We start from the raw sequence: 288,358 nt of genomic DNA, 5'->3' as shown, positions 1-288,358 counted from the left end.
CAAAGGCATGGTTTCTTCTCATTCTCTAATCTTCCCATCTGACTCGTATTTAAATGTGCTTTCTTTCCTTGTATTGATTTCAATATTAAAATTCTAGGCTTACAGAGAACAATTAGAAGAGTAATATATTATTTTTAAAGATGGTAAAGTGACAACAAAAACCTAATATCTGATTTATGAACTTTATTGCATTTTAGCAGATACTGAACAAATTTCTTTGCTACTAAAAAGGGATCTCACGTACTAGCCAGAGAAAAGACCAAGATGAACTGTTGCGATTATTTATTTTGGCCCTGCTTGTGTGTGTGTGTGTGTGTGTGTGTGTGTGTGTGGTTTTCTTTACTCTTCACCTTAACATGCCAATAAATAGAGAGGCTAAGGTAGGCACCCTCAAACCTGTTCTCTATCCAGCTATAAAAGTGACAGTCACAATCCATGAATCCTCCTTTCATCCTTTATTGTTCTCCCCATTAGTTTGCCTCTATCGAAGCAGAAATTCACAGATCATAGTTTTTTTTTTTTTTTTTGCTTGCTTAATAGTAAGTATCCATGTCAGGTCTTTCAAACACATCAACAATGATAGAGAGAATGAGTGACCATCAGCCATTTTAAAATAGTCTTCCCATAGATTCAAGGATTAAGAGACCTATTAAAAGAGTCCCCATGTAAAGTTCAATGACTCCAAGGTAGGAAATTTTTAACAATTCTGTCCAAAAAAAAAAAAAGACAAAAGACCTTACTATTTCCCCCACTTGTATTTCAGGCTTACTAGGTTAGTAACTCCTCCATTATAGTCTACACTCCATTCATCTCACAAAGCTCTGGAACATAGATCTCTGCTCATGTAGCTCATGATTTCAACCAAAAAACCATAGTAAATGAAGAAAAAAATCCACTGTATTTTCTTCCTTTTTGTATAAAACCATTTTAAAGGTTTTTCCATTATTTAAGAGTCTAACATGGTATTAGGTGCTCCATCTAATTTGATTACATGCCTCCACTACTTTTCAAAATCCAAGGAGGGAGATCTGGGAAATTGGTGGTGGGAATGTTGCACTGGTGAAGGGGGGGTGTTCTTTACATGACTGTAATCATACAACTATAATCATGTTTGTAATCACGGTGTTTAAATAAAGATTAAAAAAAACAAAATCCAAGTGTCACCACTGTGCTTTCACAAACAAACTACATTAGAACTTGTTTTCTATAACCAAAAGAAATCTGGAAACTATTTTTATTTTGGGGGTTTGGGGTAGGGATTGGGCCACAACTGGCAGTTCTCAGGGCTTATTTCTGGCTCTGGTCTCAATAATAACTCCTGACAGTGCTCGGTGGATCATATGAGGTGCTAAGGATAGAACCCAGGTCAGCTATGTGCAAGCCAAGTGCAGAATTTTCATTTGTATAATAAAAGATGATAAGAAAAAATGCATTAAACATGAGGCATAAGAACTATTCTAGGTTGATTTTTCACTGATGCAAGCCAGAGTGGTCCAGTCAAACTGCTCTCCCAGAGATTACTTTATACAGGCTATGTAGTTATCACCATGTTCCTGCTTTTATGATAGATTAGTATTATTTTTTAGTTTTGCATACTATTTGATATCATTTGATTATGTTAATGTTGGGGTCCGAGGACACTCAAAACTGATTCTCTATCAATTAATGGTAACTGCTTCTTTTTGTCATTTTGGTTTACAAAAGGCTTCCAGGAAATGCTCCTACTAGAAAGTAGGAGAGAAGTCTGGAAGGGGCTACATTTAGACAGTCTCCTTATTTTCTCTGATCTCATTTTGCTCAAACTTCATCACGAGTTCACTAATGCTAGTGAACTAAAAGATAGTTATTATTATAATTCCTTATTATGATGGAATTAGCAGCATCTTCTTATTCATTCTTCCCACCCTCTCCCTTTGCATGCTACACACCAGCAATAATCAAGAACAACACTCTCAAAATGTCATGCTCTTTCCTATTTGAGTCTTCACACATACCATTTCCCAAAATGATTTCCTTGATTTGTGTGCTTGGGAAATTCCTACTTATCCTTCAATTCTTAGTTCAAAAACTTCATATCCTATTAGTCCCAGGCCAAGTAACCTCTCCTTCCCTGTGCTCTGGGCACTTCCTACCTATCTATCTGCAAAGAATCTAGGGTCTCAAACTTGGCTGCTCAAGCTGGGCCCATTAAATATAATCACTGGGAATTAAGGCCCAGGCATCAGCATTGTTTTTCATTTTCCAAGTGTTTCTAATGCTTGAGGACCACTGTTTTTTCCTCACAAAACTGAAGACTCCAGGCAAGCAATGTTCAAGGTTTAACTCTTTTTGTCAATTTAGTGCCTTGATCAAAATGAGCAAATATATGAAGCAATCACATTCTTCAATGTATTTTGCAATAGGTAATGAATTATTTAAAAGCAACTTTGCAAAAAGGTAAAAACTGCTTAAGAAAAATAACCTTTTCACATTGTCACCAGCAAGTTGAACTTGAAAATTTCTAAATATAGTCATCTCTTGCAAGCCAGGTCCCAATCACTTTTAAATAGAGAGGATCTGTCTAGCCCACCCAAACTGCTATTTATTTTAACTTGGTTTGACATTGTTTAGAAAGAAACAAAAAAATTAAGTAAAGAAAATGAGTCAGTGAGTTTTGTTGAAAAACCATTCAACCACCTGAAGATAAAGTGCACAAGTGCCCAGTAGATTACCCTATCCATGATGAAGGCTCAGTAATGGCTGTTGTTATCAGGCTTCCTCTTTCAGGAAAAGCTGCCATAGCAACTTACCTCACACAAAGAATCTAAAAAGGACACTACAAAAGAAACGAGATGACTTTCCAAAGGTTTCCTTTTATTTATGTGCAGTTCATGAGCTTTCCTGACCTCACTCATCATAACTAGAGAGGTACTTGCAGTTTTAGAAAAGAATGTGCCACTAACCATAACATGGTTAACTCCTATAAAGGCCATCTGAGACCCTTCTTTTGTGGCTTTTTCCAAAGCTTCAGATGGACTGTTTCTGGGACTAAGCCAGCCACGTTGAAGTTCCTTCTTGTAGGTTTAATCACACAACTCCATTCCTCCAGTCTCATCTGTAATTGATCTTGTGATACTCTACTTCTGAGTCATTCAATCATAATCAGTTATTGACTCCACTGGACTGACTTCTGTGGTTAGACTGCCTTTGTCAAGCAGTGAGCATATGCCTTAGCATTTCTTAGTATTCACACCAAATTAACTCCTCCGATTTTCTAGGCATGACTTAAAGTGACAAGTGACAGCGTTCCATGTTAAAATGACAAAAAATTTTGAGTTGCCTGAAAATCTCATACAAAAATCATTTAACTCTGATCCAACTCACGATGAGCCTGAAAATCATCATGTCTCAAACGCAGGCTTCGTGCTTTAGTAAGCACCGGCATTAATTAAGGTTTGTGTTTGAGTGTTCATGACTATGACCCAACTTTCCCCTGTTGGCCTTCATAAATTGTTAGAGGAGATAAGGAGATCAGAACTTTCTTGGCATAAAGAGCATAGTTGTTGAAGAAATTCTTACCTCTATCTTTTGAGAACCCACACTTCTTAGCAACCTCTACAGTTAGGTGTGGTCATGTGATTATCTCTTAACAAAACACGCAGACAGAAACAAACTGGGTAAATTCTGGGCTTGACACATGAAAATAATCCAAGCAACACCTTCCATTCTCTTTTGTATTGTTTTGTTTGTTTTGGGGCCATACCCAGCTGCACTCCGGGGTTACTACTGGCTCTATGCTCTGAAATCGCTTCTGGTAGGCTCAGTGCACCATATGGAATGCTGAGAATCAAATCCCGGTCTGTCCTAGGTCCTTCTCGGGTCCATCCTGGGTTGGCCGACTGCAAGGCAAATGCTCTACCACTGTGCTATCACACTGGCCCCTTCCATACTCTTTTCTATGGTCCTACAAGCCAGGAAACCAAATGCTGAAAATGACAGAGGCACAAAATTAATTGGGACGTTGGGGATGGGAAAGTTGCATTGATGAAGGGGGGTGTTCTTTACATAACTGAAACCCAACCATATCATGCTTGTAATCAAGGTGTTTAAATAAAGATTAAAAAAAGAAACCTGGTTACCACACTGAATAAATGAACATACTGGACAAAATAAATAAATCAAATTACTAGACACTAAACACCAGACTTGGGTTTGACATCATTCCCTCTCACTGTGGTTGTTGAGCCACACCCAGTTATGTTGCGGGCTGTTCCTGGCTCAAGAAATTGTGTTTGGGTTTGAGATACAGTGCTTCTCTGGCCCTGCCTATTAGGGACCACTAGTCCTATACCGTGGAGGTGTCACGGAACTTCCAGAGCTGTACCTCATTCAGGAGATCAAGTCCCACAAGTGTTTCTTTGAATAAACATTTTAATGGTGCTAAGGATTGAACCCAGGGTCTCACACTAATGAATCATATGAACAACTACTGAAGCACATATCTCTCCCAGTTTTCTGGTTTTGCTTTTTGGGGGGAGAAGGACATATCCTGGTGTGTGCAGGGCATATTCCTGGCTCTGTGCACAGAGATAACTCCTAAAGGGGGTGTTGGAAACTGTATGTGCTGGGGATCCAACCTGAGTTGGCTGTGTGCAGGGAAATCATCTTACTCAGTATATTATCTCTCCTGCCCAAGGTATAATTCTTTAAAACCACTTATATTTTGTATTTCTTGCATAGTTTTACATTAGATAGTAAATATTGATACATTACTTTTAAAAATAAAGTGTTTACCCCATAACAATAACAATAACATAACAATAACATGTCATTGCTTAGTATTTGCAAAATATGCTTCAATGGCATATTACTGTTTCCCGAGAAAGGCAGTCTTTGGGGACCCAAGATGCCTTTGGGAAACAAGATGCCTGCCTTCCCCTCTGCTGACCTTGCTCTATCCCTGGCATCACAATGGTTCCCCCAGCACAGAGCCAGGAGTAGCCCCGAGCATGATGAGGTATAGTCCCCTCAAATCCCCACTTCCCCATATTAATGACCCCTGTTAATTAAAAATGGCAAAAATATCCCTTTAAAATAGAGAAGCCAGACCCCAGCATAGTACAGCAGGTAGGGCATTTGCCTTGTACATGGCCAATGAGTTTCAAGTCCTGGTAGGAGAGCTCTAAGGGAGAAAAGCCAGGAGAAATCCCGGGGGAGGGGCAGCCAATAGAGCATTTGCCTTCCACTTGATAGATCTGGCACCAACCTGGGTTTGATTCCTGGGATCCCATATGGTCCCCATGCCTGTCAGAAGCAATTTCTGAGTGCATAGCCAGGAGGAACACATGAGTGCTGCCGGGTGTCATGCCACTTTCTAATATAAAATAAAATAAAAATAAAATAATAAAATAGAAAAGAGAAGTCTTGGAATTCTCCAGACCCAAATAATTGCCAAACTGTCATCTTCTGAGAACGATCAACATTCCTTCAGAAATTCTCTTCCTCCCAAGTCATTAGCTGATTATAGTCAGATGAATAAATAATAAATCAGACCTAAACTTTTCAGACTACAACTGCCCAGTATCAACAAGTGGCTAACAATATCCTAAAAGACTAGGTAAGCTGAAGAACTTTTGGGATAAAGAGTAACAGACATGAGAGCTCGTCCCAATGCTGGGCTTTAGGCAAAATCTGGGATTATGGGTCAGCAACTATTAACTAAAATTTGGGATTATGGGGACACAGTTATTAACTATAAAAGACTAAAGTGCCGCTGGGGCAGCTGAGTGCCTGGCACCTCCTGACATAACGGTTTCCCTCCTTGGGCTCACATCAGTTCCGTGATCTGTGCAAATTTCTGCAGTCCTTGCGAAACATCCCCAGAGCCTCACAAGTGAACAAAGAGGTGGGAGCTGTTCAAGGTGACCTTTGTGCGCAAGGCCTCCTCTTTTCCCAGATGGCAGTAGTCAGAAGCGATGGAATGTTCTAAAACTGAAGTTATTTGCTTGGTCTCTTTGTCCTAAGTCTCATGCATTTGCTGGGGAATAGTTGGGGCGGGTGTGTGTGTGTGTGTGTGTGTGTGTGTGTGTGTGTGTGTGTGTGTGTGTGTGTGTGTAGCTGTGCATTTAATCAAATGCCCACGGGTACTCCAGCTTTTACCAGAACAGTCTGTACTTGGTAAATTAAAATTAAAAGTATAGGAATGGCCTGAAGAGACATTTGGACAGGAATTAAAGAACTATTTATTGAACAAGAAGAAAAACTCAGAGGCAGGCGAAGGAGAGAAGTAATAGTTGGAGAAAGGATAGAATTTTCTTTCTTTTAGAGTTTTAAGATAGGGGGGTTGAGACAGACATGATTAAGTAAGACTGATTTTTTGAGATGAAGAAAAAGTTCCATTTCCAATGAGAAGATTCTACCATAGTCAAAGCAAATTGACAAATACCTAGAAAGGAACCACTAGTTTCTATTTTGAAGAAAAATGTCATAGACTTTTAGGGTGGTGGGAATAAAACATGGATTGTCCACAGAGTACAAGCTCTTACACAAAATGACTTTGATAACATTTTGAAAGTAACTACCCAATTGTTTGACTTGATTTCCATCCCTTCCTAGAGTGAAAAACATCAGAAAGAATACTCACCTCTTTACTCCTCAGTCTGCCCTGTCAGAAAACCCAGAGATAGACCCAAAAGACAGATTCAGAAAAGCATAAAATTTCTTCCTTTTTTTTTGGAGGAGTCACACCCACTGATGCTCAGGGCTTACTTTTGGCTCTGCACTCAGGGATAACTTCTGGAGGTGCTCACGAGACCATAAGGGCATGGGAGATCTAACCCATGTTGGCTGCATGCAAGTCATAGTGCTCTACCCACTTTACTATGCTCTGGTCCCCAAAATAAAACTTTTATTATTGGGGGGCCGAAGCCACAGTTCAGAGAGTAGGATGTTTGCCTTGTAGGTGGCCAACCTAGGACCGACCCTGGTTTGATCCCCTGCATCTCACACGTTCCCCAGAGCCTACCAGAAGTGACCTCTGAGCACAGAGCCAGGAGTAACCCCTGAGTGCCGCCCACTGTGCCCCCCAAACCAAAATAATGTTTAGACTTACTCCATTTTATTCCTTCACAAAATCCTTTTATTGAGTGGGCTAGAGAGATATTATACACTGCTGACTCGGCTTATATCCCCAGTACCCTATATATGTGGTCTTACTTATGCCCCATTAAGAGCTAGCTATTCCTGAGTGCAGAGCCAGGAATAAGCCCTAAGCACTGGAACGTAAAGATAAAAAAAAACAAGACACAAAAATATTTTATTAAGTTATTTGGTCTGTTACAAATTATTGAGGTGGGAAATTTGCACTAGAACTGTCTAGATAACAGGACTTGTCATAGAGCACTCTTACATTTGCAAAATTTGAGAATCCTGCTCTGGCTTTTTTTTTTTTTTAGGTTTTTGGGTCACACCCAGCAGTGCTCAGGGGTTTTTTCTGGCTCTGTGGCTCAGAAATCGTTCCTGGCAGGCACGGGGGACCATATGGGACGCCAGGATTCGAACCAATGACCTTCTGCATGAAAGGTAAACACCTTACCTCCATGCTATCTCTCCAGCCCCTGCTCAGACTTCTTTATATACTGCTTTTGCTCATGGGAAACATGTAAAGGTGAGTTGGGTCAAAGGGCTTGATTGGCAAATGGGAGACCCAGGCAAACAGCTCCACCTCTTGGTCCCCAAAACCATTGCGGTCATAAAAACTTCAGTCCAGTAGGCATAGAACATGGAAAGGAAAAGGTTAATTGTTAAAAACTGGCAACATTATATTTTGGGAGTTCTTTGTATTATTTTTACACGTTTCCTGTATATCTGAAATTACTTCCAAAGAAAATGTTTAAGACATTTTCTAAATGTGGGATTTAGACAGTCTTAGGAGTCATTTTCTTCCTTTAGTCAGGAGCAGAAGCCAATTTCAGTGGGTTTCTGGGGGAGATGGAGACAAAATTGGAGGGCAGTGCTTTTAGCTCTGAAATACAAATATTTTCCTTACAGAGACCAGAGTGATTGCTTTATTAGTTCTAGTCCTCAATGTTGCTTAACTATATTCTTTACATCAGAAACTGAATAGAACGGAATGTGCAAACATTACATGCCATTACAATTTTCAGAAAATCAAAGCCTGACGTTTTTCTGGCTGCCCAACTAAATATATGAATTACCTGCTGTTAAGGAAAAGAGAAAACTTGTTCCTAGGAAAAATATAAGGGAAGAGATTGGCTATAAAGTTAGGAATTTCCATGCTTTTAAAATAATTGAAGTTTTTCTTCTCTGTCCCTTTTATAGTTCTCTTCTAATTTCAGTGCATTGTGATCTGAGGAGGTAATTTGTACAATTTTTATCCTCTTGATTTTATAGAGGTATGTTTTATGGGCCAGCCTGTGGTCTATCCTGGAGAATGACCCATGTGCAGTGCAGTAGAAACTGTATCTAGTTTTCTGGGGATGGAGTGCCCTATATATATATCTACTAGGCCACACTTTCCCCCATTTCTCCTTTCAGGGCTAGTATATTCTTTTTGGAGTTCAGCCTGGTTGATCAACCAAGAGATGACAGGGCAGTGTTGAGGTCTCCCACTATTATTGTGTCGCTATTGATGTCTTCTTTCAGATTTGTCAACAATTGCATTAAATGTTTTGCTGGTCCCTCATTGGGTGCTTATATGTTTAGGAGTGTGTTTTATTCTTGTTGTACATATGCCTTGATTATTATGAAATGTCCATCTTTGTCCCTTATAACTTTTCTAAGTCTAAAGTTTGTGTCATCTGATATTAATATAGCTACTCCAGCTTTTTTAAGGGAGTTGTTTCCTTAGATGATTTCCCTCCAACCTCAGATTTTGATTTTTCTGACTATTCAGATGTTGGATTCAGCTGTTTTTGTTTGTTTTTGGGCCACATCCAGTGACGCCCAGGGGTTACTCCTGGCTATGCACTCAGAAGACGCTCCTGGCTTGGTGGACCATATGGGATGCCGGGGTAGGGGGATCGAACTACAGTCTGTCCTAGGTCACCACATGCAAGGCAAATGCCCTACCACTTGCACCACTGTTCCAGCCCCAGGATTCAGCTTTTTGATCCATTTTGCCACTCTGTGTCTTTTAATTGGTGCATTTAGTCTATTGATGTTGAGAGATAATTGTCATGGGATTTAGTGTCATTTTATTAGGATTTTGGTGTGTCTGTTTGTCTGTCTTGTCTTAAATTAGACCTTTCCTTTTTTTAAGTCTGATTTTGAGTCTATAAAGTTTTTGAAATATTATTTATCCATGAAGCCACGTATACTTCCTTAAAATCTGAATGTGAGTCTGGAGGGGTGCAGTATTCTAGGCGAAGCATTCATTTCGTTGAGTCACTATATCCCACCACTGCTTCAGGCCTTGATGGTTTCTTGCTACAGGTCTGTAAACTTAATTATATTAAGATTTTTTTAATGTAATTTCCCTTTTTGATTTTTCTACTTTCAGTATTCTATCACTATCTGTGCTATTCATCATTGTGACTCTAAGATGTGTCTTGGGGTGCTTTTTTCAGGTCTCTTTTAGCTGGTACTCTTCATGCATGCAGGATTTGGTTGCATGAGTTCTTTAGCTCAGGTATTTTCTCTGCAATGATGTCCTTGAATGATGATTCTTCTTAGGCAATTTTTTCCTGGTTCTCTGGGACTCCAATGATTCTTATATTGTTTCTGTTGAGTTTATCAAAGGCTTCTATTTTTGTCTGTTCCCATTCTTTGAGGATGTTTTCCATTGTCTTATTGTTTGCTGTTAAATTACACCTTATTTTTCCTAAAACAAAGTTCATCCAAGGTTTCTTTGTATCTGTTTGTTTACAACTTGGTTGTCCAATATATAAACCTGGTGGGGGGACAGATTCGGGATAGCTGCCCCACCTTGGGGTGGTCTTTATGTTCAATCAAAATGATAGTCTGGCAGGCAGGAGACTCTCCATACTATGTAGAAGACTGCCAGACTACATGTGTTTCACTCCCACCCTGGTTTGGATTATATTATGCTAAAACCTGCTTTAGACTCATTCACCTGGGGTTGGAGATAGGGCACATGGGGATATTTTAGAGTTTGCTTCCAACTCTTCTGTTGTATGGAGTTGTTATGAATCTCATCTTCCTGATGTTACTCTGTTGAATATGCTTTCCAGTGAGGTTTTCACTTTGCCTACTATGGTTTTCACTAATTCCTTTATATCAACAACTGTAGAATTAAATAATTAATTATGGTACTGGATGGTGAAGGATGGAGGCCTTTGTTCTTAGGCCCTGGCCACGTGGCTTCATCCCCCATGAACTGGCGGGTCTGGGGTCCAGGAAAGCGACGGGTATTGAACTCACTCACAGGCAGGCATCAGGAAGCATCATCTTTATTCATGCCCTATTCACCACATGTGTGTGGCCTATATCATAACCTTTCAAGCATTCAGCCATTCTTTTTTTTTGTGTGTGTGTGTGTGTGTTTGGGCCACACCTGGCGTTGCTCAGGGGTGACTCTTGGCTGTCTGCTCAGAAATAGCTCCTGGCAGGCACCGGGGATCATATGGGACACCGGGATTCGAACCAACCACCTTTGGTCCTGGATTGGCTGCTTGCAAGGCAAACGCCACAGTGCTATCTCTCCGGGCCCGCATTCAGCCATTCTTAGCTAGCCCTTCATCTTAATTCCTTTCAGCCATCTTCCCTTTCACCTCCATGCTGGCCAAAGACCATACATGCGCGAGAGCCAGCCAAAAGCCCTAATCCCCTCTGGCCCATACTTTATCTACCTTTTCCAAGACCCCTCCCAGGAATGGGCGGGGCCTTGCAGGTAAGGCCAAGTTACCTAGGGAGAAAGGGTGGGGGATGAGGCTTCAAACAACATGATTCTAATTTTTTGTTTGTTTGTTTTTTGGGCTACACTGGTGGACTCAAGAGTTACTCCTGGCTCTGTGATCAGAAATTACTCCTGACAGGCTCAGGAGGCAATATGGGATTCCGGGGATAGAACTCAGGTCTGCCATGTGCAAGGCAAACACCCTACCCACTATGCTATTGCTCCAGACCCTGATTCTCATTTTTTTAAATATTTCATCAAAATGTCCAGAAACCCTGACAGCCAAAACAACTCCCACCAATGTAGTTGCCATGTCTGCACCTGGCCCACTCCATGGACTCACTCTGTTCTTAAAAGAGATGTAAATCACATCACTGGTGGTGGGAATGCCCCCTGATTTATTGTCACTATGTACCTTAAAAATTACTGTGAAATATTTGTAATTCACTTTGGCCACAATAAAAATTTAAAGAAAGAAATACGTAAATCAAGCTGTGAAAAACTATGGGTACACAGGCCACACAGCTAAAAGCTGGCAATCTTGGGAGGAGAGAGTGAGCCAAGTTCGTACCCTTTAGGAGCCTCTCTTGCTATACCCATCATCCACAATCACTGCTTTGTCAATGACCCAGCTTCACTCTCTCTTCATAGAGATCCTCTATGGATCTGTGCAGAGATAACAATCTTCTTAAAACTCTAGGATACATTTGAGTGTTAAAAGTAAAAGGTATTGATTTTTCCATTTAAAATTATTATTAGTTGCCAGAAAAATAAACAAATGATTGGGAAGCCTGTTTTGGTTCTGCTTGATACAAAAACCTACAAGAAAAAATCTTGCCTGGGATAATAGCTCAGGTCAAAACCTAGGCACAGAGATGATGGAACCTGACACTCTCATCCCCAAATGCACCAGCAATATAATATACCACCATTTTTTTTCTTGCAAAGGCATACTAAAAAAGAAGAAATTTTATGTATAGAAACAAGCTCTTATCTACTAGGGATAGGAACTCATATACTTTACAATATAGGGGCACCTCCCACCTTGAACATATGTCATGTGGTCCCAATTTAGACTCCATGTGAATAGACAGTGACCATCCAACCCTGAACCCTGATCTCAGACATAGAACTGACACAGTTCTCCACAACAGTTCCAGGAACCAAACTCCCTCTGGGACATTCTTATTACTGCTCTGACACCAATATGCACTGGTTTTGATATGATATCCTTATAATGAGGAAATAGCAACATCTTGGTCTAAGCTTTGATTGGTACAAAAGCCAACTTCAATATCTACAGAAGACTGTGATAACCATTACTGGGCAGAACTTATCCTGGGACCAATAAAAAGAAGACCCTAGTCTGGGCCTTGGCCTATGATCTGTACACCAACCAAGGTCTCTAACTCCAGAGGCTGACTGAGACAACTGCAACTGAGCAGATCCTCTGGAAACATAAGGAAAGACTCTATCCTATGCTCCATCTTAGGATCGGGGCAAAAACCAAGACTACCAACTACAGAAGACTGATTAAAACAACAGTGATGGAATAGAACTTCTAGAACCATAAAGAAAGACTCCATCCTAGGTTCCATCCTTTGACCTGTGCAAATACCCCAAGATCTCTAGCTACAGAGGCAGGATTTTATCATCCACGATGGAGTGTAAAGTTTCCAGACACCACCAAAGAACCAAGGGGAGAGTAAAAGAACATGTATGGAGTCTGTAGTTATTCCCATAACAGTATACTTCAAGTGTGGGGAGAAACCCTGTATCTCTTAGGCCAAGGGAATTCCCTTTCTAATTTCCCCAATATTTACTGTGCCTATGCAATAAAAAAAAGAGAATCACAAATTAACATTTTTTCAAGTTTTGTGCCACTCATGAAAATTTGGAGAAAAATAATGTGGGTTTTTTTTTTTTTTTTTTTGGTTTTTGGGCCACATCTGGTGATGCTCAGAGGTTACTCCTGGCTATGTGCTCAGAAATCACTCCTGGCTTGGGGGTCCATAAGGGAAGGTAATGGTTTCTTTATGAAAACAAAGTGAGTATATTTGGTTTTGTTGTAGGGCCTCACTTGCAGTACTCAGGGCCTACTTTTGACTCTACCCTCAGGAAATTACTCTGGAGTGCTCAGAGGACCATATGTGGTGCTGCTGATCAAACCAGATAGATTACATGCAAGGCAAGCATTTGGCCTGCATCACTCCAGCCTTAAAACAAAGTGTTTTAGTTAAATGAACCTTTAGACAATATTCTCACAATAATTTTATTAATATTGATCAATCCAGTTATTCTATCATTAAGTAAAAATTTGATGTGATGGGCCCAGAGAGATAGCATAGGGGCGTTTGCCTTGCAAGCAGCCGATCCAGGACCAAAGGTGGTTCGAATTGCAGTGTTCCATATGGTCCCCCGTGCCTGCCAGGAGCTATTTCTGAGCAGACAGCCAGGAGGAACCCCTGAGCATCGCCGGGTGTGGCCCAAAAACCAAAAAAAAAAAAATTCGATGTGATTAAAATCATTCAATATGTTGCAGCTAGTAAGTGGCAAAATTAAAATTTGAGACCCAGGTTCTGGACCTTTCTGCCAAGCATAGTGCCTCTTTGAAGTGAATTCAATGTGGGAAAGGGAAGGAAAAGGAAAGGGAAGGGTAAAAAAAAAAGAGAGAAAATAGGAAGCAGAGGTGAAAAGGGAAGGGGAGGAGGAAAGTAACAGTAATAGGAAAAGAAAAAAAAGAGAAATGGAAAGAGAGAAATGGAAGAGAAGGGTGAAAGAGGAGGTTCAGAGAGCTAGTACAGGATCAAAGGGCTAGATGGGGAGGAAATGGCAAAAATGAAGAAGGGGGACAAAAATGTGAGGGGGAAGGGAAGGAGGAACAAGAGGGGAGAAGAGAAATGAAAAGGTGAATCCAATAAAGCTAGAGCAGGAATGGACTAAAAGGAATAAAGCTGGAGCAGGATGGGGAAAGGGAGGGAAAGGGAAGGAAGGAAAGGAAAGATTGATGTAAAGGAGAAGGGAAGGGTGAAGGGAAGTGGAATGAAAATGGGGAAGAGAAAAGGAGAGGGTAAGAGAAAGGAAGTGAACAAAAAAGGAAAGGGCAGAAAAACTGAGTAGGAGAAAACTGGAGAGAGGAGGGAAAAGAGAAAGGGAAAAAAAGGGTGAGATGAGAGTTTCCCTATGGAAAGGGGGGAAAGGTAAGAGAGATTAAAGGAAAATGAGGGAAGGGAAATGCAAAGCAAGGCAACAGAGGATGGGTGAGTAGAGAGGAAGGGAATGTGGAAGGGGAGGGAAAAATGGAAGGGAGGTAACAGAAAAAGATGGGGAAGTGAATATTGGGGGGAAAAGGAAGGTGTAGATGGGAAAAGGGAAAGTAAAGAAATGGGGATTAGGAAAAGGTGAAAAGTAAGAGGAGAGAAATCTAGAAGGTAAAGAAAAGTGGAAAACGGGGAATGAGAAGGAGATGAGAATGGAGGGGGAAAGGAAGGGAAGAGAAATGGAAATGGAAGCTTGTGAAAAGGAAAGGGAGGGAAGGAATGGAGAAAGAAGGAGATGTGGAAAATGGGTAAGATGAAAGGGAGCAAATAGAGAACAAAGGAGGATATTGGAAAAAGAAAGCAGAAGGGAAAGGCAACAGAAGACAAAGAAAGGGGGAGGGGAAGGAAAGGAGAGAGCAAAAAGAATGGGAGGAAAGAGAACAGGGAAAGGGAAGGGAAGGGAAATTAATGGGGAAGAAAAGGGAAAGGGGCAAGAGAGAAAGGAAACGGAAGGCAAATAGAAGGGGAAGGAAATTTGCAAGTGGAGGGGAAAAGATAGGGAAAAAAGAAAGAATAAATGCAATTGTTGGAGCTGGAGAGATACAACAGGACCTAAATCAAGCAGACCCTAATTTGATTCTCATAACCGCTTATGTTCCCCCGAGCACTGCCAAGTGGTAACTCCTGAACATAGAGCTAGTAGGGGTGACCCTTGAGTGCCATTGGGTGTGGCACAAAACCATCCCCCACAGAAAAAATGCAACTATTTGTTCCCACCAAGTTTCAAAATGTAGCTTAATTGCATTGCACTCGCAGACCCAGGATGAACCTCGGTTGGATCCCCCAGCATCTCAATGGTCCCCCAAGCCAGGAGCGATTTCTTAGTGCACAGCCAGGAGTAACCTTGAGCGTCACCTGGTGTAGCCCAAAAACAAACAAACAACCAAACAAAATGTAGCTCAATGATTGATTATCACAGGGATTTGATATGTCTAATTTATAATGTGATCTTATTATAAATAGGATATTGTTTTATTCACAGCATTTCAGAATGTGATCTTATTAGAAATAAGATCATTACAGATGTCACTAGTTAACATAGTCATATTGATTTTTCAACACAATAATAGCAAACTTAACAGCACTTTAAAAGGATTATGAACCATGATCAAGATGGATTTATTCGGGCCCGGAGAGATAGCACAGCGGCGTTTGCCCTGCAAGCAGCCAATCCAGGACCAAAGGTGGTTGGTTCGAATCCCGGTATCCCACATGGTCCCCCGTGCCTGCCAGGAGCTATTTCTGAGCAGACAGCCAGGAGTAACCCCTGAGCACCGCTGCATGTGGCCCAAAAACCAAAAAAAAAAAAAAAAAAAAAAAAAAAAGATAGATTTATTCTTGGGATGTGAGAATAGTTCAATGGAAACTGATCAGCATTCTATAGTATATTAATAAAATAAAGGTCAAAATCACACAACCATCTTACTTGATACAGAGAAGGCATTTGATACAATCCAATACCCTTTCATGATAAAAATACATAACGGGGGCCGGAGCGATAATGCAGCAGTAGGGTGTTTGCCTTGCACACAGCTGATCCAGGACAGACCTCGGTTTGTTCTCCAGCATCTCATATGGTCCCCCAAGCCAGGAATGATTTCTGAGTGCATAGCCAGTAGTAACCTTGAGCGTCAGCAGGTGTGGCCCCAAAACAAACAAACAAAATGTTTGTTTTAATGATTTTAATGATGTTTTTAATGATTTTGTTTGAAACAAAAATGTTTGTTTAATGATTGATTTTGACTTGTCACAAAAATAGAATTTTCAACTACTCAACCTGGAGTTTTCTGCACATATTCAATGCGCCTTCTAGTGGAAGGTGGTATTGTATGAATTAATCTTTCTTTTACTAATGATCTTACCCCACCTATTTATTAATGATGAGAGATAACAGAGCCAAACCCAGTAGTGTCAGGAGCTATTTCTGTCTCTGTGCTCAGGGGGTCATTTCTGAAGGTTCTTGGGAGACCACATCTGGTGGGGAATTGAACCAGGGTCAATCACAGGCCAGGCAAATGGCTTAATTCCCTTTTTTTTGGTTTTTGGGTCACACCCAGTGACGCTCAGGGATTTTTCCTGGCTCTGTGCTCAGAAGTTGATCCTGACTTTAGGGACCAAAGGGGACACCAGGGGATAGAACTGCAGTTCGTCCTGGGTCAGCTGCATGCAAAACAAATGCCCTACTGCTGCTCCACCGCTTTGGACCCTTAATTTCTTTTTGACCTTCTGGTCCTTAACCATTCTCATTTTTATTTAACAGGCCTAAAATTGTTCCTTCTACAAATCTCCCCCGTGTTTTATCTTTGGTAACCAATGTCCTATTATTATTGTTCAAAGATTTGTCCTTTTAATTTGTCTTGTCTCATCATCAATTTTGTATCCTTAATATTATTTATGGATAAAATCATAAATATTTACTTTCTCCATATGTCTTATTTTACATCACACATTTCCCTGAATTCTTTCTATTTATTTGTGGTGTTTTGGGGGCACACATAGAAGTTCTCAGGGGTTACTCCTGACTCTGCACTCAGAAATTATTCCTGGCACTCTCCAGGGACCATATAGGATGACAGGTATTGAACTCGGGGTTGGCTATGTGCAAGAGAAATGCCCTACTCACTATGCTATTGCTCTGGCTTCAGTTTTTTTCTATTTTTATTATAATGGAGAATTCATTTTTAGAGGAGAATATTATTTCATTGTACAAATATACCACATCATCTTCATCCAATATTTATTAATTGGAACTCCAGTTCCTTTTATGTGGTAATCACTAACAATAACAATTCAATTAATAATGAAGTGCATATCATTTTTGGTTAATGCTTTCACACTCTTCAGATGGATATTCCAAAATGAATTGTGGATCATATGGTCGGTATATCTTGATAGTGTCAGATCTAGGTTCAATCTTCAGTACCTCATTTGGTCTCCCTAGGTCCACTAGCAGTAATATCTGAGTGCAGAGCCTGAATTACCGTATTTTCTGGCTTATGAGACTACTGGGCATATAAGATGAACCCCTACTTTTCCTGTTAAAATATAGGAGTTGGATAGGGGTTGGGCTGTATTCACAGTATAAGACTACCTCTCTTTTAACACACACCAAGTGTAAATTAAAAAACATAAGAGAAAAAGAGTAGAACGTTAACATTATATATTTAATAAAGCTAGACTTTGGAGCGCCAATAATCATTTTACATTTGTCATTTGTAGTGACTGTAATTTTTTTAAATATTTTATTTTTAATTATGAGAACAAAGATGCAAAGAAAGAGGATAAGGTAAAGTTACAGTGGAAGGACAATCATCCATAAACAGAATTCTCAGAAGAAGTCCCCTTGCTGATACCTTAATTTTGAATTTTCGGGGCCAGCGAGGTGGTGCTAGAGGTAAGGTGTCTGCCTTGCAAGCGCTAGGCAAGAAAGGACTGCGGTTCGATCCCCTGGTGTCCCATATGGTTCCCCCAAGCCAGGGGCAATTTCTAAGCACTTAGCCAGGAGTAAGCCCTGTGTGTCAAATGGGTGTGCCCGAAAAACCAAAAAAATTTTTTGAACTTTCAGCCAAAGAACATTAAGAAAAATAAAACAGAACCCATGTACAATTACTTTGTCCCTCAAGTCCTCAGATTGTAGTACATTATAATATTTCTTAGCAGTACACAAAGCAATCTAAGACTGTGATTTTTTTAAATTGTGATCTACATTGAGAGCAGAGAGAGGGAGTTTTTCTAACAGCAGTTGGCTGGGTTGCAGTGACTAATAGGACAATTAGATGGAGACAGAGCACCTCCTCTGTGTCCCATTAAAGCTGAACAGAAGAATGAGCACTGGAAAAACTGCATATCAGCGATGACACCTGGTGGCTGGATGGAATGCAACTTGGTAATTCAGCTCCTCTGTGTGCCCTGAAAGGTGAATCAGGACAAGCAGAGGACTGAATGATGATGCCTGGCAGCTTGATGGGATGTGACAGTAAGGGGGGAGCAGATCACTAGTCCCTGAAGCTGGAGTAAGTTTCAGCATGCCATATACTGGCGTATAAGATGGCTCCTGACTTTTGCAAAGTTTTTCGTGGGTTAAAAAGTCGTCTTATTAACCGGAAAACTCAGTAAGTCGAGAGTGTTGCCCACCACTTCCACTGCCCATGATTTCTTCCAGGTTAAAAAGAGGATTTCCTCATATATTTATGAATATTTACACATATTAACTAATATGTGTCAGTTTGGGTGAGTGAACAGAAAAACTTGCAGAAGCTTCACACACATAGGATGTGTATTTGTAAATCTTAAAAATCACAAAGCCCTATAATGCTTACTGCTTATAGAAAAATATAGAATAAAAAAACAAAGTCATGAAGAACTCTTACCAATTTACTGGTAAAAAGAAGGAAGGAATTAAGACACGCTAAGATTACAAAAAATAAAGTTCAACCATATCTGGAATTTTTGTTTATTTTAACAAAGAAATAGAAAACAAATACCACAAAACATTTTTCACTTCTACTAGTGAATATATTAATATTATGTTACTCCATAGAGCCTAATGTATTTTTGAAAAAATTCATAACAAAACCTTAACTTCCACATAATGTTTTGAAGACACGTGTTACTAATTTTTTAATGAACTATACTATTTTATTTATATTGCTGCTTTACTCTACCATTAGATGTAACTGTGAGCTGGAAGTGTTTTACAGAGCAATTTCCTGGCTCCGGCTCTAATGCCAACCAGAATATTAATGCTCTCTCACCTTATATTTGTGAAGTGCTTTATCTTTTCCTGGGACTTTTACATCTATCTTCTCATTTTATAGTCACAACTTCTGTCACCATCTATCTTAGTCTCAGTTTACATACACCATGTGAATATATATGCATATATATATGTATATATATGCATATATATGTATATATAAGGTTTTTCTAGAAGTTTCTTTGACATCTACTTTAGCTGGGGTTACTCCAGAGAGCAAGTCTAGGTATAGTAGTCTTTTGACGAATGTGGACACAGGAAGCATACACAGAAATAATGATATAGATAAGGAACAGAAATGAATAAAGTCATGGTAGAGAAGGTCATAATTGAGGGCTGCTAAGGCCAAATCCTGAGAAAAACTGTGGGGATATTATAGAGCCTATCTTGGACTTCTTATTGAGAAGCAATTGCCATGAATTATTTTTCTTCCAATTCCCATTATTCACTGACTGACAACTGACCATTGTGCCTGTGAAGCTCAGTGATAAATATTAGATCTGAGTGTTGGTAGAAGTGCTGAGCTTAAAAGTCCTCTAACAGATACTACCTTTCCACAGATAATTCCATTGCACTGTTGTGTCCTATATTTTCATGGAAATCTTATATTGACACTTTATATAGTGTTTTTACTAATAGTCTGTGAAATCCTGTCAGAAAAGACACAGTCATAGTTGGAAGTAGAAAGTTTAGCTATGCAGTTTACTTACCAGAGACTTAAGACTATGTCTTTTGACTCTTAAGCCCAATATTATCAATTGTATGGCTAGTATTTCCCTACACCAGAGCTTACCAAACTATGGCCCATGAAGCTTTTTACCTTTTCTTTATAAATAAAAAATATTAAAACATACAGTGGCCATTTTTACAAACAATTTAGGTAGTGTTTGTAATATAGTAGCATAATTGAGTAGATAAAATAGACATCTACAAAACTGAACAGATTTGCAGATCCATCCTCTATATTATGAAGCCAGGTGAAAGGATCACATTTTCAGGAGATTTGAAAACCTCCATTATGAAAAAGTTTCTAAGAAGGAAAACATTGCTTTTTATCTACTCTCCATTTTTATGACATGGTTTTAGGTACAAAACCATTTTTAAAACACTTGTCCATAAAAGTAAATATTGGCGATTTTGCTGAATAACAAAATGTCAACCAAGTTCATTTTGAATTTTGTTGGCTTTGGACCTATATGGTATATAGGCTAAGTCTTCTTTGCATGCAGCTTATCCTGATTTGATCCCTGCACCCAATATGGTCCTGTGAGCACAGCCAAAAGTAATCCATGAACACAGCTTTTAGCACAACTTGGCATGGCCCCAAATACACCCCCTCAAAATAATGTTAATTTGCTTTAATAAATGATTCAGGAGCAGTATCCCAATCTATCAAGTTGAAAGGCATTGCAGAAAATTAAGAAAATAGAAGGGTTTTGTAGCCAAAAAAAGGATAGTACAAGGTCATTAGGAAAAGAGATCATCAGATCATTGGAGAAAGCCATGTAGCTTAATTTAATTAAACCTAAACTTATGTCACTGCTCAGTTTCTATTGGACCTATGCAAAATAACTGCCACTTTTATATGAAAGACAATCTGTTACTGTAATTATAAAGGTGGAGAGAATATCATACTTCATTTCAGGGACATGCCTTTTTGTTTAAAATAATTGTAGTCCGTGGAGGGATTAAATGCCCAATTATGGGCCCGGAGAGATAGCACAGCGGCATTTGCCTTGCAAGCAGCCAATCCAGGACCTAAGGTGGTTGGTTCAAATCCTGGTGTCCCACATGGTCCCCCGTGTCTGCCAGGAGCTATTTCTGAGCAGACAGCAAGGAGTAATCCCTGAGCAATGCTGGGTGTGCCCCCCCCCAAAAATGCCCAATTACCCCCCATTAGCCAAACCCTCTTAAAGCATACAGTGAGTGGCTTTAGGTACTTGATAGTAAATTAGATCAAAGTCTTATAACTAAGGCCTTACCTACAATTTTCTTACTGAAAAGTGTTACATATGAAAACATTTCCATAAGATTATTTCCGTATTTTCCAGCATTTAAGATGACTTTTGAAACGAAAAACAGTCAACTGAAAATCGGGGATCATCTTATATGCTGAGTATATCCCGAAAAACGTTTTGATATGCCGCTAAATGAAAATCGTCTGGATATTGCCACAAAACAAATTTTCCAACTCAATCCTGCACCAATCACTGCTAGGCTGCTCAGACTGCCCCTCTAACTCAGCCAATCCAAGCAGGGTTTTTATGCATGCAAATTATACAATGTTCTGTACACGAATCTACACTGTAAAATGCCTGCTCAGATTGGCCAGAGTCAGAGAGGAAGTCTATTACAGTATAACCTTTGAACATTTGCTTGTTGTGATGGGCTCACTGTGGTACATACAGTTGCAGCACAGGAACGTTCTGTCTTATACAGCGAATATAGGCCTACACCTATGTTTTAACTGTAAAATTAGGGGGTCGTCTTATATGCCGGAAAATGCATTTGTCCCACCTTTACCTTCCAGGTGGGGGCTCTATTGAGAGCCTAATAAATAGTTTGGGAGCGAGGTGATCAGGGTCTTTTGGTAGAGTTTACTGGCTGGCTCCAGGTGTTTTTTGGAAGCTGGAAGTAGGCTTGCAAAGGACTCTACACCCAACCTTCTTACACCTTTACCCTCCTGTCGGTGTGGATTATTTGCTGCGGATAAATTTTACCAAGATCTCCCCATCAAGAGGATAGGGCAGTGGTCGGCAACCTGTGGCTTGTGAGCACATGTGGCTCTTTACACTTTTAATTTGGCTCTTCTGTGTGTTGGGCGGCCCCTCCAGGAGTCAGGATTCTGCTTCTAGCCTCTGTCAGTTTGCACCCAGTGTGCAGCCTGGCGACCGGCTCAAAGACTGTAAAATGATACCCAGTATCAACCCTAAACAAAGGTGTTTCCCCAACGTCATCCTTTCTTAAACCTCTTCCTTTGATATGTAAAAGTCCACTGAATATGTACGTTTGTCTGTCTCTCTTGACCTGAAGCCTTCTGGTATTGGGAATTGGTTTTAATAAAGAAAGAGGTGTTCTAGCTTTTGGGGCTCGAGGCAGAGAGTACAAGGTAAAAGGCCATGGACTCCATGATCATCCTTTCCTGGCTAGCTTGGTTTATTGTTTCTCTCCTGCTACCCTGCTTCTTCAGACCAGGTTGGGTGGGGGTTAGAAATACAGTGCCTGCATTAAAATGGGAAAATACTGTACATATAAATAAGTTCTTATCTAATAGAGATTGGAGCACACAAATCTCGTAGTGCAATGGGACCTTACACCCTGAACATTAATATAATGACCTGGTACGGGCCTCAGAAGAATGGGCATCCTTCATTCACCCCTGAACCAGGGAAGCTATCTACGAAACATCCAAGGTTTTTTTTTATAACAACACCTGGAAGCAATCCTCTGCCAGGGAAGACCCTACCATGGCTCTGACATTGACCTACTCAAAAGAGACTTCCCTTAACACTAAGAAGACTTGACAACAACAATGACCTGCTTACAGGACAGGGTTCTCTACATTGCCCTTTAATTGTGAGGTGAAATGAGAGGATGCTCTGCACCATCCTGACTGCAATATAGGATATGCAGATTCCAGGATCGTGAATACAGAAACATGATACCAACAACAGAGACTGTGTGAAAAATAAAAGTGTATTGGCACTACAGACAATGACCTGAATTGGATAAACTAGTTTGCCTGGAGCCTAGAGTTGGTCTTATGATAGGAAACTTCAGGGGTAGCGTCTCCTTGTATTTAGGCCAAGGCTTTTCCTTTCCATGCCCCTCATATTTTGGTGGGCCTATGCAAACAATAATTGCCACTCTAACACCATTTTTACTGTGCTCCTTTGACTCTAATCCTTAAGAAAAACAACCCACTTAAACTTTTGAGGTCCACTCAAACCAATATGCATGTGCATTGAAATGTAAAAACGTACTTTGCCTTCAATGTTTAAGGAGTTACATAAGTTTTATGTCTTTAGATTGCTTTGTGTGCTGCTAGGAAATATTATGTACATTAATCTGGGGACTTGAGGGACAAAGTAATTGTACATGGGTTCTGTTTTATTTTTCTTAATGTTCTTTGGCTGAAAGTTCAAAGTTAAGATATCAGCAATGGGACTACTGAGAATTCTGATTATGGGTGATTGTCCTTCCACTGTAACTTTACCTTGTCCTTTCTTTGCATCTTTGTTCTCATAATTAAAAATAAAAAATTAGAAATACAGTGCCTGGAGTGATCTTAAAATACATATTTTATTTTGCACAAGAGTGGGCATCTTCTATGAAGGGATTCTCAACCCAGAGTTTTCTTTTCCGTGGATTCTCATGTTCAGAGTACTCGTGATTAAAGTTGTGAGTTAATGCCTTTAAATGTTGTTTTTCATATTTATTATGACTTTCTGCATAAGTGCCAATCAGAAATTTTTTGAAAGAGTGGAAACATTTCAATATCTCCTTCTCAGACACAGCTATCCCAGAATCAGATTATTTTTTGAACACATCCATCTTATGTCTCATTGAAAAACTACTTGTGAAACTCCCCTGCAGAGAAATATTAAGTTCATAGAGAAAATGAACAATGTCTGCCAAATACACAAGCTTTGCTACCCATTCTTTGTCCAACTGGGGCTGTACAAAGTCAAAGTTCTGCTCTCACAGGAACTGCACTACTTCTTTCCTCTTGCCAACAAGGCAAGAAAACACCCTTCCCCCGAACACGTCTTTATGGAGAAAATGCTAGTAGTGGGCATCCATACTCTCACCCAGGGTGCTGAATAGCCTGGATTTGATCACAATTGTGAATTTCATAAATTATCTTTACTGTGTCATCTGTCACAGAGTTTAGTTCAGCAGGGAGTTATTTTGATTCCAGTCTATCATACAATGAGTGGATACAATCTACGGGTGTGCAACTTGTTTCTTGTGACTACACAAAACACTGAGCCATGCACAGTGCATCATCTGTACATACATCAACACATTATTATTATCAGATTATTATTCTGAGTGAAATGAGTCAGAAGGAGATGTGTAGACACAGAATAATCATTTGTGGCATATAAGAATAATAAATGGCAATATGGTAATAATATCTGGAGAAAATAGGGATGAGGGACAGGAGGACTAATCCATGATAGGAAGCTTGCCATAAAAAGTGCTGAGTTCAGTTAGAATAGAGAAAGGTACATTATGACATTGATAGTTGGAACATATCACTCTGGAAAAGAACTGGATGCTGAAAATGGATAAGTGACATGCATGGTACCCTTTAATTAACAATATTGAAAACCACAGTGTCATAAAGGAAATTTTGCAAACCTCAGTATCACAAAGAAAAAGAGAGATAGAGAGAAAAAATCAAAATGCCTGACCCTGACATAGGCAGAGGAGGGTGAAGGGGAAGGAAACAAGGGACATTGGTAGTTGGGATAGTGCACTTGTGAAGGGTGGTGTATATTCTATGATTGAAACTCAAGTATGAATAATTTTCTAACAAATATGCTTAAATAAAAATATTTTTAAAATGGTTCAGGCACTCTATCATAATTCCTTTATGATATATCATATGCCTTTAACAAAGTGCTGTTTTTGTTTTAGTGTGCATTTTAGTTTGGTTTCTTGCAGCACACACTAAAGTGTCAATAGATTTTATTCTCTTTCAGTGAAATCACTACTTTTCTCTGGAACACTGTCCTTGCTTTTAAAAATTGTTAAAAGGTTTTTTTCTTTTACCTGTTTCATCTCCATATTATAAGGTTTCAAATTTCCAGCACATTTTGGTTATCAAGAGGAAACGTTTTGAAACGTTTTGCTTCCTTATTATCAGAAATCAAAGCATTTTTCCTCTAGAAGGGTGTTCACTATCCAGAATTAACAAACGATCAGTGGATTCAGAAACTGCATTTCATGATGGATGTTACTTCACATCTAACTCAGCTTAATCATAAACTATAGGGGAAAGGAAACAATTTTTTCGATGTTAGAAGTTATTTCGTTTGAAAACAAATTATCTGTTTTTGCTCAAGATTTTGAAAGAGAAACTTTGATTCACCTTCCAAGTCTGTTGAAACATCGCCAAGAAAATAATTCTGATATTGACATTACCTATTTTAAAACAGCACTATTAAATATGAGGGAAGCTTTTCTCAAGAGGTTTCAGGATTTCAGAAACAGCAAAGGACGTTGGCCTTTATTAAAAAAAAACAAACCTCTGGATGCCACTGTAAAGGATTTAAATTTTTCTCCATTTAATATTGACAGTCGCAACTTTGAAATGCAATTTCTGAATTTATAAAACAAAGAATTGTGGAGCTCAAAATTTGAATGTCTTTGTGCTAATTTAGAAAAATTGGAGAAACACAAATGTGAACTTAGTTCACAGCACAAGTGGTCTGCTTTGAAAGACATGGAGAAGGAAGATACATTGATTTTTAACACCTGGAATAGTATTCCTGACTCATAATCAACTGAAAAAGCTAGTGTTTGCTGTTCTTTCCTTGTTTGGGTCTACATATTTATGCAAACAATCATTTTCGAGCATGAATCTTATCAAGAGTAAATTGAAAAATTGTCTCATCAATGAGAACCTGGAATCTTGTCTAAAATTAAAAACAACAACATACAAACCTGACTTACTCAAACTATCCAAGGAAATGCAAGGCCAATGTTCACATTAGTGTTTGTGACTTTATCAGTTATTGTCAGGATGTAATTTTCTTTACATTGTAAGGCAAACTTTATGGAATTTAATGTTATCAATAAATAATATCGTTCTAAAGTTTTCGTTTTATTAGTTGTGTTATTTGTATCCTCCTGACCTATGTGGATACTTGCATGCAGAATATTCTCAATAAAAACTTATTGAAACTAAAAACAGTGTACCATCCTATGTATTTTCAGTTTTAAAAATGTAGCTCTTGGGGCCGGAGAGATAGCACGGAGGTAAGGTGTTTGCCTCTCATGTAGAAGGTCGGTGGTTGGAATCCCGACATCTCATATTTTCCCCTGAGCCTGCCAGGAGCGATTTCTGAGCATAGAGCCAGGAGTAACCTCTGAGCGCTGCCAAAAAAAAAATAAATAAAAATAAAACAACCCCCCCCCCCCAAATATGTGGCTCTCAAAATAAATTTCAATCGTGGTTTTGGCGAGATTTGGCTCAGTTGAAAAAAAAGGTTGCCGACCACTGGGATAGTGGAATGGGAATCAATTTCTCATTCTGGGAGATCTTTGAGGATACACCGATAATCAATCAAGGGGTAAATGGGACACAGTAGAAAAGGACCCCCCTCCAAAAAAAAGACAAGGATACCCTGGAACCCTTAAAACCTTCTACCACTTTTAGCTGGAAGTGACCAGATGATCTCTTAACTTGTATTTTTCGGAAGCAGTGGGATCCCACTGTTATACAAGGAGAAATGATAGGAACAAATGGGAACGTGAAGAGTGGGATTAGGAAAATGTTCCTAAAGAAAAGACTTAACAATATGGAGGGTCACAAAGGTGGGCCTACATTACAATTTGGATGATCTTGACTTTGTCTGATAACCTGGGTGATTGAACACCAAAAGATAATTAATTCAGCAGCCTAACTCATTGTTTTTCTGGCCACCTATTTTAAACAGTGAAAGACTGCTCTCCCAGCTCCTCTTTGTTAAAATGGTATAAAAGGGAAAGTATTTCTTCCTTTTTCTGAAATCCTGATTAAGGACCCCTTTTCTCATAATTTTGTAGTTTTCCTGCTTTTTTTGAACTTCCTCTCCATTTTCTTAAAATCCTTTCTGGAAATAAATTTAAAGATTAGGTCAGACAAAGCTTAACTTCTCTTAGGAAAAAGAAAAGGGTCTTGTTATACAATTAGCTCACCAGTGCTGACCAAGAAATCCTTAATCGATTTAAATGTCCTCTTTGGAGAGAGGATAAGATTGCATATCTGTAAGATAATAAAGTCTGACATAGAAGAAAATGTTGGACCTATCTGTTTGCTTTTTAACAGTCTCAAAACTCTATGAAGAGCCCATAACATTTTAAACAGTTTCATCTCTATTGTGGAATAAATTGTAAAGACCTATTTAAAAAGAAATAGAACATGATATGATGAATTCTTATTGTGCCAAACCCCAACTAATTAAAATGTGTTGATAACTATTACAAACTTTGTTCAGGATTAATGAAAGAAATAACCATAATTGATCAGCAATGCCTGAAGCTGGCAAAGCAAAAATAGTGACAGCCAGCTCTTAATGTAAGTGGGAGTGGAAATGTGAAATGGCACTTGAACTAGTTTAATTGGTCATTTTGAATCTTATTTTTAAAATATCTTTATATAAACACCTTGATTACAAATATGATTGCAGTTGGGTTTCTGTCATATAAAGAACACCCACCTTCACCAAATTCATCCATCACCAATGTCACAAATTACCCTCCTCCACACCCCCACCTGTGTTTGAGACAGGCTTTCTACTTCCCTCATTCATTCACATTGTTGTGATAGTTGTTAGTGTAGTTATTTCTCTAACTGCACTCACCACTCTTTGTGGTGAGCTTCATATCATGAGCTGGAGCTCCCAACCCTCATCTCATTTGTCTCTGAGAGTTATTACAAAAATGTCTTTTATTTTTCTTAAAACCCATAGATGAGTGATACTATTCTGCATCTATCTATCTCCCTCTTATTTATTTCACTAAGCATAATAGATTCCATGTACATCCACGTATAAGAAAATTTCATGACTTCATCTTTCCTGATGACTGAATAATATTCCATTGTGATATGTACCACAATTTTTATAGCCACTCATCTGTTGAAGGGCATCTTGGTTGTTTCCAGAGTCTGGCTATTGTAAACAGCACTGAAATGAATATAGGTGTGAGGAAGGGATTTTTAAATTATATTTTTATGTTCCTAGGGTATATCACTAGTAGTGGTATAGCTGGATAGTATAGGAGCTCGATTTCCAGTTTTTTGAGGAATCTACATATCGTTTTCCATAAAGGTTGGACTAGATGGCATTCACACCAACAGTGAATAAGAATTCCTTTCTCTTCACAACCCCACCAACACTGCTTGTGCTCATTATTTGTGATGTGCACCAATCTCCGTGTTGTGAGATGGTACCTCATAGTTGTTTTTATTTGAATCTCTCTGATTAGTGATGTGGAACATCTTATCATGTGTCTTTTGGCCATTTATATTTATTCTTTGACAAAGTAGCTGTTCATTTGTTCTACCCATTTTTGATGGGATTAGATGCTTTTTCTTGTAAAATTATCAGTGCCTTGTATATATTGGCCCCTTAACTGATGGGTATTGGGTGAATAATTTCTTCCATTCAGTGGGTGGGTCTTGTATCCAGGGCACTATTTCCTTAGAGGTGCAGAAGCTTCTCAGTTTAATATATTCCCATCTATTTATCTCTACTTCATATAGTTTGGAGAGTGCTGTTTCCTCCTTTAAGGTGCCTTTAGTCTCAATGTCATGGAGTGTTTTACCTACGTGCTGTTCTATATATCTTATAGTTTTATATCTGATATCAAGGTCTTTAATCCATTTAGATTTTAGCTTCTTACATGGTGTTAGCTGGGGGTCCGAATTTGCTTTTTTGCAACTGGCTAAACATCTGTGCCAACATCACTTGTTGAAGAGGCTTTCCTTCCTCCATTTAAGATTTCTTGCCCCTTTATCAAAAATTAAGTGACTGTATGTATGGGATCATTCTCTGAGTACTCAAGCCTATCTGAGTATCTGTCTTTATTCCAATTCCAGGCTGTTTTTGGTAACTATTGCTTTGTAATAGAGTTCAAAATTGGGGAAAGTAATGCCTCCCATATTGTTTTTCTCAAGGTTTGTTTTAGCTATTTCTGGGTGTTTATTGTTCCAAATAAATTTTAGAAGTGTTTTATCCACTACTTTGTGGAATGTCATGGGTATCTTTAGAGGGATCAATTAAATCTGTTCAAGGCTTTGGGGAGTATTGTCATTTTAATTATATTAATTTTGCCAATCTATGAGCAGGGTATGTGTTTTCATTTTCACGTGTCCTCTCTTATTTCTTGAAGCAGGGTTTTATAGTTTTCTTTGTATAGGTCCTTCACATATTTAGTCAAGTTGACTCCAAGTTATTTGAGTTTGTGTGACACTAATGTGAATGGGGTTGTTTTTTTAATGTCCATTTCTTCCATATCATTATTGGTGTATAGAAAGGCCATTGATTTTTGTGTAAATTTATGTAGCCTGCCACATTGCTATATTGTTTCTAGAAGCTTTTTGTAGAGTCCTTAGGGTTTCCTAAATACAGCATCATGTCATCTGCAAAGAGTGAGAGCTTGACTTCTTCCTTACTTAATTGGATGACCTTGATATCTTTTTCTTGCCTAACCACTATTGCCAGTAATTCTAGTACTATGTTGAATACGAGTGGTGAGAGAGGACAGCCTTGTCTTGTACCAAAATTTAGAGGAAAGGCTTTTAGTCTTTTTCCATTGAGGATAATATTTGCCATTGCTTTGTGGTAGATGGCCTTAACTATATTGAGAAAGTTTCCTTTCATTACCATCTTGCTGAGAGTTTTTATCAGGAATGGGTGTTGGACCTCATCAAATGCTTTCTCTGAATCTATTAAAATGATCATGTGGTTTTTATTTTTCTTGTTGTTGATGTTTTGTAATATGTTGCTAGATTTAAGGAAGTTAAACTATCCTTGCATTCATGGGATGAAACCTACTTGATCATAGTGAGTGACCTTTTAGATGAGGCATTGGATAATATTTGGCAGAATTTTGCTGAGGATCTTTGCATTTGTGTTCATCAGGGATATTGGTCTGTAATTTTCTTTTTGGCAGCATCTCTGTCCGGTTTTTGTATTAAGGTGATGCTGGCTTCATAAAAAACTATTTGGAAGTGTTTTCATTTTTTCAATTTCATGAAAGAGCCTGGCAAGAATTGGTAGTAGTTCCTCTTGAAAGGTTTGAAAGAATTAATTAGTGAATCCATCTGGGCCTGGGCTTTTGTTTTTGGACAAACATTTGATTACCTTTTTAATTTCTACAATAGTGATGGGGTATTTAAATATGCTACATCTTCCTTATTCAACTGTGTTAGATTATAAAATTCCAATAATTTCTTTCTTTCTTTCTTTCTTTCTTTCTTTCTTTCTTTCTTTCTTTCTTTCTGTCGGTCTTTCTTTCTTTCTTCTTTCTTTCTTATCCTTTCTTTATTTCTTTCTTTCTTTTTCTCTTTCTTTCTTTCTTTCTTTCTTCTTTCTTTCTCCTCTTTCTTTCTTTCTTCTTTCTTTCTTTTCCTTTCTTTATTTCTTCTTTCTTTCTTTCTTTCAGTTTCTCATGTTTCGTAGAATAGAGTTTCTCAAAGTAGTCTCTGATTACCCTTTGAATCTCTGCAATATTTGTAGTGATCTCCCCATTTCCATTTCTAATACTGGTTATCTAGTTTCTCTCTTTGTGAGTGTGGCCAATGGTCTATCAATCTTGTTTGTTGTTTTTTCAAAGAACCAATTTGTGCTTTTATTGATCTTTCAAATTGTTTTTCAGTTTTCCAATTCATTGTTTTCTGCTCTAAGCTTAGTTATTTCCTTCTGTCTCTTGATTTTTGGTTTCTTTTGTTGATCATTTTCTAATTTTATAAGCTATGTCATTAAGCTATTCAGGTATGCCACTTCTTTCTTCCTGATTTGTGCTCGCAAACCTATAAATTTTCCTCTCAGTACCGCTTTCGCTGTGTCCCAATAGATTCTGAGAGTTTGTGTCTTCATTCTCATTTTTTTCCAGGAAGGTTTTGATTTCCTTTTTGATTTCATCTAAGACCTACTGGTTGTTCAGTAGTAGGCTGTTTAATTTCCAGGTGTTAAAGTTTTTCTACTGTATCCCTTTGTTGTTCACATCTAATTTCAGAGACTTGTGATCAGTGAAGGTAGCCTGCAGAATTTCTATCCCCTTGATTTTATGGAGGTATGTTATATGTGCTACCATGTGGTCTGTCCTGGAGAATGACCCATATACATTGGAGAAGAATGTGTATTCAGGTTTCTGGGAATGGACTGTCCTATATATATCTACTAGGCCTCTTTCTTCCATTTCTCTTTTTAGGCCTAGTATATTTTGTTGGGTTTCGGACTGGTTGACCTATCAAGTGGTGACAGGGCTGTGTTGAGGTCTCCCACATTTATTGTGTTATATTGATATCCTTTGTCAAATTTGTCAATTGTTGTATTTTTTGTGGTCTCTCATTGGGTATTTATTTTGTGGTCTCTCATTGGGTACCTATATGTTTAGTAGTGTAATTTCTTCCAGTTGCACATAACCCTTGATTAGTATGAAGTGTCCATCTTTGTCCCTTACAACTTTTCTGAGTCTAAAGTTTGTTTCCTCTGATATTATTATGGCCACTCCAGCTTTTTTAAGGGTGTTGTTTGCTTGGATGATTTTCATTCATCCTTTGATTTTGAATTTATGTTTCTTCCAGCTATTCAGGTGTATTTCTTGTAGGCAGCAGAAGGTTGGGTTCATCCATTTGATCAATTTTGGCACTCTGTGTCTCTTAATTGGTGCATTTAGTCCATTGATGAGAGTAATGATTGTTATGGGATTTCATGTCATCTTTATGTATAAGTTTGATGTGTCTGTTGGTTTGTATTGTCTTTTAAGGATTGTTTTTCATCTGTAAAATGTCTATGTATGTGTCCTTCAAATCTGAACGTGAGTCAGGCTGGGTGCAGTATTCTAAGTGATGCCTTCATTTCATTCAATCTTGTCACAATCCACCACTGTCTACTTGCCTTGAGAGTTTTGTGACATGTCTGCTGTAAATCTTATGGATGCTCCTTTGAATGTAATTTCTCTTTTTGATCTTGCTGCTTTCAGTATTCTATCTGTATCTGTGGAATTTGTTATTGTGACTAGGATATGTCTTGGAGTGTTTTTCTTTGGGTCTCATTTAGCTGGTACTCTTTGGCCATGCAGGTTTTGATTGCATGCAGTCTTTTACTCTGTGAGTTTCTCTGTGATAATGTCTTTGACTGTTTATTCTTCCTGTGGATACCCTTTTTTGGCCTCTGGGACCCCAATGATTCTTATGTTGTTTCTGTTGAGTTTACTAAAGACTTCTACTTTCATCTCTTCACATTCCTTGAGTATTTTTTCCATTGTCTGTTCATTTTCCTTAAAGTTCCTTTCTAATCTCTTCTGCTGTATGTTGTTGTTCTGCATTTTAACTTCCAGTTCACTGATTCTGTCCTTGGCTGCTGTTACCCAGTGAAGAAGGCAAACTCACAGGGAAAAATACCTAAGAAATCAAATTCTCGGGCTGCAGGAAAGCAGAAAAGGCCCAAGATGTCTGCCTGGCTCCTGACACCCAGAAGAAACCAACTACTTCCACTGTCTGTGGGAGGGCAACTTGCCTCTGAAGAAGGCAAGCTCTAGGGAAGAGATAAAATTCTCAGGCTGCAGAAAATCAGTAATGGCCCAATATGTCTGCTGGGCTCCTTATATCCAGCAGAAATCAGCTAGTTCCACTTGTTCATTTTTAATCTTGCTCCCAGAAAAGATCCAATCAAAATAGGAGAGGGAGGGCAGACAGCAGTAGACAAAAGGAGGACCTTAACCAGACAATATCCTCCCTCTTTCCATTTTTCTTCATCAACACAGACATCAGAGAAAAAGGGATCTCACCTATGTTTGGGACCACTTGGACAGAGACTAAGAAAAGCCAAGAGGACAAAAAGCTATTGGGGTATAGTACTAGAGAAAACCGGGACCAGGTCATAGAACAGTAAGAAAAGCAAAGGGCACAGATTTCAGATTAGGAAAACCTACATTAAATAGAGAAATGGCACACCGGGTCATTATGCACTAGAGGTGAACGGAGAGAAAAGAGGACATCATTCTCTGGAGGGTGCATCAAAGGGCAAGATATGTGACAACATAATTGAGTAAAAGTAGTGGTGTCTGGATGTCAGTGAGCAACAGAGGCCCATGTAATTCAACTGTACAATAAACCTTAACTTCTTTTGTGTTTGTTTTTAATAATTTGTATTTAATTAAGAAGCCATGATTTAATAAGTGCTTGATAGTTGAGCTTTAGGCACATCATATTTCAACACCATTTTCACCAACCAATGTCAACTTCCCTATAGCAGTGAGTTCATTTTCTGTCATTCCTCCAACCCCTACCTCTCACTTTGACAGGCACATTACAAACTTTTGTGGTGGCAACTTAGTTCCCATGTTTTTAGTGTTGTTGAGTCTGTGCTTTGGATAGTTATACCACTCAACCACATCACCAATATAACTGAAGCTCCACCCAGGTTTCCTCATTACTTCCTTTTCTCATTTTTTTCCTTTTCACCTTGATTTCTCTTCTTCTCCCTAAGGTCTGGGGTCAACAGTGATCTAGGTATTCCCATTTATTGATTACATTTCCTCAATTAGTTATTCTCTATGCCCCATATTGTCTTTCTTCTTCTGGCTTACTTTACAAAGTATAATATCCTTAACTTCATAAAAGCTTGAACTTTTGTTTTTATTTTTAACCCTTTTTATTTATTTATTGAGGGTCTGTGATTTATAATACTCTTAATGATGACTTTCCATACATATAATGCCACTTAAATTTTGTGTGCAAATCTTTCATGCAATTCTCAAGAATCTACCAGATCAGAATTAAGTCACTTTTGCACTAATACAAGCAAATACAGCTACCTGTGCATGGGACAAAAAGATTAAAAAGTATGAGAAAAGGGGAATTACAATAATTTCATCACATGCCCCTTCTTGGGATCCCCTGAGTTAAGAAAGGCTGATGAAAAAGAGCATAGAAAAAGTGATTGCCTTCATGTGGCTGACATTGATTGGATCCCCAGCACTACATGGTCCCCCAAGTACTATAGTAAGTGAATCCTGAGCACAGAGGCAAGACTAAGATCTTAGTACTTCCAGGTGCAACCCCATCCCCCATAACCATAAAATTGATTTATTTTTGTTTTGTTTTGTTTTGTTTTGGGGCCACACTCCGCAGAACTCAGGGGTCACTCCTGGCTCTATGCTCAGAAACTGTTCCTGGCAGGCTTAGGGGACCATATGGAATGCAGGGATTTAAACCACCGTCCTTTTGCATGGAAGGCAAATGCCTTACCTCCATACTATTTCTCCGCTCCCACCCCCCCCCGGTTTGTTTTTGAGTAGCATATGAAAGATGTGCAAACTCCAGATGATTATGATTTTATAGTTTTTATTTTTTGGCATTATGAATGTAGCTTGGGATCTGTCTGTATCCCAGCCTCACAGTCCCATGTTGCTTCCCTTTTCTCTTGTGGTCTGTTGCTGGTCTTTCTCTTATTCTCTGTTGTTTGTCACTGGGTCTATGTAGGCTACTTCTCGAGGCCTGTGGTCCCAAAGCTCCCTGTACTCCAAGCTATTATTATTTCTCTGGCCATGACCATGTATGCTTGGGTGAGAACATTGCTCAAGTATGAGTGTGGGTTTAAAGAGAGTTGCCTAGCTGCAGCTTCTTCGTATAACTCACTAGTTCCCACTCCTAACCATCCAATTTTCTGTTTTGACTGTGTACCTTTCCTTAGAGGTTTTAAATAACCAATCAAATTAAATAGATTGCCTGATGCTCCTTCTAGTCACACCCACCTCAACACTCTCAATAAAGGAATCTACAGAAAAAGGAGGGAAAATGCTGATTACTTTGACTTCTGTTACTTAGGGTAGGTTTGGAAAAGATCTGAAATTGACACTAAAAATAACACAATTTAGTTTTAGGTTTATAGAAAAATTGAGTTCAGACTTTTTTTAATCCCACCCACCCCAATTGCTTTCCAATTATTAATACCATATGTATTGTCCTTTTTATTTGATGAACCAGTACTGAAATATTTGTTAACTAAAGTCTATAGTTTAAATGAGGGTTCACTTCAATACAGATAAAAACTAGATTCCTTACTAAGATGTTGAGGAAAAGAACTTGGTGCTCCATTGGCTTCCTTTTACTGTGAATTCATAATCAGGCTTTTATGCCTGCCTAATTATCTCCTGCTGTGTTCTGGTCTAAGGCTTTTAGATGGTGTCCTTAGTTTTGAGCCTCAGGCTGGTGGCAAAATTATCTGGGGCCTGAGTGATAGCACAGTGGTAAGGCGTTTGCCTTGCATGCAACCAACAGGATGAACGGCAGTTCAAATCCCACCATCCCATATGGACCCCCGAGCCCGTCAAGGGTGATTTCTGAGTAAAGGAGCCAGGAGTAACCCCTGTGTAGCCCTGGGTGTGACCCAAAAATAAACAGAAAAAATTAAAGCTCATCTATTTCTTAGTTTTATGGCTTCTTAAAATTCATTACTGAGTCCAGCCCCTTACTGCCTGCTTCAATTACATTAAGATCTGAGTGGAACTAATACCCAATTTCTGTTTATTTCTTTATTTTTCTTTTTAACATAAGATTTTAAGATCCAGCACATGGTTGTGAAGGAGGAAAAATCATTTTACCTTTACCATTTGGTAGATATTTCTATAATAAAATATATATTAAAATAAGAACAACAAAAGTTTACTAACATGTATATTTTTCCAGTCTCCATGGGAGAAATCCTGGAAAACTTATTAAGCTGCCAAAATGGCCAAAACCACCTTCTTAAATAATATTTTCAGCAGAAGACAAATTATTTTGGGAGGGGGCAATGTAGATGGTTACCTTGAAGAAAGGTACATTAAACGAAGTTATGATTGTTACATTTAAGTAATTGCCTTTCCCCATTGATAAAAATTAAAAGAGATTTGGATATCCCTCCTTTTCAGAATACCCTTACAAATGAAAATATCTTTTTCTACGATTAACATCTTTTAAGAGTATCCTTCACAGGTTTTCTATATTTGCTCTTCCTGCCCAACTGCATAGTATAAAATAATTCATATATCAAAGAGATCATTTGGGGTGGCAAATCTTGTCCCCTCATGTGGTCTGGCTTGGGAAATGTTATTAGTAAGCTTGAAAATAATTTATATTCTGTTATATGAATTATTATATAAATGTCAATTAGAGCCAGTTGATTTCTGGTGCTCAACTTTTTCCTTAAATATGTCTTAGATCTATCGGTTATTTATTTATTTATTTATTTATTTTTGATTTCTGGGCCACACTCAACTTTAAAGGTTGCTCCTGGCTATGAACTCAGAAATCTTTCCTGGCTTGGGAGACCATATGGGATGCTGGGAGATAGAACTGTGGTCTGTCCTAAGTTAGCGTGTGCAAGGCAAATGCTTTACCACCTGTGCTACCGCTCCGGCCCTGATCTATCACTTATTAATAGAGCAGTGTTGAGTGCCAGGCAAATGCTCCACCACCTGTGCTACCGCTTCGGCCCTGATATATCACTTATTAATAGGGCAGTGTTGAGTTCTCCAAATCTGATAATGAATTTATATATTTCTTCTTGAAGTTAATAGCAGTTTTTCCTGACATATTTTAATCCTCTGTTATTAAGTCATATATGTTAAGGACTGCTACATCTTTTTGACCCCTTTAACATTGGTCTAATGCCTTTCTTTATCCCTGATTACTATTGTTTGCTTTATCTGTGGTAGATATTGCAATTCCTGCTTTGATTTGTTTGTTTTTGGGTCACACCTGGTGATGCTCAGGGGTTACTCCTGGCTATGCGCTCAGAAATTGCTCTTGACTTGGGGGACCATATGGGATGCCAGAGGATCAAACCGCAGTCCGTCCTAGGCTACCACTTGTGCCACTGTTCTGGCCCTATTTCTACTTTCTTTATATTAGTATCAACATTGCATATCTTCCTTCATCTCTTCAGTTTTAATCTGTATTTATATTTAAAGGAAATTTAAGTATAACCAAAGACATGCTGTTGAGTCTTATTTAATACACTCTGATAGCTTCTGCATTCACAATTAAAGTCATTATGGAAATAATTGAATTAAATATCTACTATGTCAAACTATTTGTGCACTAGGGTTTTGTTGCTTCTTTGTTGTTTGGGTTTTTTGTTTTGTTTTTGTTTTTTATTTGTTTATTTTTGGTTCACACTTGACAGTACTCCTGCCTCATTCTCCACTCAGTCATTACTACTAAAGGAGATCAGGGAGACTATATATAATGCAAGGTATCCAATCTGGGGCAGCAGCACAAGACAAGTACCCAGTCTTCTATATTACATTTATAGCCCTTTGTTTCTTTATTTGAAAGGGGGTGTTTTTGGATACATTCAGTGGTGATCAGGGGCCACTCTTCAAGGGTTAATCTTTGTAGTGCATACAGAACCATGTATAGGGCCAGAGATCAAACTGACATGTGCTGTATGCTAGGCAAGTCCCTAGCAACCCTGACTCTCTCTAACCCTATTTCTTTTCTTTTCATCTTTTTGTTAGAATTTTCCTCTGTTTTTGAGTATTTTGTGTTCATTTTTTTCTTTTATCAGCATATCGATTATATTTCATTAACAACAAATGTAAGACTTGCCAAAGAGTTTGCAATATACAAAAATATATAAAAAAATCTTAGTTCACTTTCTTTAATATTGTATTGCTTTATAGGTGCAGAATGTGAGTTGTTCCTTCTTTCCATCCCTTATACGTGTGTGTGTGTGCATGAGTACACGCATGCATGTGTGTGTGCAGTAGAAATGGTGTAGCAATTCAGCTTTTAAGGAGACATGAAAAAGCACTACTAAATGTACATGATAATGAATCCGTGTTAACTCAATGCTAGTGATGAATTTTATTTTACTCATTCATAACTATAGTTACCCAAATGTATGGTTACTACTATTTTTACTTTTGAAAATTATGTAGTAGTTCAGTTTATAATAAAATATAAGAATGAATTTTACCTTAACGTTCTAACTAACACTATTCATTCTCGTTAGATCTGAGTTTCTGACATGCTTCACTTCCTTTCTCTCTGAAGAACTGTTTTGAATAGTTCTTGAATGGCAGGTATATGTACAAAAATTCCTTCAAAATTTGTCTGGGAAAGTCCTTTTCTTTAATTTTAGAAGGATAATTTTGCTGAATATAGAATTTTAAGTTTGGGGTTCACCCAACCTTAACATTTTAAATATCTTATTTCATGTTTTTGATTAGAAGCTTCATGTAATTCTTATCCTTATTCTTTTAAAAGTAAGCACCCATTTCAGTTTTGATATCTTTAAATATTCTTTTTCTCTTCTTTCTGTTTCTCTTTGTAATGTAATAACTGTAGATATGTAATATATTCATTGTTTTCTGAGTGTGCTGAATCTGTGGATTGGTGTGTATCATGAGTTCTGTTATTCTCACTTCAAGATTTTCTCTTTTTCTGTTTCTTTTCCTTCTGAAATTCTCATTTTGTATCTGTAATAACTTTTTAATTGCCCACAGTTCTTGGATATTCTGATTTTTTTTACTTTGAACTTCAGCTTGGGAAATTTCTATTGGTATAGCTTCAAGTTCACTGATTCTTTTCTTAGCCTTTTCCAACCTACAGATAAGCCCTCAAAGCATTCTTCATTTCTGTCATAATGATTTTTATTTCTAGCATTTCCTTCTGGGTCTTTCTTAGTTTTCATCTTTATGCTTACATTAGATTACCCATATCTTCTTTTATGTTATTTGGTTTTTCCATTAAAGCATGTTCTAATTCAATTCCAATTGGGATACTAAATTTATTCCTATTAAATTAAGTTAAATCATACAGAAGACTGATTTTACATCAGGTGACTGTCAGAAGTAGGGACCCCAGGCTCCCAATACTTCTGACTAGTCATAAATTTTAGGGTACTTGAAAGCCCATTAATTTTTGATAATTCTCAGTTATGATCCACAGAACTCATTAAAAGTGACTATAATTACAAATGAGGTTTTATTATGAAGAGTACACATAAGTCAATAGTTGGAAGGGCCTGAATACAGAGCTTCTTATATAAACTGGGAAGTTCCTTAAAATGTCCTTGGAGGTATGTTTATGGAGTCAGCTGCAATAGCAAGGTTAAAAAAAAACAAAAATAAACCAATATGATTATGGGTTATTTTACTTTTTTGTTTTTGTTTTTTGTTTTTAGGCCACAACAATTGACACTCAGGGGTTACTCATGGCTATGTACTCAAAAATCACTCTTGGCTTGCAGGACCATATGGGAAGACAAAGGATCAAACTGTAGTCTGTCCTAGGCTAGCGCTTGCAAGGCAGATGCCTTACTTTTAGTGTCACAGCTCTGGCTAAAATTTTATTTTATTTTTTTAAAGATATGGACAAAAATTTATTTAGTTTGTGAGACTTTACTTTCACGATATTATATTCCCTTGGCACAGGGAGACTTTTAGTTCCATAAATAAATATTTATGAATATTTATTATCCATAAATAATATATGAAATTTGTGCTCACTTTGGCAGCACATATATTAAAATAATAATATATGAAACTATTAGTTCCATAAATAAATATTTAGGTCGGTTTTATAAAGCTTTCAGACATTAAGTTTGAGAAAAGTAACTTATCAGACTTTGCATACATTATCACAATAGAAATGGTAAAATAAGTCATCAAACCCACAGACAGTGTAACTACATGATTTCTGCTGTGTCTCTGAAGCACGGCAGACATCTTGGACCTTTTTTATGCTTGGTTCAGCCTGGTACTTGGTCCTCTACTGCATTTTTCCCTGAGAGATCTTCTCCTTTGGAAGAAAGTAGTCCCACCCATAAAGGGTGGAGCCAGAGGAGCTCTGCTTCGTGGCCACACACATCATATAGCTGATGTATACAACGTGTAGAAAAACCCACAATACAAGCATAACACTGGGGAAACAACGCAGACCAACACCAGGCATAAAGAATGAAGATGGCAACTCTGATGGGCCCAAAACGGCCAACCTCCTAGTTAGTATCTCATATGGAGTTTAGAGAATAAATATGGAGGATGTTCACAGAACTCAAAGAAAGCATAGATCGAGTTTAATGGAACACTGATAAGAATCAAGAGGATATGAAGATAGAAATCAGAAAACTCCAAACTGAAATAACAGGTCTGATCAACTCAGTAGAAGAACTGAAAACCTCAATGGAAAGCCTCTCAAACAAGGTAACAGCGGGTGAGGATATAATCAGTGATTTGGAAGATGTAATGCACAACTCCATACAGCAGAAGAAATTGGGGGAAAATTTAAAGCAAATGATCAGACAATAAAAAAATTTACTCAAAGAATGTGAACAGATGAAAATAGAAGACATTGATATGATCAACAGAAACAATTTAAGAATCATTAGAGTCCCAGAGACCCAGGAAGAAAATCTCCAGGAAGAATCAACAGTCAAGGACATTATTACAGAGAAACTACCAGAGTTAAGACAACATGCGACCAAATCCTGCATGCTGGAAGAAAATCAGCTAAAAGAGACCCAAGGAAAAACACTCCGAGACACATCCTAGTCAAAATGATGAATCCCAAAGATAGGAACAGAATACTGAAAGCAGCAAGATCAAAAGGGAAAATTGCATTCAAGGGAGCATCCTTAAGATTTACAGCAGACCTGCCACAAGAAACATTCAAGGTCAGAAGGTAGTGGTGGGACATAGTGACAAAACTCAATGAGATAAATTCTTTGCCTAAAATACTGCACCCAGCAAGACTCACTTTCAGGTTAGAAGGAAGTATACATAGCTTCACAGATAAACAACAGCTCAGAAACTTTGCAGACTCAAGACCAGACTTAAAAGAAAAACTGAAAGACCTACTTTAAGACAAGACTGACCAACAGACACACCAAACTTCTACACAAAGATGGCACTAGATGCCATGACAATTATCTCTCTCAATGTCAATGGACTAAATGCACCAGTTAAGAGACACAGAGTGGGTAAATGGATCAAAAAACCGAATCCAACCTTCTGTTGCCTACTAGAAAAATACCTGAACAGTCAAAACAAACAGACTCAAATCAAAGGCTGGAGGAAAACCACCCAAGCAAACAACACCATTAAAATGCTGGAGTGAAGCGGCCAGAAAAGGTGGGTGTCGGGTGGTCCCTGATGGAAGGGCTCCCAAGCTTTCCCCGTCCTTCCCCCAGCTGGAGGGCAGGAAGGGCACAGGGAGGGGGGCTGGCAGATCCTGGCTTCCGGTGCTCTACTGAATCCTTTCTTGATCTGGAGGCTAGCTCTAGTCGGTAAGGGGTCTGGGGAGACCCCAGGTCAAAGGCCTTCTCCCTAGATTGGGGGGTTCTGGGAGCCTTGGTAGGCCCCCAGCCATCCTCTCTCCTGCCCCCAGCCTCCAGGCCTTCCCTGGGTGCCAGCCTAGGCAGTCAGAAAAGGTGGGTCCTAACTTGGGGGGCGCTGAGAGCTGCTCAGTTACATTAAGGCAGTCTCTGGCAATTTCTTACCAGTCTATATGTTCAAAACCACGCAGGAGCTATCGCACAGTATATATTTATAGTATCCTTAAGTTATGTTTATGTATGCATAATGTCCATCTTGTATTCTGCCCTTTTGCACACCCCTGTAAAGCTCATATTTACTCCTTAACTCTTTTACCCCAAAACATCAGTACCCCCCAATTACCCTTTTTAACTTCAGTACTGCATAGTCCTAATCACAGACCAAAGTGGTGCACTGGATTTAACAACCCCCAACTATTTCAAAAGACATATAATGGACACGTATGGCTTTTGAATATTTTTATGTGTATTTTCTTTGACAGCTATAACTCTTACTAAATATTCTCTTATACAGTGATGATTTTCCCCACTTTTTATCTTTTCTTCTCTTTGTGAGCTGTTCAATAAGGAATTTTGGTGAAAGAGTCCCTCTGTTTAATGCTTATGTTTGAACCATGTCATAGGGATTGTTGGATTTGTTCTTGCGCACCCCATATGGGCTGATAACGCCACGTGGCATTGTTCCTTGTTTGCATAGGCACATGAAAATGGGAAAAAACTATACATACAAACAAGTACTTATCTAATAGAGATTGGAACACACAAATGTGACCTTACATCCTGAACATTGACATAATGACCTGGCACAGGCCTCAGAAGAATGGTCATTCTCCATTCACCCCTGAACCAGGGAAGCTATCTACAAAACATCCAAGGCCATTTAAAACATCTCCGGGAAGCAATCCTATACCAGGGAGGACATTGTCCTGCTCAAAAGAGACTTAACACTAAGCAGACTTGACAACAATGACCTGCTTACAGGACAGGGCTCTCTGCATTGCCCTTTAATTGCGAGGTGAAACCAGATGATGCTCCACACCATCCTGACTTCAATGTAGGATATGCAGATTCCAGGACCTTTAATACAGATATATGATACCAACAAACAGAGACAGTGAAAAAATATTAGTGTATTGGCACTACAGTCAATGACTTGGATTGGACATACTAGTTTGCCTGGAGCCTAGAGTTGGTCTTATGCCAAGAAACTTCAGAGGTGGGGTCTCCTTGTATTTAGGCCAAGACTTTTCCTTTCCATGTTCCTCATATTTTGGTGGGCCTATGCAAACAATAATTGCCACTCTAACACAGTTTTTACAGTGCTCCTTTAAATCTAATCCTTAAAAAAACCCACTTAAACTTTTGAGGTTAACTTAAATTAATATGCATGTGCATGAAAATGTAAAAAAAATACTATGCCAGGGGCCGGAGAGATAGCATGGAGGTAAGGCATTTGCCTTTCACCCAGGAGGTCATGGTTCGAATCCCGGCACCCCATATGGTCCCCCGTGCCTGCCAGGAGCAATTTCTGAGCCTGGAGCCAGGAATAACCCCTGAGCCCTGCCGGGTGTGACCCAAAAACCACAAAAAAAAAATACTATGCCTTCAATGTTTAAGGAGTTACATAAGTTTTATGGCCTTATATTGTTTTGTGTACTGCTAAGAAATGTTTTATTGTACTAAAATCTGGGGACTTGAGGAACAAAGTAATTGTACATGGGCTCTTTTTTATTTTTCTTAATGTCCTTTGGCTGAAAGTTCAAAACTAATGTACCAGCAAAGGGATTTCTTCTGAGAATTCTGTTGATCAGTGATTGTCCTTCCACTGTAACTTTACCTTGTCCTCTTTCTTGTCCTGGCCTGCAGGACTCCATTATTCGTGGGTGTAGAGGGGTCCCAGCCTGAAAAGAGAATGGGGGAATATGGGGGGCAAGCAACATGATGGTTGTCAAGGCTCCATTTATTGAATGGCAAAAGACTCCTTTTAAGCATGTTTTTACAGGGGGTGTAGCGAAGGCAGGATGGATCAACCTGCGTTACAGACAATATCTACAGGGAACATCCTGTGGGTAATCTTTACATGCTATCTTTACACAGGAACCATTTCACCCTAAGCTAGTGAAGCTTCAAAGATGTCTCAAGCTTCCTGAAATGTGTGACTGATAGGATGCATTTCTTTGAGCTCTTGGGCTAGTTAATAGTTAATGCCTTAGGTTACGTATTCAGGCCACACAGACTAGCTTGTCCTGCAGAATTCCATATTAGGATTTGGTCTCTGGCACTTTCTTTGTACCTTGTTCTCATAATTAAAAATAAAAAATTTTAAAAAAGCTGGAGTGGCCATACTAATATTAGATGATACAAAATTTACATTCAGAAAAGTTGTAAGGTACAAAGATGGACTTTTTTTTAGTAATCAAGGGATATGTACAACAGGAAGAAATAACATTACTAAACATATATGCACCCAATGAGGAACCGGCAAAGTATTTAATACAATTGTTGACAAATCTAAAAAAAGATATCAATAACAATACAATAATTGTGGGAGACTGCCCTATAACCCCTTGTTAGGTCAACCAGACTGAAACCTAACAAAAATATACTAGCTCTGAAAAGAGAAATGGAAGAGTGGGCTAGTAGATATATATTGGGCAATCCATTCCCAGTTACCTGAATACAAATACTTCTCCAATGCAGATGGGTCAATCTCCAAGATAGATCACATGCTAGCCCACAAAACCTATCTCCATAAAATCAAGATGATAGAAATTATGAAGGCTACCTTTGCTGATTACTAGGTACTAAAATTAGACGTGAATTACAAAGGGGCACAGAAGAAAAACTTTAACACCTGAAAATTAAATGCTTACTGCTGAACAACCAGTGGGTCAGAGACGAAATAAAAACATTCTTGAAAACAAATGACAATAAAGACACAAATTATGAGAGTTTATTGGACACAGCAAAAGCAGTACTGAGTGGAAAATTTATATCTTTGCAAGCATACATCAGGAAGGAATAGGGAGCCTACATGAACAGCTTAATGACACAGCTTATAAAATTAGAAAATTATCAACAAATGGAGCCAAAAATAGGTAAGCAGAAGGAAATATCAAAGCTTATAGCAAAAATCAATGAAGTGGAAATCTAGAAAACAATCCAAATGATCAAAGAAACCTGAAGTTGTTTCTTTAAAAAAAATAGACAATATTGATAAACAATTGGCAAAACTCACAAAGAAATTGAGAGAAAATTGATAAAGCTGATTAGAAATGAAAAGGGAGATCACTACAGATATTGCAGAGATTCAAAGGGTAATCAGAGACTACTTTGAGAAACTGCCATGAAACATGAGAACCTAGAAGAAATGGACAAATTCTTGGACTCCTATTACCTTTCATGGTTAAATAAAGATGAGGTAGCATATCGAAACTGCAACATCACTACTGAGGAAATTAAAATGGGGATCAAATATGTTCCCAAAAACAAAAGTCCAGACTCAGATGGGTTCACTAATGAGTTCATTCAAGCCTTTCAAGAAGAACTTCTACCAATCCTTTTAAGGCTCTTTCATAACATTGAAGAAACAGGAACACTTTCAAATAGTTTATATGAAGCTAACATCACTTTGATACAAAAACCAGACAGAGATACTGCCAAAAAAGAAAATTACAGACCAATATCCCCAATAAATATAGATGCAAAGATCCTAAAATTCTGGCAAATAGGATCAAATCCATCATCATAAAGGTCATTCACCACGACCAAATATGTTTTGTTCCAGGAATGCAAGGATGGTTTAACATCCATAAATCAATCAACATAATACACCATATCAAGAAAAAGAAAAACGAAAATCATATAAATAGATACAGAGAAAGCATTATATAAGGTCCAATAACCATTCTTGATAAAAAAAAGTCAACAACATGGGAATAAAAGGAAAATTTCACAATATAGTCAAGACCATCTACCACAAAGCAATGGCAAATATTATCATCAATGGAGATAAACTAAAAGCCTTTCCCCTGAAATCCAATAGAAGACAAGGCTGTCCTCTCTCACCACTCCTATTCAACACAGTACTAGAAGTAATTGCCATAGCGATTAGGCAAGAAAACTAAATCAAGGGCATCCACATAGGTAAAGAAGAAGTCAAGCTCTCACTGTTTCCAGATGACATGATAATATTTTTATAAAATCCTAAAGACTATGCCAAAAAGATTCTAGAAACAATAGATTCATATAGCAAAGTGGCAGGCTACAATATCAACACTCAAAAGTCAATAGTCTTCTTATACACCAATAATGATAGAGAAGAAATGGATATTAAAAAACAATCCCATTAATATTAGTGCCCCACAAACTCAAATATCTTGGGGTCAACTTAACTAAAGAGGTGAACTACCTACAAAGAAAATGACAAAAGTTTGATTCAAGAGATAGGAGAGAATACAAGGAAATGGAGACACATTACATGCTCATGGATTGGCAGGATTAATATACTTAAAATGGCAATACTCTTCAAAGCATTGTACAGATTTAATGCAATCCCTCTAAAGATACCCATGACATTTTTCAAGAAGTGGATCAAACACTACTGAAATTCCTTTAGAATAATAAACACCCACAAATAGCTAAAGAAAACCTTGGGAAAAGAAGTATGGGAGGCATTACTTTCTCCAAATTTAAACTCTATTACAAAGCGTGGTATTTGTATAAAGACAGATCTTCAGATCAGTGGAATAGAATTGAGTGAGAATGTCCTCCAGACATACAATGAACTAATCTTTGATAAAGGAGCAAGAAATCCAATATGGACCAAGGTAAACCTCTTCACCAAGTAGTGTTGGAAAAACTGGTTAGCCTCTTGCAAAAAAGTGAACTCATACTCCCATCTAACACTATGCACAAAGATCAAATCCAAATAGATTAAATACTTTGGTATCAGGTCTGAAACCATAAGGTATATAGAACATGTAGGTAAAACACTATATGACATTGAGACTAAATGCATCTTCAAAAAGGAAACAGCACTCTCCAAACAAGTGCAAGCAGATATAAACAGATGGTACTATATTAAGCTGAGAAGCTTATGAACCTCAAAAAAACAATGCCTAAGATACAATAATCACCCACAGAATGGGAGAAAGTATTCACTCAATTCCCATCAGACAAGGTGCTAATATCGAAAATATATAAGCTACTGACTGAACTTAATAAGGAAAATTACATATAGCACCATCAAAAAATGGGGAGAAGAAATAAACAGACACCTCTGCAAAGAATAAATACAAATGGTCAAAACACACCTGAAAAAATTCTCCACATCACTAATCATCAGGGAAATGAAAATCAAAACTAAAATGAGTTACCATATCACACCACAGAGACTGGCATACATCACAAAGAACAAGAACGATCAGTGCTCGTGGGGATGTGGAGGAAAAAGGAACTGCTGGTGGGAATGTCATCTTCTACAGCCTTTATGGAAAACAATATGGAGATTCCTCAAAAAACTGGAAATAGAGTTCCCATATGATCCAACTATTCCACCCCTAGGGATAAGCCCTAGGAACACAAAAATGCAATACAAAAATCCCTTCTTCACACCTATATTCATTGCAGCAGTATTTACAATAGCCAGACTCTGGAAACAACCAAGATGCTCTCAACAGATGAATGAATGGCTAAAGAAACTGTGGTACATATACACAATAGAATATTATGAAGCCATCAGGAGAAATGAGGTCATGAGTTTTCCTATATGTGGATGTACATGGAATCTATTATGTTAAGTGAAATAAGTCAGAGGGAGAGAGATAGACACAAAATAGTCTCACTCATCTATGGGTTTTTAGAAAAATTAAAGACATTACTGTAAGAAGGTCCAAAGACAATAGAGTTAAGGGCTGAGAGGGCCGGAAGGACCAGCTGACAATTTGAAGTTCACCACAAAGAGTGGTGAACGCTGTTAGGGAAATAACTACACAAACAACTAGCATGACATTGTTAAAGAATGAGAGAAGTAGAATGCCAGCCAAATACAGGCAGGGGTGGGGGATAAAAGGGGGTATTGGTGGTGGGAATGTTGCACTGGTGAAGGAGGTATTCTGTTTATGATTGAAACCCAACTACAATCATGCTTGTAATCATGGTGCTTAAATAAAGATTTATAAAATAAAAAAATAAAAGGTAAAATGAAGAAAGAACAAAACATTAATGACCCTCAAAACAGAACTAAAATGAAGTTTTAATTGAACATTTAATCTTATGCTACATTCATTTCGACATATATATCTCACCTTATACATTTTTGCGATTTTAAATTTACATATAATCATTTGTTTAAACTCCAGTTCTTAATCGCAGTCACCTGTTTTAATTTAATTAGCCATATTATCATTTACAGTAGCATACACTTTTTAAGATAATTGTATTTGAGTAGCTTTGTGAATGAAACAAATATGAAGTCATTATAGATTTTATCACTGATTTCATCCAAGAAAATTAGTTTTCAAAAGCAGTTTTTCTGCCTGATAAACTCCATGTCTAATGAAATAAAAGATAAATATAATTATGGGAATCTGTGATAGTTTACTAGACACCATGTGCTTTTCTTAGATCAACACTGGCACTGATGAATAATTAAGAATAAATTAATACACTAACATTGAAAAATGTATACTTTAATAAGTATAAAATATATAAACATCTAGGTAAGCTTATGGAGAAGCTGACCAAGATACATAAATTAGGATATACAGGTGTCATTCTAAATTTTCTATATATTTTAAACAATATTATTAAAGTTGTTTAATATGCACTTTCTCATTTCTCATTATTTTGGGGGGCACACCCGTTTGATGCTCAGGAGTTACTCCTGACTATGCTCTCAGAAATCGCTCTTGGCTTGGGGAATCAAACCGAGGTCTGTGCTAAACTAGCACTTGCAAGGCAGACACCTTACCTCTAGTGCCACCGCTCCAGCACCTCATTTCTCATTTTAAAAGTCCTTTATTGTAAACATTATTTTTTTGTCTGATGACAAACAGTAGCCAAATTCTGAATTATTATTTGGGACCTTCACATTGGATAAATTCCATTTCTTCTTGAGAAGCAAGTTTCTTTCTGTACTTCTGAGATAATATTTTGATCATTTCTACAGTATCTGTTGGGCCCTGGTACATCAGCTTAGAATGCTGTGAAATTGAAGAAGAGTGACGTGTCTTGCTGATCTCAAAGCTTCTGACACATTTAGTTTAGGATTATCTCTTCTGTCAGGAAAACTTATTAATGAATTATATGGCTTGACTACCTGAACAACCCTGCTGGCAGGTGCCATCTTGTTGGCCATCATGACCCCTAAGAAGGAACAGCTTCTCTGGACTTATTTTTAAATGTTTACTTTTTCATTTCTGCCTTAAGTAGAAGAGATTTTTTTCCACATTGTGTTAGTTTCTTATAATATTGTTTGTGTGTGGCAAGGAAAACCCTTCAAGAAATATTCAGAAGAACTGGGGCCACACCTGGGAAGCACTTGGCCAACCACGTCAGGCAGTTCAAACCTTGGGCCCAAAGGTATTGAGGACCTCTGAAGCCATACATGGCTGGAAAGAAGGGATGTGAGCTAGAGATCAAACTCAAACTCAAAGATGTAAGACATGAACTACTGATTCCTGATATATTATCCTGGACCGTCCTCAGAGTGTTTTTTGAGGATAAACTCACAAATATGTAGAAGGGTACCCTAAAGTGGACCAGGAGATTCTTAGCTTAGTAGCAGCTTTTTGAAGTTAATTTATGTATTCTAATTATTCTACCTGGTCTGATTCTTGAGGTCTTCTCATGGTAAGCTATAATTTTTCAAACATAATTTTTCATACTTTCTAGAGTGGAAGTCTGACTTATGACCACAATTTTATGGTTTTCAAAGAACATTTTTTTCTTTCTGTGAAAATTTTTTCTTTCAGTGAGAAATTGAGTGGCATATAAGTGTTTTTATATGCCAGAGATGATCATGAGTCATGGTCAAAATAAAATTACTGGTTGTTATATTGAAATACATTAGCCCTTTACAATTGGGTTAATATGTGAAAATCTGGAAGATTTTGCCAATAGTTTTCACAAAATTAATTTTTAGCTAAAGTTTCATGCTACAAATATAATATTTTGGTGAGGTATTGGTTGAATTAAGTAGTTATCAGAATATAAATATTTAATGGTACTTGGTTTTATGGTTTCAGCCAGACTTCATGCCTATTGTATCAAAGCTTAATGATCCAATAACAGAATGAGTGTCTTGAAAATTTTGTGTACTTTAGTCACTAAATTTAAGTAAAATTATTCTAGAGCATACTTTCTCTATTTTAAAAGCAGGACTTCATTCTACCTTAAAAGGTTCAATTTTTAAAATAATATATTAAAAGACAATGATTACAAACACGTTTGTAGTAGGGTTTCAGTCATACAAAACACACCCCTTTATTAGTGCATTTTTCCCACCAAAATGTTTCACATGTCCATCCTCCCACACACCCTGACTGTATGCAAGACAGGCATTGTACTTCTCACTTATTAGCATTGTCATGATTGTTGTTAGTGTAGTTATTTCTGTAACTCACCACTCTTTGTGGTGAGCTTCATATTGTTAGCCAGTCTTTCCAGCCCTTATCTCTATTGTCTCTGTGAAATATTATGATAATATATTTTATTTATCTTAATGCCATATATGAATGAGACTATTCTGCCTATCTCCCTCTGACTTATTTCATTCAGCATAATAGTTTCCAATTCATTTCATCCATTTATAGGAAAATTTCATGACTTTATCTCTCCTGGCGGCTGCATAATATTCCATTGTATATATGTACCACAGTTTCTTTAGCCATTCATCTGTTGAAGAACATCTTGGTTGTTTCCAGAATCTGGCTATTGTAAATAGAACTGCAATAAATATAGGTGCTAAGAAGGTATTTTTGTATTGTGTTTTTATGTTCCTAGGGTATATCCTTAGAAGTGGTATAGCTCAATCATATTGGAGCTCAATTTCAAGTTTTTGGAAAAATTTCCATATTATTTTCACAAAGGCTGTACTAGACAGCAATCCCATCAGCAGTGAATGAGTGTTCCTTTGTCCCCACATACCTGGCAGCACTGATTGCTTTTTTTCTTTGTGATGTGTGTCATTCTCTGTGGTGTGAAATGATACCTCATTATTGTTTTGATTTGCATTTCCCTAATTATTAGTGTTGTGGAGTATTTTTATGTGCCTTTTGGCTATCTGTATTTCTTTTTTGAGAAAGAGCCTATTCATTTATATTACCATTTTGATGGGGTATATGTTTTTATCTTGTCGCTATTTCTGTTGAGGTGCAGAAGCTTCTCATCTGAATATAGCCCCATTTGTTTATCTCCTCTTCCAATTGTTTGGAGAATGCTGTTTCCTCCTTGAAGATGCCTTTAATCTCAATGTCATGAGTATTTTACCTATGGGTATTACTATATACCTTATGGTAACGGTTCTGATATCTATGTCTTTAATCCATTTGAATTTGACTTTTGTGCATGGTGTTAGCTGGATGTTTGAGTTCACTTTTTTGCAAGTGACTGACCAGTTGTCCCAATACCACTTGTTAAAGAGGCTTTTCTTGCCCCATTTTGCTTTTATTGAACCTTTATCAAAAACTAATTGATAGTATGTCTGGGGGAACATTCTCAAATCTATTCCACTACTCTGAGCATCTTTCTTTATACCAATACCATGCTGTTTTAATAACTATAGCTTTGTAGTACAATTTAAAGTTGGGGAAAGTGATGCATCCAATATTCCTTTTTCCTAAGGGTTTTTCTAGCTATTCTTGGGTGTTTATTGTTCCAAATGAATTTCAGTAGTGACCACTTCTATGAAGAATGTCATGGGTATACTTAGAGGAATTGCATTAAATCTGTACAATGCTTTGGGAAGTTTTACCATTTTAATTATGTTAATTCTCTCAATCTATGAGCAGGGTACGTGTCTCCATTTCCTGATGTCCTCTTATTTTTTGAAGCAGTGTTTTGTAGTTTTTTTGTATATGTCCTCCACCACTTTAGTTAAGTTTAGTTAAGCTCAAAGTATTTGAGCTTGTGTGATATGAATATGAATGTAATTGTTTTTAATGTCCATTTCTTCTCTATCATTATTGGTGTATAAGAAGGCCTTTGATTTTTGCATGTTAATTTTGTAGCCTGCCACATTTCTATATAAATCTATTGTTTCTAGAAGCTTTTTGGTAGAGTCTTTAGAGCCTTTTCTAAATAAAGTAGCATGTCATCTGCCAACAATGACAGCTTGAATTCTTCCTTTCCTACCTGGTAAACTTGATATCTTTTTCTTGCCTAGTCACTATGGATAAGAAATTTCAGCACTATGTTGAAAAGGAGTGGTGAGTGATTTATCTCCACTGAAAATAATATTTTCCATTGGTCTATGGCAATGGCCTTGACTATATTGAGAAAAGATTCTTTCATTTCCATCTAGATGAGAGTTTTTTTTTAATCAAGAATAGGTGTTGAACCTCATAGAATGCTTTTTCTGAATCTATTCATATGAACCATATGACAAAACATACTTAGTCGTGGTGTATGACATTCTTGATAAGACATTTGATCTTATTTGCCAGGATTTGTTGAGAATTTTGCTTCTTTGTTCATCAGGAATATTGGTCTGTAGTTTTCTTTTTTCTTTTCCTTTTTTTTTTTTGCAGCATCTCTGTCTAGTTTTGATATCAGGGTAATATAGCTTCAGAAAAATTATTTGGGACTTTTCCTGAGTCTTCAAATTCATAAAAGAGCCAGTATTGGTAGTTGTCCCTTTTTAAAGGTTTGAAAGAATTCATTAATGAATCCATATGAGCCTGGATTTTTGTTTGGGGGAAGACTTTTGATTACCATTTTAATTTCCTCAGTAGTGATGGCTGTTTGTATTAGTTAAATTATCTTGATTCAACCATGGTAGATTATAAGAGTCCAAAAATTTATACATTTCTTCCAGGTTCTCATGTTTTGTGGCATAGTGTTTCTCAAAGTAGTCTCTGATTACCTTTTGAATCTCTGCAATATTTGTAGTGATCTCCCCATTTTCATTTCTATTCCAGTTTATCAAGTTTCTCTCTCCTATTTTTTCTTTTCTTTTTTAAATTTTTTTCTTTTTATTTATTTTATTTTATTTTCCAGATCACTCTTTCTGTCTTTAGCTGCTTTTACTTTGTTGGAGCAGCTTTCCATTGTAGTTTTCATCTACCGAGTTTTTTACTCCTCTTATTTTCGTTTTGAGTTTTCTGATTTCTATTTTTGTGGTGTTCAGCTAGATCTATGCTTTCTTTGAGTACTAACATCTTTCATATTTCTTCTCTAAAATCCTCATCTGAGAGGCTGACTTGGTGGTTGGCACTTTTCAGGTCTTGAGAGCTGCCATCTTCATTCTCTGTGTTTGCCTACGTTGTTTCCCCATTGTCACACTTTTAATAATTTTTTCTACATGTTATGGTGAGGATCATTAGCTAGAAGATTCACGTGGCCTCAGGGAACAGAACAGCATGCAAGAGGAAGCAGTGAGATCTTTCAGTATTTCTCCTATGTGGCGAAGCACACAGCAGAGGTCGGGCACCACCCTCCCCTTTGCCAGCAGAGAGAGTGTACCTTGCTGCTGAGGAGCCCCTTGGAAATAATTTTCGCTGGGTCTTTCTTGGCCTCCTCAGGCACGAAAGTATGGAACAGAACCTCCACTTGATTTTTATTTGTGACTATGCTTTATTTATTTGGTCTATGCTTTCTTTGAGTTTTACAAACATCCTTCATATCTCTTCTCTAAACTTCTTATCTGAGAGGCTAACAAGGTGGTTGCACTTTCAGGTCATCAGAACTTCCATCTTCATTCCCTATGCCTGGTGTTGGCCTGCATTGTTTCTCCATTGTCACATTTGTTATGCAGGATTTTTCTACGTTTTATGGCTAGAAGATGTGAGCTACCATGAAGTGTAGTGGCCAGGCTTCTCTGTCTCCACCCTTTTTGGGCGTTTCCAGATCACCTTCAATCACACAGCTTCCCTGACATTTCTGGGCCAGGTTGGTCTCTAAAGTCACAGCCGATGATCATGCTGTAGCCTCTTGCAACCAAGCTTCAGTTTTTTGTTTTGTTTTGTTTTTTCTTTGGTTTTTGGGCCACACCCAGTGACGCTCAGGGGTTACTCCTGGTTATATGCTCAGAAATTGCTCCTGCCTTGGCGGACCATATGGGACGCTGGGGGATCAAACCGAGGTCCATCCTAGGCTAGCGTGGGCAAGGTAGACACCTTACCGTTTGTGCCACTCTTCTGGCTCCTAAATTTTTAATATAAATTTGAAACAGCCTGGTATATTTTAGGCCCAGATTCTACTGATTGAATAAGTAGTAGAATAAAGACAAGAATTAAAAATTTACTCAAGGAATTAAATGCATAATTATATCTGTCTAAAATAGGCTTGTATTAGGGCTAGAGAGATAGCACAGCAGTAGGGCTTTTGCCTTGCATGCAGCCGAATGGCAGTTCCAATCCTGGCACCTGAACCTGCCACGAGCGATTTCTGATTGCAGAACCAGGATTCATTCCTGAGCGCTGCTGGGTGTAATCAAAAAATAAAAACAAAAACAAACAAAAATAGGCTTGCATTATTATGATATATCTTTGTAGTTTCCTTTACCAATTAGGTTGGTAAGATAATTTGGAGATAAGACCAGGGCTTCCCCCGGCCACATGCCTGGGCAAGCCGGTGAGTTGGGCCCCTTGGCGGAGCTTGAAGGTACCCTAGGCTTTCCCCCATTATCCATTCAGCTCCTTAGGGAGGGTCTGGGTGGGGCTATGAACTTCTGGCCTCCCAGCTTCTTGACGCAGTCACTGGTAATCTCTTTCCAGTCTATATTTTCAAAATTGTGCGGGGGCTAGCGCCCCCACACGCACAAGACACATTAATAGTACTCACTATCATTGAATTATGTTTTTATGTATGCAGAATATCCATTTTGTACTCTGCCCTTTTGCACACCCCTACAAAAGATCATTTTCCTCTTTAACTTCCTTAACCCCTATCATTACTCCTCATTTACCCTTTCTAACTTCAGTACTGTAGAGTTCTAGGTCACAGACCAAAGTGGTGCCCTGGAGTTAACACCCACCCAATTATTCCAAAAGGCATAAAAAGGACATGTATGTCTTTTCAACATTTTGTGGGTGTTTTCTTTGACAGCTATAACTTTTGCTGAATATTTTCTTATACAGTGATGATTCCCCCCTTTTGTGTGCCCCCCTTTTTATCCTCACTTTGTGAACTGCTCAATATGGAATTTGGTGTGAAAGAATCCCTCAGTTTAATGCTTATGTTTGAACCCAGTCATGGGTATTGTTAGACGTGTTCTTACGCCCCTATATACTCAGATAACATCATGTGGCTTTATTTCTTGTTTGCTTAGGCACACTAAAACGGGAAAATACTATACATACCAATAAGTTCTTATCTAATAGAGATGGAAACACACAAATCTTGTAGTGCAATGGGACCTTACACCCTGAACATTGACATAAAGACCTGGCACAGGCCTCAGAAGAATGGGCATTCTCCATTCACCCCTGATCTAGAGAAGACATCTACAAAACATCCAAGGTTGTCTATATCATCACCTGGAGGCAATCCTCTACCAGGGAAGACCCTACAGCTGTTCTGACATCGATCTACTCAAAAGAGACTTCCCTTAACACTGAGAGAAGACTTAACAAGAACAATGACCTGCTTACTGGACAGGGCTTGCTGTATTGCCCCTTAATTGTGAGGTGAAACTAGAGGATACTCCACACCAGCCTGACTTCAATGTAGGATGTGCAGATTCCAGGATCTTTAATACAGAAACCTGATGCCAACAATAGGACTGCGTGAAAAATAAAATTGTATTGGCATTACAGACAATAACTTGGATTGAATAAACTAGTTTGCCTGGAGCCTAGAGTTGGTCTTATGCTAGGAAACTTCAGGGGTAGTGATCTCCTTGTATTTAGACCAAGGCTATTCCTTTCTATGACCCCCATATTTTGGTGGGCCTATGCAAACAATATTTGCCACTCTAACACAGTTTTTACTGTGCCCTTTTGACTAACCCTTAAAAAAACCTCTTAAACTTTTGATATTAACTTAAACTAATATGTATGTGCATGAATATATAAAATACTATGCCTTCAAAGTTAAGGAGTCATATAAATCTCATGGCTTTAGGTTGCTTTGTGTACTGCTAAGAAATGTTATAATGTACTACAATCTGGGGACTTATGGACAAAGTAATTGTACATGGGTTCTGCCTTATTTTTATTAAATGTTTTTGACTGTTAGTTCAATATTTAGGCGTCAGCAAGGGGATTTCTTCTGAGAACTCTGTTTATGGGCGATTGTTCTCTCACTGTAACTTTACCTTGTCCTCTTTGCATCATTGTTCTCATAATTAAAAATAAAAAATAAAAAAGATAATTTGGAGATAAGAGAACATCATGCTTTTGTATATTTTTTTCTTTCTGTAACCAGTGATTCTCAAATGTTGGCTGGTAGTCCATAAGAAGACATTTGATAATATCTGGAGATATTTTCAGTTCTCACAATTTGTAAGATACCACTGTTATCTTGTGGGTAGAGGTCAAAGATACTGACAAGCATTCTATAATTTACAGGAAAGTTTCCCACTACTAGGAATTATTCACAAAAATATCTCTTTCAAGCATTAATGTTGCTGAGGTAGGAAAAATGCTGAGAAATTAGCCATTACTTTGTCTCCTTGGTTAGACCAGGACCCTAATCATCTCATTATTTTTATAACTTATTTTTTTATTGATTCTGTGTAGAGGCCTCTCCAAAAACATGTGGGAATCACCAGGACTACATCTGGTACTCAGACTTGAACTATCTCCTCCCTTATTAATTTTCTTATTACAAATATTTTGTTTCTCCATGAACAATTTTTTCTATAAGGATCAATAAGTTTGGTCTTGAAATCCAGCCTACCAATACAGATAAATGATTAACAGAGTTATCTTTTATGGAGGCCTACTAGCTATTGGGATATATAGATGTACTTACAATACTTACAATCTACTTAATGTGCCAGTTATACAAGTGAAAAATATGAATAACATAAGGAAGCTCGAAACTGTGGTACAGATTAAATTCTAGTGGAGGAAATAGAACCAGTATCTTTTAGAGCTTCTATGCTGAAGATGTGATCTACAGATACTTTTTTTACTTTTACTGGGTAATATTGTTATATTGTTCTCACCAAAGAAGTTAAGAATGAGATCATAGTGATATTTTAAAAGCATGGAAACATCAGCCTCTGAACAGAAATTGTGGAACAAAATTTCATAAAAACAAAAACACAAATAATTTAAGTAGAAATTTATTTTCATAAGTTATGTTTCAGAACTTATGAACAAACTATAGGATTTTGTCCTTGGGATGACCTTATACATGATCCAAAAGTATAAAAAAACCTATAGTTGGAAACAAGAACTCCCAAGACTTCACTAAATGGGCCTCATCAGAATACAATGTGTCCTGTGGCCTTATAGCTCAGGGACCCGACATTTGTAACTCCATTTAGATCTATCTAAACTGAAGGCAGAACCCACCAGTTTAGGTCAAACCAAAGCTTTCTCAAAGTTACTTGATTTTCTAATTCCATAAAACTACAGTTCTAAAACTTGGGAGAAAATTTTTAACCTTCTTTGGTGGAATAGCCTTTTATGTCAGCCTCGAAATAATACTCTTTCTTCTATCAAAGGTCTATAACATAGTGAATTGACTCTGTGCTCATATGACAGCAAGCCCATACTTGATAACACAGTTTTTGCCTTCCCTATTTATCAGTAACTCAAACACAAGCTACTTAGAAATGTTCAAGTTATAAAATATCTAGAGAGGAACATTAAAATGGACCGTTATTCCATTATCAGAGATAACTGTTTAGTGTATTAATTTGTAGCATATTTTTGTGAATATAAATGTAATTGAATTTATTAATTATATATCATATATCTTTCCTGCTCCCCTTACTAATATTTTATGGTCATTTTTGTTGGCCAGTTAATATTTTTATTTAGTTATTTATTATTTTTAAGGAAATAATAGGTTTTATTTTTATATACACATATGTACCTTCTTAACATGGGCAAGCATATCTAGAAACATCTTCCTTGCTTTTGCAATTAGTCATTGTGATACAATCTATATTTATAACTTCTTTAATCTAGAATTTACACCCACTGTTCCTTTTCCTCAATTAGTACCTTATCATAGTTTTGAACCATATTTTAACCATTGAGCATGGAATTAGTTAAAGGCACTTCAGAAAATACCTTGAATGCTAGATAAACTCCTTCCCAATGTAACATAATAATTCAACATACCATTTATCATTAGCATCAGATATCTTTCTGGTTCATAATATCTATTATTGATTTGGTGACATAAAGAAATTATGGGGTTGGAGAGATAGCACAGCGGTAAGGCGTTTGCCTTAGACTCAGAATGATGGTGGTTCGAATCCCGGCATTACATACGGTCCCCAGAGCCTGCCAGGAGCAATTTCTGAGCATAAAGCCAGGGGTAACCCCTGAGCGCTTCCGGGTGTGACCCAAAAACAAAACAGTACAAAACAAAACAAAAAAGAAATCTCCCCTACCCCTATACAGGTGACATCTTAATTTCCAGTTGAACTGGTTTGTTGTAGTTACTGAAGAAGCATTACTTTCCTTGGAATTGAAACAATGCTTTAAAACAAACTGAGTCTAAATTGTGGCATGGGGGTCATCTTTATTAAACAATTTTTATTGTGACCAAAGTGAATTATGAATCTTTCACAGTAATATTTAAGGTACATAGTGACAATGATTCAGGGCCATTCCCACCACAAATGTTGTCCTCCCTCCACACCTGTTCCCAGCATGCAGCCCATATCTTCCTGCTTTTCCCCCCCCTCCCCCCCAGACCGCTAGTGTAACTGGTACCCTCAGTGTAGCTTGTTGTAGATTGGGTATTGATTCTGTTATTGTTGACTTTGGTTTTTAAGCCTAATCATTTTTTTTTTATTTCCACTCAATGTTCATATGACTGTTTGGTCCTGGTACCATCCATTTCCCCCTCAATTTATGAGGCAGAAGATGATTCAAATTATGCTGCTCTGTTGGGAAAAAAGAAAGAAAAGAACAAAAAAGGAAAAGAAAGCCAAAAAACCAGGGAGGATTCAGTCTAGAGGTTATAAATATCAAATTAAAAGAATAAAGGGAAAAAGGAAGAAAAACATAATAAACAAAAAAACCCAAACCAATAAAAAAAAAGAGAAAACAAAAATCTTAAACCAGCAACTATAAAAAGCACAACAGCATTGAAAACAAAACAACCAAATAATAACCACGAGAACAAAAAAAAAAAAGGAAAAAAATAAAAAAGAAGGAGGGCTGGTGTGGCAAGGTTTTGTGCTTTTTAAATTTTTTTTGCATAGTCACAGTAAGTATTGGGAAAGTTAGAAAGGGAATTCTCTGGCTTAAGAGATACAGGGTTTCTCTGCCCTTGAAGCATATTGTCATGGGAACAACTACTGCCTCCACACGCTCATTTTTCACATCCCAAGCTCTTTTTATGATGCCGAGAAACTTTCCACTCAGTTGTGGCAGTTAATATTTTTAAAGCATTATTTTCTGAAGCCAGAGAGGTAGTACAGGAGGTAAGGTGCTGAGTCCTATGGTAGAATAATATATACTCTGCCTTTTACAAACCATAGTATTGTGTTACCAATACTGAAATAATGGGTAATAGGGTTTTAAGCTGAATACTAAGCATGAATTCATGAGAACTGTACTGTTATAATTTTCCTTTTAATATATTAAAAGGGATAATTTTATGGGCTAGAACTATAGTATAGAGGGAAGATTACTTGCCTTTAATATAGCCAACCTGATTTCAATCCACTCACACCCTATAAAATCCCCTAAATACCAAGAGCGATCCCTGAACACAGGGCCAGGAGTAAGCCCTGAATTGCACTAAGTGTAGCCCCAAAACCAAAAAGAAAAATGTTCTATTTTAGAACTTTGAACATATTTTCTAATACTTACACATTTCTACAAGCTTTATAATATAGGTTTTCTCTCTTCAATAATTCAGTAAGGATATTTCAATTTGAAAGTAGAGATAACTCTAGATGCTAGGAAGTCGCAGTTTGGGTCCAAATTCCCCCAATGATGGAATTAGTTTGGAGAAGAATCAAGAAGCAATGCTCCAGAGTTCTGTGGAAATCATTGTATGGGGTGCTCTAGTAGCTGCTAGATTTTACCTAGGGCATTTCAGTGGTGCAGAAAAGTGGCAAAAGTCTATTATGCTAGTCGCTGCCTCCCAGGTTCAGCATTTGTCTACATATATGTGTCCCACCCAGTGATGCCAGGAGAAAGAAATGGAAATAAGGATCAGAATTGTTGGTTACACGAAGCTTTATCAAAGTATGTCATTTTAGGAAGGGACACCTTAATTCAACTTGGATTTGCCTTTGGTTTCTATGATTTTCAAGTCCCTCAAAAACATGCATATCTTCCACAATCCATTTCTTTACAATAGATCCCATGCCCTGACTTCCTACTCATGAGTTTTTGGGAAAAAGTCACGCCCAGAAAGGATGTCTGCCACATGCTATATTTTTTTAACATTTCCGGAGACTTTACTATATGTGTCTTCTAGTATGTGCATCTTTGACAGCTGGTTAACTGTGACTTCTGGTTGTCACTCTGGCTTTGAAGATACATTGATGTACTAGTTCAGCAACTCTGGAACATAAAACAAATAGGAGCATTTTCCTTATTCACTCACAAAAACAATCACTAGAGGCTGCTCTGGATCGAGGTACAATATACAACATGCAAGCTCCCATATCTATCATTATCTCAAGTACCACCCTTTCCTGGCGCCAGGAGTCCTGAACAGCACCTTCTTCATTTTTTGTCACCATTTGGTGGTCCTAGTATTTTAGTCTCCCTCAGGACTAGTTAGGACAGATGCTAATGTGTTGATGAGGTTTTGAAAACAACACTTTTCATAGCAGTGGTTTGAGCTACTGGTGCTTTTCATCTTAAAAGTGTTGTACAAACATTAATTAAGCTTCTACATCTCTGGTGGACTTAGGCCAAGACTCATGAAGAGTTTCTGCTTTTCCCTCAAGCTACCAAAAATCCTCAAGGAAACAGAGACTTTGGCAGTTCCTTACCCAGCAGTCTTTCTTGAATGAGGATTTAATTTGCCTTTTGAGTATGTGTGACTCTCCATAAAATTAACTTCCTTGGAGTTCTTTATTAAATGAAGTTCAGATAGCATAAACCTTTTGTCTAAAGAACATTTTTATTGTTATGAAAACAGGCATCTTTTGATTTAGGGCAGTCGGAAAATAAACTGAAGAGCCAAATCAGTTCAATAAGACAATTCTTATTTCTGAATAACGGCGGGGGAGGAAGAACCCAAGCAGGTGTGAGAGAGAAGGAAGGATGTGAGAGAATAAGAGAGCTTTAAAAGCATTCTTTCCATTTCCTCTTTCTGACATCCAAACAAAAGCTTTAGAAGAAACACCTGGAAAAACAGTAGCTCCAAGTTCAAGGCAGAAACACAGGCATAATATGATGTTCATGTTCATTCATAACTATTTTCATCCCAATCACTGATTCTCAGCCAGGTGTGATTTTGCACCTCCAGGCAGCATAGGACAATGTCAGCAGACATTTGTAGTTACTGTGCTGCTAGGAAGCAGGCAAAGCGATACTGCTCTCTAGGAAGGATATCAGAATTGCTGTTCTAAATATTATACAATCCATATTATAACTCCTGCAACAAGCAAGACTTTAATCCGCAATATAGGTCATGCCAAGTTTATGGAAACTTGCTCTAAAATATCTAACAATATCAAAGCGGTTATGTTCAATCTTTCCATTGTGGTGTTATAACCATGAATATCTATAGACACCAAAATTTTACATATGTAGTTTATTACATATCAGTTATGCCTCACTGACACTATTTTCAATGGTCCTAAGAGGCCCAAGAAGATAGTTCAAAGGGCTAAAACTTTGCAAATAGAGGTTGGGGTTTGATTCCAGACCCCACATAGTCATCCTAGTAGGTGCAATCCAAAAAGAAACTAAAAAACTTCATAGAAGTAGGATGAAGGTTGACTAAGTGGAGGACAACCAACTGAACAATAGGAAAATTTAAAAGGCATAAAAAACATTTCATTAATAAGGACATATACCATTATGTATTAAGCAATGTTTCAAATGTATTACGAACAATAACTCATTTTATCTTTACAATATCCCTGTGAAGTACTATTCATGTCTTCTACTTAATAGATAAACAAATTAAGATACAAAATATTAAGTCACTTGTTTAACCCAACACAGTTAAAGTCATAACTGGGTATCAAATTAACAAGCCTAACCCATGCTCTTAAATAAAATGCATGCTACTTCCTAATCTATCGAGATTTGGCAGTAATTACAGGTGTGTTTTAAAAGTCATCCTTCGGTAGCCAAACTTAAAGGAGAGGGCCAGAGAGATAGTTCAATGGGCAAAGAATTGTCTTGTGTATGTCCAGCTTATTTTATTTTTTATATATTTATTTTTTTGGTTTTGGTGCCATACCCGGTGTCTTTCAGGGGTTACTCCTGGCTATGCACTCAGAAATCGCTCCTGACCTGGGGGACCATATGGGACACTGGGAAACAAACCAAGGTCCTTCTTGGGTCAGCCACATGTAAGGCAAACACTCTACCACTGAGCTATCACTCCAGCCCCAGTCAAGAGTATTTTAATCCCTAACACAACACTGGCTTTTCCAAGAATTACTGGGAATGATACCTGAATTCAGAGCCAAGAGTAAGCCATGAATACAGCTAGATATGCCCCTCAAACAAAACCAACAAAAATTTACAAACTATGTATAATGCTGTAGGTAAGTCCTGATGTTCCATTCAACAAATCCAAATGTACTAATCTGTAGCCACATGTATATTACATGTATACCACATGATCCATAAATCACATGTAAAAATTTGCAGTCTTTGGGACTCAGCAGAAAAATCAGTGGCCTTACATTTAAGACATTGTTTTATGTTTGCCTCAAGTAATGTCTCTGCACTCCTCCGAATTTCTGCTTTAAAAATGACTGCAAAACTTACATCACATGCTTGCTTTGAAAATCATATAATTATTAAATCTAAATATAGAAATATTTTTATTACTAGACAAAATGCAAGATCTACAAATCAATTGCTATCTGAAGCTGGATCTCAAAGCTTCTGCTTTGTGAATGGAGTGATTTCCAAGACAGGACATAGGAAATCAAAAGCTTCTCACAAATGACTATCATTTCTTTGTTGTAAAATAAAAGTCCATAGGTTGTGAGACCTCAACCTATTTATTTATAGCCCTGCCCCCTGCAGTCAGGTCTGAAGAAGTAGGTTAGTGGTGAAAAAATGATCAACAAACCAGACAGAAAAGGATGATCATGGAGTCCTTGGCCTTTTTTGCCTTATGCTCTCTGCCTGAGCCAACAAGCCAGAACCCCTCTATCTTTATTAAATCCAATTCCCAATACCAAGAGGGGAAAGGAAGAGAGAGAGAGAGAGAGAGAGAGAGACTATCTAGAGAGAGAGAGACTATCTAGAGAGAGAGAGAGATTATCCAGTGGGCTTTTACATATCAAAAGAAGGAGAAAGTTGGGGATTTGTTTGGGATTGATAGCTTGTGTCATCTTACACTTTTCTTTTTTTTATCTTACATTTTTCATCATAGTTCATTAATTTTATACCAAGACGTTTCCAAAATAAAGAATATTAGAGTTTACTTCTCTCCTGGAAGTACTATTTGGACTCCAGTTGAAAAAAAACCAAACTCCTAGAGACTTCAATAAGGAATCTTACATCTGACAGAACACCATGTCTAGAAGTAAGGCAGTTGATAAACTATTGGTAGGGTGATGATGTAAATGACTCGCGCTTTCTGTAATTCTTTTTCTACTTTTCTTACTGACTTCAACTTAGAGCTGAAGTTTTATCAAAGTTACTAGAAAAAAAGTCTTTGTTAGCCACACCAGGTAAAAGAAAGAGAATGAAGGTATACTTTACTCAAGCTAATATTTTAAGTTCTTCAATTTGCTGAAAACATGTTATCTAGGGTTTGCTGGATCAATACTAGAGGTGTCTGTTCATAAACTCAGATGAGGATGTCAGAACAAAATCAAGATTTGTTAGTAAGGAAGAAGGGAGAAGTGTAAGAAACTGACACTTTGCAAGGCAGTTGAATGGCAAAAAAGAGAAAACTTAGCACTTCATGCATTTCCAAAGACCTGTGATCTGTTTAATGTTCAGATTTGCAAACCTGATAATTGGGCATAAGTGAAATCTCCTAACACTTAGCTCTACCATCTGTTGCTGACATAACAATTTTGCATAATATGAAAAATGCCAGATGGAAGCTACGCATTAACCATGTCCAAGATGTTTTATGTTCACAACATACACAGAACAGAAAAATAGCTTTCTTTCATAAACTACTGGACTCATAGTTGTTTAGTTATAATTCCGGTCCTTGATGGAGAAGGGAAACTCCAGAAGTTTCTAGTCATTCTGTTCTCTTAATGTTTGGGAAACTGTATGCACAAGTGACAGCAGAATTTCTGTCTAGTGAAGGCTGACTTACAAGCTACATATTTGAAACTTTTAGTATAGCAAATGCAAATGTTTACTGTATAAAATAATAAAAGGCCCTTTGGATGAAGCTGGATGGTGGTGGATGGTGATGGAGGACTTTCTCCTCCAGCCCAGGTCCACGTGTATCCAACTTCCTGCAGCCGGCGGGTCAGCAGGTTCAGGTAGAGGCGAGGAAATCATCCACAGACAGGTTCCAAGAAATATCAGCTTTATTCATGCCCTAGCCACCACATGTGTGGCCTACCATAACAATTTACGCATGCTATCCTTAGCTTGCCCTGCATCTTAGCTTCTTTCAGCCATCTCTCTTCCTGCAGCTCCTCCAACTCCTTCCATGCAAATCCCCCTTTGCCCCTGAGGCCAAACCTTTTTGTTACCTACCAAAGACCCCTCCCAGAAATGGGAGGTCTTCTTATAGGTAAGGTTTCACAAGAATAATGAGGAGTGGGGTTACATTTACTATAACTTATATTGTAATAACTACTGTTTAAAGTTTCTAAAGATATTTTTTACTGTGTATGAGCAAAAAAATAACAGTCTTCCATGTAATCAAATGAAAAAGTCAAGAAGTTGTTTGGGAGCAAAGGTGACAGAATGTTTTAGGGGAAATAAGAATCCTATTAGAAACTTTCTACTAATTAAAAGAACTTTATACAATATGGGTCAAAATTTCCCTATTTTTATTTTAACATTCTTCAGATATATTGATACAGAGCAATATTACAGATATCCATGTTCTCAACACTCACATGTTCCTGCATAATTTTTTAGCATTGTGAAACCCTCCGTCCAGTCCTTCTGACTTGCCCCCTTCCTGGACGGTTCAGACACATATTTCCATACCCCCAATAAGTGTATTTTCTACTATTACCACATGTATCCACATCTGAAGGCAAAGGAGCTCAAACTTGGCCTGCTACATTCAAGTAGTGGGATATTTTTTTTTGAATATTCATTTAAATTATTTCTTATTTGTTCTTTTTTATTGAAACAATTGTTTCTACAGAGTCCATCATAGTTGAATTTCAGATATACAATGAGTTAGAGCCCTTCCTAGCACCAGTGTCAAGAATTTACCAGAAGAGTGAAAATGGTTAGGGAAGAGAAAAGTAGTTTACTGAGACCATACTGTAGCCAAATTGACACACTGGAGGTTCTGGGGAGAGAGAGAGAGAGAGAGAGAGAGAGAGAGAGAGAGAGAGAGAGAGAGAGAGAGAGAGAGAGAGAGAGAGAGAGAGAGAGAGAGAGAAGAGAGAGAAGAGAGAGAGGAGAGAGAAGAGAGAGAGGAGAGAGAGGAGAGAGATTAAAACAGTCTTGGGGAGTCTTTTCTTGTGTGTGTGTGTGTGTGTGAGTGTGTGTGTGTGTGTGTGCGTGTGTCTGGGCTGCTTAGGCAGAAAGTTTTTGCTTTATAATGATTAGTTAATACTGTGAGGTGGATGAGCAGATCTTTCCTCTCACATTTAGGAAGGGAATGAGTTGTATATAAAATGCTCTGATGGCCAATGAATATATAAAAAATCAAGGCTTTTCACCATTTATCATCAGGGATATGGCAATCAAAATAATGAGATAGCATGTCACACCACAGAGAATGGCACACACCATAGAGAACCAACTAGTGTTGATGAGGGGAAAAGGAACCCTCATCCACTGCTGGTGGGAATGTTGGCACAGACTAGCAGGTTGGATCAGGGAAAAAAACTATTGTGATTCCATATGTACAGGCCAGGGAATGAAACTAGATTACACATCCACAAACTCAAGAGAGGGAAATTCCATCTCAGCTGGATTTATATCTACAATTTATATCTATACCAGTAACTAAAGTTCCTTTTTCTTCATTTGGCTAATTTGTTTTCTCTGAGCTGCCATCACCTTGCTTGTTTGCACTTTCCTGGTAATTAGGGGAACAAGTTTCCCCCTCTTTTGGACATTGCTGTTTCCTCCTCTGTTTTCCTCCTCTGGCTTTTTGATATACTTTGCCCATTTCTGGCCTTTTGCTTGCTGAGTTGTACTTCTTTTTTTTTTACCTTTTTTACATACTAGTATTTATTGATTCTATGCACTGAAAATATATCTTCCTCTATTAATTGTCTTTGAAATAAAAATTAAGGTGCTTTTCATTGTTTTAAAGTTATGATTTCAGTATAGGTACATTGTCTCCCTTTACTTTAAATAATGGCTTTGCTTTCTTTTTCTTGATTATATACTAAATATCATAAAATAATTCTTTTATATTTACTTCTTCTCGAGAGTTTTCATGATGTCATATTAAAAATGTTTTTGGTATGACACCATGATTTACCAAGTTGTTCATAATCCAGTCGTTTCAAGCATTAAATGTTCCAACACCAAACCCCTCACTAGTGTGACCTTCCCTTCACTGGTATCCCCAATTTCCCAATCACCACCATAGCCTGCTTCCATAATGGCACAATTAAATTTACTTCATATTATTTGTTACAGAAAATGGCAAATGGAATGATAAAAACTTAGATCAACAAGAGACAATTTGAAATGATTGTTTTATCTCTCCAGAATGATACTAAAGTCAGTGTCTAAGGATTTACTGGGCTGTAGTTGGTACCAGTTGAGCCTTCTGTGTTACTGTTTAGGCTCACTGAGCTTGGTAGATCTCTATGAAACTTTCCCATTAGATTTACTCTGATAGTACTAGGCTGACACTACTATAAAATATCAGGTTCAGGATTTATAGAACTGAAAATATTTTGGTGGCTTAGCATTTTGATAAGGTCAAGTCATAGAGCTGGGCATGATCATTCAGATACAAGTACATTCACAAGCTTTTCTAGGTCTCCAGTTTACAGAGAACAATTCTTGCGATCTGTCAGTCCTCATAATTATAAGAGCCTCATGCTAAATGTATGAGTGCATTTCAGATAGTTCTCTGTCTATCTATCTAGATATCTGGATAGACATCCGATTGACCCTGTTTTTCTGGTGAATCATGACTATTCTGGCTTCTTTCTAAAAATATTTTAGGGTAAACTTGTCAAGCTTCATGAAAAAGTGTTTTAGGCTTTTTTGAAACTTATTTTAAGATTTTTATTTTCATTCCATTTCCCTTATAAATTAATTTGGAAAAGTATTGTCTTCTGAATACATTTTTCTTTCATCCATCATTCTATATCTCTGCATATATTCAGATTATCTGATATCATTCTTTTGCAATTTTCTCCATAATTCTTTGTGCACCTGTATATATTTCATCTTAGGAATTTTGTAATTTTTGTTGCTATGATAAGTGAGATTTTTACTTTAAAACAATCTCTAAATAATTATTATTGTGCATAGGAATGCTAAAAATGTTAGTTTTGATTTTCCATTTAGTACATTGCCAAATCTTATCAGTCTTGTAAGTTTGTTTTTAGATTATCTTAAACTTTCTATGGAGATAATCATATTGTTTACAAATAACATTTTAGCTGCTTCAAAAAATTTAGACCTAATTTTTTTGACTTGTCTACAATCTCCAATACCATATTGGTCAATTAGTTTATTCCTTCAATCCTAATAAAAATGGGAATGGTTCCAATGTCTACAATGAAATAACATCTGCTAAAACTTTTGATAAATGATATACTGCGTCAAATAAAGGAAGTGCTCCTATACTGCTGGTCTGTTAGAACATTTTATCACAACTGATTAATATTTAGTCTTGAGGGGCTGGAGAGATAATAAAGAGTTTAAGGTGCTTGCCTTGCAAGTGTACACATAGTTTAGATTCCAAGTATCTTAGATGACCTCCAGAGCACTGCCAGGAGAAATTCCTGAGTACAGAGCCAGGCGTCACCTCTGAGCATTGCCAGGTAAGCACAATTTCTAAATAAACAAACAAAATACTTATTTATGAGAAAAAACCTACCCAAGAGTTTATATATTATAAAGTATAGCATCACATATAAAATGCCATATATAAACTGGATAGGTCATTTATATGTATAATATTTTGACACAAATACATTATATATTTTATAAAATTAAATATAATGAATGTGCTCCTTTTAACTTCTCTCTCCTCTAAAAGAGTCCTTCCCCACTCCAATGAACATTCATCTATCAATATTTTCCTAACTACCTCTTTTCAATTAATTTTAGCTCTAGTGAGATGGAATTCAGCCTCTATACTTATGTGTAGTGCTTTACAAATACCTGCACATATATAAATAAAATAAGCCCATATTTATCATTTCAATATGTTGAAATATTGTTTTTTATTTTCCACAGCTATATGGGCCACACCAGGTGGTGCTCAGGGGTTACTCCTGGGTATTGCCTCAGAAATAGCTCTTGGAAGGTTTGTTGGCCATATGAGATGCTGGGGATCAAATCTGAGTTGATCACATGCAAGGCAAATGCCTCATCCATTATAGGATTGCTCTGTCCCCCTCAGGAGTCTTTGCATACTTGATCCTATTTCACTTTTCTGTCCATAAACTATCTCCACTCACAGCATTTTAGTTTATTCCTGAAGTCAAATAGCAGATGAACATGAAGTCCTAAAATATAGCTGTCTGGAGGTGTTGAGGCCAGAATAAATGAGGTCACCCCTTGGGAAGCCAAACATGAGTATCCAGGGTGTGGCAGCTCAGATACGTGACCAACTGCTTGGTGGAAAGCTGACAGAGGCCAAAATGTGCCCAAGGAAGCAAATGAAGAGCTTTCAGAGATCAAATGTCTATGTGGACAGCTGGGGACATAGCTGGTTGACACCACTTGCTGTAGCACAGCTGTCAGAAAACAGACCCCAGGCAGCACCAAGCAAACAAGAGGAAGCCAGGACAGAGAAAAGACTGGAAGTTCAGAGACAAGACTGTGTTGTGAACTGGTATATGCAGTCATGCTTCATTAGCAAAATTGAGTGCCAGCAAAAATACCTTTCATTCTACTAAAATAAACCCAAAATTAATATTTTGGGTCTTGGGGCAGCCTTTTAACCACATCAGATAAAACAAAATCCATACCCAGGCCTTAGCCTAAATTCTGGGAATTACCAAGGTGAAGATGTCCCCTACACTGTAAGTGCCTTGTAGACTCCAATCAAGACCAACTGTCAAGTAAGACAAAACTAAGATTTATTAGAGTAAGTAAAATTTTCCATAGACATAGAAGACAGAATTCAGGTTAAGGAACAAGCAGAGGCCCAACATCAAACCAACCATAGCAAAGATCGAGAAAAATGATGCCAAGACCCATTACTGAACAGCAAAAAAAAAAAGGCAGCTACCTGACAAGCCTGTAGAACACTCTGGAAGGGTTTGACTGGGAAAAAAGGTAATCAGGAGTCACAATCTGTCCACAGATTTCTTTGTGAAGGCCCAAAGTCCTAGTGTTCTGGACAAAACTGTTCTTTCTTTCAATTTCCTCACGTATACACTCAATGTCTAATACAAAAGGTGTCACCTCTTGACTTAAAAGACACGTAATTAAGTTGGGCATATAAAGTTTACTTAGCATTAATTTAACTTTTTGGTAGATTTTCTGCTTATCTCTTTATGCCATTAAATTCTCAGTATTGGTAAAGAAGCAGAGAAGTAGACATTTATGATAAGGTAAAGTAGGTGTAATGTAAAGAGAAGGATAACAAATAATAAAATTCCTGTCCAATTTGATCTAGAAATTCTATGTCTATGAATTAAAATAAACCATCAGGGGAGAATATATGTGCAAGTGTTAATATACCTGATGTTGCAGGACAAAAACTATTGAAGTTTCCTTCTTGCCACCACTTTGTTTCCTAGTTCTTGGCATGCATATGATGGACAGATCCCATCCTCTCATTTTATACTCATGTCAGTGGTTCAAAACATTTTTGATTCTGGATTTTCTTAGATGCCATATAATGTGGTTCTACTTAGGCAAGATATAGCTGAGAAAGAGAATTGTAGCATAGTTTATACTCCCAAAGAACCATCTTCTATCAACAGGAAAAAAATGGAGAGTGAATGTACCAACTTCTCCTTGTCTCAGTGAGTCTATTTCAGGTACCATTAAAACTATGTTTCCAAAGAAGGACCTCATCGTATTGAGCCACAGTAATCAATAGCTCATCAATCCTCCTTTTCATTTTGCTTCTGTTTCTGGCTCACTCCCCCAACCTTTTATTCTGTTTCATGAGATGACCACTCAACTTACCTGTACTTGAATTCTATTTTCAAGGAAGTCAGAGTCATCCTTAACATCATACACAGTGGTTAATTAACTATTTACATATTGGGATATTATGCAATCATTAAAATGATCTTGGACCCAAGGAAAATGAATTAGGGTCTCTAAAACAAGGACTTGCATGCAAATGCTCATAGATTATTTTTTTGTTACGGTATCAAATACTTGTAGGTAATGCAAATGTCAATTATCTTGTGAGTGGATAAATAATAACTATGGTATTTTTACTTTTCTATGAAAAGGATCAATATGCACAATGTCAAAATAATTAAGCTGTGTAAAAGAACCACTACAGAAAGAGTATATAGTTTGTGCTTTGATTTATAGAACATTCTAAAATATATAAACTCTAGTCTTGATGGCGAACCTATGGCAAGCATGCCAACTGTAGCACACGAAGGCCTTGCAGCTGGCATGCGGAAGGTGGGCAATTAAGAAGATATACAGCACAGTGTGAGGCGAGTGTGCCAGTGTCTGCTTTGCAGCTCACCTGGCAACAGGGCCAAATTGGCCATTGGGAGGACTGGGCATTGTGCGGCAGTTTGGGCACTCGGGCTCAAAAAGGTTAGCCATCACTGGCTGCAGCAAAAAGACAGGCTACTGGCTATACATGAAGAGTTACTGAAGGGTAGAGCTGTGGGATTATAAAGAGTCAATCAACTGCTCTTTATAGATGTCTATAATAATGTTCTAATGCTTTATCCACAGAAACGAGTGCAGAATGCATTTGGGAGCCATAGAATCCCACTCCAGTGCTCTCTATAAGTAGTTTTAATGTCCTAATTTTACTATATCTATAATAACTCCTTGATCTTTTTGTCCATAGTGGTACTTGGAGATATAAGTTGGTCACCCAGTTTCACATTGCAATACTATATTATATTAGACACAGAAGACAGGGATCATTATGATAATGTCACTGCAAAAATTCTAATCTATTCATTTTCTACTTGATTATGCCTGCTAACATAATCTAATGTTTATGTCCACAGATAGTAATGGAATATGCAACTGCATGCCATGAACTTCTGTTACAGAGTTCATTCATTAAATACGTTATTATAATCTGTTTTCAATTGTAGGTAGTTTGCCATTATGCCATAATGGTCATGATTTTATATTACTTTTAGGAAAGAAAACTGGATGCTCAAGACCTGCTAGATGATATTTCATGGTGAAGACTCCTCTTACAGTGCTCATTACCATATCACTTAGTTTTCTAGACTTGAAAATTATGATTTTTTAAGAATACATAAATGTCTATTTAAAAAGAAGAAAGGGAAAAAAGATAATCATAACAAAAAAGCAAAAAAAAACTCAAAACACACAAATAACAAAACAACAACCAAATTTCCCTTTCTTCTTTTTAAATTAATATTTATAACCTCTAGATAGACTCCTCCCTGCTTTTAATTTGGTGGTTTTGTTTTTCATATTTTGTCTTTTGTTTTTTTTTTTTCTTTTTTCATCTTCTTATTTTCTAATTTTTTAAACAGAACCACATAACTTGAATCACCTTGTTCTACCTCATGAATTGTGAGGGAAAATAGATGGTACCAAATCAAACAGTCATATGAACAAGAAATAGAAATAGAAAAATGATCAGACTTAAACACCAATATCAAAGTCAATGACAACAGAATTAATACCCAATCTTTAACAAGCTATACACAGAGGGGATCAAAGGGCAAAGGAAGGGGATATTGGGAACAAGGTTTGATGGAGGACAACACTGGTGGTGGAATACCCCTGATTCAATGTCACTATGTACTTTAAATATTACTGTGAAAGACTTGTAATTCAAGTTGATCACAATAAAAAGTATTTATAAAAAGAATGCTCTATACATTATCTAACCCACGAAAACTTTCTTCAGTAAAGTTTAACCTCACCAATCATGACTGGCCTAGAAAATAGAAAACCTTCATATTCAATTTGCCAACTTTATATTTTCTAAGCATTCTGTCCCATTTCACCTGGGTCAGCTTTTCAACTATAACCCATGGATCAATCCTCAATGTTTGCTTATGTGTGTGCATGAGTGCTTGTGTTGGCCAGTTCAATGTTTGTCTCCATCTGTAATATACAATATAATATACAATATATAATGTCTGTGTTTATTGTATACTATCTCCTTTCCCCTGTTATATATAACCCTTCCTCCCTTTGCTTACCACCTTACAAATTCTTTCCAAGCCCTTCACTCTCTCTCAGGAGTACTCAGTATTTCTCAGGATACTTCATGGGTAAGGTATTCCTGTTTTTTACGCCAAAGATTTTTCTTTTCTATTTTCCCGTATTTTGCTGTGCCTATGCAAACAACTGCCACACAAACATGTCACATTTTTATTGTATTTTTTTACTTATCTTTTAAAAAGAGAGCTTACTCAATCTTCTGCCATTGTATTAATGACTTTATTAGAGATACAATGATTTTCACAAAAATACTTGCTACTGAATTTTTTCTTCCTTCTTTTTTTCTACACTTCCATTTTTGGGGGGTTTGGGATCACACCTGGCAGCGATCAGGGGTTACTCCTGGCTCTATGCTCAGAAATCGGTCCTGGCAGGCTCGGGGGACCATATGAGATGCAGGGGTTCAAACCAATGGCCATCTGCATGAAAGGCAAACGCCTTAACTCCATGCTATCTCTCCGGCCCCTACACGTCCATTTTATTTTTAATTTTTCTTTCCATTTTTCAATAACTGCTTTCCCTTATGTTTAAATAAATGTATTATGATCAGTTATGTCAACAATGTGTTGCATTTTCTTTAAATAAAACATATTTTTTTAAAAAAGAGGCAGAAAGTGGTTTGTAACTGCGACAGACTGTGAGTGTTGCCTGTGCGTGTTTTTCTACTGTCCTGTGTCCTGAACCTATCCTGAGTGGTCCAAAAAGGACCCAGAAAAATCGCTCTCCTAGAGTCTACAGAAGAGCACAACTGCTCCACTTCGCTTTGTGGCCCTGTGCTCTTTCTAATGAATGAACCCCACTACAACAAGAAAAAAAAATCACAATAGGAACTGTGCTAGATCTCTGAATCCCAGCATATCTCTCTGGACTGTCTTCTCTGCTGCGTGCTCGGGCATAAAATTTCATCCTGTGTGTGGCTTCATTCATGGAGGGCTCCCTTTCCTTGGAGGTCAGTCGACCCACCCAGAAAGGATGGAGCCAGAGGAGCATGGCCTTGCAAATCATCTAGCCAATGAATAGCACCACAACACGTAGAAAAACCCACAATACAAGTGTGACAATGGGAAAACAACACTAGCCAGCACCAGGCATAGAGAATGAAGATGGCAACTCTGATGACCGGAAAATGGCCAACCAACTAGTCAGTCTCTCAGATATGGAGTTTAGAGAAGAAATATGGAGGATGCTCACAGAACTCAAAGAAGGCATAGATCAAATTGAACAGAACACTAATAAGAACCAAGAAAATATGAAGATAGAAATCAGAAAACTCCATACTGAAACAACAGATCAAATAACAGGTCATAAAAAATCAGTAGACAAATTGATAGACAAAATGGATAAGCTCTCCATCAGGGTAACAGCAGCTGAGGATAGAATTAGTGAGCTGGAAGATATAATACACAACCCAATAAGCAGAAGAAATAGGAAAAAAAGCCTTAAAGCAAACCAACAGACAATGGAAAAATTACACAAAGAATGTGAAAAGATGAAAATAGAGTCTATGATAAGCTCAACAGAAATGACTTAAGAATCATTGGAGTCCCAGAGACCCAGGAAGAAAATCTCCAGGAATAATCAATGGTCAGGAACATCATTAAAGAGAAACTACGAGAGCTAAAGAATACATGCAATCAAATCCTGCATGCCCAAAAAGTACCAACTAAAAGAGACCCCAGAAAAAACACCCCAAGACACATCCTAGTCACAACGAAAAATACCACAGATAGATACAGAATTCTGAAAGCAGCAAGATCAAAAAGGGAAAATACATTCAAGGGAGCATCCTTGAGGTTTACAGCAGACCTGTCACAAGAAACACACAAGGCCAGAAGGCAGTGGTGGGACATAGTGACAAAACTCAATGAAGTAAATTCTTTGCCTAGAATACTGCACCCAGCAAAGCTCACTTTCAGGTTTGAAGGAAGAATAAATGGATTCACAGATAAACAACAGCTCAGAAAATTTACAGACTGAAAACCAGCATTAAAAGAAAAACTGAAAGACCTACTTTAAGACAAGACTGACCAACACACACAAGAAACTTTGACACAAAGATGTCACTAAACCCCATGACAATTCTTTCTCTCAATGTCAATGGACTGAATGCATCAGTTAAGAGACACAGAGTGGCTAAATGGATCAAAAAACTCAACTCAACCTTCTGCTGCCTACAAGAAATGCACCTGAATAGTCAGAACAAACATAGACTGAAAATAAAAGGCTGGAGGAAAATCACCCAAGCAAACAACACCCATAAAAAAGCTGGAGTGGCCATAGTAATATCAGATGATGCAAACTTTATACTCAAGAAAGTTGTAAGGGACAAAGACGACATTTTGTATTAATCAAGGGGTATGTACAGCAGAAAGAAATCACTCTCCTAAACATATATGCACTGAATGAGGGGCCAGCAAAATATTTACTACAATTGTTGACAAATCTGAAAAATAATATCAATAACAACACAATAATTGTGGGAGACCTCAACATGGCTTTGTCAACACTTGATAGGTCAACCAGACTGAAACCCAACAAAAGTATACTAGACCTGAAAAGAGAAATGGAAGAAAGAGGGCTAGTGTATATATATGTATGTATATGACACTCCACCCCTAGAAACCTCCAATGTATATGGGACATTCTCCAGGATATACTACATGCTGGCACATGAAATATACCTCCATAATATCAAGAGGATAGAAATTCTGCAGGCTACCTTTGCTGACCACACACAGAAGAAAAACTTTAACACCTGGAAGTTAAACAGCCTCATACTGAATAACCAGTGGGACTGAGATAAAATCAAAGATGAAATCAATACTTTCCTGGAAGCAAATAAAAATAAAGACACAAACTATTAGAACCTATGGGATACAGCAAAAGCCGTATAGAGAGGAAAATTTATAGCTTTACAATAACACATCAGGAAGGAAGAAGGGACCTACCTGAATAGCTTAATGACACAACTCATAAAATTAGAAAGTGCTCAAGAAAAGTAACCAAAAATAGGTAGACAGAAGGAAATAACAAAGTTGAAAGCAGAAATCAACGAGTGTAAATCCCAAAAACAATCTGAAATATCGATGAGAGCAGAAGTTGGTTCTTTGAAAAAAATAAACAAGATTGATAGACCATTAGCAAAACTAACAAAGAAAGAGAGAGAGGAAAACTTGATATTAGAAATGTAAAAAGGGGTGATCACTACCGATATTGCAGAGATTCAAGGGGTAATCAAATATAGCTTTGAGAAACTCTATGACACTAAAAATGAGAACCAGGAAGAAATGGATAAATTTTTGGACTCTTATAACCTTCAACGGTTGAATAAATAGGATGTAGCATATCTAAACACTCCCATAACTATTGATAAAATTAAAACACTAATCAAAAATCTGTCCAAAAACAAAAGCCCAGGCCCAGATTGTTTCAATAATAAATTCTTCCAAACCTTTCAAGAGTAACTACCAATCCTGAGCAGGCTCTTTCATGAAATCGAAAAAAGGATAACAATTTCAAATAGCTTTTATGAAGCCAATAAAACCATAATATATAAAACCAGACAGAGATGCTACCAAAAAGAAAATTACAGACCAATATCCCTGATGAATGCAGATGCAAAGATCCTGAAAAAATCCTGGCAAATGGGATTCAATTCCTCATCAAGAAGATAATTTATTATGATCAAGTAGGTTTCATCCCAGGAATGCAAGGATGGTTTAACACATGTAAATATATCAACATAATACACAACATCAACAACAAGAAAAATAAAAATCATATGATCATGTCAATAGACGCAGGGAAAGCATTTGATAAGGTCCAACACCCATTCCTGATCAAAACTCTCAGTATGATGTGAATGAAAGAAACCTTTCTCAATATAGTTAAGGCCATCTACCACAAGTCAATGGCAAATATTATCCTCAATGGAGAAAAACTAGAAGCCTTTCCTCTAAATTCTGGCACAAGACAAGGCTGTCCTCTCTCACCATTCCTATTCAACATAGTACTGGAAGTACTTGCTATAGTGATTAGGCAAGAAAACGATATCAAGGGAATCCAGACAGGAAAGGAAGAAGTCAAGCTCTCACTGTTTGCAGTTGATATGATACTCTACTTAGAAAACCAAACACTCTACCAAAAAGCTTCTAGAAACAATAGACTCATAGCAAGGTGGCAGGCTACAAAATTAACACACAAAAATTAATGGCCTTTCTATTCACCAATAATGATAGGGAAGAAATGGACATTAAGGAAACAACCCCATTCATATTAGCGCTACACAAACTAACATATCTTGGAGTCAACTTGACTAAAGATGTGAAGGACCTATACAAAGAAAGCAATAAAACCCTGCTCCAAGAAATAAGAGAGGACACACGGAAATGGAAATGCATACCCTGCTCATGGATTGGCAGGATTAACATAATTAAAATGGCAATAATCCCCAAAGCATTGCAAAAATTTAATGCAATCCCTCTAAAGATACCCATGACATTCTTCAAAGAAGTGGATCAAACACTGTTCAAATTCATTTGGAATAATAAACTACCTCGAATAGCTAAAACAGTCATTGGGATAAAGACTATGGGAGGCATTACTTTCCCCAATTTAAACTTTACTACAAAGCAACAGTAATCAAAACAGCATGGTATTGGAATAAAGACAGACCCTCAGATCAGTGGAATAGGCTTGAGTACTCAGAGAATGTTCCCCAGACATGCAATCACCTAATTTTTGATAAAGGAGCAAGAAATCCTAAATGGAGAAAAGAAAGCCTCTTCAACAAGTGGAGTTGACACAACTGGCTAGCCAATTGCAAAAAAAATGAACTTAGACCCCCAGCTAGCATCATGTATGAAGGTAAAATCCAAATGGATTAAAGACCTTGATATCAGATATATACCATAAGGTATATCAGGTATATAGCATAAGGTATATAAAACAATACATAGATAAAACACTCCATGACTTTGAGATAAAGGCATATTCAAGGAGGAAATGGCACTCTCCAAACAAGTGAAAACAGAGATTAACAGAGGGGAATATATTAAGCTGAGAAGCTTCTGCACCTCGAAGGAAATAGTGCTCAGGATACAAGAGCCACCCACTGAGTGGGAGAAACTATTCACCCAACACCCATCAGATAAGGGGCTAATATCCAAAATATACAGGGCACTGACAGAACTTTACAAGAAAAAAATCTAATCCCATCAAAAATGGGGAGAAAAAATGGACAGAAACTTTGATAAAGAAGAAATACAAATGGCCAAATGGCACATGAAAAATGCTCCGCATTACTAATCATCAGGGAGATGCAAATCAAAACAACTATGAGGTACCACCTCACACCACAGAGATTGGCACACATCACAAAGAAGGAAAACAAGCAGTGTTGGCGGGGATGTGGAGAGGAAGGAATTCTTATCCACTGCTGGTGGAAATGCCATCTAGTTCAACCTTTATGGAAAGCAATCTGGAGATTTCTCCAAAAACTGGAAATTGAGCTCCCATATGATCCAGCTATACCACTCCTCGGAACACAAAAATACAATACAAAAATCCCTTTCTTACACCTATATTCATTGCAGCATTGTTTCCATAGCAAGACTCTGGAAACAACCAACATGCCCTTCAACAGACGAATGGCTAAAGAAACTGTACTACATATACATAACGGAATATTATGCAGCCATCAGGAGGGATGAAGTCATGAAATTTTCCTATACATGGATGTTCATGGAATCTACTATGCTGAGTGAAATAAGTCAGAGAGAGAGAAAGGCTCAGAATGGTCTCACTCGTCTATGGGTTTTAAAAAAATGAAAGACATTCTTTTTTTTTTTTTTTTTGATGGTTTTTGGGTCACACCCGGCAGTGCTCAGGGGTTATTTCTGGCTCCAGGCTCAGAAATTGTTCCTGGCAGGCACGGGGGACCATATAGGGGGCCAGGATTCGAACCGATGATCTCGTGCATGAAAGACAAATGCCTTACTTCCATGCTATCTCTCTGGCCCCATGAAAATGAAAGACATTCTTGCAGTAATTTTCAGAGACAAAAGAGAGGAGGCCTGGAAGTTACAGCCCACTTCATGAAGCTCACCACAAAGAGTGATGAGTTTAGTTAGAGAAATAACTACATTGCAAACTATCCTAGCAATGAGAATGTATGAGGAAAATAAAAAGCCTTTCTATAGTAAAGGTGGGGGCGGGGTGTGGAGGAGGGATATTTGGGACATTGGTGCTGGGAATGTTGAACTTGTATTAGGGGGGGTGTCCTCTTATATGACTGAAACCCAACCACAATCATGTTTTAACCAAGCTGTTTAAATAAAATATTATTTAAAAAATTGAAAGGAATAGGCTACAAATTTTAAATGAGGTCTTTCTGTTTTTCCATTTTACTTTGCTTTATAGTAAAGCATATTTACTATTTTATTACAAATTTTGTGAGAAATGAAGCTGAAGAATAGACAGTCTGATAAATTCTAAATAACTTAAACCTATTCAATAGCTCTCAAAGCAGAGCTCTCAAATTTAATTTATTATATTTTTATTAGTTTTTCATATTTCCGTCTCTGTTTGAATGCAATGAGAATAAGGAATTAAAACTAAAATGAAAAGAAAAAAATAAAAATATATGTCCGTAAGAATCCAAGAATTTATCCATTTCTTCTAGGGGCAGAAGGAAACTTTGAAACCATAAAGATATTCATTATCTTCATTATATTTATTATATTCATGATTTTATATACTAAAATCTAACAGAATGTACCCTTTAATGATGGATTTAACATGTAGGATTTCATGCTAAATCCATCAATTCTTAAACATGACAAAGTATCTTTAGTAGAAATAACATGAAAATTACTCATATTAAGTTTTGGACTTTGGAGACAAAGATAATAAAGCTGCTAAGATACTTTCCTTGCAAACAGCTGATTGTGATTCAATCCCTGGTACTCTATATGGTTTCCTTAGCATCCCCAGAAATGAATCCTATGTGTAGAGTCAGTCAGGAGCACAGCTGTCAATGGTTCCAAAACCAAATGATCATCATAATAAATTTGGGTCTCATCTGAGACAAGATATAGTTACAAATTCATAGGCCAATGATCAAAATGATTTTATTGTTCAGCTCACAGGATGAGGATTACAGTGCTTTTCTATATTTTCATTAGACATATCTGTATCTTCCAAATTCATATAATGATTATATTTTCTTCTATAGTAAAGAAAACCAATAGATAAATATAACAAAAGGTATTGTGACATGCCAAAAACTTGATTATTAAATTGGGTGTTTTGTTATTGTTATTAGTTTGCTGATCATTGTTCTCAGTTTGGTTTGATTTGGTTTAATTTCCAGAACCTTGAGGATTTTCATGAATGTGTCTTAGGGTTAGTCTCAAAAATAAAATGGGGGCAGGTACGCCAGAGTTCATTTTTCCTCTAAGCACTCGATTTATTTTGATTCCAGAACTAAATTTGAATGTATAAAAAGGGGAAATTATTGATATCTGAGGACAGCTATGAAAATGCATTGTGATGAAGGCAAAAGTTAGCAGAAAATGAAGCAAAGAACAGTCAATGGTTCTTCTAAAAAAATCTGAGAAAAGATACTTCAAAACCTCTTACCCTCTAGCATTCATTTGGGCATATATTTTTTCTCCTCCTATGACTATTATTCATTACAGGAGACATAGCCCTGCAAAGTTCACAGTTAGGTTCTAAGCCGATAAGATATCACCTAGGTTGGGATCCAACGGGTTCCATAGCAATGCCTAAGGGCAGTGGTGATAAAATGCTAACTTTATCTCCCTTTTCAAGCTCCATCAGAGCATTTCTCTTGTGGTTTTGTGTGCCAATAATATTTACTCAAGATAATATGAATTTCTTTGTCACATAACTTTCAGATACTGCCAAACTTCTAAATAGTTCTTGTGCTTATGTCCCTCTTAAAGCTGCCATATAAAGAACTGAAAATTTCAAGAGATTGCCTTGAGTGACTTCCCTCATAAGATATTTCTTGAATACCCTTCAGATATGTCAAAAAAATCTTATTCTCTTTTCCCTAAAGCTCCTTAGCTCTTCTGGCCTTCTGTTAAAATAAAAACCACACACAAAACAAAAAGAAAAATCTCATAACCATTTTGCAATTAATTCTGTGGCAGGTAAGGAAGGTGGTGAGTTTCTGCTAAGACATATGCAAGGTAGGGAATTACTTTTGTAAAGTTCATGAGCGAACATGTGCTCTATGAATCAAAAATAAAAAAATGTGATTTGCATGAGAACAGACTGTCTGTTCTATCTAATGCTGGCCTTAGTGAACAGTGATTTTGCTATACCTGAAATCAGAGTGAAGTACTTTCTTGATATTCTGAAGACACTTCATATAAGTACATGAAAGACAAGGGTGTGAAAGTAAAAATAGAGAGACTCTAAATAAAGTCAGGAGACTGGAAGAGGCATGTACAAGTAGGGAATAACATATAAGTCTTAGCCTGAGACTACACTTACAGAAGTGACATTTTTTGTTGCAGTTTCTAAAATAAACCTATTTTGTTAGTGCAAAAACTAATTGCATTTTGTATATAGGTCAGCAAAGACTCATACAGTAAGGGATGAACAGTGGAACTACTTCCTAATTGACATCAGTTGCTAGTTTTTCTCAACTGACAGCAGGGAAGCAGCCAGTCAGGTACAATTGAATTGTATCCACAGATTATCACTAGAAAATACTGTGTTCCATGTCACATGATTATGGGACATTGCAGCAGCAGAGGAGAACACAGAGGGACAAATTTCTGATTTGCAAGCTGAAAATACACAGTTCCTTTCAATCTTGCTAATACCACAATTTTAAATGTAGCATAGAGGAAAAAGTGTCAGTAGACTGCATTAATATTTCTCAATTTAGAGGACTTAATAGTTACATGCAGCTTTATTTAAAAATGCTCCCACAATGGGGCCGGTAAGGTGGCGCTGGAGGTAAGGAGTCTGCCTTGCAAGTGCTAGCCAAGGAAGACCGTGGTTCGATCCCCCGGCGTCCCATATGGTCCCCTCAAGCCAGGGGCAATTTCTGAGCGCTTAGCCAGGAGTAACCTTTGAGCATCAAACGGGTGTGGCCCGAAAAACCAAAAAAAAAAAAAATGCTCCCACTTTCTCTGTTCAAGGAATTTTATTATTTATTTATTTATTTATTTATCTATTTATTTATTTATTTATTGTTTTTTTGGGACACTCCATTTGATGCTCAGGGGTTACTCCTGGCTAAGCGCTCAGAAATTGTCCCTGGCTTGGGGGGACCATATGGGATGACAGCGGATCGAATTGAGGTCCTTCCTTGGCTAGCGCTTGCAAGGCAGACACCTTACCTCTAGCGCCACCTCGCCAGCCACTGTTCAAGGAATTTAAAGGCTTATTTTTCATTTGCCTCCTCATTTTTCATGTCGAAATGCACATGAAAAAACAAGACATTTAGGACACACTGGGGTAAAGAATGAGACTGCTCACAGGAGATACCCAATTGGCCACCCCATGCAAACCTGGCAAGTCACTTTTTTGTGCACAGAAAAACTCCTCTATCCCTCTGAGTTATTTTTTTGTTTGTTTTGTTTTTTGTTTTTTGTTTTTGTTATTTGGTTTATGGGTCACACCCCGCAGCACTCAGAGGTTACTCTTGGCTCTATGTTCAGAAATCACTCCTGGCAGGCTCTGGGGACCATATGGATGCTGGGATTATAACCACCTTCCTTCTACATGCAAGGCAAATACCCTATGGCTGTACCATCTCTCCAGCCCCGCCCTCTGGGTTATTTTAGGCAGATCATTAAATTAGCATCATATTGATGAGATGAAAACTTCACCAATAAGTTCCATAGCAATATGAATGATTCTTGCACACATGAAAGATATTCAGAGATTGCAAGGGGCTGCTGTATGACCATCGGCTTTGGCTTTTGAGACCAACCCACCCTGAAGTGCATGCAGAAGCTGTGTGATCAGAGGTGATATGGCAATGCCCAAGAAGAAAGGAACCAAAGGAGCCCAGCCACAGGCTCTTTAATAAAATTGAAGACTTCAGAACACTCCCAAAATAGGTTTTATGATGCTAACATCACCATGATACCAAAATCAGACAGAAATGTTACAGAAAAAGAAACTACAGACCAATATTTCTGATGAGCACAGATGCAAAGATCTTCAACCAAACCCTGGTAAATAGGATCCAATGCCTCATCAAAAGTTCACACAACACGACCAACTAGATTTAACTTCAGAAATGCAATAATGTTTCAACATATGTAAATACTTTGATATAAAGATGGCACTAACTCCCAGGACAATTCTTTCTCTCAATGTCAGGACAATTCTTTCTCTCAATGTCAATGGACTAAATGCACCAGTTAAGAGACACAGAGTGGCTAAATGGATCAAAAACTCAATCCAACCTTCTGCTGCCTACAAGAAACACACCTGAATAGTCAGAACAAACATAGACTCAAAATAAAAGGCTGGAGGAAAATCATCCAAGCAAACAACACCCATAAAAAAGCTGGAGTGGCCATACTAATATCAGATGATGCAAACTTTATACTTAGGAAAGTTGTAAGGGACAAAGATGGACATTTTGTTTTAATCAAGGGATATGTACAGCAGGAAGAAATAACTCTCCTAAACATATATGCACCGAATGAGGGGCCAGCAAAATATTTACTACAATTGTTGACAAATCTGAAAAATAATATCAATAACAACACAATAATTGTGGGAGACCTCAGCATGGAATTGTCAACACTTGACAGGTCAACTAGACTGAAACCCAACAAGAATATACTAGAATTGAAAAGAGAACTGGAAGAAAGAGGCCTAGTAGATATATACAGGACACTCCACCCCCAGAAGCCTGGATACACATTCTTCTCTAATGTACATGGGACATTCTCCAGGATAGACTACATGCTAGCACATAAAACATACCTCCATAATATCGAGAGGATAGAAATTTTTCAGGCTACCTACGCTGACCACAAGGCCCTGAAATTATATGTGAACTACAAAGGGACACAGAAGAAAAACTTTAATACCTGGAAGTTAAACAGCCTAATACTGAATAACCAGTGAGTCCGAGATGAGATCAAAGTGAAAATCAAAACCTTCCTGAAAACAAATGACAATAGAGGCACAAACTATCAGAACCTATGGGACACAGCAAAAGCGGTACTAGGAGGAAACATTATAGCTTTGCAAGCACACATAAGGAAAGAAGAAGGGGCATACCTGAATAGCTTAATGACGCAGCTCATAGAATTAAAAAGTACTCAACAAAAGAACCCCAAAATATGGAGGCAGAAGGAAATAACAAAGCTGAGAGCGGAAATCAGCGAAGTGGAAACCCGAAAAACAACAGTTTCTCCCATTCAGTGGGTGCTCTTGTATCCTGGGTACTGTGTCCTTTGAGGTACAGAAGCTTCTCAGCTTAATATATTCCCATCTGTTAATCTCTGCTTTCACTTGCCTGGAGAGTGCAGTTTCCTCTTTGAAGATGCCTTTAGTCTCGGTGTCATGGAGTGTTTTACCTACGCGTTGTTCTATATACCTTAAGCTTTTGGGTCTGACATAATGGTCTTAAATCCATTTGGATTTTACTATCATACATGGTGTTAGCTTGGGAAATGAGTTCGCTTCTTTGCAAGTGGGTAACCAGTTGTGCCAATATCACTTGTTGAAGAGGCTTTCCTTGCTCATTTATAATTTCTTGCTCCTTTATAAAAAATTAGATGATTATATTTCTGGGGAATATCCTCTGAGTACTGACACCTATTTCACTGCTCTGAGGGTCTGTCTTTATTCCATTACCATGCTGTTTTGATAAGGATTGCTTTGCAATACAGTTTAAAGTTGAGGAAAGTAATGTTTTCCATATTCCTTTTCCCAAGGATTGCTTTGGCTATTCGAGGGTGCTTATTGTTCCAAATGAATTTCAAAAGTGTTTGATCCACTTCTTTGAAGAATGTCATGGGATCACATTATATCTGTACAATGGTTTGGGGAGTATTGCCATTTTAATGATGTTAATCCTGCCAATCCATGAGCAGGTTATGTGTTTCCATTTCCTAGTGTCCTCTCTTATTTCTTGAAGCCAAGTTTTATAGTTTTCATTGTATAGTTCCTTCACATCTTAAGTCAAGTTGACTCCAAGATATTTGCAATTGTGTGGCACTAATGTGAATGGGGTTGTTTTCTTAATGTTCATTTCTTCCCTATCATTATTAGTGTATAAAAAGGCTGTAGATTTCTGTGTGTTAATTTTGTAGCCTATTACATTGCTATATGAATCTATTGTTTCTAGAAGCTTTTTGGTAGAGTCTTTAGGGTTTTCTAAGTAGAGTATCATGTCATCTGCAAACAGTGAGAGCTTGACTTCTTCCTTGCCTATCTGGATTCCCTTGATATCTTTTTCTTGCCTAATTGCATAGCAAGTACTTCCAGTACAATGTTGAATAGGTGTGCTGAGAGAGGTCACCCTTGTATTTACCAGGATTCAGAGCAAAGGATTTTAGTTTCTCTCCATTGAGAATATTTGTCATTGACTTGTGGTAGATGGCTTTAACTATATAATTATATATTCATTCCTATCTTGCTGAGAGTTTTCTTTATATTAAGAATGGGTTTTGAACCTTATCAAATGCTTTCTCTGTGTCTCTTGATTTGATCATATGATAATTTTTCTTGTTGTTGATGTTATGTATTATGTTTCTAGAATTGTTGTTAAACCATCTTTGCATTCCTCAGATAAAACCAACTTGATCGTAGTGAATGGTCTTCTTGATGAGGCATTGGACCCTATTTGCCAAGATTTTGTTGAGAATCTTTGCATCTGTGTTCATCAAGGATATTGGTTTTTAATTTTCTTTTTTGGCGGCATATCTGTCTGGTTTTGGTATCAAAGTGATGTTGGCTTCATAAAAGCTATTTGGAAGTGTTCCCATTTTTTCAATTTTATGAAAGAGCCTGGCCAGGATTGGTAGTAGTTACTCTTGAAAGGTTTGAAATAATTCATTAGTGAATTCATTTCTCATACAGGTTATCAAGTTTCTGTCTTTCTTTCTTTGTGAGTTTTGCCAATAGTCTATCATTCTTGTTTATTTTTTCCATGAAAAAACTTTTGCTTTCGTTGATCTTTTGGATTGTTTTTGTGATTTCCACTTCATTGATTTCTGTTCAAAGCTTTGTTATTTTCTTCTTTCTCCCTATTTTTGGTTCATTTTTTGATAATTTTCTAATTTTATAAGCTGTGTCAGGCTATTCAGGTATGCCCCTTCTTCCTTCCTGATGTGTGCTTGCAAAACTATAAATTTTCCTCTCAGTACTGCTTTTGCTGTGTCCCAGAACTAGATTCTGATAGTTTGTTTCTTCATTGTCATTTGTTTTCAGGAAAGTTTTTATTTCTTCTTTGATTTCATCTGGGATCCACTGATTCTTCAGTAGCAGGCTGTTTAATTTCCAGTTGTTAAAGTTCTTCTATGTCCCTTTGTTTTTCACATCTAATTTCAGAGATTTGTGGTCAACAAAGGTAGCCTGCAAAATTTCTATCCTCTTGATTTTATGGAGGTATGTTTTATGTGCCAGCATGTGGTCTATCCTGGAGTGTGACCCATGTACATTGGAGAAGAATGTGGAGCCAGGTTTCTGGGGATGGATTGTCCTATATATATTTACTAGGCCTCTTTCTTTCATTTCTCTTTTTAGGGCTAGTATATTTTTGTTGGGTTTCAGTCTGGTTGACCTATCAAGTGTTGACAGGGTTGACAGGGCCATGTTGTGTTTTCCCACAATTATTGTGTTATTATTGACATCCTCTTTCAAATTTGTCAATAATTGTATTAGATATATTTCTGATCTCTCAATGGGTATATATATGTTTAGTAGTGTGATTTCTTCCTATTGAACATATCCCTTGATTAGTACGAAGTTTCCATCTTCGTCCCTTACAAATTTTCTGAGTCTAAAGTTTGTGTCATCTGATATTATTATGGCCACCTCAGGTTTTTTAAGGGTGTTGTTTTTCGGATAATTTTACTCCAGTCTTTGATTTTGAGTCTGTTTGTTTTGACTATTCAGGTGTGTTTCTTGTAGGCAACAGAAGGTTGGATTCATCATTTTGATCCATTTAGCCACTCTGCGTCTCTTAACTGGTGTATTTAGTCCAGTGACATTGAGGGAGATGATTGTCATGGGATTTATTGTCATCTTTCTGTATAAGTTTGGTGTGTCTGTTAGTCTGTCTTGTCTTAAAGTAGACCTTTCATTTACTCCATTAAGGCTGGTTTTGCATCAGTAAAGTTTCTGAGCTGTTGCTTATCTGTGAAGCTATGTATATTTCCTTCAAACCTGAACATGAGTTGGGCTGGGTGCAGTATTCTAGGTGAAGCATCCATTTCATTCAGTCTTGTCACATTGTTTTCATTTTTTTGTTTTTGTTTTTTGTTTTGTTTTGGGCACATCCTGTGGCCCTCAAGTTACTCCTGGTTCTGTCCTCAGAAATTACTCTTGGCAGGTTCTGGGAACTACATGAGATGCAGGGGATCAAACCTGTGTTGGCTACATAGAAGGCAAACACTGTTTCTGCTGTTCTGTTGCAAAGTTACTTCTATAGAGATTTCCTAAGTATTTTGTAGGAATAATCACCAAAATCTGTTGCTAGGGTGTTTCCAGGGGGAGAGCTTGGAATTCTTGATGGTCTTCTTTGCTGGGATTTGTTAATATGTCTCTTCTGGGGACGAACAGATAGCACAGTTGTAGGGCATTTGCCTTGCACACTGCTGACCCAGGACAGATCTGGGTTCAATCCCCAGCATCCCATATGGTCCCCTGAGTCAGAAGCTATTTCTGAGTCCATAGCCAGGAGTAACCCCTAAGCATCACTAGGTGTGACCCAAAAACCAAAACCAAACAAATGAATGTCTTTTCTTAGGGGTACCAGCCTTCTTTGAACCTGACACTTAAGCTTCTCAATGGGGTTCTAACCTTCTCTGAAGGGTTCCTGCATCTCCAAGGCCTTAAGGCCTGGTGATTTTTAATCACATTGCCAAAGAGCACCCGTTTGCCTGCCTACAAAAGTATGACTGTTTGTGTGGACATCTATTCACCATTGATTTTCAAACTCAGTAATAAGAAAGGTCATAGACATTGACTTTAATGTCACCATGAAGAGAAAGAACAATCATTTCCAATTGTTGAACTAAGATTTTATCATTCCATTTGCCTTTGTGTTGTAGCAAACAATATGAAATGAACTTGTTTGTACCTGCATGGAGGAATGCTAGGGTGGTGGGTAGAAAATTGGGTATATGGGGGAAGAGTATTGAATATTTGAATATTGAATATTTAAAGTTTGAGACAACTGTACTACTAATAACTTGGTACTTTATAATGCTAAAATAAAATAATAGGGGCCCGGAGAGATAGCGCCGCGATGTTTGCCTTGCAAGCAGCCGATCCAGGACCAAAGGTGGTTGGTTCGAATCCCGGTGTCCCATATGGTCCCCCGTGCCTGCCAGGAGCTACTTCTGAGCAGACAGCTAGGAGTAACCCTTGAGCATTGCCGGGTGTGGCCCAAAAACCAAAACCAAAAAAAATAATAAAAAAAAATAAAATAATAGCAAGGCTAATGTCGTCACACAGATTTAAGTATCTACTTTCTCCCTTGATAAATCTGTCTTCCTGAAAAACACCCCCATTACACATGTAAATTTTCCTTATCAAAGAGTAAATTCCACTGTAGCTAGAGTGTCTCCAGTGTTTACTTTATTTAAAAAAATCAGTTAAAGAAAAAAGATCTTAGGGTGACATATAATTCTACTATTCAATGTGAGAGGAGGATGGTATTTTGCTGCTAAGTGAGAAGTGAACACAAGTGAACACAATGGCTTACATTCTGGACAGTGTGTTTATATGTACGCAGAATATTCCATAGTATCTTTATTAATTTTCTTTTGTTCCCATGTTAGCTCTAATTTGCCTTTGCTAGAGCCATTTTCTGGCGGCTACAGTTTTGTGAATTTCTTCATGCTAATAAGTTTTATTTCAGTCCTAAGCACCATTAGTTTTGTACCACATCTATATCACTGACATAGTTACTTACTTACCGGCCTCCTTCACTAGATAATGGACTCTTTAATGGAGAGCATGTAACTTATTTATCTTTCGCCACAGTCACAGCTATAAAGTCGGTGCCAAGGAAGGAGAACTGAGCTTATAAGCTTCTCCTTTAAGATCTTTATCATTAAATATTGGCCAGCAAATGCACATACAATAAGCAGAGCTATGTTTTAGTGTCCAATGAGAAGAGAGAGTTGGTTGAGATAAAACTATCAAGTGGTCAGATCCTGAATCTATTTTTTAATGTAGGCCTATTGCTTCCCTAGCCAATCTGTATTTGGATAATAAATATTTAGATGATAATCACCCCTGATATTGCTTAATCATCACCCTTGATGAACTCAAACAAAAGTAATCAGTTAGTCCAACAACACATTTTATTGGAAAACAAACAATAGCTCCCCTAAATAACCTCTGCAGAATTCTCTTTACCTCTCACTTCTACTGGAGGAGAAAATGTTTCACCTCCATGCAAGATGTAAGCCATATTGTGTTGCTTCACTGGATGATTTTCACTTGTGTACACACTTTTTTCGAGCCTCCTCACCTGATTTTAATGGAATTCTGTAGACAAATGTTCACCTTCTCTAAAGGAGGAGCTATGAACATTTACAATCACCTCTAATAACTGCCATATAAAGTCAGCATCAAGTAGGAACAGTTGTTTTACTTAATAGCTTCATCTTCCAATATTTTAAGACCATCCTGTTCCAGGAAATCTGTAGCACATTGTGCAATTAAATTACAGAAAAAATTAAAAGCAATCCAGAAGTATCTTTGGGCACATTCGATATGTTTTATAAAAGTTCTTTGAATTAAATTATAAAGTTTCAAACAAGCTAAAAATGGCTTTAATTTAACTGGAGTCTTAAGTGGAGACTTTGAGTGATGGGAATACAATTTCTAGGATTTCCTTCCTCTCTCTCTGTCTCTTTCTCTCTCAAACACACACACACATACTCACACAGCACTGACTTCCTTCTTGAAAGACCCTTCCTTCATCAGCATTGACTTCCTCCAAATATGCAATGTTGAAGGAAATATTGTGATAGAAATGTAAACTTTGCAGAAAAATTATTTCTAATCTAAGCATGGTCTATATTTGCTTTTAGTGTGGAGATTATTTTTTTCAGGAATTTCTCTAGTCTTCAGGAGATTCTCTAGTACTTTTGCCCATTCACGCATCCATAATGCAAAGCTTGAAAATATAAAGACTATTGGTCTCATTGAAAAAGCCCTTATCAGGTAAGATTGGGAAGATGGGAAATAATACTTTCACATCCTGTTGGAGTTTAAATGCACAAATTTAAACACATTGACTCTCTGTTTAAAAAGAAAACCAAAGTGTCACAAAAGGCAGGGATGATTCTAAAATAGTTATGGCTAATGAGAGAGCCATATTCTTTCATTATTTTGTTCAGTGGAGCTTTTCAATCAGTTAACATTGGCAAGGCTTCTGAACAAAGACAGTAACGACAAAATAAAAATTGCCTCTGGTGCATTGTTTTTGTTCACAGTTTGGCATGAAAGGATTTATGATCCTTTTTATTCCAACAGGAACTATCAGTTCTCTTTTCACTTCAAATAGTCTATTTATATCAGTATTAAAAAAACCATTAAAATATACCAACAGAATCTGCTGCCTCTGCATCCTTAGCCTTAGACAGCAGGAGTCAGCTTCTTCCAACAAAACCAGATATTACATGCTTTAAAAAAATCAGACTCAAAACACTCTTGAAAATTTTAATAAAACAGCAATTATTTGGTTCTAAATCTTCTGTTTTGTATCAGTTGTCCAAAATTAAATTAATTCTTTATTCTAATAAAATCGTCCAAATGTAGGTAATAGTAGGGAATTTATATTTAAATAAATATTTATGGCTCCTACTCAGCTATACTTACAACAGTGCTTTCTCTTCCTCAAATAAAGTATCATAGATCTTGAAAAGAATAATAAATACCCTAACTGATGGTGCAAAAATTGACATCACTGAAATAAGTTAAATTACTATTAGATCAAACCATTATAGAAAAACTTTCTTTGTGGAGCAAAAACTGCATTGAATCAAATTGCCAACATGTCAGGAAAAAATAAAAATATTCTGTTGGAAAGGACAAAGAAAGATAACATTGACCCATATTTATTGTGGCCCCTCACCTGGCTCCACCTTATTCCTCCATCACTTGACCTTTTACTTCTTCTCAAAATCCAACAACCTGGGTTCTTCCTTGTTATGTGCTTTGAGTTTCTAACCTGAACATGTGTACCCTAAATTGAAATTTTTGATCCTATACAATTGATTTTTTTAATGGCCTCCTTCATTTTAGGTTATTAGTAGTATCCTCAAGAAATTTACACGACTGCCAACAACCATTCGGAATGCATTCTTTTTTTTTTTTTGACCTGCATCTCAGAGTTGAGGCCAAGGTGTACATACATATAAATCACATATTATTTCATTTCTACAACTATCTCCATAAAGGAAGTTTATACAGACAATTTAGACCTTTACATAGAACTCTTTTTGCTTGCTTGTTTGGGGTCACAACTACCTTTGGCTCTACGCTCAGGTGTGACTCATGATAGTGTTCAGAGGAGCATATGTAAAGCTAGGGAATCATTCTGGGGTTGGGAAGGTGCAAGAAAATATTCTTAACCCTGCACTATCACTCTAGTTCCTACATAGAACTTTGTGTTACAGTAGGATAGCAAGATATGTACAAATGTTGACCTAAGACTACCTTTAACTATGTAATGGTTACAAGCTCAGTTCCAACTACAGCTTTCCTACTGAGCACACAATATTGCATGTATCCTCACAATAGTGTAAGATTAACATTTGATCCTTTTGAGTTCAGTTAGAAACTTTACTCCATGGATATCTACCAACAGAACACATTGGTTTGTCCCAAATGGACATGATTGTAGAAACTATTTAGCTAGAATGGGAATGTAGCTATAACAGAGAAGGGCATTCTCTAAGATAGTTGAAGACTTATTACTACACACCAACCTCTATGGTTTATATATAACATCAGGGAAATCTCTTAATCTCTATGAACTTCAGATTCTATTGTTACAAGATTAAGGAGGAATTTTCCAGATGATTTCTTTTTCCTAGTTATGTTATTATTTTATCCTAAAAGAATCAAGCCTCTAAAAATGCTTGAAATAAATGAATACTTTAAAATTTTAAACTTAGCATTCTATAAACATTATGTTACCATAAGAATACTTCTTTTTTGATTTAAATACTTAGAACCTCCTCAGTTTGTTTCTCCAAAATACTAGAGGCAACACAAGACTACTTCCCTTTTAGTCCTAGCACTCTGGGATGTAATTTCATGCTCAGTCTCTTTGTGATCACTCAGTTGACCAAATGCAAAAAAGCTTCATCATATCTAACTGCTAAAGGGTCTGAGAACTTTTCTAAACTTGGTGCAATTTTTTTCTGCCCTAAACAGTGTAGGGCAGAAAAGATATCATGCTCCATATTTTCCATTCGCCAAGTATGTACAAGAACTGACAAACAGCAAACATCAGCGAGAATTCCTAGTCATAAAAATTCTGCTCTGGCTTGTGGTTTCATGGTAGATGTGGATAGGGTTACTCTTGAACAATGAAACAAGAATAATTTGTCATCTCTACCTCTGTTATTTTGAAATCAATCTAAGTAACATCTTTAAAAATATATACACAACTAATATAACCTCTCTTAACTATCCACTAACTCACTAATCTTATTAAAATTTTGTTTGAATATATGTTTTTAATTCCAGCTGCTCCCATTTTTGCTCAATCCTACTTTTCTTATTCTGGATGCACCTAGGAACAATTGTCAACTACTATCTTCATAAAATATCAATTTATGTATTTAAAATCTATTTTCCCCCAAGCCTTCTTTTTCTCATTTACCTTTTGTTCTAGAATTCTGCTATACTAACTTTTCCCCTATGTCACGAACTAAACCCAATGCCTCACATGTGTAAGTATGATACTGATATTCTACTGAACCACACCCCAAACTTGTCCTAACTTTTAATGATGTTCCTTGTTCTTATTTGGATTCTTCAAGCTCCACATTCTCCTGTGATCTAAAGTTCCCATTTTAAACACAGTGATTCTACTTCTATGGAGATATAACTAGTAATATACTGACTCTTAAATCTGGCTGAACATAAATTTATATTTTATCATAGATTACTAAGTTTCACACAACCACATGTATGGTAGCTGTTAAATTAGTACATTGATTTCATTGGGATGTATTGCTTCCAGAAATCCAGACCTGTGTTAATCTTTACCTGTTTAGGAAGCTTTTCCTGACCAATGCAACTCAACTTTACCAACAAATTTCTATTTCTAAATACATTTAGGATTTTTATTATTTATGTTTTGGTCATATATACCTGTGAACCCTTTGAAACTTTTAGAATTTGAAACTCTTTTTTCTTGTGTTTGTCTCTTAACCCCAGCACGGGGAATGAATCCATGAGTTCAAGCCAAGAGTACACATTTAATGTTGAGACACCAGCCAGTTTCCACAGTGAAGAATAAACCAAGAGCTACTTTTGCAAGTTGAAATATTTTTCTAATGACATATTGAAGTATTCTAAAAGTGATGTCTATACTTATAAATTTTTGCATTTTTTCAGAGAAAACATTTCTGGTCAATAGTCCTAAATAAATACATCATTAGAATGCAAAAATTCAAAGTTATCAAAGAACATACTAGGCATTCTAAACCTTCATCCTGCAGAAAAGGAAACTGAAGCAGTTTACCTGAAGAGAAATAGGTAAACATACTGTACCTCAGGCTAACATTTTTTTTGTGCTTATTCCATGTGTCCCCAATTAATAAAGAGGATTTGATTGAATGACTTCCTAGCTCTAGCTTCAGGAACTCTAAGTAATGTTGCTTGTGGCTTCAGTCTGGCAGCGCCAGAAGGATTTCAAATGTCTGTATGTTAGGATGAGAAAGGTTTTACTATATACACAGCAAAAGGGAATTTATATATATGTATATATCAATTAAATGTTTGTAGTAAAGGAAGTAGAATGTCAGTTTTATTAACAGAATGTCTCATTCAATTACCCACACTGAGAAGGAAGACTCGGTGGGCCTATTGGTGAGGAATTTTCCAACCATCCACACCTGAGGAAAAAGACTTTTCAATGGGCCTTCTGGTAATATTTCCTTGGGAATTTTTGATCAGCTACCCATGCTAAGGGTATGAACATCCTATCAGGTCTTCTGGCTGGCTTCCTCTAGAAATATTAAGATTCCTATTATGTTAATGCTGTGACAGAGTAAAACTCCAGCACTGTAAATTTATGAATTCCAGGAAAATGCCATTGGCAATAAGTTCAAGACTTACTTTGTTTTGCTCTCCTAGGTACAATTGTATTTGTACACACATGTAGGCCATTCCAATAAGGGGTAACTTTGAATAAAATAAGTAATTGAGTTATAAAAACATAAGAACCAGCCCAAGTCAGGGCCTCATCTCAGTCAAAAACACCATCTTTAAAATAAATAGGAGGCGGACTGTCATTTCATTCAATTGGAACTATTTACATTCCAGTTTCAATGAACAAAATTACAGTGAAAGAGTTCTAAAACTGACTTATCCTAACTGTTATCATTAACATTATTTGTGCATCTGTGTAATTTTGGCTACCTTAGCATTATTGCCTTCTCAGCTATAGCTACTGTTGCTGGGAAGCTAGGACTCATCTAGAGCCATGTGTTCACAGTTGAGAGGCTCCTTATTTATTTCTTGCTGGTAAATCAGTAAGGGAATTATAGAGATTATAGAAAAGAAATGCCTGGTGAGGAATTCACACCCAAAGTGACCCCAATCCAGTCCTTCTTATCCAGTTGAGCATGAAAATATCCAAGTTGAACATGAAAATATATTAGATACACATATAAAGGAAGATGATGAACAAATACATACATAAAAGAAGTATTAACTATGTGGACTATGTTAATTAGAAGTGATTCCCAAATACATTGCTAATTCCACTCACTTGCCCAGATACTGGAAACCCAAAGCAAAGCTTCTTGTAAATTTGTCCTGCATGAGAGACAGAAAGTAGGAGTGTTGCTGAGTGACAGTGTGGCTTCTTTAGCAGTATGTGCCTGAGAAATTCTTAAAACCAACTGCAAATGAGTCAGCTTAGTTTTGTAGTATAGCCAAAGAGAAGATACTTTTGTTAGGAGACTATTTATTTGGTTGCTACATAATACTGTCAATTAATTAGGAGTAAAAATGAGTAAAATTATTTGGAAAATTTGATAGCAGCTTGAACATTTCACCCACCCATGACTTAATGGGAAAAGGAACCTTACAGTTTGATGTAACTTGTTAATTTGAGGGGGCATAAGAAAGTAACATCAATCAACATTTTGTTATAAACTCTTCAATATTGGCCAGACAATAGCCTTATAAGGAGAATATTTTAGAAAAATCAATTACTTAAAAATAAATTTAAAGTTTTAAAATAACTCCAAATATTTAAAGATGTAAAGTCTGTCCAGTGTTGTTCCCATTATCTTAAGAAATGTATCAAGAACAAATTCTAGTGGAAAATATAAATTACTGCATTTCACCTCATAATACTCAGAGATTTTATAACATTACTTCTAAAGTTTAAGTTAGATAGTTACAATTGTGTTGACATTCATAGTTCGTGATATGCAAAGTAAACTCCATCAAAGTGCCCAAGCATCTCTACCATGATCCTTATGTATTTTCTAGTCAAACTATCACTTTGCCAACTCTCTCACATTCTCAAGTTTGGTAAACTGTTTTGCCATTGAAGGCCAAAGATTTTGAATCATTCAATATTTTCTAATCTCTTGCTTTGTTTCTCTGTACATCACAGAGAAGTGAGACAATCAGTTATATTTTCTTTTCCCTCTGATTTATTTCACTTAATATGATGCCCTCTCATTCCATTCAACTTGCAGGAAACTTGAATATTTTATCTTTACTTACAGCTGCATAGTGTACTCGGTTGCATGCATGTATAGAGAGAGATAAATGAATAAAAGAATATAGATATATCTCACAACTACTTTTCTTGTCTTTTTGTACCACACTCAGCTTTTAATAGGATATGTGCTTATAGTTTTTTTAAATGAGGTTTCACAAAAAGTCCTATAACATTGGTTCTTTAGATGAAGGAAAATGGAACATTGTATGTCAAAGTGGCTGCATTTAATGGTTAATTGAAGATGTCAGACAGACCCAAGAAAGCCTCTCTAGTCTCTCTAAAAGCCTCTCTAACCCAACTGGCAACATTGGTTTAAAATCCAAAACATCACTACTAAAATATCTTGATTTAGCTTTACTCTATCAATTATGCATGCTTAATAAAAAGTCAGGTGAGATGGTACCAGGGTGATAGGTTAAGAAAATCAGGCCCCATGGAACACATCAGATCAAACAGACATATCTTTTTGCCCTGTCTCAGCTCCTTTATTCCACCTAGCTTCCAGAATTCAGCCAATATAAAGGACAATTTGTTGTTTTTTGAGGTGAACTTTTACTCAGATCAAAGCATCCTATAAGTTGGCCTGAACATTCTTGGGCTCTTATTTCATTTGTATGGATTCACTCATCTTCTGAAAGAGTTCTTCTTTGAGTTGGTTGAATTGTTCATCTACAGATTGCTTAATTTAGCAGGCTAGTGATTCTTATATTTCTGTTGCTAAAACATTAATTATTGATTTTAGGTCCACGTCTCTAAGGCTCATGCACTTTGGTGAGCTTGGAAATTTTCCAGGATTTCTTTTTCATATTCATATTCTTTTCATATTCTCAGCTGCAGGTGTCTTCCTTAATTTCTCCATTGTTCTTTGCATTTAGTGTGTTGGAATTCTGAGGTTTAAGGTTTAAAAAGTAATCTATTGAACTGTTTGGATAAGAGGTAGTTAGAGGTATATCTTCTTTAGAGATTATTTTTTCTTTTTTTAAATTTTATTGTGGTCAAAGTGAATTACATATATTTCAGAGAAATACTTAAGGCACATAGTGACAATGAATGAGGGGCATTCCCACCACCAGTGTTGTCGTTCTTCCACCCCTCTTCCCAGCATGCATCCCATATATCCCTACTTTACCCCCCCCCCGTAATGCTAGTGCAACTGTTCCCCACTTGTACAGCTTGTTTTAGATTGGGTATAGATTCCATTGTCGTTGACTTTGATTTAGTATTCAAGTTTGATCATTTTTATTTCCACTAAGTGAAAATACGACTCTCTGGTCTTTGTACCATCCATTTGTCCCCTCAAATTATGAGGCTGATTAAGGTGATTCCAGTAATGTGGTTCTACTGAAGATATAAGAAAAGATATCAGAGAAGAAATGAAAACAAACAAACACATAACAAAAATGACAAACAAAAAAGAGAAAAACTGAGGAGTCCATCTAGGTTTTTTAAGTATCCATTTAGAAGAATAAAGGGAATAAAGAAGAAAAGGGTAACAAAACAAAACAAAAACAAAAACAAAAACACAGGCAGTAACAACAGAAGTACAAAAAGAATAAAAATATAAATCAAAAACCAAAACCATCAACTATGAAGAAACAAAGACAAAACCCAAAAAAATCAGACTAGCAACTTTTTAAAAAAGGGTTGTGTTTCTTCCTCATTTTTTTTGCATAGGCATGGTAAATATTTGTCATCCTTGGTCTAAGAGGTACAGGGTTTCTCCACCCTTGAAGCATGGGAACAACTACAGCCTCCAACTCACTCATTTACACACCCCAAGGTCTTTTTATGATGCCAGGAAACTTTACACTCAGATGTAGATGATGACATTCCCGCCTCTATAGCTGGAGATCATATTATTTGTGTAGGTTTTGGGCGAAGGCAAGGAGAGAGTTTTTCTTTACAGTTCTAGGAGTTCTGTTCTATCACTGTTGTAATCAGTCTTCTGTAATTAGTGGTCTTGGCTTTTGCTCAGGTCCTAGGACAGAGCCTAGTCTTTCAACGTGGTTCTAGAAGTTCTGCTCAATCTCAATTGTCAAAGTCAGACCTCTGGAATTAGAGGTCTTGGTTTTTTGGACGAATCCTAGGCCAAGGCCTAGGCTAGGAACTTCCTCATTGGTCCTTTGATAGGTTCTGTCCAGTTCATGTTTGTCAGAGTCAGTGTTATGTAGATAGCAATTTTTGTTTTTGCTTAGGGAAAAGGATGACATGTCTCCTGATTGCATCATACCTTTAGGCAATGAGATAGGCAGCTCTCTCTTAGCTCAAGTTGTTGTTGTTTCCTTATGTCAGGATGTCATGTTAAAACTGGTACTAGTTTGTGCCAGGACAGTATTCGGAGTTTCTCTAGGAGGAGTTTGGTTCTTGGTACTGTTCCTGGGACCTGTGTTGGTTCCATGTCTGGGATCTGGAGTTCTGGGTTGGACGGTCACTGTCCAATAACATGGAGTTTAAGTAGAGTCCATATGACACATGTTTAGGGTGGGAGGAGACCCTCAATTATAAAAAGTATGGGTTCTTATCTTTAATAGATAAAAGCTTGTTTCTGTGCATAACATTTCTCTTTATTTAGAGTGCCTTTGAAAAAGGGTATTGTGACATATTATATTGCTGGTGGATTTGGAGGAAAGAATGATAGTCTACACAATCTTTGTGCCCTGGTTTTGACCCGAGCTTTTATCCCAGGAAAGACTACTTTTCTTGTAGGTTTTTATACCAAACAGAACCAAAACAGGTGAGGTTGGAGAGAGAAAGAAAAAAATAGAGAGAGCACGAGTTTGCACATGTGTTGGTTGTAATTTCTTGTCAAGACATGTGATGTGGGACTGGGAGGGTGTCTTTCCGTTTGGGAGCATGGTGGTGGTTTATTGGAGCAGGAGGTTGGTCTCGGTACCTAATGGGTTAATAACTGAGGTTAAATAAGGAAAGGATAAAGGATGAGAGGATAGAAGGATTCCTGAAAGGGGGAGGTGGGATAATATATAAGAGGGGCTATATGCATTGTATGCATGGCTTGTTTACATTTTAGGTTTGGCAATCAGAGAGGAGTCCACTGCCTACAAACTCATGCCCACATAAAGACAGACATTAGTGTTTTATTCTTGGGTTGTTGTTGGAGGCCTGACCCTCATAGGCTGGGTCCTTTCCTTAGGAGCAACTGACAGTGAGAGCTTTTTTTAATTATAGATTGAATTGATGAATAAGAATAAAGGAGAGATAGAAAAAAGAAGTAGAGGGACGAAAAGAGAAAGACAGAGAAAAATGAAAATAAAAGTATTGATTTTCCAAAACGTGTTCCATGAGTGGGACCTGTAACATAAGTTGGTAGTGTGCCATTGACTGTTCCAGTGATCTGAATGATAATATGCTTTGGGTACTAATAGAAGACATAAACAAAAGGAAGTGGATAAATTAGAGTATTTTATCAAGACATTGACATATTTATGATTGAACACCTAGGTTTAACATTAGGGTGTCCATCCTTTGTTTCCAAGGCCCTCTGTGGCCAAAGAAGCTGAAGGGTTATTTAATACTTGATAAAATTAAGGCACTAAAGCATATTGTTAGTAATCACTGCAGCAGGAGTCCAGGCTTCCAATTATATTCTGAACCTGGTTCTGTGGATGAATACATTAGGACATTATTATAGACCTTTGTGGTTAGAGGTTGATTACATACCTGTTCACCCAAAACTGCTGTTTCCGTCCTTGCTAGTTTTTTTAGGTTATAATGGGCATTCGCATCTTTGTGTTGCCCCCTTCCACTTCATTTGAACACTTCTTGCTATATGCTAGAACCTCGGTGTTTGCATTTTTATATAATATTTTATTTAAACACCTTGGTTACAAACATGATTGTGGTTGGGTTTCAGTCATATAAGAGGGCACCCCTCATAACCAGTGCAACATTCACACTACCAATGTCCCAAATATCCCTCCTCCCCACCCCACCCCTGCCTATTCTCTGGATTTTTAATCTTTCAAGCCTTGTATTTTTCATATGTAAATGTGGTATATATTCTAATTACCTCAAAGAAGTGCTATCATTCTGTATTTATCCTTCATCTTCAGGCTTACTTCATTTAAGATAATATTTTGTAGATTCATCCATGTTGCTGCAAAATCCATGATTATATTATTTCTAACTGCTGTGTAGTATTCTATTGTGTATAAATACCACATGGTCATGATCCATTCATCTGTTGTTGGGCATCGAGTTTGAGTCTGAATCTTGACTATTGTGCTGAGTGCTGCAATAATTAGTGGAGTGCATATGTACTATGGGATGAATATTCTTTTGTCTTGGTAATAGATACCCAGGAATGCGATTACTGGATCATCTGGCAGCTCAATTCTAAGTTTACTAAGCACCCTCCACACTGATTTCCATTGGGGTTGGACCAGGCATTATTCCCACCAGCAGTGGATGAGAGTTCATTTTCTACCACATCCCTGCCAACAGAGATTGGTCTCATTGGTGTTAGGTGGTACCTCATTGATGTCTTGATTTGGATTTCTCTAATGATGAGTGATGGTAAACACGTTTTCATGTGTATCTTGGCCATCTGTCAGTTTTTCTTGGAAAAGTGTCTATTCATTTCTTCTCCTCAATTTTCTATGGCTTTATTATGTTTTGTGGGGCTCACCTTTCTGAGTGCTTTGTATATCCTAGGTATCAGTCCTTTACCTGATGTGTCCAGTGTGAACACTTTTTCCCATTCTGTGAGCTGTCTTTTAGTTTTGGCAAGTGTTTCTTTTGCCATACAGAAACTCTTTAGTTTGATGTAGTCCCATTTATTTAAGTTTGATGCTATTACTCTTGCCATTGGCATTCCATCATCAAAGAATTTTTTGAGATATACTTCTTGTAGTGTTCTGCCTATTTTTTTCCTTCAATGAACTTTATAGATTCGGGTTTGATATCCAGCTCTTTACTTCATTTTGAGTTGATATTTGTGTAGGGTGTGAAGTATGGATAAAGCTTTAGTTTCTTACAGGTGGTTACCCAGTTATTCCAACACCATTTGTTAAACTGTCTCTTTGTTCCATTTCAGGTTCTTGGATCCTTTGTCAAATAACAATTGACCATATATTTGGGGGTATATCTCTGGATATTCTGTCCTAATCCACTAGTCTGATATTTTGTCTTTGATCCAGTACCATGCTGTTTTGATCACTATGGCTTTGTAATAAAGCTTCAGGTTAGGTAAAGAAATGCCACCCAGTTTCTTGTTTTTGTTAGTATGGATTTGGCTAACCTAGGTCTTTTGTGGTTCCAGATGAACTTTATAATTGATTGTTCTGTTCCTTAAAAATAATGTCTGAATTTGGATAGGGATGTGCTGAATCAATACAGTAATTTAAGTAAGATAGTCATTTTGATTATGTTGATTCTTCCTACCCATGAGCAGGAAATGTTTTTCCATTTCCTTAGGTTCTCTTCAATTTCTTTCTGAAGCATTTTGAAGTTTTCATGGTATAGGTCTTACACTTCTCTTGTCAGGTTGATTCCCAAGTGCTTGAAATTTTTAGATACTATTTTAAATGAGATCCACTCCCTAATGACTTGCTCCTCTACTTTGGTATTTGTATAGAGGAATGCTATTGTCTTTTGTGTATTTATTTTGTAGCCAGCCACTTTGCTGTATTGGCTTATTGTTCATAGGAGCTTCACTGTGGACTCTTTATTAGGGTTTTCTATGTATATCATCATGTCATCTGCAAAAAGAGATAGTTTGACTACATATTTCCCTATCTTGATTCCTTGGATTCCCTTCTCTTGTCTGATAGCTATTTCCAGGACTTCTAAAATTATGTTGAATAAGAGTGGGGAAAGTGGGCAGCCTTGCCTTGTTCCTGACCTTAGTGGAAATGTTTTCAGCTTTTCACAATTAAGGATAATATTGGCTGTGGGCTTTATATAGATAGCTGTTACTATCTTGAGGAAGGTTACTTCTAACTTTATTTTGCTGAGTGTTTTCAGCATAAATGGTTGGATTTTGTCAAATGCCTTCTCTGCATCGATTGATATGATCATGTGGTTTTTGTCTTTCTTCTTGTTGATGTAATATATGATGTTGATTGATTTGTGTATGTTGAACCATCCTTGCATCCGTGGTATGAAACCCACTTGTCATACTGTATAATCTTTTTGATGTATTGTTGGGTTTGGTTTGTTAAGATTTTGTTGAAGATTTTTGCATCTATGTTTATTAGTGAGATTGGTCTGTAGTTTTCTTTCTTGGCAGTGTCTTTGCTGTCTTTGGGAATGAGTGTGATATTAGTCTCATAAAAGAAGTTAGGAAGGATTCCTGTCTTTTCAATGTTTTGGAAGGGCCTGAAGATTAGTCTTTGTAAATCTCGGAATTTTTGATAGAATTTACCAGTTATACCATCAGGACCTGGATTTTTGTTGTTGGGGAGTTTCTTAATTACTGTTTCAATTTCCTTCAATGTGATTGGACTGTTTAGGGTTTCTACATCCTCCTTATCTAGTATCAGAAGATGATATTTTTCCAGAAATTTGTCAGTTTCTTCAGGGTTCTCTAGCCTAACTGAATACAGTTGTTCGTAGTACGCCCTCATGATGTCTTGGATTTCTTGGGGGTTCTGTTGTAATATCTCCCTTTTCATTTGTAATCCTATTTCTTTGGGTGTTTCCCTTATTTTGATGAGTTTTGACAGTGATTTGTCTATCTTGTTTATTCTTTTGAAAAACCAACTCCTGGTCTCATTGATTTTTTTATATTTTTTATGTTGTTTATCTCTGGCCTGGTTATATTATTTATTTTCTTCTATCTGTGTTTGGGTTTCTTAGTTGTTTTTCCATCTCCTTTAGGTGTCCCTGTATACTGTTGCTTTTTTTCATTTTTCTCTCTCCTGACATAGGCCTATATTGCTATGAGTTTTCCCCTAATTACTGCTTTTGCTGTGTCCCACAGATTTGGACAATTTTCTTCACTATCTTTCTTCTCAAGGAATCTTTTCATTTCTTCCTTGATTTCCTCTTTAATCCAAATGTTGTTGAGTAGCATGATGTTTAATCTCCAGGTGTTGAATTTTCTCCACAGTCTCTTTTTATAATCAATTTTGATCTCTGTTGCATAATAATATAATTGGGTGCTTCTAATATTCCTAATGTTTGTGAGCTTGTGCATGTTATATTTATATCCTAAGGCATGGTCTATTCTAGAGAATGTTTAATGTGCACTTGAGAAGAATGTATATCCTGCTTTCTTGGGGGTGTAGAACCCTGTATAGGTTCATTAGTCCTATTTCCTATAATTTCTCATTTAATGCTCTTATGTCTTTGCTAGTTTTCTGCCTGGTGGATCTGTCTAGTGGTGATAGTGGGGTATTGAAATCTCCTTCTAGTATTACATTTCCTTCCATAGGTTTCTCTAGCTTTGTGAGCAAATGCCTTACATATTTTGCTGGTTCTACAGTCGGCACATAAATATTGATCAGTTAGTACTTCTTGGTCTAATGTTCCTCTGATCAGTAAGTTGTGACCCTCTTCGTCTCTGAACACTTTCTTGAGGTTGGTCTGATATAAGAATATATAAGAAGATATAAGAATATATAAGAATATAAGAATATATAAGAAGATATAAGAATGGCTGTCCCGGCTTTTTTTTCCATTGGCTTGAATAATTGATTTCCATTCTTTAATTCTAAGCCTTTGCATATCCTGTTCTGCGTTTCTTGTAGGCAGAAATATCTGGGTTTTTTTTCTGATCCATCCCTCTACTCTGTGTCTTTTAATGGGGTTTTTTAGCCTGTTGACATTTAAGGAGATTACAGCCAGAGAGGGTTGTTGTGCTAGTATTGAGTAGAGTGGTTGTTGTTACAATTGGGGTTTGGATTGTATAGTACATCTTTAAGTAGTTCATTTAGAGATAATTTGGTTAGCTCAAATAATGTGAGTTTTTTTTGTCTAAGATGTTTTTAGTTCTCCTTCCCATATGAATGAGAGTTTTGTTGGGTAGTGTACTCTAGGTTGGAAGTTTCTTACATCCAGTAGTTTAAATATGTCACTTTACTGTCTTCTTGCTTGGATTGTTTCAAATGGGAGGTCTGGTTTGATTCTTATTTTTATTTGAGGGGTTTTCTCTCCCTTTTTGTTTTAAAGATTTCATCTTTCTATTTTTTTTGTCAGTTAGATTACTATATATCTTGGTGTTGTCCTATTAGGGTCTATTTTATTAAGGACTCTTTTTGCCTCCTGGACTTGTACAGGTGTCTCTTTCCAGACGATGGGAAAATTCTTTGCTATTAATTCCCTCACTACTTGTTCTTTTCCATCCCCTTTTCCTCCCCTTCTGGTATTCCTACAATTTGTAGGTTATTTCTTTTATCTTTGTTCATTAGTTACCTAACTTTTTCTTCCAATGTTTTGTCTCTTGCTTTCTTATTGACTTCTTTGTCATTGTTGTTTTGTAGTTTTTACTCAAGTTCTTCTAACTGTGTAATTCTAATACTATGACTTGTTAACATGTTTTTTTTATTTCCCTTAGTTTCAATTGTATGGATTTTTTCATCTTTTGTAAAAGTTCTTCTTTCAGTTGGCTGAATTATTCATCTATAGATTTCTTAATCTTGCAGGCTAGTGATTCCTTGATTTCCATTGCTAGGGCATTCATTGTTGCTTTTAGATTGTCATCTATTGGGCTCGTGCATTTTGATGGACTTGGAAACTTGATAGGAATTCTCTCCATTTCCGCAGCTGATGGTATCTTCCTTAGTTTACCCATATTTCTTTGCATCTTGTGGTTTTGAATGTTGAGTTTTCGTGTTGTTTAATAAACTGGTCTGCTGTACTGGTTGTATTAGAGGTGCTTAAAGGTATATTCGATTTAGAGTTTATTTTTCCTTAGCCAGGTGGCTTGTCTAAGTATGATAGGGATATTACAAGCTGCTTCAGTTTTTTTCTATCCTGTTTTATGGCCTGTGGATTATCTGAGGAAATTGCGTATTAGATCTGAGCTGACTGGGCCTATATGGTGTAAGTTAGACTATCTGTGCATTTCGCAATTTGGGGGAGGGGGGTTTGAGACGTCAAACCTGCCCAAAGGTCCTGGGCCTAAGTGCACGTGTTTCCCTGTTCAGCAGAGGGGGCCGGGTGGTTTTAGACTTGCCCAAATGTCCCGGGTCACGGTGAACACATTTCCTGATCCAACAAAGGTGGGCGTTTGATCTCAGACCTGCCCAAAAGTCCTGGACTGAGGTGCGTGCATTTTCTGGTCTGGCAGAGGGGGACAGATGGTCTCAAACCTCCCCAAAGTTCCCAGGCCAAGGTCTAGAGATTATTTTTTTAAACAAGCAAGATTATTTAAGTTATGATAGAAACGTTGCAAACTCGTTCATTGGTTATTCCTCTGGGTTTTGGGACTGTATGTTTTCTAAGAAAGTAAAGTGCCAGGTCCAATATACTTATAACTATATAGTATAAATTAAAAAGTCTTTGGAAACAAGTGTGCCTGCGTGTATTGGAAAGAAGGGGCTGGTTGGGGGCTCCCTAAGACCTGTGGTGCAGCTGGAGCTTTCTGGATGGTGGTGAAACCTAGAAGTAGGCTGAGGTGAGTCTTTGGATTATGGAGGGTGCCAGAGGTTACTGTTTCCACCCTGCTTCTGAGCTAGGGTCCATGAGTTTGGGGAAGAGGTGGGTGGACGTTTGAGCTCTTCTTTCAAAGAAATTGAGGAGTTCATTAGCATGGCAGAGGTATCACTCATGATACACCAGTAGATGAGATTCTCCATATCAGCAGTACTGATGGCTGGAGCCAGGAAAATCTTTACTCTTCGGGGTGGCATGAGAAGTTATTCTGTGTACCCATCAACAGGGTATTTGGCAATATCTGTGTCCTCTATCACTTGTTAAAGGTGTCTACCCTGCTCAAATTATGAAAACCAAACTTTTCCAAACTTGTCCACATTTGCCCTGGGAGGCAAAATCAACTGTTTGAGAACCACTGTAATAGAATATTTTAACAACAATATGATGCATAAAGATTGCTATAGGGGGCCCGGAGAGATAGCACAGCGGTGTTTGCCTTGCAAGCAGCCGATCCAGGACCAAAGGTGGTTGGTTCGAATCCCGGTGTCCCATATGGTCCCCCCCGTGCCTGCCAGGAGCTATTTCTGAGCAGATAGCCAGGAGTAACCCCTGAGCACCACCGGGTGTGGCCCAAAAACCAAAAACAAAACAAACAAACAAACAAAAAGTTTGCTATAGAAAATAGAAGAGACTATTTTACATGTCAGGTCTTAGGGTAACTATTGCCACCATCATTAGAAATAGTTAAAAGCAGTGTTAACAACTGGATATATTATAATAAATAGAAAATGCTATTAGGGGTCAGAGAGATAGGAGAGTGAGTAAGGTCTTTGCCTTTCACACAGCCAACCTGGATTTGAGCACTTGGTAGTCCATAGTGTCCTCTAAGCTTGCCAAGAGTGATCTAGGAGCACAGAACTAGGAATATGCTCTGAGAACCTCCAGCTGTCCCCCCCAAAAAACAGAAAAAATACTATTTGCTTGAATATTTCATCGGGGAAAAGAAGCATTCATCTAAATTTCAACGTTACAGTTCTAAAAGTTTTATGGTCAAACTTGATTTAGAAACTTCTTCTGTTGTTTATTGAAAAGTATCTCCCCTGGCTTGGGACTCTAGTTGTGATGCCTAGAGTATCTGCTGACAGTATTTATCAACCACTACTGAAAATTCGCATATTGCTGACCTTGAATCCTATAATGACCAAAGGGTTCTCAGAGTCGAAAATGATATGACATGACCAGAGTGATAATATATCAGATAGACACTTAGGACTAGCACATTTTCATTTTTGTGGTTACAAATACTTGTAAGTGTGGTAGGGAGGTGTTAAAATCATGCTCCAAGTCAGAGCACTGGAAAGATGCGGGTTTGAAGCAAATGTCAATATACAAAATAATCCATACACATCCCTGCCAACACTGCTTGTTCTCGTTCTTTGTGATGTGTGCCAATCTCTGGGGTGTGAGGTGGTACCTCATAGTTGTTTTGATTTGCATCTCCCTGATGATTAGTGATGTGGAGCATTTTTTCATGTGTCTTTTGGCCATTTGTATTTCTTCTTTGTCAAAGTGTCTGTCCATTTCTTCTCCCCATTTTTGATGGGATTAGATGTTTTTTTCTTGTAAAGTTCTGTCAGTGCCTTGTATACTTTGGAGATTAGCCCCTTGTCTGATGGGTATTGGGTGAATAGTTTCTCCCACTCAGTGGGGGGCTCTTGTATCCTGGGCGCTATTTCTTTTGAGGTGCAGAAGCTTCTCAGTTTAATATATTTCCATCTGTTAATCTCTGCTTTCACTTGCTTGGAGAGTGCAGTTTTCTCTTTGAAGATGCCTTTAGTCTTAATGTCCTGGAGTGTTTTATCTATGTGTTGTTCTATATATCTTATGGTCTCGGGTCTGATATCAAGGTCTTTCATCCATTTGGATTTAACCTTTGTACATGATGTTAGCGGGGGTCTAAGTTCAATTTTTTGCAAGTGGCTAGCCAGTTGTGCCAAGAGAAAGGAACTCTTATCCACTGCTGGTGGGAATGCTCTCTAGTTCAACCTTTATGGAAAGCAAAATGGAGATTCCTCCAAAAACTGGAAATCAAGCTCCCATACGACCCAGCTATACCACTCCTAGGAATATACCCTAGGAACACACAAATACAATACAAAAACCCCTTCCTTACACCTATATTCATTGCAGCACTATTTACCATAGCAAGACTCTGGAAACAGACAAGATACCCTTCAACAGATGAATGGCTAAAGAAACTGTGGTACATATACACAATGGAATATTATGCAGCTGTCAGGAGAGATGAAGTCATGAAATTTTCCTATACATGGATGTACATGGAATCTATTATGCTGAGTGAAATAAATCAGAGAGAGAGAGAAAGACGCAGAATGGTCTCACTCATCTATGGGTTTTAAGAAAAATGAAAGACATTCTTGCAATAATAACTTTCAGACACAAAAGAGAAAAGAGATGGAAGTTACAGCTCACCTCATGAAGCTCACCACAAACAGGGATGAGTTTATTTAGAGAAATAACTAAGTTTCGAACTATCCTAATAATAAGAATGTACGAGGGAAATAGAAAGCCTGTCTAGAGTACAGGCTGGGGTTGGGTGGGGAGGAGGGAGATTTGGGACATTGGTGATGGGAATGTTGCACTCGTGATAGGTGGTGTTCTTTACATGACTGAAACCCAAACACAAGCATATATGTAATAAATTTGTTTAAATAAAAAAAAAGAAACTGTAAAAAAAAGAAATAATCCATACACACTGAAAAGGGTGAAAGGGATTTCAACACATAAGCCTTCAGCTCCAAAGAAGCAGAAAGCTCAGTGGGAAGTTCTGAAAAACAAGAGAACATTTTTCTGAAACCCAAATATGTATTAGAAAGGAACAGATCACACCCAGATTCAATACAAGGCACTACATTGAAAGATGTTTCCACCCAATAAGTAAGAAGACATATATTGAGTGGGATGGGATCTGTTTAATCTCACACAGAGGTTTTTAGGGGTAGTTCCCAACTTGTCAGAGTCCCTGTCAAATTTTTAATAACTTTTAAAGACCCATATGAATTACAAATCTTTCACAGTTATATTTATGGTACATAGTGACAGTGAATTAGGACAATTCCCCACCACCAGTGTTGACCTTCCTTCACCCTTGTTCCCAGCATGCATTCCATACTTCCCCCTTTTGCCTCCTGGACTGCTAGTGTAACCAGTCCCCTTTGTGTATAACTTGCTGTAGATCTTGATTCTGTTGTCGTTGACTTTGGGTTTGGTATTTAGGCCTGATCATTACTTATGTCCACTCAATGTTCATGTGACTGTTTTTTCCTGGTACCATCCACCTTCTTTAGTTTTTCCCTTAATTTATGAGGAAGAACAAAATGATTCAAGTTCTGTGGTTCTGTTGGAAAAAAGAAAAAAAGAAGAAAAGCTGGGAGGAATTCATCTAGGAGCTATCAATATCAATTTAAAAGAAGAAAAGGTGGTAAAAGAGGGAAAATGAAGAAGATGAAGAAGCAACGACCATCATATTTTTAAGCCACAGTCATTGTGTAGAGACACCAATGGAAATTTCAGTATTATAACAATTCTCGTGATCAGACTAAACTTGTGAAACATAAGAATTAAGTTACGTATGGAGATACATTCTGGTTACTATATACATACACAGACATATGTATACATGTATATGGAGTTTAAATAGCTTTTTAAATATGCTTAAGGTGAGAGTGAAGAGGACATTTGAAATGTTAGGCTGAAATTGAGGCTAAGACACTGTTCAGAGAAAAATTATGTGTAATACTGAGAACAAGCCATCTGTCATGGCTGCAGGCTCAAGCAGAGAAGCAATAAGTGGGGAGTCCCCAGGAACAGATGGAAAGGCTTGAACCCCCGCACAGTGCAGAGGGTCCAACAGCTGGGATGATTAATTCAGAAAGCTGAGTATTACGTCATGCATCAGATTATACTGGAGTGGCTTAACATTCCAAGTAAGTTCAGGCCAACATAGACACACTTCACAGATCTTGTCCATCCTGAGGTTCCATGAAGTATGAAAACATTGCTTAGTCCAGGGTTGTCTAACTACAGAAAGAGCAGGACAAAACGTTGGGTCTTTGTTCTTTTTGATGTTTATTTGTTCTTTGGAGAAATGGGAATAGAGGGAGAGAAATGAAACTTTTATAGAAGTCTATTGACCTCTGTCTGCTCTTTACTTGCTTTCTTAGAATAAGAAAATTTTATGTATGGAATTCAAACCTGGGTCAGAGAGGCAGTACAGCAGTTAAGGTGGTTCCTTTGCATGTATCCACTCTGGGTTAGATCCTCATCATGAAAAATGAGTTCCTGAAAACCTTCAGTAGTGATCCCTGAGCTCAGAGCCAGAAATACGCCCTGGACATAGCAGGGTGGAGCCTCAAAACAAAAATAAAAAAGGAAGAAAAGAAAAGAAATCCAACACAACAAAGTGATCTGACAGTACAAAATGTGAAAAAAAGATTTTTCTGAGGTTAAATTTGATCCACTCATTATTCTTAGGGATTCCATAGTCTTCAATCATGTCAAGAATGTGACACCCACTCCCCTTTTCAGTGCTCTCTTTAAGTCAAGAACTGAGCTTACACTGACCAGCTTGACCAACAGCTACCAAGTCTTAGAGTTTACATCACGTTTGTAACTCATCCTGGCTTCTCCAACCCAGTATGGTTGCTTGGATTCTGACTTTTATTTAGTCTTCTTTATGTTGGACACAAAGTTTTCCAACTGTACTCTTTACTTTCATGCATCCTTTTCATTATGTTCAGAAGAATTTTTAAAGATTGAAACTTGTTCATGATTATTTTCTTTTTAATAATTCTTGTAGAGTCACAGCTCTTCTCACTCTCAAAAGCCTTATGTTTTTCTTTTTTTGTTTTGTCTGTGTACAAGCCCGATATGAAATCCAGAGCTTCACATCATCAAGTCAAGTGCTCTCCCACTCAGCTACATCTTTTGCACCATTCTCAAAATTTTAAAACTTTTTGTTGTTGCCCTGACAGAAAGTGCTAATGAAATTCACCAGAGCAAAAGAATGCCAGAGGTATAGATTTTGACTAAATTAACTGTATTTGGAGGTTTGTTTTTGGAGTGAAGCCACACCTGGCAGTTTTCAGGGCTCATTTCTGGCTAAGTGTTCAGGGATCAATCCTGGTAGTGGTTAGTCTGATTATTTGTCCAGCCTCTGGAGAACTCTGAGGGGGTACTGGATGATTTTTTGTGCCTTGACGTCTCAAAGAAAGCTAGTAGAATCCCTTTATTTCATGGAACTGTAATCGTTCAGAAATTCCTAGAGGAATAGTGGAATCAAATTGTCAAAGCTAAAAAAGAAGTGGGAAAATACATTTGTGGATAAAGAGACTGAGTTTCAGTGTGAAGAAACACAGGCAGTTAGCATAAATAAGGGAACCACAAAGATATCTTTGGCTTCAGATCCTTGTTGCTTTCCTTTTTTAAGCCCACTAGGACTATGAAGGTTCTTTGGCTGAGATACTGAGACCAGACCAATGTATCTGGTGTGACTGTTATTCCAATATCAGGTTCCATCATGTCACGTCATTTCCCCAGATGGTGATGGTCAGATTCCTGGACCACACTGTAGCACTACAAACAACGCTTTACATTCACCGCTCCCAGGAGCTTTGAAAACATTAAGAGCAGTTACTTTTGCCCTTCAAGATCTCATTTTGCTTCCTTCAAAGGAGGCATAAGTTCAAAGGAAAGTAACTCTGTGTGAACTCATTGTTCAGCAATAGCTGGCTGGATTTTCAAGGCCTCAAAGGAATTAGGAGTTGGGAACCATGTCAACTTGATTAGGCATTCAAATGGCCTTTCAGGAAGCATCCTTGAGAAGGACTCATTAAGGAATAAGGAGAATACCTTACTTACTCCCTATCGATACCCTGGGCCTTTTGTGTCTGTTTTCATCTTTTCTTCTTTATATAATCAAATAAGTATAATTTATAAGATTATTGATAGTTGAGTTTTAGGCATATAATCCAGTCCCACTATCATTGTCAGCTTCCCTTGTCAGTGTTCCCAAGTTAATGACTAGCTTTCTTGTTTTATTTTTGCTAATGAAAAGTCCTTGGATATTATTATGAATATGAATATTTTAATATTCCTCTTAATTTGTGTACATTCCTAAAGCATCCCTAAATTTTAGTTATATAAAATAGAAAATTTGCTTAAATTTTAATTCCTTGAATTAAATTATTAAATTTGAGATTTAAAATTTGTCACAGCTTAGGACTGTCACAGAATTAAATGAAGTCCTTTACTGAGTTGAACTATTCTAGCATTATTTATGTCCTAAAGCGATTTATGTCACCAGAAAATACACTGGTCAATAGGTGCTCCTTTCCAATATGGAAAAAAACTTGAAGCAAAAACCATAAATGATCTGGGTCACAGTGATAATACAGAGATCAGGGCATTTGCCTTGCATATGACCGACACAAGTTTAATCATCTGCATCCCCTTTGGTCCCCTGAGCACCACCAGGAGTAATTCCTAAGTAAAGAGTCAGAAGTAAATTCTAAGCACTGCTGTGTATGCCCACTCTCCCCCTAAACCCTAAAGGGTCTAAATGCTCAGCACAAGAAAAGTAGTTATATGTCACATTCAATGTCTTTTACTGCTATTAGATAAATGGAAGATAGGACAAAAATTCCTTGACCTTGAAAATGAGTTAGTGGACCTAACTAATGACTATTGAGTGATTGTTTTAGTTATCTATTGCTTTGCAATAATTCATCCAAAAATATTGTGGTTAGCAGTGATCAATATTCATTAGCACAGTTTTCAAAGGCCACAAATTCAGGTATTGATAGCTAAAGGTTTCCCATGAGGTTGTAATCAAGATGTTGGTTGGGGCTACAGTCATTTTAACTGGGGCTGATAGATCATTTTCAAGAATATTCACTTTCATGGTAGAAGGCAGGCTGTCTCCAATCCTCATTCTGAGTGTTCTGATGATATGGCAGCTAAGACATGAGAGACAGTACTCAGAGGAAACTGCCATGCCTGTGACTATTTTCTAGTCTCACAAGGCGCACATCACTTATGTCATCTTCTTGAGAAGTATCATTCAGATATCACTTCAGTATCACTCATGAAGAGAAGAATTAGTCTCTACCCTTTGAAGGGAAGAGATTCAAAGAGTCATGTATCTATCTTAAAACTGCCACAGAAGGCTGGGGATGCGACTCAGTGGTAAAGTGTCTGCCTTGCTGGGTATAATACCTGGCACCAGAAGTAGGTTGATTAATTAAAAAACAAACAAAACAAATAAAACAAACACAGGGCCCATACCTGGGTGACTCAACAATCACTTTTATTCAATCACTTTTATTCAATTCCCCCATATTAGCTCTGTACCTGTTCGATCTCATTGATTATGAATGCACAAGTCTGGTCATGTACAAAAGGCTTAGAAATATTGAGAAGACATGCTTCTAAAAGTATCGCAAGCTTTACATTGTATTTTTTATTTTCCTTTGATTTTTTATGCATGCTTCTATTAGCAGTATGCTTCATAATAAGGGATTGATTCTTCCAATCAACAGGTAATTATTGAACACAACTCATGCCAGGCATTTTGATGGGTGTTAATGATAAAATATTAGGGATGGGTGTTAGGGATAAAGTGGTGAAAATATAAGTAGGGTGCTGCCTCTTCCATGAAGTTTTCTTTATATTGGAGGGGAAAATCCTGAAAATCAAAAAATCTATAATTAAATTTAAAACTGCAATAATGATTAATGATACAATCCTAAGGACTGGGAGTGAGGTAGCAATTAGTTTCTCTGAAGAGAGGATATCAGATTGTGGTCATTGAGGCAGTAAATTCTTTACTTTGGCAAAGCCACTCAGGAAGACACCATGCTTGAAAAAGAGATGGCACCCATGATCAATGAACAAAAATGTTTCATGAATCATGGAGAGTTAAGTGACAGAGATGGGAGATGCAGAATATGAAGTGGCATGGGATGGAAGAAAATTTCACTTTGTTTTTTCATTAAGTATATGGTGGAGAATGGCCAGGAATACTAACGAAGTACAAGGAAAATTTAGAACTTAGAGAAAACAAGCACAAATTATGTAATTTTCCCAAATTGCCCATAGGCATCCCCTCCACCCATTGGAAGGTTAAGACAATGTAAAAACTGATTTGTGAAAGGGCTCAGTGTTGTTCAACAGAGGATTCAGAAGCCCTTTGTTAATGATTCTCCCCATCTCTGCCCTTCCTTCCTATGACTTCATACTTTGTCTATCCTCCCAATAAGCATGTCTCTGAATTATATATTTCCATTGCAAACTGGCATTCATAATTCCAGGCTCTTGTAATGCACAATTTGTTCCTTATTTTAGGGTACTTCATGATAGATTTGCTTTCAGGACTTCAGTCTTAAAAATGCACCCATATAACACATGGTCCATAAACCAGAAAACTTATTTCTCAGAAGCTCACTCATATTTCACAGATAATAGCAATTGTTATAACTGATTTGCTCAGAAAATTTTATTTTAGTCTCAACCCAAGTATTTTGATTGATAAATATTATATGGTGAATATTTTCTTTTTTTTGTTTTTGTTTTGTTTTGTTTTGTTGGGTTATACCCGGCAGAGCTCAGGGGTTACTCTATACTCAGAAATTGCTCCTGGCAGGCTCAAGGGACCATATGAGATTCCAGGAATCGAACCACTGACCTTATGCATGCAAGACAAACACTTTATTTCCATGCTATCTCTCCGGCCCTGAATGATTTCTTTTATCCAACCTGTTTAAGAACAAAAATCAGTATGTATATAGACAACTTATGAAAAGTGAAATTATATTCATGCAGCAAAAATCATCATTAAATAAAATTCAGTTGAATTCTCTACCTGGTGATAAAATGCTCAAATTTAAAAGCCTGTGGCAGAAGGCACATTCAGTGGTTTGTTTCCTTCTTCAGTGAATGTAGTTCACTTTCGTAGCTCAAATGAATAATAACAATTCAAAAAAGAACTACAAAAATGATGACAATTTTAAGAAAGCAAGCAGCTTGTTAATGAAATGCCTGCTTACTCAACCTCTCACCTTTATTTACTAAAAGGAACATTTTACCTTCTAAATATTTGTTTTTGCTTTTGGGTCACACTGGCAGCGCTCAGGGGTTACTCCTGGCTTTATGCTCAGAAATTGCTCCTGGCAGGCTCGGGGGACCATATGGGATGCCGGGATTTGAACTGCCATCCTTCTGCATGCAAGGCAAGTGCCTTACCTCCATGCTATCTAAATATTTTAAGTATTTGTGAGAATGGCTATTATGTGAAACAAAGCCTCATGTAGAAATGGCAGAAAAAGAGGACTGAAATTTAAAAAAAATCAAATATAAAAATCTTTTCATTCATCTAGATTTTTAGACTTAAAAAGTAGGCAGAAATGTGGATAATGCTTAGTAGATCCCATTATTTACCATTTGCATAAATTTATATGATGATAGAACTATTTCTTATGTAGAAGAGACATCTTACAAATCTGTATATGGAGGGACAGGCGAGGTGGCGCTAAAGGTAAGGTGTCTGCCTTGCAAGCGCTAGCCAAGGAAGGACCCCGACATCCCATATGGTTCCCCCAAGCCAGGGGCGATTTCTGAGTGCTTAGCCAGGAGTAACCCCTGAGAATCAAACGGGTGTGGCCCGAAAAACCAAAAAAAAAAATCTGTATATGGCAATACTGCTTATTCTGGGAGTGTGTTCAAATAAAATGGTTACTTAAGCCTACAAGGTTATGGAGGGAAATAGCAACCTAATTTAGACCTAACAGGTGAGAGTAGGTAGACAATACTTCCTGGCCTCTTGCATTCTTTTGGAGACCATCTAATGAGTTTCCAAAGCAGCCCCAATGCATAATAGCCTTAAAATCCCAAGAACCCATCAGAGGAGCATGCAAAGTAATTGAGATGCAAAAGTGCCACACCCAGTGAAAGCTGGACCTTCCAGGAGAAACAAAGGCAGGCAGATATCTATCTTCCTACCTACCTACCTATCTATCTATCTATCTATCTATCTATCTATCTATCTATCTATCTATCTATCTATCTATCTATCTATCTATCTATCTATCATCTATGAATGACTATAAGCAGTTCCAAACTCTCTCCCTTGGCAACATCCTAGCAGCACATTTTTAGGGACAATCCTGCAGAAGGCTGAGAAAAACCTTAGGAAAATAACTTTGCAGAGGCAAGTGGCAAACATTTTCTATCTTAGTGATTCACTCCCATTCCTCTTAAGATGTGTATCCTAAGCACATCTCCATGTTGAGGGCTGCCTGGATCTAAGTTTGGAATGTACATTCTTCATCTTGGAGATTCGCATCTCTACTTAAGTTATGTACTAGGCTCCTCTCAAAAATACCACATTCCTCTGGAAGCATTCTTTCCTCCCCTTTTCTCTCCCACATAATTCCCCAATAAAGTTCTTTTAATTTTTTTCCTAAAAGAAAACAAATTTCCTCACTTCAGTATGAGTTCCAGGGCTCCCTGAGAAAATGAGTGGTGGGAACTAATTCCCCTTTCTGTGAAGAACAAATAGAACTCATGAGCAATTTCATGGCTAGCTAGTAGGGCTATTGGATAAAAGAGTCTACACCACATAGGCGATTCACCTGCCCTGACCCTCACCTACTTCAAGGCACTTTGCCCTGGTAACTGAAGTGGGTAAAGTAGGAATCCTTAAACTACAGTCCACAGGCCACATGCAGAGTGCAGAGGTGTTTTTTTGCCACCACTGCCTGTCCTGCTTAGCTTCTGACTTCTCCCAGGCCACAGTGTGTTTGTGTGAAATGTGTGTCGTACTCTCCAACTCCTTTCTTTCTCTCTGTCTTTTGACTCCTCCTCTCAGACTCAGGCAGGGGTCCTCAAACTGCTGCCTACTTGCCACTATTGTTCATAGTTTTTTTTTTTAAGTATAATCCAGTCTTCCAACAGTCTGAGGTACAGTGACTGGCCCCCTATTTAAAAAGTTTGAGCAACCCTGGGGTAAAGTAAGGAATGTGATAGCACTCCTCTGCTCAAGACTTTTATCTCCCTCACTTCCCACTTCATATTAATCACCTGCAACATAATTGGTAAACTGAAATTTTAGGAGACACCCAGGATTCAACAGACCCACAATAATTTACAAACTACCTATGGGATCTACTTCTACTAGGAAATCTCTTCTACCACTAGCATACACCAAGAAGACCACTGGTTTGTGCCTTGTGACAAGTTAAAGAACCTTTTCCACTTCTAAGAATGCCTGAGAAAATATCCTGTGCTACACAACAAGGTAATAAAAGATCAAACACATCCACAGAAGGAGAAGCAAGCAAACTGTCATCTGGTAGTGCCTGACTTTACAAACCTAATGTCTCCAGTCGTCCAAAAGTAGTTGAGAATTCACTGGTAAGTTCTATAGACACTAGTAATTTTAGGGCCAAAAAGGAGTAACCAATGGCTCCTGAAGAATGAAAGCACAGACATACTTGGTAGCACTGGGCTCGCACAGAGGCTGAAAACTTCAAGGGTCAGTTTTAGTGGCAAAAATGATTGCACATTAAATAGAATGCTCTGATTCATGCATTATTAGTAGGCATGGTTATCAGGCCATAATGACTTCATGCTTACTTACTTATATTTAACACAATCTACAGTGACCACCAGATCAAAATTTAAACAAGAGCTATGAGCAGATATGTAGCAGAACTTATGACAGTATTTAATGGGAAATGAAAGTTGAATCTCTTTCAACCTCCATCTAAGTAAGAACCATAAGATAAAGCTATTTTCTGCCACTCAACTTTCAATATGCTCTAATAAATTCTTGGTGGTATGAAATCTTGATTATTTTTCTATCGAAATATTGTCTTTGAAAGACCTGTATCATACATTTCCAGAGCAGAAAGGACAAAGGTCAGATGTTTTGACTACCATTGCATTCCATTTCTAGGAATCCTAACTACACTTTTTAATTTTATTGCTTTTGGGGCCACATCCATCAGTACTTGGGAGCTATGCCTAGCTCTGTATTTAGACATTGCTGGTGTTGCTCCTGGAAGTGCTTAGAGGACCATGTGATGTCAATCCAGGCCTCCTCTATGCAAAACAGGGCTCCAGCATATTGAACTTTCCTGCTGTTTCTCATGCATTATGCAAACCATTCTAGCAATTTTGTTTTGTTTTGTTTGGGGCTACAGCTAGCAATGTTCAGGGGTTATTGCTGCCTCTTCATTCAGATATTACTCCTGGAAGTGCTTAGAAAACCACATAAGATTTTGGGGATCAAATTAGAGAAGGTCACATGCAAGCCAGGTGCCTGAACCACTGTTCTATTGCTTGGGCCCCAGACAGTGATTACTAAAGCATCACAAATGTCTGTAGGATCAGAATTCCAATTTTACTCATGTGTTAGCGGATTTCTTGGGGAACTAGACAGAGAGTTCAGTAAACAAGGTGCAATGCCACACATATTTCTAAAGAGGGAATCTTATATTGCTTCCAATGTTAGAACATAATGGTTTCCACTTAGAAGTGTGTTCATGTTGGCTACTGAGCTTTGTTTTCTACCATTCTTTTTATGTGCTGTCATAATCAACATCAGTTTGCTGATCCTTAAAGGCAAATCTCTTTTAAATTCTTTAAGATTCTACAAAAGGTATGCATTTAAAGCACTCCATGTGGGGCCAGAACTATAGCACAGCGGTAGGGCATTTGCCTTGCATGCAGAAGGACAGTGGTTCTAATCCCAGCACCCCAGATGGTCCCCTGAGCCTGGCGGGGGCAATTTCTGAGCATAGAGCTAGGAGTAGTGCCTGAGTGTTGCCAGGTGTGACCCCAAAACCAAAAAAAGCACTTCCTGTAACATTAAAAATAAGTTAGAATCGATAGATATTACAATTTTTAAGGGATTAAGCAAACTGATTTTGAATTTAAGTAGCTCAATAAGAATCTCCTGATACAAGCACTAGAACTAAGACGTATATCCACTTTCTGTTTCCAAAGCCACACACTTTTTTTTTTACTAGAACAAAAGGGTTAATTCTCATTAAAACCATTTTGAATCACACTGCTCCATTTTATGATGCATGATGAGAAATGTCAAAGTTTAAAACTTGGTAGTGTAAAATCTGCTTTAATGATAAGCTGAAGTATTAACTCTCATGATATCAAACAGTGAAATCAAAAGGTGGAGTGAGGGGAAAATCCATGCTAGTCATTAATTTATAAGGCTGTACCCTTCACTAGTCTATTTGCTACATAGACAGGTCAATCAATCTTGACTAGAATGAAAAATCTTACTCGTCTAAAAATAGATATATCACTCAACTCACTTTGTACTAAAATAATTTTCCTATAAGTAGTCTTACGAGAAGAGAAAAACATTTAAAATGTTAGATTTGGGAATCATAGTAAAATTTTAAACCCACAAAGGTTAAAATAATTATTTCATATAAACATGCCTCCCAGGCTGGTGTGGAAGGTAAGGATAAGACAAGGAACAGAAGATTCAAACCTAATAAATACAGCCAGATATTTTCTATATAGAAGATGCTGAGCAGTAGGTAGTTAGCTGTGCAAAGGCCTGGAGCTAAACATTGATTGAAAAGGTCAGTGTATTAGCAAGAGCCTCTAGTCTTCTTATCCATTAACCCAAAATATTGAGTGTAACCAGGGAAACTAAAAGGAAAATGGAAAGCTCTAAAACATTGAAATGGCTTTTGTCTTCCTGAGATAAGACCTAAATATCTGTATCCATCCCTGGAGCATTTTCACCAGAGCCCTACAATTCTTGACTAGGCTCACTCTCAGTGCATGGAAAAATAATAAGTCCATTATGAAAATTAGCTAAAAGGTGAAGGCTTGTACAATCAATTGAAACACTTGGTCATACTAAAATGAATGGGCTCTATAGCTAAGAACATAGGAATTTACAGATAACACCAACTAAGACTATGTATGTATATATAAAACCCATAGAATGCCTTACATCATAATCTTGATTATTTTGGTGAATGACAAGTTACGAATGCTGCCTTTGGGAAGCAACTAATTCAGAGCAAATCTAGCCAGGACAATGCCACTACCAGAAAAGGGGCATGATCCTTGACCCTTTTGATCTCATAAAAGATACTGCTAGAATCAAGATGTGGCTCTTTTTTTTCTGTTTTAGGGTCACAACCAGCTGCACTCAGGGGTTACTCCTGGCTTTGAGCACAGAAATCACTCCTGGCAGGCTCAGGGATTGAACCTGAGTCTGTCCCAGCTTGGCCACATGCAAGGCAAACGCCCTACTGCTGTGCTATCCTTCCAGTCACAAGATGTGGCTTTCTTAAAAGGATGAAGATGCTCAGTGTTGTTGATGATGTCATTAGGGTCTGTTGGGGGCACTGAAAATCATTTAACTCCTCTTATGTTTCTCAGGTGGTCAAGCCAACAAATTTATACCCTACAGTTGGGTTGGAGAAAAAGACAGAACTTAATTCAATTCATGAAGAAGCAGTCATGCCTGTATATTCTATTTTTATTTTACTTATTTTGGTTTTTGAGTCACCTGATTGTGCTCAGGGGTGACTCCTGGGAGTAATCAGGAGACCATATGTGTGCCAGGGATTGAACTCAAGTTGGCCACCTGTAAAGTAAATGCCTTCCCTACTGTACTATCTCTCAAGCCCAATGCCTGTCCATACTAGAGGAAACAGAACAAATTGTAGGTTTATCTCCTGTGCTAAGGAATAGGATAGGAAGTTTCCACTTAGCCACTCAGGCCCCACGGCATGGTCCTAAGTTACATCTATATCCTCCAATGTTATGCCTAGTGATGATTCATGCTAATTAATAATCTGGACATTTGCTTCTGTGATATTCGTGAAGAGAAAACATCCTGGGGCTGCAAGCATTCACTTTCAGTTTTAAAAAGCTATTTTCATGTGGCATTTTCTGCAAATTCTATATGTCATTGCGATGGCATAGGGTAAGATAAAGTCTTTCTGAGGATGAGCAAAAGACCTGTAAGCACTTGGAAGCAATCAGCTAAGGATTGCAAAAGACAGGGTGAGTGTGGAGTGGGTAATATTTCCACTACTAATATCCTGAAATAGGCATACTTAATTATCCCAATAAAACAACACTTTAAATGAAGTTTCATCTGTTGCAGTAGACTGATTTACATATTAAAATCCCATAATGCTTCATGAAACATTGATGATTTAGATACAGTACTTTATTTTTAAGAATCTAAATCATGAAATGCTTCCATAATCTTTGGGAACACAGTCACAACAGTTTTTGTTTAACCCATGCTCTCTTGTTTACAAATTTTTGTGACCATTTTAGTGAAGCCATCTCATGGGTTTGATTGCATAATTGACAATATGGCAAGGTCAATGCCAAGTCTTAGAGATAGGTCTTCTATTTTCAAAGAAAATTGTCCTCTTCTCTAACTTTCGTTGTTGTTGTGATAGTGGGGCAAATCACACATACTCCCAGCTGTGGTACAGCCAGGAATTACTTTGAACTTTCGGAACACAGAATGATGGGATAACAGACAACAGAACAGTCAGGTTCAAAGAGCAAGACTGCCAAGTGCAGGCAACAAAATGGAACTCATAACCTCATGCTTGCAAGGTTGCATGGTGCTTATTTTATCACCCTCTGAATGATAGTTTAGTGTTTTTATATAGTTGCATCTAGTAAAAGGTATTCAAGAGGACAATTTAAGATTGGAATATAGGAGTTGTTAACCTTTTCTGCAAGGAACCAGAGAGTGAATATTTCAAGCTGTGTGAGCCATATAGACTATATCAGAGATAACTGACTTTACCACTGAGGCACAACAGCTAATAAAAATAATACATAAACAATGGTCAGGTCCCAGTGAAACTTTGTGGGCATTTAGATTGAATTTTGTGTAATTTTTATCTGTCACAGATCATTCTTTCTGTTTAAATAACCATTTAATCCTTTCAAAGGCTGTTTTAGCTGGAGAGTAATGCATAAACAAATATTTTGGTCCAAGAAGAGTAGTTTGTTGATGTCAATTTCTGAATGAGAGGCTGATAATATCTACCTAAGTGAAATTTTTTGTCACTTAACTTGCCAGAAATTTAGTTTCTGAAACAACTTGGGTTTGCTGAGAACTGAATGAATAAAATACAGAGATTACATGTGCATTGAAAATTACTGTAAAGTTATTGTAAAACATTGGAAAATTAAAATATCACTATACTGAAGCCAGGGAGATAGTACAGTGGGGAGGGCATCTATCTTACATGCAGTCAACATGAATTCAATCCCTGACATCTCATAAGAACCCCCAAGCATCACCAAAAGTAATTTCTGCATGCAGTCAGGAGAAAGCCCTGAGCAGCCTCACGTGTGGCCCCGCAAGAGCAAAAAATCTCAATATGAATATATTATTATTAAATAGTACATTCATTTTATCACATAAATTTGAATATTATCTGTCATCAGTCATGTTACCTTATCATAACATTATAAAAATGAAAACCATTATTATAGGAGAAACTGGCAGTAGAGAGCCTGTTGTAAAACTATTCTAAATAAAACAGGAATTTCATTTTTAACAAAATATGGGTTGAGCTTTGACTCTCATGTTCCTCTTTTCTATTTTGTACTTGGTTGATAACCTGATAAATGAGGGTTGTTTGGGGAAGTGAGACCAAAGTGAGGGATGAGGAAAAATTGCTTCAAATTTCTGTTTGAAACCTCTTGCTCATCTATTTAAACTGTGTTCCCTTCTGCCCCGTCTCATCATTTTGGAGGGACAGGACATCTGTTCTAGATGATTCAGATTGTGACCTGCCTCAAGGCAGCTTGAGATGATGATTCCTTAATGCCTTTCTTCAACTGGTCCCAGTTCCTAACTAAAATGAAACCAAATTGTTTGTCACTGCATTTAATGTTGTTCCTTATATAATTATTGCCAGGGGAAATCGACAGACAAAAGAGTATAGCTCTGGTTCACAATCTTGCATGTCTTAATTTTTTAAAAGCTAGCTTTCAAGTTATTAGCATGCATTTAATTGGTATTATACCAGCCTCCTTCCTCAGCTTTTGTTCCCTCAGCTTTACAAAACCAACCCTACCAATTAAGAGGAAAATGAATTAAATCCCCAAACCTAAGTACCTAGTGGAGAACACTTGGGGTCTTGAAAATCATAGAATGCCAATATTAAATTTGAATGATTGCTTTAATGAAGTAATTATTTTATAGTGAATAGCAAATTATGTTAGGATCATGTGGAGACACCATTGGGAGCACTACCCTTTCTCTGGGCTCTTTTTCTTTAGTCTTTGTCTCTAAAAAGCCATCTAAATCAGTAATCCCTTGAAGAGCTGAATATGGACTGAATCTTGTTCTCTGCATAGACAGTGCTGGAAGCCACCAACAAGAACACCAGTTCTTTGTTGTACTGTGTTGATAAAAGCACAGGAAAATCAAATCACAACTTGAACAATTCTTCTCATTTGTCTATTGTTGCCTTTAATAAGCCTGGCAACTATTATTTATAACCTAAAAGTAAATTAAAGCTTGTAAGCAGCCTAAATTCCCTCGAGCTTTAGAGTTAGCCTTTACTTTTCTTCTTTATGCTTTTTCTTTCTTCTTTCTTACTTTCTTTCTTTCGTTCTTTCTTTTTTCTTTCGTTCTTTCTTTCTTTTTCTTTCATTTCTTCTTTCTTCTTTCTTTCTTTTTCTTTCTTTCCTTCTTTCTTTCCTTCCTTCCTTCTTTCTTCCTTCCTTCCTTTCTTTTTCTTTCCTTCCTTCTTTCTTTCTTCCTTTCTTTCTTTCTTTCTTCCTTCCTTTCTTTCTTCTTTCTTACTTTCCTTCTTTCCTTCCTTCCTTTTTTCTTTCTTTTCTTCCGTCCTTCTTCCTTTCTTCTTCCTTCCTTCCACCCTTCCCTCCCTCCCTCCCTTCCTTCCTTCCTTCCTTCCTTCCTTTCTTTCTTTCTTTCTTTCTTTCTTTCTTTCTTTCTTTCATTCTTCCGTTCTTTCGTTCTTTCTTTCTTCTTTCTTCCTTTCTTCTTTCTTTCTTTCTTTCTTTCTTCTTTTTCTTTCTCTCTCTTTCTCTCTCTCTTTCTTTCTTTCCTTCCTTCCTTCCTTCTTTCTTCCTTTCTTTTTCTTTCCTTCTTTCTGCCTTCTTTTTCTTTCTTTCTTTCTCTTCTTTCTTTCTTTTTCTTTCTTTTCTTCTTTTTCTTTCCTTCTTTCTTTCTTTTTTCTTTCTTTCTTTTCTTCTTTCTTTCTTTTCTTCTTTCTCTTTCTTTCTTTCTTTCTTCTTTCTTTCTTTCTTTCTATCTTTCTTTCTATTTCTTTCTATTTCTTTCTATTTCTTTCTTTCTTTCTTTCTTTTATTTCTTACATTGGCTCTAAAATCAGAGTTTGGGCAATGTTTAGTATTTCCTCTTTAGCTAATGCCATTGGAGAGAAGGTAATTCAACCAATACATGATTACTGACTAGCACTGAACTCGTCCGAACTAGGGGAACCCTTTCAAGATGAATATTTAAGATTGGGGGAAGGTTTCAGGCTTATGGCAGACACAGGCTGATCTGGAATAATTTAAATTTGAATAATTTAATAATTTATCTGCTATCAATGTTCATTCTTCCCAGGGGCCCCCAAACTGAACCTAGGTACACTAAACATTTACATAAGGGCCAAGGATAGTTCAGAATAGAGGGCCTAGCATTTAGGCATGGAGCCCAGATTTTGTTCCAACATGCTGAAAGTGATCCCAGTGGCTCCACCATGTAGGGTCTCTGGGACCCCAGTGAAGTGTGTTTGATTTCTAGTACATATCTGTCAAGCATGAAAACTGCAAGTTAAAGTGAGTGATTCATGAAGACCACCACATCCTATTATATATGATCCATTGTCATCAGAGCAAAAAAAAATGGGAAAAGATGCAAGGTAGAAATGTGATTAAAATCTACTGAAGCCAATTAATTTTGAAATATATTGGGATGCCGTTGATTAGATCATGTGAGATTGTCTTTCCCAGAATATTGTGCCCATTTAGATGTATAGTTACAGAACATCCCATCCATGTTGACAGCAGTTTTGGTCGCCTGTTGGTCCAGCTTTTTTTTTTTTTTTTTTTGCAGTCAGACTCTTTGCGGCTCCTCTATATTCAATATCTATCATGGACCCTTCTAGAAAAATGCTGCAGAGACTCATATATGGGCATTTGTTACTTTTATGTAGGACAGGTGGTCCCCCAAGAGGTCTAAGTTAAATTTTCTAACCTGCCACTTAAGCACATGGAGTCTTTGGAGCTAAACTCATGTGAGACTCTGGACTCTAACAGAAACTATTGCCACATCTGTAACTACCTAAAGAATGAAAATGGGGCAGGGCCTGTTTCCCAAATTATGGGTATCTCCAGAATTCACCTCACTATAAAGGGAATCTGTCTCCATGGCAAGGCAAGCACGTCTTTTCAGAGTGGCTGTTTTGGGTCATGAGTTTTCTCCTCTTTTGTGAAGTCCCAAGGCTCCTGCCATCCTTTGGCTCCAGATAAGTCTATCTCCTCATTTTGCCCCAGAGATTTTAGAATCTACAACCAATGATAATGCTCCAAAGCTACATAAACATGTTCCTTTATCCTACAAATCTGACATGCATTTGACTATTCAACACAGTCCTAGAAGAAATCAGGAAGGAGCAGGATTACCCTTTCCACTGTGCTGATGAAATCTTTATTGCTGATGCTGAGCTAGAAGCTGAAATTCATGACAACCTGACTGGAAATATCCCTCACACAGAACAGTGCCAGCTCAGCACCAACTATAATGTCTGTTTGGGCTAAGAAAAGAGACTCCAGAAAGGCAATGGTGAAGTGGAGAGTGTAAGCAGTCAAGACTGGGAAGAAAGAAAACAGCTGTCATTCAACTCGTCTGTTCTTCACGCCAAACTTGCTGGTTGCATAGACAGAGCCTGTGGCAGCTCTATTCATACAAACTCATGGCCTTGTGGGTTCAGGGGCTGCTGGACTCTAGCAAATAAGGCTTTGTTGTGAGCTGGGGTTTTGTCCTGTTTGGAAGGGGAGGACATTTCCTCTAACTTCCTGGGTTCATCCTGGCTGGTTGAACAATCAAATGAGCAGGTAGACTTGAAGGAGAAACACACAAGTTGAATTAGGTACACAGAGTGAATCCAGATTAATATAGATTACAAACTAGTGAGGCAAAGTGAGGGACTCTATTATGAAAGAATGGTATAGGAGCTTGTGGCTTTGAGGAAAAGTACACCAAGAGGCAGTGGTGACTTTGATGGTGCAAATACCCCATTCTCTGTAATGAAAAGCTTGTCCTGCCATATAGGTGGGTTTTCCATAAAGACAGGTGGTTTCTGCTAGAAACTCTAATTCTGGAAAGACAACCCTGTTTTCATTATTAGGAAGCTAAGGGAGTGGAGATATTGCTTTGCTTGACCTCCACTAAGAAGACTCTGTGTGCCCAAATAACATATCTTTGGAAGGTTTGGTCTGCCATGTGAAGGTGACCAGCTCAGATATTTTGGGGAGGCTTGTTCTTCAGCTGGTTTTATGATCTCTTCTCTGAAGGCCGGTGGATTTTCAGGGCTGTCATCTGACTCTGGGCCAAACTAGACAAGGCTGATCATAGATCTGAGCCTCACTGACAAATGACTTATTCTGTTTAGCTCCCAAATTGTTCACTTTTTGATTTGGATTTGATTTGGTACTCAAAGACAATTTCTGGCTCTGTGCACAGAGAGAGGTGACTGCCATAAACTGTCATTGGACCATGTGATGCTGGAGATTGAACCCAGACTTCACACATGAAAAGTACGTGCTCAATCCATTGAATTGCCTCTCTAGTCCCATTAAATTGTATTATGTTGTGTCCTTATCCCGCATGATACCCTCTGTAAACTGAGTTTCAAGGCATTCTCTGTGTAGAAAAATGATTCAGTTCAACAATTAAAAGGTTTCTCCTCAACTACATGAAATCTGCTAAAAATTTGCATCAAAATTATTTTAATTGCTCAGAACGATCGTCAATCTCCCTCCACCAGGAGCCAGACAGTTTCTTCCTTCCAAACACATCAAACTACACTAGGCTTTGTTACAAACAAGCCCACAGGATGGCTCTGCTGCAGAAATTTGTACTTGAATTTGTGCCCCTATTTCATTGGAATATTTGAGTTTTGCTTCATGAATCAGTTCTAGAAAGCAAGAAGATATCCAATAGGATAAGAAACTTTCTATATCTGAGTCAAGGGGTACAGGGGCTCTAAGGTTTAATGAATGCTTCAAATATGCAAGGTCCTGGGTTCCATCCCTAGCATGGCATATATACAAAAGAAAATGAAGTTGGCATTTTCAGAGCCACGCTGCCAGAGATGGGCCAACGGTGTCCACGTGGGAAAGAGAGATGGGTTTGGGACCAGGGTAAGGTCAGATTGAGGGCCACTTAAAAGGAACAGGATGTAAGACAAAAGGATATATCCAAAGGTTGCCAAAGGTCTGTCAGGGATAAATGCCACAGCCAGGGGTAGAAACAGTTCAATCCACTTGCTCTTTCAACTGTCTCTTTTAACTGCCAACCACTCTTCACACCCAATATTCCCAGGAGCAGGTGTTTTGTAGATTCAGCCAGCCAATCATAATTAGGGTCTTAGTTAAAGGGGCAGACTGCTCTTATGTCTGGCTGATGCTGTACTGTAGGACTAGAGCGCTTGAGATAAAATTCCTATTGGGCATATTATCTTTAGAGCAACATCCTTTACCTAATTACATACACCATCTTTCCTGTACACTCCTTCAAAGAGCAGCAGTTAGAACCAAATATGTCTTCAATCTTTCTCCACCTGCAGTTTGTCCCTGGTTTGTGGTTAAAAAGTTTCAGCATTAGCATATGAGTGATCATGTATCAGAGCTATCTTCTTTTAGGGTGACCATGAAGCTCACAGTCTTATGAGTGTAAAAAGAAGTTGTGTTTCATCTACACAATGGAATACTATGAAGCTTCTATAATACAAACAAAGTCATGAAATTTCCTTATATATGTCTGGATATGAAGATTATTATGCTGAGTGAATGAGTCATAGAGAGAGGGATAGAGATAGAATGACCAGACTCATGTGTAGGCTATTAAAATAGTTTTTGAATAATACCCAAAGGCAATAGTAAAGAAGACCAAGAAGATTGATCCTTTGTAGAAAGCTCTCCAGCATGCAGGGTGGGAGAGGGGGATTAGGTCAGAAAAGTGACCAAAATGACCATCGCAGTTTAAAATGATAACTTTGGACAAGAATTGGATGCTGAGAATGATAAATACAGAATGTTACCACTTAGGTGTGGTATTTGAATAAATACATGAAGAAATACAATAGTTTAAACAGGAGTTGTCTCAAACACCCTTGGCTCCAGAGTATAGCACGGAGAGAGAAATAAATTGAGTGAAAAAGGAGAAACACAAATTGAAGGGATGGGGGCCATAGGTCAAATGGTCTCAGTTATATTGGTAATGTTAAACAGGGACAGAACTAAATATCCAAGCCAAAGAAAACAACAATGGAATCAAGAGACCCAAACTTTAACAATCTGAACTTAAAATGATCCTGTTATAATGGCAGGCTGGAGGGACAGAAAGGGTAGTATGGGATACACTCTAGGAACACTGGTGGAAGGAGGTTGACACTGGTGATGGGATTGGTTCTGTTTCATTATATGTCTGAAATACAACTATGAAAGACTTTGTAAATCGCCATGGTTTCAATAAAACAAAATTAAAGATAAAAGAACAAGGTGTTGAAAGTAGATAAAGTGATAGGCATGCTATCCCTTCAATAGCAATATTGCAAACCACAGTGCTTAAAAAGAAGAAAGAAAAGTGTCTCCCATAGTGACAGGTTGGGGGGCAGGAGGAAAATTGGGGGCATTGGTGCAGGGAAGTGAACACTGGTGAAGAGGCTGCTGTGTGATCACAGGCTAAAAATGGGATTGTAACAAGACTGGTGGGAGGACAAATTGGAGGAATCAGCACCACTGAGACAGTCTCTCAAATGACTCCCATTCCAGTGTATAAGGCCACCCTAGAGTCCATTCTATCTTGAGCAATGGTGTCCAGCACCTTCCTTGTCACACAGTGACAGACCACAGCAGGGCTCTGAGTGCCTTTAAAGCAGACCTCACTTCAAAATCAGCCTCAATAAGGCAATTCTTCTGAAATCTTGCTCAGGATCCTCTTCAATGGCCTCATTTCCTGTTTCCTTCCAATGGGCTCTTCAAAGGCAGAACTGTACTCCTGCAACAAACAGCCAGTGGCACAGAGCCGGAGGCTGGACAGCAGATCATTGTGAAGAAAGCTTTTAAGAAATGGCAAGAAAGGGCAGGGGCCAAGGGGGTGGCTTTCCCATCTGCCTAGACAGGATCTTCCTTGCATTGAAATGTCCACATTTCCCGTGTCCTCCTTAGCTTCACTTGGCATAGACGCCTCAATGGCCAGGCTCTTTGAGATTTTGTGTTTGTAGCTTTTCCTTCATAAGTATGAAACGAAAACTCTCTTTTTCCCATTGATCTGTCTTTGTCACAAGGGATGTTTCAACATCCTAGAACCTAGGAAGAGGAATAAAGTTTTCCTCCTCTATAACTACACCCCAATGTCAAGTCTAGCCACATGTCAATTAAAGATGTATTAGACAACAGCAGATTGCATATATGACAGTGATTTAAATAAGTTCTACCATAGATCCTATGTCTATGGCAGGCTACAATCTCTGTTACTCACACAGCAACTTAATTGTTTACCAAAATAATTCTCAAAATCTAGTCATGTTGCTGAATCAGTGCAGCATTTTATAAGACCATCATTCGGGGAGCTGACATGATAGTATAGCAAGTAGGGCATTTCCTTTCCCTGGCATCCCATATGGACCTCTGAGCACTTCCAGGATTGATTTCTGAGTGCAGAGATTGGAGTACTCCCTGAGTATCAGTGGGTGAGGCAAAAATGAATAAATAAAATTAAACAAAAACTAAAGAATTTCTATCAGGGACAATTTTTCTCTTTCCACATTCACCATTCATTTATGTTCATATGAAAGAAAATTAAATGGAATAATTTTGACCATTGCTCTGGTATCCAACTTTCATATTTAAAAGATGCTGGAGAAGAAAACCCAATGCAGTTTCTTTAAGAAATATCACATTTGGGGCCAGAGTGATAGCGCAACAGTAGGGCATTTCCCTTTCACGCTGCTGACCCAGAATGGACCTCGGTTTGATCACTGTTTTCCCATATGGTCCACCAAGCCAGGAGCAATTTTTGACTGCGTAGCCACCGGGTGTGCTCCCCCCCAAAAAAAGGAAAGAAATATCACATGGTCTTTCTAAAATATACACAACCTTTGGATTATTTTCTTGACTATTTTGCTCCTTTTAAATACCTAAAAAATCTTTTAGGCCACACTTGGCAATGCTCAGGGCTATGCCTGGCTCACTATTTAGCTCCCTGAAGTTCCCAGGGGTCAAACACAGGTCTCCCATCTACAAAGCACACACTCAGTCCATTCAATCTGAACCTTAAAATGTTTATTACAAATACAGATCTTTCCCTTTTGTGAGTCTCCATGTGATAATTCTGAATTAGAGTCATTTCAGTGAACACTAGCATTCTATGTTCAGTGTCCTCTCATTTAGAAGAGAGTTACTCCGTTGTGGCTGCTGCAGTTTTAGTAAACCATATTACTTCATGTCATTTTAAAAATCGACTTTCACATATTCTAACCAGGCCAGCTCCATAGACTCACTCTTTTCTCGATCAAGATATAAAGCAAGCCATGAAAGATGATAGCTTCACCAGCCCACACAGCAGAAATCTGGCCATCTCAGGAGGAGAAAGTAAGCTAAGCTTCTGCCCTGCCAATGTCACTATTGCTGCATCCATCACCCAGAATCACCATTTCCCCAATGGCCCTGTCTTATCTGTGACCCTTTATGATTTCCTTCCAGGCCACAGAATTAAACACACTTCAGGTAAGCTAATTTTGGGTCTGATATCACCAGAGCTTCTTAGAGCAAGTGCAGGCACCCACTCCCTCATATCTTCCTTCTTTCAGGAGACGTGACAGCTGAGTATGCCCCTAAAAGTCATAGCATGAGCCCCTAAAAGTCATAGCATCAGTAATAGTGCTTTAAATTTCTGGACAATTTTATTTGTTTGATGATATCTTCCCTATAGGAACACCTCAATTTAACAAAATGGACACTTAACAGCAAGAGGTTACTAAACATTCTGCCATCGTATTAATGACTTTTTATTTTCTTTTTTCAATAACTTTGCTTTCCCTTATCTGGAAAAAAGGTATTATGATAAACTGTGTCAACTATGTGATGAATTTTCTTTAAATAGATAAATAAATAATTAAAAATTTAAAAAAACCAAACTTTTGGTTCCTGGTTATATGACAGAACTAGTTCCTGGGGAAGGTTTTTAGAGATTCAGAGAGCAATAGGGCCCTGTTGGCTCTTCTGTGATCACCTTTCTCAGGACTAACACCCATATGAAATTATGGTCTCCTCGAACTTTGAGCATTGTTACAGTGTCACAACTCTATGTGGGGGGGGTAGAAACAGCATTTATCAATTATATAGCTAATTTTATAAAATTACTAAATGATGGTATTTTTATTTGTTTTTGTTTTCTTTTGTTTTACTTTAGCCTGGCAATGTTCAAGGCTTACTTCTGGGCCAGTGCTTAGGGATCAATCTGGAGATACTCTGGGGATGATATGGATCAAACTTAGGGTAATTGTTTTCTGTGCCCCAAAACTCTTTGATTAAAAAAATTTATAAAACATGACTCTGGAAGAACTTCTCAAGCCATCACCCTTGCAGGTAGGTCAATCTCCAGGCTGAAAACTCTAGGGCCTTTTCAGAACAAGGGAGGGCTTATTACCCTCACTTCTGGTTAGGCTTAGTAGCCTACACATCTAGCCACCACTTTCATATAAATGAGCCACAGCTCCTCCTGAACCTCCTTTGAGCCTCCTTCCAATTTCACAGTACTCACAGCACAGTGGGAGCACAGCAAACCTGAAAGAGGAGATAGAATGAAGATACAAGATTACAAGATACATTGCAAGATACATTACAAGATTACAATATATATTGAAGATTCAAGATTCATTCCCTGAAGGGGGAAGAAACATTGAGCCCACCAAGCTCAATAAACAAAAATAGAAACTTCACCCAGTACCAATAAGTTAATAAATACTCAAATAGTGTCTTTAGTGACACAGTGGTGAGGGTGTTCAATGAACTCAAAGAGACGATGGTACAGGTAGTCAACAAAGCACAATAAAGTATAAGAGTTAAAATGAGAAAACTACTACAATCAGAAATGACAGAAGTGAAGACTTTGGAAAGTGATATAAAACACTCAATAGAAACTCTGAAAAGCAGATTCACAGAAGCTGAGCAAAAGATCAAAGAACTCCACAATAAAATTGAGGAAATTTATAGAAAACAACAAAAGGTGGAAAATAAGGAAACAGCCTATCAGAGAACTATGTGATGAGCAATATCAGAATCATTGAAGATAGTGAAGAACAGGAAGACAAATTCAATAAAGAAACAATAGTGATTTTTAAAGTTCAAAAAAGTTTAATTTTAGAATAATTTTGGACCTATAGAAAAGTTGTGGGAAAGAACAACATTTTAATACAAAGTTTATAAAATTCTCAATTGTTATAATCAATGAACCATATCAATAAATTATTATTAAGTACATATGTATTCATATTTTCTACATATAAGGAGCATTTTAAAATATATCTTAATTTAAACACCATGTTTATAAACATGACTGTAGTTGGTTTTCAGTCATAAAAAGAACACCCCCCTTCACCAGTGCAATACTCTCACCACAAATGGCCCCCATCTCCATCCTTCCCCATCCACTGCCTGTATTTGAGACAGGCATTTTACTTCTCTCATTCATTAACATTGCCATGGTAGTTGTTAGTGTATAATTTCTCTAACTGCACTCACCCTTCTTTGTGCTGAGCTTCATATTGTGAGAAGGTCCTTCTGGCCCTCATCTATGGGTATTACTACAATAACGTCTTTTATTTTTCTTTAAACCCATAAATATGTGAGACTATTCTGTGTTTTGCTCTCCCTCTGACTTATTTCACTCAGCACACTAGTTTCCATGTCCATCCATGTTTAGGAAAAGTTCATGACTTCATCTCTCCTGATGGCTGCATAATAATTCTTTGTGTGTATAAACAACAGTTTCTTTAACCATTTATCTGTTGAAGGGCATCTTGATTGTTTCCAGAGTCTGACTATTGTGAATAGCGCTGCAATGAATATAGGTATTAGGAAGGTATTTTTGTATTGCATTTTTGTGTTTTTAGGGTATATTCCAGGGAGTGGTATAACTGGATCACATGGAAGCTCAATTTCCAGTTTTTTGGAATATCCATATTTTCCACAAGGGCTAGACTAGATAGCATTCCCACCAGCAGTGAATGAGAGTTCCATTCTCCCCAACTCCCAGCCAGAACTGATTGTTCTTGTTCTCTCTGATGTGTGCCAGTTTCTGTGGTGTGAGATGGTACTTCACTGTAGTTTTGATTTGCATCTTCCAGATAATTAGTGATGTGGAACTTTTTTTGTGCCTTTTGGGCATTTGTATTTTTTTGAGGAAGTGTCTGTTCAGTTCTTCTCATTTTTAGATGGGATTAGATGATTTTTTTCTTCTTAAGTTCTATCAGTAACTTGTATATCTTAGATATTAACCCTTTATCTGATGGGTATTGGGTAAATGGTTTCTCCCATTCTGTGGATGGATTTTGTATCTTAGCCACCATTTCCTTTGAGAAGCTTGTCAGTTTAATATAGTCCCATCTGTTTATCTCTGTTTCACCTGTATGAAGAGTGCTGTTTCCTCCTTGAAGATGCCTTTAGTCTCTATATCATGGAGTGTTATATTTAAGTGTTATTCAATATACCTTATAGTTTGAGTCTGATATCAAGGTCTTTAATTTATTTGCATTTGACCTTTGTACATGGTGTTAGATGGAGGACTGTTTGCTTTTTTAAAAGTGACTGACCAGTTGTCTCAACACCACTTGTTGAAGAGGATTTCTTTGCTCTATTTTGCATTTCTTGCCTCTTTATAAAACACTAATTGATTGTATGTCTGAATACTCAAGTCTATTCCACTGATCTGAGGTTCTGTCTTTATTCCAATATCATGCTGTTTTAATGACTATAGCTTTGTAATGTAACTTAAAGTTGGGAAAATGAACAACAAAAGGAATCCAAAATAATACGTAGGTGGAAGGAAATAACAAAGCTTAAAACAGAAATCAATGAAGTAGAAATCAAAAAGACAATTTGAAAGATCAACGAAAGCAAAACTTGGTTCTTCGAAAAAAATATCTTTGCTAGTGATAAGCCACTAGCAAAACTCACAAAGAAATGGAGAGAGAAACTTATTAAATCTAATTAGAAATGAAAAGGGTGAGATCACTACATATATTGCAGAGATTAAAAAGGTAATTGGAGACTACTTTGACAAACTTTATGCCATGAAACATGAGAAGCTGGAAGAAATGGAAAAAGTCTTGGACTCCAATAATCTTCCATAGTTAAACCAGAATGATCTAGCATATCTAAATAGACCCATAACTACTGAGGAAATTAAAAAAGTAATCAAAAGTCTTCCCCAAAACAAAATCCCAGGCTCAGATGAATTCACTAACAAATTCTTTCAAACCTTTCTAGAGAAACTACTACCAATCCTTTACAGGCTCTTTCATAAAATGAAGACACACAAGCACTCCTAAACAGTTTGTATGAAGCTAACATCATCTTGATACCAAAATAAGAAGTTATATTGCAAGAAAAGAAAACTGCAGACCAATATCCATGATGAACACAGATGCAAAGAACCTCAACAACATTCTGGCAAGTAGAATCCAGTGCTTCATCAAAAAGGTCATACACCATGACCAAGTAGGATTAGTTCTAGGAATGCAAGGATGGTTTAATATACGTAAATCAATCAACAGAATACACCATATCAACAAATAGAAAAATAAAAATCATATGATCATATCAATAGATGCAGAAAAAGCATTCTATACAGTCCAATACCCATTTTTTGTTGTAAAGAATTTATTCAAGAGACAAAATTGATTAACATAATGAGGTAAACTAACATAATATAGTGACACAACATAACATATAATATAATTGATATAATACATGTAAGTCAAAGAAAGTTTCTGATTAAAAACACATTTTTTCCATAATGGCTTACATATCTTTCACTGTAGTATTTTAGGTATATATTAACATTGAATCAGGGGAATACCCATCACCAACTATGTCCTCCCCCATTCCAGTTCCCTTTCTACAACCCATATACCCCACCATCACCCCCCAAGCTGCTACAGTAGGTGGACCCCTCTTTGACTGGCTTACTATTAGTGATCACATATCTGTTTGGTCCTGGAACCCTCCCGTGTTTTCCCCTCTATTTAAGAGGCAGAGCTAAAAAAATCGAGGTATGTGGTTTTGTTTGAAGGAAAGAAAAGCAATAGATGGGGGTACAAAATAAGAGGGAAAAAAAGTCAAAAGTCAAATACGCTGAAAATGGGCAGAGTTCCTCTAGAGGCTTCCAACCTCATTTTGAGAGAGGACGTGAAAAAGGTAATTGATATACCACAATACAGAAAAAATACAGAATTAAATAACTGGTAAGCACTACAGCAATAAAGACAGGCACCACATAATAGTCTCAGTTCTGAAATCAAATCATGCTCAAGTGCAAAAAGAAATAGAAAGACAAGACAAAATAATATAAAATAATATTGGAGACATCAACCGTAGACTCCACACCAAAACAAAGACGTCAAAAAATCGATCAATTGATAAATAAACATGTGGAAAAATAATTGTTTTGTGCTTTTTTTTTCTCCTTTTCTTTATCCCCCTACATAGACACAGTAACTACTGGGGATATTGTAGAGGGAATTCCCTTGACCTAGGAGATACAGGGTTTCTTTACCCCTGAAGTATACTGTCATGGGATTAACTCTAGACTCCTGGCATGATCATTTACTCTCCCCTTGCTGCTTTCGTCCAACACCCATTCTTGATAAAAAAAAAAAAACTCTTATCAAGATGGGAATGAAAGGAGCTTTTCTCAATATAGTCAAAGCCATCTACCACAGGCCAATGGCAAATACTATTCTCAATGGAGATAAACTATAAGCCTTTCCTCTAAAATTTGGTACAAGACAAGGCTGCTCTCTCTCACCACTCCTATTCAACTGAAAGTACTTGCCATAGTGATTAGGCAAGAAAAAGATAGCAAGGGCATTCAGATAGGAAAGGAGGCAATCAAAATCTAACTGTTGGCAGATGACAATCCTAAAAGACTATCAAAAATCTTCTAGAAACAAAAGATTCATATAGCAAAGTGGCAGGCTACAAAATTAACATGCAAAACTCAATGACCTTCTTATACATCAATAATGATAGAGAATAAATGGGCATTAAAAAAACAACCCCTTTAAGTTTAGTGTATGAGAAAAAACAATAGTTAAAGAATCATTGGTAAGAATTTCCCAGTTACCAGGATCCAAGTGGCCTGAAGTGCCCCAGGGAAAATAGGCTCAACTAAGAACACTACAAAATACATTGTACTGGACACAATTCAAAGATAGAGACAGAATATTGAAAACTGCAGAGACAAAATAAAGCAATGTACATACAAAGAAAAGCCTCAAGACTCAATAAATCTATAAAATGAGATTCTTCAGATCAGAAGAAATTGGAGGTAGTACAAAAGCCCAACAAAAGAAACACATCGGGGCCGGGCGGTGGCGCTGGAGGTAAGGTGCCTGCCTTACCTGCGCTAGCCTAGGAGACGGACCGCGGTTCGATCCCCCGGCGTCCCATATGGTCCCCCCAAGCCAGGAGCGACTTCTGAGCGCATAGCCAGGAGTAACCCCTGAGCGTTACTGGGTGTGGCCCAAAAACCAAAAAAAAAAACAAACAAAAAAAAAAAAAACAAAAAAAGAAACACATCACCATGAACTTTCTCTCTAACTAGATTATTTGTTTGAAGAAATCATACAGGGCTACACGGACAAAGGAACTAATAGCCTTGAAACTCTTTATAAAAAGCATAGAAGTAGCTTCTTGAAAGTACCAGACACACTTCCCAACATGTGATTTGAGTATGGCCCTCAATCATAGTGCTTTTCTCTACTAGAATTCTCTACTAGAATAAGAAAAGCATATTTATGCTGAGCTTTCCAAAAGAGTTTATACATTTTTGTTAATGTATTAACATCTTTTTATGGGGCCGGAGAGATAGCATGGAGGTAAGGTGTTTGCCTCTCATGCAGGAGGTCATCAGTTCGAATCCCGGCGTCCCGTATGGTCCTCCCGTGCCTGCCAGGAGCAATTTCTGAGCCTGGAGCCAGGAATAACCCCTGAGCACTGCCGAGTGTGACCCAAAAAAACCCACAAAAAAAAAAACAAACATCTTTTTATATTGAATGTTAAAAAAGTCAGGTGTTTTACATCCAATCAATTATTTATTACTCCAGACACTTAAGAAATATCTAAAATATATAATATTCTAATATAAAATTAATATTCCTTTTCTTTGTATAAAATGTATATTTTTATTACTTTATTTAAACACCATGGTTACAAGGTTCTTCGTAGTACAGTTTGTGACTCCACCCTGGATTTAGGTGTATCTACCTGAGACCTGCCCATTTCTGGGAGGGGTCTTGGGAAGCGGATATTACCTTATGTTTACCTGCAAGACCACACCCATTACTGGAAGTGGTCTTGGGAAGGTTAGATAAGGCCTTTGGGCCAAGGGAAAAGGTCTTTTGGTCTTTTGCCAGGATGGAGGTTGGAGGTGACATGAATGAAAGAGTAAGATGCAGGGCTAGCTAAGAATGGAATGCGTATATGGCTAGCGGCCACATCTGTTGGCCAGGGCAATAAAGATGTTATCTCTCTGGAAGCCAGCCTGTGAGTAAGTTTAATACTCGTTGCTTTCCTGGACCCAGACCCGCCTATTAATTGGGGATGGAGCCACGTGGCCCGGCCTAAGAACAAAGGCCTCCATCCACCATCCAAGGCCATTGTAAGGGCTGCAATTCTACAGTTGGTTATTTTTCTGTTGGTTATAAAGTTTTCCATGCTTGAGTTTCAGTCATACAAAGGAAAACACCCTTTACCAGTGCAAATTTCCAACCACCGATGTCCCCAATCTCCATCTCGTTCTCTCCCCTGTCCTCTCGTCTTGCCTACCTCTTTGGGGGACATTTTTCTTCTCTCTCTTCCTCTCTCTCTTTTTCTTACTTTTGTTTCCTTTTAGACACTGTAATTTGCATTATTGTTGCTGAAGGGGTATCTTGCATATCACTATACCTCCCTTCAGCACCCAGTTCTTGTATAGAGTGACCATTTCCAACTATCATTGTCATAGTGATCCATAACTGCACTCCCCCGCATTTGTGACATGCTTCCTACCATGGACTGGTTTTCCTGAACCCCATATCTGTCTCTGGATAAAACTAACATACATTTTATACTCTGTAAATTATTGTGATTATTCTATGTCTATTCCTCTCCCTCTGACACATTTTGCTCAGCACAATACTCTCTTTATTTTCATATGATTTTCTCCATTACATTTTCTTTTTCCTCCACTTCCTCCATTACATTTTCTTAATTACCTTCATTCTTACTAAATTCTTTTTTTTTTTTTTTTTTTTTTTTTTTTTTTTTTTTTGGTTTTTTGGCCACACCCAGTAATGCTCAGAGGTTACTCCTGGCTATGTGCTCAGAAGTCGCTCCTGGCTTGGGGGACCATATGGGACACCGGGGGATCGAACCGCGGTCCGTCCAAGGTTAGCGCAGGCAAGGCAGGCACCTTACCTTTAGCGCCACCGCCCGGCCCCATCTTACTAAATTCTTAATTGTGACCTTTACCTATTCCATGTAAATTCCAAAATATGTTAGCAAAGAAATAAAAATTACATTTTATTAATGGCAGGAAATATGTGATGATTATCACAATGAGACCCAAATTCAAAATAAAATTTATTACTATATATATTATATATAATATTTTTTAATTTAATTTTTTATTTAAACACCTTGGTTAGAAACATGATTGTGGTTGGGTTTCAGTCATATCAGACGACACCCTCCCATCACCAGTGCAACATTCCCATCATCAATGACTCAAATATCCCTCCTCCCCTCCCCGCCCTACCTGTACTCTAGACAGGCTTTCCAATTCCCTCATATATTCTCATTGTTAGGATAGATCTCAATGTGATTATTTCTCTATCTAAACTCATCACTCTTTGAGGTGAGATGCATGACATTGGCTGTAACATCATGGCCTCCTCTATTTTGTCTCTAAAAATTGTTGCGAAATGTCTTTCATTTTCTTAAAATCCATAGATGAGTGAGACCATTCTCCATCTTTCTCTTTCTCTCTGACTTCTTTCACTCAGCATAATAGATTCCATGTACATCCATGTATAGGAAAATTTCATGACTTCATCTCTCCTGATGGCTGCATAATATTCCATTGTGTGTATGTACCACGGTTTCTTTAGCCATTCGTCTGTTGAAGGGCATCTTGGTTGTTTCCAGAGTCTTGATATGGTAAATAGTGCTGCAATAAATATAGGTGTAAGGAAGGGGTTTTTGTATTGTATTTTTGTGTTCCTAGGGTATATTCCTAGGAGTGATATAGTTGGATTGTATGGGAGCTCAATTTCCAGTTTTTGGAGGAATCTCCATATCGCTATCCAGAAAGGTTGAACTATGTGGCATTCCCACCAGCAGTGGATAAATGTTCCTGTCTCACTGCATCCCGGTCAACACTGCTTGTTCTCATTCTTTGTGATGTGTGCCAGTCTCTGTGATGTGAGGTGGTACTTCATAGTTGTTTTGATTTGCATCTCCCTGATGATTAGTGATGTGGAGCTTTTTCATGTACCTTTTGGACATTTGTATTTCTTCTTTATCAAATGTCTGTCCATTTCTTCTCCCCATTTTTGATGGGATTAGATGTTTTTTTCTTGTAGAGTTCTGTCAGTGCCCTGTATATTTTGGATATAGCCCCTTATCTGATGGGTATTGGGTGAATAGTTTCTCCCACATGGTGGGTGGCTCTTCTATCCTGGGCACTATTTCCTTCGAGGTGCAGAAGATTCTCAGCTTAATATAGTCCTATCTGTTAATATCTGCTTTCACTTGCTTGGAGAATGCAGTTTCCTCCTTGAAGATGCCTTTAGTCTTAATGTCATGGAGGGTTATACCTAAGTGTTGTCCTATATACCTTATGGTTTCAGGTCTGATATCAAGGTCTTTAATCCATTTGGATTTTACCTTCCTACATGATGTTAGCTGGGGGTCTAAGTTCAATTTTTTGCAAGTGGCTAGCCAGTTGTGCCAACACCACTTCTTGAAGAGGCTTTCTTTGCTCCGTTAAGGATTTCTTGCTCCTTTATCAAAGACTAGAGGATTCTATGTCTGGCGAGCACTCTCTGAGTACCTGTCTAATCCACTAATCTGAGGGTCTGTCTTTATTCCAATACCAAACTGTTTTGATAACTATTGCTTTGTAATACAGTTTAAAGTTGGGGAACGTAATGCCTACCATATTCTTTTCCCAATAATTTCTTTGACTATTCGAGGGTGTTTATTATTCCAAATGAATTTCAGAAGTTCCTGATCCCCTTCTTTGAAGAATATCATGGGTATCTTTAGAGGGATTGCATTAAATCTGTACAATGCTTTGTGGAGTATTGCCATTTTAATTGTGTTAATCCTGCCAATCCATGAGCAGGGTATGTGTTTTCATTTCCATGTGTCCTCTCTTATTTCTTGGAGCAGAGTTTTATAGTTTTCTTTGTATAAGTCCTTCACATCTTTAGTCAAGTTGACTCCAAGATATTTGAGTTTGTGTGGCACTAATGTGAATGGGGTTGTTTTCTTAATGTCCATTTCTTCCCTATTATTATTGGTGTATAGAAAGACCATTAATTCTTGTGTGTTAATTGTGTAGCCTGCCACCTTGCTATATGAGTCTATTGCTTCTAGAAGCTTTTTAGTAGAGTCTTTAGGGTTTTCTAAGTAGAGTATCATGTCATCTGCAAGAGAGCTTGACTTCTTCCTTTCATATCTGATTCACTTGATATCTTTTTCTTTCCTAATCGCTATAACAAGGACTTCCAGTGCTATGTTGAATAGGACTGGTTAGAGAGGACAGCCTTTTCTTGTGTCAGAATTTAGAGGGAAGACTTTTAGTTTTTCTCCATTGAGGACAATATTTGCCACTGGCTTGTGTTAGATGGCCTTAACTATATTGAGAAAGGTTTCTTTCATTCCCTTCTTGCTGAGTTTTCATCAAGAATGGGTGTTGGAACTTATCAAATGCTTTCTCTGCATCTATTGGCATGATCACGTGATTTTTATTTTTCTTGTTGATGTTGTGTGTTATGTTGATAGATTTATGGATGTTAAACCATTCTTGCATTCCTGGGATAAAACCTACTTGATCTTAATGGATGATCTTCTTAATGAGTCATTGAATCCCATTCGCCAGAATTTTGTTGAGGATCTTTGCATCTGCATTCATCAGCGATATTGGTCTGTAATTTTTATTTTTTGTAGCATTTCTGTCTGGCTTAGGTATCAATGTGATGTTGGCTTCATAAAAGCTATTTGGAAGTGTTCCCGTTTTTTTTTGATTTTATGAAGGAGTCTTGCCAGGATTGGTAGTAGTTCCTCTCGGAAGGTTTGAAAGAATTCATTAGTGAATCCATCTAGGCCTGGGCTTTTATTTTGGGGCAGAGAGTTGATTACCATTTTAATTTCATCAATAATGATGGGGGTGTTTAGATATGCTACATCCTCTTTTTTCAATCATGGGACATTAAAAGAGTCCAAGAATTTAATATCCATTTCTTCCAGGTTCTCATTTTTAGTGGCACAGAGTTACTCAAAGTAGTTTCTGATTACCCTTTGAATTTCTGCAATATCGGTAGTGATCTCCCATTTTTCATTTCTAATACTAGTTATGAAGGTTTTTCCTCTCTTCTTTTTTGTTAATTTTGCTAATGGTATATCAATCATGTTTATTTTTTAGAAGAACCAACTTCTGCTTTCGTTGATCTTTCAGATTGTTTTTGGGGTTTCCACTTTGTTGATTTCTGATCTCAGCTTTGTTATTTCCTTCTGTCTTCCTATTTTTGGGTCCTTTTGTTGAGCACTTCTAATCTATTAGCTGTGTCATTAAGCAATTCAGGAAGGCCCCTACTTTCTTACTGATGTGTGCTTGCAAAGCTATAAATTTTCGCTCAGGACCGCTTTTGCTGTGTCCCATAATTCTGATAGTTTGTGTCTTTATTATTATTTATTTCCAGGAAAGTTTTGATTTCCGCTTTGCTTTCATTTCGAACCCACTGTTTATTCAGTATGAGGCTGTTTAACTTTCAGGTGCTAAACTTTTTTTGTGTCTCCCTGGAATTCACATATAATTTCAGAACCTTGTGGTCAGCAAAGTTAGCCTGCAAAATTTCTATTTTTTTGATATTATAGAGGTATGTTTTATGTGCCAGCATGTAGTCTATCCTGGAGAATGTCCCATGTACATTGGAGATAAATGTTTAACCAGGTTTCTGGGGATGGAATGTCCTATATATATCTACTAGACCTCTTTCTTTCATTTCTCTTCTCAGGTCTAGTATATTCTTGTTGAGTTTCAGTCTGGTTGACCTATTCAGTGTTGACAAAGCCTTGTTGAAGTCTCCCACAATTATTGTGTTGTTATTGATATTATTTTTCAGATTTCTCAATAATTGTATTAAATAATTTGCTGGGAAATGGCTGCAGGTGGGGGTTTCCAGGCAGAGTACTGACTGCTCTACCTGCAGAATCTCCACCGGGCTGTGCTTCTTCTGAGGAACTGAGCACCGGAAGGGAGCCCTGTCCTACCCTTCTCTGTCTTTCCTGAACTCTGGAAGCTCTCCTCAGAGCCCTGGGAAGCGAACCACAAAGAAACTACATTCGGGAGCTACCCAGCGAGCCAGTGAGTGAGTGAGAAATGGCTGCAGGTGGGGGTTTCCAGGCAGAGTGCTGACTGCTCTACCTGCAGAATCTCCACCGGGCTGTGCTTCTTCTGAGGAACTGAGCACCGGAAGGGAGCCCTGTCCTACCCTTCTCTGTCTTTCCTGAACTCTGGAAGCTCTCCTCAGAGCCCTGGGAAGCGAACCCCAAAGAAACTACATTCAGAAGCTACCCAGCGAGCCAGTGAGTGAGTGAGAAATGGCTGCAGGTGGGGGTTTCCAGGCAGAGTGCTGACTGCTCTACCTGCAGAATCTCCACCGGGCTGTGCTTCTTCTGAGGAACTGAGCACCGGAAGGGAGCCCTGTCCTACCCTTCTCTGTCTTTCCTGAACTCTGAAAGCTCTCCTCAGAGCCCTGGGAAGCTAACTCCAAAGAAACTACATTCGGGAAGAGATAACAATGCTATCTGGGCAAAAGCCGGCTCCCTGTGTGTGACACCAGACGGGGAAAATCCGCGAAAGTACACCGGCCCAGTGGGGCTCAACTGTGAAAGACTGTGAGTGTGACCTGTCTATGTCTGTCTACTGTCCTCTTGCGTGAAACTCTTGCGAGTGGGGCAAAAAGAGGCTCAGAGGAGCACGGCCGCGTAGCGAAGCGGAGCGGCCGTGCACTCTTTCTAAGGAAAGAACTCCATTGCAACAAGAAGGAAAAATCACACTAAGAACGGCGCTATATCACAGAAGCAAACATTTCTCTCTGGACTGTCTTCTCTGTTGCATGCTCGGGCCTAAGATTTGACCCAGTGTGAGGCTTCATCCACGGAGGACTCCCCTCCCTTAGAGGCAAGTCAGCCCATCCAGAAAGGGAGGAGCCAGAGGAGTGTGCTGCCTACATCATATAGACAATGAATACCACCACAACACGTAGAAAAACCCACAATACAAGTGTGACAATGGGGAAACAACGCAGGCCAGCATCAGACATAGAGAATGAAGATGACAATTCTGAGGACCAGATAATGACTGAACAACTAATCAACCTCTCAGATAAGGACTTTAGACTAGCAATATGGAAGGTGCTCAACAGACTCCAAGAAACCATGGATCGAGTTGAACAGAACACTAATAAGAACCAAGAAAATATGAAGGCAGAAATGACAAAACTCCAAACTGAAATAACATGTCAACTAACAGGACTGAAAAAGTCAGTAAACGAAGTGAATGTCAAAATGGATAAGCTCTGGGACAGGGTATCAGAAGCTGAGAATAGACTTGGTGCTGTGGAAGATGAGATACATAACAATTCCATACAGCAGGAGAGATTGGACAAAAAACTTAAAGCAAATGAGCAGACAATGAAAAAATTAGTCAAAGAATGGGAACAGACGAAAATAGAAGTCTATGATAAGATCAACAGAAACAACTTAAGAATCATTGGAGTCCCAGAGACCCAGGAAGAAAATTTCCAGGAAGAATCAATGGTCAAGAACATCATTAAAGAGAAACTTCCAGAGCTAAAGAATATATGTGATCAAATCCTGCATGCCCGAAGAGTACCAACCAAAAGAGACCCCAGAAAAACCACCCCAAGACACATCCTAGTCACAATGACAAATCCCACAGATAGAGACAGAATTCTGAAAACAGCAAGATCCAAAGTGGAAATCATGTTCAAGCAAGCTTCCCTGAGATTTACAGCAGACCTGTCACCAGAAACACTCAATGCCAGAAAGCAGTGGTGGGATATTGTGACAAGACTGAATGAAATGAATGCTTCACCCAGAATACTATACCCAGCAAAACTCACTTTCCGGTTTGATGGAAGAATACATGGTTTCACAGACAAAAAACAGCTCAGAAACTTCACAGACACAAAACCAGTCTTAAGAGAAAAACTGAAAGACCTAATCTAAGACAAGACTACCCAAAAGACACACCAAATTTTGAAATAAAGATGGCGTTAAATCCCAGGACAATTCTTTCTCTCAACGTCAATGGACTAAATGCACCAGTTAAGAGACACAGAGTGGCTAAATGGATCAAAAAACTCAATCCAACATTCTGCTGCCTACAAGAAACGCACCTGAATAGTCAGAACAAACATAGACTCAAAATAAAAGGCTGGAGAAAAATTATCCAAGCAAACAACACCCATAAAAAAGCTGGAGTGGCCATACTAATATCAGATAATGCAAACTTTATACTCAGGAAGGTTGTAAGGGACAAAGATGGACATTTTATATTAATCAAGGGGTACGTAGAGCAGGAAGAATTCACTCTCCTAAACATATATGCACCGAATGAGGGGCCAGCAAAATATTTAATACAACTGTTGACAAATCTGAAAAATAATATCAACAACAACTCAATAATTGTGGGGGACCTTAACACGGCTTTGTCAACACTGGACAGGTTAACCAGACTGAAACCCAACAAGAATATACTAGACCTGAGGAGAGAAATAGAAGAAAGAGGCCTAGTGGATATATATAGGACACTCCATCCCCAGAAACCTGGATACACATTCTTCTCCAATGTACATGGGACATTCTCCAGGATAGACTACATGCTGGCACATAAAACATACCTCCATAAGATCAAGAGGATAGAAATTTTGCAGACTACCTTCGCTGACCACAAGGCTCTGAAATTATTTGTGAATTCCAAAGGGACTCAGAAGAAACACTTTAACACCTGGAAGTTAAACAGCCTCATGCTCAATAACCAGTGGGTCCGAGATGAAATCAAGGAGGAAATAAAAAGGTTCCTGGAAACAAATGACAATAAAGACACAAACTCTCAGAACTTATGGGACACAGCAAAAGCAGTACTGAGAGGAAAATTTATAGCTTTGCAAGCACACATCAGGAAGGAAGAAGGAGCTTACCTGAGTAGCTTAATGACACAGCTAATAGAACTAGAAAATGCTCAACAAAAGGACCCAAGAATAGGAAGACAGAAGGAAATAACAAAGCTGAGAGCAGAAATCAACGAAGTGGAAACTCAAAAAACAATCCGAAAGATCAACGAAAGCAAAAGTTGGTTCTTTGAAAAAAATAAACAAGATTGATAGACCACTGGCAAACCTAACAAAGAAAGAGAGAGAGAGAAACTTGATAACTCGTATCAGGAATGAAAAAGGAGAGATCACTACTGATATGACAGAGATTCAAAGGGTAATCAGAAACTACTTTGAAAAACTCTACGCCACTAAAAATGAGAACCTGGAAGAAATGGATAAATTCTTGGACTCTTATAATCTTCCACGGTTGAAGGAAGAGGATGTAGCATATCTAAACACCCCCATCACCATTGATGAAATTAAAACAGTAATCAAATGTCTGCCGAAAAACAAAAGCCCAGGTCCAGATGGATTCACTAATGAATTATATCAAACTTTCCAAGAGGAACTACTGCCAATCTTGGCAAGACTCTTTCATAAAATTGAACAAACAGAAACACTCCCAAATAGCTTTTATGAAGCCAACATCACCTTGATACCTAAACCAGACAGAGACGCTACCAAAAAAGAAAATTACAGACCAATATCACTGATGAATGCAGATGCAAAGATCCTCAACAAAATCCTGGCAAATAGGATTCAATGCCTCGTTAAGAAGATCATCCACTACGATCAAGTAGGTTTCATCCCAGGAATGCAAGGCTGGTTTAACATCCGTAAATCTATCAACATAATACACAACATCAATAACAAGAAAAATAAAAACCACATGATCATATCAATAGATGCAGAGAAAGCATTTGATAAGGTCCAACACCCATTCTTGATCAAAACTCTCAGCAAGATGGGAATGGAGGGAACCTTTCTCAATATAGTGAAGGCCATCTACCACAAGCCAGTGGCAAATATTATCCTCAAAGGAGAAAAACTGAAAGCCTTCCCTCTAAATTCTGGCACAAGACAAGGCTGTCCTCTCTCACCACTCCTATTCAACATAGCACTGGAAGTACTTGCTATAGCGATTAGGCAAGAAAAGGATATCAAGGGAATCCAGATAGGAAAGGAAGAAGTCAAGCTCTCACTGTTTGCAGATGACATGATACTCTACTTAGAAAACCCTAAAGACTCTATCAAAAAGCTTCTAGAAACAATAGACTCATATAGCAAGGTGGCAGGCTACAAAATTAACACACAAAAATCAATGGCCTTTCTATATACCAATAGTAATAAGGATGATATGGACATTAAGAAAACAACCCCATTCACAATAGTGCCACACAAACTCAAATATCTTGGAATCAACTTGACTAAATATGTGAAGGACCTATACAAAGAAAACTATGAAACTCTGCTCCAAGAAATAAGAGAGGACACACGGAAATGGAAACGCATACCCTGCTCATGGATTGGCAGGATTAACATCATCAAAATGTCAATACTCCCCAAGGCATTATACAGATTTAATGCCATCCCTCTAAAGATACCCATGACATTCTTCAAAGAAGTGGATCAGACACTTTTGAAATTCATTTGGAACAATAAACACCCTCGAATAGCTAAAGCAATCATTGGGAAAAAGAATATGGGAGGAATTACTTTTCCCAAATTTAAACTGTACTACAAAGCAACAGTTATCAAAACAGCATGGTATTGGAATAAGGATAGGTCCTCAGATCAGTGGAATAGGCTTGAATACTCAGAAAATGTTCCCCAGAGATACAACCATCTAATTTTTGATAAAGGAGCAGGAAATCCTAAATGGAGCAGGGAAAGCCTCTTCAACAAGTGGTGTTGGCACAATTGGATAGCCACTTGCAAAAAATTAAACTTAGACCCCCAGCTAACATCATGTACAAAGGTAAAATCCAAATGGATTAAAGACCTCGATATCAGCCCCAAAACCATAAGATATATAGAACAGCACATAGGCAAAACACTCCAGGACATTACAGGCATCTTCAAGGAGGAAACTGCACTCTCCAAGCAAGTGAAAGCAGAGATTAACAGATGGGAATATATTAAGCTGAGAAGCTTCTGCACCTCAAAGGAAATAGTGCCCAGGATACAAGAGCCACCCACTGAATGGGAGAAACTATTCACCCAATACCCATCAGATAAGGGGCTAATCTCCAAAATATACAAGGCACTGACAGAACTCTACAAGAAAAAAACATCTAACCCCATCAAAAAATGGGGAGAAGAAATGAACAGACACTTTGACAAAGAAGAAATACACATGGCCAAAAGACACATGAAAAAATGTTCCACATCACTAATCATCAGGGAGATGCAAATCAAAACAACGATGAGATACCACCTCACACCCCAGAGAATGGCACACATCACAAAGAATGAGAATAAACAGTGTTGGCGGGGATGTGGAGAGAAATGAACTCTTATCCACTGCTGGTGGGAATGCTGTCTAGTTCAACCTTTATGGAAAGCGATATGGAGATTCCTCCAAAAACTGGAAATCGAGCTCCCATACGATCCAGCTATACCACTCCTAGGAATATACCCTAGGAACACAAAAATACAATACAAAAACCCCTTCCTTACACCTATATTCATTGCAGCTCTATTTACCATAGCAAGACTCTGGAAACAACCAAGATGCCCTTCAACAGACGAATGGCTAAAGAAACTGTGGTACATATACACAATGGAATATTATGCAGCTGTCAGGAGAGATGAAGTCATGAAATTTTCCTATACATGGATGTACATGGAATCTATTATGCTGAGTGAAATAAGTCAGAGAGAGAGAGAAAAACGGAGAATGGTCTCACTCATCTATGGGTTTTAAGAAAAATGAAAGACACCCTTGTAATAATAATTTTCAGACACAAAAGAGAAAAGAGTTGGAAGTTCCAGCTCACCTCAGGAAGCTCACCACAAAGAGTGATGAGTTTAGTTAGAGAAATAACTACATTTTGAACTGTCCTAATATTGAGAATGTACGAGGGAAATGTAGAGCCTGTTTAGGGTACAGGCAGGGGTTGGGTGGGGAGGAGGGAGATTTGGGACTTGGGTGATGGGAATGTTGCACTGGTGATGGGTGGTGTTCCTTTTATGACTGAAACCCAAACAAATTCATGTATGTAATCAAGGTGTTTAAATAAAAAAATATGAAAAAAAAGAAAAAAAAAAGAAAATTATAGCCTTAGAAAATGGAAAAAAAATAATTTGCTGGCATTTCAATAGGTGCATATATGTATAGGAGAGTGATTTCTTCCTCCTGTATATACACCGTGATTAATACAAAATGCTCATCTTTGTCCCTTACAACTTTCTGGAATATTAAGTTTGCATCATCTGATATTAGTATGGCCACTCCAACATTTTTATGGGTGTTGTTTGCTTGAATAATTTTCCTCCAGCCTTTTATTTTCAGACTATGTTTCTTCTGACTATTCAGGTGTGTTTCTTGTAGGCAGCAGAAGGTTGGATTGAGTTTTTTGATAAGTTTAGCCATTCTGTGTCTCTTAACTGGTGCATTTAGTTCATTGACATTGAGAGAAAAAATTGTCCTGGGATTTAATGCCATCTTTTTATTTATTTATTTATTTATTTTAGTTTTTTATTTAAACAAATTTACTACATACATGATTGTGTTTGTGTTTCAGTCATGTAAAGAACACCACCCATCACCAGTGCAACATTCCCATCACCAATGTCCCAAATCTCCCTCCTCCCCACCTAACCCCCGCCTGTACTCTAGACAGGCTTTCTATTTCCCTCATACATTCTCATTATTAGGATAGTTCGAAACTTAGCTATTTCTCTAACTAAATTCATCCCTGTTTGTGGTGAGCTTCATGAGGTGAGCTGTAACTTCCAGCTCTTTTCTCTTTTGTGTCTGAAAGTTATAATTACAATAATGTCTTTCATTTTTCTTAAAACCCATAGAAGACTGAGACCATTCTGTGTCTTTCTCTCTTTCTGACTTATTTCACTAAGCATAATATATTCCATGTACATCCATGTATAGGAAAATTTCATGACTTCATCTCTCATGACAGATGCATAGTATTCCATTGTGTATAAGTACTACAGTTTCTTTAGCCATTCATCTTTTGAAGGGAATCTTGCCTGTTTCCAGAGTCTTGCTATGGTAAATAGTGCTACAATGAATATAGGGGTAAGGAAGGGATATGTGTATGTATTTTTGTGTTCCTAGGGTATATTCCTAGGAGTGGTATACTGGGTCTTATGGGAGCTCGATTTCCAGTTTTTGGAGGAATCTCCATATTGCTTTCCATAAAGGTTGAACTAGACGGCATTCCCACCAGCACTGCTTGTTCTCATTCTTTCTGATGTGTGCCAATGTTTGAGGTGGAAACTCATAGTTGTTTTGATTTGCATCTCCCTGATGATTAGTGATTTGGAGCATTTTTTTCATGTGTCTTTTGGCCATTTGTATTTTATCTTTGTTAAATTGTCTGTCCATTTCTTCTCCCCATATTTTGATGGAATTATATGTTTTTTCCTGTAAATTTCTGTCAGTGCCTTGTATATTTTGGAGATTAGCCCCTTGTCTGATGGGTATTGGGTGAATAGTTTCTCCCACTCAGTGGGGGGACTCTTGTATCCTGGGCGCTATTTCTTTTAAGGTGCAGAAGCTTTTCAGTTTAATATATTTCTATCTGTTAATCTCTGCTTTCACTTGCTTGGAAAGTGCAGATTCCTCCTGGAATATGCCTGTAGTCTCAATGTCACAGAGTGTTTTGCATACGTGTTGTTCTATATATCTTATGGTTTCGGGTCTGATATCAAGGTCTTTAATCCATTCGAATTTTACCTTTGTACATGATGTTAACTGGGGATCTAAGTTCAATTTTTTACAAGTAGCTAGCCAGTTGTGCCAACACCACTTGTTGAAGAGGCTTCCTTTGCTCCATTTATGATTTCTTGCTACTTTATGAAAAATTAGTTGATTGTATGTCTGGGGAGCATTCTCTGAGTATTCAAGCCTATTCCAATGATCTGAGGGCCTGTCTTTATTCCAGTACCATGCTGTTTTGATAACTATTGCTTTGTAGTACAGTTTTAAGTTGGGGAAAGTAATTCCTCCCATATTCTTTTTCCCAATGATTGCTTTAGCTATTCTAGAGAGTTTTTTGTTCCAAATGAATTTCAAAAGTGCCTGATCCACTTCTTTGAAGAATGTCATGGGTCTTAAGAGGAATCACATTAAATCTGTACAATGCTTTGGAAAGTATTGCCATTTTGTTGCTGTTAATCCTGCCAATACATGAGCAGGATCTGTGCTTCCATTTCTGCGTGTTCTCTCTTATTTCTTGGAGCAGAGTCTTATAGTTTAATTTGTATAGTCCGTCACCTTTTTGTCAAGTTGACTCCAAGATATTTGAGTTTGTGTGGCACTATTGTGAATGTGGTTGTTTTCTTAATGTCCATTTCTTCCTATTACTATTCGTGTATAGAAAGGCCATTGATATTTTTGTGTTAATTTTGTAGCCTGCCACCTTGCTATGAGTCCATTGTTTCTAGAAGCTTTTTCTAGAGACTTTAGGGTTTTCTAGGTAGAGTATCATGTCATCTGCAAACAGCCAAAGCTTGACTTTGTCCTTTACTATCTGGATTCCTTTGATATCTTTTTATTGCATAATTGCTATATCATGGACTTCCAGTGCTATGTTGAATAGGAGTGGTGAGAGATGACAACCTTGTCTTGTGCCAGAATTTAGAGGAAAGCCTTTCAGTTTTTCTCCATTGAGGACAATATTTGCTTCTGGTTTGTGGTAGATGACCTTAACTATATTGAGAAAGGTTCCTTCCATTCCCATCTTGCTGAAAGTTTCTATCAAGAATGGTTGTTGGAACTTATCAAGTGCTTTCTCTGAGTCTATTGATATGATCATGTGATTTCTATTTTTCTTGTTGTTGATGTTGTGTATTATGTTGATAGATTTACGGATGTTAAACCATCCTTGCATTCCTGGGATGAAACCTACTTGATCATAGTGGAAGATCTTCTTAATGAGGCATTGAATCCTATTTGCCAGGATTTTGTTGAGGATCTTTGCATCTATATTCTTCAGCAATATTTGTCTGTAATTTTCTTTTTTGGTAGCATCTATGTCTGGTTTAGGTATCAAAATGATGTTGGGTTCATAAAAGCTATTCGTAAGTGTTCCTGTTTTTTCGATTTCATGAAAGAGTCTTGCCAGGCTTGGTAGAAGTTCCTCTTGAAAAGGTTTGAAAGAATTCATTAGTAAATCCATCTGGGCCTGGAGTTTTGTTTTTGGGCAGACATTTGATTACTGTCTTAATTTTCTCAATAATGATGGGTGTGTTTAGATATGATACATCCTTTTCATTCAACTGTGGAGGATTATGAGTCCAAAAATTTATCCATTTCTTCAAGGTTTTTATTTTTATTGGCATAGAGTTTCTCAAAGTAGTTTCTGATTACCCTTTATATCTCTACCATATCAGTAGTGATCTCTCATTTTTCATTGCTAATACAAGATATCAAGTTTCTCTTTCTTTGTTAATTTTGCCAGTTGTCTATCAATCTTGTTTATTTTTTCAAAGAACCAACTTCTGTTTTCGTTGATCTTTTGGATTGTTTTTCGGGTTTCCACTTCATTGATTTCTGCTCTCAGCTTTGTTATTTCCTTCTGTTTCCTTATTTTTGGGTCCTTTTGTTGAGTACTTTCTAATTCTATGAGCTGCATCATTAAGCTATTCATATATGACCCTTGTTCTTTCTTGATGTGTGCTTGCAAAGCTATAAATTTTCCTCTCATCACCGCTTTTGCTGTGTCCCATAGATTCTGATAGTTTTTGTCTCCATTGTCATTTGTTTCTAGGAAGGTTTTGATTTCCTCTTGATTTCATGTTGGAACCACTGGTTATTCAGTATTAGGCTGTTTAACTTCCAGGTATTAAAGTTTTTCTTCTGTGTCTCTTTGTATTTCACATATAATTTCAGGGCCTTGTGATCAGGGTAGGTAGCCTGCAAAATTTCTTTCCTCTCGATATTATGGAGGTATGTTTTATGTGCTAGCATGTAGTTTATCCTGGAGAATGTCCCAGGTACATTAGAGAGGAATGTGCATCTGGGCTTCTGGGGGTGGTGTGACCTGTATATATCTACTAGGACTCTTCCTTCCATTTCTCTTTTCAGGTCTAGTATATTCTTGTTAGGTTTCAGTCTGGTTTACCTGTCATGTGTTGACAATGCCGTGTTGAGGTCTCCCACAATTATTGTGTTGTTATTGATATTATTTTTCAGATTTGTCAACAATTTTATTAAATATTTTGCTGGCCCCTCATTCGGTGCATATATATTTAGGAGAGTGATTTCTTCCTGCTGTACATATCCCTTGATTAATACAAAATGTCCATCTTTGTCCCTTACAACTTTCCTAACTATGAAGTTTGCATCACCTGATATTAGTATGGCCACTTCAGCTTTTTTATTGGTGTTGTTTGCTTGGATGATTTTCCTCCAGCCTTTTATTTTGAGTCTATATTTGTTCTGACTATTCAGGTGTGTTTCTTGTAGGCAGCAGAAGGTTGGATTGAGTTTTTTGATCCATTTAGCCACTCTGAGTCTCTTAACTGGTGCATTTAGTCCATTGCCATTGAAAGAAAGACTTGTCCTGGGAGTTAGTGCCATTTTTATATCGAAGTTTTGTGTGTCTGTTGGTCAATCTTGTCTTAAAGTAGGCCGTTCAGTTTTTCTTTTAAGAGTGGTTTTGAGTCTGTAAAGTTTCTGAGCTCTTGTTTGTCTGTGAAACCATGTATTGTTCCTTTAAACCTAAAAGTGAGTTTTGCTGGGTGCAGTATTCTAGGCGAAGCATTTATTTCATTGACTTTTGTCACTATGTCCCACCACTGCCTTCTGGCCTTGAGTGTTTCTGGTGACAGATCTGCAGTAAATCTCAAGGACGTTCCCTTGAATGTAATTTCTCTTTTCGATTTTGCTGCTTTCAGAATTCTGTCTCTATCTGTGGAATTCATCATTGTGACTAGGGTGTGTCTTGGGGTGTTTTTCTTGGGTCTCTTTTAGTTGGTACTCTTCAGGCATGCAGGATTTGATCGCATGTATTCTTTAGCTCTGGTAGTTTCTCTTTAATGATGTTCTTGACCATTGATTCTTCCTGGATATTTTCTTCTTGGGTCTCTGGGACTCCAATGATTCTTAAGTTGTTTCTGTTGAGCTTATCATAGACTTCTATTTTCATCTGTTCCCATTCTTTGAGTAATTTTTCCATTGTTTGATCGTTTGCTTTAAGGCTTTTTTCCAATTTCTTCTGCTGTATGGAATTGGTATTCATCTCATCTTCCAGTGTACTAATTCTATCCTCAGCTGCTGTTAACCCATGGGAAAGCTCAACCATGTTTTTCTTCAATTCATCTACTGAGTTTTTCAGACCTGTTATTTGACCTGAAAGTTTAGTTTAAAGTTTTCTAATTTCTATCTTCATATTCTCTTGATTCTTATTAGTGTTCTCTTCTATACTTTCTTTGAGTTCTTTGAAGATCTTCCATATTGTGACTCTAAAATCCTTATCTGAGAGACTCACCAGATGGTTGGCCATGTTCTGGTCATCATTGTTGTCAACATCATTCTCTATGTCTGGTGCTGGCCTGCATTGTTTCCCCATTGTCACACTTGTATTGTGGGTTTTTTACGTGTTGTGGTTGTATTCATTGGCTAATGATGTGCACAGCCAGGAAGTGAAGCAGAGCAGCCGTGCTCCTTTGACTCCACCTTTTCTGGGTTTGTAAACTCACCTCCAGGGAAGGCTCCAGGGAAGGTGAGCCGTCTGCAGATGGGCCACACACAGGATGAAATCAGGCCGAAGTTGGAGCACAGCACAGAAGACAGGCAGATAGGGGTGCTGGCATCTGAGTTCCAGCAGAGTTCAGCGGCTTCCCCTTTCTGGGCCTGTAAGTTCACCTCCAGGGAAGGCTCCCGGGAAGGCGAGCCATCTGCAGATGAGCCACACACAGGATGAAATCAGGTCGAAAATGGAGCAGAGCACAGAAGACAAGCAGATAGGAGTGCTGGCATCTGAGTTTTGGCAGAGTTCAGCGGCTTCCACTTTCTGGGTTTGTAAAGTCAGCCATTTCTTACTCACTCACTGGGTAGCTTCAGAATGCAGGGTTTTTTTTGGGATCGCTTCCCAGGGCTCTGAGGTGAGCTTCAAGGATTCAGAAAAGACAGAGAAGCACAGGACAGTGCTCCCTTGAGGTCCTCAGTTTCCTCAGAAGAAGCACAGCAGGGCAGAGACTGTGCAGGTGAAGCAATCAGCACTTCACCTGGCAGTCCCCACAGTCAGCCATTTCTTACTCACTCACTCTCTCACTGGGTAGCTTCAGAATGCAGATTTTTAGTGGTTCGCTTCCAAGGGCTCTGAGGAGAGCTTGAAGGATTCAGGAAAGACAGAGAAGCACAAGATAGGATTCCCTTCAAGTCCTCAGTTTCCTCAGAAGAAGCACAGCAGGGCAGAGACTCTGCAGGTGAAGCAATCAGCACTTTACCTGGCAGTCCCCACAGTCAGCCATTTCTTACTCTAATGCCATCTTTATATCGAAATTTGGTGTATCGTTTGGTCAGTCTTGCCTTAAAGTAGCTCTTTCAGTTTTTCTCCTAAGAGTGGTTTTGAGTCTGTAAAGTTTCTAAGATGTTGTTTGTCTGTGAAACATGTATTTTTCTGTCAAACCTGAAAGTGAGTTTTGCTGGGTACAGTATTCTGGCGAAGCATTTATTTCATTGAGTTTTTCTTTTACTATGTCTCACCACTGCTTTCTAGCCTTGAGTGTTTTTGGTGACAGGTCTGCTGTAAATCTCAAGGATGCTCCCTTGAATGTAATTTCCCCTTTTGATCTTTCTGCTTTCAGAATTCTGTCTCTATCTGTGGGATTCATCATTGTGACTAGGATGTGTCTTGGGGTGTTTTTCTGGGGTCTCTTTTGGTTGGTACTCTTTGGGCATGGAGGATTAGATCATATATATTTTTTAGCTCTGGAATTTTCTCTTTAATGTTCTTGACCGTTGATTCTTCCTGGAAATTTTTTTACTGGGTCTCTGGGACTCCAATGATTCTTAAGTTGTTTCTGTTGAGCTTATTATAGACTTCTATTTTCATCTGTTCACATTCTTTGACTAATTTTTCCATTGTCTGTTCATTTGCTTTAAGTTTTTTTCCAATCTCTCCCACTGTATGGATTTGTTATTTATCTCATCTTCCACAGCACTAATTCTATTCTAAGCTTCTGTTACCCTGTTGGAGAGCTTATCCATTTTGTCATTCAGTTAGTTTACTGAGTTTTTAAGGCCTGTTATTTGACCTGTTATTTCAGTTTGAAGTTTTCTGATTTCTGCCTTCATATTTTCTTGGTTCTTATTAGTGTTCTGTTCAACTCAATCCATGGTTTCTTTGGGTTCTTTGAACATCTTCCATATTTCTTGTTTAAACTCCTTATCCAAGAGATTGATTAGTTGGTTGGCCGTTTTCTGCTCATCAGAATTGTCATCTTCATTCTCTATGTCTGATGCTGGCCTGTGTTTTCCCCATTGTCACACATGTATTGTGGGTTTTTCTACGTGTTGTGGTTGTGTTCATTGGCTAAGTGATGTGTGCAGCCATGCTTCTCTAGCTCTGGCCTTTCGGGGTGGGTCAACTCACCTCCAAGGAAGGGGAGCCTTCCATGGATGAAGCCTCACACACGATCAAATCTTAGGCATGAGTACATAGCAGAGGAGACAGTCTAGAGAGAAATTCTGGGCTTCAGTGATCCAGCACAGTTCCTAGCATAATTTTTTCTTCTTGTTGCAGTGGCGTTCTTTCATTAGAAAGAGCACAAGGCCGTGGAGCAAAGCGGAGCTAAGTGAGAGCCAGAGTGAATTTTCTGGGCCCTTTTGGCCCACTTTCAAGAGTTTCAAGAGACAGGACAGTAGACAAACACACACAGGCAGCACTCACAGTTTCTCACAGTTGGGAACTACTGGGCAGGCGTAGATTTTCTCAGCCTGACATCACAAGCAGGGGACCTGCCTTCTGCGAAGTACTGCTTATAGCTGGTTTTCACGTTTGGAAGCAGTTCTTTGGCGTTCTTGTCAGTTCTTGTCAGCCTCTGGGGGAGTGAGTTTTCTGGGCCCTTTTCTGCCCACTCCCAAGAGGTTTAGAAGACAGGACAGTAGACAAACACACACTATATATAATGTTTTGAGGCCACACCCAGTGACACTCAGGGTGTTACTCCTGGCTATGGGCTCAGAAATCACTCCTAGTTTGATGTATCAGATGTGAGTTCAGGGGATTAAACTGCGGTATGTCCTAGGATAGCTCATGCAAGGCAGATGCCCTATCACTTGTGCTACCCCACTATATATATATATATATATATATATATATATATATATATATATATATATATATATATATATATATATAATCTTTATTTAAGCACCATAATTACAAGCATAATTGTAGTTGGGTTTCAGTCATAAACAGAACACCCCCCTTCACCTGTGCAACATTCTCACCAGCAATACCTCCACTCCCTCTTCCCAACCCTTGCCTGTATTCGGGACAGGCATTCTACTTCTCTCACTCATTAAGATTGTCATGATAGTTGTTAGTGTAGTTATTTCCCTAACTACACCACTACTCTTTGTGATGAGCTTCATATTGTGAGCCAGTCCTTCCTAGTTTTCGGCCCTCATATCGATGCAATATATTTTAGATGTCATACATGAAAACTTATTTAAGTAAAGGAGAATAGGCATTAGATTATATTATACTGTATTAAATTGTTCTTTACATAGGTTAAAATCATATAACAATTAATCATCAAGATTACTTATATTAATTTATGTTATTATAATTTCTTTATGTGTTGTTGGAGAAAGCAATATGAAATAAATTTGTTATGTCCCTATGAAGGGGTAGGTTTGGGGAATGGAAGAGAAACTGGGGCCTTTGCTAAAGAAAAAGTCACACTGATGATGGGATTAGTGTTAGAACATTACATGCCTGAAACAACTGTATTATAAATAACTTTATAAATCACCTTGTTTTAATAACATTTAAGTAGTATGGTTTTGGGGGCAAAGAGATAGATAGCACAATGGATAAAACACTTTCCCTGCATTTGTCCAACATGGGTTTAAACACTAGCACCACATATAGTCCTCCAAGCCTCACCAGGGAGAGATTGCTCAGCACAGAGCCATGAGTAAAGCCTGATAACCACCAGAGGTGGCAAAAAAAGAACAAAGATAAATCAGAAATGTGTTTTTATGACAATCATCTATTCATGAGAGACAGGGCAGAATTTTACTTCTAAAATGTTTTCTTATTGTTGGTCCACTGTAAAGTCATAAAATAGAGGGTCATTTTCAATTCAAGCTGGACTGGGCTACATCAACTGAAGCATTGTTTCAGAAATTCAGTATTCACTTGGAGGATTGAACAAATTTTTTATGAGAAGAACCCTGACCTTCAAAAAAATATTCTGTGTTCTATAATGCTTTATTCCAATTTTTTTCTTTGCCTTTTGTAGGGTACTTATCTGAGACCCACCCATTTCTGGGAGGGGTCTTGGGAACCGGATAATAGGTGTGACTTTACCTGCAAGACCCGGCCCATTCCTGGGAGGGGTCTTGGAATAGGTAGATAAACCCGGAAGCCAGGGGATTAAGGGTCTTTGCCTTTTGGCCCTGCTGGGCGCTCTGAGGAAGATGGCTGAAAGAGTTTAGACGCAGGGTAGCCTGGAATGGCTGAATGCTTAAAAGGTTATGAGATAGGCCACACACACGTGGTGGCTAGGGCATGAATAAAGCTGATGGTTCCTAATGCCTGCCTGTGAGTGAGTCTTGATTACGCCGATTACCTGGGCCTGGAACCCGCCGGCTGCATGGGGGGTGAAGCCACGTGGCTGGGGCCTAAGCACAAAGGCCTCCATCCATTGCCATCCAGCCCCATCGTTATTTATTTGACACAACACCTTTTGCTATATATTCCACCATCTCTTCATACCAAACAATATAATGCCTCAGAGACTAGTGTATTTCCTTTTACTAGAGGGCTGATACCCATATTCCAGAATTCTAGCAACTTTAGAGGTTAATGTTGAGCATTTTTGGTGGCCTGCTAGAGACACTGTTTTATTTTTCATACTTCTTACACAATCACACAGAAGAGCACATAATTCCCTTGACATCTTACAATGAAATTCCTCATAATTAATTCAGAAACTTTCAAGTTATGATTTCCTTTTCTGTAGATGGATATTTGATATTATTTTGTTCAATTTCCCCTTCCCTTCCTTCCCTTTGTTGTTGGTATTTTCACTGTTGGAATGTCTTGTGTCACACCCTTGATATGATACTCACACATATTTGACTGTGGTATGCTGGAGAATACTCTGTTTTAGCACATGGGAATCACAATGGCATTGCCAGAGCTCCCACTTGGCAACTTGGGGAATGAGCTAGGGATTAAACTCATGACCTTATGCCTACAAACAGGTGCCCTACCACTGAGCCATGCATGGACATTTCTCTTTAATCTTTGGCCTCTTTTCTTCTTGTGCATCACATATGATGTTAGCAAAATATAAAAATATATCACTGGATCTTCTTTATAAAAACTAGTCTGGGATTGAGTGATTCAGTCATCCAGCATTTGCTGTGTGGATACTGCACATCAGGCCATAAACTAAACTCCAGTGTATTTTTAAAAAGGTATGCCAGACAGCTGCCATATCTAACAGAAACCACATTTACTGTTTCATGCAAATTCATAATTCCATTGGGAAACAGACAGCTAAATAAGAAAAAGCATTGGTGATGGAAGGACTCACACAGAGCCGGAAGAGGGAAGGCCACTGGCCTAATCCTTTATACTGTACCTATGTTTCTATGAATAGTTAGTGTTTTATATCATAATAGAGTGAAATAACTGTGTCAGGAATCACTTCATTACAAACATTTAATCTGCTTCCTATGGGGCTATCATACATTACATTCAGAGCTACACACTCTGAGTTCTGGTTCCTCCACTCTCACCAAGCACACATATTGTCAAACCTAAGCGTTCTTTCCATTTTATGTCTAGTGGTATCTCCTTGGTACTTAAATTTAGATTTTTCCCAATAGCTAAGTATTAGTCTTATGTCATGATTCTTTTTAAAAATAATAATACTTTTATTATTACACCGTGATTACAAACATGATCGTAGTTGGTTTCTAGTCATAAAAAGAGCACCCCCCATTGACCAGTGCAACCTTCCCATCACCAGTGTTCCCATCTCCTCCTTCCACCCCCCCCCTCCTGTATTAGGGAGAGGTTTTCTACATCCCTCACTCACTAACATTGTTATGATAGTTCTCAGTGTAGTTATTTCTCTAATTGCACATACCACTCTTTGTGGTGAGCTTCGTATCTTGATCTGGTCCTTCTGGCTCTCATCTCTGGGAATTATTTCAATATCTTTTATTTTGCTTAAAATCCATAGATGAGTGAGGATATTCTGTATCTATCTCTCTCCCTCTGACTTAGTTCATTCAGCATAATAGATTCCATGTACATTCATGTATAGGAAAATTTCATGACTTTATCTTTCCTGACGGCTGCAAAATATTCCATTGTGTATATGCACCACAGTTTCTTTAGCCATTCATCTGTTGAAGGGCATCTTAGTTGTTTCCAGAGTCTGGCTATTGTAAATACTTCTTCAATAAATATAGGTGTGAGAAAGTAATTTTTTAATTGTATTTTTGAGTTCCTAGGGTATATTCCTAAAAGTGTTATAGCTGGACCAAATGGGAGCTCAATTTCCAGTTTTTTGAGCAATCTCCATATTGTTTTTCATAAAGGCTGGACTAGACAACACTCCCACCAGCAGTGAATAAGAGTTCCATTCTCCCCCACATCCCTGCCAGCACTGATAGTTCTTGTTCTTTGTGATATGTGTCAGTCTTTGTGGCATGAGATGGCACCTCATTGTTGTTTTGACTTGCATCTCCCTGATAATTAGTGCCTTTTTCCATTTGTATTTCTTCTTTGAAAAATTGTTCATTTCTTCTCCCCATTTTTTGATGGGGTTAGATGTTATATTCTTGTTAAGTCCTGTCAGTACTTTATATTATCCCCTTATCTGATGCTTATTGGGTGAATAGTTTCTTCCATTCTGTGGGTGGCTTTTGTATCCTAGGCATTATTTTCTTTGAAGCGCAGAAGCTTCTCAGCTTAATACAGTCTCATTTGTGTATCTCTGCTTCAACGTGTTTGGAGAGTGCTGTTTCTTCCTTGAAGATGCCTTTAGTTTCAGTTTCTGTCATGGAGTGTTTTACCTATGTGTTGTTCTATATACCTTATGGTTTCAGGTTTGATATCAAGGTCTTTAATCCATTTGCCTTTGTGCAGAGTGTTAGATGGAGATCAGAGTTTTTTTTGCAAGTGGCTGACCAGTTGCTCCAACACCACTTGTTGAAGAGGCTTTTCTTGCTCCATTTTGCATTTATTGCCCCTTTTTAAAGATTTATTGATTGTATATATGGGGAGCATTCTCTCATATGGGGAGCATTCTCTCAATACTCTAGTCTATTTCACCGATCTGAGGGTCTGTCTTTATTCCAATACCATGCTGTTTAAATGACTATACCTTTGTAATACAGTTTAAAGTTGGGGAAAGTGATGCCTCCCATTTTACTTTTTTAAGAGGTTTCTCTAGCTATTCATGGGTGTTTATTGCTCCAGATGAATTTCAGGAGCATTTGATACACTTCTTTGAAGAATATTATGGGTATTCTTAGAGGAATTGCATTAAATCTGTACAATGCCTTGGGGAAATATTGCTAAATTAATCCTCCCAATCCATGAGCAGGGTGTGGGTCTCCATTTCTGCATGTCTTCTTATATTTCTTGAAGCATGGTTTTGTAGTTTTTTTTGCATAAGTTCTTCACATCTTTAGTTGACTCCAAGATATTTGAATTTGTGGGGCACTAATATGAGTTGGATTGTTTTTTGATGTCCATTTCTTGTCTATCTTTATTGGTGTATAAGAAGACCATTGATTTTTGCATGTTAATTTTGTAGCCTGCCACTTTGCTATATTGCTTCCAGAAGCATTTTGGTAGGATCTTTAGGGCTTTCTAAATATAGTATCATGTCATCTGCAAACATTGACTTCTTCTTTTCCTATATGGATGCCCTTGATATCTTTTTTCTTGCCTAATTGCTATGGCAAGAACTTCCAGCACTATGTTGAATATGAGAGGTGAGGGAGGGCAGCCTTGTCTTGCACCGAATTTTAGAGGAAGGCTTTTAGTTTATCTCCATTGAGAATAATATTTGCCATTGGCTTGTGATAGATGACCTGAAATATATTGACGAAACTTACTTTAATTCTCATCTTGATGAGAATTTTTAACAAGAATGGATGTTGGAACTTACCAAACGCTTTCTCTGCATCTATTGATATGATCATATTGTTTTTACTTTTCTTTTTGTTTATATGGTGTATTGTGCTGATTGATTTGCATATGTTAAACCACCGTTGCATTCCTGTAATGAATCCTACTTGGTCATGATTTATGACCTTCTTGATAAGTCATTGGATCCTATTTGCCAGAATTTTGTTGAGGATCTTTGCATCTGTGTTCACCAGGGATATTGGTCTGTAGTTTTATTATTGTAGCATATTTGTCTGTTTTTGGTATCAAGGTTAGCTTCGAAAAAACTATGTGGGAGTATTCCTGATTCTTCAATTTCATGAAAGAGCCTACAGAGGATTGGTAGAAGTTCTGAAAGTTTTGAAAGAATTTGTTAGTGATCCCATCTGAGCCTAGGCTTCTGTTTTTTGGAAGACAATTAATTACCAGTTTAATTACCTCAGTAGTGGTGGGTGTGTTTATATATGTTAGATCATCCTGGTTTAACTGTGGAAGATGATAAAAGTCCAAGAATTTATCCATTTCTTCCTTTCTTCCAGGTTTTTATGTTTCGTGGCATAGAGTTTCTCAAAGTAGTCTCTGATTACCCTTTGAATCTCTGCAGCATCTGTGGTTATCTTTCCCTATTTATTCTTAATTCCTTTTATTAGGTTTCTTTCTGTGTGTTTCATTGTGAGTTTTCCTAGTGGTTTATTAATCTTGTTTATTTTTTCAAAGAACCAATTTTTGCTTTCGTTGATCTTTCAAATTGATTTTTTTTAGATTTTCATTTAATTGATTTCTGCTCTAAGCTTTGTTATTTCCTTCTACATATTTTTGGTTCCTTTGTTTGATCCTTTTCTAGTTTTAAAAGCTGTGTCAATAAGATTTTTATATAGGTCCGTTCTTCCTTTCTGATGTGTGCTTGCAATGCTATAAATTTTCCTAATACTGCCTTTTTTGGGTCCCATAAATTCTGACAATTTGTGTATTCATTGTTATTTTTTCCAGGAATGTTTTGATTTCCTTTTTTATTTCATCTCTGACTCACTGGTTGTTTTGTGTGAACTGTTTAGTTTCCAGATGTTAAAGTTTATCTTCTGTGTTTCTTTGTATTTCACATTTAGTTTTGGTGCCTTGTTGTCAGCAAAGGTAGTTTGTAAAGTTTCTATCCTTTTGACTTTATGAAAATAAGTTTTATGGGCCAGCATGTAGTCTATCATGGAGAATGGCCCATGTGCATTGGAGAAGAATGTGCATACAGTTTTCTGGGGATTGAGTGCCATATATATGTATATATATACATATATACATACTAGTCCACTTTATTCCATTTTTCTTTTCAAAGTTAATATATTCTTGTTGGGTTTGAACCTGGGTGTCAGGGCAGAGTTGAGATCTTCCACTATTTTTGTGTTGCTATTGATATCTTCTTTCAGGTTTGTCAACAGTTACATTGAATATTTGGTTGGTCCATCATTGGGTGCATATATGTTTAGGTGTGTAATTTCTTCTTGTTGTACATATACTTTGATTAGTACAAAATGATTATCTTTATCTCTTAAAATTTTCTGGGTCTAAAGATTGTTTAATCTCTTACTAATATGGCCACTCCAACTTTTTTAAGGGTGTTGTTTGCTTGGGTAATTTTCCTCCAATCTTTGCTTTTGAGTCTACGCTCGTTTTGATTATTTAGATATGTTTCTTATAGGCAGCAAAACTTTGGATCCAGTGTTTTGATCCATTTTCCACTCTGTGTCTCTTAACAGGTGCATTTAGTACATTGACGTTGAGAGAGATGTATGTCATGGGATTTAGTGTCATCTTTATTTAGGAGTTTGGTGCGTCTGTTAGTCTTTCCTTAAAGTAGATCTTTCAGCTTTTCTTTTACGGCTGGTTTTGAGTCTGTAAAATTCCTGAGCTGTTGTTTGTTTATGAAGCCATGTATCCTTCCTTCAAACCTGAAAGTGTGTCTTACTGGGTACATTATTCTAGGTGAAGCATCCATTTCGTTGAGTTTTGTCATTATATCCCACCACTGCCTTATGACCTTGAAGGTTTCTTGTGACAGGTCTGCTGTAAATCTTAAGACTGCCCCTTTGAATGTAATTTCCCTTTTTGATCTTGCTGTTTTCAGTATTGTATCCCTATCTCTGGGATTCATCACACTAGGATGTGTCTTGGATGCTTTTCTTTGGGTCTCTTTTAGCTGGTACTCATTGGGCATGCAGGATTTGGTTTCATGTCATTTTTAGCTCTGAGAGTTTCTCTGTAATGATGTCCTTGACTGTTGATTATTCCTGCGGATTTTCTTCCTGGGTTTCTGGGACTCCAATGAGTCTTGTGCTGTTTCTGTTGAATTTATCAAACACTTCTATTTTCATCTGTTCACAATCTTTGAGTATTTTTTCCATTGTCTGATCATTTGCTTTAAGGTTCTTTTCCAATCTCTTCTGCTGTGTGGAGTTGTTCTATATCTCATCTTCCAGATTACTAGTTGTGTCCTCAGCTTCTGTTACTCTATTGGAGAGGCTTTCCATGAAGTTTTTCATTTCCTCAATTGAGTTTTTCAGTCCTGTTAATTCAGTTTGGAATTTTCTGATTTCTGTCTTTGTGTTCTGTACAGATCAATCTATTCTTTTTTTGAGTTCTATGAACATCCTCCATATTTCTATTCTAAACTCCTTATCTGGATGTTAATTAGGCAGTTGGTATTTTGTGGTCATCAGAGCTGCCATCTTCATTCTCTATGCATGCTGTTGTCCACTGTTGTTTCCCCATTGCTGTGTTTGAAGTGTGGTTCTTACTACATGTTGTGATGGGGTTCATTTTTTTGTTTGGGGTCTTCTTTGGTTGCTGCTCACCGGGAAACAGGAAGCAGTCACAGGTGCCACTTTTTTTCAGAGTCCTTATATCATGATTCTGCATATGTAACTATATTGATAGTACATATATACCTATAATAATTTAAAGCATTATACATTAACATGAAAATATATACAATACCATGATATCTGTGGACTAGTTACATTGTTACTATAGGTAGAACAACTTTCACACATTCATCAGCTAACTGGATAGCCTACTTATAAGGTGCTAGTTAAGGGTCAAAGAGAGGACTCAAAAGGCAAGTCCCTGAGCTTTATCCAGGCACCCCAGAATCTATATTGTGTCTGCTGGTAGACACAATGTTTGTTATTATTTACATTTTAGCAGTGCTAGAGTAGGATGGCTGTTGGGGGAGGTGCAGAGTCATTCTGAGTGATGCTTAGCAATGCAGTACTTGGATAATACCATGTTTGCAGCTATAAGGGTCATCTCAGCAGTGAACATGTTTTTATGAAGTGCCACAGCTAAATCCAGATCTTTGCCATGCCAGGTATATGCATCTTATATACAACTATATGCCAGGTATATCCATTTGAACTACACTCCTGTTATTTGGTTCACCTAAATTTCTTCTTTTTTTGTTTTTGGGCCACATTTGGTGGTGCTCAGGGATTACTACTGGTTGTGCACTTATGAATTACTCCTGGTGGTGCTCAGAGGACCATATGAAATACCAGGGATCTAACCTGAGTCAGCCACATGAAAGATACTTGCCTGATCTCTTGTACTATGTCTCTGACCCCTAATTTTTTCTTTTGTCCTTTTTTGTTGAGTTGAATAAATTACATACATGGTTACAAATATTTTGTTATATCATTGATGGATCATAAATGCCTTCTCCTGAGATGGATATTTATATTTGATGAGAGCCTTTAGAACTGCATTTAAGCAAACCCCATTCCTAAGCATAAAATACTTACCTTCTGTCGAGTTAACTTGACTTCTGCCTGCATCAACCTGCCTATATGTGCCATGAATGAAATGAAAGTCTGACTTACAAAATAATTAGTTTTAATCATGTGCATGATGGATATTAAGTCCTGTTCATAGGAGTTGCTAAAAATTCATTCTTTGTTAGACCTGTTGTAATAGTACAGTGGTGAGGATGTTTACCTTGCATGCAACTGGCCCTGTTTCACTTTTGCTATCCCATATAGTTCCCCTGAGTACAACACCAAGAATAATTCCTGAGTGCAGAGCCTGGAGCAACCCCTGGGTACTGCCTGGTGTGGACAAAAAAGAAGGATAAGAAAAAATTTATTCATTGGACAATACTTGGGCAGACATGTGATTTTTTCATAATAAAATTTGCTTTAAGTTTTCCTAAGTGGAGAATTTCCAGTGGAACAGAAAGTTTTTTTCTTTGGTGAAAGGAGATTGGAACCATATGTGATGCTGGAGATAGAAGCAGAGTTGGTTGCATGCACCTTACTTTCAATTTTCTCTCTGGCTCTACTGCAGAAAGATACTTGAAATCAATTTTCAATAAACTAATTTGTTGGTCACTAAATAACGGTTAACTACATAATTCTTTTGTTAAGCTCTATAGGGGGATAAAAAGGCATTTCCAAAGCAACAACTTATGACTTTCATGCCTCCTATGTGCCAGAACCAATATTCCAGGAAGGGCGGGCAACCACTAATCAACATGTGAAGGGCATAACTTCCCTAGGGTTGTAATCCTTCTATCCTTCCAACAGAGAATTTGTGAACTTGGATCCAATTTTTTGGCTAAAATTTCACTACTTTTTTGAAGTAATACTTTCCCCAGGTTTCAAAATTACACTGGGAGTCAAAAATTCTATATCAACAGGCCTTATGTTCATGAATTGCCCTGTCCAGCCTCCATTCCACTGGCTCACTTCTTTGATAGATTTTTCTGTGTATCCTAGACATGAAAAGGCAAAGATAGAAAGACCACTTAGTCATCTTTCCTTCTTCTATAAAAGCTAACTTGTGCCTTTACATCACAGGGCTCAAGGTGGTTCTCTCTCTTGGCTCCTCTGTCTAATATCTTGTCTGCCAGTTGAAGGTATCCAAACTAATCTACCTAAACCTAATCTTACAAACTACTCTTGGGCCACCTTACTGCATGTTGGTTAGTTTGAGCTTTGAAGTCTGAGAATTTCTTGGCATGAAATTGTTCCTTTTACCCTTCCCTATACCAGGGAAAGGCATCATTGTTCAATTTTTTCCTGTGCCTTGAAGAATATAGTAGGGTCAGAGGGAGAATATCACCTACAAAGAAGTGTCAATATGTCCCCTGACAGGCTCATCTTCACTCACAAAACAGAAGCCACTGCTCTTTGTCCTGTGCAATATCCCCCTTTGTTCTCCTTGGGCTTTCAGTCACAACTTATCCCTGTCTCCCACTCCCACCCACAATTTAAAATTTCACCCCCCTTCTCTCCTTTAAGGAGATTGGGACCTGCAGCATCCTGTAGCTTCCCATGGGGCTTGCTAGTAACTGGATTTTCCCTTTCTACCCATTTGATGCTGTTTTGGTGATACGTCCATCTCAGGAAGACCCAGAAGAGGTGGGTATTTTCCCCTGCCCCCTCCCAATGCTCCAATTAGAGCCTTCCTGCTTTGTCTGCCCAAGGGAACTTCTTTCAGCATCTGCCTGGCCAGAAAGAAGATGACTTGTGAGGATCAAGGGCCCAGTGGCTGATCCCACGGCAGCCTTCCTGGGTAGAACAGCTTCCTCAATCTCCCTCTAACCCAAATATATTCACTGAGCTGAATTTAACACTTCAACACAAGCCCCCTCTGACATCCAATCATGCTTGCTGCTGCCAGATGTTCTGATTCCTCTATTACACCATTTGAGAGAGTTGGACTGCTGGGGTACCCACAGCAGAAGCACTCTGTGCTGGAATACCCCCCAGAAACCCACCAGAGAGATTGTGTTTGAAGAGCCCAACAAGGGCACTGTCCATGAGCAGACCTCTGAGGTTCCTGAAGGTCTACACTAAATTCTTGGCGAGATAAAGTGTCTTTGGCTCACAGTGGGAAATAAGTTTTTCTGTTCTTGCATCTTTATTTCTTTTTAGCAATCGGGGAACAATTTTTCATGCACCACCACCCCTTTCTGTCTCTTTTCAGACCCCTCATAAGGAAAGGCCTGAAAACTGGGTAGAGGGTGCCTTTTTGTGAGAGGCTTTTCTCCCTTTGAATGAGGCTTTGCTCTTTACCCCAGAGACTAAATCTCTGTAGTTTCCATCAGCGGACAAGGCCACAGCTTCAGTCTAACCACAACAAATTCCATAAATTTCTTGCTTAGCCATTCCTGGTACCTCCCTCAGCCTGACACCCTTTTCTGTGATGGAAATTTAGGTGGCAGAGTGAGTGAATCCCTTTGAGTGGTGTGGTTCCCCGAGCCACACCTGTTTTGGTCAGTACAAGCATGTTAATCAGCCTCAAGGAGGCATGGGGAGACTCGGGGGATATTTCCAGAACCCCAAGCAAAGCACCCACGGGTATGACATCTCAAATTCCAAGAATATACACCAAAGCATTCTGTGGATTTGAGTGCTTTGAGGGGGCCTCAGGAGCAGTGAGGTTGGTAAAAGCTACCTGATACTGGGACTTGCTTCTCATTTGAGAAGCAATTCAGCAGCATGAAAATGACAAGAAATCCCACACTATTTCCATTTCTTCTGTGCTTCTTTCCCAATCTGTTTTGAGAGGTTTTTTTTGAATCGTCTCCAAATACACAGCTAGCACTTTCCACATGTCTTTTGGGGGTAACTGGAACCAAGATCTTAGATTTCTTTTCCAAATAAAGAAACCAAGGTACTGAGAAAATAACTGACATGCTTGTGGCACAATTGGCAAGTAAAGCTACATCCTCTGTAGATGTAGCTTCTAGAAATGTGCTCTTTGAGAACATCAGGCTATTTTCATGAGCAATTAGAAATGACCATTGAGACACAGAACATTACATGATGAAAAAATTCTACCTAAGCTCACAAACAGTGCAGAGCACAGTGAATGGGAAATCAGTAAAATTGTTCTCACCCACAGTGCTTACTGAGTGGCAGAGGCTATCAAATGATTTTTATGGATTGGCTCATATAACACAAAGTCCTATAAATCAGGTACATTATTATCATCAATCCTTGTTCACAAGAGAATAAAGTAAAAGAAAGCAAGTTAATTTGATGACGTTCACATTTGTCCACATCTGGCTCCTAGATTTGTGCTCATAACTATCAAAGTACACAGCATTTGGGGGTTAGTGCCAGAGAAGCTGTATACATGAGGAAATTCTGAAAAGAATATGGAATTATACCTAATTTAGGAGTAATTCTTCTTAGGGTCATCAAAGAAATAATTCTTGTCAACTGGAGTATTATCAGAAGCAGGAATGAAATACCCAAGTAAAATGACTCAACAGAGTTTTTCTAGTAAACTTGACAAGAGAATACATTTGGAACCCACCATGTGGGAGAAACTATTCACCCAAGACCCATCAGATAAGGGGCTAATATCCAAAATGTACAGGGCACTGACAGAACTTTACAAGAAAATAATATCTAATCCAATCAAAAAAAATGGGGAGAAGAAATGAACAGACACTTTGATAAAAAAAGAAATACAAATGGCCAAAAGCTACATGAACAAAATGCTCCTCATCACTAATCATCAGGGAGATGCAAATCAAAACAATGATGAGATACAATCTCACACCACAGAGATTGGCACACATCATAAAGAATGAGAACAATCAGTGCTGGTGAGGATGTGGAGAGAAAGGAACTCTTATCCACTGCTGGTGGGAATGCCGTCTAGTCCAACCTCTATGGAAAGTGATATGGAGATTCCTCCAAAATCTGGAAATTGAGCTCCCATTTGACCCAGCTATTCCACTCCTAGGGATATACCCTAAGAACACAAGAATACAATACAAAAACCCCTTCCTCACACCTATATTTATTGCAGCACTATTCACAATAGCCAGGCTCTGGAAACAACCAAGATGCCCTTCAACAGACGAATGGCTATGGAAACTGTGGTACATATACACAATGGAATATTATTATGCAGCCATCAGGAGAGATGAAGTCATGAAATTTTCCTATACATGGATGTACATAGACTCTATCATGCTGAGTGAAATAAGTCAGAGGGAGAGAGAGACACACACACAGAATAGTCTCACTCATCTACGGATTTTAAGAAAAATAAAAGTCATTTTTGCAACAATCCTCAGAGACAATGAGAGGAGGACTAGAACTTCCAGCTCTCTTCATGAAGCTCACCACAAAGAGTGGTGAGTGCAGTTATAGAAATAACTACACTGAGAACTACCATAATCATGTGAATGAATGAGGGCACTGGAAAGCCTGTCTGGAGTACAGGTGGGGGTGGGGTGGGATGGAGGGAGATTTGGGACATTGGTGGTGGAAATGTTGCACTGGTGAAGGGGGGTGTTCTTTACATGACTGAAACCTAATCACAATCATATTTGTAATCAAGATGTTTCAATAAAAAAAGAATAGATTTGGAAGCAGGAAGTTTCAAAGATGGTTATTCTAGAAGTTCCGTAACATTAGAACAGCAATGATTTACACATTTATTCATTTCTTATACCTGATTACATACCTATTGATCTCTTGGTTTTCTATCATGATTTTTGAAACATTGCTTCAGTTCCAAATTTAAATACAAGTATTTTCAAAAAAAAAAGAAGAAAATTTATGCCAGAATCCTAGATATTCCCTTTGTCCAATTGGCCAGAATTAGGTGACATGACCTAATAAGTTCACACACTTCTTTAAACTACTGCCTCTGAAAAAAAAAATTAAACAGAAAAAAAAATAATCACTCAATGCTAACACCCCTTGAAATTTATCTTTTTATAACATAGAAACCAAAATCTGCCAAATTGCACCCAAATCTACAAATGCCACCCTGAACCAGTGGTATTACTGCTCAAGGATCTAGATGTGATGTAAGCTGGAAAATAAGAGCTTTCTCATCTTGGGAGATAGGTTCTACTTGTAAATAAAAAGGCTGTCAGAGACTAACAGAAGAAAGAAACAATTCATGGTGCCATATCAAATGAGTACCATGTTGATGTATTCCATACTGTTACATTTATATTGCATTATATTCATATTATATTTCTATCTCATAAAAAGTTAATACTATGAATAATGCCTCAATTAAGAAGGATCTCTCTTTGCTATGGATTACAAACCTGAGTTAAATATTAGTGCAAAGTACACAAATAATGTGAAGGCCTCAGAGGTAGTTTGCATTGGTATTAACTCTGCCTTGTAGAGGTTGCCTTGGAGATGCTTAAAGCAGAAATGCTGCCCAGAACAAATTCATGCTTCCTTATGACCAGTGATTTTAAGCCAAGATAGAACTCACATAAAAATAGCATTGAGTTCTTTGTTATGAACTTATGGCTAAATGGGTTCCTGGCTCTTTCCACAGAGTTTGAATATTTTATGAGCAGGAGATACAAAGCACATTTAAAGAAATAGTAGCTAATGCAATTCAAGACTTTTCTATATATACACATATATCTCACATACACACATACATTTGAATATTGAGCAGGTAATAATGTTTTATACTTGTATACATTTTAAAATTTCCCAGGTTGCTTTATAGTTTTTCTTTTGTTACTAACATTTCAGGTAATCTGAAATTTTGGTGCATATTTTATGGATGAGACTATCCCAAATCTTTATAATCCTGTTTAGTATAAGTTTGGCTGGTGTACAAGAGTTAGACCAATCCACATGAGAGACAAATGTAATTCAGCATCACATGGCATTGTAGTTTGTAATTTTCCATGGTGTGCGTAGTTACCCCATGGTCACATGGTCATTGATAAATGCCACACAATTGAGTTGTTTTATTTCTAGTTCTATGTTTTCTGTATAGTTTTCTATTAAACATTTAATAGAGCATCACTAATTACACTGTAAAGAATGAGGGATCTTATTTATTAATATCTTTATTTAAACACCTTGATTACAAATATGATTGTAGTTGGGTTTCAGTCATATCAAGAACACCCCCTTCATCAGTGCAACATTCCCATCACCAATGTCCCAAATCTCCCTCCTCCCCAACCCACCCCTGCCTGTACTCTAGACAAGCTTTCTGCTTCCCTCATTCAGAATGAGAGATTTTAATGATTATAAGACATCTTTTAAATTATATGTCTTGAGCAAATACACAAATTATCTGAGTTCAATAACTGGGTTCTATAGTGATAATATTACTAAAGTTAAATGAACTAAATATACTTGTACGTCACTTTAAGCAATATGGAGATTCCTCCAAAAACTGAAAATCGAGCTCCCATACGATCCAGCTATACCACTCCAGGAATATACCTTAGGAACACAAAAATACAATACAAAAATCCCTTCCTTACACCTATATTCATTGCAGCACTATTTACCATAGCAAGACTCTGGAAACAGCCAAGATACCCTTCAACAGATGAATGGCTAAAGAAACTGTGGTACATATACACAATGGAATATTATGCAGCTGTCAGGAGAGATGAAGTCATGAAATTTTCTATACATGGATGTACACGGAATCTATTATGCTGAGTGAAATAAGTCAGAGAGAGAGATAAAGATGCAGAATGGTCTCACTCATCTATGGGTATTAAGAAAAATGAAAGACAGTTTTGCAATAATAATTTTCTTTTTTTTTTGCAATAATAATTTTCAGGCACAAAAGAGAAAATAGCTGGAAGTTACAGCTCACCTTATGAAGCTCACCACAAACAGGGATGAGTTTAGTTAGAGAAATAACTACGTTTTGAACTATCCTAATAATGAGAATGTATGAGGAAAATAGAAAGCCTGTCTAGAGTACAGGCGGGGGTTGGGTGGGGAGGAGGGAGATTTGGAACATTGGTGATGGGAATGTTGCACTGGTGATGGAAATGTTGCACTGGTGATGGGTGTTGTTCTTTACATGACTGAAACCCAAATACAATCATGTATGTAATAAAGTTGGTTAAATAAAAAATAAAAATAAATAAAAAAGGAAAAAGAAAATGTTGCTTCTTTTTTGTTTGGTGATGTTCAGGGGTTACTTCCGCATTTTCACTCAGGCATTATTCCTGGCAAGCTCAAGGGACATATGGATATGCCCTTGAATGAATTAAAGTTGGCCAAGTGTTATGAAATTCCCTACCTACAGGCTAGGGGTGACTGGGCCCTGTTGTAGCAACTTTGCCTCACAAGACAAATTAAATAATATCACTTAAATTCCTTTAAAAAGGACCTTACTCTCCCAGCATTAATAGTTACTCACTTTTCTTTTTTCTCTCTTCCTTTCCCTAGTCCCCAATCCTATAATCCTTTAACTTTGTTTGTATGTATTTCTTGTAGAGAAGGAAATACAATTTTCTGAGTTCTACAGTAAGGACTCATATAGCAAATGACAGATTAACAGGAGAACAACAAATGGTTTTTATTTTTACTAACATGTATGTATTCCTCATATAGATATGCAAGAAATCTAGGGGAAATTTAGTAAATTTCCGAGGAAGCTTAGAATTCAAGATTAAATACGATCTCCATAGGGGAAAGGAACAAGAAGAGGTTATATAATTCTTCTGAGTGTAAATGGTTTACATAAAAGATAGATTGGAGTTAGGATAGCTTGTGCCAAAGTTTGAATAGTTATGCTGTCAATATCCTTTCTTCTGTAATGAGTCCATTTTTCCTGACTGAGTAAAGTCAAGGGAGGGTATTGATGACAATTTCTATTTATAGGATCTGTCTGCCATTAGGCAGATGAGACTTCAGAAAAAATCTTTCCATGAATCTCCTACTTTTCAAGTTGTCCATAACTTGAAATAATTAATATTCCCAAACAGCATATTTTATTGGGGTATACGTCCTGAATTGTCACCCAATAATTTGGGGTGACATTTTGATACAATTCATGTATATCATACATAAACAAATCCACCTCTAATATTACTACATAGTTTACTATGGGAGAAAGCTATATATTTAAGAAACCAAATAACACTAGCACAATGCCTTCATCCAAAGAATGCTGTGATAATAGGTTTCATTTTCTCCTAGGGAGAAAAATTCCATTGCTAACTTCACTGATGAGGGGGAATCTTTGAAGCCAGAGAGGAAGGAGCTACTAGACATAAAAATAATCCATATATACCTAAAATAAAATCACTGCAATCATGAGTAGTTGTTTCATATAAAATCAAGCCTGCTATTTCCTCAATTACCTCATTATTTCCTAACAAGAGAGTCAGATTAGATGATCATGTATGAATTTCAGATTATGCTTGCTCACAGAAGTTTGCTATTGGGAGTAACTTGAAAAGAGCTGCTCTATGACAAACTATTATAAATGAGTGTTGTTGGGGGCCAATTTTTTAACTCATCCTTTACCTCCCCACACATGAATGAACTAAGTAAAATGCTTACTAAATTGTTCTAAAACATGGGCAATTTTTTAAAAATAATTTTTATGTTGACCACAGTGGATTATAAATCTTTCACAGCAATATTTTAGGTATATAGTGACATTAAATCAGGGGCATTCCCACAACCAGTGTCCTCCCTCCACCCCTGTCCCCAGCATGTATCCCATATCCTTCCCTTTGTCCCCTGGGATGTTAGTGTAAGTGGTCCCCTCTGTGTCTAGCTTGTTGTAGATTGGGTATAGATTCTGTTGTCATTGGCTTTGGATTTGGTGTTTAGGTTTGATAATTTTTTTATTTCTATTTGATGTTCATAAGACTATTTGGTCTTGGTACCCTCAATTATTTCTCCTCTAATTCGTGAGGCAGAACAAGATGGTTCAAGTTATGTGGTTCTGTTAGAAGGAAAGAAAAAGTAAAAAAGATGGGGGAATCAAACAAGCAAAAAAAAAAAAGAGGAGGAGTCCTTCTAGAAGCTATAAATATCAGTTTAAGAGAAGAAAGGGAAAAAGGAAGAAAAACATAACAAGAATACAAAAAAATCTATCAAACAAACAAGCAAAACCCGAAAAGCACCATAGCAATAAAGACAACAGCCAAACAATAACCATGATACATCAGCAATTTTTAAGTTCACTTAGGAGAATGCCTAGAAATCAGCTGGTGATGAAAAAAATAAGAACCAAAAGCCAGAAATCACCAACTTTCACTCTGAGTTCATGAAAGGATGGCTGAATGTTGAGAAAGACCATTATGAATTGTTTTTGAGTTAACAATAAAATATGAATAAGTGTTTGATACAAATGCAAGTCCATGACTGTCACATGGACAAGCACTCACTCAAATAAAGAGTAGGTAGAGGTCTTCGCATTTACACCATTTCTTTTACATGGAGATATAAATATTTGCAACTCTGTCATTTAACGTCCCCAAAGCCTCATCACCCTAAACTAAGATGTAAATGAATAGACCTAATTTATAGGATTTTCGGATACTCTAGAACTTGTATATCAGGTAGGATTTTTTTCTCCAACAGGCCTCTCTTGTCCTTCAGTTATGTTAGTGATGCTTTATTGTTAAAAAGAGTCTGGAAGGCAGTGGAATAGAAGAAAGAAAATAATTCTGGAAAAAAAACCATACAAACAAGTCAGACCTTTAGTTAAAGGGTAAGATAATCAAATTTTCAGTTGGATAGTGTACTGGGCCTTGTTAGCAATCACAAACACAGATTCAATCACTTATGCTCACATATGTGCCCACACATATGTTAAATGCACACTGGTACATACATGAACTACCATGGGCCAACGCTTTCAGAAAAATGTATTCTACACAGAACCTGACGTGGGTGCCCGTCCTGAGTCAGAAATGGAATGGAACCACCCAATGAGGTAGGGTGAATTTTCACTTCCACTTTATAAAACAGGCTGAAAGTTTAGGGGACTTCCCAATGTTGATAATGTGTAGTGCAAGCAAATGCCATTAGTTCACAGTAAATGTCACAATAGATGTAAAAAATGTGACTCTTTCTACCTCACTTCACTGAAGGACCAGCTACTCCCTTTCTTCAGGCTCTGAAAGCTTTTGAAAGGAATTTAACAATAACCTTTGTTACATGGAGGCAAAGACACAACTATGTGTATATATGATTTGTATTTTAATGCATACTTAATAATTTTTCTTCTCCTGGAATGAGATGAACTTTATAAAGGCAGGAAGAAGTTCTTCATTTATCTATCTTTGTCACATCCCAGTCTCGTGCACTAGTCCAGAAGACCAGTGTTTTTTGAATGTCGTAGAAAGTCAACTTGAAGGCCAGAAGACTTCTCAAAGGACTAGAGCACAGACTTGACATATGGAAATTTCTGGTTCAATCCCAGGAACTACATGGCCCCAAGCACTACTATACTCAATACTTGAGCACTGAGGCAGAGGTTGCCCCTGAACACTTCCAGTTGTAGATTAAAAGGAGACATCAACAATAAAACCCACAAAAGTCCAAATCACATTGATTTGTTCATTATTATATTTAACTCATTTGCATCCTCAAGGACAAAAACTAGAGCTATTCAAGGAGAAAAGACAGTTTTATGCTGGTAGAGGACAGTCACATAACTCCAAGCTAAAACTGCTTCTCTGGCAGCTCCAAAAGGTCTCAGTTTACCTGGAAATAATCCTAAGAAGTAACTTCTCAAATAATATTCTTTTAGAGTCCTCTGTTCAACAATTCAAATAGTCACTTTGGTTCTTCACTGATTCCTTCAGTCCCTTTTTTCCAGGAACTCCCCCTTTCTCCCTCTTCCTCCTAACAACATTCTATAATATATTTGTCTTCATATTATTTCCATTCTAGCCCCCTCTAATCAGTCTTTTCTTTAGCCTATTGGCATCAAGTTCCTAGACCAGTGAAAAACTCCTTCTCTGAAATCCACATTCACTCAGTAGGCCCTGTGCATGTGTCAGTATCTACTGTGCCCTAATAAAAAGGACAAAAGGCGAGTTGAGGTTCAGTGGTAAAGTGTGTACTTCATGTGTAGAGGGCCCCAACTTCTGTTCCTGGAGTACTCCCCATAGCACCAACTAGAAAAGAATGGAAGCAGAGAAAATAGGTCTCTGCTTTCATGTAACTTACAAATCCCAGATACAGACCGGTTACCAAGCACAGCCCTGCAACAGGCAAGGAGAAATACTTAAATAAGAGTCAGTATATTTAGAGTGGTATGGCACCAAACTGTAGCATCATAAGGAACTTGAGACAAACAAGTTTGGCCTTATCTCCCTAACGACAGAGAATAAAGAGTCTACCTAGACCACAGAAAGAATAAAACTTTCCTGGAAACAAATGACAATACAAGCACAAACTATCAGAACCTATAGGACACAGAAAAAGCGGCATTGAGAGGAAAATTTATAGCTTTGCAAGCACGCACAAGGAAGGAAGAAGTGGCATATCTGAATAGCTTAATGACACGGCTCATTGGATTAGAAACTGCTTAACAAAAGGAGTCAAAAATAGGGAGACAGAAGGAAATAACAAAGCTGAGAGCAGAAATAAACGAAGTGGAAACCGAAAATACAATCCTAAAGATCAACGAAAGTAGAAGTTCTTCGAAAAAAATAAACAAGATTGACAGACCATTGGTAAAACTAACAAAGAAAGAGAGAGAAACCTGATAACTCATATTAGAAATGAAAAAGGGGAGATCACTACCAATATTGCAGAGATTCAAAGGGTAATCAAAAATAACTTTGAGAAACTCTATTCCGCTAAATATGAGAATCTGGAATAAATGGATAAATTCTTGGGCTCCTATAACCTTGCACAGTTGAATAAAGAGGATATAGTATATCTAAACACCCCCATCACTATTGATGAAATTAAAATGGCAATCAAATGTCTGCCCAAAACAAAAGCCCAGGCCCAGATGGATTCACTAATGAATTCTTTCAAACATTTCAAGAGGAACTACTATCAGTCCTGACAAGAATCTTTTATGAAATTGAAAAAACGGAAACACGTCCAAATAGCGTTTATGAAACCAACATCACCTTGATACCTAAACCAGACAGATGCTACCAAAAATTAAAATTACAGAAAAATATCCCTGATGAACACAGATGCAAAAATCCTCAACAAGGTCCTAGCAAATAGGAATCAATGCCTCATCAAGAAGATCATTCCTTATGATCAAGTAGGTTTCATCTCAGGAATGCAAGGATAGTTTAACATCCATAAATCTATCAACATAATACACAACATAAACAACAAGAAAATTAAAAATCACATGATCAGATCAGTAGACACAGAGAAAGCATTTGATAAGGTCCAACACTCATTCTTTTTTTCTTTTTTTTTAATTTTTAATTATGAGAACAAAGATGCAAAGAAAGAGGACAAGGTAAAGTTACAGTGGAAGGACAATCACCCATAACATAATTCTCAGAAGAAGTCCCCTTGCTGATATCTTAACTTTGAACTTTCAGCCAAAGGACGTTAAGATAAATAAAACAGAATCCATGTACGATTACTTTGTGCCTCAAGTCCCCAGATTGTAACACATTATAATATTTCTTAACAGCACATAAGGCAATGTAAAGCCATAAAACTTATGTAACTCCTTAAACATTACAGGCATAATATTTTTTTTACATTTCCATGTACATGCATATTAGCTTAAGTTAACCTCAAATTTTAAGTGGTTTTTTTTTAAGGATTAGAGTCAAAGGAGCACAGTAAAAACGGTGTTAGAGAGCGGGGCCGGGCGGTGGCGCTGGAGGTAAGGTGCCTGCCTTACCTGCGCTAGCCTAGGAGACGGACCGCGGTTCGATCCCCCGGCGTCCCATATGGTCCCCCAAGCCAGGAGCGACTTCTGAGCGCATATAGCCAGGAGTAACCCCTGAGCGTCACCGGGTGTGGCCCAAAAACCAAAAAAAAAAAAAAAAAAAAAAAAACGGTGTTAGAGTGGCAATTGTTGTTTGAATAGGCCCACCAAAATATGAGGGGCATGGAAAGGAATAGCCTTGGCCTAAATACAAAGAGACCCTACCCCTGAAGTTTCCTAGCATAAGACCAACTCCAGGCTCCAGGCAAACTAGATTGTCCAATCCAAAATATTGTCTGTAGTGCCAACACACTTTTATTTTTTACAGAGTCTCTGTTGTTGGTATCATGTTTCTGTATTAAAGATCCTGGAATCTGCATATCCTATATTGAAGTCAGGGTGTGGAGCGTCCTCTCGTTTTACCTCACAATCAAAGGGCAATGCAGGGAGCCCTGTCCTGTAAGCAGGTCGTTGTTGTTGTTAAGTCTTCTCAGTGTTAAGGGGAGTCTCTTTTGAGCAGGTCGATGTCTGAGCAGTGTAGGATCTTCCGTGGTAGAGGATTACTTCCAGGTGATGTTATAGACAAGCCTGGATGTTTCGTGGATGGCTTCCCTGGTTCAGGGATGAATGGAAAATGCCCTTCTTCTGAGGTCTGTGGATAAGGTCCAACACTCATTCTTGATCAAAACTTTCAGCAAGATGGAAATGAAATAAACCTTTCTCAATATAGTTAAGGCCATCTACCACAAGCCAGTGGCAAATATTATCCTCAATGGAGAAAAACTAAAAGCCTTCTTTCTAAATTCGGGAATCAGACAAGACTGTCCTCACACAACACTCCTATTCAACATAGCACTGGAAGTACTTGCTATAGTGATTAGGAAAGAAAAAGATATCAAAGGCATCCAGATAGGAAAGGAAGAAGTCAAGCTCCCATTGTTTGCAGATGACATGATAATCTACTTAGAAAACCCTAAATACTCTACCAAAAAGTTTACAGAAGCAATAGACTCATATTGCAAGGTGGCAGGCTACAAAATTAACACACAAAAATCAATAGCTTTTCTATACACCAATAATAATAGAGAAGAAATGGACATTAAGAAAATCACCACATTCACATTAGTGCCACACAAACTCAAATATATTGGAGTCAACTTGACTAAAGATGTGAAGGACCTATACAAGGAAAACTATAAAATCCTGTCCCATGAAAATAATAGAGGACACACGAAAAAGGAAACACATACCCTGCTCATGGATTGGCAAGATCAACATCATTAAAATGGCAATAATCCCCAAACCATTGTACAGATTTAATGTGATCCCTCTAAAGATACCAATGACATTCTTCAAAGAAGTGGATCAAACAATTTTGAAATTCATTTGGAACAATAAACACCCTAGAATAGCTAATGCAGTCATTGGGAAAAAGAATATGGGAGGAATTACTTTCCCCAACTTTAAACTGTACTACAAAGCAATAATTATCAAAACAGCATGGTATTGGAATAAAGATAGACCCTCAGATCAGTGGAATAGACTTGAGTACTCAGAGAATGTTCCACAGACATACAATCACCTAGTCTTTGATAAAGGAGCAAGAAATTCTAAATGGAGCAAAGAAAGCCTCTTCAACAAGTGGAGTTGGCACAACTGGCTAGCCACTTGCAAAAAATTGAAATTAGACCCCCAACTAACATAATGTATGAAGGTAAAATCCAAATGTATTAAATACCTTGTTATCAGACCTGATACCATAAGGTATATAGAACAACACATAGGTAAAACACTCCATGACATTGAGAATAAAGTCATCTTCAAGGAGGAAACTGCACTCTCCAAACAAGTGAAAGCAGAGATTAACGGATGGCAATATATTAAGCTCAGAAGCTTCTGCACATCAAAGGAAATAATGCCCAGGATACAAGAACCACCCACTAAGTGAGAGAAACAATTCACCCCATTAAATAAGAGGCTAATATCCAAAATATACGAGGCAATAACTAAAATTTACAATAAAAATCATCTAATCTTATCAAAAAATGGGGAGATGAAATGGACACTTTGATAATGAAAAAATACAAATGGCCAAAAAGCACATGAAAAAATGCTCCAGATCGCTAATCATCAGGGAGATGCAAATCAAAACAACTATGAGGTACCACCTCACACCACAGAGATTGGCACACATCACAAAGAATGAGTACAAGCAGTGTTGGTGGGGATGTGGTAACAAAGAAACTCTTATCCACTGCTGGTGGGAATGCAGTCTTGCTCAACCTTTATGGAAAGCGATATGGAGATTCCTCCAAAAACTGGAAATTGAGCTCCCATATGATCCAGCTATAACACTCCTAGGAATATACCCTAGGAACACAAAAAAATTATAAAAATCCCTTCCTTACATCTATATTCATTGCAGCACTATTTACCATAGCAAGACTCTGGGAACAACCAAAATGCCCTTCAAACGATGAATGGTACATAAAGAAACTGTGGTACATATACACAATGGAGTACTATGCAGCCATCAGGACAGATGAAGTCATAAAATTTTCCTATACATGGATGTACATGGAATCGAATATGCTGAGTGAAATAAGTCAGAGAGAGAGAGAGAGACACGCAGAATGGTCTCACTCATCTATGGGTTTTGTATATGGGTATTACATTCTTGCAATAATTTTCAGAGACAAAAGAGAGGAGGAGTGGAAGTTACAGCCCACTTCATGAACCTCACCACAAAGAGTGATGAGTTTAGTTAGAGAAATAACTATATTGCGAACTATCCTAACAATCAGAATGTATGAGGGAAATAGAAAGCCTGTCTAGAATACAGGTGGAGGTGGGGTGGGGCAGATTGATATTTGGAACATTGGTGGTGGGAATGTTGCACTGGCGATTGGGGGTGTCCTCTTATATGACTGAAACCGAACTACAATCATGTTTATAACCAAGGTGTTTAAATAAAATAATATTATAAGAAAAAAGATATGTAAGAATTAATATAAAATGTGGTAACTTGTTAATAATGATGAATTATATCTATAAAATTTGTTAAATGACAATAAAAAGAATAACTCTCTAATTCACATATAACTTCTGAATCGTATTTCTCACTTCGAGAGACTGACTAGAAAATAGAAGCTCATATTGCTTATTTATTTTCTATATAATTACAGGAGATATGCTTTCCTCCTCTTGTGAAGGTTGATTCTTGAAAATTACTGTCTAACTCAAGCAGAAAGTATTCTGTTTTGTTCTCATAGGATACAAATGCTCTGTAAGGAAATGGTTTTAAACTCACTCAGCGCCCCTTGAAAGAGTCAAAATGACCTGAGCTGACTGCAATACTAAAGGTTCTAGCTAAACAGAGACTCCATGCTAATTACCTACTTATTGATCAAGGAAAAACAGTAAAATAGCAAGTCATTAACATCTATGCCTAAACCAGTTGATTTCTTGATTGGAAGGTAATTATAACAAAATTAAACATGAACATTTTCTATAAATAGCATGAATGTTCTGTTTAGTAAAAATCATAACTGGAAGGTGAGCTGAGTTATCTCTAGATCCATGATGAGTTCATTTCACTTATAAATACAGGTTGTGGTGAAAATAATGGCAGAAAACCAATCACAATAAAGAATATTTTATCTTTTTTTTTTTTTACCACTTTCCTTCCCTCCTGTAGAGGCTCATATCCTGGGTCTATTATTAATGAGTCTTTGGTCAGTATCCTTTGTCTGGGGTTCATTTTCCCTATTCTCAAACTGAAAGGTATTCATTGCCTCTTAGTCACCTCTAAGCATTCTTTCAGCTCAGATACTTTGTGTTTCCAGGACATTAACTAGTTCAGTTGAGAAACATTTTTTTTTTGTTTTTGGGCCACACCCGGTGACGCTCAGGGGTTACTCCTGGCTATACGCTCATAAGTTGCTCCTGGCTTGGGGGACCATATGGGACGCCGGGGGATCGAACCGCGGTCCGTCCAAGGGTAGCGCAGGCAAGGCAGGCACCTTACCTCTAGCGCCACCGCCCGGCCCCGAGAAACATTTTTTTAAAACAAACTGTACACGTGTTTTATCATTATTATTTTTGTTTGTTTGTTTTTGTGTTTTTTTTTCTAAATATTTTATCCCAAGTGTCCCTCCTCCCCACCCCACAAGGGCCTGTACTCTAGACAGGCTTTCTACTTCCCTCATTCAGTCAAATTTTGTTATGAAAGTTCTCAGTCTAATTATTACTGTGACTGCACCCAACAATCTCTGTAGTGAGCTGTCAGTAGCTGGACCCTCCAGTCCTCCTTTATTTTGTCTCTGATAATCATTACACAAATGTTTTTTTTTTCATTTTTCTCAAAACCCATAGATGAGTGAGGTCACTCTGTGTTTAGCTCTTTTTCTCTGACTTACTTTACTCAGCATAATAGATTCCATATACATGCATGTATAGAAAAATTTTATGATGGCTGCATAATATTCCATTGTATATATGTACCATAGTTTCATTAGCCATTCATCTATTGAGGGGCATCTAGGCTGTTTCCAGAGTCTGGCTATTGTAAACAATGCTGCAATAAATATAGGTGTGAGTAAGGGATTTTTGTATTGTATTTTTGTGTTCCTAGGATATACCCCTAGGAGTGGTATAGCTGGATTATATGGGAGCTCAACTTCCAGCTTTTGGAGAAATCTCCATACTGCTTTCCACAAAGGTTGGACTAGACGGCATTCCCACCAGCAGTGAAAAAGAGTTCCTTTCTCTACACATCCCACCAGCACTGCTTGTTCTCATTTTTTGTGATGTGTGGCATGATCTCTGTGGCATGAGATGGTACCACATAGTTGTTTTGACTTTAATCTCCCTGATGAGTAGTGATCTGGAGCATTTTTTATGTGCCTTTTAACCATTTGTATTTCTTTTTTGTCAAAGTGTCTGTTCATTTATTCTTCCCATTTTGATGGGGTTAGATGTAGAGTTCTGTCAGTGCCTTGTATATTTTGGATATTAACCCCTTATCTGATGGGTATTGGGTGAATAGTTTCTCCCACTCGGTGGGTGGCTCTTGTATTCGGGGCAGTATTTCCTTTAAAAGCAGAAGCTTCTCAACTTAATATATTCCCATCTGTTTATTTCTGCTTTCACTTTTCTTTTATTTTCCTTTCACTTTTTTGGAGAGCACTGTTTCCTCCTTAAAGATGCCTTTATTCTCAATGTCAGGGAGCTTTTCTTTTTCTTTCTTGGTTTTTTGGGCCACACCCGTTTGATGCTCATTGGTTACTCCTGGCTATGCGCTCAGAAATCACTCCTGGCTTGGGGGAACCATATGGGATGCCGGGGGATCGAACAGTGGTTCATCCTATGCTAGCGCTTGCAAGGCAGACACCTTACCTCTAGTGCCACCTTCCCGGCCCCGTCATGGAGCTCTTCACCTACATGTTGTTCTATATGCTTTATGGTTTCAGGTCTGATATATAGGTCTTTAATCCATTTGGATTTTGCCTTTGTACATGGTGTTAGTTGGAGGTCTAAGTTCACTTTTTTACAAGTGGCTAGCCAGTTGTGCTAGCACCACTTATTGAAGAGGCCTTCCCTGTTCCACTTAGGATTTCTTGCTCCTTTATAAAAAACTAGGTGACTGTATGTCTAGGGAACATTCTCCGAGTACTCAAGCCTATTCCACTGATCTGAGGGTCTGTTTTGATAACTGTTGCTTGGTAATACAGTTTAAAGTTGGGGAAAGTAATACCTCTCATGTTCCTTTTCCAAAATATTGTTTTAGCCACTCGTGGGTGTTTATTGTTCCAAATGAATTTCACAAGTGTTTGATCCACTTCTTTGAAAAATGTCATGAGAGGGATCGCATTAAATCTGTACAAAGCTTTGGGAAATATTGTTCTCACTGTCCACAGATGACATGATACAATACTTAGAAAACCCTAAAGATTCTCAAAACAATGATGAAATACCACCTCACACTGCAGAGATTGGCGCACATCACAAAGAATGAGAACAATCAGTGCTGGCAGGGATCTGGAGAGAAAGGAACTCTTATCCACTGCTGGTGGGAATGCCGTCTAGTACAGCCTCTATGGAAAGCGATATGGAGGTTCCTTCAAAATCTGGAAATTGAGCTCCCATTCGACCCAGCTATCCACTCCTATGGATATACCCTAAGAACACAAGAATACAATTCAAAAACCCCTTCCTCACACCTATATTTATTGCAGCACTATTCACAATTGCCAGGCTCTGGAAACAACCAAGATGCCCTTCAACAGACGAATGGCTAAAGAAACTGTGGTACATATACACAATGGAATATTATGCAGCCATCAGGAGAGATGAAGTCATGAAATTGTCCTATACATGGATGTACATAGACTCTATCATGCTGAGTGAAATAAGTCAGAGGGAGAGAGAGATGCAGAATAGTCTCACTCATCTATGGGTCATTTTTGTAACAATCATTAGAGACAATGAGAGGAGGGCTGGAACATCAGCTCACTCCATGAAGATCACCACAAAGAGTGGTGAGTGCAGTACAGTGAGTATAGAAATAACTACAAAGAGAAATACCATAATCAAGTGAATGAATTAGGGAACTGGAAAGCCTGTCTGGAGTACAGGTGGGGGTGGGGTGGGATGGAGGGAGATTTGGGACATTGGTGGTGGGAATGTTGCACTGGTGAAGGGGGGTGTTCTTTACATGACTGAAACCTAATCACAATCATTTATGTAATCAACATATTCAAATAAAGAGAAAAAAAGATCCCCAAAATTTGGGTTGTGTGTTTAAAATTAATTTGGGTTGCCAATTGATCTCAACTTGGTTTCACCCAAGAATAATCCAGAATTGTTAAAATAGCAGTGTCTGTACACGTTTTTTGCTTGATGTTGAAAGTTGAGGACTAACTAAATTTACAGAATAAAGTTTTTATAAATAAAAAAGAAAACCCTAAAGATTCTATCAAAAAGCTTTTAGAAACAGTAGATGCCTATAGCAATATAGCAGACTATAATATTAACACACAAAAATCAATGACCTTTTTATACACCAATAATGATAGGGAAGAAATGGACATTAAGAAAATAATCCCATTAATATTAGTGTCACACAAACTCAAATAGCTTGGAGTCAACTTGACTAAAGATGTAAAGGACCTATACAAAGAAAACTATAAAACCCTGCTACAAAAAATAAGAAAAGACACACAGAAATAGAAATCCATGCCCTGCTCTTGGATTGGCAGGATTAATATCATTAAAATGGCAATACTCCCTAAATAATATTTTAATTTTTTGACTTCTGTAGATTCTTTGAGCTGCTAGGATCAACATGTGGTTCTTGGCATTTCCTGAACTTATGGGTATGACCTACCTATGCCGCATATGCCATTAAACATTCATGTAGCAAACAAAGCTTTTATGATTAATATAAAGTAAGTGACAATCACCATTAGATGTAAGAGAAATACTTTTTGCATTATATTGCCTTTGGGAAACTGTTATTTTGCCCTAAAATATATCTGAGGTATGTCAACTACAATTAACTTTGTTGATATTTAGTTAAAGAGATGCTTTAACCACATCCCAGGAGAGAGAGGTCAACAAATGCTAAGATCTACCTATTGCAGGTTGTTCTCCAAGGCTCTATAACTCCTTGGGAAATTTTAAGCCACAAAACTAAGATTTTAGGTAGGTAGTATAGAACAGCATATTTTATTTTTGATTACACAAGTGGCCAAAAAGCAATGAATTATCACATTAAACCAAATCCTAAGAAGTGGGAAAAGAGTTACCTTGGAAGAAGGTGTGTTTGAAATTTCTCCAATAAATAAAGAAATATTATTTATTTAAGTACATTTTATTACTGTTTAAGTAAATATTTGTTTCTATATTCACAGAGGAGTATGGAAACTCGGTTCCTCTCCAAATGACAGCACAGAACATGGAAGCTGGCTTCTTCCAAATCAGCATCTGAGATTTCTGAGCAAGACAAATGAACTGTTTGTCACACCAGTATCTAGGTAGGTGCTCTCATGAATCCTCCACATTTGCCATATTCCCACGTAAGCTTGAGGGAACCTCTCACTTATCTTTCAAGAAAACGAACTCTTTAAGGAAATGATTACCAGGAAGGTGAGAATTACAAGCCTTACCCTGGATATTTTATCTTTCATGCACGGTGCAAAACCTTAAGCTATTTGTTGTTAATATTGGTATAATAATTTATCAATCAAGAAGCGCAGATTGCAGGCCAATTATATATGCAGAAAAGCATAAATATAGATTATTTTCCTTTATGAATCAAGATACAATCTGGAACAGTGTGGTGGAACTGTTCCCACCAGGTCAAGTTAAATAATAATAATTGTAACTGGCTTTTTTTCATTTATTTTTTAAGAAAACCTTTGAGAAGGGCTTTAGTAATATCCATATGAAAAGAGGAAAATCTAGAGCTATGGGAAGAGTCTGAACTGGGTGAAAAATAAAGGGGAGCAGATAACTTGGCTCTTTATGCCTTTCCCAAGCTTGAGAATTTAATCTCCTCTGCATTCTTCCTGGAGGGCCTGCCTTCTCCAGAGGTGAGTCACCCCACCAACAGAGTTTGGACCTAGCTGACTTCTGCTAGGTGGCAAAATCACAGTCGCTTCACTTCACTTTGTGGCCTCAAAGTTCCTAGCTAATAAATACTACCATTACACATAGAAAAATTCACAATACAAGCATGACCATGGGGAATCCTCAGAGGCAAACGCCATGCATAGAGAATGAAGATAGCTCTGATGACCCAAAAATACCAACCATCTGTTTAATCTCTCAGATAAGGAGTTTAGAATCGAAATACGGAGGATGCTCATGGAAATCAAAGAAAACATAGCTCCAGCTGAACAGAACACAAAGATAGAAATCAGATAACTCCAAACTGAAATAACAGATTGGAAAAACATGGTAGCTAAACTGAAAAACTCAATGGAAAGCCTCTTCAACAGGGCAACAGCAGCCGAGGACAGAATCAATGAACTGGAAGATGAAATGCAGAACAAGTCCATACAGCAGAAGGGATTGTAAAAGAACCTTAAGGCAAATGAAAAAAAAAACAATGGAAAAAGTAATCAAAGAATGTGAACAGATGAAAATAGAAGTTTTTGATAAACTCAACAGAAAGAACATACGAGTCATTGGAATCCCAGAGGCCCAGGAAGGAGATCCCCAGGAAGAATCAACATTCAAAAACATCACAGAGAAACTCCCAGAGTGAAAGACAGAATACAATCAAATCCTAGAAACCCAAAGAGTACCCGAAGAAAAACACACCAAGACACATCCTCGTCACAATAACGAATCCTACATATAGAGAATACTGAAAGTAGCAAGATCAAAAAGGCAAATAACATTCAAAGGAGCATCCTTAAGATATTTACAGAAGACTTGTCACAAGAAACTCTCAAGGACAGAAGACAGTGGTGGGATACTGTGTCAAGACTTAATAAAATAGATGCTTCAACTAGAATACTGCACCAAGCCCAATTAACATTCAGGTTTGAAGGAAGAATAGCTTTATGGATAAGCAACAGCTCAGAAATTTTACAGTTGCAAAACGAGCCTTAAAGGAATATCTAAAAGGTCTACTTTAAGACAAGACTGAACAACAGATACACCAAACTTATACAAAAAGATGACATTAAATCCCATGACAATCATTGCCTTCAATGTCAATGGACTAAATGCACCAAATAAGAGACACAGAGTGGCTAAATGGATCAAAATGATGAATCCAACCTTCTGCTGCCTACAAGAAATACACGAACCAAAATCAAAGGCTGGAAGAAAATTATCCAAGCAAAAAACATATTTAAAAAAGCTGGGTGGAAGGCTTTCAGTTTCTCTCCATTGAGGATAATATTTGCCATTGGCTTGTGATAAATGGCCTTGATTAGATTGAAAAAGGTTCCTTTCATTTCCATCTTGCTGAGAGTTTTGATCAAGAATGGGTGTTGAACCTTATAGAATGCTTTCTCTGCGTCTATTGATATGATCATGTGATTTTTATTTTTCTTCCTGTTTATATTGTGTATGGTGTTGATAGATTTTCGAATGTTAAACCATCCTTGCATTCCTGGGATGAAACCTACTTGATCATAGTGAATGATATTCTTGATAAGGCATTGAATTCTATTTGCCAGAATTTTATTGAGGATCTTTGCATCTGTATTCATCAAGGATATTGGTCTGTAATTTTCTTTTTTGGCTGTATCTCTGTCTGGTTTTGGTATCAAGGTGATATTGGCTTCATAGAAGCTATCTGGAAATGTTACCGTTTTTTGAATTTCATGAAAAGAGCCTGGCCAGGATTGGTAGTAGTTCCTCTTGAAAAGTTTGAAAGAATTCGTTAGTGAATCATCTGGACCTGGGCTTTTCTTTCTTCCTTCTCTTTCTTTCTCTCTCTTTCTTTCTCCCTTTCTTTCTCTCTTTCTTTCTTTCTTTCTTTCTTTCTTTCTTTCTTTCTTTCTTTCTTTCTTTCTCTCTCTCTTTCTTTCTTTCTTTCTTTCTTTCTTTCTGTCTTTCTTTCTTTCTTTCTTTCTTTCTCTCTTTCTTTCTTTCTTTCTTTCTTTCTTTCTTTCTCTCTCTTTTTTTTCTTTCTTTCTTTCTTTCTTTCTTTCTTTCTTTCTTTCTTTCTTTCTTTCTTTCTTTCTTTCTTTCTTTCTTTCTTTCTTTCTCTCTCTCTCTCTCTCTCTTTCTTTCTTTCTTTCTTTCTTTCTTTCTTTCTTTCTTTCTTTCTTTCTTTCTTCTTTATTTTTCTTTCATTTTAATAATCTATTTAAGCACCATTATTACAAACATGTTTGGAGTTGGATTTCCATTATAAAAAAAGAATACCCCCTTCACCAGTGCAACCTTCCACCACCAATGACCCATGTTCATCCTCCCCCATCCCTGCCTGTATTGAGACAGGCATTCTACTTAATTTTTTAGAGGTTTCATGACTGATGCTTTAACTACTCATGATGTCAAAATATCCTCCAAGGACCTTGTCCTTTCCCTCCAGCATATCTGAGCAAAGTTTACAGGTGTGGTGTCTCTCCATCCTGATTACCCTGGTCCCTTCCTGGTGACCTGATTCACCTTCTTATTAAGATAATGTCATTGATGTTCTTACTACTGGTCATTTTCACCTATAATCCTGTTTTTGTCTTACTATGATCTCTATCACTTCGTTTATTCACACTAGACTTTAGAGACTGCATCATTTCTCCTAAACTCTTATTTCTCAGTTCTTGACCACTTAATGATCAATAAGTCTTTATCCTAACTCAGACTTAAAAATCTATTCCCAGAGAAATCACAACCTTTCTCAAAGCCTATAACTGACCTACATTTTTTTAATTTTTTATTTTTATTATGAGAACAAAGATGCAAAGAAAGAGGACAAGGCAAAGTTACAGTGGAAGGACAATCACCCATAAACAGAATTCTCAGAAATCCCCTTGCCGATATCTGAACTTTGAACTTTCAGCCAAAGAACATTAAGAAAAATAAAACAGAACCCATGTACAATTACTTTGTCCCACAAGTCCACAGATTGTAATACATAATATTTCTTAGCAGCACACAAAGCAATCTAAAGCCAAAAAAATATGGAACTCCTTAAACATTGAAGGCAAAGTACCTTTTTACTTTTCCATGCACATGCATATTAGTTTAAGTTAACCTCAAACGTTTAAGTGGGTTGATTTTCTTAAGTATTGGAGTCAAAGGAGCACAGTAAAAGTGGTGTTAGAGTGGCATTTATTGTTTGCATAGGCCCACCAAAATATGAGGGACATGGAAAGGAAAAGCTATGGCTTAAATACAAGGAAACCTCACCCCTGAAGTTTCCTGGCATAAGACCAACTCTAGGCTCCAGGCAAACTAGTTTGTCCAATCCAAGTCATTGTCTGTGGTGCCATTACACTTTTATTTTTTACACAGTCTCTGTTGTTGGTATCACCCATTCTTGATAACAACTCTCAGCAAGATAGGAATGAAGGGAAACTTTCTCAATATAATTAAGAACATCTACCACAAGTCAATGGCAAATATTAGCCTCAATGGAGAAAAACTAAAAGCCTTCCCTCTAAACTCTGGTACAAGAAAAGGCTGTTCTCTCTCACCACTCCTATTCAACATAGTACTGGAAGTACTTGGTATAGTAATTAGGCAAGAAAAATATATCAAGGGAATCTAGGTAGGAATGAAAGAAGTAAAGCTCTCACTGTTTGTACATGACATGATACTCTACTTAGAAAATCCTAAAGACTACCAAAATGCTTCTAGAAACAGTAGATTCATAGAGCAATGTGTTAGGATACAAAATTAACACACAAAAATCAATGGCCTTTTTATACACCAATAATGATAGGGAAGAAATGAACATTAAGAAAACAACCCCATTCACATTAGTGCCACACAAACTCAAATATCTTGGAGTCAACTTGACCAAAGACATAAACAAACTATACAAAGAAAACTATAAAACCCTGCTCGAGGAAATAAGAGAGGACACACAGAAATGGAAACAAATACCCAGCTCATGGATTGGCAGGATTAACATAATCAAAATGGCAATATTCCCCAAGCATTGTACAGATTTAGTGTGATCCCTCTAAAGATAGCAATGGCATTATTCAAAAAAGTGGTTCAAACATTTTTGAAATTTATTTGGAACAATAAACACCCTCAAATAGCTAAAGCAATCCTTGGGAAAAGAAATATGAATGGCGTTACTTTCCCCAACTTTAAAATGTATTAACAAGCAATAGTTATCAAAACAGCATGGTATTGGAAAACAGACCCCCGGATCAGTGGAATAGGCTTGAATACTCAGAGAATGCTCCCCAGACATAAAATCATCCAATTTTTGATAAAGGAGCAAGAAATCCTAAATGGATTTCATTTTTTCATTGAAGCCTCTTCAACAAGTGGTGTTGCACAACTGGTTAGCCTCTTCCAAAAAACTGAAATCAGACCCCAGGCTAACTCAATGTGCGAAGGTAAAATCCAAATGGATTAAAGACCTTGATATCAGATTTGAAACCATAAGAAATATAGAAAATAAGTAGGTAAAACACTCCATGACATTGAAACTAAAGGCATCTTTAAGGAGGAAACAGCACTCTCCAAACAAGTGGAAGCAGAGATAAACAGATGGAAATATATTAAGCAAGAAGCTTCTGCATCTTAAAGAAAATAGTACCTAGGATACAAGAGCTACCCACTGAGTGGGAGAAACAATTCACCCAATACCAATCAGATAAGGGGCTAATGTCCAAAATGTACAAGGCACTAATGGAACTTTACAAGAAAAAATCTAATCTCATCAAAAATTGGGTAGAAGAAATGAACAGATACTTGGTCAAAGAAAAAATACAAATGGCCAAAAGGCACATGAAAAAATGCTCTACATCACTAGTCATCAGGGAGATGCAAATTAAAACAACTATGAGGTACCACCTCACACCACAGAGATTGGTGCACATCACAAAGAATGAAAACAAGCAGAGCTGGGGTGGGGTGGGAAGGGAACTATTTTTTACTGCTGGTGGGAATGCCATCTAGTCCAACCTTTATGGAAAGCGATATGGAGATTCCTCCAAAAACTGGAAATTGAGCTCCTATACCATCCAGCTATACCACTCCTAGGGATATACTCTAGGAACACAAAAATATAATACAAAAATTTCTTCCCTGCACCTATATTCATTGTAGCATTATTTACAATATCCAGATTCTGGAAACAACCAAGATGCCTTTCAACAAATTAATGGCTAAAGAAACTGTGGTACATATACACAATGGAATATTATGCAGTCATTAAGAGAGATGAAGTCATGAAATTTTCCTATACATGGATGTATATGGAATCTATTATGCTGAGTGAAATAAGTCAGAGGGACAGAGATAGAACCAGAATAGTCTCACTCATCTATAGGTTTGAAGAAAAATAAAAGACATTCTTGCAATAATTTTCAGAGACAAAACAGAGAAGAGATGAATGTCCAGCTCACTGCTTGACTCTCACTACAAATAGTGATGAGTGCAGTTAGAGAAATAAATACATTGAAAATTATCATAACAAAGTGAATGAATGCAGGAAATAGAAAGCCTGTCTAAAGTACAGACTGGGGTGGGGTGGGTAGAAGGTAGTTTTGGGACATTGGTGATGAGAATGTTGCACTGGTGAAGAGGGGTGTTCTTTACATGACTGAAACCCAACTACAATCATGTTAGTAATCAAGGTGTTTAAATAAAGATATTAACAAAAAATTAGATAAAGGAGAAATTTCAGAGAGAGGGACTCTGTCTCATTCATCTGCCTTCTGCAAAAGTAATTTTCCTGACCAAAATCTAGCTAGTGGGTTTACTTTGCTCAAGCTTTGTTTGATTTCCCAGCTAAAATGCATTGCTGCTTTTTTCTCTGCTGAGCCTGCCTACATCCAAGGACTATAGCCTCTTCAGGGCCCATCCCGGTAAGATGTTCCCACCCAACGCACGTGGGACCAATTCCTGCCATGATTGGGTACCCAGAGACTTTTAAACCACAGTGGCCTTGCTCTTTACCTTTTCTCTGCTGAGCCTGCCTACATCCAAGGACTATAGCCTCTTCAGGACCCACACCTGAAATGCGTCCGCTCTGCTTTGCTTCGCAGCCGTGCTTATCTTGTAACCCTGAATTCCATTTCTGTACATTTTAAGAAGCAATCTACAGCCTTGCCAATGGAGTAATTTTGCAGTACACCCCCATATTTACAGAAATCAAGATGGCTCCTCTAATAATCTAAAAAGTAGGAAACAAAAGTATCCTCTCAAGAAGTTTAGAGTAGAATTATGGAAAATGTTTAGGAAGCTCAAAAAAAAAAAATAAAGCATCGATAAACTTGACTGAAGCAAAATTAAGCATCAAGAAGTTTTCTCAACTGAAATTAGAAATTTTCACACTGAACTAACAGATCAGAAAAACTGAGCTTACCGGGACCCTTATTCCTAGCCTGAGGAGTGCTGGGAGGCTTGACAGGCCCCCAGCCGTCCTTGTCTTTTCACCCTGACTCCAGGACTTCCCTGGGTGCCAGCTCAGATGGCCAGAAGTGGGTTTAGGTAGACTCTTAGTGGTCCTCAGGTTCCCCCTCCCTCCATACTCCAGGAGGGAGGTGCATGGGGAGGAGGGCAGGCAGACATCTGGCTTCCGGTTTCCTCTTTGATTCTGGAGACCAGCTCTTGCCAGGTATAGGGTTTGGGGAAGCCCCATACCAGAGCTTTTCTCCCTAGCCTGGGGAGTGCTGGGAGGTGTGGTAGGCCCCCAGCCGTCCTTGTCTTTTTCCCCTGACTCCAGGCCTTCCCTGGGTGCCAGCCCAGATGGCCAAAAGTGGGCTCAGGTGGACTCTTAGTGGCCCTCAGGTTTCCCCCTCCCTCCATACTCCAGGGAGGAGGTGCATGGGGAGGAGTGCGGGCAGACATCTGGCTTCCGATTTCGTCCTTGATTCTGGAGACCAGCTCTTGCCAGGTATAGGGTTTTTCTCCCCTGGACCTCAGTCTTTCCCTGGACACCGGTCTAGGTGGACTCTATAGGGGTCAACAGGCTTTCTCCCTATCTCTCCCTAAACTAATGGGAATGCACTCTGGGAGGAGGGCAGGCTGCTCTAGCACTGGTTTATATTGGGACAGTCAGTGGAAATTTTTTCTTCTTTTTTCATATTAATATTATTGTGTGCATATATTCTATATATCCATAATATCCATCTTGTATTGGGACCTTGATACTGCCCTACAAAGCTCATTTCTAATATTTTACTGCCTCAGTCCCAACCCTTACTTCCCCCCATCCTCCCATGTAGGTGCAGCTAATGACATGAAGCTCACCACATAGAATGATAAGTGCAGTTAGAGAAATAACTACACTGAAAACTATCATAACAATGTGAATGAATGAGGGAAAAAGAAAGCCTGTTTCGAGTACAGGTGTGGATGGGGTGGGGAGTAGGTAGATCTGGGAAATTGGTGGTGGGAATCCTGCACTGGTGAAGGGGGGTGTTCTTTACATGACTGTAATCATACAAGTACAATTATATTTGTAATCACGGTGTTTAAATAAAGATAATTAAAAAAAGAAAACGCTAATACTTGATCTTAAAAAAAAGAAATTGCAAAGTATGAAAAAAAATAAAATGCCATTGCTGACACATTAGTTAATGTTACACAGTGATTCCTTAGGTTGTCTCTACTGATCATTGCTTGGTTCTGATCTGTTATTCTGCTCCTTGTCAGTTGCTAAGTTATTTACTCATACTCTAGGAATGCTGAGATCAACAGTAGACTCATAAAAGTATCTGATTCAAGGAATTGAGAAAAAGAAGCAAGTTGCACTGTGAAAAATGCTTCCAACAGCCCTTAGACCCACTGAACATTTTATAAATGGTAGCCACTACTGTGGTTTTTTGACCATTGGTGGAGCATATTTTATGTACTTATGTAAAAACAATCTTCATATTTCACCAAGTGTTTTCCCATTTGGTGATACCATTGTGCTAGCAGATTAATTTAGTGATTGGCTTCCTCCAGCAATTTTCTCTTACCAAAAAAGAAACTGACTCAATGCAGAGCCAAGCTCTATATTGATCCCAACTTACTGGAACTCATTGCTTATAGCACTTAATGACTGTGGCTCAGCCAAATTATCCTCGCATCTCTTGCCATTTCTTGAAGTATAAGTAGGATTTCCAGCCCTTCAACTATTTGTGAGTCTAGTCAGCCTCTTCAAAACACAAAGCAAAACCACATACTAGTAGTTGACATTTTTTGCATTGATTCCACTAAATACAATCTTTTGTTTAGTTTATGTTTTCCTCCTTTGGATTGAGAACCAAATGATTATGGCCCTTGTAGTTTCATAGTAACCATTAAGCCCTATGAAATTAAATGACTTCCTCATTTGGAGGATATATAAATATATACCCCAAAGATAGATAGATATAGATATAGATATCACTCCTAACACAGCACCTCACTGCTCAGCCTGGTGACTCTCAAGACTACAATCTCAACTTTTTTTGGTCTTTACTTTACAAAGAACACTACTTAGTATACTTCTGCAAAGGTTTGCTTCATTCACTCTTTTCCAAACTGGAGTGTGTACACAATGACCTGAGTTAAAATTCAGAGTCAAGAGGTTTGAGGTGGGACCTGAAGTTCAAACATTCAAGTAACACCAAGGATGCAGAGCTCAGGATAATACTCTGTATGAAATGGTTTAAAAGGGCAGTTGACCAAATTTGGTTCAAAATCATGGCCAGATGAACCTGGTGAGAGATTTCAAAGCTGGCTCCACTGGAAAGTCAGCTCTGAACAAGGAAATTCAATTTTGACTATTCTGTGAGCACCACTTGTCCTGGTTTTAAGCCAATGGTGAGACATGAGAGACCCTCAGAAAGGGGTGTTGATATAATATATAATCAACCTTTTTAAAGCAAGAGTCTAATCTTGTAAAGATTGGCTTTAGTGGAGGGAAAAGGGTTAGCTTTGGAAAGAACAATGCATCCCAAGCTGAGCTGTGTCTCTGAGATTGTATTTCGTATAGGTATGTCTTTTTACCTTCTGCGAAGAGTGACAAATGACCACCAACTGGGCCAGAGAGAATGTCAAGCTTGCAAAATCCCATTATAAAACAGATGAAAACATGCCATTATGGAATCCATGGGATGAAGAATGCTGTAGACAATTACCAGAACAGAACAATTATGAGATCAAAACACAAGGTACAAAATACAAAACACAAATGGTCTAGGTCCACGTCAAGATGCTTTAGGGAGACCCCCACTTCCTGGAAAGTGGTCACCACTGCCCTGTCTATCTTCCTTACCATCCCCCCACTTCCCACCATATTGCTAGACACAAGGTCACCAGTGACATAAACAATGCTTGACTGAGGCATAATAGGTGACCATGGATACTGGTGCTACATTCCTGCTGCCTCTGGTCCTAGCTCCAGACTATGAAGACCTGAATCAGCTTCCTCACAGACCACTTTGCGTCCTGCAGTTTGAGGCTACATTTCAACACTGACCTCTGGCATCTATTTATGAGAACCGCCACTCCCTTAAAATCCCGTTGCCATGGAACTAAGAGGCAGCCGAGCTAACGTCCCTATCAGCATCACTCTCCGACTGATGATGCTGGGCCCACGGAGCTGCCAGAGAATCATTGAGGAGCAGGAGCAGGTATTTCTGAGGCGCCTCCAAGAGGAGAGTGGGGCACAGGTCGTCTTGTCTGGAGGGGTCTGGCCCGAGAGAAACATCATTCTTAGTGGCAACATTACTGTGATCTTCAAGGCCATAGTCATTGTCATCAACAAGCTCCAGGAAAATATCACTAAAGCTCTGGCCCACAGTTTCAGTTCTCAGTCTGTTGTTACCCTGCAGCTGGTGGTGCCAGCCTCTAAGTGCAGCAAGCTGCTGTGGGATGGTGGATTTATGATCAGGGACATTGGCTGGCATACTGGGACCCAGGTACACTTGACTGGTGACCCACTGACCTTCAATACTCAGCTGTCCATCACCCTAGCAGGCCAGCCCAACTGTTTGACCAACTGCATGAAGCAGATCTGCCGGACACTGCTGGAAATGGTGATCAGACCCCCTGAAGAGCTTGACCAGGCCTTTCCCTGGTCCACCCCAGACCCAGATCACCATAGATGTGGCCAAGAGCAGGGTGCTGAGGGCTCCATCTATGCAAAAGGTCAGAACCACGCTGACAATTCTACTTATGCCAGGTGTCAGCCCCACCCCAATGACTTTATCTATACCAGGGGTCAGCATGACACTGATAATGTCAGGAATCAACACCATGCTGGAGACTTTATGTACTATAGGAGTTATCCCCAAGTCAACAGCCCCATCTGTCCCAAGGATCAACACCTTGCCAGTGGCTTGACCTATGCCAGAGATCATCCCAAGACTGGTGACTCTATCTACACCAGGGATCATAGCCAGGATAATTGTTCTATCTATGCCAGGGGTTGCTCCTATTTCAAGGACTCTACCAACACTAAGGGTCACCTCTACACCCAGAACTCTACCAACATTGAGAGTCACCTCTTCACTCAAGACTCTACCAACATTGAGGATCACTTCTACACTCAAGAATCTATCAACACTGGGGTTTATCGCTATACTGAGGACTTTGACTATACTGGGAATCACCCCTATACTGAGGATATTACTTACACCAGTGGTCATCTGTGCAGTGAGTACTTTAACTATAATGAAAGTCAAAGCCATGCTGAAGGTTCTACTTACATTGGGGTTGAGCAGCACATTGAGGACTCTATTTTCACCAAGAACTCTACCTACTTTGAGGACTCTACTTACACTGACGATCACCCCTATATTGGGTATTACCCTGACACAGGGTGCTACCCACACTTTGAGGGCTACCCTCAGGCTTCTGACTACCCTCACTCCTCTCCTTACCTGCCTGAGCAGCCCCGTTACAGCTATAGGACACCCATTCTGTCTCGGTTCTTCAAACTCATGAAACAGCCTCCCTTCACCAGAATATGGACCTGGTTTAGACCCTACAGGATGGATGACAGTGAACCTTATATTGAAGTCACCTATGAAATCATGATTCCCAATAGCTTAATTGGCAGTGTTATTGGGCTCAATGGTGCCAACATCACCGAGATCCGCAACATATCTGGTGCACGAATCTTAATCTCCCCATTGATGGGAAGTAGTAGTATGAGGCTGGTTAGCATCACTGGTTCACCCCTCACTGCCAGACTAGCTTACCATATGATTACTTCCAACCTGATAAATAAAATGTTCTAGAGCACTTTCGCTCAAAACAACTTTCAGAATATTCCAACAGTCCCATATCATTGTGCCATGATTTTGTTCATGGTTTTCAATAATTAGTGTTTGTTTTGACACAATTTAGAGATCTGTTAAAAATTAAACAAGCACACTGTTCATGATTAATGTTATCTCCTATATTTCATTTGGTAAGTTCTTCCGAATGTTTATTTATGGGGTTCCTTGCTATATGGATCTTGCTTATTGATAAGTATAAGAGTAAAATGTTCTCCAATTTCTATTTAATTCTGTCAAAAATATTTTTGACAACGCTTTTAAAAGAGAGAAGATTTCAAGTCTTTTAAGTCTTACAGCCAGGAGCTGGGGTTCACTTCACAATTGGAGAGGGGGAACCTCACAAGCACTGAGCTTGAATTCCCACCCCTGAGTCTTATGTCATAGGGTAGGTGGGCTAAGTTCTCCTGTGCAGCCAAGTTTGAGCTGCAGAGCTCCAGATCAGAGGCTCACCACTAAGTGGGCACCTGAAACAGCCAACATAATCTTCTGAAAACAGGTTCCTGGGTCCCAGCCTGAGTTCCTACCTCCTTCAGTCTTAGGGGAAACCTGAGAAGTTCCTTATATAACAAGAAACCAGCTTATACTGCAGGTCACATAGACCGTAGAGCCATGTTCTAGTTCCAGAGCAGCCCTGAATCATGTTTGAACCAGGTGGTTCTGACATTTTCAAGTTTGAGAGCCACCCACAAAGGAGGGCACAGAGACTTGCAAAGCAAAGGTGCACAAAATTAAAGATTAAAAGCCATAGCATTAGTATTCAGCTTTCTGAATTAATTCAACACTAAGTGTAGCTTTTAAACACCCACTCTCTCATGCTGGGGATAGAACCCAGAGCCTCATATACAAGAGGCATGTGCTTTATCACTGAGAGATTCCCTAATCCCCAAAAGTTAGAAAATTTTAGAAATTTTTTTTAAAAAAGGCAAAGTAAAAAAATTTCATGCACTCTTGAAAGAATATTCCTGCTACACTCCAAACTGCTAAGTGCTACTTACAGCAGGATCTTAAGTGTTATGGTGCCAGCATAAATGGAGGATTCCCTTCATTCCTTTCTTTCACTTTCTTTATCTTCTTCCTCTATCCCTTTTATCTCTATTTTTCTTCCTTTCTCTCTCTTTCTTTTTCTCTTTCTCTCTCCCTTTCTTCCCTTTTCCTCACTCTCTTCCTTCCTTTATTTCTCTTTTTAATTCTATGTCTATTTATTTCTCTTTCTCTCCTTTTTTCTCTCATTATTCCTCTTCCTTCTTTCTCTCTCTTTTCTCTTTCTCTCGTCCTTCCTTTATCTTTCTTTATCTCTTTATTTCTCTTTCCCGAATCCAGCAGTTTTCTTGGAAATATGGCCTATAACAAGAAAAAGGTATATGATTAAGTTCTCAGGCTTAACAGTCTGGGGGCAGCAGGCCACATCCATAGGGCCTAGAATTGAAAGAGATTGTTGTTCTTGGATGACACTTGGGGTCTTGTACATGCAAATCATGCACCCAAATCCCTGAAACATCTCCCCAACCGCTGAAGACCATCATTTCCCCCCCCTAAACCTCTCCAGAGAGAATAAGAGCAGAAAATAAAAGCCAAAAAAAGCAAACCACTTTGAGATGAGTATGAGGGAGTGGGCCAGAGTCAATTCCCAAGTCTCTCCTTACACATAGCATAAAAAAGGGGAACCAAGCAACAGGAAACTAGTCACTTTTCTCAAAGACAGTTGTCATTAATGACTAGGCTTGGCTCAGAAGCACAAGTGGGCCTGCTTTAGATAGATCTCAAAACGAGGAAGCAGAAAAGTGATGGACAAACCCTGCATGGTCCACCATTTGGTGGCAGTGAGAAACGCAAACCCATTCTGCAAGCAGAAAGCAGACGTATAGTTGAGATTGGGAGATCAGTTAGGGGAGATGAGTTAGCTCAGTGGGAAGGGTTCTCAGTGGACTTGCCATTACCTGTACCCAAGACCCTGTCACTTCATGGCATTGAGCACTACTGGATTTAGCCCCAGCCCTCAAAAATCACAATAGCAAAAAAAATCCCCCTTAAATTTTCACGACATATTCTAATCCTAGTTGCTTTATGTTGTTTCTCTGTTCCTTCCAATAGCAAAGGGAACACAGACACACTAAATCTGTTTTATTTGAAAATGACAGCAGGGTGGCTGGAGAGATAGAAGGGGGTGAAGGCTCATGCATTGCATATGATGGACCTTCATTTGATCCCTGGGCAACACCGAGAGACTCCCTGAACAGAGCACCAGGAGGATCCCCCAAATACCACCATGAGGAGCCCCCAAATACCACCAAGTATGGACTAAGTTCCCCAAATACCACTTCCATGTACAAGTTTGTCCAAAATGCCATGATGAGAACTTGAACTGTAACAGATCCTGCTAATGTCCTTTGCAAACTATTCTGTGAAATGTGAAGAAATGGGTTGACAGTGGATTTGGAGCATTTAATTCAAAGTATCAAAGATGATTATTTTCACTGGTAGAGGAAGAGTCTCCTGTAGGAGACAAGCCATATGGACCACCAGCCAGAACATCAAAACTGGTTGTGGCCACTATTTACTGACTGCCACATTCAGAAGGACATACAGGGACCTGCATCTGTATCTTCCAACAGCACTCACCTTTAGACCATATTGTCCCCAACCATGCCGTTGCTGTCTGTTTCCACAAGCTGTCTTGCTGTGTGGGTAGCATTCAGGGAGGGGAAGACTGGAGAGGTTAGAATGTGGGTGTTCTTTTGCAAATGTGGTATTTCAGCAGCCTGGAGAAATACTAATGCAAAGAGATGATTCTGCAGGCAAATTTAATTACTTGAAAAGAACGAGCAATTCCAAGTCTCAGATGAGGTTCTTATCTGTTTCCTCAGTGCTTAAAAATGTTACTTTCACTTGGAAATCTTAGCTTCAGAGGAATAATTAGAATTTATTTCAAGTTCCTTGAAGGTTTTTTTAATTAAGCAAATAGTAGTGGCTTACAAATATATTAAAAATAGTGGTTTGAAAATTTTAAATTGCATACATTCTGCTCACCAACATCATATCTCGCCTTTTTTCCAGGGTAGCAGATTAAAAAAGCCTTCAGTCAACTTGTTCTGCATTTATTATTGTATTCAACTAAAGTGAGTTTGTGCTTTACATCCATATACTGCCCACCCGTGCTTGGAAAAGTCCTGAGACATTTTGTGCTGTCACAATGGGGTGACACAAAAGGAACTGTACTTGCATCTATTGGGTAGAGAGGATGCTGCTACGATCCCACCATGCACAGATAAGTTCCTACCACATGCATGAGACTGCCCCGAATGTCAAGAGTGCCACAGTGTCAAAAATTAGTTGCTAATACTTCCCAGATAGTCTGATCCTGATTGATCCCTCTGTGGCCTTCTCAAAAGAAGGGGCAGATTTTCCTTTCTGAATAAACTATAGCAGCCCAGCACTACACCCTACACGCTCTGACAGAAACAGCCCAAATCCACTACTCAACCTTCTCAAACTATAAGCCAACAAAATTGTTTTAGATCTGATTACTGAACTGCACAACCACACACAGCTGCCCAAAATCTCTATCTTACAGTAGTGTCAGCCCTGTAGTATACAGAAAAATCTGATGAGAAAAGTTAGTCAAAACAGTAACACAGAAGGCTCAATATACACCAACCACAGCCCAGATATTCCTTAGACGCTGACTTTAGTAACACCATGGTGAGATATCACTATCATTTCAAATTGACCTGTGTTGGCCTAAGTTTTGATAATTCCATTTGCTTTGTGATATAAGAAATAGGAGGTAAATTTATGTCTACATGGAATCAGGCTATGGTGGTGGGTAGGAAATTGGGGACAGTAGAGAAGGGAAGGTCACACTGGTAGTGGAATTATTATTTGAATATTATTGCCAAAAATGACTATTGTGAATAACTTGGTCAAGCATGGTGTTAAAATAAAACTAGAAAAAAAGAAAGTACTGCAGTGAGGAACTTTAACCTACAGATTTTTCACATAAATGAAAGCTTTACCTAAGAATAGCTTTCAAAAATAAGTTTTGAGAACTAAACAACTGCTTTTTCTTAGATGTTCACAGGGGGGCATTATACTCGTTTTGATCTGATAATTACCAAAATTAAAATGTTGGGAGTTGGACAAAGCAAGGCATTTTAGAGCAGGGGTCTAAAATGAGCAAGAGGTCCCACACAGTGGGGTGAGAACTAAACCCCAGGGAAGAAACTACTCTGAGCTTTGTCTCAGAAAGGAAAATTCCCCTTTAGCTTTGGTGCATGATCATTAAAAGAGGCCACTCTGCTAGTGCCATCAAGATGGTCTCCACTAAGAGCAGATGACAATTGTATCACTTGAGGAAAAAGTTAAATTTGCTTTCCATAGACACTAGAGGAAATGGGCCCACCTGACTAGGCATGAGTGAATCCTGTGCACAAGTGGGAACTGCCTTAGGTTTTCCTCTGACACTTAAGTCCAGCTGAATCCCTGAGAATCTTCTGGGAATGAGTCCAGAACTGAGTGTTGGCCAACCCTACTCCAACCCTCAACACACACACTCATATGTGACCCCTTCCTGAACTCTGCAGGGCTGTCTCTAATCAGCAATACGCATTTGTCTAGGCAGATTCCCATCTAAAGAAACTGGAGCCCCAAGTAGACATTAAATTTGCTAGACTGGGGGCCGGAGAAAAAGTAGTAAAGCGGTATTTGCCTTGCAAGCAACCGATCCAGGACCTAAGGTGGTTGGTTCGAATCCCGGCATCCCAGATGGTCCCCCGTGCCTGCCAGGAGCTATTTCTGAGCAGATTGCCAGGAGTAACCCCTGAACGCCGCCAGGTATGGCCCAACCCCCCCCCCCCAAAAGACAGCAAATTTGCTAGATTGACACTTTTATGGCATAACTATACGTTTGAGGGAACTGAAATAATCAAAAATGCTCACTGGTGTATCAGAAACCCCGAGATTGACTCTTCAAACAATTTTTCTATCTTGAACACATATCTTGCATGTTTGTCTTCATGTTTGGGTTTTTTTTAGCAGCCAGATTTCAGTCTGGAGAATCCAATATTCTCTATTAAACACATGTATTAAATTATACCTTGTTTTACCCAAAACAAAGATCATCCCTTGTTTCTTTGTATTTTTGTTTACAACTTGGTTTTACCCCAAAATAGAGATTGTCTTATATGGAAATCTGGGCGGGACAAGAAGATCTGCCGTTACTTTGTTCTTACTTCCCACCTGGGGGTAATTTCTATACTCAATAAGAATGACAGTTCTGGCAGACAACTAGAACTCCATATGAGGTAGAAGATTGCAAGACTATATATGTTTCATCCTCAGCCTGGTTTGGATAATTTCATGCAGTGACTCCTCTTTATACTCGTTCACCTGGGGTTGATAAATACGGTGTGTGGAGTGATTTTACACACATGCATATCCCTGAGACAGGCGTCCTTGGAGGTTAACCTTACCTTCTGACAGGTAGAGGGGGAGGGGTAACCTGACCCAGGCCTGACAGTGGTACTCTGCCACACCTTCTGACAGGTAAGGGGAGAGGGGAAACCTTGTCACTGTTGGGCAAGGCGGAGGGGACCTGTCAGGTAAAGTGAGTGAGGAGACTTGAGGGCAGGGCCAAACCTCAGTGACCACATCCATCATACCCACCTAGAGCTGCACTTCGAAGAAGGAACCCAGCCCCAAGTCACAGGTGACAAGGGAGGGCTGAAACCTGAAGACAGAACACTCCAAGTCAAACCACAAAATGCAAAGAAATATGGGTAAACTAAGAAAGATACTAGCAACCAGGGAATTAGGGAGTATTCCTAACAAGTTTCCAAGTCCACCAAAACTCACAGACCCAAATAATGAGGACCTAAAAGTGGCAATGCAAGCCATAGCAATAGAAATCAAGTAATCCCTAGCCAGCGAGTTCAAGAAATCCACAGATAAACAAATCAACAAACTCAAAGAAAAACTTCCACGGAAGGTTAGAGAATCCATACACATGTAATTAAAGGAAATAAAAAACATCTTAGCAAACCATGATAGCAAAATCCCACAGTTGGAGAATCACATAGAAAAACTTGAAGAAAAACTACAAACCAAAAATTAAAGAAAGCCAAAAAAAAAGAGGTAAAGCATTGGAAGAAATGTTAGGTATTTAATGAACAAGGACAAAAGAAATAATCAGCAGATTGTAGGAATACCCGAAGGGGAAGAAATAGGAAAAGGGGAAGAAAAAATAGTGAAGGAAATAGCACTTTTCCACCATCTGAAAAGAGAATCTGGTGCAAATCCAAGAGGCAAAAAGAGTCCCTAATAAAATAGACCCTAATAAACCAATACCAAGACATATTGTAATCCAAATGGCAAAAAACAAAGAGAAAGATGAACTCGTTAAAGCAATAAGGAAGAAAAAAAAACCTCAATTACAAAGGAAGGAACATAAGTATCAAACCAGATCTCCAATTTGAAACAATTCAAGAAAGAAGACAATGGAATGAAAAAAACTTCCAACATAGAGTCCACTACCCAGAAAAACAATTATAACAACAACCACCCTACACAATACAACTGCACAAGAGCCCTTTCTGTCAAAAATCTCCTGTACAATATCACAGCCCTTAGATGGGGCTGGATGGTGACGGGATGGATGGATGAGGTCTTTCTCCTCAGCTCGGACCACTTTTCTGCCACCCTGTTCAGCCAGAAGTTCTGAGGGTTCAGGATAGCAGAGGGTAGAAATATCACAGGCAGTCAGGCTTCAGGAAATATCAGCTTTATTCAGTGGATAAGGCTGAAGAATCCCCCAGCCTTCCTCAGACCCTTGCTTTTATAGACAAGAATTGGGTACCACCCTAAGGTGGAAGCAGAATACCAAGTAAGGAATAATCCAATATACTATCACCAGATCACACCCTAGGGTGGGGCACAATTATTGATTAGGGTAGGATCAGTAACAACAATCTCCTTAAATGTCAATGAAATAAACTCTCCCATTAAAAGACACATAGTAGAGAGTTGGATTAGAAAAAAAAAACAGATTTATGCTGCCTGCAAGAAACACACCTAAAAGTACAGGATAGACACAGGTTAGAATAAAAGGATGGAAATCAATCATTGAAGCCAATGGAAAACAAAAATGTGGGGACAACCATTTTTATATCAGACCAAATTGCATTCAACCTCAAAAATGTGATCATAGACACAAAAGGTCATGACTTACTAATCAGCGTAACACTAGACCAAGAAGAACTAACTCTAGTCAACATTTATGCACTTAATGCAGAGCCAGCAAAATATGAAAGTCATTTGCTTGCAAACCTGCTCAACAACAGGTGGATCAAAGAGGAACTCAAGGAAGAAGTAAAAAGATTCCTTAAGGTAAACGATAATGAAGAGACAAATTGTCAAAATCTGTGGGAAAGAGCAAAGTAGAAATTAGGGGGAAACTCATAGCAATACAGACCTATATCAGAAAAGAGGAAAATGACAGAATCAACAATTTAAAGGGACACCTTAAGGAGCTTGAAAAACACCAGCAAAGAAACTCAAACACAATGAGAAGACAAGAAATAGTAAAAACAAGAACAGAAATAAACAACATAGAAACTAAGAAAACCACACACACACACACACACACACACATGCACACACACACAAACAATGAAACCAGGAGTTGGTTTTTTGAAATAATAAAAAATATAGACAAAATCTGGCAAGACTCACCAAAAGAAAAAAAAGATGAAAATCGCCAAATAAATAGGATCACAAATGAAAGGGGAGAGATTACAACAGAACTCCAAGAAATCCAAGAAATCCAACACATCATGAGGACTTATTATGAACAACTATGAACAACAGTTAGGTTAGAGAACTAAGAAGAAATTAACTAATTTTAGGAAAAATATCATCTCCGAGACTGGATATGGAGGATGTAGAAAGCCTAAACAGGCCAATTACATCTGAGGAAATGGAAATAGTAATTATGAAACTCATAAAGTACAAAGTCTAGGTTCAGATGGTTTTAAAGATGAATTCTATCAAACATTGTGAGAAGAATTACTACCATTGATATAGAGGATCTTCCAAAAACATTGAAAAGAGAGGAATCCTTCCTAATGCCTTCTAGGAGACTAATATCACACTCATTTTCAAAGACACTGCCAACAAGAAAGAAAACTGCAGACCAATCTCACTAACAAACATAGATGCAAAAATCCTCAACAAAATCTTAGGAAACAGAGTCCAGCAATACATTAAAAAGATTATATACCATGACCAAATGGGTTTCATCCCAGGGATGCAAGGACGATTCAACACATACCAATCAACATCATACACCATATCAACAAAAGGAAAGACAAAAATCACATGCTTATATCAATCAATGCAGAGAAGGCATTTGACAAAATACAATAATTATTCGTGATGAAAACACTCAGCAAAATAGGACTGACAGGAACCTTCTCAAGATAGTAACATCTATCTATAAAAAAGCCCACAGCCAACATTATCCTTACTGTTGAAAAACTGAAAACATTTCCACTAAGGTCAGAAACTAGGCAAGGCTGTCCACTCTCTCCACTCTTATTCAATATATTTTTAGGAGTCCTAGAAATAGCAATAAGACAAGAGAAGTGAATCAAAGAAATCCTGATAAGGAAAGAGGAAGTCAAACTATCTCTCTTTGCAGATGATATGATGATATACATTGAAAACCCTAACGAGTTCACAATAAAACTCCTAGAAACAATTAACCAATACAGCAAAGTGGCCGTCTACAAAGTCAATACACAAAAGACAGTAGCATTCCTCTATACACATAATAAAGTAGAAGAGAAAGAGATTGAGGAGACAATTCCATTTAAAATAGTATCCAAAAATATCATGTATCTAGGAACCAATCTTACAAGAGAAGTGAAGGACCCATACCATGAAACTTCAAAACACCAGGAATAAATTGAAGAGTACCTAAGGAAATGGAATAACATCCATCTTTATCCATGTTCATGGGTAGGTAGAATCAAAATCTTCAAAATGACTATCTTACCTAAAATTCTATACAGATTCAATGCAATCTCTATCCAAACTCAGACATCATTTTTAAGGACTTAGAACAGTCAATTATATAATTCATCTGGAGCCACAAAAGACCCATGTAAGCAAATACAAACTGAAAAATAAGAAACTGTGTCTCATCTTTTCACCTAATCAGTAGCTTTACTACAAAGCCATAGTGAACAAAACAGAATGGTACTGGAACAAAGAAAGAATTTCAGACCAGTGAGTTAGAACAGAATATCCAGAGATAAACCCCCAAATAGTTGACAAAAGAGCCAAGAACTTGAATTAGAACAAAGATAGTCTCTTCAACAAATGGTGTTGGAAGAACTGGATAACCACCTGTAAGAAAATAAACATTGATCCACACCTCACACCTTACACAAACGTCAACTCAAAATGGATTAAAGACCTTGAAATCAAACCCAAATATATAAAGTTTATTGAGAAAAAATAGGCGGAACACTCCAAGACCTATATATTAAAATTGGTGATGGGAATGTTGCACTGGTGATGGAGGGTGTTCTCTACATGACTGAAGCCCAACCACAATCATGTTCGTAATTAAGGTGTTTAAATAAAATATTATTTAAAAAAGTCTTTGAGGATAGAATGCTAATGGTAACAACTTTAGTATAAAACCTAATTAAATGGGACTATATCAAACTAAAAGTTTCTGCATGGTAAAGAAACCATAGTTAATACTAGAAGAGAGTTAATGAAATGGGCAAAAAATTTTGCACTCAACACTTCAGATAAAAGGCTGATATCTAGGGTATACAAAGCACTTAGAAGGGTGAGCTTCAAAAAATGTAATAAGTCATAGAAAATTGGGGAGAAGAAATGAAAAGATGCTTCCCCGATGAAAACCAAAATGTGGCCAATAGACACATGAATACATGCTCACTATCACTCATCATTAGGGAAATCTAAATCAAGACAACAATGAGGTACCACCTTACACCAGTGAGGATGGCTCAAATAAAAAATAACAGGACCAATCTCTGTTGGCGGGGATGTGGTAAGAAAGAAACTCTCGTCCACTGCTGGTGGGAATGCTATGTACTTCAACCCCTATGGAAAACAGTGTGGAAAGTGCTCAGTAAACTCAGAATTGAGCTGCCATATGACCCAGCAATTGCTCTCTTGGGTTTCTATCTCCAAGAAGGAAAGATATTCATCTCAAATTTTGTTTGCACTGCACTATTTATTGCAGCACTCAGTACAATAGCTAAAATTTGGAACAGACCTCAATGCCAAACAACAGATGAGTAGATCATAAAGATGTGGTATTTATACACAATGGAATACTACATCGCAGTTAGAACCGATACAATCATGAATTTTACAGCAACATGGGTGGATCTAGAAAATATTATGTTAAATGAAGTAAGCCAAAAAAGAAGATTAAATACTGAATGATAGCACTTCTCTGAGTTATTTAAAATACACATCATATATACATATAATACTCCAAGATCTAATACAATGGTCTAATAGGGTAAAAACTCCAAGCACCGTAGTTGTCAGCATTTACTGGGGAGAAGTGTTCAAATCAAGTGGAAGAGGAGCAACATAATGTCTCGACTATCCATTATAGCACAAAGAAACCAGTAACAACTGAAACAATGGTTTAGAGTGAACAGGTATGTAATCAGCCTTTTACTACAAAGCCCAATAATAATGTCTTAGGTTGTTGCAAGTCAGCCCCTGAAGAGGTTGACTGATGGAGGGATGGAGGATGAGGCCTTTCTCTTCCAGCTCAGAGCACGCGTCTGCCACCCTGTCTAGCCGATGGTTCTGAGGTGAAACGGCGGGTAAACAGCTCGCAGACAGCTAGGCTTGTGGAATTATTAGCTTTATTCGGTGGACAAGACTGAAGTCCAAAGACTCAGCCTCAGTTCCAGCAAAAAGCCTCTCGCCTTCCACAGACCCTTGTTTATATCCCCCAGAATCAGGTACCACCCAATGGTGCGATCAGATACCACCCAATGGTGGAGGCAGAAGCAGGTACTACCCTAGGGTGGAGGCAGAATGCCAGGTCACACCCTAGGGTAGGGCACAATCACCAATCAGGTTAGGGTCAGTAACATAATAGTCCCCTAAAATATTTACATACACAACATTAGGGTACTTAATACACAGATACAGGCGAAGAATATGATGAGAAGCCAGAGACTCCAACCGCAGCAATTCCTAATAATATGTATTAATACCTGAATCTTACTAGGTATAAAATATAACCTTGCAGCTTCTTTATCCACCAGGAATCTTGGGTTTATGTCCTCTATTACGACCTGAAATATACGATCATTCAGATCACTGAAGCAGTCAACTGAGAACCAAAGACTTATGTTACAGGACCTACTCATTGATCATGTTTTGGCAAATTAACATTTCCTTTCTCTCTTTCTCTTTCTCTGTCTCTTCTCCCTACTTTTTTCCTTCTCTCCTTTCGTCTTCTCCCTCTTCTTCATCATCATCAATTCAATCTATGATAATTAAAACCCACACTGATAGTTTCTCTTTAGGAAAGGAACTTTGATACATAAGATACAGCAGACAATACTACATAGGGTAGCCACCTACATAGGTAGGCCTCATTACCACATTGCTTAGTACTCAAGATGCAAAACCTATGTGTAGCCTAAACTGCTCCAGCCTTTACCTAATCCGAAAACCTTCATTTAGCAAGGCCCAACCCCATCATTAAGTGCCTAGAAACTGGGAAAACCTCCCAACTCTGATGCATCGGCCCGATCTCTTTTATTCGACCTACTTATTTTTTATTTTTACATGTTTTACTTATTTCTTTTTTTCTCTCTCTTATCTTTTGCTCTTCCTTCCTCTCTTTCTGAAGCTATACCTAAGCTAATTATTTATTTTAATTCAAACAGTCCTTAAAAACTCAGACCCATCCTATTAGGGTCAGACCTCTAACAACACCTTAAGAATACAGCACTAATGCATGGTTTTATGTGAGCATGAGTACATAAACAGAGGACTCCTCTCTGAGAGCCAAACCTAAATTGTGAACAACCCATGCCTATTGTGTATATAGCCCCTCCTCTATACTACACCTCCTCCCCCTTCAGAAATATTACTATTCCTTCACCCCCAAGTCTGATCTGATATCCCTCCTTATTAATGCAGTCTACCCTCAGTTCATAACTCATTAGGTAACGAAAATGACCTCCTGATTCAATAAGCCATCACCAAGCTCCCAAGAGAAAGACATCCTCTCTGCCCCACATCTCATCCCCCAGCAAAAAACTACAACCAACACTCCTGTTGACTCATGCTCTATGGCCCTCCTTCTCACCCACCCTCCAAATGTGGACTGTTGCTTGATACCAGATTCAGCTCCAGAAGGACCCCCAGTGCAAGAAATCTAGGAAGCAACCCATAACCATAGTTATTTTGAAAGCCTTGATATATAAATAACATCTTTACTGGTACAAATTCTGTTTCAAATACATTAACTAGTTAATTAGAATTTTTTTATCAGTAGATATTTATTAAGAACTTAATGGGGACCTAGCATTTTTGCCAGACATGATACAATTTATTCCAGATTCATGAATATGAAATTCTTCCTGTGACCTTTATCAAATGCCATAATTTGCCACTTCACATAGAATCTAAATATTCTTTATCCTTGGTTTAAGTGTCTGTCATTGAAAAGAAATCATAGTTGAAGAGACCAAATACAGACTTGTGAATTGAGCGAACTGACATTACTTCCAGAGCCCACTATGCACTTGCACTATGACATAGCTGCAGTTTTTTGGGGGGAAAATAACATCCAAATTTTATCTCAGTCTAATTTATGGCACTTCTCTCTTTATTTTCTCTACTTGGTAATGAAGGAAATCAGAGAGGAAATGGCCCAAATCTAACCATACATTGCTCCACTGGGCCAGTCCAGTTCCAGACCCAAGTTTTCCTTAATAGATTAATGCTAACTCTTCTCATGGATCTCCCTGCAGCATATTCCTGGAGCAAAAAAAAACCTTGTCATCTCAGCTCAAAATCCTCTAATGGCTATTGGAAACCAAGCACTATCTTGGCTTATTTACTCTGCCTTGCTTGTCTCTAGCCCTCCCTAGGTCATCAAAACTCAGTCTCAGCAACTATTTCCCCAAATCTACCACACTCCCAAGTCCTTTCATTGTGACTTTTCCTTAACTTGTTTCTTCCTATCACTTATAACTCATTTAATACACTGTATTAATCAACTATTACCCCTACTCCAGCCAAAGACAAGTTCCATGAGTACAAGATGTGTCATCTATTTTATGAACTAAACATTTTATTCAAATTTATGTATTGAAATAAACAAATGTATTTATTTTATTTAAATATAATTTATTTAAATTTTTTTTGTGTTTTTTTTGGGGGTCACACCCAGCAGCACTCAGGGGTTAGTCCTGGTTCCAAGCTCAGAAATCACTCCTGGCAGGCTTGGGGGACCATATGGGATGCTGGGATTCGAACCAATGACCTTCTACATGAAAGGCAAATGCCTTACCTCCATGCTATCTCTCCGGCCAATTTATTTAAATTTTTAAGTAAATTATATTTTATTCTTTGAACTGTGCCTGGTAAAATATTTTGATTAACTAAATTAAATTAAAACCACACATTCTCAATAAATGTTTCTGTTTTTCTGCACCAGTAGGAATTGAGCAGTTTAGGGTCTATCCATATTTCTTTATATATAATATTAAAGTATAAGTATCTAGTATTCTTTAATTAAGTAGCCAATCACAAAACATTTTCAGTAATTCACTGAATGCAGTAATGCAGCAGACATAAAAATATAACCAGTAGATTCAATATGTATAGCCAACTGCAAACTAAAATAATAAATAAATAAGTAGAATTTATTTTTTAAATTTATAATATTTTAGGTAACACGATTATAATAGTATTAAATTTTATAGTCTTGATGAACAAGAGTTCTTTACCACTACCAGCACCAAAATGTCCCACACCCTCCATTACCATGCAGGGATGTAGCTATACTTTCTTCCTTCCCTTCTACCTTTCATTTTTAGGTCACACGTTGCAGGGCTCAGGGTTTACTCCTGGCTCTGTGCTTATTGATCATTCTTGGCAGAACTCAAGGGATATAGAGGGTTACAGAGATTAAACCTTTGTCAGCTGCACTCAAAACAAGTGCTTAAATCCCAATACTATCTTTTCAGCCCTTGTAGCTGCACATCTTTTAATGCCCGGCATTAAACCTATTGTCTGAAATTTGGTTACATTTATTTGGTGGGGAATTTGAGTCACACCCTGCAATGCTCAAGGGTTACTCCTGGCTCTGTGTTCAGAAATCGCCCCGGCAGGCTCTGGGGACCATATGGGATGCCAGAATTTGAACCGCTGTCCGTCCTATGTTGGTTGCATGCAAGACAAACGCCTTATCACTGTGCTATCGCTCCGGCCCTTGGCTATATATTTTTGATAAATCAATGACAAGGTCAAATAAGATTCAAGGGAAGGGAAGTGATTATTTTTGAGAGGGGAATATCAAGGATTTTACAACTGTCTAATCTGGTTCCAAAGAGAAAAACTGACATTTTTTTGAACAACTGTTATGTGAGTGCAATTAGCCAATATTCTCTAATTTTAACTACTTTTAGAAATCCACAGGATATTGTTAAAATAGTGTGAAGAGATCCTGAGTATATTTACTCCACTTCTCCAATGTTTACATCATACATAATTTTCACACAATATGCAACTTCAGAAGCTGACATTGATGAAAACTGTGCATAAAGTTCTCTGTCATTTTAAAAGGGCATTGCTGACATTTATTGGGCAATTGTTATGCAAGTACTATCACCACATTTCATATATTCCTTCATATTTAACTTCCTTGAAGTGAGATTATATCTTATAATCAAGCATATCTTACAACTTGAAGCACAAAGTTTTAGAGACACATAAAATAATGGTATGTTTTACTATAGAGGGTTTCAGGGCAATCAGATAATGTGTCTGTCCATCTCATAAATACAGAGAAATTAAAATATAATCACAGTCAAAAGCATGGTGAGGGAGATTAATTCAGGGAGGAAATTCAGACCATCTCATAAATACATCTCATAAATTTGAACCCAAGTACAATGCTCCTGAAATTAATCTTCACATAAATACTACGTATGTTACTCATCACAGTGTGGACAGTCCTTGAATTCTGTTCTGATTACACACACATGTACATAACAAAGTTTTCAAAAGCAACAAGTTCAATGGCTATTGGATTTTAAACCATGATCAAGGATGTGCTACGTGTCCAGGATAGTCAGTGAGTGAGTCTCATTGAATTCCTTTGCTTTCCATTGCAGTAAAAATATCTTCCTTAATAGAGCATATCCCACTTTGCACTTAATCACACCTCTTCAAGAGATTAACAATGAACAGGGGAAAACAACAAGAAGATAAGAGAAAGGCACTAATTAGCTTCATTCTCATATGGGTGATGGAAATAATTCAAATCTGGAGATAAGCAGACCATCTAGAGTTAAAATGTACATTTTTAATTTTAAAGTTCTTTCAAGCATATCTAATGGATTATGCCCTTTAGTTTTTTTTTTATAAATATCAGCAGGAAATGTATAAACAAAAGCATGATTCCTTGGTAGCTAGAATCATAATAGGAGGTTTACTATCTAGTCTACCACCAATAAAAAAGGAAACTAATTTAATCAGACAGATTATACATTTACAAGAATAATTGCAGCTCACAAGTTGCTTTTGTGGTTTATTTGTGGGTCACATCCCAGTGGTACACAGGGCTTATGCCTGGATCTGTGTTCAAGGTTCACTCCTAGTAGTGCTCAGGGAACCTATAGTATCCAGGATCAAACCCAGATTGGAGATGTGCAAAGCAAATGACCTACTCACTATACTATCTTTCTGGCATCTCCTTGAAATTCTAATCTCAAACTTGGAGTGTAACAACCAAAAAATTTTTACATCATTTAAGAAAGCAGAATCTGAACACTGGTTGTTAATTCTATGACAAATGACAGGTCTATATCTCATTTAAGATGCACACATTCTTCTTTTCATCATGCTTTATCTGATAGAAATTGCACAAGAATGTAAAAGAGTCTAGAAACATTTATATCTACTGATAAGGAAAAGGCAGTAAGATCATCTTGGAAAGTGTTGATTTGCCTTATCATCTCTCTACAATCAGGTACATCTTGTCTGAGTGTATGTGGTTATATAGTATACCTGCAACAAACAAGAATTATGGTATTAATTTAGTCAAGTAAAGATGGGTCATATGTTCAGAAATTTGAAGTCAAGATCCAGTTGAGAGTATTTAAAATACAGAAGGTGGCTGAGGATAACAGAAGAGATATTGATGCTAACATTTTTTAAAACTTAATGTTTTTCATTGTGATTTTTAAATTGACTCACCATAAAATATATAGTTACAAGGTTGTTTATGATTTTCAAACAATGTTCCAACATATACCATTGATAAAATTTAACACCTCAAAACTTCCTTTTCTCATTGAGTTCCTACCATAGCCTGTGGCCCTTCCCCACCCAGTGAAGTAAATATCAAAATTCTTATTTTAAAGATAAAAATATTTTGACAGGCTAAAATTATTTTGCTACAGACACATTATAACAGAAGGCAGGTCAGGTTTCAAGCCATTTTATCTCATGTAACCCACTATAGTTGCTATTACTATTGCTTTAACAATGTACATTTTAATTTTGAAACATATATGGCTTCAAGAAATTTTGGATAAAGAATTGTGGACCTTTGGTTTATGGATTCCAATTTGTATTTCTAGTTTTCATTAAATATGATTTTTGTGAGGTAGAAAATGTAGTCTGCAAGTAATAGGTCACAATTTTATGTTCTGGAATATCTTGCAGAATGTGCCTGTTTGAGGCTAATTGCACAAAGACACACATATCGATCTGTTATTATGAATTTTTGATTTTTAATTTTCAAAAGGCAATACTGTTCATGTAGTGTCTATTATTAAAATTTTCTCTTCAGAGTCAGTAGAGGCACCCTATAATCAAATACATTAATATTTCTAAATTAAATGTCTGATCATTCCTCTAAAAAGACTACATCATGAAGCAAAATGTTGCTAATAAATCACTTATCAAAACAGTTTTAAAAATATTTATATCATAGAATTGTGCACAAATAGTTAAAGTATTATATACTTCCTTACCATATAGACATAGAATGAAGAAGGATCCCAGTCACTACTTATTCCAGAAAGTTCTCCATGTTCCTATAAAGATGTAGCATATTGGGTTTACTTCTACTTTATGGGTCTCTTTCCCAAGTGTGAAATGGTGACACCTCAAGATGGGGATAATGTAAGGAACCTGTTTGTTCTTTTTCTGAATTTGTCTTCCACCAAAGATTAGCTAGTGGTATATGATGTGTGGTTGAGTCCACTAAAAAAATCCTTCAAGTTATCATTCTAATTCCCTGTTGACAGTAGTCTCCAAGATGCCTTGATGGCCCTCTATAGCCTTCAAGCCCTCTGACGCTGTACCCATGTTTTCCATGTTTGACCAATAGAATACAGAGGTAATCAGAATATGCCACTTCAGGGACTGAGTTACTGAGTTTTAAAGAGACTATGACTCCTCTGACATCTGAAAGGCAGAACAATATGAAAGACCCCAATTTAGAACCACTTAACTAAGCTGCACCCTAATTCCTGGGCTACAGGAACTTATATTAAGCCACAAAATTCTGTCGGCATTTTATTACACAGTAATATATTACTTTTCCCCCATTATATAAATGAGTGTAAGAGCCTAGCAATGTGAGGAAATGTTTGGGGAAGCCCCCAGTCGTTCTGATTTCATGGGCCAGATGTAGCTTATTCTATACATGTGGAAAGGGGAGGTCATTTCAAACTTTTCGTGTCTTGAGTGCCATTTCCCAGAATCATGTTCTTTCACAATGAAATTAGAAGTCCTGGGAAAATCTGGCCATAACTCAGCTGTGAAAAGGAAAGTTTGGCAGAGATGTCTTGAAATGAATCTGCAATACTTGCTCCATGTCCCCAAATAGACTTCTTGTCTGGATTGGTTTTTTAGGATATGATTTTTGTTTGTTTGTTTTTTTCCTAGAAGAGTGAAACTTTTGAGATTGCCATTATTAAACTCAGGAAAATGAGAAAGCAGCATGTGCATAACTGTCCACTCTCACATATTTGATTAGGGTAACGAGTCTGGCTGAGTCTGTGAGACTGAGTCAGAGAGAAAGGCACAGCTGTCAGCCTAGTTATGTTACTGGATGGATGATTTTATCCTTGCTCTGATGCTTAGTGTCTTCTCTCACCAGCTGCAGTTTACATACAGGATGCATTTCCTGTCAGAAGTCCCTGTCTGCCTCTCATATCTCCATACACCATATGCTTGTGTGTTTGAAGTACAGATGGAGACATTAGTCATGTAATTTATCATATGGGAAAATTCAGAGACTGGGAACTTTATTTCAATGAAGTATTAATTTTTACCTTTGCTACTGGTAGGAAAATTCAAAAAGGTCCATAGGAATTATAGGTAGATAATTTATCCCTTCTTAATTGGACTGGATTGGTCCTTTTAAGGTGAATGCATGTCATCTTGAAAACAAAAAATAAATACACAATACTTACTATGGCACTCACTTATCCCCACTCTTTGGCCTGTGACTTTGTGAAACTTTTCTCTAAATAAGCAGATCCTATTCCCATTTCTTAGTTCTGTCCTTTTGACTTGTTTAGCCAATAGATGAGATAAAAATGACTATGACATTTCATGGTCATAGCCCCAAGAGACTTTGAAACTTCTAGTCCCTTTCAAATGTCTTGTATAATCCTCAGACAATGTCTTCTATAATGCCACTGTGAGATATAACAATTTTCACAAATTTTTGTCTACTGAAATATTTTTTGATAATTCTATTTCCCATTTTGTTGTACCAGGCAATAGAAAACCGATCATTTTGTGCCTACTAAGGAGCAGGCTTGAGAAGGGTGGAAACTGAGGACATTAGTAAGAAAGGTCACACTGATGGTGGGATTGGTGTTGGGACATTGAATGCCTGAAACAACAACCACTTAAATACAGCCACAGTATTTAAAGTTGGGGCTAAAAGATACAGAATCTAACCTAGACTCCTAAACTCCTAAGCTTTATGCCACACAATAGCATATGATATATCAAATGATTATCACAGTGATTGCATTAAATATAATGATGGCCATGACTCAAAAAATTCGTGCATAGATTTTGGAAAGTGAATAGAATATGCCCAAGTCAGCCAATGGTCAATTGGTAGATGATCAATTATATCAAGCCAAATCCCAGACTATTAAAAAGCCCATTGAAGCCTAGCAGGAATATCAGTGTAACCTACATCTGATCACAATAGGACAAAATAAAAAAGAACCACCCAGTAGACTCATGAGCAATAGCATATACTTGGATTATTGCCCATGAATGAGTTTTGGGGTGATTTTTATGCAGCAGTAGATAGATTACATTAGATAACTAATACATGTAGCCTTGAATATTTTTTGCATTTTGAGACATATTCAACTTCTGACTAGAAACCAGCCAGGTTATGAGAGATTTTCAGAATGTCCTTGCCAAGTTCTGTCAAACTGAGGTGGTAGTAGTACTATAATGTTGACTAGGGGTACAATAAATATGAGATACTGATGAGAAGTAACTTGAGCACTACCCGCCAGTGTGCAGACTCAAAGTATTGTCTTGCTTGTAGTACCATCATCTCTGACTGTGTAGTTTGATTCTCTCACAGTTTAATTCTCCTCATAGAACATTCCTGGAGTAAAAATCTTCTACACTCTATTGGGGATCTAATTAATTGCAACAGATACATGTTCAAAATACACACCTTTCTCCCTTTTACTGCTTATCTCTGACCTGACTCCAACAATTCCTAAGCAGTTGGGAGATTCTTTTTTTTTTAATTAAATAATTTTTATTTTGTCCAAAGTGGTTTACAAATCTTTCTTTTTTATTTTTTAACATCTTTATTTAAACACCTTGATTACAAATATAATTGTAGTTGGGTATCAGTCATTTAAGAACACCCCCTTTCCCCGTTGCAACATTCCCACCACCAATGTCCTCCTCCCCACCCCACCACCACCTGTACTCTAGACAGGCTTTCCACTTCCCTCATTCCTTCACATTGCTATGATAGATCTCAGTGTAGTTATTTCTCTAAATGTACTCACCACTCTTTGTGGTGAGCATCATGTAGTGAGCTGGAACTTGCAGCCCTCCTCTTTTTGTCTCTGAGGATTACTGCAAAATGTCTTTTAATTTTCTTAAAACCCATAGATGAGTGAGACTATTCTGTGTCTATCTCTCTCTCTGACTTATTTCACTCAGCATAATAGATTCCATGTACATCCATGTATAGGAAAACCTCATGACTTCATGTCTCCTGATGGCTGCATAACAATCCATTGTGTATATGTACCAGAGTTTCTATAGCCATTCATCTGTTGAAGGGAATCTTGGTTGTTTCCAGATTCTGGCTATTGTAAATAGCACTGCAATGAAAATAGATGTAAAGAAGACATTTTTATTGCATTTTTGTGTTCCTAGGGTATATTCCTAGGAGTGGTATAACTGGATCATATGGGAGCTGAATTTTCAGTTTTTTGAGTAATCTCCATATTGTTTACCTTAAAGGCTGGAATAGACGGCATTCCCATCAGCAGTGAATGAGAGTTCATTTCCCCCCACATTCCCAACAGCACTGCTTGTTCTCATTCTTTGTGAAGCACTCCGATCTCAGTGGCGTGAGATGGTACCTCATAGTTGTTTTGATTTGCATCTCTCTGATGATTAGTGTTGTTGAGCATTTTTTCATGTGCCTTTTGGACATTTGTATTTCTTCTTTATCAAATTGTTCATTTCTTCTCCCCATTTTTTGATGTGGTTAGATGTTTTTTTTTTTCCCTTGTAAAGTTCTGTCAGTGACTTGTATATTTAGGATATTAGCCCCTTATTTGATGGGTAATGGGTGGCTCTTGTATCCTGGGCACTATTTACTTTGAGGTGCAGAAGCTTCTCAGCTTAATATATTCCTATCTGTTTATCTCTGCATTCACTTGTTTGGATAGTGCAGTTTCCTCCTTGAAGATGCCTTTAGTCTCAATGTCATGGAGCTTTTTTCCTACATGTCGTTCTATATACCTTATGGTTTCAGGTCTGATATTAAGGTCTTTAATCCATTTGGACTTTACCTTCATTTATGATGTTAGTTGGGGGTCAAAGTTTCCTTTTTTGCAAGTGGCTAACCAGTTGTGCCAACACCACTTGTTGAAGAGCCTTTCCTTGCTCCGTTTAGGATTTCTTTTTTTTTTTTTTTTTTTTTTTTTTTTTTTTTTTTTTTGGTTTTTGGGTCACACCTGGCATTGCTCAGGGGTTACTCCTGGCTGTCTGCTCAGAAATAGCTCCTGGCAGGCACGGGGGACCATATGGGACACCGGGATTCGAACCAACCACCTTTGGTCCTGGATCAGCCGTTTGCAAGGCAAACGCCGCTGTGCTATCTCTCTGGGCCCTTACTCCTTTATCAAAATTAGGTGATTGTATGTCTGGAGAACATTCTCTGAGTACTGAAGCCTACTCCACTTATCTGAGGGCTGTCTTTATTCCAATACCATGCTGTTTTGATAACTATTACTTGGTAATACAGTTTAAAGTTGGGAAAGTAATGCCTCCCATATTTCTTTTCCCAAAGACTGCTTTAGCTATTCGTGGGTGTTTATTGTTTCAGAGGAATTTCAGAAGTGTTTGATCCACTTCTTTGAAGAAAGTCATGGTATCTTTAGAGGAATTGCATTTAATCTGTACAATGCTTTGGGGAGTATTGCCATTTTAATTATGTTAATCCTGCCAGTCCATGAGCAGGGTATGTTTTTCCATTTCCATGTGTCCTCTCTTATTTCGTGGAGCAGGGTTTTATAGTTTTCTTTGAATAGTTCCTTTACGTCTTTGGTCAAGTTGACTCCAAGATATTTGAGTTTGTGTGGCACTAATGTGAATGGGGTTGTTTTCTTAATGTCTGTTTCTTCCCTATCATTATTTGTGAATAAAAAAAAGTCATTTATTTTTGCGTGTTAATTTTGTAGCCTGCCACATTGCTATATGATTATATTGTTTCTAGAAGCTTTTAGGTAGAACCTTTAGGATTTTCTATGCAGAATATCGTGTCATCTGCAAACAGTGAGAGTTTGACTTCTTCCTTTCTTGTTTGGATTTCCTTGATATCTTTTTATTGCCTAATCCCTATAGCAAGTATTTCTAGTACTATGTTGAATAGCAGTGATGAGAGAGGACAGCTCTGTCTTGTACTAGAATGTAGAGAATGTAGAGGAAAGGCTTTTAGTTTTTCTCCATTGAGGATGATATTTGCCATTGGCTTGTGGTAGATGGCCTTAACTATATTTAGAAAGTTTCCTTTCATTTCCATCTTGCTGAGAGTTTTTATCAAGAATGGGTATTGGACCTTGTCAAATGCTTTTTTCTGCATCTATTGATATGATCATATGATTTTTATTTTCCTTGTTGTTGATGTTGTGTATTAGGACTACAAATCTTTTACAATAATATTTAGGTACATAGTGACATTGAATCAGGGGCATTTTACCACCAGTGTTGTCCTACCCCCACTCCTGTTCCCAGCATGCGTCCCATATCCCCTTTTTTCATCCTTGGGCTGCTAGTATAAGTGGTCCCCTCTGTGTTTAGCTGGTTGTAGATTGGGTTTTGATTCTGTTGTCACTGGTTTTGAATTTGGTGTTTAAGTATGATCATTGTTTTTTTTTACTCAATGTTCATTCTTCTAACTTTAGTTGTTTTCAGATTTCTCTCCTTCCTGTTTTAAGATTCCTACTTATATAGAGCAAAAACCCAAGACAAAACAATCGTGCTTTTTTTCTAGAAAAAAATAGGTATCTGCTGGTAACAGGGAGGAATGTTTGGAGCCTAGGAATTTCCAACGTCATAGGCAAGAATGACTTACAAGACAAAAGATAAATTAAAAAAATTGTCAGGAAAATATTTATGGCAGATATAAAGTCTTTCTTTTTAAGGATATTTTGTTGTTTAGAATATTATTAATAATGGTTTCTTAGGCTTAATATTTAGCTATATCAGTAATTTCAATGACCCACATCAGGGTGGAGTAGAGGCATACAGTACTGAAACTAATAAACAAAGATATCTCAGGCAACATCACAACTATTCATAGTTAATATCTTCCCCATACTATCTCAATGACCTAAAGTTCATTTATGCCCAATAACTCCCAGTGTGTATTTTAGGACACATGGTTTTCCAAAAGTTAAGTTTTATTTTTCATCATTGGTCATGGTAAGATTCCATGTGGGAACTATTTCATACTTGACTTTTTTTAAGTACCATTCTTATTTGTACTCTTCTGATTTTTCTGCAACTCTGTTTCCCAGGTGCTTTCCTGAAAACAACCGAAGAATTTAATAGCAAAAGGAAGATGTTCATGGTCATTGAAAAGTACAAACTATTCCATAAACTTCATCTTTCTATTTTTCCCTCTCCCATTCAGCTTTTTTCCCTTTAGCCTTGGTTCCTCAAATAAACATTTTAAAGGCATGATCAGATGAAGAGAAAAATACACCCTACACTGAGATTACCTCTCATAAATATTCCTCAAGACAGAGAGACACATTTTGTGGGATCAGTGATACAATGTCATAATAAAAGGTTGTTCATATGATGCAAGATTGTGTTTACATGGCTGCTAGGAGAACTATGCTGCCCGCCCTCATAGCACTGTTCAGCCCACCACTCCCTTTATCCTCCATCCCATTACCTCATTGCCTCTTGGTTTGTCATTATTTTTCCCTCTTGTCTTTTATTTGTTGTGATTGTCATTGTTGCGATGTTGGAAGGGTCACATACTTGGGTGTAATGCCTGCTTGTGCCACAGAGGATCACATTGAGCAATGTGGAGTGGTGCCCAGAATAAAACTCACAGCCTGTGAGTGCAACTATTCTATCACAGAGCCACATCACCAGGCCTCTGCAATATTAAAAAAAAGGTCTATGTTTTTACTACTTATTTAAGTACAATGGCATTCTTTGGTGATCCTATATCTAGGTACTTCTCCAGCTTATAATGAGAGTGGATACTTTTACTGTTCTTGTCAACTCTCACCCTATTGTAGAACATGGAATACTACCTAAATTATGCTATTTTGTTAAAGATAAGCAAAGGTGGTTTTATAAAAGGGTTGGAAGATTCGGAATGTGGCATGTCTTACTCCCTGTCTTTATACTGAAAGGATTGTAAATGGTTCCCTATATTTTCCAAGAGGGAATAGACCAGAAACCAAAAATGCAGGTTCTGCAAAAATGCACAAGGACAAAAACAGAAGAAAATAAATGTGAGTATTCCATTCTAATAAGGAACCAAAAAAGTGGCTTTAGGGGCCGGCGAGGTGGCGCTAGAGATAAGGTGTCTGCCTTGCAAGCGCTAGCCAAGGAAGGACCGCAGTTCGATCTCCTGGTGTCCCATATGGTCCCCCCAATCCAGGGGCAATTTCTGAGCACTTAGCCAGGAGTAAACCCTGAGCATCAAATGGGTGTGGCCCGAAAAACCAAAAAAAAAAAAAAGAAGTGGCTTTAGGCTTTCTGGGGCCCACTCAAAAAGGGAAAATATAGTCAAGTGTATGACTCATATTGTCTAAGAAGCAAAACTTGGCAGTAATTCTGAAGAAGTCATGTTTCTCCTAGCACACAGAACTAAAAGAACATTCCCATGAGGCCTTTACATGAGCACATTATCTCTTTGGTTAATGTGTTTTCTGAAGTTCTTGGGGTGTTTTACAGAGTCCTGTGTAAGGGACTCAGAGGGTTAAGCACCCCTATGCTTTGCAGCAAAGAGAAGTCTATAAGGGTGCCTTCGACACTGGGCTACAAATCTTCAACTTCAATGTTCTGCTAAGAAGCCAGAGCATAGCATCCAGAGAGGAATAACCAACCAATAAATTGTGTGCTTGAAAATTAACTGTGAAGGTATTTCTCACAACAGATTTTGAACTTTTGCTCACAGTGCAAAAGTATCAGTAGCAGGAGTATCAGTGGATAGTTCTGCCAGGACTAAGTAAAAAAGTAGTTTTGTTTGCAGTGTGAGGCTTTCAGGTTTATTAAAAAATAACATCCTGACAGTAAGAAATGAATTCTTATACTGGATTCTCAGGAGATTAGATGGTCTGTTTTAAATAAATGTTACTGGTTTAACACTGGTTTATTGCTCTATAAAGATTCATGAGGATAACAGCATACCTCTCTAAGTGTGTAATTCTCACTGTACCTACAAAGCAACACATTTCAATCTTGTTTGATCTCATTCATCACCAGGGATGGAATCCTTTATGCAAGACTTTTCCTGACCCTTGGGAATGGAATCTATTCCAAAATTCTGGCAACACAAAACTGTCCCTTGACTCCAGTGCAAGATCAAGTTGGAAGAGTGAAAAGAAACACATATGGTGTGTTAGGTCACCCTGGAGATAAACTTGGAGTATAGCTCAGATTTGACACCCCCAAATCAAACTTGCAACCATGTGTGTGGGGTTCTGGGAAAACTAAGAATTATAGAGTCTGGGGAAAGGGCTACACTTTTGGAAATAGTCTTTTCACTGGTTTTTACCCAAGGTGGTATTTTTCAATGGTTTCTTTCCTTAGGATTGTAGGGTGTGGTATTAGAGGGTTTGCTAGCACTTTTAGGGTTCAGATTTGGACATGTTGTGAGAGTTTCCCATATAAACACTGACATTTCTGGACATTCCAGATGTGTCTCCTGGGAGGAAATGACCCAACACAAATGCAATCATTCTCTCTAATGACCACATGGAACTTAGAAATATTTTCAGCATGAATAAAATCAAGCTACAGGTCTCTCTCATGCCAAAAACTCTGCCTACTTAAAGACCTTTCAGCTAGCACACAGTTTCTCTCATCTAAAATCCATCTGCATGGTGTGTCCAACCTTACCTGTCTATCCAGAGGAATGTTTTTGAGGTGAACTTGTTAGTGGGCTTAAGTTAGGCACCCCAGAAACAAATTACTAACTTGGGCTAGTAATTCAGCAAGGATTGCTTACAGGATAAATTTGTAAAGGAGTGTGGAAGGCATGATTAGGAGGAAATCAATCAGGAGGTTTCAGGAGTGGCAGATTTCTCTTTATCTAATTCCAGGAGGTTCTGTAACATCAATAGCAGAGATCATTCCATTTTTACCTAAGAGGCTTGATTATCAGCCCCCCCACATGTGTATATGAGGGGATCTCTGAAAAAGCTCCAGTTGTCCAGTGGTAACTTCAGGAGAAGTATCTAATGGGTATTCTTGGCCATTACAGTTTTAGAAGCTTCATAGTAAAATGCCCAGGTCAATACCAGCAGTTGTTAGAGCAGCATCGCTTCAACTTGAGTGTGCATTGGAGTGTTCACTAAAACAGGCACCTCATCTCACCTCGGATGCTGATTCAGGTTGCTTGTGACTGAAGAATTCTTATTTACCTAAGTCTGCTGGCCCAGGGACTATACTTTGAGAACTTTACTTAGCACAGCCCACTTTTGTAAAGCTACCTTTTCAAAATACCTTTGCAAAGTTTAGATCACTGAAATCATTACTCATTGGACATTTGCACATCAACATATGTCTGAAGGTTAAGGAAGGTGAAGATTGGCTTACTGAAAATGTCAGCTAACACATTTTGTCAGGCTATTGACTCAGCTAAGAAAAACTCTTTTGGGCCCAATTCCAACTCTCAGTAAAAAAGTGCAGCAAAGAACTGAAGGTCAGGATCATTGTGCCTAAAGATAAATGCATCAGAACTTCAAAGACTGGATGGCATGAGGTTGGATTTGGGAAGTAGGAAGCCTGTGATCCTGTGCTCAGTCCCCAATAACCACTCAAATAGCCATAAAACCATTGGAAAGTGACTATAACCTGCTATACATCAGTCTTTTCAGGTATAACCTTAAGTCCTTAAGGTTACTCCTAACCTTGACTTTTCTGCCAGTTCATCTGGTATTTACTGGGATCATGAATCATGGTCCTAATCTATTAAATGTGAATAGTGCACCCAATTCTCTATCTAGCGCCCTCCTTGACCATTCTAACAAAACATGTGAATGACCCTGCACCTAAATGCCAGACATTTCTTTGTCTCCAGATTAAAAATATCAGAGAATTATACCAAACTCCTAAAGACACTTGTTTGAGTTCCTTTCTCTTTCTAAGAAGAGGAAGTAGAAAGAGTTGCTACTTTGGTGCTGAACATATCTGCCACTTAATATGATCACAGTTCATAGAATCTTGCAAAATAAGATCATTAATCATAAAACTGACCTGCTCTGACAGATCACAAGGCTGTGGCACTCCCCATAAGCATCAAGGCTTAAATTTAATCCTCTGGGGCTCCATATGGAAATCCATAATGGTTTCTGCAAAGTGGTGTGGTCTATTGTATAAATGCATGCTTGATAATCCTTAACGAGTGGATTAGGAACACAATGAACCACATCACATAAATGGAGACACTTCTGTTTAAGAATTAATGAACTTGGTAATTCAGAAAGAGTGCTGCAGTGCTGACCTTAAAGGTCCCATGAAAGAGAAACAATTATGCCTCCAGCCTCTTTAGTCTTCATGTTGATGAAAGAAGGAAAGTTACCCAATGGGCATGGAGGGAAGAATTATTCTCTGTTTTACCATTCAAGTGGGCTTCACTCTGTGTGTGGATGTGTGTATTTGAGGAAACATAATGACAAATAATAAAAATTCACTATGGTTGATGTAAAAACATCTAGGTGTGAAGTGCAATGATGAAATCAGAGAAAGCAAGAAGAAAAAGACAGGTTGTGCTGGGAGAAGAGGCAAAGGCTGGGGACTAGAGGGGAAAGGGATTGCCATTTTACAGAGAAATTTAACTAGATATTCAGATACAGGACATATTGGGAGAAAGGCTCAGAGGTAGTGAGAGATGAGTTCCATGCTATATGGCAACAAGACAGTAGGACACAGGTAGACAATAACTCAAGAGATCTGGGTATAGCACATAAGACAAAGAAAAGAGCTAATACTTTGAGAGGAAGCTAGGTAAAGAATGAGACTCTAAGTTAATGACAGAAAAAAATCTCTATTCTGAAATATCTAAATTAAAAATATTTATTAGATAGCCATAAAGATATATCCTATAGGCAGTTAGAAAGAGTAAAATTTCCAGGAGGGAGGTCTGAGATGGGGGCAAAATGTTGGTAGTGTCAACTGCATGCTTACTTCTACCTCAACTACCATGGCATCTAAGCTATAATGATAGTTGTGGATTCTAATCCAGAAATAGATTTTTAACAGTAATTTTTTCTAATGTAAGATAATTTGTTCTTAAATAGAATATACAACTATAATAATTGTAAATAAAATTGGCATCCAACTGAAGCCTGTGGATGAGATTTTGTATCCAGGACAAACATCAACAATATTATGGTTAGATTTAAGAAAATCTAGTCTTCCTCCATCCACATTTTCAGGCCTTTGTGTAAGAAAGGATGGGTAATATGGGAGCACATCAAAACCAAGGACATTGGTTTATAAAGAGATACTATAAGAAAGTAAAAGAAGACCATCTATATAGTGGAGAAAATGTCTATAAAAACCCACATCTTATAAAGGCTCAGTGCCCAGGACCAGATTGGATAAGAATCTTGCCTTGCACATATCAGACCAGGTTCAATCCCTAGAACCCCATATTGTTCCCTGAGCATGCCAAGGTGACTTCGGAGCTCATAGCTGGAAGTAAGTCCTGAGCACAGTCAAGTGTAAACCCCAAACCAAAGCAAACAAAATGGTACAGTGTCTAGAATATAAACATAACATCAGCAAAAAAGACAACTCAATTTTAAAACAGGATTTGAATAATAATTTCTCCTGACAAGGTATACAAAGGGCCAACAAGCATCTGAAAAGATGCTCAATATTGTTAGTCTTTGGGAAAAGGGAAATTAAAACTACAAAATACCCTTGAAATCCCACTAATAAAGATATAGTTAGAATAATAGAAAATGGCAAGCACTGGTGTGAATGTAGAGAACCATTTACATTATTGGTAGGAATGTAAAAAGAGTGCATGGACTATAGAAAACAGTCTGGTGTTCCTGTACTTCAATTGAAATGATTTAAAAATTAATAAGTATAGGGACTGGAGAGATAGCACAGTGGTAGGATGTTTGCCTTGCATGTGGCCAACCCGGGAGGGGCCCAGTTTGATTCCTGGCATCCCATATGGTCCCCCAGCCTACCAGGGGCGATTTCTGAGTGCAGAGCCTAGATTGACCCCTGAGCACCACCAAGTGTGGCCCCAAAACAATCAATTAATAAATAAAGTTTAAAAATTAATATAAAAATCAATAAGTATAAAAGGAAAGATTCTCATGAGTCCTCCAAAAGTAATCAGAAAATCTGGCAATTTCACTCTTGAGTGAAGAGATTGATTGGCCAAGAGATTAAAAAAGAGCAACTCAGACAGGTGGCTGTATACCAAGGTTTATAACCACATTCTTCAAAGCAACACAGATACCCCCAAATGGATAAATTGTTTTTAAATGGTGTGTATTCATATGGTGAATTTTAGTCATTTATCAAAAGGAAATAAGTTCTCACACAATCTACAATGTCAATGAAGCTTGTTTGTTTCCAGTGTGTTAAGTAAAAGAAGTCAGACAGTAAAGAGGACATAGTGTATTTCATTTTTTTAGCTATCTAGAATGGGTGACTATAACAAGGAAGAAAACAGAAAGATTGTGGAGGCTGAGCAAGAAAAGGGGAATGAAGTGTTAGGGTTTTCTTTGGACTCAAAATCCATGAAAGCTACAACCCTTTTTTTTCTGACGCAATAGACAGCACTATATCCAAGAGCCTCAACCATTAGTTGTAGCTCTCATTTTCCTCCTTGGTAGGTTGATAGCCCATCGATCACCATGGTTGAAAGTGTTTGAAAAATAATTTGCAGCCAACAAAACAGAATTTTCTGATTCCTTGTTTACCAAGAAGGAAAATGAAAGAGAAGCCGGGAGGCAGAGCTAAGTGACTGTGCTTTTGAAAGCACAGGCTGGCTGGGGAGGGACACATTGCTATTTTCAGGCTTGTGTGGGTGTGAGGATAACAGGCCTCTGGAAACAGCTGTTTCACAACAGAATGTGAGAAGTCTCCAGGGACTCTGAGACCCACCCTATGCAGTGAACCCCAGGAAAGTTCAGCAGAGATAGAAGAGTTCACTGCATTTTTAAGAAGTTGACATATGTATTCAACACTGGAGTTCCATTGAGCAGCAACATTTAGCATGGCTTTTCTCTCTTTGTTCAAAACAAAGACTTCTAAAAACTGAAAAGCCAGTCCTAGAACAGACACTGTGTTCCTTCCAGAAGAACAACTACCCTCCGAGTGGCTTCTGCAGGGATCCATCCTCCCTCTGGTTCTCTGACAATCTGCCCACTTCTTGAAGGAAATAGTCTTGGGTGGAGATACAATGGATCCCTGTGCAAACTTTTGTTTCAGGATCCAGCATTGAATGCAAACTCTTTTGTCAAGTAAAGAAAAGATTATTTAAATACTCAGCTTGCTTTCCTATTTGCTTCAGTGACTCATGATTGTTCCCTTCCAAAGGATGTCTCCATGCACTGAGAAAACAAGGCCAACCCATTGCAATTCAGCAACAGAGAACAGTCTAAATCAGGCTGAAATATCAAAAGGTGTGGAGTTTTTGTGGGTTTTTGTTGTATCTTATTATATAACTAACCTTATGTCCACAGTGAAGGACAGGGGTTGGGGAAGGTTTGGGGTGAACATGGGTGGAAGGTGTGATGTTAGAGCCTACATGAAACCTATCATTGAAGTATTGTAATTCACAGGACCTCAAAAAATAAAAAAATCAATCTTGTGTCAAATATAAGGTAAGGAAGGATGGAAGAAGTCATAGCTGAGGCAAATTTCTTTGAGTGTTTTATTAGCTGAGCTCTGGTCTACATTTGCAGCATTTTATTCATATAATGCATTACATTTATTGCTAGTAGGCATCATCACACTAGTGGTATCACACTACATTGATAAGCAAAACAGAGTAGCTGCTTCAAGAATCAAGTGATGGGATTGAAGTAGTAACAAGCAATAACACAGTGGGTAGGGTTGTCTAACATACAACCTAGAATCAAATCTAGCAGGTTCGATCTCCAGCTTCCCATATGGTGGCCTGAGCAGGAATGACCCCTGAGAAGAGAGCCAGGAGTAAGCCTTGAGCACCACCAGGTATAATCCAAAAGCCAATTAATCAATCAATAAACAAACAAAAAATAAATGAAAAGAAGCAAGTGACACATAAAAGACTATCAGGAACTATTGATTTAGCTAGTTCGATTGGTGACATGTCCCCTCACCAATTTCAAGGTCTCCTTTCCCAGTCTTTGTTTACTATTCTACACTTAAACTCTGGAGCAAGGAAATGGATCAGAAGCTGGAGCACACGTTCTGCATATGGAAAATAGATCCCCAGTACTGCATGATCCTCTGAGTATTAGGGAGTCAAGCTCTCCCTAAATTCAACCCACTCAGTAATGAAATTCAATTATTCTTTACAAGTATAATCCTCAGAAGCCTCAGAAGAAAATGGTCAAATGATTCATTTGTCAAGGATATGATACAGCAATCAGAAATGTGAAGGCCAATAGAGTTAAGCAATGGTTCAGGTTAGCTGAACTGTCACCTGCAGATGCCTTTTTTATAACTTTTATTGAAACCAATATGAATTACAAGTCTTTCACTGTTATATTTAAGGTACATAATGATAGTGAATTAGGGCAGTTTCCACCATTAGTATTGACCTCCCTCCATCACTGTTCTTAGCATGCATCCCATACCTCCACCCCTTAGCCCCTGGACTCCTAATATAACAGGTCCTGCAGATCCCTTTTTTTTTTTTTTGTAAATTTCGAACTCCCTGTCTCTTGTGGACAGCTCTGCAAACAGGACCACAGAGGATTCCTTCACAAACAAACAAAACTCACAGTTCAATTTTCTGTGAGAAAAGATCAGATCCTGACAAGTTGGAAGTTCAGCAGAAAAACACATGGGATTAAATAAACAGTTTGCATGCAATGCATACTGTCATATATGGGTCCTGGGATTCCCAGCAAAATATAGTTTCTGGATCCTGTTCTAGTCATTCTCCAAAAAGAACAGATCCCATTTGTTTCAGATTTCTCTGTAATCTGAAGAGTTCTCTCAAAACAGAGTAAAACAAGGACCAGAGCACTGATACAAGTGGTTGGGTGTTTGTCTTGCACACGCTAACCTAAGATGGACCCCAGCATCAGATATGGTCCCCCAAGTGAGGAGTGATTTCTGAGTGCATAGCCAGGAGTAACCCCTGAGCATCACTGGATGTGGCCCAAATATCAAACCAAAAAAAATCCAGAATAAAATAGTTTTCTCAAAATATGGTCTCAAAGGTAAGTTCATACTTCTGACTCTTAGGAGGTAAAATATAATTTCCAGTCTCTATTTTTTTAAGTACCTGCTCTTCAAAATTATCTCAATAATTGATCCTAACCAAGATCATGGTATCAACATTTTGTCAAGTTTTCAGTAGGTACAAATTTGAGAGTTGTTTGCGGGGACAGGTTAAAAGAACTATGTTCAAAATCAACCCTAGCAGGCCAGATTCAGGCCACTGCATTGCCTGCAAAGGGGGAAACCCTACTTTTGGAATCTTCCTTTAGGGAAAATATTAACATCAACTAAAAGGCCCATGAAAAAATGGTCCTCATCACTGATCATCAGGGAGATGCAAATCAAAACAACGATGAGATACCATCTCACACCACAGAGATTGGCACACATCACAAAGAATGAGAACAATCAGTGCTGGTGAGGATGTGGAGAGAAAGGAACTCTTATCCACTGCTGGTGGGAATGCTGTCTAGTCCAACCTCTATGGAAAGCGATATGGAGATTCCTCCAAAAACTGGAAATTGAGTACCCATTTGACCCAGCTATTCCACTCCTCGGGATATACCCTAGAAACACAAGAATACAATACAAAAACCCCTTCCTCACAACTATATTTATTGCAGCACTATCCACAATAGCCAGGCTCTGGAAACACCAAGATGCCCTTATTCAGAAAAATGGCTAAAGAAACTGTGGTACATATACACAATGTAATATTATGCAGCCGTCAGGAGATATGAGTCATGAAATTTTCCTATACATGGATGTACATGGAGTCTATCATTATGAGTGAAATAAGTCAGAGGGAGAGAGATGCAAAATAGTCTCACTCATCAATGGGTTTTAAGAAAAATAAAAGTCATTTTTGCAACAATCCTTAGAGATAATGAGAGGAGGGCTGGAATTTCCAGCACACTTCATGAAGCTCACCACAAAGAGTGGTGAGTGCAGTTATAGAAATAACTACACTGAGAACTACCATAATCATGTGAATGAATGAGGGAACTGGAAAGCCTGTCTAGAGTACAGGTAGGGGTGGGGTAGGATGGAGGGAGATTTGGGACATTGGTGGTGGGAATGTTGCATTGGTGAAGGGGGGGTGTTCTTTACATGATTGAAACCTAATCACAATCATATTTGTAATCAAGATGTTTAAATAAAGAAAAAAAGAAAAAAACATTAACATCAACTATCAAAGATCAGTGGACAGTGAATTTTGTGTGAATTAAAAGCTTAACAGAAAGTACAGAGCTTTGAGAATTTCTGACACAGAATTACTTCCAAACTACCCTCACTCATATTCAGTTTCTTTAAATAACAACGTTATAGTGGCCTCTTCCCCCATCATTTTCTCTGACATAAATGGCATGTCCATGCTCTTCAACAGTTGGGAAATGCAAAAAAATTACTTTTTTTAATTATTTATTTAAGGAAAATGTATCACATTGTTGATATAACTGATCATAATACATTTGTTTCAGAATGACATAAACAAAAATTATTAAGAAATAGAAAGAGAAGAGTATTAAAAATGAAAAAGAAGGGGAGAAAGTTTATTAGCAGTTATATTTTTGAAAAGTATTGTATCACCTATAAAGTCAATAATGCAATAGCTGAAGGTTTTATATGCTCCTTTTTTTCTCGAGTGATGGAAAATACACTAAAAAAATGAAGTGTGTGGCAATTGTCGTTTGTGTAGGCACAGCAAAATATAGAAGAAATTGTAAAAAATAAACTTTGGCCTAAAAACTGGGATATCTCTTCCACGTGTAAGGGCTGAGGTGCGGAGAGGGAACCTGCACTCTCACGCAGGTAATGGGAGGGAGGAGCCCTGTGGACAGGCTGGGACTGGGTTGGTCTCAGCCATTACCGGGTCTTAAGAGCTATGGCAGAGATGGGACCTGCACTTTCACACATGTAAAAAGAGGGAGGAGCCCTTCAGACAGATTCTGATTGGGGTAGTCACCACCATTATATACTCAGAAGGGCTGAGGCAGGTAATGGGAGGGAGGAGCCCTGTGGACAGGCTCTGACTGGCATGGTCACCGACATTACTGGAACTTAAGGGCTGTGGCAGACAGGTGACCTGCACCTTTATGTAGGTAACAGGAGAGAGGAGATCTAAGGTGGGGACAAACCTTGGCGACCACAGTCATCATACCCGCTTAGGGCTGCATTCCAGAGAAGGTGCCAACCCCCACATCACAGGTGACAAAGGAGGGCTGAGACCCAAAGACAGAACACTCTAAGCTACCAAATGCAAAGAAATATGGATAAACTAAGGAAGGCACTAGCAGCCGGGGATATAGAAAGAAATCCTAGCAAGTTTCCAAGTCCACCAAAATGGAGGAGCCCAATAGATGAGGATCTTAAAGTGACAATGAAAGCCATGTCAAAAGAAATCAAGGAATTGCTAGCCAGAGAGCTTAAGAAATCTATAGATGAACAAATCAACCAACTCAAAGAAAAACTTTTACAGAAGATGAGAGAATCCATATAAATGGATTAAAGAAAATAAAAAAACACAGTTGGAGAATCTCATAGAAGAACCTGAAGAAAAACTGCAAACCAAAAATGAAAGGAAGCCAATAAGAAAATAAGAGGTAAAGCATTGGAAGAAAATGTTAGGTATTTCATTAACAAAGACAAAATAAATAATCTATGGATTTTATGAATACCTGAAGGGGAGGAAGTAGGAAAAGGGGAAGAACAAGTGGTGAGGAAAACAATAGCAGAAAACCTTCCCACCCTCTGGAAAGAGGGTCTGGTGCAAATCCAAGAGGGGGAAGTGGGATGCATGCTGGGAACAGGAGTGTAGGGAGGAAAACACTGGTGCTGGGAATGCCCCTCATTCATTATTACTATGTGCCTTAAATATTACTGTGAAAGATTTGTAATTCACTTTGCCCACAATAAAAATTAATAAATCATTTTAGATAAAAACAGAGCAGAAATAAACAAAATAGAAACAAAGAAATCAATACAAAAAATCAATGAGACCATTTTTGAAAGAATAAACAAGATAGACAAACTGCTGACAAGACTCACAAAAAGGTAAAATACCAAAATAAATAGTATTACAAATGAAAGGGAAGAGATTACAACAGAACCCCCCCAAAATACAAGACATCATGAGGGCATACTATGATAATCTATACTCAGTTAGGCTAGAGAACCCTGAAGAAACCGACATATTTCTGAAAAAATATCATCTTCCAAGACTGGATAAGGATAATGTAGAAAGCCTAAGCAGTCCAATCAGATCTGAGGAAATTAAAACAGTAACTAAGAAACTCCCCAAGAATAAAAGTCCAGATTCAGATCGTTTTATATCTGAATTCTATCAAACATTCCGAGAATTACAACCACTGATCCTCAGGCTCTTCCAAAACATTGAAAAGACAGGAATCCTTCCTAATTCCTTTTAGGAGGCTAATATCACATTCAATCCCAAAGACGGCAAAGACACTGCCAAGAAAGAAAACTACAGACCAACCTTACTAATGATCATAAGTGCAAAAATCCTCAACAAAGTCTTAGCAAAACAAACCCAACAATACATCAAAAATATTATACAATATGACCTAGTGGATTTCATACCAGAATGCAAGGATGGTTTAACATATGCAAATCAAACAAGATCATATATCACATTAACAAGAAAAATACAAAAACCACATGATCATATCAATCTACGCAGAGAAGGTATTTGACAAAATTCACCAGCCATTCATGCCAAAAACACTTGGCAAAATATGGTTAGAAGAAACCGTCCTCAATATAGATACAGCTATCTATAAAAAGCCCACAGCCAACATTATCCTTAATGGCGAAAAGCTGAAAACATTTCCACTAACGTCAGGAACTAGGCAAGGCTGTCCATTCTCTCCACTCTTATTCAAAATAGTTTTAGAAGTACTAGCAACAGCTATCAGACAAAAAAGGGAAATCAAGGAATCAAAAAAGGGAGAGATGAATTCAAACTATATCTTTTTGCAGATAATATGATGATATACATTGAAAACCCTAAAGAGTACACAGTAAAAATCCACAGTAAAACAATAAGCCAATACAGCAAAGTGGCTGGCTACAAAATAAATACACAAAAGATAATAGCATTTCTCTATACAAATAATGAAGTAGAGGAGAAGGGCATTAAGTTGTTAATCCCTCTTAAAATAGTAAAGTAAAATATCAAGTACTTGGGAATCAACCTGACAAGAGAAGTAAAAGACCTATACCATGAAAACTTCAAAAAGCTTCAGAAAGAAATTGAAGAGGACTTAAGGATATGGAATAATATCCCATGCTCATGGGTAGGAAGAATCAACATAATCAAAAATACTATCCTACCTAAATTACTATATATAGATTCAACAAAAGCCCTATGTAAATTCAAACATCATTTTTAAGGAAGTAGAACAATAAATTATAAAGGTCATCTGGAATCACAAAAGACCTAGGTTAGCCAAATCCTTACTTAAAAACGAGAAACTGAGTGGCATTTCTTTACCTAACCTGAAGCTTTATTATAAAGCCATAATCATCAAAACAGCATGGCATTGGAACAAAGACAGAGTAACAAACCAGTGGGTTAGAACAGAATATTCAGAGATACCCCCAAATATGTGGTCGACTGATATTTGATAAAAGATCTAAGAACCTGCCAGTTTCTTCAACAAATGGTGTTGGAATAACTGGGTAACCACCTGTAAAAAAACTAAAGATTGATCCATACCTTACAACCTACACAAAAATTAACTCAAAATGGATTAAAGACCTGAAAAATCAGACCCGAATCTATAAAGTTCATAGAGGTAAAAATAGGTAGAACACTACAAGTCTTTTTTTTTATTTTGACCAAAGTGGCTTACATATCTTTCACAATATTGTTTTAGGTCAATATTAACATTGAATCAGAGGAATTCCCATCCCCAAATTTGTCCTACCTCCACTCCCATTCCCATCCTGCATCCCATATCCCCCACTCTTATCCCCCGGGCTGTCAGTAAAAGTGGTCCCCTCTGTGTCTAGCTTACTACTTAGTGAAACTGTGTAGTTTCTGTTTGGACTCCAGGGTTCAAGACTGGAGGCTGGTGTCTAATCACTTGGGGTCTAAGTTGGTTCCACATGACATATGTTCAAGGTGGGAGGAGCTCCTGTATTATAAAAGAGTATGAGTTCCTATCCCTAGTAGATAAGAACTTGTTTTTATACGTGAGATTTCTCCCATTTTATAGTATGCTTTTGCAGGAAGAAATGTTGTTACATTATATTCCTGGTACCTTTGGGGGTGGAAAGGGAAGAAAACAGAAACAAGACAAAAAATTGAAAAACAATAAAAATAATTATATGCTCACATACATATAAAGAAAAAAAATTTTTAAAAGAAATTAAAAGAATAATTAACAGAACCAAGTGATGCAGAAAACTACCTTACATTTGGCAGAAAACAGGTTAAGAGGTAGTGTTATATAGGTCTTAAACTTATGAAGGAAGTTTAGGCTTCTTCATTGTCTTTTGAGATTTTATTGTGGGGTGTGGGCTCCAGGATGCATTTTCATCACACACCTTGTCCTGCTTGAAATTGAGAAGAGATTCCTGGCAGAGAGGTCTTGGATAGAGTTCTTGCATTGGGGATACTTTTGAAACTAAGTCTGGTGCCCAAGAACAGTCCTCGTTAGGGAAAGGTGATGAGGAGGGCCACATAGCATGAGTCAGCAAGGGTGTTGGTTGTATTTTCTTGCCGGGGACGATGTGTGGGTCTGGGTGGGTGTCCCTTCGCTTGGGTGCTGGGTACTGGCTCATTGGGATAGGAGGTCAGTCTTGATGCCTAGTGGATTAAGAGCTGAGGGTGAAGAGTTTTAATAAGGTGGGATTGGGATAATATATGAGAGGGGCTATATACACTATATGTATGGGTTATTTACAATTTAGGTTTGGCTCTCAAGGTGAAGTTCTATCTCTGTGTGCTCATTCCCACATATAAACATATAGTAATTGCTTAGGTATAGCTTAAGAAAAAGAGGAGGGTGGAGCAAAAAATAAGCTGAGTACAGAAAGATAGGTAAATATAGTACATGTAAGGAAAAAGAAACTAATATATCAACTTTGGATATCTATAGGTTTCGCATCACGAGTACTAAACAATGTGTTAGTGAGGTCTATCTATCTAGGTATTTACCCTATGCATTATTGTCCGCAGTACCTTATATAATAACTTTCCTTTCCTAAAGAGGAGGTAACAGTGTGGTTTTTATTTACATGGGTTGAATTGGTGATAATGAGGGGGAAAGGGTGGAGAAGAGAAGGGGAAAAATAAAATAATAAAAAATAGATAAATAGTGTGAAGAAAGAAGAGCAAGGGAATGTTAGTGTGCTTGAACATGTTCGAACATGCCCTGTAATATAAGTCTGTGGGTCACAGTTGTTGCTTCTGTGGTCTGGCTGGTCACATGCTTCAGGTCCTAAAAGAGGGCATAACCTAGAGATAAAGAGTATGTTAAAGTGTTTTATCAAGACCTTTTCATAATGCGAGCTAAGTATCGCATCTAGTGTGACTGGGCATGAGGTGTCACATTAGGTTGTCCACCCATTGTTTCCAGGAACCCCTGTGGACAGACAAGCTGATAGGTTATTTTAGATATAGTAAGATTAAGGCATTAAAGCATATTGTTATGATATGCTTCCGTTGGGGTCAGTGACTTCCTATCATATTCTTTAACTGTAATCCTGTATAAGATCCCCAAGATATTATTGTGGGCCTTTGCAATAAAAGGCTGATTACATACTCTTTCCACTTTTGTTTCTGCTGTTGCTGGTTTCTTTATGGTATAGTGTGTAGTCGAGGCTTTGTGTTGTTCCTCTTTCACTTGTTTTGGGCACTACTCCCCAGTATATATTGACAATTACAGTGTTTGTAGTTTCTACCTTGTTAAACCCTGTTAATAGATTCTGTAGTCTTGCCTGTATATCTAGTGTCTATTCTAGGTATTTCAGAATAGTGCTATCATTCTGTGTTTATCTTTCATTTTCTGACTTAATTCATTTAACATAATGTTTCCTAGATCCATCCACGTTGCTGCAAAGTCTGTGGTTGTATCATTTCTAACTGCTATGTAGCATTCCACTGTGTATAGATATCACATCTTTATGATCCACTCGTCTGTTGTTGGACATCGAGGTTGGTTTCAAATCTTGACTATTATACTGAGTGCTATGATAAATAGATGAGTGCATACATATTTTGGGATGAATATTCTTCCAACTTGGGGGTAGATATTTAGGAGAGTAATTGCTAGGTCAAATGGCAGCTTAATTCTGAGTTTCTTGAGCATTCTCCAGATTTTTTTCCATAGGAGTTGGACTCGGGGTCATTCCCACCAGCAGTGGATGAGAGTTCCTTTCATACCCCATCCCCGCCAACAGAAGTTGTTCCCATTATTTTTGATGTGAGCCATCCTCACTGGTGTAAGGTGGTACCTCATTGTTGTTTTGATTTGGATTTCCCTAATGATGAGTGAAGGTGAGCATGTTTTCATGTGTTTGTTGGTCATCTTTCGGTCTTCCTCGAAGAAGTGTCTATTCATTTCATCTCCCCATTTTTCTATGGCTTTATTAGATTTTGGGGGGCTCAGCTTTCTGAGTGCTTTGTATATTCTGGATATCATCCCTTTATCTGATGTGTTGAATGCAAAGATTTTTCTCATTCAGTTAACTGTCTTCTTGTATTAAGTAGGGTTTCTTTCGCCATGCAGAAGCTTTTTAGTTTGATGTAGTCCCATTTGTTTATGTTTGATGCTAAAGTTCTTGCCATTGGTGCTCCATCCTCAAAGACTTTTTTGATATATGTTTTAAGAGAACACTACAACTCTTATACCTCAAAAAAGTCTTTTATGATGGAATGCCAATGACAAGAGTAATAGCATCAAACTGTACTATTGAGGCACAGGGAAAAATCTCACAACTGCATATTCTTCAAAAAAAAGAACCCATACCTTTTTAAGGGTCACCTCCCACCCTGAACATGTGTCATATGGATCCAACTTAGACTCCAAGTGATTGAACAGTGACCCTCTAACCCAGAACCCAAGATCCCAGATGTGGAACCGACACAGGTCCCAGCCACAGCGCCAGGGGAAACTCCAAATGCTGTCCTGGCACCAGCTTGCACCAGTTTTAACATGGTATCCTGACATGAGGAAATGGCAACAACTTGAGCTAAGAGAGGTCTGCCATATATCATCATGTAATGGTATGATGCAATCAGGAGACATGTCACCCTTTGCCCTAAGCAAAAACCAAAATCGCTATCTACAGAAGACTGACTTTGATAAACATGGTTTGGACAGAACCTATCAAGGGATCAATGAGGAAGTTCCTAGCCTAGGCCTCGGCCTAGGATTTGTCCAAAAAAAACAAGATTGATAACTGCGACTGAGCAGAACTTCTGAAACCATGCTAAAAGACTATACCCTAGGCTCTGTCCTAGGATCTGAACAAAAACCAAGATCATTAATTACAGAAGACTGATTACAACAACAGTGATTAAATAAAACTCCTAGAACCATAAAGAAAAATTCTCCCCTAGCTTTCACCCTCTGATCTATGCAAATAACAAAATCTCTATCTACAGAGGTGGGATGTCATCACCCACATCAGAGTAGAAAGTTTCCTGGCACCATAAAAAGACCTTGGGCTGTGTAAATTAGTGAGTATAGAGCCTGTATTTGTTCCCATGGCAGTATGCTTTAAGCGCGGAGAAACTCTGTATCACTTATGCCAGGTAATTCCCATTCTAATTTCCCCAATATTTACCTTGCCTATGCAAAAATAAAAAGAAGAAACAACTGTTTTTTAAGAAGTTGCTGGTCTGGTTTTTTGTTTGTTTGTTTGTTTGTTTTTCCTTAGCTGATGGCTTTGATTTTTGGTTTATTCTTTTGTACTTTTGTTGTTATTCCCTTATTGTTTTTGTTTTGTTACCCTTTTCTTCTTTTTTCTCAATCTTCTTCTGATTGGATATTTATAACACATAGTCAGAGTCCTCCTAGGTTTTCTCTTTTGTGTTTGCTTTTTTTCTTTTTTCTTTCTCTTTTTCTGTTGTTTTTTTTTTTGGGGGGGGGAACACCCATTTGATTCTCAGGGGTTACTCCTGGCTAAGCACTCAGAAATTGCCCCTGGCTTGGGGGGATCATATGGAACACTGAGGGATCGAACCGCGGTCCTTCCTTGGCTAGCGCTTGTAAGGCAGACACCTTACCTCTAGCGCCACCTCTTTGGCCCCTTCTTTTTTTCTTCACCCATATCTTTTTTTATATTTCCAATAGAACCATATTAGTGGAATCACTTTGATTAGCATCACAATTTGAGGAGGAAAATGGATGATACCAAGACCATAAGTCATATTTTCATTTGGTGGAAATAAAAATATGATTAGACTTGAATACCAAATCCAAAGCCAATGGCAAAGAATCAATACCCAAGCTGTAAAAGTGGAAAACAGTTACACTAGCATTAGGTGGGTAAAGAAGGGAGATGTGGGATGCATGCTGGGAACAGAGGTGGAGGGAGGACAATACTGGTGATAAGAATGCCCCCTCATTCATTGCCACTATGTGTCTTAAATATTATTGTGAAAATTTGTAATTGACTTTGACCACAATAAAAACTTTAGAAAAACATCTGCTGAGTGTCAGGAGCCCAGCAGATATATTGAGCCTTTCTGCTTTCCTGATGCCTGAGAATTTGATCTCTTTGGCATTTTTTCAAGGGCTTGCCTTTTTCAGAGGTGAGTCGTCCCAACCATAGATTGTGGAACCAGTTGATTTCTGCTGGGTATCAGGAGCCAGGCAAACATAGGGGATTTTTTTGCATTATTGAGGAATGAAAATTTGATCTTTTTGGCACTCTTTCCTGAAGACTTAATGTTTCAGAGGTGAGTCATCACGCCCACAGAGTGTGGAACTAGCTGATATCTGCTAAGTGTCAAGAGTGCGGCCAAGAAGCAAAGAGGAGCTTCCACGCAACTTCTAGCTTATGAATACCACCATAACAGGTAGAAAAATTCACAATACAATCGTGACAATGGGGAAACCTCTTGGGAAAACACCATGCACAGAGAATGAAGATGATACCTCTGATGATCCAAAAATACCAACATTCTAATTAACCTCTCAGATAAGGAGTTTAGAATCGAAATATGGATGATCCTCATGGAAATCAAAGAAAACATAGCTCTAGCTGAAAAAAACACAAAAGAGAAATCAGAAAACTGCAAATTGAAATAACAGATCTAAAAAAACGTAGCTCAACTAAAAGACTCAATGGACAGCCTCTCTAGCAGGGTAACAACAGCCGAGGACCGAATCAGTGAACTGGAAGATCAAATACAGAATAACTCCATACAGCAGAAGAGACTGGGAAAAAAAACCTTTAGGCAAACGATCATACAATAGAAAAAGTACTAAAAGAATGTGAACAGATGAAAATAGAAGTCTTTGATAAACTCAACAGAAACAACATATTAATCATTGGAGTCACAGAGGCCCAGGAAGGGGATCCACAGGAAGAATCAACAGTCAAAGACATCACATAGAAACTCCCAGAGCTAAATACTGCATGCAATCAAATCCAGCATGCCTGGAAGAGTATCAGCTAAAAGAGACCCAAAGAAAAATACCCCAAGACACATCCTAGTCACAATGACAAATCCCAAAGAGTTAGAATACTGAAAGCAGCAAGATCAAAAAGGGAAATTACATTTAAAAAAGGATCCATAAGTTTTACAGCAGACATGTCAAAAGAAACTCTCAAGGCCAGAAGACAGTGGTGGGATATTGTGACAAGAATGAATGAAATGGAGCCTTCATCTAGATTAATGCACCCAGCTCGACTCACGTTTAGATTTGAAGGAAAGATACATAGCTTCAGAGGAAGCAACAACTCAAAAACTTCACAGAATCAAAACCAGCCTTAAAGGAAAACCTGAAAGGTCTACTTTAAGACAAGACAGACCAACAAACACACCAAACTTAAACACAAAGGTGACATTAAATCCTATGACAATCATCTCCCTCAATTTCAATGGACTAAATGCACCAGTAAAGAGACACAGAGTAGCAAAATGGATCAAAAAGATGAACCCAACATTCTGCTGCCTTCAAGAAACACACCTAAATAGACAGAACAAACATAGACTCAAAATAAAAGACTGGAGGAAAATCATCCAAGCAAACAACACCCTTAAAATAGCTGGGGTGGCCATATTAAAATCTGATGACACCAATTTTAGAAAGGAACAAAGATGAACACTTTGTATTAACCAAAGTATATGTGCAACAGGAAGAAATCACACTATTAAACATATATGCACCCAATGGGAGATTAGCAAATTATCTAATACAATTATTGACAAATTTGAAAAAATACATCAATAATAACACAATAATTGTGGGAGACCTCAACATGGCCCTGTCAACACTTGATAGATCAACCAGACTGAAACCAAACAAAAATATACTAGCTCTGAAAAGAGAAATGGAAGAAAGAGGACTAGTAGATATATATAGGCATTCCATCCTCAGACACCTGGATATACATTCTTCTCCAATGTATATGGGTCATTCTCCGGGATAGACCACATGCTGGCACATAAAACATACCTCCATAAAATAAAGAGGATAGAAATTTTGCATCTTGCCTTCACTGACCACAAGGCTCTGAAACTAGATGTGAACTACAAAGGGACACAGAAGAAGAATGTTAACAACTGGAAATTAAATATCCTGCTACTGAACCAGTGGATCAGAGATGAAATCAAAGAGGAAATCAAAACTTTCCTGGAAACAAATGATAATAAAGACAAAACATATCAGAATCTATGGGACACAGCAAAAGCAGTCCTGAGAGGAAAATTTATAGTTTTACAAGCACACATCAGGAAGAAAGAAGGGGCATACCTGAATAGCTTAATGATGCCGCTTATAAAATTAGAAAATGGTCAATAAAAGGAACCAAAAATAGGGAGACAGAAGGAAATAACAAAGCTGAGCAGAAATCGATGAAGTGAAAACCCAAAAAACAATCCTAAAGATCAAGGAAAGTAATTGTTTTTTTAAAAAATAAACAAAATTGATAGATCATTGGCAAAACTCACAAAGAAAGAGAGAACTTGATAACCCATATTAGAAATGAAGAGAGGGAGATCACTACAGATATTGCAGAAATTCAAAGGGTAATCAGAGATTATTTACAGAAACTCTATGCTTCTAAACATGAGAACCTGGAAGAAATGAATAAATTCTTAGACTCATAACTTTCCATGGTTGAGTAAGGAGAATGTAGCATATCTGAACACCCTCATCACTATTGAGGAAATTACAACGTTAATAAAATGAATGCCCCCAAAAAAGCCCAGGCTCAGATGAATTTAATAAAAAATTCTTTCGAACATTTCAAGAGGAACTATTACCAAGCCAGACACTTTTATAAAATTGAAAAAATGGGAATACTTCCAAACTGCTCTTATCCAACATCACCTTGATAGCAAAACCAGATAGAGATACTGCCAAGAAAGAAAATTACAGAGCAATATCCCTGAAGAACACAGATGCAAAAATCCTCAATAAAATCCTGGCAAATAGGATCCAATGCCTCATCAAGAAGATCATTCACTACGATCAAGTAGGTTTTATCCCAGGAATGCAAGAGGTTCAACATTCATAAATCTATCAAAATAATACAAAAAATTAACAATAAGAAAAATTAAAATCGCATGATCATATCAATAGATGCAGAGAAAGCATTTGATATGGTCCAACACAAATTCTTGATAAAAAAATACTCTCAGCAAGATGAGAATGATATATATATAATATAATCAATATAATCAAGGCCATCTATCACAATCCAATAGCAAATAATATCCTCAATGGAGAAAAACTAAAAGCCTTCCCTCTAAATTCTGGTAGAAAACAAGGTTTTCCGCTCTCACCACTCATCTTCAACATAGTACTGGAAGTCCTTGCTATAGCAATTAGGCAAGAAAAAGATATCAAGGGAATCCAGTTAGGAAAGGAAGAAGTCAAGCTCTCACTGTTTGCAGACGACATAATATTCTACATAGAAAACCCTAAATGCTCTACCAAAAAGCTTATAGAAACAATAGATTCATATAAAAATGTGGCAGGCTACAAAATTAACACGCAAAAATAAATGGCCTTTTTATACAACAATAATAATAGGGAAGAAATGGACATTAAGAAAACAACCCCATTCACATTAGTGCCAAACAAACTCAAATATCTTGGAGTCACTTGACAAAAGACTTGAAAGAACTATTCAAAGAAAACTATAAAACCCTGCTCCAAGAAATAAGAGAGGACACACGGATATGGAAACACATACCCTGTTCATGGATTGGCAGAATTAACATCACTAAAATGGCAATACTCCCCAAAGCATTGTACAGATTTAATGCGATACCCTTAAAAATACCTATGACTTTCTTCAAAGTAGATCAAACACTTATGAAGTTCATCTGGAAAAATAAACACCCTCGAATAGCTAAAGTACTCCTAGGGAAAAGGAAAATGGGAGGCATTACTTTCCCCAACTTTAAACTGTACTACAAAGCAATAGTTATCAAAACAGCATGGTATTGGAATAAAGACAGGCCCTCAGATCAGTGGAATAGGCTTGAGTTCTCAGACATTGTCCCCAGGACATACAATTACCTAATTTTTGACAAAGGAACAAGAAATCCTAAGTGGAGCAGGAAAAACCTGCTGGTTTGGGCAGAACTGGTTAGCCACTTGCAAAAACGTGAACATAGACCCCCAGTTAACATCATGTACAAAGGTAAAATCCAAATGGATTAAAGACCTTGATATCAGACCTGATACCATAAGGTATATAGACTAACACGTCGGTGAAACACTCCATGATATTGAGACTAAAGACATCTTCAAGGAGGAAACTGCACTTTCCAAATAAGTGGAAGCAGAGATCAATAGATGAGAATGCATTAAACTGAGAAGCTTCTGCACCTCAAAAGAAATAGTGCCCAGGATACAAGAATCACCCACCGAGTGGGAGAAATTATTCACCCAACACCTATCAGATAAGGGGCTAATATTCAAAATATACAGGGCACTGACAGAACTTTACAAGAAAAAAAAATCTAATCCCATCAAAAATGGGGAGAAGAAATGAACAGACGCTTTGATAAAAATAAAAAAGATATACAAATGGCCAAAAGGCACATGAAAAATGCTCCTCTTCACTAATCATTAGGGAGATGCAAATCAAAACAATGATGAGATACCACCTCACACCACAGAGATTGGCGCACATCACAAAGAATAAGAACACTCAGTGCTGGCAGGGATGTGGAGAGAAAGGAACTCTTATCCACTGCTGGTTGGAATGCCGTCTAGTCCAACCTCTATGGAAAGCGATATGGAGATTCCTCCAAAAACTGGAAATTGAGCTCCCATTCGACCCAGCTATTCCACTCCTAGGGATATACCCTAAGAACACAAGAACACAATACAAAAACCCCTTCCTCACACCTATATTTTTTGCAGCACTATTCACAATAGCCAGGCTCTGGAAAGAACCAAGATGCCCTTCAACAGACAAATGGCTAAAGAAACTGCGGTACATATACACAATGGAATATTATGCAGCTGTCAGGAGAGATGAAGTCATGACATTTTCCTATACATGGATGTACATGGAGTCTATCATGATGAGTGAAATAAGTCAGAGGGAGAGAGATGCAGAATAGTCTCACTCATCTATGGGTTATAAGAAAAATAAAAGTCATTTTTGCAACAATCCTCAGAGACAATGAGAGGAGGGTTGGAACTTCCAGCCACTTCATGAAGTTCACCGCAAAGAGTGGTGAGTGCAGTTATAAAAATAACTACACAGAGAACTACCACAATCATGTGAATGAATGAGGGAACTGGAAAGCCTGTCTCGTGTACAGGTGGGGTGGGGTGTGATGGAGGGAGATTTGCAACATTGGTGGTGGGAATGTTACATTGGTGAAGGGGGTGTTCTTTACATGACTGAAACCTAATCACAATCATATATGTAATCAAGATGTTTAAATAAAGGGAAAAAAGAAAAAATGCCATTCTGAAAAAAAATTTTAAAAAAATGGCAATACTCCCCAAAGCATTATACAGATTTAATGTGATCCCTCTAAAGATACCATGACATTATTCAACAAAGTGGATCAAACACTTCTGAAATTTATTTGGAATAATAAACACCCTTGAATAGGTAAAGCAATCCTTGGGAAAAGGATTATGGGAGGCATTACTTTCCCCAACTTTCAACTGTATAACAAAGCAATAGTTATCAAAACAATGTGGTATTAGATAAAGACAGACTCTCAGATCAGTCGAATAGACTTGAGTACTCAGAGAATGTTCCCCAGACATAGAATCACCTATTTTTTGATAAAAAGACAATAAATCCTAAATGGAGCAGAGAAAGCCTCTTCAAGTGGTCTTGGCAAACTGACTAGCCACTTGCAAATTAGACACCCAGCTAACATCATGTACAAAGGTAAAATCTAAATGGATTAAAGATCTTGATATAAGATCTGATACCATAAGGTATATAGAACAACACATAGAAAAAACACTCCAGGACATTGAGACTAAAGGCATCTTCAAGGAGGAAACGGCACTCTCCAAACAAGTGAAAGCAGAGATTAACAGATGGGAATATATAAAACTGAGAAGCTTCTGCACCTCAAAGGAAATAGTGCCCAGGAATCCAAGAACCACTCACTGAGTGGGAGAAACTATTCATCCAATACCCATCAGATAAGGGGCTAATATCCAAAATATACAAGGCACTGACAAAACTTTACTAGGAAAAAAAAACATCTAATCCCATCAAAAATGGGGAGAAGAAATGGACAATTTGACAAAAAAAGAAATACAAATCGCCAAAAGACACGTGAAAAAATGCTCAACATCAAAATCATCAGTGAGATGCAAATCAAAACAACTATGAGGTATCATTCACACCACAGATATTGGCACACATCACAAAGAATGAAAACCAACAGTACTGGCGGTATGTAGACAGAAAGGAACTCTTATCCCCTGCTGGTGGGAATGCTGTCTAATCCAACCTTTATGGAAAGCGATATCAAGATTCCTCCAAAACCTGGAAATTGAGCTCCCATTCTATCTAGCTATTCCCCTCCTAGGGATATACCCTAAAAACACAAAAATACAATAGAAAAATTCTCTTCTTACACCTATTTTCATTGCAGCACTATTTACCATAGCCAGACTCTGGAAACGAACAAGATAGCCTTCAACAGATGAATGACTAAAGAAACTGTGGTACATATATACAGTGGAATATTATGCAGCCGTCAGGAGAGATGAAGTCATGAAATTTTCCTAATCATGCATGTACATGGAATCTATTATGCTGAATGAAATAAGTCAGAGGGAGAGTGATAGAAGCAGAATAGTCTCACTCATCTATGGGTTTAAAAGAAAGAAAGACATTCTTGCAATAACTTTCAGAGACAAAAGAAAGAAGGGCTGAAAGTTCCAGCTCACTTCATGAAGCTGACCACAAAGATTGATGAGTGTAGTTAGAGAAATATCTCCATTGATAACTATCCTAACAATGTGAATGAACAAGGGAAGTAGAAAGCCTTCTAGAGTACAGGCAGGGGTGGGGTAGTGAGGAGGGAGATTTGTGACATTGGTGATGGGAATGTTGCACTGGTGAGTGGGGTGTTTTTTACATGACTGAAACACAACCACAAGCATGTTTGTAATCAAGGTGTTTAAATAAAGATATTAATTTTAAAAAGATACTTTTTCAATAATTTTCAGACAAAGAGAGGAAGGCTGGATGTTCCAGCTCACGACATGAAACTCACCACAAAGAGTGGTGAGTGCAGTTAGAAAATTAACTACACTAGGGGTCGGTGAGGTGGCGCTAGAGGTAAGGTGTCTGCCTTGCAAATGCTAGCCAAGGAAGGACCATGGTTCAATCCCCCGGTGTCCCATATGGTCCCCCCAAGCCAGCGGCGATTTCTGCGTGCTTAACCAGGAGTAACCCCTGAACATCAAACGTGTTTGGCCCGAAAAACCAAAAAAAGAAAAAAGAAAAAAGAAATAACTACACTGAGAACTATCATAACAATGTGCATGAATGAAAGAAGTAGAAAGCCTGTCTATGGCACAGGTGGGGGTGGGATGGGGAGGAGGGAGATTTGGGACATTGGTAATGGGAATGTTGCAATGGTGAGGGTGTTCTTTACATGAGTGAAACCCAACTAGTCATATTTGCAATTAAGGTTTTAAATAAAGATATTAATTAAAAAAAGAAAAAAAGAATAGATCACTAATGTCTATATTTATGTGGGCATGAGTTTTTAGACAGTGGACCCCCTCTGAATGCCAAACCCATGCCTAAATTTTATATAGCCCTTCCTTTAAATATCCCTCCTTTCCCCTTCAGAAATCCTTCTATCCTTTCACTCCTAATCATGATTCGATATCCCTTCATATTTAACTCTCTTTACCCTCAGTTCTTAACTTTTTACGTACCAAATATGACCTTCTGCCCCTATAAGCCATCACCCAGTTTCAAAAGTGAAAGGACAGCCCTTAAACCCTACATCTCGTGCCCTGGTGAGAAACTACAATCAACATTCCCACTGAATCATACTGTGTGGCTCTTTTTCTCACCTCCCCCACGTGAACTCTTTCATGATACTGGATTCAGCCCAAGAAGGATCCCTAACACAAGGACTCTACTTGATCCCTTACTGCTGCAAATTATTTATCAAACTGAACAAGACTAGTGTATGATCAAAATGTGCCCTTGTAGAAACTCCAAGCAATGTGGTTGTCAGAATTTACTGTGGAGAAGTGTTTAAATCAAGTGGAAGAGGAACAACACAAAGCCTTGACCATCCTACCATGAAGAAATCATCAACAATGGAAACAACGGTTTAGAATGAACAGATATGTAATCAGCCTTTTACTACAGAGGCCTATAATAATGTCTTAGGGAGAGTATACACAGATACAGGTGAAGAATATGATTGCAAGCCAGAGAAAGACTCCAGCAACAGCATTTCCTAAAATATGTTTTAATACCTTAATCTTACTAGGTATAAAATAACCTCTAAACCTCTCTGTCCACAGGGATTCATGGATACAAAGGGTGGACACCCTAATTTTACACCTTGGTGCTCAGTCATACTAGATACCATATTTAGTTTATATTATGAAAATGTCTTGACAAAACACTCCTATACACCCTTTTCCTCTGGTTTATGTCCTCTATTAGGACCTGAAGCATATGGTCATTCAGACCACTGCAACAGTCAACTGCGAACCACAGGCTATGTTACAGGACCTACTCATTGAACACATTTTGGCAAATTAACATTTCCTTTCTCTCTTTCTCTTTCTCTCTCTTCTTCCTACTTATTTAGTTCTCCCCTCTCTTCTTCCTATTCTTCCTCCTCATCAATTCAATCTATGTCAAATAAAACCACACTGTTAGTAACTTTTTAGGAAAGGAACTTCAATGCATATGATGCAGCAGACAAAACTACATAGGGTAGTCACCTACATAGGTAGGCCTCATTACCACATTGCTTAGAACTCAAGACATGAAATCTATGTGTATCCTAAACTGCTCCAGCCATTATATAACCCTGAAACCTTCATTTAGCAATGCCCAACCCCATCACTAATGAAATGCCTTGAAACTGGGAAAACCTCCCAACTTACTTACTTTTCTTTTCTCTTCTTATCATTTGCTCTCCCTTCCTCTCTTTCCAAATCTATACCTAAACTAATTATTTATCTTAATTCAACCAGTCCTTAAGAGCTCAGACTCATCCTATTAGGGTCAGACCTCTAACAACACCTTAAGAATAATCACTAATATATGTCTTTATGTGGGCATGAGTACATAGACAGAGGACTCCTCTCTGAGAGCCAAACCTAAATTGTAAACAATCCATGCCTATAGTGTATATACCCCTATGTACTATCACTCCTCCCCATTTCAGAAATCTCACTATCCCTTCACTCCCAATCCCAATCCAATATCCCACCTTATTAATACTCTTTACCCTCAGTTCTTAACTCATTACATATCAAGACTGACCTCCTGCCCCAATAAGCCATCACCCAGCTCCCAAGCAAAAGGACACCACATCTCGTCCCCCGGCAAGAAACTACAACCAACACTCCTGCTGACTCATGCTCTATGTCCCTCCTTCTCACCCCCCAAATGTGAACTGTTGCTTGATACCAGATTCATCTCCAGAAGGATCCCCTAGTGCAGGAACTGTACCTGAGCCCTTTCTGCCACGAATCATTTCTCAAACTCAGGGTGTGTGATGAAAATGTGCCTTGGATTCTAACCCCATAAGAATATCTCAAAAGACAACGGGGAAGCCTATATTTCTTTTGTATGTTTAATGTCTCTATAATACTACCCCTTAACCTGTTTATCCCCAAATGTAAGGTAGTCTCCTGCATCACTTTTTCCCTTAATTACCTTTTTTAAAATTCATTTTTATTTATTTTTCTTTTATATACAGGTGTGTATATATATTGCCCTGTTTTTGTTTTTTTCTCTTCATTAACTTCACCTGTTTTGGTACTGCTTGGTACAAAAACCTACAAGAAAAGTCTTTCCTGGGATAAAAGCTCAGGTCAAAACCAGGGTACAGAGATGATGGAACCTGACACTCTCACCCCCAAATGCACCAGCAATATAATATAGCACCATTTCTTTTTGCAAAGGTATACAAAAAGGAGACATTTTATGTATAGAAACAAGCTCTTATATACTAGGGATAAGAACTCATACATTTTACAATACAGGGGTGCCTCCCACCTTGAACATATGTCATGTGGATCCAACTTAGACTCCATGTGATTATACAGTGATCATCCAAATCCAATCCAAATCCAAACCCTAGATCTCAGACATATAACTGACACAGTTCTCCACAACAGCTCCAGGAACCAAACTCCCTCTGGGACATTTTTAATACTGCTGTGACACCAAAATGTGCCTGTTTTGATATGACATCCTGACAATGAGGAAATGGCAGCAACTTGATCTAAGAGCAGGTTATTTTACCTCACCACCTAACAATAAGATGAAATCAGAAGACATGTTATCTTTTGATCTGTGCAAAAGCCAAGATTGCTAACTACAGAAGACTGACTGTGGTGACCATGACTGGGCAGACTTATCCTGGGACCAATAAGAAAGACCCTAGCCTAGGCATTGGCCTACAATCTGTACAACAACCAAGATCTCTAATTCCAGAGGTCTGACTGAGACAACTGCAACTTAGTAGAACTTCTGGAAACATAATGAAAGACTCTATCCTAAGTTTTGTCCTAGAATTGGTGCAAAAACCAAGACCACCATCTACAGAAGACTGATTAAAACAACAATGATGGAACAGAACTTCTAGAACCATAAAGAAAGACTCCATCCTAGGCTCCATCCTATGACCTGATCCTATGACCATCCTATGACCATGATCTCTCATTACAGAGGCCGGATTTTATCTTCCACAGCTGAGCAGGAAGTTTCCAGACACCACAAAAGAACTTAGGGGATACTAGAAGAGCATGTACAGAGCCTGTAGTTATTCCCATAACAGTATGCTTCAAGGGCAGAGAAACCCTGTATCTCTTAGGCCAAGGAAATTCCCTCTCTAATCTCCCCATTATATACTGTGCCTATGTATGCCAAAAAAAAGCACATTTTTATTTTTGTTGTTGTTTGCTTATTTTGCTTTGCTTTGTTTTTATGTTGGGTTCGTGGTTATTATTTTTATTGCTTTGGTGCTTTTCTGTTTGTTTGGTTTTTTTAGTCTTTGTAGGTTTTTGTATTGTTCTTATGTTTTTATTCTTTTTCTCCTTTCTTTACTTAAATTGATATTTATAGCCTCTAGACTCCTCCCATTTTTTGCTTGTTAGATTTTTGTTCCCCCCTTTTTCCCTTCAAACAGAACCACATAATTTGAACCATCTTGTTCTGCCTCACAAATTGAGGGGGAAAGAATGGAGGGTACCAAGACCAAACAGCTGTATGAACATTGAGTAGAAATAAAAATGATCATACTTAAACACCAAATCCAAAGCCAACGTCAACAGAATTGATTCTCAATCTACAACAAGCTAAACACAGAGGGGACCACTTATACTAGCAGCCCAGGGGACAAAGGAGGGGTTATGGGGTGCATGCTGGAAACAGGGGTGGAGGGAGGACAACATTGGTGGTGGAATATCTCTGATTCAATAACACTATGTACCTAAAATATTACTGTGAAAGATCTGTAATCCACTTTGGTCAAAATAAAAATTATTAAAATAAAAAAGGAAATGTTCTCTGGATTTCACCCCCCACAATACTATCTCAAAAGACTATGGGGAGGTCTATATTTCCTTTATAAGTTTAATACCTCTATAATAATACATCTGAGTCTGTTCATTTCCGAATGTAAGGTAGCCTCTTATATCACATTTTCTTCAATTACTTTTTAATTTATTTTTATGTATTTTTTCTATTACACACAGACACACATATATGTTATATTGCTTTTTTTTCTCTTTAACTTTACCTGTTTTGGTTCTGCTTGGTATAAAAATCTATAAGAAATAGTCTTTAAAAGCTCAGATAAAAACCAGGGCACAGAGATTGTGTATCCTGACATTTTTACCCCCAAATGCACCAGCAATATAACATGATACCATTCCTTTTTGCAAAGGCATACTAAAAATGGGGAAATTTTATGTATAGAAACAAGTTCTTATCTACTAGGTATAAGAACCCATACATTTTATAATATAGGAGCATCTCCCACCCTGAACATATGTCATGTGGACCCAACTTAGACTCCATGATATCAGACAATGGCTATTTAATCCCGAGCCCTAGAGCCCAGACATAGAACGGACATAGTTCCCTGAAACAGTGTCAGGAATCAAACTACCCCTGGGAAATTCCTAATGCCATTCTAGCACCAACTTGCGCCAGTTTTGATATGACATCCTGACAATGAGGAAAATGCAACAACTTGATCTAAAAGCAGGTTGTACTGTTTAATCACCTAACAGTAAGATGAAACCAGGTGACATGTGCAAAAACCAAGTGACATCTGTGTAAAAACCAAGATTGATAACTAGAGAAGACTGTCTTTGACAACCATGACTGGGCAGAACTTGTCCTGGGACCAAAAAGAAAGACCTTTGCCTAGGCTTTGGCCTAGGATTTGTGCAATAACCAAGGCCTCTATTCTAGAAGTCTGACTTTGACAACTGTGACAGAGCAGATCTTTGGGAAACATAATGATGAACAGGATTTCTGGAACCGTAAAAAAGACGCTGTCATAGGCTTCATCATGACTCGTGCAAATACCAACATCTCTAGTTAGAGGCCTTATTCTATCATCCACAACTGAGCGAAAAGTTTCCTGGCACCATTAAAAGCCCTTGGGGTGTGAAAATGAGCGTGTCTGGAGCCTGTAGCTATTCCCGTGACAGCATGTTTCAAGGACGAAGAAACCCTGTATCCTTTAGGTCAAGGGAATTCCCTTTTGTAATTTCCCCAGTATTTACTGTGCTTATGCAAAAACAAAACAAAAAACTTGCCACACAAGCCCTCCTTCCTTTTTTCATTTTTTTTCTTCTTTCATTCTTGTGGTTATTGTTTGGTTGTTGTATTTGTTGCTGTGATGCTCTTTTGTAGTTGCTGGTTTTGGTCTTTTGTTAGATATTTGTTTCTTTTTTGTTTTATTTATTTTACTTTTGTTGTAGTTTTTCTTTTTTGTATTTCTTTGTGTTTTTTGTTATATTTTTCTTCTTTTTTTTCCTTTTCTTCTTTAAATTGGTATTTGTAACCTCTAGACATACCCCTCCCATTTTTTGTTTGTTGTTTTTCCTTTCTCATTTTCTTCTTTTCTTTTTTTCCCAAACAGAACCATAAAACTTGAATCATCTTGTTCTGCCTCATAAATTGTGAGGGGGAAATGAATGGTACCAGAACCAGTCAGATGAACATTTAGTAGAAATAAAAAAGAATCAGACTTAAGCACCAAACCCAAAGTCAAAGACAACAGAATCGATAACCAATCTTCAACAAGCTATACACATATACACAGAGGAGACCAGTTATACTAGCAGTCAGGGGAGGGGGGATAAAGGAGGGAAAAGCTGGGAACTGGGGTGGAGGGAGGACAACACTGGTGGTGGATATACCCCTGGTTCAATGTCACTATGTACCTCAAATACTACTCTGAAAGATTTGTAATTCACATTGGTCACAATAAAAAATATTATAAAAATTTAAATTTATTAAAAAAATTTGTTTTGTGGTTACAAAACAAAAACAAAACAAAAAACTAGGGAGATCTTACCTCTGAAGCACTTTGGCATAAGACCAACTGAAGGCTCCAGGTATGCTCATTTGTCCAACACCCTAGTCACTCTCGGTGTAGTTATAGATCCTGGTTTCTGTACAGGTACTGTGTCAAAGACCGTTTGGTGTGTAGTGTCCTCTGGTTCTCTCTCCATCAGTTAACATTGCAGAGAATACTGCCCTTAAAGCAGACTACTGCTGTTGCCTGGTTGTCAGGGTGATAAGTCAGTGCCATGGCGGTAGTGGGGCCTTCCTTGGTGGAATTTATGTTCCTAGTGCTCGTGTGGGAAACCATGTTTTTTTTCCATCAGTGATATCCTTGGTTCAGGGGTGAATAGTCAATGTCGAATCAACTGGAATCTAAGCCAAGTCATTATGCGAAGTGTCTAGGGTGTAAGGTCCCACTGCAGTATAAAAATTTTTGCGTTCCCATCTCTAATAGATAAGAACTTGTTTGCAACTGTTAACTTTTCCCATTTTGATGTGCCTAAGCAAAAAGGGACAGTGTCGCAGGGAGTTACTAGTGTGTATGGGGGGTCGAGGTGTCAACACCAACAGTCTTCAGAGCATTTTGTTTACATTAACTCTGAACAGAGATTTGTCAACTAGTACACTGTAGTATACTAGCATATATAGTGTAGTATATAGCATATGGTATACTACTAATATACTGAATGGAACCTGAGGGAAATTGCCCCTACATGAGAAGATAGATGATAACAATTATGCCTATTAAAGGGGTGTATCTAAAAAATAGTCAAAGAAAATATTTATGTCCTCTTTAACTCTTTTAAAATAGACAGGGAAGGGGTAAGATCCAGGGTGCAGCTTCAAGCTGTGGTTTGGTTTTGTGCAATCTAGGGGGGATGGCTCCCAACAATCCCATAATAGGAAATGTTCTCATGCAGGTGATTTCTCAGGAACCAAATCTGGTAGTAAGCAAAAGTCCACAGTACAGGAAGGTGAAGGCAGAGGGGTCACCAAGAGAAAATCAGTAGCAGCAGGCTTTTTCTTCTCATGCTGAGAATCTGTCTTTTCACTTTGGGAACTGATTGGCACCTGGCTGGGCTGAGAAGAATGTTCTGCTTCATGGGAAGTTAAGGACTGAGTAAAAAATAGGTTAAATATGGAGAAATAACATGAAGGGCTTGAAGAGGACTTCTAAGATGTTAAGCAAAAATGAGGGGAGGAAGGGATATCTATGATATCTATGATAGAGGGGACGCCACTATACTATGTAGACATTATATCTATTAAGGACAGAAATTAGATTGACAATGATATGGCATACACAGACACTCGTGCGCCTACATCGGCAGCCAGATAGGTTCGTGGATTACATTTTAAAAGGGGGGTAATGCAAAACATTTCTATTTACCATTATTTTATGACTGTTCGGGTAGAATAGTGGAAAGGCAAAGGTTGAAATAATTCAAAGCCATTGAGCAATAATTGAAGAGTTTAACAAAATGAATAATTGGCCTTCCTGAATTGAGATTTTAAAATCATTGTGGAAAGCCCTAAGGAAGATCAAGAACAGGGTTATCTGAGCTACAGAATTCTCCTTGTTCAAAGTTATTCTTGTAGGAAAAAATATGAGGGATTTGTGAGAAGCCCTTCCTCTTAATTTTGCTATAACCCTGAGGCTGCTCTGAAAAGCTGAACAATGCAAAAACAAGACTCCAAACTCCACTCCCATTAGTGGTACACAGTTTCTAGAATGGTGTTCTGGTTTGCTCATTGGCATACTCACTCCTTCTTAAGGATCAGATGATCCTAAGTGCTCTAAGTGACTTCTGAGACATTGAGCAGAGTGATGAGATGACACTGCTAAGTCATGAATACACTGACTTCCACCTTTCTTTTCCTGTATCCTTTCACTTTGATGCTCTGTGGAAGCTGACTGTCATGTTGTGAGCTGCTCTGTGGAGGACTGAGCCCACTGGGTAAGTAACTAAAGGAAGACTGCAGTTAAGAACCGAGGCTCTTAGCCTATGAGGCATTTAATTCTTCCAATAGTACTTGCACAGGCTTGGAATCTAGTCCTTAGCAAGACAACTGCAACCCTGTTGTACACCTTAACTCCAGTCTTTGAGATTCCCTGGCCAGAAAGTCAATCCCAACCATATAATCAGCTTTTGGGCACACAGAAAATGAGAAAGAATAAATATTTGGTTTTTCAACTGCTAAATAAATAATAAAAAAGTAAATATAAAATCTCCTAGAGAATTGTTAAATTTTTATTTGATTTTTCACTTCAACAGAGCATTTGTGCTTTAGAATTTAATTATGAAATGTTATAAAGAATATTGGTTAGGGGAATTTAGAACCAGAAATGTATACATTAAAAGGAAATCCTTTTTAAATGGACGATACCAGGATCAAACAATCGTATGAAAATTGAGTAGAAATAAAAAATTATCAGACTTAAACACCAAACCCAAAATCAAAGACAACAAAATTGATATCCAATCTACAACAAGCTATGCACAGAGGGGACCAGTTACACTAGAAGTTCAGGGGGCAAAGGAAGGAGATATAGAATGCATGCTGGGAACAGGGGTGGAGGGAGGATAACACTGGTGGTGGGAATGACCCTGATTCATTGTCACTATGTACCTTAAATATTACTGGGAAAGCATCGTAATTCACTTTGTTCACAATAAAAATAAAAAAATTTAAAAAAGGAAATCCTTTCTTGTGGAATGCTAAAATCTTCCACTTCTTTTTAAGATATATGTATTTAAGCTCCAAGATTGCAAAATCGTTCATGGTTGGGTTTCAATCATAGAATATACACTACCCTCAGCTGTACACATTTCCCACCACCAATAAGGACATCCTTCTTTTTGAACAAGAAAATAAGATTGGTTAGTGTGCAGAGTTTTCTTTTCTCCCCTACTTCTAATATAACCACTCACAATGAAAGACCTGCATTTCATGCATCTATAATGGACAATTCCATATATGTATGGCTGAACCCAGGTCAGAAACTTTGAGAGCAGAGATCAGATTGGTGTGCTAGGGAATTTCCTGAATGAACAACTTCCTTGAGTGCCAAAACCTTTGGACAATTCCTCTAGAAATTGAAAAGCCAGGAACAATGACAAATCAATTACCTCCCCAGAATACTTTCTCTTGGAGATAGTTGGTATCTTGGGTTTATATCCAGCTATCAGGATTCCCATGGGAGGTATGACCATCCAACTTATGGAAGACAACAACTCAGCTCACCAGGTAGTCTTCTTGGGTTCTGCTTGCCTTGAGATACACAAGAATTCAATGACAGATTGTGTGTTTTTGTGACCTCCACCCCGATTCAACAGAATAATCCTTGTACTAAGAGACACCATTGAGAGATTCATCTTTGATTCCTGGATATACAGAATGTCTGGAGATTATGAATGTCTAGAGATACAACTCTAAAGAACCCAGATGTCACTTCCTTCAGCAAGGATACCAAGCAACATCTAAATGTAGAAAATACATAGGTATTTCTTGTCATTCTAATACTTGATCTGCACATGTCAACATATTTCGAATAAGCAGTCCACAGTTCTGTGGCTGTAGTTATTCACCTAGTAAATGTATAATTATCTCAAAGAAATATGTCAGGCTAACCTTATAAATCTTATTTTTTTATTTTTTTCTTTTTTTTATTTAAACAACTTTATTACATACATGATAGTGTTTGGGTTTCAGTCATGTAAAGAACACCACCCATCACCAGTAGAACATTCCCATCACCAATGTCCAAATCTCCCTCCTCCCCACCAAGCCCCGCCTGTACTCTAGATAGGCTTTCTATTTCCCTCGTACATTCTCTTTATTAGGATAGTTCAAAACGTAGTTATTTCTCTAACTAAACTCATCCCTGTTTGTGGTGAGCTTCATGAAGTGAGCTGTAACTTCCTTCTCTTTTCTCTTTTGTGTCTGAAAGTTATTATTGCAAGAATGTCTTTCATTTTTCTTAAAACCCATAGATGAGTGAGACCATTCTGCGTCTTTCTCTCTCTCTGACTTATTTCACTCAGCACAATAGATTCCATGTACATCCATGTATAGGAAAATTTTATGACTTCATCTCTCCTGAAGGCTGCATAATATTCCATTGTGTATATGTACCACAGTTTCTTTAGCCATTCATGTGTTAAAGGGTATCTTGGTTGTTTCCAGAGTCTTGCTATGGTAAATAGTGCTGCAATTAATATAGGGGTGAGGAAGGGTTTCTTGTATTGTATTTTTGTGTTCCTAGGGTATATACCTAGGAGTGGTATAGCTGGGTCGTATGGGAGCTCGATTTCCAGTTTTTGGAGGAATCTCCATATCGCTTTCCATAATGGTTGAACTAGACGGCATTCCCTCCAGCAGTGGATAAGAGTTCCTTTCTCTCCACATCCCCGTGAATACTGTTTGTTCTCATTCTTTGTGATGTGTGCCAATCTCTGGGGTGTGAGGTGGTACCTCATAGTTGTTTTGATTTGCATCTCCCTGATGATTAGTGATGTGGAGCATTATTTCATGTGTCTTTTGGCCATTTGTATTTCTTCTTTGTCAAAGTGTCTGTCTGTTTCTTCTTCCAATTTTTGATGGGATTAGATGTTTATTTCTTGTAAAGTACTGACAATGCATTGTATATTTTGAAGATGAGCCCCTTGTCTGATGGGTATTGGGTGAATAGTTTCTCCCACTCAGTGGGGGGCTCTTGCATCCTGGGCGCTATTTCTTTTGAGGTGCAGAATCTTCTCAGTTTAATATATTCCCATCTGTTAATCTCCGTTTTCACTTGCTTGGAGAGTGCAGTTTCCTCTTTGAAGATGCCTTTAGTTTCAATGTCCTGGAGTGTTTTACCTACATGTTGTTCTATGTATCTTATGGTTTCGGGTTTGATATCGAGGTCTTTAATCCATTTGGAATTAATCTTCATACATGATGTTAGCTGGGGGTCTAAATTCAATTTTCTGCAAATGGCTAGCCAGTTGTGCCAACACCACTTGTTGAAGAGGCTTTCTTTGCTCCATTTAGGATTTCTTGCTCCTTTATCAAAAATTAGGTGATTGTACGTCTGGGGAACATTCTCTGAGTATTCAAGCCTATTCCACTGATCTGAGGGCCTGTCCTTATTCCAATACCATGCTGTTTTGATAACTATTGCTTTGTAGTACAGTTTAAAGTTGGGGAAAGTAATTCCTCCCATATTCTTTTTCCCAATGATGGCTGTAGCTATTCAAGGGTGTTTATATTTCCAAATGAATTTCAAAAGTGCCTGATCCACTTTTTTGAAGAATGTCATTGGTAATTTTAGAGGATTGCATTAAATCTGTACAATGCTTTGGGGAGTATTGCCATTTTAATTATGTTAATCCTGCCAATCCATGAGGAGGGTATATGCTTCCATTTCCACATGTCCTCTCTTATTTCTTGGAGCAAAGTTTTATAGTTTACTTTGTATAGGTCCTTCACATTTTTAGTAAAGTTGATTCCCAGATATTTTAGTTTGTGTGGCACTATTGTGAATGGGGTTGTATTCTTAATGTCCATTTCTTCCTTATTACTATTGGTTTATAGAAAGGCCATTGATCTTTGTGTGTTAATTTTGTAGCCTGCCACCTTGCTATATGAGTCTATTGTTTCTAGAAGCTTTTTTGTAGAGACTTTAGGGTTTTCTAGGTAGAGTATCATGTAATCTGCAAACAGTAAGAGCTTGACTTCTTCATTTCCTATCTGGATTCCCTTGATATCTTTTTCTTGCCTAATCGCTATAGCAAGTACTTCCAGTGCTATGTAGAATAGGAGTAGTGAGAGAGGACAGCCTTGTCTTGTGCCAGAATTTAGAGAAAAGGCTTTCAGTTTTTCTCCATTGAGGACAATATTTGCCACTGGCTTGTGGTTGATGGCCTTAACTATATTAAGAAAGGTTCCTTCCATTCCCATCTTGCTGAGAGTTTTGATCAAGAATGGGTGTTAGACCTTATCAAATGCTATCTCTGCATCTATTGACATGATCATGTGATTTTTATTTTTCTTGTTGTTGATGTTGTGTATTATGTTGATAGATTTACGGATGTTAAACCAGCCTTGCATTTCTGGGATGAAACCTACTTGATCGTAGTAGATAATCTTCTTAATGTGACACTGAATCCTATTTGCCAGGATTTTGTTGAGGGTCTTTGCATCTGCATTCATCAGCGATATTGGTCTGTTATTTTTTTTTTCGGTAGCATCTCTGTCTGGTTTACGTATCAAGGTGATGTTGGTTTTATAAAAGCTATTTGGAAGGGTTTCCGTTTGTTCAATTTCATGAAAGAGTCTTGCCAGGATTGGTAGTAGTTCTCTTGGAAAGTTTGAAAGAATTCATTAGTGAATCCATCTGGGCCTGGGCTTTTGTTTTTGGGCAGACATTTGATTACTGTTTTAATTTCATCAATAGTGATGGGGGTTTTTAGATATGCTACATCCTCTTCCTTCAACCGTGGAAGATTATAAGAGTCCAAGAATTTATCCAATTCTATCAGGTTCTCATTTTTAGTGGCATAGAGTTACTCAAAGTAGTTTCTGATTACCCTTTGAATCTCTGTCATATCAGTTGTGATCTCTCCTTTTTCATTCCTAATATGAGTTATAAAGTTTCTCTCTCTCTTTGTTAGTTTTGCCAATGGTTTATCAATCTTGTTCACTTTTTCAAAGAACCAACTTCTGCTTTCGTTGATCTTTTGGATTGTTTTTTGGGTTTCCACTTCGTTGATTTCTGCTCTCAGCTTTGTTATTTCCTTCTGTCTCTCTACTTTTGGGTCCTTTTGTTGAGCACTTTCTAGTTCTATGAGCTGCATCATTAAGCTACTCAGGTAAGCCCCTTCTTCCTTCCTGATGTGTGCTTGCAAAGCTATAAATTTCCCTCTCAGTACTGCTTTTGCTGTGTCCCATAAGTTCTGATAGTTTGTGTCTTTATTGTCATTTGTTTTTAGGAACCTTTTAATTTCCTCCTTGATTTCATCTCGGACCCACTGGTTATTGAGTATGAGGCTGTTTAACTTCCAGGTGTTAAAGTTTTTCTTCTGTGTCCCTTTGGAATTCATAAATAATTTCAGAGCATTGTGGTCAGCGAAGGTATCCTGCAATATTTCTATCCTCTTGATGTTATGGAGGTACATTTTATGTGCCAGCATGTAGTCTTTCCTGGAGAATATCCATGTACATTGGAGAAGAATGTGTGTCCAGGTTTCTGGGGATGGAGTGTCCTATATATATCTACTAGGCCTCTTTCTTCCATTTCTCTCCTCAGGTCTAGTATATTCTGGTTGGGTTTCAGTCTGATTGACCTATCCAGTGTTGACAAAGCTGTGTTGAGGTCCCCCACAATTATTATGATATTATTTTTCAGATTTGTCAACAATTGTATTAAATATTTTACTGGACCCTCATTTGGTGCATATATGTTTAGGAGAGTGATTTCTTCCTGCTCTATATACCACTTGATTAATATAAAATGTCCATCTTTGTCCCTTACAATCTTCCTGAGTATAAAGTTTGCATTATCTGATATTAGTATGGCCACTCCAGCTTTTTTATGGGTGTTGTATGCTTGGGTAATTTTCCTCCAGCCCTTTATTTTGAATCTATGTTTGTTCTGACTATTCAGGAGCGTTTCTTGTAGGCAGCAGAAGGTTGGATTGAGTTTTTTGATCCATTTAGCCACTCTGAGTCTCTTAACTGGTACATTTCGTCCATCGACACTGAGAGAAAGAATTGTCCTGGGATTTAATGCCATCTTTATATCGAAATTTGATGTGTCTTTTGGTTAGTCTTGTCTTAAATTAGGTCTTTCAGTTTTTCTATTAAGACTGGTTTTGAGTCTGTAAAGTTTCTGAGCTGTTTTTTGTCTGTGAAACCATGTATTCTTTCGTCAAACTGGAACGTAAGTTTTGCTGGGTACAGTATTCTAGGTAAAGCATTCATTTCATTCAGTCTTGTCACAGTATCCCACCACTGCTTTCTGGCCTTGAGTGTTTCTGGTGACAGGTCTCCTGTAAATCTCAAGGATGCTCCCTTGAATGTAATTTCCCTTTTTGATCTTGCTGTTTTCAGAATTCTGTCTCTATCTGTGGGATTCATCATTGTGACTAAGATGTGTCTTGGGGTATTTTTTCTGGTGTCTCTTTTGGTTGGTACTCTTCGAGCATGCAGGATTTGATCACATATATTCTTTAGCTCTGGAAGTTTCTCTTTAATGATGTTCTTGACCATTGACTCTTCCTGGGAATTTTCTTCCTGTGTCTCTGGGACTCCAATGATTTTTAAGTTTTTTCTGTTGAGCTTATGATAGACTTCTGTTTTCTTTTTTTTTTTTTTTTGATTTTTTTTTTTTGGTTTTTAGGCCACACCCGGCGGGGCTCAGGGGTTACTCGTGGCTGTCTGCTCAGAAATGGCTCCTGGCAGGCACGGGGGACCATATAGGACACCGGGATTCGAACCAACCACCTTAGGTCCTGGATCGGCTGCTTGCAAGGCAAACACCGCTGTGCTATCTCTCCGGGCCCAGACTTCTGTTTTCATCTGTTCCCATTCTTTGACTAATTTTTCCATTGTCTGTTCATTTGCTTTAAGTTTGTGTTCCAATCTCTCCCACTGTATGGATTTGTTATTTTTCTCATCTTCCACAGCACCAATTCTATTCTCAGCTTCTGATACCCTGTCCCAGAGCTTATCATTTTGTCATTTACTTCGTTTACTGAGTTTTTCAGTCCTGTTAGTTGACATGTTATTTCAGTTTGGAGTTTTGTGATTTCTGTCTTCATATTTTTTTGGTTCTTCTTAGTGTTCTGTTCAACTCGATCCATGGTTTCTTTGAGTTCTTTGAGCATCTTCCATATTGCTTGTCTAAAGTCCTTATCTGAGAGGTTGATTAGTTGGTTGGTCATTATCTGGTCATCAGAATTGTCTTCTTCATTCTCTATGTCTAATGCTGGCCTGTGTTGTTTCCCCATTGTCACACTTCTATTGTGGATTTTTCTACGTGTTGTGGTGGTATTCACTGGCTAAATGATGCACGCAGCCACACTCCTCTGGCTCCACCCTTTCTGGGTGGGCCGACTTGCCTCCAAGGGAGGGAAGTCCTCCGTAGATGAAGCCTCTCACAGGATCAAATCTTAGGCCGAAGCACACAGCAGAGGAGACAGTCCGGAGAGAATTGCTGGGCTTCAGTGATCCAGCACAGTTCTTAGCGTGATTTTTCCTTCTTGCTGCGATGGTGTTCTTTCCTTAGAAAGAGCACATGGCCACGTAGTGAAGCGGAGCGGCTGTGCTCCTCTGGAGCTTCTTTTCGACCCACTCCCAAGAGTTTCACGTGACAGGACAGGAGACAGACACACAAGGCAGCACTCACAATTTTTCACAGTCAGGCCCCACTGATTTTCCCAGCCTGACGTCCCAAACAAGGGACCTGGCTTCTGCAAAGTACTGCTTATAGCTGGTTGTCACGTTATGAAGCAGTTTCTTGGCGTTCCCACCCTAGAATGAGCTTCTGGGAGAGCGAATTTTCTGGAGCCTCTTTTCGGCCCACTCCCAAGAGTTTCACGTGACGGGACAGGAGACAGACACACAAAGGCAGCACTCACAATTTTTCACAGTCGGGCCCACTGGGCAGGCGTAGTTTCATAGATTTTCCCAGCCTGACGTCATAAATCTTATTTGAACACCATTATGCTCATAAAGAAGTAGCTGTACTCACAGATCCTTGTTTAGTTATTCCATTATAAAACCATGTTCTCTATTTCATGATCTCTTGAACTTCAAACCATATTACATTACTCACAATTTATCAATCACTTTATTTTAAAATAAATAGTTCTCATTGACTTTTTGCAACAAATATGAATGTTAGATTCTTTGATCTCTAACTAAATATTTATCGAGGGGTGAGGGAAGTTTTATTTATCAATCTACTTTGGACAAGGTCTATAAACCAAGGTACTCAGACAAATAGATCCCTGACACCTCCAACCTACAGTAAAGGATCATAGCTCCACTTTGGGTGACACTCATAAGCAGAATCTGTGTACAGATACAGAATGAACCTGTTGCAGAAATTCTCACCCAGCAATACAAACACTATATTATGGGATTAATAATATGATGTCTTAAAGCTTGCCTAGGAAAAAAATGGAGTACTAACCAAAGCTAACCATCTTTAGATTTTATCTCAGTTGCTTTGCATGAAAAACTGTCAAAGTATCTATACTATTTGTATACAAAAAGTCCAATATTCTGCCAAGTGCCTAATACCTAATAACAAATGAGTGGAAAAGGATGATGTAGTCTATACAGACAGTGGAATACTATTCAACTATAAGAGAAGATGCTATTGGAGACAATATGGGTGCATGTTGAATCAAATAATTAAAGATGGTGCTGGATGGCGATGGATGGTGAAGGATAGATGGATCTTTCTTTGCCATCCCAGTCCACGTGTCTCTGCAACCCCCAACAACCAGTGGGTCTGGGGTCCAGGAAAGCGACAGGTATAGAACTCACTCACATGCAGGCATTAAGAAGCATCATCTTTATTCATGCCCTGACCACCACAGGTGTGTGGCCTATCTCATAACCTTTCAAGCATTTGGCCTTTCTTAGCCCTGCATCTTATAATTCAGCCATCTTCCTCAGAGCCTCTCCTCCCCAGGCTCCAGGGTTTATCTACCTATTCCAAGACCCCTCCCAGGAATGGGCCGGGTCTTGCAGGTAAGGTCACACCTAATATCCGGTTTCCAAGACCCCTCCCAGAAATGGGTGGGTCTCAGGTAGCTACACCCAGATCCAGGGTCTCAGGTACAATACAGGTGCAATTGAAGGAGGTCACATTAAGTGAAATAAGTTAGAAGAAGAAAGACAAATACAGGATTATCTCACTCACATGTGGGATAGAAATAAAGGAAATAAGAGTCAAGGTCAAGTCAAAACAAATTGTTGGGTTTGAATGATAGCACAGTAGTAGGGCATTTGCCTCACAGTTGGTCAACCCGAGATGGGCCTGGTTTGATACCTGGCACTCCATAAGGTCCCCTGAGCCTGTCTGGAGAAATTTCTGAGCTCAGAACCAAAAGTAACCACTGAGCACTGCTGAGTGTGGCCCCATGAAAAACAAACAAACAAAAAACAAATCATTGGAGTATGATTACAGAAGGGAGGATATCAGAGTTGAGGGGGGAATGGACTTAAAAAAGGAGAACCAATGGGCCATGGTAGAGTTATATCTTAATTTTAATGATACAAAAGGATATGATATGAAAATATATATTGCGACAGAGCATGAAAACCGGCAAAGCTTTGCAAAAGCCGGCTCCCTGTGTGTGACACCAGACAGGGAAAATCCGCGAAAGTACACCGGCCCAGTGGGGCCCAACTGTGAAAAACTGTGAGTGTGACCTGTCTATGTTTGTCTACTGTCCTCTTGCATGAAACTCTTGCGAGTGCGGCAAAAAGAGGCTCCAGAAACCTCGCTCGCCCAGACGCCATTTTCAGGGAGGGACTACAGAGCATGAAAACTGGCAAAGCTTTGCAAAAGCCGGCTCCCTGTGTGTGACACCAGGTGGGGAAAATCCGCGAAAGTACACTGGCCCAATGGGGCCCAACTTTGAAAAACTGTGAGTGTGACCTGTCTATGTCTGTCTACTGTCCTCTTGCGTGAAACTCTTGCGAGTGGGGCAAAAAGAGGCTCCAGAAACCTCGCTCGCCCAGACACCATTTTCAGGGAGGGACTACAGAGCATGAAAACCGGCAAAGCTTTGCAAAAGCCGGCTCCCTGTGTGTGACACCAGGCGGGGAAAATCCGCAAAAGTACACCAGCCCAGTGGGGTCCAACTGTGAAAAACTGTGAGTGTGACCTGTCTATGTCTGTCTACTGTACTCTTGCGTGAAACTCTTCCTCCGCTTCACTAGGCGGCCATGCACTCTTTCTAAGGAAAGAACTCCATTGCAACAAAAAGGAAAAATCACACTAAGAACGGCGCTATATCACAGAAGCAAACATTTCTCTTCGGACTGTCTTCTCTGTTGCATGCTCGGGCCTAAGATTTGACCCAGTGTGAGGCTTCATCCACGGAGGACTCCCATCCCTTAGAGGCAAGTCAGCCCATCCAGAAAGGGAGGAGCCAGAGGAGTGTGCTGCCTGCATCATATAGACAATGAATACCACCACAACACGTAGAAAAACCCACAATACAAGTGTGACAATGGGGAAACAATGCAGGCCAGCATCAGACATAGAGAATGAAGATGACAATTCTGAGGACCAGATAATGACCAACCAACTAACCAACCTCTCAGATAAGGACTTTAGACTAGCAATATGGAAGATGCTCAACGGATTCCAAGAAACCATGGATCGAGTTGAACAGAACACTAATAAGAACCAAGAAAATATGAAGACAGAAATCACAAAACTCCAAACTGAAATAACATGTCAACTAACAGGACTGAAAAAGTCAGTAAACGAAGTGAATGACAAAATGGATAAGCTCTGGGACAGGGTATCAGGAGCTGAGAATAGACTTGGTGCTGTGGAAGATGAGATACATAACAATTCCATACAGCAGGAGAGATTGGACAAAAAACTTAAAGCAAATAAGCAGACAATGGAAAAATTAGTCAAAGAATGGGAACAGATGAAAATAGAAGTCTATGATAAGATCAACAGAAACAACTTAAGAATCATTGGAGTCCCAGAGACCCAAGAAGAAAATTTCCAGGAAGAATCAATGGTCAAGAACATCATTAAAGAGAAACTTCCAGAGCTAAAGAATATATGTGATCAAATCCTGCATGCCCGAAGAGTACCAACCAAAAGAGACCCCAGAAAAACCACCCCAAGACACATCCTAGTCACAATGACAAATCCCACAGATAGAGACAGAATTCTGAAAACAGCAAGATCAAAAGGGGAAATCACGTTCAAGCAAGCTTCCCTGAGATTTACAGCAGACCTGTCACCAGAAATACTCAATGCCAGAAAGCAGTGGTGGGATATAGTGACAAGACAGAATGAAATGAATGCTTCACCCAGAATACTATACCCAGCAAAACTCACTTTCCAGTTTGACGGAAGAATACATGGTTTCACAGACAAAAAACAGCTCAGAAACTTCACAGACACAAAACCAGTCTTAAGAGAAAAACTGAAAGACCTAATCTAAGACAAGACTACCCAAAAGACACACCAAATTTTGAAATAAAGATGGTGTTAAATCCCAGGACAATTCTTTCTCTCAACGTCAATGGATTAAATGCACCAGTTAAGAGACACAGAGTGGCTAAATGGATCAAAAAACTCAATCCAACCTTCTGCTGCCTACAAGAAACGCACCTGAATAGTCAGAACAAACATAGACTCAAAATAAAAGGCTGGAGAAAATTATCCAAGCAAACAACACCCATAAAAAAGCTGGAGTGGCCATACTAATATCAGATAATGCAAACTTTATACTCAGGAAGGTTGTAAGGGACAAAGATGGACATTTTATATTAATCAAGGGGTACGTAGAGCAGGAAGAATTCACTCTCCTAAACATATATGCACCGAATGAGGGGCCAGCAAAATATTTCATACAACTGTTGACAAATCTGAAAAATAATATCAACAACAACACAATAATTGCGGGGGACCTTAACACGGCTTTGTCAACACTGGATAGGTCAACCAGACTGAAACCCAACAAGAATATACTAGACCTGAGGAGAGAAATGGAAGAAAGAGGCCTAGTGGATATATATAGGACACTCCATCCCCAGAAACCTGGATACACATTCTTCTCCAATGTACATGGGACATTCTCCAGGATAGACTACATGCTGGCACATAAAACATACCTCCATAAGATCAAGAGGATAGAAATTTTGCAGACTACCTTCGCTGACCACAATGCTCTGAAATTATTTGTGAACTCCAAAGGGACTCAGAAGAAACACTTTAACACCTGGAAGTTAAACAGCCTCATGCTCAATAACCAGTGGGTCCGAGATGAAATCAAGGAGGAAATCAAAAGGTTCCTGGAAACAACTGACAATAAAGACACAAACTCTCAGAACTTATGGGACACAGCAAAAGCAGTACTGAGAGGGAAATTTATAGCTTTGCAAGCACACATCAGGAAGGAAGAAGGGGCTTACCTGAGTAGCTTAATGACACAGCTAATAGAACTAGAAAATGCTCAACAAAAGGACCCAAGAATAGGAAGACAGAAGGAAATAACAAAGCTGAGAGCAGAAATCAACGAAGTGGAAACTCAAAAAACAACCCGAAAGATCAACAAAAGCAGAAGTTGGTTCTTTGAAAAAATAAACAAGATTGATAGACCACTGGCAAACCTAACAAAGAAAGAGAGAGAGAAACTTGATAACTCGTATTAGGAATGAAAAAGGAGAGATCACAACTGATATGACAGAGATTCAATGGGTAATCAGAAACTACTTTGACAAACTCTACGCCACTAAAAATGAGAACCTGGAAGAAATGGATAAATTCTTGGACTCTTATAATCTTCCACGGTTGAAGGAAGAGGATGTAGCATTTCTAAACAACCCCATCACCATTGATGAAATTAAAACAGTAATCAAATGTCTGCCGAAAAACAAAAGCCCAGGTCCAGATGGATTCACTAATGAACTCTATCAAACTTTCCAAGAGGAACTACTGCCAATCTTGCCAAGACTCTTTCATGAAATTGAACAAACAGAAACACTTCCAAATAGCTTCTATGAAGCCAACATCACCTTGATACCTAAACCAGACAGAGATGCTACCAAAAAAGAAAATTACAGACCAATATCACTGATGAATGCAGATGCAAAGATCCTCAACAAAATCCTGGCAAATAGGATTCAATGCCTCGTTAAGAAGATCATCCACTATGATCAAGTAGGTTTCATCCCAGGAATGCAAGGCTGGTTTAACATCCGTAAATCTATCAACATAATACACAACATCAATAACAAGAAAAATAAAAACCACATGATCATATGAATAGATGCAGAGAAAGCATTTGATAAGGTCCAACACCCATTCTTGATCAAAACTCTCAGCAAGATGGGAATGGAGGGAACCTTTCTCAATATAGTGAAGGCCATCTACCACAAGCCAGTGGCAAATATTATCCTCAATGGAGAAAAACTGAAAGCCTTCCCTCTAAATTCTGGCACAAGACAAGGCTGTCCTCTCTCACCACTCCTATTCAACATAGCACTGGAAATACTTGCTATAGCGATTAGGCAAGAAAAGGATATCAAGGGAATCCAGATAGGAAAGGAAGAAGTCAAGCTCTCACTGTTTGCAGATGACATGATACTCTACTTAGAAAACCCTAAAGACTCTATCAAAAAGCTTCTAGAAAAAATAGACTCATATAGCAAGGTGGCAGGCTACAAAATTAACACACAAAGATCAATGGCCTTTATATACACCAATAGTAATAAGGATGAAATGGACATTAAGAAAACAACCCCATTCACAATAGTGCCACACAAACTCAAATATCTTGGAATCAACTTGACTTAAAATGTGAAGGACCTATACAAAGAAAACTATAAAACTCTGTTCCAAGAAATAAGAGAGGACACACGGAAATGGAAACGCATACCCTGCTCATGGATTGGCAGGATTAACATCATCAAAATGGCAATACTCCCCAAGGCATTATACAGATTTAATGCCATCCCTCTAAAGATACCCATGACATTCTTCAAAGAAGTGGATCAGACACTTTTGAAATTCATTTGGAACAATAAACACCCTCGAATAGCTAAAGCAATCATTGGGAAAAAGAATATGGGAGGAATTACTTTCCCCAACTTTCAACTGTACTACAAAGCAACAGTTATCAAAACAGCATGGTATTGGAATAAGGATAGGTCCTCAGATCAGTGGAATAGGCTTGAATACTCAGAAAATGTTCCCCGGACATACAACCACCTAATTTTTGATAAAGGAGCAGGAAATCCTAAATGGAGCAGGGAAAGTCTCTTCAACAAGTGGTGTTGGCACAATTGATAGCCACTTGCAAAAAATTGAACTTAGACCCCCAACTAACATCATGTACGAAGGTAAAATCCAAATGGATTATAGACCTCGATATCAGCCCCAAAACCATAAGACAGATAGAACAGCACATAGGCAAAACACTCCAGGACATTACAGGCCTCTTCAAGAAGGAAACTGCACTCTCCAAGCAAGTCAAAGCAGAGATTAACAGATGGGAATATATTAAGCTGAGAAGCTTCTTCACCTCAAAGGAAATAGTGCCCAGGATACAAGAGCCACCCACTGAGTGGGAGAAACTATTCACCCAATACCCATCAGATAAGGGGCTAATCTCCAAAATATACAAGGCACTGACAGAACTTTACAAGAAAAAACATATAACCCCATCAAAAAATGGGGAAAAGAAATGAACAGACACTTTGACAAAGAAGAAATACACATGGCCAAAAGACACATGAAAAAATGTTCCACATCACTAATCATCAGGGAGATGCAAATCAAAACAACGATGAGATACCACCTCACACCCCAGAGAATGGCACACATCACAAAGAATGAGAATCAACAGTGTTGGCGGGGATGTGGAGAGAAAGGAACTCTTATCCACTGCTGGTGGGAATGCCGTCTAGTTCAACCTTTATGGAAAGCGATATGGAGATTCCTCCAAAAACTGGAAATCGAGCTCCCATACGATCCAGCTATACCACTCCTAGGAATATACCCTAGGAACACAAAAATACAATACAAAAACCCCTTCCTTACACCTATATTCATTGCAGCACTATTTACCATAGCAAGACTCTGGAAACAACCAAGATGCCCTTCAACAGACGAATGGCTAAAGAAACTGTAGTACATATATAGAATGGAATATTATGCAGCTGTCAGGAGAGATGAAGTCATGAAATTTTCCTATACATGGATGTACACGGAATCTATTATGCTGAGTGAAATAAGTCAGAGAGAGAGAGAAAAACGCAGAATGGTCTCACTCATCTATGGGTTTTAAGAAGAATGAAAGACACCCTTGTAATAATAATTTTCAGACACAAAAGAGAAAAGAGCTGGAAGTTCCAGCTCACCTCAGGAAGCTCACCACAAAGAGTGATGAGTTTAGTTAGGGAAATAACTACATTTTGAACTGTCCTAATAATGAGAATGTATGAGGAAAATGGAGAGCCTGTCTAGAGTACAGGCGGGGGTCGGGTGGGGCGAAGGGAGACTTGGGACATTGGTGATGGGAATGTTGCACTGGTGATGGGTGGTGTTCTTTACATGACTGAAACCCAAACACAATCATGTATGTATTTAAGGTGTTTAAATAAATTAAAAAAAATAAAATAAATAAAAAAATAAAAAATAAATAAATAAAAAGTAAAAAAAAAAGAAAATATATATTGCAAGCAAGTTGAGTGTATACTCCAAAGACACACACAGTATGGCAAACAAGCATAATCTTAATAAAGAAAATTTTAAAGGAAGAAAGCCATCACATTCAAGTTGCTTTCAAGAAGACAGATTCTCAGTCATGTTCAATACTGAGAAGCAGATACATGTCCAGAAGACTATGTGAATAAGCCAGTAAGGGCACAGATGCTTACTTTTCTGAGAGGAGGTGAGGATATCAGAAGACTTCTTGGAGATGATTCCTAGGACAGAATTAGTTCCAAAGAGAAAAAAGAAGTGGTTTCCTGGCAGTGGCAACAGCAAAGTCCATGGAGCAAGCCCTTGAAAAACAATACAACTGTATGCACTTCAGAATGATAAGTGTAAAGGGGAAAGAGTTGGGAGCAGAGAGTTAAGTCTGCTCTGACAAATAGAGCTACAGAAGCCTGCAAGTAGGCCAAAAGTGGAGGTCTAAGAAGAACTTCCTTCTCATGTGTCATATTCATAATGCACTTGGCCAAGAAAGAATAATGTGGGAATAACCAACATTATCCAGAGGGAGAGATTTAATCTTTGAGAAGAAAATCATTTGATGGCAATCTCATAGTGATCAACAGAAAACTTTGGTCTAGAGACCGTGGACCATACCATCACAGTCCTAACCACCAACATGGGCCCCCCAGTTCTGTTGAAACACAAGTAACATGCACTTCCAGAATTCTTTCTGCTTTTTTGCAGTATTAACAGCTCATTTCAGTCATAAGGAGGACAGTACTCACATTAGGGTACTGGAATCAGATACGCTCATCTTTAACTTGGCTTGGAAATTTATAAAATTCAGTGGCTTTCCACACTCTATTAATGCTCTCACCTGACCAAATACTCCCTACCTCCACTCCCGTCTGAACGTGCTTTGTTAAAAATTTGAAATACATCAATGTTATTTACTTTTATTTTATTTTTCTTTATTTCTGATGATGAGGCTGGAATCTAGGGTCTCATACATGCAAAGTCCATACTTCACAACAAAGCTACATCCCTGGCCCTAACAGACATACATTTTTTTTGGTTTTAGGGCACACTCCGTGACGCTCAGAGGTTACTCCTGGCTATGCACTCAGAAATCGCTCCTGGCTTGTGGATCGAACGTCGGTCTGTCCTAGGCTAGTGCATGCAAGGCCAATGCCTTATGGCTTGCACCACCATTCTGGTCCCACGGACATACCTTCATATATATATATATATATATATATATATATATATATATATATATATATATATATATATATATATATATATATATATATATAAACAGCTTGATTACAGATATGATTGTAGTTGGGTTTTAGTCATGCAAAGAACACCACTCTTCACCAGTGCAATATTCCCATCACCAATGTCACAGATTTCTCTTCTTCCACCCCACCCCCACCTGTACTCTAGATAGGCTTCTACTTCCCTTGTTCATTCACATTGTTATGATAGTTCTCAATGTAGTTATTTCCCCAACAACACTCATCACTCTTTGTGGTGAGCTTCATGTAGTGAGCTGGACCTTCCAGCCCTCTTCTTAAAGCCCATAGATGAGTAAAACCATTCTGTATCTTTCTCTCTCCCTCTGACTTACTTCACTCAGCATAATAAATTCCATGTACATCCATGTATAGGAAAATTTCATGACTTCATCTTCCCTGACTGCATAATAATCCATTGTGTATATGTACCACAGTTTCTTTAGCCATTTATCTGTTGAAGGGAATCTTGGCTGTTTCCAGATTCTGGCTATTGTGAATAGTGCTGCAATGAATAAAGGTGTGAGGAAGGGATTTTTGTATTGTATTTTTATGTTCCTAGGGTATATCCTTAGGAGTGGTATAGCTGGATCATATGGGAGCTCAATTTCCAGTTTTTGGAAGAATATCCATATCGCTTTCCATAAATGTTGGACTAGATGGCATTCCCACCAGCAGTGAATAAGAGTTCCTTTCTCTTCACATCCCCACCAGCACTGCTTATTTTTATTCTTTATGATGTGCGCCAGTCTCTGTGGCTTGAGATGGTACCTCATAGTTGTTTTGAATTCCATCTCCCTGATGGTTAATGATGTAGAGATTTTTTTTCATGTACCATTTTGCCATTTGTATTTCTTCTTTGACAAAGTGTCTGTTCATTTCTTCTCCCCATTTTTGATAGGGTTAGATATTTTTTCTTAAAAAAAATCAAAATTGAGCAGAAATCAATGAAATAGAAACATAGAAAACAATCTGAAAGATCAACGAAAGCAGAAGTTTGTTCTTTGAAAAAATAAACAAGATTGATAGACCATTGGCAAAACTCACAGAGACAAACTTCATAACCTATATCAGAAATAAAAATGGGGAGATCACTACAGATATTGCAGAGATTCAAAGGGTAATCAGAGACTACTTTGAGAAAATGTATGCCACCAAATATGAGAACCTAGAAGAAATGGATAAATTCTTGGACTCTTAGAGACATACATTTTTACTTTCTTTTCATTTTAGTTTTTATTCCTTATTCTCATTGCATTCAAACCGAGGAGATAGAAATATGAAAAACTAATAAAATTTAATAAACTAAATTTGAGAGCTCTACCTTGAGGGCTACTGAATAGATTTGTTATTTAGAATTTATCAGACTGTCTATTCTTCAGCTTTGTTTCTCACAAAATTTGTAATAAATTAGTAAATATGCTTTACTATAAAGCAAAGTAAAATGAAAAAACAGAAAGACCTAAATTAAAATTTGTAACCTACTCCTTTTGATTTTTTAAATAATATTTTATTTAAACACCTTGGTTGCAAACATGATTGTGGTTGGGTTTCAGTCATATAAGAGGACACCCCCCTAACACCAGTTCAACATTCCCACCACCAGTGTCCCAAATATTTCTCCTCCCCACCCCGCCCCCACCTATACTCTAGAAAGGCTTTCTATTTCCCTCATACATTCTCATTGTTAGGATAGTTTACAATGTAGTAATTTCTCTAACCAAACTCATCACTCTTTGTGGTGAGTTTCATGAAGTGGGCTGTAACTTCCAGCCCTCCTCTCTTTTGTCTCTGAAAATTATTGCAAGAATGTCTTTCATTTTTCTTAAACCCATATATGATTGAGACCATTCTGTGTCTTTCTTTCTCTGACTTATTTCACTCAGCATAATAGATTCCATGTACATCAACGTATAGGAAAATTTCATGACTTTATCTCTCCTGACGGCTGCATAATATTCCATTGTGTATATGTAGCAGAGTTTCTTTAGCCATTCACCTGTTGATGGGAAGCTTGGTTGTTTCCAGAGTCTTGCTAGGACATACATTTTTATAACAATGTATTACATATGTAAGTACAATTACAGATCAAGGAATAAAGACAACTCGGATACTTTTCATCTCTTCTAGTGTCTCTCATCTAAAATCTGAAAAGTTGCCATTCTTTTTAAATTTTATTTTATTGAAACCATTGTGATTTACAAAGTACTTCATAGTTGGATTTCAGAATACAACATAAAGTGGCCTTTTTATATAACCCTCAATTTATCATTGACATATAGAATGGACACCTCAATAACTGACTTGTAAAGATTATGAGGGAGTAGAATCAGTACTATATTCCCTTGGAATTAAAGGTCAGATAACAGATTGGGTCACAGCGTCTGTTCTTCTTTTTCCCATAACAACAAAATGCCATCTTGATTTGATTTGTAGTTACCAAAATAAAGATTAAAATCTCAATTTCTTGAGAGCTACACATGGCCGAGTGGCTAGATTCTGGCCAGAGAGACAATAGAAGTATTTTGCCTTAGAAGAGCAAGACTAGGCCCACACACTGTCTCTTTTTCATGTAGACACAGTATAAACCCACATGCAAGAAGTTCCAGGAGAAGGAACTTACTCTTTAGTATGCAGAGGTATTATGCTCAGTGAGAAGAAAGAAATCCATTCAGGCCACTGTGCTCGGGTTTTCCATGATAAGTTGCAGGATAGATATCCTCTCTAGTATAAACATCAACTCAAAAAGAAATTAGCCAAGAGAGAATCTAGGGCAGTACATCTCTTAAAAGCAAAGTAACCATCTCATTTTTCTTTAATGGAAGCATAGAACTCATTCTCATGTGCACAACCTGATGTGCACTCTAGCTTGGTGACATTTTTCGTATCTATATGCTTGTGAAACTTATTCTGTTCAAGAGATAAAGAAGGGTGGGAAAGTACAGCCAGAGACATCTGCCCACTGACTGCCTTTTTAAATAAAGTTACAGTGCAGGTACAAGTCATGTATCTTCTCTTGGAGTTGACTGCATTCATAGTATAGAGCTAGACTGAGTGGTTGACTGGGTGACAGCAAGCAGGCAAAGCTTAAATCGCATATTCCTTTACTGTAAAGTTTGCTAACCCCTATTTTAGAACCTTCTAGAATACAACAGAAGATTCCTTCCAAACCTACAAGTAAATTTTATCCCTCAACTCTTGGAATTGCTGAATGATTGAGGGAACTGCGTTTGCCCCACAGACTAGAAATCTCTTTTGGTTTTCTCATCTACGTTAAAACCATCCAGTGTCTAATGGTGATAGTTTGTCAACAGATAGCTTGCTAGTGCGTTGAAGAGCTTATATGTTTCAAATAATTTGACAAGTGGGGATAAAATTACATTTCAATGGACAGGAACAAAGAAGGAAGCAATTCCTAGGAAATCATATTGTTTGATGTTAAATTGTTCTGCAGTAGGCTATAGGACCTAGTTCTGGCTTTCTTGAGGTGCTCCAACTGCCAGCACCTTAAAAATGAGCAGGAGGGTCCAGATATTATGTGTGTTTTGTCCCCAGGTCTTACAGGTTCCTCCTTCATTCGACAGTTTTTACTGTGTAGTCCACTTGTCTTTCTTACACTTGATTCACATTGATCTTGACCTCATTCTCTTTTTGATTCTATGCTTAACAATTCCATTATTTTTAGGAAAAGGTCTGTCCCTGACAGATATATAACAGATACATATGTTTCTGCAGCAATAGCTTTGCCTGCCCCAGGCCTTTGTCTACCTTGACAGTCCCTCAGGACATCCTAATTCCCAAAAATCTCAGAACAAAAAAAATTGCAATCTGAAGATACCATGCAGATTTCCCAATGGTTGAAGAAAAGACTCCTTGTTTCTTCCTACAGCTACCTGGTCTGCCATGAATAAAGTCCCCTTGGTGGGTGCATTTCATGTATGTGTTCAAGTGTCCTGTGAACACCTTTCAATGGAGAAACATTATTCCATAAGTACTGATCTGTCCTTTAAGGAGCATCTGGTTCTGTCTTGGTTATCCAATACACCAAGAAAATGGAAGCTGATGATATATTGGGTTGTTTTTAGGCCATATTTGGTGACGCTCAGGGCTTACTCCCAATTCTACACACAGAGGATCACTCCTGGTGATATCTAAGGAACCATATGGGGTATTGGGGTGAGAAGCCAGGTCACTCATATGGAAGGCAAGTACTATAGCTACTATATGATCATTCCAGCCCTCTCTGATATATTTGGAAAAATTTTGTATAGAAAGCCAGTTTTCTTTTTTTGATCTTCCTGCTCCTGGACCATTGCTAAGGGCATGTAGTTCCTAGGAAACTAAGACTATAAAAGCAACACTTCAAACATCACCACTGTGTACCCTTAATTTTGGCTTTTAGTTATTTAAAGTCAGCTTGAGACTTGAATTGGATGCTTTTCTTTTCTTTGCACTGGAACAAATTCTTAGGCAGGGTTCCCAGTCCCATCTAATTTTTGTAAAGAAAATGATGAAATATAGTTTTATTTTCTTCTGTTTATTCTCTCTACCAATATTCCTGGGACACCTATAAATGACAAGTACTGGACATTGAATGGGAACTGAAGAAATGAAAATTGAGTTTATCTTGAAACATCAAAACCTTGTCAGAAGCCAAAATGTTGGGCAGGGGCAGAGGATGAAAAGCATTGTCATGGCTTTGTACTATCTAATAAGTAACTGATTCTTGGTAGCAAAGTCTAAACTGGAATATTTGAAAGAGTTGCAATTTGGGGCAAGCATATGATCATCTATGTTGAATTTGTTTCAGCTATGGTTTACCCAAACCACCTGATATGTTCTGGAATTCCCTTTCCTTATCCCCTCCAACTGCTGATACCTTATAAACTCTAGAGCACACCCCGTCAAACAGCTGTCCATAGATCTACCAAAACCCAATTTACTTCTCTGCCATTCAACATCTGAACAACTTTATTGCTAGAGTCTTTGGGAAGGCGCAGTGTTTTGGGGGGAAGGGTAGTAATTTTTAGAAAACCACTTTTGAAGAAGAGAGGCTTCTCCCTTTGGGTTCTGCCCTGCCCAAGTAACATCAGTCTTCTGTTAGCAGATGATGTCAACATTACAGAGACAATCAGGCTATCCAAGGCATGGGGTGCTGACAGAAGGCAAATCTGACAAGCTGACAGAGAGTATGATAAGAAGACACACCCCACTCGGACTGGCAATATTTATCACTAACCTTGCAAGTTCTTCAAGGAAGGCATGCAGGCCAAGATCCATCTTCCTTGCAACCTTGGAGGGGTGAGACACCAAAGTGATTCTCACGTTTCTCCAAGCAGAAAGGCAGGAGATTTACCCAAAAAGGTTGTGGTTTTTCTGTTTCCTTGGTTCCCTGACACAGAGCCCAGCCATGATCACATGCAGAGATAGGCAGGAACCTGCTGCCTTATTTGGGAATCCCGTAACCCTCTTTCTAGGGGGCCATAGCACAGACTGGGAAGTTCAGATACAATTAACAATAACTCACAAACCAGTCCAGAGACTCAGATAGAGAAAGTATGTGATTTCTTGAGGAGTGTTGAAAATGGACTGATCCCAGGGATAAATATTGTTACATCTATTTTTTTGAATGGTTTCATAGGAAAATACTGAGAATCTTCCATTTTCTACAACTTTCTTTCCCACTTCCTTGCAAGCATTATTTTTTGCAGACTCACTACATTTCCCAGCTGTTCTGGGACAGCTATTTCTGGGGGATAAGGGGGGAAGTTACAAGCATCCGCCATTCTCTAATTAGATACTTCTCAAGTGGCCCTCTTTCTGACCCCAACATGTGGTGTGTGGCATTCATGGTGACACAGAGACAGAGGAACAGTGTGAGGCCCAGACAAAGAGATTGCAGTCTAGTGTGGTGATGCTTCTAACATACTGTCTGCATTTTCTTGGGGTGATTGACAAAACTGGGGGTTGGTCCCATACACAGATATCACATGCACATTTGGGTCCCTAGAGAGTTGCAGACCTTAGACCTACCTCTGGAATCTTGACAGTACTACAAATAAACAAACAAACAAACCCAGACCTTCCTCTGTTCACATGTTCCTACAGCAAAGCTATTGATGAACACCAAATCTTTTGACTCTGCTTCTTCAGATGAGAGGTCATCCAGATGAGAAAGCAGAGGATCATGGGCACAGGGAGGATGACACCAATGTAACCGTAATGAATTGTCAACTCAGACTGGAAAGTGTGTGTGTGTCTATTGTCACACACACACACACACACACACACACACACACACACACACACACACACACACACACACACACACACACACACACACACACCAGAGAAAAATAAACCCAAGTCTAGAATTCCTTCTGAGGGTAGCAGTGTCAAGGGCATTATCAGGTGAAGGGCGCCCTCTGCTGTTTCCTGTGAGTTTTCTGCGTGAACGCCAAAGGCCTTTCCAAGCTCCCTGATAAACAGATTGACAGAACATTTCATGTCTTAAATTGGGGTTTCAGCTGTGTTACTCAGGCTGTGTTCTGTGTTGGGTAAAACATTTTTGGATGGCACAGGGAGTCATGAGTTTCATTGCACATGACTGTAGAGAGAGAAGGTGGCTCAGGAGAGAGCTGGCTTAATTAATCCAGCCCCATTTGCCTGCAAATGAAGACATTTTGGGGGGGGAGAAGGGTGGGAGGCCCATTTCCCAGGGCAACATACACCAGCCAAAATTTCTTTCTTTTCATGCCCTTTCCAAGTTAATTTGGGCTTGTCATTAGCTTCTTTGGCTTGTTTTTGTTGTTGTTGTTGTTGTTGTTTGTTTGGGCATTGTTGTTGCTGTTATTTTTCAGAATAGAAAATAAAACAAGCATTTCTCTGAGAGAGAAATGACAATCACGGACTATTTACAAGTATTGTATGAAGACAAGAATGGAAAATAAGTTCAAATGCCTAACTCTGTGAAAAGATCAGTTATATAACTCAATGTGCTTTCCTAGAATTGTGCGAATTAACTGAGTTATAAAACAATTGGCCCAGACTTAGACTTCATCCAAATGTCATCCCCAAGGGAAACTTAATCACAGTTATAATCAATATTTTGAGATGTAAATGGCAATCAATGAGAGCTCATAGACAACATCAATGTCAGTGCCTCAATATTTGCTCTTACTATTCCCCTCACTCTTATTTTTCCCTGTAATATTTTAGAAACCTTTAAAGAATGACAAATCACTGAAAAAGTTTCTTTTACTTATTGGAAAAATATTATTTGAGGTTGTATAAATGGTCTCCTAATGGAAGGGAGAAAGGGAAGAAGGGAAGGGGAGTCTTTCACTATCACTGTTCATATCATCTCCCACAAATGCCATACTCTGAATTTTATTATATAGCCTCTTTGGGGCTAAATTCTCCAAAGAAACTTCTCCAATAAAAGGGTCCTTGTTGGGGCTGGAGAGATATCATGGAGGTAAAGTGTTTGCCTTGCATGCAGGATGGTTGTTCGAATCCCGGCAACCCATATGGTCCCCCGAGCCTGCCAGGAGCGCATTCTTAGTGTAGAGCCAGGAGTAACTCCTGAGCGTTGCCAGATGTGACCCAAAAACCAAACCAAAAAAGAAAGGGTCCTTGTTAGAGAAGGATAGACATAGAAGAGTCTCAATCATCTGTGAGATATAAGAAAAATAAAGAAGTATGATCATAATATCCAGAGACAGTAGAGCTGAATGCCAGGAGGATAAGCTCATGACACAAAGAGCAGTGAGTGCAGCTAGAAAACTAGCCACAATGACAACTAACATGACAATGACAATGATAAGAGAGGCAGAATGCCTATTCCCAAAGACAGGCAGGAGTTGGGTGGAGGAAGGAAATGGAGGATATTGGTGGCAGGAAGATAGCACTGGTGAATTGTGGTGTACATACTATGACTGAAATCCAAGTTAGAGCATTTTTGTAACCACGGTTTTTAAATAAATAAAAAATATTGTCCTCATTGGAGTTTCAACATAATTAGAATCTAACCTTTCTCAACCCAAGTATTGGAATCTTCAGCAAAGGGAGGATTTATTGGTTCATGCTAAAGTCAAGGGTGCAGATTTCAGATAGGACGAGAGCCAAGACTCTAAATTTTACCCGTTTTCTCAATCTCTTATAAATATTGACTTCATTCTCTTTTTCAGACTGACTCCTTCCGGTGGGGTTGGGAGAGAAATCATATTTTCTGTGTTCTCTTAGGGTCAAATTTTTTTCAACTCTGCCTTGCAAACAAAAGAGGATGTCTTCTCTTAAATACTCTTTGAAGAATTCCCAGGGAAATCCCCTTGCCTGAGCCCTCAGTGTGCAAAAGTGGCCAGAGAATAATAATGAGTAGTAAGAAAAGTGTGGACCATAGAGACAAAGTAACAGAGGGTCATTACCACATCATACTGCATTGTGAGTGAGGCTAAAGGAGAGGATGGGAGGGGATTTCCTTTAACGTTCTTCTCTCTTGTAGAGAGTATTAATGAGTTTTCACACATAATTTCCTTTTATTGCCACATTCTTATGAGGTTGCATTATTATAAGATTCTAGATTTGAGATTTAGAGAGGCTGAATGAATTGTTATTAGGTTTCAGGAGTAAACCTAGAAAAGTTTGAGTCCCGAGGCAACAATATTTCATATTTCTGTTTCATACCCCTTGACTGATGCTCTATACTGATTTCTGGTTCCCAAAATTTAGTCCCTGTGTTTCTAGTGAAGGTCACAGACAGTCTTAATTCAAATGATGAAAAAAACAGTATACTTCTATATTAAGGAAAAGTAAGCTAAGGGCCATAGTTTTTTGGTTTAAGAACTAAATTTAGTTTGGGTTTCTTTTTTTTGTTTGTTTTGTTTTTTGTTGTTGTTGTTGTTTTGTGGTTTTGTGGTTTTTGGGTCACACCCAGCAGTGCTCAGGGGATATTCCTGGCTCCAGGCTCAGAAATTGCTCCTGGCAGGCATGGGGGACCATATGGGATGCCGGGATTCGAACCAATGACCTCCTGCATGAAAGGCAAACGCCTTACCTCCATGCTATCTCTCCGTCCCCAGTTTGGGTTTCTTTTAAGCTTTTATCTAATGCTTTAGGGTTTAGACCTACTGCATGTACCAACTTAAAAAGACACACATTAGCACAAAAGGCTTGCCAACTATAACTCAAAATGCAGAAGCAATAAGAGAATAGATAGAGAAATTTGGCTATTTAAAAATTTTTCATAGCAGAAGACAATGTCTGCAAAGCAAAAAGACAAGTGGCACTCTGGGAGAAGAACAAGAGGCACTTTGGGAGAAAACCTTCTGACCTGTCACAGATTCAGAGCTAACTGCTCTGCATAAAATAAGAAGAGACACTATGATCAGAAAACAAATGCTTTTAAAACAAATTACCATGCTAAGTGAAATTATTCAGGAGAGGGGCAGACACAGTATGATCTCTCTCAAAAGAGGGAGATAAAAAGTAAGGGAATAACAAATATCCAAAGGCAATGAAGACAAAGAGTGAGAACTGGTGTTCAGTAGGAAGCCTGTTGCTTGGGATGGCTTTTCTTGCCTGGGATAGAACAAAGAAAGGAATTAGTATACAATGGTGGATGGAAGGGCTCACCTTGGAGGAGGGGGTTCAGAAAAGTGGTAAAATGATATTCATGGTGCCCTATCAGTTACTACAGTAAAACATGGGGGTGGGGTGGGGGGGAAGCATCTGCCATAGAAGCAGGAAGTGGGGTGGGAGGGAAACTGGGGACAATGGTTGAGGGAAGTGTACACTGGTGAAGGGAATACTGTATGCCAGAAATGCAATCATAAATACACTGCCTCAATTAAAATATAGACTAATTTCAAAAAAGAAAAAAATTTAGAAAATTCGTGGACTTTAGAAATGACAGAGGCTGGTGGTGGAAGTGAGGAAACACAATAGAGGGGGGTCATAGGATTATGCCATGGGTCAGGGCCTCTCTTTGATCTTAACTCTGGTCTTTTCCAGATTGCACTCATTTACTCAGCTAGTCTTCAACCCTGCTGGGAAGTCATTAATCAAACCTTTTGATTTCATTGCTGTGGGGCTATCGTCTGGGGGCTTTGGGGTAGTTCAGTCATCCATGGGATGATCCTCATGAACAGCAGAGCTGAGAACCAGTGATTTTCTCTCCAGTATTGCTTTTCAGTCAACTCATTTCAGATTCTTGACCATGCTGCTGATGAAATTGAAAGTCAATCCATTTAACATGGGGAGGAAAACGCAGAGCATAGCTATTGACGTGTGTTATAAAGACTTCTCTACAACCCAATAAAGTTTGAGCTGAAATTCATCTGATTTCTTCTCACAGGAAGTAGTAGAAACCATGATGCTTCTGAATTATCCTTTTTCTTCAATTACATTCAGTTAAGTCCTGGAGCAACTTTGAAGGAAACTGAGATGGTGTTTTTAGGCAATTTTAATGATTTGGGGATCTGATTAAGTAAGCATTTGGGGAAACCTCTTAACCCTTGCAAACTCTTTACAAATTCTAGCTAGTTCTTTACAAATACGAGCCTAACACATGGTCACTCAGAATTGAAATAGTCGTTCTGCCATTGTTTGTGAAGGCATCTTTGCAGCTGGCTTCCCCATATAGAAGCTTTTACTGAGTCTTTCATTCAAATCCAATCACACAACATTCATACTGACCAGGATTGTTCCTGTCAATTTTTGTGGCCAGGGTTGGCTGGTACAGTATAGGAAATTTGATAGTATGTTTGGGCTCTACTCACCACACACTGGTAGCAGCAACCTCCTAGTTCTAACAATCAAGACAACCTGGCAACATCTCCTTAAGAAAAAATACCACTCAAAATTGGGAGTTTAGAACCACTGGTACACTGTTAATGGAGACAAAAGCCAATAGTCCTATCACTTGGGCATTTCTCTAACTAAAAGAATCAATTGTCTCCATACTGCCCACCTCACTAGTGTGGAAATGAGCACTGCCCTCAAGGCCTCACCTGGGAGTAGTATTGCTCCTCAAGGGAGCAATTGACAACTTCTGATGATATTTTTGTTGGTTCTAGGGTGGGAATGGAGTACAACTGGCAAATAATAGGTGAAGCATAGCAATTGAGTAACATTAGAGGAAGTCTTGGCACAGTAGCAAATCTTTAGCAGATTGATACAGGGAGCAGGCTAGTTAACAGGCAAGGCTCAGCTAGGGCCAAGGGAGGCAAGACATCATCACAATTCAAACTGACAGCAAAAATGGCCCTATAAAAGACATTGGGTCCTGCCAGGCCTGGGGACAGAATGGCTGGGAATCTGGGGCAGGAAATACTTTTACTGTAAAGTCAGGATGTTTCCCTGAAGTCAAGCAATAAATTAAGTCCCTGGCCAGTAAGCTATGGTTGGGAACAGAGCTACTTCCTGGGGTAGGATATCTCATGAGTCAAGAATCCAGGGAGAGGAGGGATCCTGGACCTTGACAGGCCAACTGAAGGGGCTTCTGAATCAGTGACTCCTGAACACCCCAGGAAACATCGCAGATGGGGCATTGGGTCTACCTTCTCTTTCATTATCTGCTCTACCTCATAATCGGCTCTACCTTCATCAGAAGAGCAGAACTGCTGTGGGGAGGCCCGTAGAGACTTGGCAGACACTATCAGCCCAGTGATCAGAGAGCATTGCCTTTTGGGTCTGAAAGATAAAAACACTAATTCTAAATCCAGAGCAAATGCCCCATCCTAATGCGGTGGGCATTGTGTGATCTCCTGTATACACTTGCACTCATATCCATATACACGTGTGCACACACGACCCTGCCACTGTCTCTCAGACCCCCATGGGACTAGCTAAGATACTTCTTGCTTGAAGATGGAAGCAGAAACTTGCTCAATGAACAACATAAAGGAAAAATAATTGATAACCAAAGTGCATTCATACAGTTGTTTATCTATAGGTTTTTATTAGATTACACTGAGTTCTGTAAATTTTTTGAAAAATAATGAGCATAAGCATAATAGAAACTTGTGTAGGGGCCATGCTCAGTTATGCTCATGGAAACCTCCAGGGTCTCAGCCAGTGAGAAACAGTGACAGGGACCAAACTCAGTGCATCACATGTGCTCTACTATTGGAGCTACTTCTCAGAACTTTATAGACCTTTTGAGCTGATAATAGAACATAGATTTAAAGTATGCACATTTTAAAAACTCTATTAATATTCTCTATTAATGCCACAAATATCATTCCTCCTTCTCTTTCTCTTTGTAAATATTCTACCTCTTTTTACACCAGGGGTCTCAAACACGCGGCCTGAGGGCAGTTTGCGGCCCTCCGTACATTTTGTGGCCCTGCCTTAGAGGAATCTTTTTTTGTTTTGTTTTGTTTTAGTTGTTTGGGCCATACCCCCCAATGTTCAAGGCTTACTACTGACTTTGCACTCAAGGATCACCCCGACTTTGCCTCCTGCGGCCCCCAGGTAAATTGAGTTTGAGACCCCTGTTTTATACAAAAGAGGATTGTTTTACTCTGTAGCTTTGTGTCCTTAGCAGTATTATAGAACCCTTTCCTTTGCCGTTACAAATGAATTCTTTTTGTGACAAAACTTGACTTCATCTGATTTTAGAGCAACTCGTGCTTGCTATAGAAAAATTGTAAACTACAAGGGATGAAACATTTGAACTGATCTGGGATTCTATATTCCTCTGTCAGTCTCAAGATGTTGATGTTTTTTTTCCCAAATCCTATGTAGTCCTAATGGTACCTTGTAACTCAATGGCCATTGAATGATACTCACCTCATGACACGGTTACCGGATAAATAGATTCCTTCTAGAATTTTCCCATAGTCATTCCTATCTCATTTGAATCCAAAAGAAAAGTAAATATTTTTTCTTCAGATAGACTTTGGATTTATATGTCACTCTAAACTCCTCCAATTGAGAATCTAAAAAGTGATAAATAGAAAGCATGCCTTTTGCTATTCATCTCTGATTTTGAAGGTTATCTTTTATATTAATTTTAAGAAAAATGTTTTACAGCACATTAAGTTTGATAATGGGGATAAACAACAGCAAGTACATGAGATTCTGGAACTGAAACCTCATTTAGGGATTTTTATGATTATTGTTTCACATAATCTAAACTGCTTCATACATGCAAATATATCTATGAACAAGAATTTCCCTTTGGCAAACATTGTGATTCATGTCCAAAACTGTTAAGAAAAGAAATATTTATTCACAGAAAACACAAAGTAACAATAACTGACTTTAAATATGATTGTTAGATCTGAAATTGACCTTTATTACAGTCATCAGAACTTAACGAATTGCTTGTCTCCCTTGAGCCTTGGTTTCTCCTATATAAAATGGCAAGTTATATATCTCATGAGGTCAATTTGCAGTAGCAAATATGGGCAATAGTGTCTCATGTAAGAAGCCCCTTTATTCAATTCTGGCAGTGAATAAACCAACTATCACATCATAGACTTGGCAGCCTATGTGCCAAGAGTGAAACCTGGTACTCAGCCTATTTTTATCAAGTTTTCTTGACCTACTAATCCAAATCCATTCACTCATATATTGTCCATGACTACTTCATGCTGTTATTGAGTTGAGTAAGTACAACAGATTATAGGACCCCTCCAAAGCCAAAATGTTCTCCAGTCTTTTTATATTTTTCTAGCCCCTGTGTTAAGTGCTTTCCTTAAAACTTGGCAGTACAATGTGCCATCTTCCCATTCCATAGGTGCCAATAATGATGTACAAAGAGCTGAAGGATGAGTCAGTTGAAATATCTCTTATAGAGTTGGATCTTTCCTTTCTTCTTCCTTTCCTTTTGTCCTTCCTTCCTTTTGTTTTTCTTCCTGTTTTCCTTCCTTTATTTCATTTTTCTCTCCTTTCTTTCTTGCCTTCCTTTCTCTATTCCTCCCTCTCTTCTTTCCTTCTACTGTTCCACCCTCCCTTCTCTACCCTCCCTCCTCTCCCTCTCTCCCCATCCCCTCTCTTTTCTTCCCCTCCCTCCCTCTCTCCCCTCCATCTCTTCCCTTTCTTCCCTCCCTCTCTCCCCTTCCTCTACTTCCTCCTCTCCCTTTCTGCTCTCCCTTCCTCCCTCCCACCCTCCCTCCCTCCCTTCCTTCATTCCTTCCTTGACTTTTTTCTTGCTTTCTGTTTTCAGGGCTTATACCTGGCTCTGAGCTCAAGAATCATTCCTGTAAGAGTTTTGGGATCACATGAGATTTGAATCAGGGTTAATTGTGTGCAATTGTGTGCAACAAGCACTTTAGCCTCTTGTCTATCTCTCCAGCCCATAGAGTTTAATGTTCCCCCTGAGCCTGTCTCAATTCAAAGTCTATGAGCTTAGCAACCACTGTCTTGAATGCCTTTTCAGAATATATTTGAATTAAATCTGATTTATTGTCTTATCTACTGCTCCTGTCATAACAACTCACTTTCAGCCACTCAAAATGGTTGAGCCTTGAAAAGAGATAATAGTGTTTTCTATCTTGAATCTAGCACACTGTGATGCAACTCCTTCAACAAGAAACAAAAATCCACTTACAATCAATACAAAGAACTGAAATTCTAGAAGTTGTATGAAAGATGGTTAGTGTCAAGGACTGAGAAGGAACTGAGATATGACCCTAGTAGCAAGCTCATGAGTTAACCAGGCAGTTTCAGCAATGCTCACAGAGACACAAGTCCTCCATATAGGTGACAAAGAATTTTCTGTTCCACTTCAGACCCTTCTTACTTCTCAAATTCCAAGACTACACAGAAGAGTTCGGGTAGATACTGTGTCTCCAGTTTTTTTTTTTATCATAGTAGGAAACCTAGAAATTAAGGAATTCAATTTTTTTGGTTTTTGGATCACACCCAGCAGCGCTCAGGGGTTACTCCTGGCTCTATGCTCAGAAATCACCCTAGCACACACAGGGGACCATATGGGATGCCGGGATTCGAACCACTATTCTTCTGCATGAAATGTAAACGCCTTACCTCCATGCTATCTCTCTGGCCCATTAGGAATTCAAATGTTTGACAATGGGTAGAAAGCAGACCTGCCTGTCTCAGAGGACAAAGTTTCTTTTATTTTATTGCACAGTAAAACAAACATAGAAACAAAATACAACCAAAAATTCTTTGAGCAGTATTAGAGGGATATGATATCTCTACCTTTCAGGAATATAAAACAAAAGTACATAACAAAAATTACTCTCACATATATCTCTAAGACATACAGAAACTGATAAATAATGTTTACTTTCTACAGTTT

At 38.1% G+C, this 288,358-nt stretch overlaps 1 pseudogene; it reads right to left on the bottom strand.

Annotated features, from left to right (window-relative positions):
- Positions 1-48,275: 48,275 nt before the first annotated feature.
- LOC125999117 (alpha-ketoglutarate dehydrogenase component 4-like) lies at positions 48,276-48,562 on the bottom strand (annotated as a pseudogene).
- Positions 48,563-288,358: the final 239,796 nt, after the last annotated feature.

This window comes from Suncus etruscus, chromosome X, assembly GCF_024139225.1.
Source record: "Suncus etruscus isolate mSunEtr1 chromosome X, mSunEtr1.pri.cur, whole genome shotgun sequence".
Lineage (NCBI taxonomy): Eukaryota > Metazoa > Chordata > Mammalia > Eulipotyphla > Soricidae > Suncus > Suncus etruscus.
Note: the sequence above shows the minus strand (reverse complement) of the source record. Positions and strands in the feature narration are given on the sequence as shown.